General features: G+C 38.8%; 10 protein-coding genes across 29 annotated transcripts; 6 read left to right on the top strand and 4 right to left on the bottom strand.

Annotated features, from left to right (window-relative positions):
• The first annotated feature begins 45,287 nt into the window (after positions 1 to 45,287).
• Positions 45,288 to 137,109, top strand: LOC136764302 (sorbin and SH3 domain-containing protein 2). 11 transcript variants are annotated; one of them, XM_066718221.1, is made up of 28 exons: positions 45,288 to 45,900; positions 56,219 to 56,370; positions 80,401 to 80,456; positions 82,294 to 82,389; positions 88,016 to 88,042; positions 91,115 to 91,239; positions 92,483 to 93,106; positions 96,663 to 96,810; positions 99,405 to 99,577; positions 100,990 to 101,056; positions 105,431 to 105,481; positions 106,957 to 107,146; positions 107,581 to 107,695; positions 113,207 to 113,290; positions 115,272 to 115,328; positions 117,527 to 117,576; positions 118,806 to 118,984; positions 119,656 to 121,215; positions 124,628 to 124,713; positions 124,998 to 125,044; positions 125,778 to 125,892; positions 126,002 to 126,130; positions 126,986 to 127,189; positions 128,355 to 129,116; positions 130,240 to 130,446; positions 133,160 to 133,209; positions 133,740 to 133,846; positions 135,087 to 137,109. In XM_066718221.1, exons 3-28 carry the CDS (start codon positions 80,447 to 80,449, stop codon positions 135,146 to 135,148), a joined length of 5,325 nt encoding a protein of 1,774 aa, XP_066574318.1. In that variant the 5' UTR covers positions 45,288 to 45,900; positions 56,219 to 56,370; positions 80,401 to 80,446; the 3' UTR covers positions 135,149 to 137,109. The 11 variants fall into 11 exon arrangements, with proteins under 11 accessions (XP_066574318.1, XP_066574317.1, XP_066574320.1 ...); XM_066718220.1 differs by lacking the exon at positions 56,219 to 56,370; XM_066718223.1 differs by lacking the exon at positions 82,294 to 82,389.
• A 10,420-nt stretch (positions 137,110 to 147,529) lies between these two features.
• On the top strand, positions 147,530 to 169,709 carry pdlim3a (PDZ and LIM domain 3a). Of its 2 annotated transcripts, XM_066718218.1 has the most exons (8): positions 147,530 to 147,756; positions 159,032 to 159,183; positions 160,841 to 160,925; positions 164,226 to 164,293; positions 165,341 to 165,580; positions 167,241 to 167,371; positions 167,555 to 167,666; positions 168,442 to 169,709. In XM_066718218.1, the coding sequence occupies exons 1-8, from the start codon at positions 147,664 to 147,666 to the stop codon at positions 168,629 to 168,631; spliced, it is 1,071 nt and encodes a 356-aa protein (XP_066574315.1). In that variant the 5' UTR covers positions 147,530 to 147,663; the 3' UTR covers positions 168,632 to 169,709. The 2 variants fall into 2 exon arrangements, with proteins under 2 accessions (XP_066574315.1, XP_066574316.1); XM_066718219.1 differs by lacking the exons at positions 164,226 to 164,293; positions 165,341 to 165,580 and adding an exon at positions 163,765 to 163,952 and having other exon boundaries at positions 147,535 to 147,756.
• A 5,877-nt stretch (positions 169,710 to 175,586) lies between these two features.
• Positions 175,587 to 179,863, top strand: ccdc110 (coiled-coil domain containing 110). Its single transcript, XM_066718217.1, has 5 exons — positions 175,587 to 175,956; positions 176,307 to 176,372; positions 176,525 to 176,635; positions 176,807 to 178,727; positions 179,472 to 179,863. The coding sequence occupies exons 1-5, from the start codon at positions 175,846 to 175,848 to the stop codon at positions 179,543 to 179,545; spliced, it is 2,283 nt and encodes a 760-aa protein (XP_066574314.1). The 5' UTR covers positions 175,587 to 175,845; the 3' UTR covers positions 179,546 to 179,863.
• A 2,441-nt stretch (positions 179,864 to 182,304) lies between these two features.
• On the bottom strand, positions 182,305 to 186,022 carry cfap96 (cilia and flagella associated protein 96). 2 transcript variants are annotated; one of them, XM_066718212.1, is made up of 8 exons: positions 185,627 to 186,022; positions 185,020 to 185,190; positions 184,675 to 184,894; positions 184,010 to 184,147; positions 183,839 to 183,914; positions 183,405 to 183,584; positions 182,943 to 183,115; positions 182,305 to 182,800 (listed from the first exon to the last, which is right to left on the bottom strand). In XM_066718212.1, exons 2-8 carry the CDS (start codon positions 185,114 to 185,116, stop codon positions 182,749 to 182,751), a joined length of 936 nt encoding a protein of 311 aa, XP_066574309.1. In that variant the 5' UTR covers positions 185,117 to 185,190; positions 185,627 to 186,022; the 3' UTR covers positions 182,305 to 182,748. The 2 variants fall into 2 exon arrangements, with proteins under 2 accessions (XP_066574309.1, XP_066574310.1); XM_066718213.1 differs by having other exon boundaries at positions 185,631 to 186,022.
• Positions 186,023 to 186,115: 93 nt separating this feature from the next.
• On the top strand, positions 186,116 to 192,157 carry ufsp2 (ufm1-specific peptidase 2). Its single transcript, XM_066718210.1, has 12 exons — positions 186,116 to 186,227; positions 186,611 to 186,689; positions 187,495 to 187,678; positions 188,423 to 188,486; positions 188,670 to 188,824; positions 189,049 to 189,241; positions 189,377 to 189,523; positions 190,291 to 190,455; positions 190,723 to 190,847; positions 191,168 to 191,244; positions 191,490 to 191,614; positions 191,871 to 192,157. Exons 1-12 carry the CDS (start codon positions 186,219 to 186,221, stop codon positions 191,955 to 191,957), a joined length of 1,410 nt encoding a protein of 469 aa, XP_066574307.1. The 5' UTR covers positions 186,116 to 186,218; the 3' UTR covers positions 191,958 to 192,157.
• ankrd37 (ankyrin repeat domain 37) lies at positions 192,059 to 194,921 on the bottom strand. The gene is made up of 4 exons (XM_066718216.1): positions 194,779 to 194,921; positions 194,084 to 194,236; positions 193,706 to 193,797; positions 192,059 to 193,178 (listed from the first exon to the last, which is right to left on the bottom strand). Exons 1-4 carry the CDS (start codon positions 194,803 to 194,805, stop codon positions 192,950 to 192,952), a joined length of 501 nt encoding a protein of 166 aa, XP_066574313.1. The 5' UTR covers positions 194,806 to 194,921; the 3' UTR covers positions 192,059 to 192,949.
• Positions 194,922 to 195,623: 702 nt separating this feature from the next.
• Positions 195,624 to 201,119, top strand: lrp2bp (LRP2 binding protein). The gene is made up of 9 exons (XM_066718211.1): positions 195,624 to 195,976; positions 196,067 to 196,187; positions 197,127 to 197,233; positions 197,501 to 197,614; positions 198,284 to 198,426; positions 198,563 to 198,668; positions 199,503 to 199,726; positions 200,658 to 200,820; positions 200,969 to 201,119. Exons 2-9 carry the CDS (start codon positions 196,079 to 196,081, stop codon positions 201,032 to 201,034), a joined length of 1,032 nt encoding a protein of 343 aa, XP_066574308.1. The 5' UTR covers positions 195,624 to 195,976; positions 196,067 to 196,078; the 3' UTR covers positions 201,035 to 201,119.
• Positions 201,120 to 201,809: 690 nt separating this feature from the next.
• On the bottom strand, positions 201,810 to 256,899 carry snx25 (sorting nexin 25). 2 transcript variants are annotated; one of them, XM_066718201.1, is made up of 19 exons: positions 256,573 to 256,899; positions 253,471 to 253,555; positions 240,509 to 240,725; positions 235,642 to 235,814; positions 229,691 to 229,877; positions 222,805 to 222,875; positions 217,768 to 217,958; positions 214,702 to 214,833; positions 213,322 to 213,597; positions 211,829 to 211,993; positions 211,369 to 211,500; positions 209,638 to 209,778; positions 209,224 to 209,337; positions 208,457 to 208,621; positions 207,446 to 207,563; positions 205,185 to 205,251; positions 203,801 to 203,982; positions 203,006 to 203,106; positions 201,810 to 202,342 (listed from the first exon to the last, which is right to left on the bottom strand). In XM_066718201.1, the coding sequence occupies exons 1-19, from the start codon at positions 256,897 to 256,899 to the stop codon at positions 202,262 to 202,264; spliced, it is 2,925 nt and encodes a 974-aa protein (XP_066574298.1). In that variant the 3' UTR covers positions 201,810 to 202,261. The 2 variants fall into 2 exon arrangements, with proteins under 2 accessions (XP_066574298.1, XP_066574299.1); XM_066718202.1 differs by lacking the exon at positions 209,638 to 209,778.
• Positions 256,900 to 257,451: 552 nt separating this feature from the next.
• On the top strand, positions 257,452 to 268,987 carry cfap97 (cilia and flagella associated protein 97). Of its 7 annotated transcripts, none has more exons than XM_066718203.1 (7): positions 257,452 to 257,539; positions 258,387 to 258,450; positions 259,966 to 261,016; positions 261,280 to 261,342; positions 261,825 to 262,093; positions 267,830 to 267,980; positions 268,408 to 268,987. In XM_066718203.1, exons 3-7 carry the CDS (start codon positions 260,005 to 260,007, stop codon positions 268,521 to 268,523), a joined length of 1,611 nt encoding a protein of 536 aa, XP_066574300.1. In that variant the 5' UTR covers positions 257,452 to 257,539; positions 258,387 to 258,450; positions 259,966 to 260,004; the 3' UTR covers positions 268,524 to 268,987. The 7 variants fall into 7 exon arrangements, with proteins under 7 accessions (XP_066574300.1, XP_066574301.1, XP_066574302.1 ...); XM_066718204.1 differs by having other exon boundaries at positions 257,497 to 257,582; XM_066718205.1 differs by lacking the exon at positions 257,452 to 257,539 and adding an exon at positions 257,596 to 257,758.
• Positions 268,988 to 270,121: 1,134 nt separating this feature from the next.
• slc25a4 (solute carrier family 25 member 4) lies at positions 270,122 to 273,214 on the bottom strand. The gene is made up of 4 exons (XM_066718215.1): positions 273,014 to 273,214; positions 271,349 to 271,835; positions 271,003 to 271,143; positions 270,122 to 270,731 (listed from the first exon to the last, which is right to left on the bottom strand). The coding sequence occupies exons 1-4, from the start codon at positions 273,122 to 273,124 to the stop codon at positions 270,574 to 270,576; spliced, it is 897 nt and encodes a 298-aa protein (XP_066574312.1). The 5' UTR covers positions 273,125 to 273,214; the 3' UTR covers positions 270,122 to 270,573.
• Between the last annotated feature and the right edge of the window lie 2,516 nt (positions 273,215 to 275,730).

Genomic DNA, 275,730 nt, shown 5'->3' with positions numbered 1-275,730 from the left:
CATGTGCTCAAGGGCACAGTTTCTCAGACTGTGTGGTGCGATAATCTGTGGAAAAACTAAAGCTATAGGCAGAAAGAGTTGAATCCTTACAACTCACCTGTGCTCCAGAGTGGATTTACTGGGAGGAGCACAGGTTGAAGAAGAAGCTCCTCACACCCCTTGGTTGAGTTTTAGAGATATGTATGTTTTATCAATCAATTCTCAAGCACTGCGGGGAATCCCCAGTGAGCTGAATGAAATGCAAATTTACAAAGGTGGGATAATCAGAGAAGTGTTTGCTGAATTCTTGGGGGGATTGTCTACTACTACTAAATTCCTGGCTCCAATCCAGGTAGTTTATCCAGATGGTTTGAATCCCTATCCCAACTGTTTTAAATCTACACAACATACAGGAGAAAAGTTTTAGTACTTATGCAGGGCATGAGGTCCCCAATAATCCCCAGGGAAACAAGGCTGAAAAAATATCTAAAGCAAAAAGTCTTTAATAAAACTACTTAAAAACCAAACCTAAAGAGAAAGAAAAATAACTTAAGCAATAAAATGAAACTAAGCTAAAACCTAATCCAAAAATATTTCCCCTAGTACCGAAAAATCCCAACAGCAATTCAATAAAACAGTTTTATAGAAAAGAAGAAAATACAATGGTGCTTATCAGTCTCTTGTTTTTTCTTTTCAGGCCACACTATACCCCACCTGTTTCTTGTGTCCTCTTGCAGGTGGTCAGGGGCACTGTACCTGGAGTGGCCCATCTTCCACCCACCTTAGCCCAGGTGAAGAGTCAGGCCTCTCTCCCCATCTCACCTCACAACACCCAATTTAGGTGACACTGTTTTTCTCTGATTAGCAGTACCTGAGATCCCAGCAGGTACCTAAAAACCACATGACTGAGTTCACCATTTTACAAGGGCTGCACTCTCAGAGATGTTAGGTAAGTATTCAGTACTCTGTCTCATCCAATGTCAAGTGTCTCATATTGCCAGATTAACCCTAGGGAATACTGTTTGTTTGAGAGGGGAAGTGATCTTGGGACAATTGTCCTTACTAAGCTAAAGCTGCCGCTATATATGAGACCAGTAAAATATAATTGAGCCTGGGATCAATTCTGCTGGGTTAAATAACTGAACTACTTACAAAGCATAGGAAATTTGGATGTAAAGGGAAGCTGGGCAGAATGCAATCCATTTTCCATCCGTTTTCTGGGGGAGCACTGGCAGTGAGATTATATAATACAACTGAATTGTTCATGAAGTTACAGTAGCCTCTAAATGTATTCAGACTCCTGATGAAGTACACCCAGACATTAAAAGATGCTTTTGCAAAAATATGTACCAAACAGTAATTTTAAATTCAAATCAAAACTCAAAGAATTGTATTGTTATCAATATCATAACTGTCAAAAATAGTTTCATATATTTCTAAAAATAAATATAGTACTCCCTGTTGCATTGTAATATGTTTATTGACTTCTCTGGATGGATATTACTTCTACTTCTCAATTCAGACATTCTCCAGCCCCACCAGGTTGAGCAGCTTGTGCTTTTGGACTGCCTTCATTTAGCTCATACCACACGTTTTCTATTGTGTGCTGTCTGGGGGTTGTGATGCCCAATCAAGAAAGTTTACTTTGTGTTCCCTTAACCATTTGGTCATAGACTTCATTGTGTGCTTTGGGATCATTGTCATGCTGGAAAGTGCTTGCCTTGAACTTCTTGACGAGTTGTGTCAGTTTACTGGCACAAAAAACATCTTGGTATAATTTGAAAGCTGTCGCTCAGTTCTATCAAGAGCACCAGGTCTGAAGGATGCAAAACAGCCTAAAAGAAAAAAGATGCAGCTCCCTGTTTCACAGTAGGTATGATGATCTTGACACAAGCTTCACTTTCGTGTGGTAAATATACTATTGGTCTGGAAGTTGATTAGGACACTGTTTCTTGATTGAATGAAGCACAAATGTAACTTTTCTGGATACAAACCACATTGAAGACGAATGTCATACATACTCATGAGTAACTTAACACTCAAAACCCAAAACATACATTCAACAGTATTTATAAATAGCTTAAGAACTTCCTCTGAAAGCATTTTGCATTTCTCTGCACTCTGAGGAATGAGAGCTTGAGCTTGTCTTGTCTGTATAAGGTTGACAGTGGCAATAGATGGCAATTTACTGAGGCTAGTCCTACATAAGAACATACAAAAGTGTACAATCAAGAGGAGGCCATTCGACCCATTGTGCTCATTTGGTGTCCATTAATAACTAATTGATCCAAGGATCCTATCCAGTCTATTTTTAAATGTTCCCAAATTGTCTCTTCAGCCACATCGCTGGGGAGTTTGTTCAGATTGTGATGCCTCTCTGTGTGAAGAAGTGTCTCCTGTTTTCTGTCTTGAATGCATTGAAGCCCAATTTCCATTTGTGTCCCCGGGTGCGTGTGTCCCTGCTGATCTGGAAAAGCTCCTCTGGTTTGATGTGGTCGATGCCTTTCATGATTTTGGAGACTTGAATCAAGTCCCCAGTATCGCACACACGCAAAATGAATGTATATTATCCTGTCAAATCAAATTAGGTATCTTGAATGCAAGGTATTTATTACAAGATTTATTTGTGACAGAATTGATTGCTGTAACTATAACTGCTGGCTCACTCAGACTTTACAGAAAATCTCAATTACTCTCTATGTTTATAAAAAACGATTATCTGTCCCACAGCTAATTCCCACCCTAATTGTAAGAATTGAATTATTAACATAGTTTGCTGTTAATATACGACTTGGTCAAAAACACCTCTGAGCACAATGATTGCATCAGCACATCCTGATTGTATTTTGAAAGGTACTCAAGGATACAATTTGATTTGTTTTATATTAACACTATAAATCTCAATTATTATTATTTTTTTAGACCGGAAAGTGTTTAGAGGTTTAAAAGACACACTCCTTAGATTCTATTGCATGTTTAAATCAGGACTATAATGTAGATTCAGAGAGAGAACTATCCTTGGAATTCCTTGTAAGAGTCTTACACACCAGCCATGTCTAAATGTCTCCTGTGTCTTGCTATATTGAGTTGTTTAGTACAGTGTAGCATCTGTGTTTGTCAGTGCCTATCTCTGTGCTGTAGGAGAAATGATTAGGAATACCAGTTTGGAAACATGTATCTCATAAAATTGGCCATTTATCTTATTGAGCATGAACTTGAGGCTTCATACATATTGATGGAAATATTTAACGTTATGCAACAGCTTACAGTAGCGCTGTCAGGTGGCGTAATTGTATTTGAAATGATGTGCTTTTACGAGTTATTGTTATGTTACTTGGCAACAACTGCAGTAATTGATACAGAGTGGGCAGAAGCTAAAATGATCTGACTTTAATTTCAGTTCTACATATTGCAGAGAAAATTAAGACCATCATTCTAGACAGATAACCTGCAAATTGAAACATTTGTATATTTAAAAGAAAAAAGAAAAATATATATAGAATACTCTTTTTGTATTTGGTTCTACAGGTAAAAAAAATATCATCCAGAAATTGAGAGATTTCAAGATCATGTTTATGTAGAAGAGTGCATGTTGAACAATACTTGAATACATTATAATTTCTAAATATAAATTAATTCCAACTGCAAGGAGGCTTAATACATGAGGTTTCTACTGTAATGAGGAGGCCAATCCTGCTCTCAATATCTCCAGTAACAAAACACATAAAAAGGATTACACACTGAGACTGGGAAACTTTTCTGCATTACAATATTATTTCATAATGTGTTTTCAATTTTTCAAGTTGATTAGAATGACACCCTTTTAAATAGTTTCAGATACTTTTTAACGCATCTCAAGTTACAAAATAACAACCACAACAATTAAACAAAAACTCTATGGTTACCAAAATGTTTTAATATTACAAACATGTACCAGACTGGTTAACTCAGGTTACAATCAATACATGTATTTCTTTAACTTTCCTATTTATACACACATAATGGTATTCATTCCTGTTTTACTACAGAAATGTTAACGAATGTCAATAGAAGTTCTCTTTATTTAAAAGAGTATTGATTCTGGCTTCCAACCCCTAGGATAAAAATGACCTTGCTGTTGGTGAGCTTTCATTATAGCACAGGTCATCATCAGATAGGATCAATGGCAGTACCATGTGTTAAAAATCTATATTTAATACTCTGTCTATTAACAGGAAACACTGAAAAAAATGCAGATATATTATTAATTGACTTTACATAATATAGGGTTCTGAGTTTAGCTAACATGCATTTTACTCAGCAGATAACGTATGCACTCCTTTCCACTGTTGCCATGGGACAACATTATATTTTAATGTTTGGTAATGTTCTGTAATAACAGATTGACCCTGTTTGCGGGGAAAAAGCTAAGGGAGTCAGTTATATTACAGAGCTCAAAGAAGGAAAAAGTGGTAGTTTAGTCAATTATTGATTCATTTAATATTTGTATGTATGTATTAATCTATTTATTGCCATGGATAAACGTTGATCTTTTGAAACCTTTCAAACCAAGTGACCCTAAGCCTGTCTGGGAATAATAAGACATTATTTTTATATGCTGAATGATTTCAGATTAAGTACTGCTTATGATTAATTCATAAATAAAAGAATGTCCATGGAACTGCATTTTTTTTGCCACATTCGTAACAGATTAATTTCCATTCTTATCCCCACTCCATCCGCTGCACACACGCAAATGGACCCACTTCTGTTTCTCAATGCATATCTCTCCCGCTAACTAGTGTTCTCACTGTATTGAGATTCACTGAGATTTACTAAACATGTTTTTAGAATGATGGATTTGAAACTGTATTTAGTGTCCAGTTTATCCTTGAACATGCAGGAGTGACTTGGTCATTGAGAATAGTGATCTATGTCTATATGAAGAATAATTTACTGTAGTGTTGTGGCCAATCAGCCAGCAACACATACTTTAAAGTTATTTTCATTGTTCAGTGTAAATCATTATTCGGACAAATACACAGGGAATCTTGGGCCATTGGGATGAATGAAGTGTCTACAATAATGCTTAAATACTTCCCGAGTGTCTTACTAGAGGCAATATTATGTTACCTTGTCGTCACAGACTAAAATTGGTATGGTGAGGGGTTGGCACTAAAATTCTTGAGATTCTTACCCGAAACCTAATTCTCGAAGACCTTTCAACCCTTGTGTCTTTGATCAGCAAACATCTTCCTATGTGTCAGTTTTGTATTCACACGCTTACAATATTAGTAAAAACCTTTTTAAGTGGCTGGAAACAAAATAAATCAAAGCAGTGAAGCAACCTTGCCTTCAAAACAGACCATTTTCAGCTCCACAGATATTTTCTACAAGGATGTAAAACGGTTTTGGTTTGAAAAGCTTTGAAAGTACACCAAAAATGTACCTTTGAATTAAGGCACACCAATATGTCATGCTAGTTTTATCACCACCATATCCATGTCATGTTACAAATTATTTAAATATCAAGTATCCACGGGCATTAAAGAAAAGTAAAGGCCACAGAGACTCAATGACGCTCTCTACTCAAAAGAAATGAGAGAAAACATTTTTTTTTTTTAAGATTCCTGTAAAAATGACAGTAGCATGGCTTTCACTGTCAAGCTTATTTATTTTAAGTGTGTATAAATAGTGCAAGGGGATATATTCTTGAAACAGGGGTCAAGAGGTCATTGCAGTGACATGTCCGGGGTGGTGAGAGGTGATAGCTTGTGTCTCAGTGGGAGAGCCTGTGACGAGAGGTACTGAAAGGTCACATTGGAAGTGATATGGCCATAATTCAAAGGTAGAATTAATCCCCTTGGGCAATAGCCTCCCGTGCATCTTTGGAAAGTATGGTCAGGAAAAGGAACCTTATAGAACGAGTTGTACAGATATTTATTTCCTGTTCATGGCTCCAATGCTTGAAAAAAAAAACGAGGCTGGGAATTATTTATTTTATTGTCTCCATATCAGTAGTGTTCTTCTGCTTGTAAACAAGAATAATATAGCTATAATCTGAGTATGTACCGATTGCTATGTTTCATTGAATTTGTACTACTCCACTTTACAAATTACATATTTTCACCCACTGAGGTAATGTGGTACTGTGAAAATACACAGATTAATACAAAGCATACAATAATTGTAGAATTTTCAAAATAAGGATAATGACTATGTAATTATCAATATGTAATTAATAAATCCAGAATCCACCATATTACAAAATGAATCAGATGTTTTTATCTGTCCTGCCCCTTGCCACTGCTCATCTAGACAGCTCACAGGAAACTGAACCTTAACAAGGAAAGCTTTGATCACAGAGTCATCTGATTGACAGCACACAGAGGCCTATCAGCAGCTTTGGAATGATTTACAGTACTTCCCATTGTGTACAGCAATGTCCCGTAGTCCCTTGGGGAGCTATTTTTGACTGGACAGATAACTCCCATTATTTATGTTTAAAGTCATCCTTGTTTCTTTTTCCACAGGTATTTAATATATTATTATTCTTTGTAGTTAAAGACTGCAATGTATGTTATTCCAGCCTTATTAATTCTCAGTTATTACACAACTGCAGTGCCCACTAAGCATTTTGCTTATGGTACCAAAACAATCAACATTACTGTAACCTTGCACTAGTCTCCTTTGCCTGTCAAATACAAAAGCAAAGAAATTGCCATTATTGACTAACTGCAATGCAATGGAAAAAGGAGCCTATTCAGCCATGCAAGTAATATTCAGTGTACAGAGCAAAAAGTACAGTGCCTAAGCCTTGAAGCAGGAATAACAGAAAGTTCGAAACAACAGGGTTGAATTTATGTAAAATCCATGTGCTATCTGAACCTAGTAATTTATTTCCACACACATTTCTCTCTCTCTCTATCCTCTCTTCATATAATATAAAAATATGTTGGTACTAATCTCCCTGTGTCAATGGATTATACAAGGTGCATATGATAGTCCAATTTGATATGAAGGCAGTTTTCTCGTTATTTATTTTGTCTCATCCTGCTATACTATAAAGATTGGATGTAATACTGATTCTGAGTGGGGGGATTATTCCGCAGTTGTGCTCTTCTATAACCATTTCTTACTCCACATGCATACTTAAAGTTGTATTCCTATAGAAGACAATTTGAGAATGAATCTTCTAGTCTAACCCCCTCTCGTTTGAGTCTTTGCACGGCCCTGTTATTGTATGGTCTTAGTTATTAAAATAAATATATACACATATAGGCTACATAAAGGCACCTTCAATACACAACACATTTAATGTGTAGCCTATCCATTTTTCTCCTCGATAGGATCACATAAGGCTGTAAGAGAGACGAAACTGAGACTAGAGTAAGGCTAAAGCAAAATGAGTTTCTGGAGGTGCAGAGCCGGAGGGATAAAGCATGCAGTGTGCGGCCCCTGGGAGCAGAGAGAAATAAGGCTGAAGCAGGTGTATTTTGGCTTCTGGAGGCAGCACCTAGCTTCCTACAGAGCACATGAACCTTTCCTCATTCTATTACATTGTCTTAAATACACTACATATACATACATAAATAAATACACACATGTATAAATAAAAGCTCCTTCAAGACATCACATGTTTAAAATGTAGCCTATCCTTTTGCCTCTCCATGGGATAAAATGAAAGGCGACAAATGGAGCACTGTTACCCTCGTAACTGAGAGAATAAGGCTAAAGCAAATTAATAGCGTCTTCTGTGTGCGCAGAGGCCATGGGCTAGCATGCCATTTGCGCAACTGGAAGCTGCGAGATGTAAGGCTGAAGCACGTGAATGCCATCTTCTGGGGGGCTGGGAAATCATAGGATAAAGCAGCGTTTTTATGGCACTAGTGGGGATTTGCGGTAGTTGTTCCATAGACTACAGTGGGGGGCTATATCGTGAAGGCTCAATGCATATGCCCCCACTCACCTCGATTGCACACAATTTTCTTCTACTAGGCGCTTCGATGCATGCATTGGGTGATTTGTTTCCACCATTGAAAACAGCAGACATAGGAAATGAAGGATGTTATTCAAAGATCCTTCACTAGGATTTTTCAGTTTAGAAGATTCATTCTCAAAGTGTCTCTACCAATTATTTCTGTTTTTGTAAATCACATCATTGGGGGAGATCATCATAATTGTGGCCTTTGGTGTTATTGAATTAGAAGGGCACATTTCCCATCAGAGATTCAAGCGGTTTTCATTACAATTTAATTAATTTGGTCATTAAGATTTAACGTGATTTCAGCTTCATATACCCTTTAACAGATGTCCGCAAGGCTCTAAATCCAAGAAGATATCTGAAAAGCAAATAACACTGAATACATTTATGTGAATAACTGTAATCACTGAATTTGTAATTAGGATTTTTTGTGACTGTCTCATGGCATTTTATCATGTGAACTGGTGTTACGTTTTCTGACAGATCTTTCTGACGAATTTGTCATATACATTAGTTATTTGCAGGGGCCATATCCCTTTGTAGCTCTGCTGGGTAATGAACATGTTTAAAAATTTACTGAAGAGGAAAACGTAAGTATAGAAAGACCTGTGCTTCATTAAAATGATCTCTGTCAACAACAACAACAACAACAACAACAACAACAACAACAACAATATCCACTTGTAAAACCCATTGCTTGTAGAAATTAAAGGCCAGATTGCACATTCACACTGCATCACAATGGAGTAATAAATCCAATTAATTTGAAATCCATTTAATAGACTACAAGATAATCAGTAAGTGTTATACCTCCAAAACAAATGCCATGAAGTGACAAAGGGGATGCATCCCCTTACAGAGGTGACTCACAGGACAGGAAGCCCATAGGAAATGGAATCACCCTAATTTGAAAATGTAATCCATCAGCACCAGTCCCACTAATCTAACAACAATAGCAAGACTTGTTTCAGGCTACCATTGGATGTATTTATAATATCTGTGTCTGTATATATGCGTCTGACTGATTGTCCAGCATGAGTGTGGAGCTGGATTCCTTCCTTCCTCTTAGTGCATGATCAGCCAATCAGACACCAAGGAGCATGGGGGGGGGGGGGGTTGATTTTTTGTTTTTATTTGTTTAGTGGTATGCATGTCTGTACGTGTCTGTGGGAGGCAGAGAGTTGATATATTTGTCTTAATTGGCTTTCCATATGTTTGGTGCAAATTTAATTAAGTATTTTGATAGCTGTATTAGTTTAAAGTGTCAGCGCCTATATTTCCATTTAAAGAGCTCAATTTCCTCTCCAATAATGTGCCACAAGGCCAAGCATGTTGCAATCTGATTGTGCTGTGAGCCATTACTGCCAAGGCTTGCTTCGCAATTGAAAACCACTGCTCAGAATAATGGGTTTCCTTTTGTTTACAATAAATACAAAAAATACTAAATAGCAAAAACAGAATATATCTATTTCAAACAGATGCATTAAGCTGCAGCAATTGCTCAATCAATTACTCTTTTTGTTTACATGGTTTACACATTTATTTTTAAGTATAATATTACTGGACATTTCAGATGTGACTGCATGAACAGCTGTCACATCTATTATGTTTTACTATTCATTTACACAGTTAATTGTTAGCCTAATAGAAAGTTATCTTATCACTGATTAAATGCTGTAAAAAATAAATAAAGACTAACTTGAAAACCTGCCATTCTGAAATGGGCTGACAGATTCTCCATAATTATACTCTTAGCTACACTTTACCAAGGTCTTTTAATATACTGCTCTGCACTTCTTGTACTACGAATGATTGCTTTAGAGCCTTTTGCACGTACAGGAGGAACTGAATTAATTTCCGTTTTAGATCTTTGTCTTTTGAAAAGCCCATATAATACAAAATGATAGCTAGCCCTACATATTTCATTTATATATATATATATGTACTTTTTAAATATACTTTCAATATATCAGCATTAATGCAAATATGGCCACATTCATACAGTTTCTTAAACAAAAACTTTTTAAAGATACAGAAAGAGACACAGGGTATGTTTTTAGAAAATATTGCAATATAAGCCACTATGATGTATTTTAAGTCAATTAATGAATTAATGTTGAAATCTGATCGTGGGCTGGATTAAATCAAAACATTGAACCGCCTGCTAATAGAAAACTACAAAACTGTACTCAGTTGCGGCTTCATTTTGAGTAAGATGCCACTTTCTTCTAATCATAAATGTAACCGCTAATATGTACAGGTTTGTAATTTTCTATTAGCGGGTAGGTCAAAGTTTTGATTTAGTCCGGCCCCGTGTTTGAGTTATGGTAAAAGCTGTGGGAATGGGTGACTGCAGGTGGTGGGGGTTTGGGACCTGTATGGTGGTCAGAAAACTACATTTAATGGGAATACACGGAGGGGTCAGTCAGTTCTGCCCCTAGTTGTGAGGATCTACCTTTCTTCCCCACAGATTATTCCTAGATGTTGTCTTACTATGTTGGCTTGTGGGTAAATACAATACACATGCACAAAGAGATGCACATATTTGGGGGGAAATTTCAGTCCAATATGAGTGTAAATATAGGTTTGAAGGAAACTTGTATTGATGTCCAGCAGTCTAGCCATGAAGAGTAGTTTGATACATTTAAACCAATAGACACAATCGTGTTGAGGAAATCAGCAGTGTCACTTAAGTTTTGGATATGCCTAACATATTACAGCTGTGTCTGCAGTTTGCTAAAGAGTTAATGTATGAATATCGCAGAGTCTGTGTAACTCTAACCCTGACCTTAGCCCATACCTTAACTGTGAAACATGATCAGTAACAGAACTCAATGGAAGTACATGAGATACTCAGGTGTTACTCCTGTGGAACTCAATGCATTAATTCATTAATTTCTGGCATTGTAAAGTGTGACAGGAACCCCTGGTTCTGGATAGCCTAACTTCATTTTCTTATTGAGTACAACTAAACCTGGTTTTCAAGTCTCTGTTCATTTCCCATTTAAAGAAAATATGAAGTATTAGAATATGAGATGAAACTGTGCAAATTTTAAATGTTTTTTATGATTTATTGTTACTTTCCAGAGACAAGAAAGAGTCAGTACATCTTCTAATTATTAGACATCTGCAAAAACAGTTTGTTCTCACTCCAAAGTGGTACCTTTTGTAATGATAAACAATGGCTCTTCCCTGTGGTCCTGGAATGACTTCATTCGATAATGGAGCAGTTTTTGTGAGAGCTATAGTGTCTGAAGCCCTTCTAAGATGGATTACTCAGTCATGCATTTAACTGAGCAACTTGCCGCTGTTAATAACCTCCCTAATATATTCTGTCATTCCCATCTGCTTTGATTTAATGCTGATTACCAGGCCTTCTCTGAAGCCCCAGAAACCTGATTGGTTTAGCACTGTGCTAAGCTGATGCAGCTTATAGTATTTGTAAAACAGAGAAATACAAAGACTGCTTTTGTTACAGTAAGCATTTCGTACAGTCTCTTTTTCTCCATACCTATGACTTCCTGGATCCTAGCTGAACCCTTACCGCAGGCTTCACAAACTGTCAGAAATCCAAGCTGCAGCTTTTTTCGGGAGCTCAGCTAACCCTTCACTACTGCTGAGTTAACTGGCAATTAGTTTTGTATTTCCTGTGGGAAATACAGTGTACACCGCTGAAGGTTAAATACAAAGGAAGTACACTGAGTAGCAGGGAAGAAGCCAATAAGATGATGCTGCAGATTGGATTTCTATAGACAAAATCCAGAGTGGAACCCCCATCCCCCCCACATTTAAACTGATTACTACACCGCAAGATCGACATACATGTTTGGGATGCTGTGGGGGGTTGGCATGTGCTGTAATGCAGATGAGATGACCGCACGGAAATAGCTTTATCAATGAGCATGTCCGTGTCATGCTATTCATTAGTCAACACAAAATATCCAGTGAGTCAGTTGCTGCCTTACAGTGCCAGAATGCCTTCTCATAAAGGTAAGTACATATTTTTTGTATAATGCATAGCACAAGCAGCAGAAAAGCTCTAGTTTTCAGTTATAGCTGCTGTAGTAGTTACTGTCACTGCTATATCTGTCATTGTATACCTGCATTATTTATTTTTTGGAGAATGTGTTTTTGTTCTCATATTTGCTGGTAATAAAACAGCAGACAGAGGTAAGTGGGTCATTTGCTTGTTTTTGCCTGTGGCTGCTGAAACTCTTTAAACTGGCATTAGAGGCATCAAATAAGTCATCCTGGGACTAAAGTGGGTTCGCTAAAGAAGAACTTACGGTTTCTGTATACAATTCCACATTAAAAAGGATGAATTGTATGTTTTGTGAGTTTTTGTGCAGATGCTTTAATGGTAGGTTAGTGTTTCTCTCCTAATAGACAGAATCATTGACTAGAGAGGTAATTACAATGACAGCAAGAACAAAGCTACTAATTTAGAGGATGGCAGAAGATAATGGAGATGCAATCTTCTGGAATTATGACAGGGTAATTGTTCAAATCTGTGCTGAGGGTCTCGGGAACGCGGTCTTGTTGGTTTCTGTCTCCCTGTTGGGTGCACCGCTGTTCCTTTTTCTCTTCAGCAGCTGACAGGTGCTGCTTAGAGGTCAGATCCTCTGCAACGATAATCTTAAATTCGACTGCATTTGTGGCTGTGAATTCCAGAATGTGCAAACTAAATCTAAACTACAAAATAAAAGCCTCACCCTTATTTTATTTTTGTACTGAAGTAAGATAGAGAGACTTGTGCCATTGTGTCTGAATTGTAGCATGGGGTAACACTAGTCATTTAAATATGAACTAACAAACTTTTAATTTGACATCATGTAACATAAAGTAGATGCTGTAATCATTTATGACTTTTACATAAGAATGACTATGTAAAATGTGTGTGTGCTGGATATGTTTATTTATTTAGTTTGAATATCACTGTTTTATGAATATATGTGCTTTTCAAAATTGTCCTCGTAAAGCATGCAGTCCGGTTTCTCACTGTCAGTAAATTCCTCTGTGCTGATTCAGTTCTCCCCCACACCGAATTGGTTCAGGCCCCCTGGGATGAAGAAATCAATATCTGTTAAAGCTGCGCTTCACACAATCTACAGCCATATTCAGTTCACAGTGAAATACGGATAACAAATTATTTCTGTAAATAAATCGGTGTTAAACTGCATAAAGTTATATTTCTTTTGTCATAATAACTCAAAATGATTGTCCTACTGATCAAACCATACCCATAAAAGTGAGGAAGAAAACAAGAAATGCCAATAATTCTTTTTAAAGAAGTGAATGTTATTTATTTTGAGGCATTAATTTGTCTGATGCCTTTATCCAAGCTGACTCATTGCAACAGCACTATACCGTTGTATAATAAGAGGGACCTGAAAAAGATATATAGTGTAAAATACATAAGGGCAAATCGATTTATCAGGCACTTGCAGTGAGTTAAATGCTGCAAAAAAGTTCACAACACAGCAACCTGAGTAAATGTTGTGGTGATTATAATACAATGTGATTAAACAGCAAGCATGTGGCAGAACCAAAAGTTCAACAAAAGGTGCTTGTGATCTGATCTTGTGTAGTGGGTGGTTTCAAATTGCACAGTGATGGTGCTTAACACCACTGAAAAGAATGAATATCTGTTGCAGTATCTATAAAGATATTTACAATGGTTCTCAGATGAGATGTCATAAAGCATTTGATTATATATGAAGTATTTGGAAACAATAGATGAGATATGTTATATATTATATTACATAATTTTAAGAAAGCCGCATTGTTTAGATTCTCTGAATATCTTGAGATGCCAGATCAGTTCCCCATCTCTTCCTTAACTATTGGGTTGAAGATTATTAAATTGTCCTAAATATGGCCATGTAAGGTCATATCAACACTGAATAACATCTTGTTATTTTATTACAAAATATATTCTTCCTCTGGTGATATATTGTTTTGCAAGGCCATATACTTATATCAACCAATAGATGCCTACCCTAAATTTGTAATATTGTCTGTATAATGATTTGGCTGAGGCCACGGTAAGAATGCCATATTAAAATGTTAGATGTTGTTTGAGGTACATTGAGAAATTCCACATCATACTTACCAAAAAATGTCATATTATTATTCTCAGTCTTTATTGTAGCTTTGAAATTGTATTATTATTGATGTCTTAGCTGAGACTTATACTTTCCTCACAACATTGAAGGAGAATGTCTCAGGCATATATAAATACCAGATTGTCAATTCAAAATTTGAATAAGACACGTTCCATTTTGGCCATTTGTTTCCTGGTTTTAACAACCAATCATGCATGGATAATACATTAGTGGCAATACTGTGGAGCATGTGAATAACTATACATGTTTTTGCACCAAAACATTCCAAGGATGCTATAAAGTATGTTTAAGACATCATACAAATGACATCTTGATGTTACAGCAGGCAATGGAGATGTTATTTGTTTTTTTAGCAGGATCACGCTGTAAATTACTGACATTAACTTTTGAACATTTTTTCTGCACTATATTATCCTGTTGAGAGTTTGAAAGAGTTAAAATATATTGATCATGTATGTGTGGTTACCCTTCACAAGGAATAGTATTCTTTGAAGGATATTGCTATGGTTTACTATGGTTAAACAGACAAAAGCAGATGTTTCAAAAGAGGAAACACCCTGAAAAACAAGGTAGACTGACAGTCAGAAAGAGTAATAAACATTTTAATTCTGTTGAAAATTCTCTAATACCACTTTCAGCTTGGACATTAAATATTTCTGAATTGTAATGCTACTCTTCCTAGATTGTTTGGAGGTGGGAACACAGGCCCCACCTGAGTCATTATGACATCATCAAGCACATGTTCTAGTTTGGAGATCATGTGAAGGCAGATCAGGCCTGAGTCTGCAAAAAGCCACAACACAAGATGGGTATCTCTATTATCAGTGGCTTATATGTGAGTGAACACAACATATATCAAATAAATGAAAATGATACATCTCAAAGGATGTTACTAGGGAGAAAATTGCAACTTGAGCATTTTTGTTGAGAAACTGTATGGTGGACTTTAAATTAGTCATGCACACATGAAAAACAAATTGTTTAATTTTGCACATTCACACTTGAAAGTAGTAATTTGAAGGCTTGATATTATGTTGTGGGTGTACAAAGCAGATATAATAAATGCACAATATGAATCCATTATTCAGTGTTACACAGTACCCTCAGGAATGGTGGGTGAAGAGTTTGTCTGACATCATCATAAAGTGTTGAAATATGCAAAAAGAAAGAATGAAAATAATTATGGTTGAAATGATCTGTCTTAGTTATATGGCTGGACCAAATCCAAACTTTAACCTACCTGCAAATAGTGAAGTATAAACCAGTATTGCAGTGTAATTTTTTGTCAGAAGTAACTTTCTACTACATATACTGTAAATCAAAATGTGATAAGGTACAAGCTTGTAATTAGCAATTTGTAGGGAGGTCAAAGTTTTTTATTGGTCTTGGCCATAGAATGATCATTTAACTGCAATAAAGAGCCAATAAAAGAATATCTTTGGGATTAATCTGAATCAATAGTCCATGTGGGTTTTCCGTTCCTTAGTTTGTATTTTAAAGAGATGTCATGGTAAGGTAACACCATTATTTGGACAGCAAATTTAAATAAACATGATTACGCACTTTGTCCTTTAACAGTGTTTGCATTGTTATCCTTACAATAAGGCTTATTAGTAAAAACAGGTTTCTTTTCAAGTCGACTAAATAATATTACACATTCAAAAGAACAGACAGTCTAGCAGGAATGAGAAAACAATGCACTGGTTTTACTGTTTGTAGATGGTAGGTGGAAAACATAAAGGTGTTAAAAAGTGAAAATGAACTGACAGCCTCACAGCTTGGCTTTCACACGTACACACCCACTTCATAAGGACATGTGTTAACTGTCTCTTCAGAGCCTATATCATGGTTGCACCTTTTTTCCCTTTTTTTCAGGGAGACAAAACGCGTTTTCGTTACAATAAGGAAAATCAATAGTACCTTACCCCCAAGGCAAAGATAGTGGACTTTATAATTAGCATAGGGAAATAAAGATTTGTTTTTGTAGAAGGAAAATCTTGGATGGGGCACAGAGAGTCCTGTTACTGAGCTGGGGTATTAACAGGAGGCTTATACCCAGCTGACCCAGCTTTCAGGGGGTAATAGCAGGGAAGCTGTAATGCCATCAGCCTGACACTTACAATGTCACCGCATGTGGGAAAGTACCCTTCTCCACTCCTCAATATGAAAATGGCAATATGAAAGTACCATAGTCGTAAACAGGGTAAGTCAACCCTGGTCTGGATATCTGCTGTGTCTTCTGTTTATTCTCTTATCAAAATCATTAACTACTTACTCCATACTGGGCAATAATGGGCACAAAATCCTAATTAGTTAATGTATGGATGTAACAAGAATAACACATCATTGTGTTCTGATGTTGATTACATGAATAACAGTCAAGGTCAGGGTTAGGGATTACGGTTACAGAATTGGGTAGGGGATAGAGTTTATACATATGATCGGTGCACAAGCTGTTCATTAGTTATTCCTTTGGCATTTATACATTCATTCATTAGGAATTGTATCCATTACTGTAAAGTGTGACCAATCTATTTAATGTGTCATTGTGTCAAAATGACCATGTCTTGAAGGTATGCAGTGATTGATGATTGATAATACCTGTAGAATCGTGACTCTACAGGGACTGGGTTTGGTTAATGGTTTGGATATCACTACAGGTATACAATATAATCAGAACTGTGCAAAATTGCAATTTATCATTATTTCTTTAATTCATTTCCAGGATTTGGATTAAATCTACGTGGGATTTTTGTTTGTTTTGTTTTGTTTTTACCAAAATGGTATTAAAATATATTCTATAAGATGATAAAGCAGTATCTGTAGGCATAATATCATATTTTCCCACAGGTGAGGTGTATGCATGGTTACACCAACAGCATAGTAACACAGTCTGTGTAACTGAACAGTAAGTGAAAGGCAGCAAAACTGAACAGCGTGTTGCTGACAAAGGTCAAGTGAACCTTCACTGTAACTATGTTTTATTGGAAACTAAAATATGGGCAATGTAATACAGTTTATGTTTTTGTTTTTTACAAAAATGTGTGACTAACAACCTCTTGAGAGTGACTCATAACAGTGGAGATACATCGCTACATTATCATTATTTAATTGTGAACTGATTCATATGGTTATTGTTTAGATATATACAAGTAAAATGGACAATTCAGATCAGATTAAAGAACAATCCAATAACCAGGTTATTTACCCTTCACTAATTAACAAGCCCTTTTCCTTTGACAGAACAACAGGGCGTTCTTATATAACATGTAATTGTGTCACAAGCTGCTCTGTCATTAGCTGAGGAATTAGCATGTGAACTTTAAAACTCCACTCTTGCCAACTATTCCGGTCATTTATATTGTGTTGTAGGCAAGAGTAACTCTAGATAACATATTTCATGTCACTCTCGATTATTTATTTCTTACCCCCCGCTGAACAGGAGAAATCTTGCTGTTTTTCTTGGATGGTATTGACATGGGAAGTTTAATGAATACTGAGGAGTGATATTCGCCTTTTAACTCCCAGTATTTCTGATTTTCTGCCCATTTTGGATGGTACATGTCAAAGCCAATAACAAAGCAGGGAAATATTTGGACTAATGTAGTATGTATTTTCCACTTCTGTGAAACTGCTCAGCACCCCATGTTATGTGTGAGTTAAATACTTTGATGTTCTTTGTCATTACATACGGTTACTAAAATCACAGTTTTAATGCGTGCACATTAATCTCCTTGTTGGTGGAAAGAAGAAAATAATAACTCCGTCTTCACTGTTTTTCCTGCAGCCGTGGACACAGCAACACTGCAAGTCATCTATGAAAACTATAATTACTATAAAGGACTAAGAATATGGAATAAGATACACTAAAACTTGATTGACTTTATATTACTTGAGCTGCCGCGGGAAAGTCAAATCTGGTGATTCCATAGTTATGACTCATCCTGAAATGCATTACAATAGAATCGATCTGGAATACTGGTATACATCTAACTTATACACTATAGCAACATGTAAAAACACTTTAAAACAATAATCAGAAAAAGAAGACAACAAAAAAGCACTGATAATTAAGCAGTTTTGGTAATGGAGAGCAATACAATCAAATGCTTTGTGATTAGTTTTTAAAAGCTAACAAACCTAAGGACACTTTCTCTCAAATGGCATCCTGTTATTCTGCAACATAGAAAACCTATACCCACGATCAAATACCAAAGCATAAAATTACTGGCCATGCTCGCTCTCATTGAGACAAACAAGCAGAGAAATTCCTTTTTCCTTGGAGCAACATTTCGTACCTGAAGGAAATACCATGGGCCTGACACATTAGACCTTGTATGGGATTACAGAGTCCACTAAGTTTAAGAGCATTGTGTGTGGTTTCTTTACTAGATATGACCTGGTTTTTATGCTTGTTGGTTGAAAATAGTGCACTGTTTTCTGCTCCATTGTAAGCGGCTAGATTCTGGTTACAGCTAAAGTGGGTGTGTGAAACATGAAAAAGGAGAAGTACTGATGTCACACAGCCGTGCACACAGAAGACACTCTGTGTGGCGGGTAAAACGATTGTGACAGGGGTCCCCTGCAATTACTCGTCCTACCTGGGGTCAAGGTAGCACAAGAAAATGCTGGGAACTGGCTTCCCATGAAATTTGTGTTTCAATTATTCACTTTGATTTCACTATGTTCCTAGACATTCAAGCTATTATTATTGATTTAAACAAAGTAACTACAATTTCTTTATAATTTTGTCTTGAACTTTAAGTTTTTTTCATTAACAACACTGGATCACAATATTTTTTAATCTCTGTATGTATTTTTGTATTATTTTGTCACCCATGCTAGTGCATGATTGTAAGAGCTTGATATACAAGCACATTTTTAAAGGTGAGCAGAGCTTAAACATAATATAATTACTTCACTGTCGATTGAATTATGTTTTGTCCAGCATGAAAGTATATAAAATCTGGTATAAAAATGTAAACACAGAGACAGCTAAGAAAAGGCTACAAACCATACAAACACAACCTGTTAATCTGGGTCAAAGATAATCCTACCTACTATTAAGGCCATTTCCAAATTGCATGACTAAACAGTGTATGACAATTTATTTTTTACTCGAATAAGTGATACGGAATAAAATCTGATCTTTAAATTTAAGTTGCCAAGTTGAAATACTACATGCTTTATTGTGTTAATACTTCAAATGTTTCTTGCAACATCCTTAGTTAGCAAAATACTACCTAAACAGAAATGAGGTGTTGGTTTTTGTATAAAACATATTAAAGGGTGACACACAATGCAGTTAATATGACCCAAATAGCCATATGAATCTAATCATGGAAAATTATTAATTAGAATCTGAAATGTTCTAAAATGTGCATAAAACCTGGTTTGGTCCTCGAAACAGTTAATTTTATTCTCATTATTTATCACTTACAGAAAATGTAATGTTGTTTTGCTCATAACACAGGTCAGCTATGGAATTCATTGCTGCTTTTTCCTGTGGCTATTGTTTGTAATCAATTACAGATTGTACAGCATGTTAAAGACTGTATCCAGGCTACAATCCTGACCACTGATCTATTATACGCGCCCACAGTCCACCCACTCATTCCACTCAGAACGCTCTCTACTTTGTAGCTGTGCCTTAAAGGCTGCAACAAAGAATATAAGTAAACTAAATTGATCAGTATTGAAAGAAAAGGCAGTTCCTGTCCTTTCAAAAAATGTACTTGAATTTAAAACAGCTTATATAATTGATGTTTCCATTTTAAAGATTTGTTCACATTTAAAGATGATTTTGCATCACCAAAATGGTGCCTGATGAGATCACTAAAATGAAACATGTCTGCTGTGTCACCCATTGATCATTTTGATCGCTTTGGTATGCACTTTAAAAAAATAAGTATGTTAAATAATGTAAATTCGAGTATCAGAAGAAATATTTGCCAATATCTACCAGATGTCATCTGCTAAACTAAAGCTCACACTCATCAATAAGACTGAGTCAAATTATTTTAAGTGTACTTGAGACACCAGTACCATTTCTTGATTGAAAAGTACAGTGTGGCATAGAAATGGCCATACTGATCCGAATCACTTAAAACTAACTGAGCTGATTCCAATTTAAAATCAGTATTGCTGTTATCTTGTCTCAAGAGTATAAGTATCTTAGTGTGGCTGAAAATACTGCCAATAATTATGAAAAAAAAATGATAAAGGCAATTTTTACTCTGGCAATACTTCCCTTGCTACCATCAGCTGACAGTTGCCTAACAAGACTGACAGCAGAAAATCCTGAAGAGCGAGTCAAAGATTGCTTGATTTGCAACTTGACAGCGTTCTGCTCTTGTTTCTGGGTCAAATGCACAAGCCGCAATGGCTGTGAATTATTAGGGATACTTACAACTCTACGGCAAAGACATCTATCCCCTGCAGTGAAGCTTAGCTGAACGGATTAATGGACCAATTAATGAAATACAGTCCTGAGAAAAAAAAAGGAAATCTATGAAAAGGATTTCTTATTTTAACCATAAACTACCTAAGAGATCTCTATACACAGACTGCTTTGTATTATGTTGTGCAAATAGGAAGGAAGAATAATGCTTGTGTAACCACAGAATTGTTTGTATTTTTCTCAAAACCGTTGAACTCCTTATAAATATGTACGTGCAGCTATCTGTGATTTAAACGAAGCCGTTTGGCCATAATAGCATCCTTCATTAATGGCATAGACAATACAATGTACATTAACACAAATTAGATCAATACATTCTATACAGCCTGGAATCTAATAACAGAGTAATGTGAGATTGTGCACAACATAACACTGATTAACTGAATGTTACCAGCTAATGAAGCTTAGGATGTTATCGCTTAATGGTGAGTTGTTCTCACATATAAACACTTTGGAAATGAATCGCTTGGTGTAAATACTTATGCATTCCTTTGTGTGCAGTCAACTAAAATGTTGCCACTTTTCTAAATTGTCCCATAGAATATTGTTTTATTAGATAATTTTGCTGTTGATGACTTTTTAGGGTTGAAAACAAAAAGGGTAATCTGGTAACAGCTTTCATCATGACTGTAGCCTTGTGGTTATCAAGTTTACTGCTGGAAGTGCCATTACCAGTACTAGCTGGTCAGGACAGAGACAGAGTGAGGTTATGTCATCTTCAATTGGATTACTAGTTTATATGACATGGTAGAGTATTCCTAATTGTCTGTAACATTATACATATATGACAGCTCTGACATCCAGGGTTTAATTCCTTTCATACTGGCACTCTGGACTGGGTTTTTAACCTTATTCTGGCAATCCCAAATCATAGTTCTTGTGAGAAGGATAAAAGTGATTTTGGGGTAATCATTGAATGGAGCAAAGCATCTGCTAGCATAGACACCACCATCTTGAAAGGAAAGTACCAACAGACCCAAGTGTGAGTGTGTATGCTGTCCCTCTCTCCAAGTTGCAGTGTCTGCATGAACAAGAGAAACCATGTGTGTGGGCAAGTCAAATGCTATATATCGTGTCAAATGTTTTCTCAACACGCCATGAAGTTTAAAGCATGATCATCTGCTTTAATGTTGGATCAGCACAACAGCATTAATCTCCTGTAATCCCCTCTGCTTATTGAACTGTATAATTAGCATTTCTCTTTCCCTACAGTGTTGAAACATCCTGAAAGATTAATTTATATATTTGTTTGGCTTGTTTGCATGAAGTGATATTCTGTAAAATTATTGACAAATACGGAAGTTTTTTAACACACAAACAGAAAGGCACTACTATTGTATGCATTCAAATGATAACGTGTATAAGGTGTTTAGGAAGTTTAGTGTTGGCCATTGCATTGATACTACAGGGGTTTCGTTTATTATGCTATTACATTGTTGAAAAAGCTGAGTGAGGTGAATTGATCCACTACAGTATGTATACATACACCAATCAGCCATAACATTATGACCACTGACAGGTGAAGTGAATAACACTGATAATTTCGTTATCATGGCACCTGTCAGTGGGTGGGATATATTAGGCAGCAAGTGAACATTTTGTCCTCAATGTTGATGTGTTAGAAGCAGGAAAAATGGGCAAGCGTAAGGATCTGAGCGATTTTGACAAGGGACAAATTGTGATGGCTAGACGACTGGGTCAGAGCATCTCCAAAACTGCAGCTCTTGTGGGGTGTTCCCAGTCTGCAGTGGTCAGTACCTATCAAAAGTGGTCCAAGGAAGGAAAAGCGGTGAACCGGCGACAGGGTCATGGGCGGCCAAGGCTCATTGATGCACGTGGGGAGCAAAGGCTGGCCCGTGTGGTCCGATCCAACAGACGAGCTACTGTAGCTCAAATTGCTGAAAAAGTTAATGCTGGTTCTGATAGAAAGGTGTCAGAATACACAGTGCATCGCAGTTTGTTGCGTATGGGGCTGCGTAGCCGCAGACCAGTCAGGGTGCCCATGCTGACCCCTGTCCACTGCCAAAAGCGCCTACAATGGGCACGTGAGCATCCGAACTGGACTACGGAGCAATGGAAGAAGGTGGCCTGGTCTGATGAATCACGAGTTCAAGGTGTTGACTTGGCCTCCAAATTCCCCAGATCTCAATCCAATCGAGCATCTGTGGGATGTGCTGGACAAACAAGTCCGATCCATGGAGGCCGCACCTCACAATTTACAGGACTTAAAGGATCTGCTGCTAACGTCTTGGTGCCAGATACCACAGCACACCGTCAGAGGTCTAGTGGAGTCCATGCCTCGATGGGTCAGGGCTGTTTTGGCAGCAAAAGGGGGACCTACACAATATTAGGCAGGTGGTCATAATGTTATGGCTGATCGGTGTATATAGTATATAATAGAAATGTAATAAGGTAAGACCAACAGCTTTAAATCCTTCAAAATAAAAAAAAAATACTTTTTTTACTAAGATAAATGTGTATTTGACCTACATGAAAGATTGACTGGTTTAGTAATTACAGTGAGGGAAAAAAGCATTTGATCCCCTGCTGATTTTGTATGTTTTCTCACTGACAAAGAAATGATCAGTCTATAATTTTAATGGTAGGTGTATTTTAACAGTGAGAGACAGAATAACAACAAAAAAATCCAGAAAAACACATTTCAAAAAAGTTATAAATTGATTTGCATGTTAATGAGTGAAATTAGTATTTGATCCCCTATCAATCAGCAAGATTTCTGGCTCCCAGGTGTCTTTTATACAGGTAACGAGCTGAGATTAGGAGCACTCTCTTAAAGGGAGTGCTCCTAATCTCAGCTCGTTACCTGTATAAAAGACACCTGTCCACAGAAGCAATCAATCAATCAGATTCCAAACTCTCCACCATGGCCAAGACCAAAGAGCTGTCCAAAAATGTCAGGGACAAGATTGTAGACCTACACAAGGCTGGAATGGGCTACAAGACCATCGCCAAGCAGCTTGGTGAGAAGGTGACAACAGTTGGTGCGATTATTCGCAAATGGAAGAAACACAAAATAACTGTCAGTCTCCCTCGGTCTGGGTTTCCATGCAAGATCTCACCTCGTGGAGTTTCAATGATCATGAGAACGGTGAGGAATCAGCCCAGAACTACACGGGAGGATCTTGTTAATGATCTCAAGGCAGCTGGGACCATAGTCACCAAGAAAACAAATGGTAACACACTACGCCGTGAAGGACTGAAATCCTGCAGCGCCCGCAAGGTCCCCCTGCTCAAGAAAGCACATGTACAAGCCCGTCTGAAGTTTGCCAATGAACATCTGAATGATTCAGAGCAGAACTGGGTGAAAGTGTTGTGGTCAGATGAGACCAAAATCGAGCTCTTTGGCATCAACTCAACTCGCCATGTTTGGAGGAGGAGGAATGACCCCAAGAACACCATCCCCACCGTCAAACATGGAGGTGGAAACATTATGCGTTGGGGGTGTTTTTCTGCTAAGGGGACAGGACAACTGCACCGCATCAAAGGGACGATGGACGGGGCCATGTACCGTCAAATCTTGGGTGAGAACCTCCTTCCCTCAGCCAGGGCATTGAAAATGGGTCATGGATGGGTATTCCAGCATGACAATGACCCAAAACACACAGCCAAGGCAACAAAGGAGTGGCTCAAGAAGAAGCACATTAAGGTCTCGGAGTGGCCTAGCCAGTCTCCAGACCTTAATCCCATAGAAAATCTGTGGAGGGAGCTGAAGGTTCGAGTTGCCAAACGTCAGCCTCGAAACCTTAATGACTTGGAGAGGATCTGCAAAGAGGAGTGGGACAAAATCCCTCCTGAGATGTGTGCAAACCTGGTGGCCAACTACAAGAAACGTCTGACCTCTGTGATTGCCAACAAGGGTTTTGCCACCAAGTACTAAGTCGAAGGGGTCAAATACTTATTTCCCTCATTAACATGCAAATCAATGTATAACTTTTTTGAAATGCGTTTTTCTGGATTTTTTTGTTGTTATTCTGTCTCTCGCTGTTAAAATACACCTACCATTAAAATTATAGACTGATAATTTCTTTGTCAGTGGGCAAACGTACAAAATCAGCAGGGGATCAAATACTTTTTCCCTCACTGTACGTAAGTGCAAAATATTACATTTTTTAAGGTTTTTGAAAACTGTGATTTATACTTGTTCCAACATGAAGCATTTTTTTGTATTATTTATTTTTAGGTTTCAAATGTTTTCTCTGGAAGTTTAGCTGTTTTATTAACTTTTTCTTGTTTTCTTGGTATCTTATCATGGTAGATTTGAGGAAGATGATGGAATTAATTGGAATGCCCTCTACTGACTGTCCAGTGTCCACAGCACCTTAAAATGTCATACACTGTACAATGTCCTATCTAATATTTATAGTTTCCTGATAATGATAATTCAGTGGTTCAATAGTGTGCAGGTGTGTGTGTGACATTTTTTTCATCTTTCCTCTGGGTCATTCCTTATCCACAGAATTATGCTCAATCCCTTATTATCAAGATCAAGAAATGTCCGGTGCTGCTTTTAAAATAAAAGGGGTTTTGAATTCCTGGCTATCTCTCAAAATGGTGGTGTCAGTGACTACAGCAGGGATGTGTGGCTGTTGCAGTAAGCTATTAAGTTTAACTCTGTAGAAGAAAAACAACAACCGTATAGGGACTGCAGTGCTTTAAAGCCTGAATTATGCATATTGTATGTTTTTTATTCAGTCCCAGAATGCACTGCAATTTTTTGAGTTCAGTTTGAGTGTGATACTCTTTTCACAATTAGGAGGAAACAAATCAACCAGTGCAAACTCATTTTACTAGTAATGTTACTATTATATATGTCATTTTAATGCTATTTAGGTTTTTACTGAACAATATAATACAGGAACATTTATATTAGTTCCTTTCCCTGACTTATTCTACATAGGTTGTCAAATTATAATCCTATTTTTTTATTTTCCCTTTCTCCCCCTTTCTCTTGGACAATTGCAATAAATCAATCTGAATGGAGATGAAGCCCATTAGCTTTAAGACAGCCCTGCAGGGTGTGCTTTTTATATAACATGAACAATTGCATTATCATATGTGTTCCTTTTGTGCACTTCTGGGAACAGGATTGATTTCACATGTTTTCCTAGTATATAACTTTCAAAGCTGAACGTTTTGAATACTGGGCTGTCAGAAAAAGTTTTGCACATTAAAGTCCATTGCAGAACAAGGATACACTGCGCAGTCTCCCCAGTCCATTTTACATGCTCTTTGGCCCAAAGAGAATGTGTTAAAAGATTATTTTAATGTCCATTTCATGTCCTATTTTTTATTCACTTTCCTCTTGAATCTGAAACACTCAAATAGATTCACATTGTAATATTCATCCAGTTCTTTTTTGACCAGCCTTCATGGTTAAGACCTGCATAGGCATTTCAGCATTTTCTTTTACCAGGTAGGTTTGAACTGCTGCTCTCCTGATAAACACCTCCTGGAAGATATTTATTTTATTTTGCTATGCGTAACTATGGATACATGATCATTATATTTCATTTCCTTAAGAGCCATGGTAACTTGCCATTCTGAAAGAGCTGTGTTTCATATGGGAGTATCTGCTTTACGAATGTAACAGTTTTAGTCAGTGCTTTGTATTCAAATTTTACATCTTAGTGGGATTGTACTCAAACTTTCACACTATTTATAAAATCAAAGCACTCAAGAAAAAACGTTTGATGTAATATAATGACTGAATATGTATTTCTCACAAACCTTAGCTTTTTTTCCGTAGTTCTTTGTTGAAGATAATGACATTTAATTAAAAGAAATCTAAACCTAACGGTATTAAATATGGATTTTTCCCTCTTCCTCTTCTACCTCAGTTCACATTGGTATATCTGTTTCAGAGAATCGTCCTTTAGCAAATTGGTCTTCTTTGCATACCATTTAAATCTAATTAGCAGCAGGTGTGTATTATAACGCATCACTTACCCAACATAGCAGCTCCTTGGAAGAAAGGAATTCTGGGAGATTATTTGTAAAACATTTATTACATGAAATTGTTTATTCTGTTTTGAATACAAAAGAGTGTTGCTTACATTTATCTTGGTTTCCACAAATACATAAATCCACTACAATGATTAATGAAATACAAATTGTTTTCTTTACAGTGAAATTGCATGGCTTCCCTGGGCTCAGTCGTAGGTACTTTATTTTACCAGCAGAGGGTGATATTAAAATATATAACATTTACACTTCCACCACATAAAATGTGTATGTTTTATAATAATCTGAGTTATGTAGATATCTTCTATTTTACTTGCATTTGAAAAATTCTGGTGAGTTAATTGATAGAGGGATTGATAGATATAGATTAATAGATTATATATTCAATGGTATGCCTGAATCTTTCAGTATTGGTTTACATTCAGATAATTGAAGTGTTCAAGAAGAAGAAGAAGAATTAAAAAATGTTAATAATCAAGGATGATACTGATATTGATTGTTCTCAGTCACAGCCAGTTATTCCACACACAGCACATTCACACAGACGGATCAGAGAATGTGCGATATGGCAACTTGCCTTTACACAAGTCTCCAATATTGCCTGATAGCTAGATAAATTAGGTTTTAACATTATGTAATAATAAGAACAACTATTTTCTTGTCAATTATTTTAATTACATTAATTAAGAAGATATGTTTTAAGTCTACTCCATAAATATTGACTTCAATTTTATAGAAAGTGTATATTCCTTTGATTTAGAAGTGCTTATTTGAAGAGCATGTCTTTTATCTGTGAAATATTCTTCACTTCTCGGCTCAGCAGTAATTTAATTAATTGTAGCCAGTGAAATCTGGGGTGTCAAATACTAATTGGTAGCATCTGTAGTGTTAATAATTGTCATACTGCAGCAGACAGATATAAAGCTTGTGTAAATTCACAGCAGAAGCCTCTTTTTTAACATGCCACATATTAGCTTTAATCTGCCAGAAGAAGGTATTTGAATGCTTTTAATGTGAAAGAGATCTCCTTATTCATGAAACAGGGTGAAAATACAGTCTCCAGAAATGTAAGAAAAAAACTATAAACAGGATGCACTGGGATACTTCATAACTCAGACTTGCTAATTAGAGGCATCAAACAAGAAAAATATGCCAGCACATTGAAGATGCTTTGGACTGTATGGTTATTCTGTCCTGTTTTGGGTATATTTTGCTGGTTATTATGATTGTATTAAAAATCATCAGGTACAACAGACAGGTCCTTAGAGACCAGAAGGCTTAATTGAATACCAGGGAAATCAGTAAATGGAGCAAATAATCCCAACGTGTTTACTTAACATCTTACATCACCCTTGCTGACCATCCACAGAGCTTCTACACACATCTATAAGTTTTTGCACTTTGATGTTCATGTGTTATAGATTCTTCTATTTGTGCTTCTGAAATAAATGTTTTGCATTGGTTTATTTTTACATAACACCATTCATTGCAATGTAAACAAACGTAATTGAAACGGTACCTCTGAGCCAGAAGTACTAGCATAATGCGGCAAAGGGAGAAATGGTGCATTTTGTCAGAAGTCTACCATCACCATAGTAACTTGGTACATTAAACATAGCTGCTAAAGTTGAAAACGATGTATTTGCCAGATCAAGTGTCTTATCCTCAAGGTTAGATTAGTCACTTCTATACTATAGTTGTGTAACTTTAATAGCCAACCATTTTAGTAAAGCACTGTTGTCACCTGTTGTGTGCCTGGTATAGCACCTTAGTTGAATAAGCAGTCTTTTAAGACAATGAAAATATAGGCAACCTTTGCTGACTGAAGCTTGTCCAACCCCGCCAATTATGTGCTGCCCCATGAGGAATTGAAGTCACTGTGTACGTCACGTTGGTAGCAAAATTGGACCGATTGTACTGGGATACATTTAAGGCTGCAGTCTGGACATCTCTGACCTGTGGGGTCCTAGCAATGCAGATTCCCTGTCAGTCTAGTGTATGTATGTAGCTCTGGATGTTAATGTGTAAATAATATGCTGTGTGTGGAAAATCTGCCTAAAGGCTTATGATTAAAAACTGGAACCTTCTGTGCAAGATCACTGGGGTCCGTGCATATCGAGGACCGGCAAAACAAACTGAAAGCTTAGCACTTTCATGGCAGGGCGTGAAAGGGGTAAGAGATTAACAGGGGCAGGCACTGATGCTGTCATTCAACCAATTAATTGCTGGGTTTTGCTATTACTGCCACAAGATCTTGAAAATGAAGTTACTGAGCCATTTTTAATTGGCTATTATAAGTTTGTTTGGAGTAAATATGTGTTCATTTTTTGTAATAAAACAATGTTTGCTTACAGGCAGCGGATAGAATCTTGTAATTGGACCAGATCACTGAATTATTCCATTTACAGATCATTATTCACCACATATGAATCAAAGCACCAGCAAAGTGTTGCTTTAGGTACACATCACAATCAATGTGTAGTGTAATTAAAACAAATAAATGAAGACATGCTGACCATACAACTTTTTTTTTTAACTTCTGAATGGTTCTGTGTTTCAATCTAAATCAGTCCCTGGGTTTTATATAGCCTTGTTTTTGATACCTGTGATTCGGTGATTTGGCCAGTCTGCCTTAAACACTTCACCCAGCAGCCACACTTGCCTATTTTACAATTCTGCTTTCTCATCACATGCAGTGGGTGCTTGTCCCTAGAAATTCCTCACAAAAAATCGAGCGAATTTCCACACTTAAAATAAAGATGGTACTGCGAGTGTTGAAGTGAAAAGCAAAACTGACCATGTAAGAAATTAATCAGAGCAGTCAACCTGCTGACTAGCCTGCCAAGTCTTGTCAGTTGTTATCACTCTTCCACTTTCTCATCTGTAGTTTCCTGGTAATAGGGAAGGCAGGGGGCTATGCTTGTTTCAATATCAGATTTAGCAAGGCGTCATTATTAAACTATGCGCATACTTTTTATAGCAATAGTGTTGTGATCTCATTTATCTTGTGGGCTGATAATTTTAAAGTAATATCCTTTTTCAGACTACAAGGTGCAATCGGAAAAGCAGTTGATATGTTTGGTAAAATTAGATGTGAGTCAGCCTGGCAGGCACTAGGGTGTCATATAAGTATCCCAAAGAAAGAAACAGTGGACTTTACACTGCTGGCAGTGTTATTTTTAAATACATTATTATATAAATGTATACTGTTTATATAGTAGTTAAATATATCATCTTCAGCAGAAGCAGCCCATATCAATCCATTGCTGTATGAAGGTCTTCCAGAGATGTTTTTTATTTCATCTTCCAATCTTTTATGTGGTCTCCTTCTAGGTATTTTTTCATCTCTTGGGATCTATTTAATAGATTCCTTTGTCCATCTTTAATCTGTTCTTCTTTCATTGTGCCTGGCCTATTGCCATTGTAACATTGTCACTCTTTCATATTTTTGTTTGTTCTTAAATCCAATCATTTCTTCTTTTATCTCTTCTTATTCCAAGCAAACATCTATGCTTCTTTGTATCGTCATATATATATATATATATATATATATATATATATATATATATATATATATATATGTCCCTTGATACCAATTGAGAAATGTTTGAATGCCACAGCATACCTTAAAGTTTACAGTTTACCATTCTTCACATGGATACTTCAGTCAGGATAAAGCACGTATTGTCTCAGAATGGTCCAGGAACATGACAGCGAGTTCAGTTTATTTCAGTGGCCTGCACAGTCTCCAGACCTCAACCCATTAGAGCATCTTTGGTGTAAAAGACAAGCGTATCAGGTGTTTACAAATATCCTGTTAAGCTATTACTTTTATTTTACATCTCCCTTTTCCCCTGCTGTCAAAGTGACATGTTTCAGAATAACCTCCAACCAAAACCTGTTCCTGATTAAAAAAACAAAAACAAATGGCCACATTATAGCTGCATACTGTGTGTCTCTATTATAACGTCTGTAGTCACCCATTACACCCCCTTTACAATATAAGTGATAGAATCTGCAGTAGATGCTGGCCCCATATCTGCCATCACTCTCTCCGTCAGTCTCGCTCTCTCTCTATATATGTAACATATTTTCACTTGAACCAATATAACTTGAACACTTTACATTTTCATTTGACTGATATTTGACAAAGCTTTGCAATTTGTATACACCATTCAAATTATATTCATCGGCCATTTATCAACAGGTCTTGAAAATAGATATTTTTACAATATTTTATTGACCTTGTGCCCCAAAGGGTCTTAGCAGTAATGAGGGAAGATGGAACTCCACATAATGTTGACATTGAATCTTTGCTATCAGCTCAAATAGCCGTCATTACCTATTTCTCAGCATGCAAAGGGATGTCGGGGGATCCCTACCGACTTTAGTCATTGCATATCCATAGGGGGTGTAAAAGGAAAGAAAAGAAGAGTCTGTGGTGGCAAAACAGTGCAACAACGATCAGTAATGAGGTGAACCCAGAGGAACGTGTGGATGATGCAAGCATGAGAACTTCTGTAACAGCCAAGAGAGGTTTATTTGTATTGTATTTTTTTTTTTGTGCTGCCCTGGGAGATTCTGCTGAATCAATTTTCAAAACCATCAATGAGCATTTCTAGTAATACCTGAGGCTTTATTCCCATTCCAGCAGGAGTTCATTATGTAATCATGAGCAAAGTAGAAAACAGCCAATGTGTGTCTTAAAAAAAAGAAAAGGATAAACACTTAGATTTTTTCAGTGGTCCATGCTCTGTTGACACAGCAATTCATACAGTGGAGCAGCAAGCTCTTTAAAATGTAAATATGCTAAAATATATATCATGAAAAATGTGCTCAGGCGCAGAGTCACCTTGGCTGGCAGAATGTGATGACATAGCAATGGAACATCCTCATAAAAAAGGCAATATATTATATATCTGTGCACATACTGTATGTATGCATCAATGTAATCTGATAAGTACAAGTCTTTTAATCTCTGAAGGGATCTGTATGTGGTAGTTGCCAAACATCTGTGGATTCAATATCTTTACTTACAAAATGACATTGATCTTTCATTCATCTATATCAAGAGTATCACTACATGCTGCAAGAAAAGTCTGCTGGAGCAAAGGACACTGGAAGGTTAATAGAGTTTATCAGAAATTCAGTGCCAATGGCAACTGGATTAAAACACCAGTTACTGCTGAATTAAAATATAGATTGATGGAAAGATAAAGGGTTAAATGAGGAGGATGAGAGGAAAGAGTGATGATACTAATAAAGACACCAAAAAGAGACACTAATTATACATTTAGTTGTTGCATGGCAATTTAAGATAACCAGTCACATTCATATACACTACAATGTTCCTTTCTCCCACAGACTGAGAGAGCAGTTTTGGGTGACATTATGTAACATTTTATTTAATTCAGTTTGGACAGGAAATAAGTGATGCTGAGCAAGCTTCCTAGTTCATGAAAAATATAAATGGTATTCTCTGATTAAAAAAATAAAAAGGAAAATCCTTGTTGATTTGTATGACATTTCACTGGAAATTGCAGGTCATTTTCAGCCTCATTATTCTTCACCCAGAAGTAAAGTTAGGGACAGTAAGAAAACCAATTTCACAATTCTGAATGTTTTTTTCATCAAGGAACAAGATCATTAGCTCTGCTGTTTCTATTCAGCTAACAGATGGATCTTCAGTGCTCTGCGCACAGTCGTGTCTCCTAGGCAGTGCAAAACTCACCTCACCTTCTGGCTTGTGTGCCCCCAACTGAGCCTCTAGAATTTTAGCAAGATTTATTTTACATAGAAATCAAATTTGCTGTCAAATAGTTTAGCATGTGCTTGTTTTTTTTTTTTGTTTGTTTTTTCCTAATAATCTTTTAACTGAGATTATTTCATAATTGCACAATGTAATGGGTCTAATATAATGGGTTTTATTTTTCTAATTGTTTTATTTTTCAAACTTAGCCTTTTTGCCCCAAATTGGAACCACCGATTATGGAAACTGTGTTCTGCTCTGGTTGCAATGAGTCAAAGCACATGTTCTCCACAAGCTTATCTACAATAGTTCATACTGGAAGCCCAGAATGCCAGTCCAGACAAAATAGATATAACCCTGAACTTGCAGGACTTGTCTGTGTGCAGCCAATCACATTTTCCACCCAGTCCCCCATGTCTTGATCTGTGGTATCCTGCTTTTTCATGACATGAACAGCACCCCAAAATATCAAAAAGTCACCAGTAACAAGACCAGGTTCAATATCATTGAAAAGCTCACTGAAACATCAAGGGTCAGAAGCAGCTGTATTCTCCATGACAATATTGTTCCAATCTTCATCAAAGTATTGTAGAACAGCCTGGTGAGAGAGCTCTACACATAAGATGGTAAAACAGATCAAACACTGCTCTCTGAGTAGCACCGTAGGAATCCACTTTGTTATCAAAGCTGACGGTTGATTGTTAGATTAATAAAAAAACAAATGTTATTTTCAGAGTAAAGATTTTTGCATGTATAATTCTTACAGTATGTGTGTGATTTATAATACATTAACAGGTAGTATGAAGAGACTTAGCTTCACAGTCCTCTCACCCAAACTACACGAGATTACATCTCTTATACAGTAAGAGATACCACTTCACATGGCCTATTAACCTACAGCAGCTTCTACAGAGAATTAACAATGGAGAGAATTAATTACACATTTTGCACTATTTCATCACAATGGATCGCAATAAGGAGCCTTTTAGAGAAGGTCATTACAGTTGGACAAATAAGCCAATGTTGTATTTATGGATGAGTGGCACTGGCTTTCTAAATTGCGGTAATTGAGCAATGATACTGGTCTAGCTCACTTATTATTTCTGCCATCCTTTCACTGATTTTGCAGTGACCTGAAACACCGGAGTGCAAAGAACTCCAGCAGGTGTAAGAGGGTCAAATTAACACAGTGAATGAGGTTGTGGGCTAACTGAGAGATGCAGAGGTAGCTTTTAACATTTATAACTATAGCAGTTTGAAAGGGGTATAGAAGAATTGTTCGTGGAAAATTTCATTCTGGTCCAAAAATCCCTACCAGTCCCCATGATGAGTTATACTAGTACAGTACATGTTTTTTCTTTGTTTTTTTAGTGATGGAACCATGCCCTTGTTTATACTGTGAACATTTAATATCTCAAAGCTGTAGCAGAAATGTTGCGCACAAAACATTGCAACAAAGGGGCAAGACCTGACAAAATAATCTAGGGATCTTTTTTGGGTAATGTGTCCACCATATGGTTAATAATGCCTAATACATTTCCATTACATTATGTAAAGCTTACACATGTATATCTGAAACTGTGAGGTGCTGACATAAAATAAAAACATACCATACGCCCACCTTATTATAGGCCTGCAGAGAGTGAACTAGTTTAATAACCGTTGCTTAACCCTCTCATGCTTGGAATCCTATGTTGAGGCCAAATTACTGAAAAGGGGCATGCTGTTCACGAGCAAGTCATACACAACTTGAAACTAGATAACTTGAAAAGAATGCTAAAAATGAAAGTCTACATTTAAACCTTGGTCTAGCCATTAAATATGTTCTGTGATATCTTATATGTGCACTTGTCTGCAGTTCCATAAAGCATCTTGACCTTGTGTGCTAAACAAAAGTAAGCATTTCATGTTTTTTGCATTTCATCGCAATCACAAGACCTATTGAGTGGGCCACATCTGTGCTAAAAAAATGTGGCACATCACAGAGGTATTCAAACTGGGTACTGCAGGCTTAATGGGTCATTTCAAATAGTCAATGAGGCAAGAGGCCTGTAATAACTTTTTGACCATTTTTTGTTAAATTAAACAATTCAGAGGTCAAATGAAGTGAAATTTAGAAAAAGCTGTGGCTTTTCAGGACCAGAGTTCTGCACTAGAAGATCCATTCTTATGGCATTTATACAAGAAACAGTAGATGCTGATTATATTTAAAAGACAGAATGAAACAACTGGGAAAAGAATAGAATGGTAGCAACCTAATCACGATCATAACCAAGACATGAATCAGAAAGAAAAATAAACACGAGGAACTGTGCAGTGGATTGCATAAGTACAGTATCCCTTGGGGTAAATACACCCCCTGTTGTTGACGAGCATGCTCAACTTATTCTAAATCCACACCAAGCGAGGAGGCTTTCTTGAATGCCAACAATGCTGGTCCACGCCATTTCAGATACTGTTTTATAGATTGTTTCAAGTGAAGGCCTTTCTTTCATTCTTTTGAAAAATTGTAATTTGGACAAGGATGCAGACCAAATAAAATAATACCTTGATTTGGCAGAGAACCAGGTATGGCCAGGTATGGCATTGCTAAGCAAGGACAGAGGTTATGTTTTATGCCCATAATCGTAATCCTCCCTCCCTCCTTCCCTTATAAATCAGTGATGATATAATATACTGATGTATCTCATTAAAATTGATTGAAATGCAGTCAAATTTATACTATTAATAAAAAGGTGAAAAAGACTAATAATGCTCTCATGGGCACTCTTCTCCCAGTTACTGCTGACCGAGAGATAGCTGGAGATGCAAATTTGCGGAGAAAACCAAAGGACTCAGAGGAACCTCGGCTAAATGAAAAATAACTTGATCAATAGGCTGTTTAATCCTGGTGTCAAGGGTAGCCAATAGTAGTTTACAAAGACAGAGTGGAGACAAAACTCTTAAGCAAAGAAAAGGCAATGAAGAGCACTAAATGAAAATGGTCTCAGTGTCCGTTAAAATATTCCTGGACAGCCTGATTAGAAAATGGAACAAATAAATCGTGGGATGTTTTTATGACTTCATTTCATGGAGTCATAAAATCAAACCTGTCTAGATGTATTGGGCTGTTTTTGTAGCATCTATACCATGATGCTAAGTCAACACCTTACTTAAAAGAAGTTTAAATTATTTTGTTAATTGCCTTGTAGAATTAGTATTTCCTATTTCTATTTCTAAAAAGAAGTGATCAATTGAAGGTGGTGTGATGGTTTTATGAATACAGCCCATGGTCTTTGTCAACAAGAAACGTGCATGCAGTATTGTGGATACATTATAGATTATATTATGGTAATGAACCGGCTGAAGGAAACATTTGAATTCACAAGTGTCATAATAGCTTTGGATGCTTGACAGCATTCTGGTGGAATTTCACTCACTGTCTGTGCTCTGAAAGTGGGATGGATGCATATTATGTTTGCACTTGTTTTAGCTCATTTGTACTAGGATACATTGTGGTTACTGTACATTGTAATGCTTGGATTTCTGGGGGGCATCTGCCAATAAGTAAATCATAATTAGTAGAAAACAGATGTGGTGGGTAAAACAGAATGAAAAAAAAGGGTCTGGATTAATACAAAACTGCTGCCCTGTTGTGAAATCCAAATGCGTTACTTTGCCAAAGGCTTTTTACATTTACCGAATGGAAAGCCATCATCATGTATTGTATCTGGTGTTTTTCGACTGAATTTGGGTTGAAGTTTCGATCTAATCTGGGCCCGGGTCCAGGATGCATTTGTCACATTAGAAGATGTTCATGTGATTTGACAGAGCTTCTTTTTGAAACATGCCACTCAGATAGGGTTATGCACTTTACCTTTACTCTATGGAATGGGTTTGGGAAAAAAAGGGTAAATAAGGCAATTATATGGCTGATCAATGGAATTCTTTGAGCATATGCATGATAAAAACATATTTCTTAACATTATCAGTTAACTCAATAATGGTTTGGCTTCTCTGAAACCTCCTGCTTCAATGAAGTACAATCAATCACAATGGAATGAAAATGTTGTTAAAAGTGGTTCAAATATGTGCAGGATCTGACCGCGCACACTACAATAACAATACAGTTCATGTTTTAAAAGGCACGGGACAAATACATATCTTCCTAATTGATAGAAAAGAATATAACATAATCAATAATCAATCTGAATGCACATACATTTACCAGAAGTATCTACCAATGAAGCTCTTTGCTGAGGTGTGCTGGGGCTATGGCACTGATAAACAAATTGGTAAGGTGTTGTAGCAAACTGGACTGTCATACCTCGATGCTTCGGTTATCATTCTGGCCTTTCAATAAAGCAGCCATTTGATTATCTGCTGAGTGAGGTATCCAAGCTTAATGCCTTTGTTTTCCTCTCTACTTGAGTTTTCAGAAGAGAATATTGCGGACTAAAACAACAGTGTGTTTCACTTCCTGACACCCAGAACTTGTATATTGTTCCTTTATTTTTCAGGAAATAAGCTTGTTCAATATCTCTCCCATTACATTTTATAGATCTTTAATACAAAACAGAACTATAATTTCAACCCACATGGGGCATCCTGTCTCAACTGAAATACAACACATCCTCGTACCCCAGGTCAGCAGAGCTGGAGATTGGCTTGTAAACTGTTGTCAAGAAAGAATGGCGCTTTCTATTGACCAACCAGCAGCAACTGGATACTGTTTTGATGCTTCCACTCCCAAATTCCAAATGGCTGGAGTCTCATTGGAGGTAGTGATGGATGTCCAGCATTTAATTCCATTATACTTCATCCTAGCTCTATGAGAATAGCTCATCCACAGTCAAGTTAGGGTTTATCACAGTATGTAACCACACAGGCCTGATGAGAGTGGGAGGGCAGGTCGTTTCCTCAGGAACCTCCTCTTTATTTCTAATCCCATTTAATCCTATATCTCACTGGTACACAAATATGATGATGTCATCGGCAAATCGTAAATTGTTCAAATTAGCTATGTTTAACTTGATTAATTTTTCTTCCCAGTTCAAAGTCTTAAACACTTCTTCAAGAGTTGCCATGAAGAGTTTTGGAGATACTGTGTCCCCTTGTCATACTCTTTTACTAATCTTGATCTTGTCAGTGTCTTGGTGGAGTCCAATTGTTGATGTAGCCTTCCTGTAGATAAATTAAATAAGAGTTATATAAGTTTCCTCAATGTTTTGATTTCTTAGAGCTCTGATGACCAAGGTGGTATATATTGAATCAGATGCTTTTCATAGTCAACAAAGCCCAGGCTCATCGGAAGCTCATATTCTCTGCATCTTTATAATACTTCTTACCCACGTACTTGTATAAAGAAGAAGAGGTCTCAATGAACACAAGTGAAATATCAGATTCCAGAAGAAGAAGGCTATGCCATTAGGAAGATGAAAAATGGATTAGCATCTGGAGATGATGGGATCACAGTGGAGATCCTACAAGAAGCTGGAGAAGAAATGGAGAAGATTCTGGTAAAACTTTCCACAAAGCATCTCAGAAATAAAAAAGATACATGGAACAATGCAACTGCCATTCTGATCACAAAAAAGGAGACCATGAAAATCAGAAGAACTATGGGCCCATTAGTCTACATCTTACCACAAAGTATTTACAAAGATAGTATCACATCATCTTTATACAGTATGAGCCTCCTCACACACACACACACACACACACACACACATATATGTGGCAATACCCCTCTTCCTGTCCAACTCCAGGACTAAATGTTGTAATCTGATCAAAGTGTCCATTTGGTATATATAAACCACGTCTATTTAAATTACGAATAATATCTAAATAATTGATACAATCACACAGGCAACTTAATTTAAAGAAGTATTTTTAGATTCTTTCCCAGATAACTGTAATGTTGAGATTGAAATTAACTTCAAAGAAGGTGATGTTCTCTGGGACATTTGCCAGGTAGCTTTTTCTTCTCCAGCACTTAAAGGTTCCAACTGTGGCTTTAACGGCATCTTCAAAGAGGCTGTGTGAATGCGAAAAAGGTCGGGATGCAATGATTGGATTTGACAGACACGACCCACAACATCTTGCTTGGCTTTCACTTTAGTGTGTCTAAATTTAATTTTAAAAGGTGCTTTTGACCTTGCTTATTGTTTATGTTTTGTGGATTAGTTAGGAGGCTGGGCACGTTTGTCTTTGAGAGATTGAAATGGGCCCTACAAATATAATAATATAAAAATGCAATACCATAACATTTTATTTCTGTGGTGATTTGTACTAAATAAATATTATACACAATACTTCTCCAGACTAGGTTTTGTGTACAATAACATAAGACCGGTTTAGGAGTTATCTTAAGTGTTCAAACAGTATAGTCAATAGTTTCAAAGACATTTTGAAAGACACACCAACTCTCTCTTGGCATGTATTCTTCAAAGTGTCACATAATTCTTGGGTTAGATTAGTGATTATCCCACATAAAATGTATCCTTTAATTTAAAAAAGCATGAGAGCATTAGGGATAAGCAAACTCTGTAGTTCACCTGTATAGATATTAGTTTCACATAGGTAGTGAAAAATAGGCTGTGAATATTTTCTTCTCCCCCTCAAAAACATACTGTTAAACATCTGCATTATATGGCAATTTATTTCAGGCTGATTAATCAGCCACAATACAATTTCCACATGGATTTAAATCATTTGGTGCCAAATCAACTGTACATAGATTATAGGTGCAATACAGCTTTAGCACGGGTTAATACAAAGCTGCCCATTCTACACATGCTCAGATAAAGCTTCAGTATCACATGTCTGGAATGTTAAACCTTTTGGAAGTAAAGTGCATGTGAAAGTCAAAGATAAGAATGTTATTTTTCAGCAACATTTATCGCACCACTTCTTGTAAATGTGTACTGTCTGAATTACTGTGGGCCTGATGCACGGCAAGTATTTATAGTTGAACACGAGATAATTAAAATTACAACCATGATCTCATCTTTAACCCCTTTCTCTAATCACCAACTTTCTTTATTACTGGGAAGCCAAAGAGACTGTGGAGAGCTATAGTCAAACTGCATTGATTTACAAAAATAACAGCAAGGGGCTCATATTCAAACTATTTCATACTGAAAGGCGCCAGTCAAGCCGTACACGTTTTCCATGAATGCTGATATCATGGAATGCTACAGTCACCTAAGAATATCTTTACTCTATGGCTGTTATTCATGTGCTCCTGCATACCAGAAAATCAGCAAGGCTGCCCTGACGTCAACTCAGTAGGGTCCATAGGCCTTTGTGAAGTCAACAGGGCAGATAAGAACATGGAAAAGGGCACTTTGCCTTCTCTGCAGCGGCTTTTTGAATTTAGATCATGGAGTGTGACACAAACGAAAAAGAGAGACCCCCGATAGGTCATCTGATAGGAGTTGTATTTGGTGATCTTTACTGAAGAAGCCAGTGGTAGAGAGTTGGCAGTATGAAAAGAGAATGACAAAGAATATGTTAAATATGCGTATATACAAACACTTTTTTTTCTCATATCTTAGAAAAGCATGGTATGTTAATGTGTCTCTCTTGGTGGCATAGGGTGAAATTATATATCAAACCAGGGAAAAAATCTACCATGTATGTGGGTGTTTTTGCTGTTAAAATTATTATTATCATTATTATAATTGGAGTAAAAACTAAAAGCATGCATAAAATACTCGGCATGGTTCTATTTAGAAGCAGTTTAGGGGGTAGTTCAAATAGGAGACAAAAATATGGCAATAGTTAAATTGATGCTATGTGCAGTGGAGTCCAATCAGGCAAAATTTGAAGTAACACAGATATAATTATTAATTTAGGCAATTTAGATGGAAAATTAAATATAGACATAATAATGACTAATAGTATAGGGATCTTCAAGGTGGGGAACAAATATGTGCAAGTTAAAAGTGCATTAAAGCTTGGGTATATTACTGTTCACAAAATAAATGTCAAAATAGTGACAAGATTTAAAAATTGTAGAGCAGTTAAAATAATATTAATACCAACCTCTAAGAAAATACAGTACAAGATACAGTAATATAACAAATTAGGTGCAGGGCCATAGTATTCCTGAATATCAAGCTGGGATATCTGATGCCCTATAGAGGGAAATGTTAAGTATTGCTTTATGTACTGATAATAGTTTATGTTTTATATCCACAGTTTCCAAGTCCAGTGAACTGTGTTTGCTGTTGAATATTAATACGTTCAGCAGACTGGTAGTAACTCTGTGCATTACAAGACATTTAAATAATTCATGAATTAAAATATGTGCTCAAGTCCAATTGCTGTGAAGGGGGGATTGGATTGTGGATTGTGCTGCTTTCAGAACTGCAATAAGACACTAAAAGCATGTGTATGTATATGTTTGTGCATTTAATTATATTTTTGAACAATATCTTTCAATTGTTTTAATCTGAAAGATCATAAACATTAAAATTAATATTTGATATATACTTGTGTCTTTACATAAGTAGACTAGTTTATATATATTATTAATATATATATATTAACACCTATAGTGACACATAATCCAAGAATCAAGTAGAATAACGAAGTGGCACCTCAGTAACAGGGGTATATATTTTAGGTTATTAACCAATTATAGCTAAACAATATAGACCAAATTTATTCAATTTCCCATTTGTATCTCAGTCTCTTAAATAATTTTGCATGGAAGTGCATATCTTTTATTAATATATATTCACTTCAATTCAGGTAATCAGAGGTCACCAATCATCTCTTTAAATAAATTAAGATTCCAGAAATACATTTCAACAGACCTATTAATAACACTACAACGTGAATGCACTGCCACTTTACTTATAAGTGCAGTATTTCTGAAAGTTGTCCTTGCAAATCCTTCCACAAACAGGGAAATGTTGGTATAAGGATTTTAGCTGATGTCTTTATCTTGCCAGGTAGAGAAGGCTCTTTGAAAATAATAGAGCTTATCAATGTATTAAATTCAATCTGTACTGAGATGTAAATAAAACCAAAAATCCATTTCTCTTTTAAAATGTATAAAATATAACAGTGTAGCATAATCAATAATTTCCAAGATGCTATAAAAGTGTGTATAACATGGGTTCACTGAGGGTCCCCTTGCTGTAACTGATTTTTGATCAATAGTTTTCCCATTTCTGGGAAAGCACTCTCAAGGTTTGATTAAAAAGCTTTCTGCACACATCAGATAATCAATATGTTAAAAAGTACCTTCATTTGATTAACTTACCATAAACAAAATTACTGGTTTTATTGGCATGTCCGGAAATGTACTGCACACACAAATAAATACAGAAGTATTTAACTTTAAGTGGTGAAATAATAACTGATATTAGCTTATTTTGTATCTATTAAGGTGAATAGAAAATTCAGTGGAGTGCTGATTTAGCTTGGGGACTTCCAATTTTGTTAAAAGGAAAGTTTGTATTTGTTCTGGAGCTCATTACTTCTAAACTCAATATACAACTTGTGCTTTTTGTTTTGTATAACATTTATGTAAATTAGACCATTTCAGTTTATTAAAAACAAATGACAGCAATAAGTTTAAAAAAAAAAAGTAAACCAAATTTAATTCACCATTTCAAAGGTAGGTAAGAAAAAGACTAAACAACATTTCAGTTATATCAAAGCTCAGGCGATAAAAGTGTATTTGTATTAACAAACAATAGCAAATATTGCCTGCTATTAGAATATAAATATTTGAATGATCTTAAAATGTATTATTTTATTTGAAAGGATTGGGTTAGTGAATTAAGATTTTATTTTTACCAGGAGCACAAACCATACCAGCAGAAATCATGTTTTAAGAGGCTGGTGTGACAGTTATATAAATTGTGCAAAATGTGATATTTTGTATTTATCACATTGGCAGATTATTTTGTCTTAAATAATGCAGACATTTTCTATTTTACTGTAAATAAAATTGTGTAAAAAGTGCAAAAATCCTACGATAAATTTACCACAGTACATGTATGTAATGGGGATCATACTGGATAATGTCATTAGTTCAACAGAGCATTCAACCACACACATCTGGGGACCAGTATGTTGGGTAACGTGTTTGTCCCTCTGTTAGAGAGGCTCAGGCATTCAGAGGTGTGCTTGAGATGGCAGTTTAAATCCAAACAGTATACTTACACCGATCAGCCATAACATGACCACTGACAGGTGAAGTGAATAACACTGATAATCTCGTTATCATGGCACCTGTCAGTGGGTGGGATATATTAGGCAGCAAGTGAACATTTTGTCCTCAAAGTTGATGGAAAAATGGGCAGCGTAAGGATCTGAGCATCTTTGACAAGGGACAAATTGTGATGGCTAGACGACTGGGTCAGAGCATCTCCAAAACTGCAGCTCTTGTGGGGTGTTCCCGGTCTGCAGTGGTCAGTACCTATCAAAAGTGGTCCAAGGAAGGAAAAGCGGTGAACCGGCGACAGGGTCATGGGCAGCCAAGGCTCATTGATGCACGTGGGGAGCAAAGGCTGACCCCTGTGGTCCGATCCAACAGACGAGCTACTGTAGCTCAAATTGCTGAAAAAGTTAATGCTGGTTCTGATAGAAAGGTGTCGGAACACACAGTGCTCAATCCAATCGAGCATCTGTGGGATGTGCTGGACAAACAAGTCCGATCCATGGAGGCCCCACCTCGCAACTTACAGGACTTAAAGGATCTGCTGCTAACGTCTTGGTGCCAGATACCACAGCACACCTTCAGAGGTCTAGTGGAGTCCATGCCCCGACGGGTCAGGGCTGTTTTGGTGGCAAAAGGGGGACCTACACAATATTAGGCAGGTGGTCATAATGTTATGGCTGATTGGTGTACTTGCATATGACATGTTATTGCAATATAACAAAAGATTGAGCTCTATTTATAGGCTGTAGACTTTTAAAAAGTAGTTTGTTGTCGCTTATGATTAGATTTATGATCTATGAATCCAACATACAGTGTAAGACAATTAACATTGCACGAAGCACATTGACATATTTAATTTGTTCTACAAAATTAATCTGTATTGTCATTTTTTAAGTACTTGTTTTCCCCACAGTAATGCTCTATATCATCACTGCCGCAGCACAGTTGTATTAACATTTCACTAAAATGTTTGTTTCCGTGCAGTTAAAACACGAATGTGAAACTTTAATTACTGTCTCTATTACTATCCAGCTGAACTCTTTGAACTCAGTGAAGATAGTGTCTAGTCAGTACAATGGCAAGGAAAGTAATTAATTTTCTCTTATCTAAAACTCTTTACACAGTACCATAAATAGTCTAATTAATTTTAAACAATAAAACCATATTGTTGGTCCAACCAGTACACATTGTGTGCCCTGGCATTATATTTGTCACTGTACATGACAAGGTAGGAATGCATTTTTTTTTCATTACACAGTATTTTCCACATCAGAGTGGCAGTAAGGGGTAGGAATGTAAACTAGCCATGATGCACAGTAATGGTGGACAGGATACATTTTATCAGGTCCCTTCATTACTTATTGAAGACCCAAGTGGGTCTTCTTTTTTACTAGGGGCCACCAGGGACACTCAGCAATCACTGATTATTCAGGTCAAGCATTTTCCCTTCTCCTGAATAATGTAATAGTTTTATGGTTTCTTCTTAGCAATGGTTTCCAGCTATGAAAATTAAACTGTATCAATCTCGAACTTTCATTCTTCTCCATGAGGCTGTCTATGTTTACTATTGGTCATCCCTGGAAAAACTAAACAAAAAAAAAAACCTCCTTACTTTTTAAATGTATTTTACAGTACTGGTAATTTATGAATAAGCCAATCTTTTGAGACTACTAATCACTCTCCTTTCAAATCCTTTTAGCTGCAAGGCTCTTCTCGTGCCATGAAGAACAAGTAAACAAGGCTTTACTGGGTGCAATTTTAACATTACATATCCAAACATTGTTTAACTTCCCAACAAGGACAATAATGAAGTACTATAAACTCCTACATCACAACCAAAGACTGCTTCTTTATAATCAGTGCAATCCATTTGAGATTGAACACACATTTTTGCACATTCAATTTAATTAGCCAGGTGTCTGCCCAGGAATTGTCTAGGTGTTTTGTGTTTTCATTACTGCTGCTTCAATGTTAGCTCTCTCCCTCCCACACACATACATGCACATTGTTGTAGGCTAATCAACAGAATTAACAATCTCACTAATCATACAAGCCCGGATCATGAATGTACATGTGGAAGAGCAGTGGCCATAAAACAGACCCCTGTGGTACTCCACTAATGACCTCCGACTATGTCGAGATTTCTCTCTTGATCATTACTATCTTTTTCAGATGGATTCCTGATTTTGCTTTGATACAGTTTTCCTTTTGAGATATAATTGTTCTTAAATTAATAAAATACCTTATGAACATGTACAAATATCAGCCTATTGGTAACTAGTTCTATTTGTTTTAATTCTGTGGATAGATTTTGTTTTTACAACCTCTGTCCTAAGGTTTAGTACTCCTAGTCCCTATTACACATCTTCCTCTTATGCTGATATTCTTCAGAACTACACAGTTCGTGTTAGTTCATGCTTCTTGTGAAACACCTGTGTACAAATACCTGTTAAATATATTTGCCATGTCCTTTTTACTTCTGCTATTGGTCATTTATTATCTCCGAGACAACAGATTTCTTCCTTCAGTGGTCTTTTGCTGATATATAAATGTTCTATGCTGATTGTGTAACAGAATGTGTCTTAGATGTGAAGAATTGAACCATTACCATAAGCTCAATCGACCAGTATGATCTTTGTTGAAAAACGCACAATACACACACCTTAAGTTACAGTAGCATTCAAGACATAGGACGGCACATTTTGCAGATTCCAACAGTGTCCATGCACAGAAGAGAGGGAACTCTAATTCAAACTAAACAGAATGAGTTGCAAAAAGGCGGGTAACAAAGGAAAGCAACAACCAAGAACAGAAGAAACAAGTGCAGTGCTGCGGGAGATGTTGCACTGTGTCCGCACATGCTCGGCCATGCTTGCAGGCTGCACGAATCCAACTGTTGGTCGTTTCCATGACTACACAAAAAACCAGTGCTAAACCAATGAGCAATCCGCAGCCCTGCTCCAGCACCAGCCATTTTGCTTATGTGGGAACAGAATGGCATTATACTGTGCTTTATCCGGGAATAAAACCATCCATGCACTGGGCAGAAGGGGAGCAGCCAAGCCCGTAGATGCGAACTGAGCGCCGGCTGCAACCCTGGCGAGCAGCTGGCCGTAGTGTCATCCCCTGGACGGCGCGCTGCATGATGGAGAATGCGGAATAATACTCCTACTACTGATAATAATAATGTGAGTCTGCGTCTCCTCCTCCATCCAGGACCGTGGGGCTGCGTTGTGTCTGCTACAGAGGCGACTTCACTGCAATGGCATCTCAATAGAGATTCAAGTGACCAAAGACAAGGCTGTCCCCGGCCGCGGCTCTGCTGTATTTGGACAGACGCCGCCGAGGGAGCAGGTGTGTGTTTTCGCTGCGGCTCGGACTTGCGTGGACCTGAGTGCGAGGTCTCGGACACGTTCAGCCCGGACTCCGGCACATCCAGCCGGGCAGGATTTCTGCGCTGAACGCGGCGTCCGACGCCAGGTAAGCGGCCGCTGTCTGCGCCTCTGCGGATTGCGCTGCCCGGGGGGGAGCAGTCCAGACGCACCTTTGCGCCAATATGTGTCTGCACATGAAACCAGCGACCTGGGCTTATGCGGGTATTATTTGAATAGTCAACGTGACATACAGTGTCGCTGGAGAGCCCTACTGTGGAGACAAACGAAAAAAAGCGATATATGTATTCGCCATTCACATCCCACTAGGTTATTGTCTCTCATCCCTCGGCATATTAAGGATCTCTATGAAAAGAAATATCCCGTTCAAGGATGGATCGTCGTGCCAGGCTAGCTTTGCTTTATGCTTTTGTGTGGATCACCTACACGCGAGAAAATGTCACATTCCTCCATAATAATGCATGCCTTTTGTGACATTGTCCCGAAATAGTTACTTCGAGGGGTTTTCAGGATTGGGTAGAGATGTCTGTGCATGTGTCATTTCAATGTCTTAGTTGTATTATTCACGCAAGGAATCAGAATACATTATAATCGTAATAACTCGATCCGAGATGACCTTTCTGCACCCTCCGCTGTGTAAGAAGCGCGTCTTTGCAGGTTAGTTGTTACAGTGTCGGTAAAGAAAGGAGGTTATCTAAGATTTGCTACAAATTAGACATTGCAACATTATATTTTATAATGTAGCATCAGACAATGCGCAGCGTCCCTTCAGTTGAGTGAGACATCATTGTTTCCTCTTCTAGTTATACTTAAGGGTGCAATTCAGTTTAAACCTAACATCTGTTAACTAGTAACATATTAACATGATTGTAGAAAGCAAAAACTGAAATAGGAGAGGTTCATGCAAGTTCTAAGCATTGGTATTCAACAGCCTATTTTGAATAATGAAATACAATTGTTTATCAGAGGATTGCTGACAAAACAAATATAGATATTATGTAATCAGTCATTCTGTGCTTTTAGTTTTGTACTTAATAAAAAAAAAAGATCACTTGCCTTTTAGGAGATTTGGATACATATTATGGCTTAAAGCGAATTATATGTGTTTAAAGTAAAAGAAAAAATGATTTTATTGTTCTGCCTCTGAATGATAATGCATGTCTGGCTGAAGAGTATAACGCATGCACATTCTTGCAATGTGTGTTGCTTTCTCTTAGGTTTTGAGGGAGTGTCTTGCATTCAGGACAAAGTTACTGATTTAGTTTTTAATTGCGAAGGTAAACAGGCTGAAGAAAACGTGTGCCTCCAGAGAGAAGTGTCTGCAATTTCATTACTCTGCACTGCACTGTGCCCGAATGCATTATGAGTAAAATGTGTATTCATAACAAGGCTACTGTAATACATTCTTGAATTTAACAATAGTAGGTCTTTATATGTGTGGTATGCAGCACAGGATAACAAATAATGTACAGATTGATTTGCTCTCCAGTGAGTTGCTTAATTCAGTATTGTTCAAGATACCGGCTATGGTAAGTAGGTGTGTACCAGGGTGAACAAAGTAATGTTGGGAACCAGTGTTAATACAATCCATATACCATAACAAAACGGAAATAATCAAAAGATACATCAAAATCACATTAGGGAAACAAAACACACACACACACACACACACACACACACACGTATATATAGCCTAGACTTCCAATTTCTACAGTGTAGCCTACATGTCAGAGCTTCAATTTAATTTCAGTACCAGGGGAGTAGAAACAGACTCAAGGTATGTTTAGCACTTTCATTTCCACTACTCTATTAATTCTAAGTGTGGTTATAAACTGCCACTATCAAATTATTTGATTTTTTTATTTAAACAGTCAGCTATTCTCATTCATGGTTCTCTTCAGCAAAATTACAATCAGTTTGTGATTGAAGCTTTTATGAAATATGAGGGGAAAGTGTCAAATGTTAGACTTCAGCTTGAGCAAGTATATAGGCTATTTATCCTTTTATTGTTACTGTCAGTATATGATTATTGCGATGTAAGTCTATTTGTCTTGGTAACTGGACAACGTGTTTCAGTAACAAAGCCCTTCTAAACACAAACAGGGTCAACAGACACTCTAGTCTATTCTGTACTGTGTGTATCATGTCTTTTACATCTTATTCTTAGAAAATAAATCATCAACCATACTTCAGAATGAAAATACCAGATACTGATAACCCTTTTATTTTGACTTATAATTTAAAATAAGCGTCATACAGCATCATTACTTGATTAACAAATGACCATACTTTACAATAATGTACAAATTCCTAATGAATGAATGTATGAATACCATATAACACCTGAATACCTTGCCCACTTCCTCTGAGCTCTGATATTGATCACATGTATAAGCCTTAAACCCAACCCTAGACTGTAACCCTATCCCTAACCCTGACCTTCAGCCTAACTTTAGCTGTTATACACTCAGTGGAAGTGCATGAGATATTCTGGTGATATTCCTGTGGTACTCATAAGGGATTCATGTATTATCCAAACACACACACACACACACACACGCAAATGCTAAATGCTAAATGCTATCAGATGTGAATTCATTAGGAGTGACCCCATGATTGTTTTTATGTTCTTGCATTAACAGATTAGAATGTTATGTTTATTTTGATTCAATATGGGGAAAAAAGAATATGGGATGTTAATGTTAAATTGAATGACTCACGCTAACTCTGTAGAAAATCGCGTTAAGGTATTTTGACTCTCAATTGTGTGTGACATCCCACACTTTGTAATCCCTTCACACCATAACCAACTGCCTAACAGTTGAGTTTGCATTGAAGGTTGTGATAGAACAACAGCTGCTTAAAATGAATATACATAAATATAGGCTTCCATAAAGCTCCTACTAGGCATTTGGGATTTTGTTGTTCCCCAGCTGGCAGTTGCTCAGATCAATCCTGTTTTACGAGTCAAGAAATTGATCTAATAGTCTCCAGAGAAAAAATGAAAAACAAGACTGTATTCTCACAGGTAGCCTATGTATTGATTTTACAAAAGGGCCCAGACCACATCAAAATGTTGACTCATGTGGGATATGCAAATTAAATACACAGTAAGTGACGGCAGGTTGAAGCAATTGCAATTTGTGAACAGTGGGCGGGTCAAAGTATTGAATTGGTCTGCCGTAAGAATAATTTCAGCCCTAAAACAGGATTGTTGAGTCAATGAGAAACCGAGAAGGCAAATGCAGTTTGTTGTTTGATTCCTAATACATGATATTGGTTGATATTCCACTGAGCAGCCTTGGTATGAAATCAGAAACTGCCAAATGCCAATTAGAGTGCTCATTCTTCATTCTAGCCTTTTGTTTGCCAGGAGCTTCTTCCTGCTACCAAATGGAAAGCTGCCATTAAAGACTGGATATGTCAGAATATGCGATTGGTAGAAGGGTTGAGGCTTTGATGAGATCTGTGTTTAAGACGATGTAGACTGGCATCTGTGAGATTATGCTCGGGCCTCTGACAGCAGGTGTACTCGTAAGGATCCACATTGACAGTGATGCTTGATTCACCATTCATCTGATTTTTAGAAATTGCGCATAATATCCCTAGCTGTAAGGATGACTTATACCCTGCTTATGGGAATGTTATGGACTGTGTGGATCTGAATATGGATGGTCTGAGCATGTTACTCTGTGCTGGCAGATGAATCAACTAGGAAGAAAATGCATTAATAAAGGTATCAGCTTTTGGGTCATATTTATTTATCATTAGTCATAGTTACAAGAAAGCTGTGAAGTGGGTTGATGGGGGTTTCAAATTCCTGAGTGTTAAATATTGCTCTTGTACTTCTTTGTTCTTGTCAGTCAAAACGCCCGTCTTATTCCCCACAGTAAACATTTTCTTTGGCTCTCAAGCTTGACTGAAACCACAAACCCAAGTTAATTATTGTTTTTAAATAGTTATGCATTAAGGGGGATTATTCAGTAGTTAGACCTGCCAATCACTCACACAAATAAGGGATGATGTCATGAAAGAAGGTGAATGGTGACAGCTCTGTCACTTTGAGCATTGAATCTGTCACATCGTTCGACTTCCTGTAAGCCCAGTCGTGCAGCCTCATTCACATGAATTCCTTAGTGCCCTCTCTCATTCAGGACAAGCGCTCTGAAATGTATCTCATGTAACACGATCGCCTCTGCAACACAATCCTGTGCTTCGAACTACCTTTGAATTGGAACAGAGAAAGGATTATTTGGTCACACAAAGCATGGAAGCAGGGCAGTGTGGTTAACTGTGTGTTGTGTTCCCCGCGTAAACAGCCCTTTCTTCTCTGCATTTGGAAATTCAACGGTTTGCAATCCATTTGACATTAAACTTCGAAAAACTAGGAAGCAACAATGTTACCATGCTGTTGGAACTATTTGTTTGCACCTGATACTGGTCCATTTTGCTATAATTTCAAAGTTGAAATAATAATATTCACATCCATTAACAGATGGGTTAATAAGCATGCAAATGGTAGGGGAAAAGAAATCGCTTTATGACAAATGTGTGCTGTACGGGTTAAAATGTTTTTAGCCAATCTTCACTACCAGGGATTTCACAAGGCTGCTGCGCCATCACGGACATCTGGTTAAGGGATCAGGTGGTGTGCATCCGTTTGGCATCTTTGCCCGTGCTCAAAATGCCATCTAACATGCCATAGCTGCCATTCTCAGTTTCATTCTGAGTTTGGAAGCAGTTTCATAACGCATCTTGGTTATTGATCAGGACAGTGATCATTACATGTGGGGAACCCTGGTCCTGGGGAACCGTGGTGCCTTCTCTGTTTTCTTCCACCTGCTCTGTCAATTACTTAATTGAAACATGTATTTGCTAAACTGAACTGAAAGCATAGTTTGCAGGTTGTGAGCAGGAGGTGAGGATGTAGCAGTCCTAGAGACAATCTTCTCAATGTTTGGATCTATAGAATACTTTATTTTGGAGGCTACATGGGTATTTGTCTTTGTGTGGAATGTTTTCTTGATTTTTACATTTTCTAAATGAGAAACACAGTTTAACGGGAACTTTTAGAATGCTTGGTTAGGTAGGCTTGAGCAGTATGTTAGCTGTGTTTTGGTTTTTGCATTCAAGGCGCAACTTAATTGCCTGGAAGCTAATAGTTGCAGCCTAATAAGCAATTATTTACCTCGAGTAATTCCTTGCTTGCCTGAATGTTAGTCCGTTTACTGGTGTATTGCATCTGTGGTTGTGTGAATGTGTTACGGACTTCTTTTGCATCCACCTCGCCAGCTTTCATGTAATGCTACCTTCTCCAAAAACTTTCAGCTCCAGCTAAACCAGGCAGAGCTTATGCTACACAGCGAGAAGTCTTATGAAGGGCGACGACATTTTACTTTTGGACGTCCTGTAACTCAGTCCACTTGTGTGACGTGTGTGATATCACCTTACGTTAAAGAAAGCAATCTTTTGAACTCTTCCACACCAGTAAAGTAAGTGCAAATCCCCTGTTGACATCCTTTATGCAGATGCCTTCGCACATTTTTGTCCTGGTATCAGACCTAGACAAGAGAAAAGGCTTATGAAAGCATCCAGCTGTTAACAAAGGAGATGGCTTGTCCTACAATCAGTCACATCTTTGGGTTCAAGGCCAACAACAGGAAAGACCTCTTTTTATTGATTGCTGAAATATTTTTTTGCTGTTGTCGCTGCAGCTGCTGTTGCTAGCTGATCTTGTTTAACATGTTTAGTTGTTTTTAAGATGTATTTGATTACATTCCCAGAAATTACACCCTTTGTTAAATCAGGTGGAAAAAAGGCAAAAGTAAATTGTGTGTGTAATTTTCTAGTGTGTTGTGGCCAGATAAGGTCATTTATCATAATTCAAAGCAATTGCTTATATCCAGAGTTCATTTTAGAACTAAATCATGCTGTTTATTTCTAACCCCCAAGGCTTCAAAAGCATCTTTGTTTCCTCCTTACTTGGTTTTAGTTTTTGTCACTTTTACAGAAACTAACATTTCTAGATTCTTGATTGCCTCAACAGATTAGATAATTGTACCACAATATTTCTTAATAGAAAACCATAATTATTTATTTAGCCATTCAGACGTATTTTGCAGTTGCAAATCTGTGTGAGCAGTAAGAAAAATGTTTTAGCAGTTCACTTAAGTTCACACTCTTGCAAACCGCTCAGTTAAGTGAGTCATCTTTCAGTTCCATGTTGGGATATTTACTAGCATGCCTTATAAATATTTTTACAAGCGTTTTATTTATTTATTTTCCCCCTGAGCTACATATATAGGTGCTTAATGACTGTTTCTTTTATTAACTGGTTATTTGTGGCTCGGCACATACACGTTAATGAGATAATATCCTACCTTATAATGTATTGGGTGTTGAAACTGAGTCTGTAAGATGATGTCAAAGAGGGCTACCCCCTGCTGAGAGGCCTACAGGGAAGCTATTTGGCCGCATGGGGGGGAATGTGCCCTGCCATTAAAAATAGTACCAAGTAGAACTTTAAAAAGGTGCGACTCATTGGCACAGAGTTTGCGCCTTATTTGTCTGATTGGCAAGATTGTGTGAAAATGTCTGTGAATGTCCCCCTATTAAGAGACCACCCAATTAAAGTCTGAGACCAATTTGAAAGGAATGGCTGAGTGTTAGCGACTAAGTCTGGAGACATTTGGATCTCTGTTCGGTGGTGACTTGAGAAAAACAAGAAATGGATAGCTGACGTTTGTCAACTGTTTGAGTTTGTTGGTATGTTTCAGTCCTTCACAAATGTATGTGAAGCATAATGACACTATAATGACTGTCAGGGCAATTGTTGAAAGAACGAGTATTTTGAAGCATATATATTAAGTATATTGCCCCACTGAACCTTTGTGGAATACAGTAGTGATGCAGCTTCTTCCCTTACTGTTTCCTTCAGATCATGTCTGACGCCTTAACTGTGCTATGATGTGCTGTCGCTGATTCTAGCATTTTCATTTAATTCTTGGCTGATCCTGTTAACGCTAATGATACAGTATCTCATTACCAGGCGTACACCCATCCTGATCCAATCTCTCAGTCCCCTGTCAAACAAAAAAATCCTACAGCAAGTATTGGAATAATGCTAGGGGTGGGTGGGTCAGATTTTTGTGTTTGGTCCAGGCCTACGTGTGTGTGGGGGGTGTTGGCAGAGCTCTGTCTGTTCTGGCTGGATTGCACAGTTGCAAGGTTGTTCTGCTGAAACTATAAATCATTAATCATGGATTTCTATTGCACATCTGCATAAATACTGGATAACGTAAAAACTCAAAGAAACCAATTAAAAGTACTACTGGATGAACTACATTGACATTCATGTCTGCATCAAATTACGTTTTATATTAACAGGTATTTTGCCAATTATTTGCACCAGAAAGCAGCCCACATGTTTGGATTGCCCCACTGTGTTTTTTCACAAGTTATAAAAAAACTGATTTTGTTTTTGTACTGTGCACAGCCAGCAAGACTATACGTATTTCAGCAGTCTACTCCGTATCAGCATTTCAAATCTGGAGTATATGTGATACACAAAGACAAACATTTTCTGATGCTAACTGTTCAACATTGTTCCTGTGTTATGTGTTCCCTGAGGAGGCATGCAAACTCCACCCAGAGGCATTTGAATAATATTCACCAGATTTGCAGCTTGTTACTTGAGGATAAAGTTTAGGGCACTGCTGACCACAAAGTCCTTGAAATTGCCTTCGCTACCCCAGCCATCACCTTGACAGATCAACATCTAACCACCATGATGCTGATACAGCATATACACATGTAGAAGGTCATCAGTTTATCATGAAAGGATGTTTAGTGGGGCAGAAATGAAGGAGAATGCATCCACTGACACACACACACACACACACACACACACACACACAAAAGCCAACAATTGTGTCCCAGGCGATTACTAGATGGATCTTGTCAGTCCAGTTCAGTGTCTGACTTTAGTGTTTCATCATGTTCAGGTGACAAATGCATACAACCCACATTTGAAAGACTGGAGTCTAAGATGAAGGTTTGGGGTGCTGTGCTAGGGGTACCATCAGTCTTTAACCTGGGTTTGAAAATTGAAAGTTTGATCACTTAGGTTTCTGATACCATATTTAAAAATGCTGAGGGACGTCCACAAAATAATGCATCCCAAGGTCTTCTACCTCTGTCTGTTAGTTTCCTGTCATAGAGATAAGGCTTCCACAGAGACCAGATTGTGTGGATCTAATTCATCCCTGAAAAGAATCTTCACTACAGCTTGTTGTAGAAACCTGTGCCGCCTTACAAGTAATATTTAAAGTAATTTTTTTTTTCCTTCATAATAATTTATAGTCTCTTATAATTTATAGAACTTTTTATCAGCGAACATTCTTTTGCAGATTATGCAGTTTTGAAATGATGTATTTAACTTTCTTGTTGAAAAATAAATAAACTGGCAGTACTTCAAAATCTGAGTTTTAAAAGAAAAAGGTTTAAATCATGTATTTGGTTTGATTGTTTTTTATACAAAATTAAATGTGACATGTTTAACAAGCCCTCTTAAAAGCGAAACATGCATGGGTAGAAATTACAACACAACCAACACTAGTAATTCATTCATTTAGTATTTAACTGTTTTTGTCACTTCAAAAGTATTATTGTATTGTGTTATTAGGACAAAACCTAATGCTCTAGGGTTATGTTATCTTTAAGTGCTGGTGATTAGTGTTATTAACTCTATTAGAAGGTGTCTTTGTTTGGCTGTGTTGACAAGTGTTTTATTTTGATTAATATTTTAATCAAGCTAATTTACAACTTAATAATCACCTTAGATATAAACTAAATTATGAATAGCTCTTCTGTTAATATTGTAGAATGACATGTATTGTTCACTAACTAGATTGCATTGCCCTTTTGAAAATAATTCTTAAACATGATTATACCTTGACAAAGAGTAAATCTAAATGTTGCCAGTTGTTTTTACACAAATATGTGTCATATATACATTTTCCACTCTGTAAACAAATCTGAGATTAAACTTCAATTGCTATGGACAATTATTCAGACATTCCTGAACCTCCGCTACCTTTTCTGAATTGCAAGATGAACAAAAGTAATTGTTCTCAATGCCAATCTCTTAGCACTGAATTACTGTAGATCTATCAATGAAGATGTGTCTGTTGTTATCACTTGGCATCGCTTGATTTATTTCAATTTTATTTTTACAAATTGCACAATAAATATGTTAGTTTTTCTTTTTCTTATCAGACTACAATCACTTAGCAAAATTGTGTTGTTTAACACACTGCTACATCTTATTTCAAGATCGCTCAATACCTTGCTGTAGCATTGTAACAGTAATTAAATAACACTATTGCTACATCATATTTCTGCACACTTCAGTCCCTGGTTTTACCACTCAATGGCGTACGTTCTCGTTTGAATAAAGCACGTGGACTTGGAGGATCTTTTGTCTCCTTGGTTGTACACTGTAGTGTTAAGGGTAAATAGTTTGAATCTGGGCAAGTTTATTTTTGAATTCTGATGGACAGCCTCCAAACCCAGCCATACAAGAATCACTTGCCATGTGACCAGCAACCAAATGAAAGGCTAAAATAGAGAGAGCTGCCCCACGATCCTTAGAATAGTCTGGAGAGGGGGAAAGAAAGCAGAGAAACATTTTCATTAAGCCTCCCCCTGGCTCTATTGCAGAGTAGAAGCCGTTGGCACTGGAGTCTGCCTTAATATTAGTGTGGTGTTTGCTTGAGGATTACTTGGTACACAGAGCCTGCCTGGCTGGAATAATTAATGTCCCAAAGTGAGTGGTCAGTTAATTTGACTTTACACTGTTGCAACATGACATAGGATTACTTTCTTAACTAGTCTAAACTGTGGCGGTCTCCTTTGACATATGCGGCACTGTCAATGTTAAGCTCCAGAAGGTATAAATAGTCTTAGCCAAGCAGCAGACCTTGAACATCACCTTTCTGTAGTGGATGGAATAAAAAAACTAAATGAAACAAAACCTAAAACCCCACAAATGATTCCAAAATGATTTCCAATGCTGTCCAATTTGCAGAAGTAAACCAGGGACGAGTGTCTTACTTTTCAAACTTCCCATCCGGCCGTGGCAGAGCTAAAATCTGCACTTGTTTGTAAAGTGCGTCCCGGGTTATCTTTAATGGTTTCCCGTGGTGTTAATCTTGCAAGACGCATGCCTCGTCTTCGCATAGTTGAAATGTTCCCATACTCCACACAGAGTTGTGCTTGTGTATGTGTTGTCACTTTTGCCCAGAGCCCTTGGAGTAACTTTCCAACCCCCGGGACTGAAAATAGCTCAAACAAACCACAGTACAACTACAGCAGGAGCTCATGTACTGTTCTGTCTCTTCCTGCAGACACTGGAAGCAGGCTTGGATCTAAACCCTGAACAATACTCAGATCTTTTGAAGAAATGTAAAAAAACAAAAAAAAAACTAAAACAAAGAAGAGCTTCATGTGCTGATGTCCACCTTTCCAAATAAGTAGCTACCTCAACAGTATATATCTGGTAAGACATATTTCCATGTCTTTTTCCCCATCCTGTTTCGAATCAGACAATATGAATGTGAACCTGCCATATTCTATTAAGTGCAGGACCATGTGTTCATTGTTTTTCCCTCCATGGTGTATTAGTTTTATTTACAGGTTAACTTGCAATCCAGATCATTTAATTTGTATTTACTATCTTGTATACATTATAGAACTAAGCATTAGATGAATTTGTGAATTATATGTTATATCCGGGGATATTTAATTAACAATACGTATTTTTGATTTAGTTTTGATTTTACATCACTCTATAATGTGGCGAGCATAGCATATGCAACACTGCTTTGGCTTCTATTCTTTAATACTCCATGTTATGTTTAATCAACTGTTAATGAAAGTCACTTTCTTTTATTACAGAATAATGACGTCTCCTTAGGCTTTTTAAAATATCCATGATCTTATTCTGCCAACCATTTGTTACAAAATAAGACCATTCCCCCTATATAATTTTAATGTTTTAATATATTATCTTTTATAGAAATGCAAATATATGTCCTAAATTCACACTATACACATACATGCATACACAAATGTGTGCACGCATGCACACACACACACACACACACACACACACACACACACACACACACCATAGATAATAAATATATATATATATATATATATATATATATATATATATTATATGTAAGTATGCAGGTCACCAATATCTAAACTCTAGACATTTGCATCCCTATTAAAGTGCCTCTTATTCTTCTGTCTCTGCCTGAGTGACAGGGATCTGAATGTGGCTACAATATACATCTACAGCTAAATCGTTGGAAGGGGTCGCATTCTCTGAGGTCAGGGTTTTATTCTTTCTCTGGGAGCAAACCCATTTTCTAGCTGCTTCTCCTTTGCTACTGAAATAGTGTGGTTGCTAGAACACCATGTCGCCATGTCGCTCTGTGGTCAGAAATGCGCCGTATATCCATAATGTGTGGCATTCACATCAAATATTATTTTTGTTCGCTGAATCGTAACACACGCTAAGTACACTCTCAGTAACCCAAATCTTTCATCTATTTGATGTTTTGTCTCTGTTTTCTGCCAACATTATTGTTGCTCTTTCAAGCACTTCTGGCAGAACTCTCTTCAAGTGTAAAAACCTCTCATTTATCCTTTTTTCATACAGTATCTGGTTATTGTAAAAAATAAATGTCCTTTAAACCTGATCTTTAAAAACAACAACAACATGGTCTTAAAATATTAGTTGCCACCAATCTGGGCTTCTTACAATGAAAGTAAATAATTTCATTATTGAAAAAGTTATTTAGTACAGAAGCTTTTAAACTGGCAAATGTCACCGCCTTTAGTCCCTCTTCCTGATACCCATTGTTCCATTGTATGAGGTGCACAAATGCTATACATAAGCCTTTTACAACTCCACATAATCAGGCTCCATCAGGGAGATCCCAGAGGTCCAGAGGAATTTCACCTTGTCGTTTAATACGCTGCACTGTTTTCTCAGCTCCAAACAGTAACACTCTGTGCTGGCTTTTCCCTCCCTCAACAGTGCACCTTTGTTGTTGGTGCAAATGTTTAATGTTAAATTTGGTAGAGAGAAAAATAAATCTGCACAGCTTAGTTGACTCAGAGCATTCCTGAAGAATTTGATGAATCTTTTATAGCCTGTCAGTGTTAAATATAAAGTGCTGAATATAAAGGGGCATTGATTCAAGGGGAAAGTAAAATAAATCAAAGATGGATAAATGGTATGTTTAGATATATTTAAGGTATGTTTAGATTTAGTCTTTTTTACCATCACCTTATAATTCTGTTCTGTATGGATCTTTGATATTTGTTCAATTGCACCTGCGTAACTCAGTGTTTACCCTCTGTGAAAGTGAAGGCATACTGGATGTATTGCAGGTGTCTTGTCCTGAGGGACAAAGTCTAAAACAAATTAAAAGTGATCTAGTGTTAAGTGCCTCAGTCTTCTCAATTTGGTCGTTTTCTGACCTTACACGTTACTCTTCCGCATAGACAAGTAGTCAAACTCCATAATATAGCATATTTGTTTTATCACACAGATGCTTTTAATTTCACAGACATGTTTGAGGAAAAACAGACATGAGTATAGCAGAGTGAAGTAACTGTCAAACCAAGTGCATTTAAAAACACATTTGAAACAAAAACTTGATACATTGTACCTGTCTGTTTATACCCCTTTCTAAAACCAAAGTAAGGCCAAAAGTTCAAATATCTGTTCATCAGTAACATACATAATTGTTTATTTATTGATTTGATTTATTTTTATTACATACATGTATATTATTTCCAAATACATTTTTGTATCAAAAATGTTTAGCAGTAGAAATGTTTTTCAGTGCAGATGCTTAGGACTTTATGACCTCATATACAAGTCTCTTACTGTTTCTTTGCTAGAAAATCTAGAGGTTTTATGCATTTTATATTTTTTTCCACTTGGAAAACAATTGTTTCTCAGTAGGACAAGGAAAAATACCTTGCACATGAGGATTATCATGCTTCTGAAACAGATTTCAAATACTTATCATGCTCTGCGCAGTGGACTGTGTATAATATACACTAAACTTTTTAGCTGATGGAAGACTAGGGCTAAATGTATTATTGTTTTAGTTTTTTTTTCAGTGTGCTTGTGATGGCTTTAATGTAATATGTAATATGTTCTAGGCTGTTAAATTGTTTTATAGAAGTTAATTTTGATGACAGTGCTTTTATGCACATGAAAAAGCCCTGCTCTGCCACAAGAGATTTGCCAGTCCTCTTAGCATCAAAGAATCAAAATCGACTCAATATAGCACTTTGATATCTCTGAATATCCACTTTAATTAACATGTGTATTTGCGGAAGCTCATCACTAAGGCGGCACTTTGAATGTCATTATTAATTTTTTTGGTTTTGTTAACACAGCTTTAGTAAAATCTTAGATAACAGAATATATATAGTCTATACATATATATAGTACTAAGTGTAACCCAATTAGGGAGGGTGCTTATTTTTAGCCATTTTGTTCTCAAAACCAGGCACAGTAATATATATTATAGAGTTTTGCCATAAAAGGTTCCTTTGACTAAACTACTGGACGTCCCATTGGGATATAGCTCTCAACACATACATTTTTAGATAAATGACCACCAGTTATTTTAAACAAAAACATTATAGCATTTGTGGTGACAAAAAAAACATTGCGATGAACAAAACAAAGACATAAAAATCCTCTCTGAGTTTATAGCTAATAAAAAAAAATATATATATAAGATGTTGTGACAGGTGGCAGACTGAAGCCTTTGGCTCACCTTGTTGAAGGCACAGACTGTATGGTTTACCCCAAGACAGCTGTGAACAGAATGCTGCTCATTTCAGTCTCAATACTCGTCACCCTTTCTCTGTCAGCATCCTGGGAGGGTCTGCTGTTTTCTCCTCAGTCTGACAAAGGGATTTACACACACAAAGAAGTCACATTTGTTATATTTTCTTCTTCTTCTTTGGTGGTGTTGTTGCGGTTGTTGTTTGTCTTTCAGGCTGAGTTGTTATTTGTATGCAGGAAGAAAAACAGGAAGAAGATATGGTGATTGGAATTGGGAAAACATTCCTGGCGTGTGAGTCTTGGTGTTCAAGCGTTGTAACCTGCACAGATAACGTGCTGTAGTTTCCCAATGCGCACAGACGTAAACGAACTGTGTAATGTGAAATTATACTTTTCTCTGACTGTACCTGTAAAACCTCAGCCCTCCTCGCCTGGACAATATGGCATTTGAATTTGAATGAATGTTTACTTGCATTGTCCTGTTCCCTCCCCTCTTGTTGCTCCCTGCTATTGCTCTTATCTTATGTGCATCCATTCTTTGGTAAATATGTCAGCCTGCTCCCAGTATACCCCAGTATACAAATCTCACTTGTATTTGGAAACATGTTGTTGTTTAATTCACTTTATTTAGGAAAATATTCTATGTATTCTGTGTTTCTATATTCTATGTTTTTATCTGCTTTTGTGAAAATTAATATATTTTGTGACAACTGTAAGATGCCTTTGGTAAGCTCATGAATAAATTCAAACATATGTTCATACATACATAAAACTAGATGCAACTAGTTTTCTCAAAAAATATTTTAAAATAAACTAAACTACATGCAAACAGTCTATACTATAGGCTACATTTTTCAAACTGTATTTTTTTTTTAAAGGGTTACGAATGTTTCTGGTGAACCAGTTAAAATACTTCTAAGCCAATACAACGTGTTTTAGTTAGTATTATTTATCGAAAAAGAAACCTTGTCATCTTTATATGTTCTCAATATGATATATAGGTTCTTAAACTTTGTTTGAACCACTGAACTTTGTAGTTAACCTTGTATAACCTTAGACTGAACTGTTATAACAATTGATGGGTATCTTTAAGTTCCATTCATTCCATAGCAGTTAAAGGAGTCAAGCAGTTTTTATTCATTGAATTTAACCATGCACACACCATAAACGTTTCTTAAAGAAGCCGGCACTTCACATTTTGTGACTTTGCTTGGGGGAGCAGGCTTGAACTACTCATTGCATTAAAGCGATTTGTTAAGAATCACCGTTACAGAAATACTTGGGACTTCAAATGTATTTATTTTTAAATAGTTTTAAGGGTTGCGACTTCTGATTTTCACATGAAATGCTGTACTGCTTATTGTGTACTGGTTCTGTGTAGGCCTAGTTGTAGTAGTAGTGGCTGGGTTTGTTATTTATTTCTTAACAAGGGCATAATATGACTTATTGAATAAGTAAGTCTGCTGTTTTGAGACCCTGTTTAAAGGATTGCCTTCTTCTACTACTTCTACCACTGTAAATCACAAAAACAGCTCTGTCGAATTGGTTTTAAGATTATATTGGTTTCTCCCAGTTTGTTGCATTTACATATGTATTGCTATTGCTTTATCCAAATTGAAAACAGATCAGTAATCAGCTGTATGAAACTGGATATTCACTACTTAGATCTGCACACTTCACTGTTAATGAAAATATGTAAAACACCAGAAAAGAAAAATATATTTTAAGCTTGGGATTTGCCAATTATATTCTACAGAGAAAACCATGCTTTTAAAAGAAACTCTCAGAAAGTCTTAGCTGTTTTGTGAAAGTGTCTTAACTCCTCTCATCTACAACATCTCGCATTGTGAGAAATGTGATCCAGGCCTGATTAGTTTATCAGTGCCAGAGGTCCCTTTAAATTCTCTGCACTTCATTAATAGATAGATCATGTTATTTCCAAACCTGGGTTAGAAGCTCTGTGAGCCCTGTAAATGTCAGTCCATTTACCTTTTTGGCAGATTATACGAAGGAGAAAATTCCAGCGCCCGGGCTGCTGAGTGGAAGTGCTTGTCTCTGCTCCCCAACACTTATCCCTGAGCTTCTCAAAAGTGTCCGAGGGAGGATGGAATTTAACACCCTTATTGCGCCAGCAGAAGGAATTCCAGTGTGTTCTTTGGGTACCAAAAGTGCCCTCTTGAGAAGGGAAATGGTATCCCTTCAATAAATGCTCGTAGAGGATGATAAGAACACGGAAGAGCTGAAACAGTTTTAATTAGCCGCCTCTTCAAGGTCCCTTTCTGATTCTGCAATGTTTTCGTCAATCCCCATTCCCTCCGTTACTGAAATAGTCCCATATACATTGCATTAAGTGTTCAAGCAGTCAGAGACGGTCTTTATCAATGTACAGTACTGCTGTGGGAACATGAGCACAGGCTTCTCCTCATTCTGATATAATGCTATTGTTTTCGTGATCATATTTCTTTTTGTTTTCTACCTAATTTCCAATCCTGCAGTAGCAGAATACACACATGTGGGTTGGGATCAGGCATTAGAGATAATAGTAAATAAATACAAAGCACTCAGTACTGCAGCTCTTGCAGCTTTTGCTTGTTGGCATCACGTCCATTGTCACCCGGCACAGTTCTCAAAAGGTTTGTAGGGTTGTTGTTTTTAACTCTACCCACTTTTCCAGAGCTTTATTATTACATGCTACATTTGCTTTGTTTTTAATTTGGTTTTTGTTTACTGTGTGAGGTCAGTGGAGTTTATAACAAGTATAGCAGTGGAAAGTGAAGAAAAATTAAGCAGCCAGAGACTGCCTTTGACATTGATCACAGATGATGCCCAGATGGTGAAAATAGCAAGCTGTGCACATGTAGCGGTGCCAGACAGTGGGCGTGCTGTTGGATATGAAATGTTCCTTTTCATGTTCATCAGGAATGAATAATTCATGTCTAAGGGAAGTGGTCCTGGGTATCTGTACAGTGGCACACAAGTCAAGCTCCTGAGAGCCGGCTTTAGATCTGAAAGGTCCATTAAGGCTACAAACAAGGCAGGACAGGAAACATACAACACCAAAACATGAGAGGGTGCTTTGGATGTTCTCAATACAGGTTTATATTTCATATCCTGAGTGTCTTTGATGGCCGTTCTAGCATTTCTATGTTTTTACTGTTTGGGAATTCTTCCCTGGGCTCTGCTCAGTGCTTTGGCTCATTGTCTTGCTGAAATGTGATCTCTGGTGAGCCAGCAAACATTGAACATCTCATTTCTGTCAGTAGTGTGTCTTAGTATTTTGCTGCATTAAAATTTCCTTCAATGAGCAAAGATTTCTGGTCCCTGAAAAGCTAAAGAAGGCCCAGGCCATGAAGGAACTGCTGCCAGGGTTGACACAGCAAATATCTTTGTTTTCATCTTTGTGAAACAAATGTGAATTAACATTTTTAATTCAACAGAACACAAGATTTTGTTAATTAACTTTATCCCCTTATTTTGAGGTCTCGTATATATATTTAATTTACTCAAGAACTGACTTCTAAATCAATCATTTAGTAATCTACAAAGGTGTATATATTTTCCTGCAAAGTGCAAATGGTAAACCTTTAGTTTAATATCTCCTTCCATCTCCTCTTCATAATTTTCAGGTTTAATTCACTGTTTACAGTATTTCAACTGACATTTTACTTCTAATTATCTTAATGTGACTTTACATTACACCAGAGGCCTAGTCTCTGTTTTCTTGTGTTTTAACAAGGCTTGAATTTTCATGCATTTTCAACATAAAGCATTCACAATACATTCTTAGAAATAGTGGAATTCCTCTGCTCTGTCTCTGTTGTGTTTAGTATTTCCACTGCTGAATACTGGACAGTAATTATTTCCAATTAGTATGAAGGTCTAATTAAGGGCTAGTTGTTGAGGGGGCCCAGAACTACGAAGGTTTGTTTTGAACTAATGTGCTGTCGCAAAGAATGCAAACTATGCGTGCTTATGTAGGGCAGCGCACCGACTTCATGTCTTTGGATGTCATTTATTTATTTATCTTGCTTTTTCATTATTCTCATGATCTGGCACAATGTGGCACTAACTACTTGAATAAAGACTGTGGAAAAGAAGGTAAACACTAAACAGTACACAAGTTGTCATCCCATTTTTCACATCGAATGTCAGAGATTGATGTTGCATAATTGCATGAGTCATTCTCCTTGTCATTCCCTTGTTAGTTTTAGATGTAATTTTGTTGACCACGTTGACCTTTTGTATTCGAGGACAGTATGTGCACACAAGCCATTTGTTTAATTAAAAGATTAATTCAAATTGCGACTTGATTTAGTCAAAATGAACTTGCATTTGCATATTTACAAAATCCACGTTGTGCATAATGTGTTGCAAGTTTGCACATGCACTTATTCTACTAATATGTATACATTTCTTTATATCCCTTCATACAAACCTTTGGGCGTGGTTACAGAAATTAATGTTTGTGCATCGTTCATCTTGTGTTCCAAAACTGTTTGTTGTATGAATTAGTGGAAGCGAGACACAATGAAAATCAAACAAAATCAAAATACAGAAATGTCGGGAGAGTAATAACAGCGTAAAAACACATTTTAAGATTGTGTAGCCTTTATTTGCTTAATTGCACTTTGGAGCTCTACTTTTAATGATTAATAAGTTAATAAATATCTGTCGTGATACATAACTTATAGAGATCATCCCCACCTCCCTGAAACCCATTTCTCTCTCTGTGCACATCACTGACGTGCATAAGTGCATTATCTACAACTTAAGTCAATATTGTGGCACTGTGTGTGTGTTGGGGGGGGGGTGGGTGTCCATAGTCCTGGGCTCAATAAATAGGCGGGGTCTAGGAAAGCAGGCGTACACAAAGGCACGGGTACGGTGATAGCGGAGCAAATTTATTATTTACATTGCTTGTGTGAATCAAAAGAAAAAATGTAAACCAAACCCTAGCTCCTCTCGGATCTAACACACAGGCCCTTCTCTAAATGTACACTTATAAATGACATACACAGCAAACAGTCCCATATTGCCCCCAAAATATATATTGTGCTTTCTTTCTCGAGATATATCGATCTGTTAAATGCATGACCACAAGCTGTAACTCTATCCAGCTCCATACAGTGAGAGGTTGGCAGTTTTATACAGTTCAAAACAATGGTGGAATTTCTACTCCTATTTCAAGCACAGAACAAGATGGACAATGACATGGATAATGAATACCTACGCTAGCTTTGTTTGTGAAATACTGTATACTGTTGCTGTGCTGTCTTAATTATAATGTAATATATTTTAAATTCTGAAGTATATCTGTTAATGTTAAAACTACATGGAGGATGGAGTAATTTAGAATCCTCAACATAAAATATTGCTACTAAAAAGAGTTAGAGCATCTTATCTCTTTAAATAAACCAATGAGAACGTGAACTTGAAAAAGAGAAAGGATGGAAATGTATTGATTTCGTGTGCTTGGTAGATTTGGGCTTGATTATGGTGTGACGTTATCCACAGAAGATTGTGTCAATCTAAGAAATTAAAATGAAGAAGTCTGTGTTCAGTCTTTGATGACATTAATTTAAACCTGCAGTTTGTATTGATTTGTTTGTAGAGGTCTGTTTCAGGGGCCTGTCTGAGGTGACCTTGAGGATAAGGCAGGAATCCTTTGTTTGATCACTTTTGTTTCTGCCGATTAAGACAGAGTGGCATTTGTTTTGATTTCAGCTGAGATTTAAAAATCAATATAATATACCACTTGGCTGATAACAAGCTAAATAATAATAATAATACATAAAATGCTGTTATAGATATGTAGGTGTGAATGCTTTAATTTTAAAAATACAAAAATAACTCTACTCTGTCATTCCTTTTTAGGCATTTGTTTTGTAATCAGCAATCACTTTCTGTTATAGCTTCCCTATTTGGATTTCCCAATTGTTAATTGCCTCAGTTCACAGTAACTCGCATACCAGTGTAGGAGAGATGAAGACGGCACACACGTATTCCTCTGAAACCTACACTGTCAGCCATCTGCTTCTTTTCACAGTCCTGTGGCATAATAGCAGAGCATTGTGGTGAGAGATTAATGCAGCTCTCACAGATAACATTGAAAGGTCATGGGTGCACAGCAGTGTACGCTGGTTATAAGCGGAGGAAACCCAAGCTAAACTGATCAAGATCAATTAGCCATCGCCCACTGGGGAATCGGAGGCCTCCCATTCCGTCCAAATTCAAACCACTGATACGTGAACTCTGAGGCCAAACCTGGACTCCAAATGGATGCCAGCACTGGTTGACCCACCTTGATCCAATTTAACATCACATTTCAGGACTTAATCTGTCTGACTTTCTCTATCTCCCCCTCTTTCATTCCACTGTATTGTACCATATTCAGTACAAATGATTGTAAAAATCCTCCTTGTCACCCAGAGTGTTTCCTTTGCACCAGCGTAATTGAAACCTCACAATGGTGCAATTAAGATGGATGTTCGAAAGTGAAAGAACAGCTTATCAGCCCAAGCCCACCTATGATGAACCAAATCCAAGTCAATGCTTCAATGCAGGCTTTAATGAAAACATTTGAAATTAGATCAGGTTGCAAGCAAACTGCCTTGTAACAACCAAGGTGACCTGCCTTTTAAAAGGTAACTGCAGTGTTTTTGTTGTCCTGCTTTTTCTTAAAACAACAACAAGAGCTTAATGGGTCAATTTCAACGAACTTACAGAGTTAGTACAGAGCTCTGTACTAATTTGCGGACTAGCTAGTATCATCCCCAAGGGATCATCCCCAGCTGCGAACTAAAGTTAGTACCCATTCCAACGAAAAAGAGGCGGAGCAGAGCTGGAGACTAGCTGATCCCCAGCTTTAGTACCATACTAAGGATTCAGTGTGTTGTTATGCTATTAAGCAGGAAGTGAAGTCAGTGAAGAGGCCGGGCCTCGCCTCGGCTAACAAACCTGAGCAGAGCGCCGGTGCTGACATGCTAATGCTGCTGCGCTTTGGCAATTCTAATAGAGTTAAAATGCGAATGCCATATAACACGATATAATTATACATTTATTTTAGTAGCATATGCGATAATACAATTGCTGCAGAAATGTTTTTTTTTGTGATGTTTTATATATATATATATATAATTTAAACTCCAAGACGTATTTATGGCACAAAAATATATAGCTGAAGCTAAACAGAATGTCCCATTGCACTGTATTTCCCCAAACGAGACCCAAAAAAATTATCTAGACTAAACATTTAATACTCTGAATTATTTTAAAGAAAATAACGGATGTGATGCACAGACGGAGGTTTGGACCACCACGCTGAACAGAGCTACGGCTGCGAGCTGGAGCTCTCAGGTGTGACCCAGTCCTGCCTGGGCACGGTGTACTAATATACTATATTGCCATGTACTAATATACGAAGTCGGCTAAAGGCTACATACAGCCCAATATTATAACTTCATATTATTAATATAATATTGCATTACAATTCCAGCTGGGTAATAATTCCTATAGAGCTTTTGATATATTCTCAGTTATTTCATAGACAATTTATACAATGGTTCTTATTTTAATTTTTTTTTTTTTTTTTTGTTAGCTGTGTTGTCAAATTTCACTAGTGTACACCTGAGCATCATTAATAAATTACATTTTCTCAATGTCAAAAAAAGAAAAGTAACTATTTGATATGTAAAACAAACCGATTTGTGGTTATGAATCGAGTTATCAGTTGTTCAGTTAAAAAAGTAGTCAATACCTTGTGATTTGGCACATTTTGTTCCCCTTAGTACAGTACTATCTATAGTGAGTCTGTAGCTTGAGTAGGACTAAGTTAGTCTCCTCTAGAGGGCAGCAGCCGTGACTTTGGGGTTCGTTGCAATGGAGACCTTTTTTAGTTCGCAGTTGGAGACTAACTTCCAAGTTTGTTGCAATGGGTATTAAACTTGCAGACTAGTTTAGTACGGAGCTGCGTACTAACCACAGGATCATCTCCAGGTAGTACGCAGTTTCAGTTCATTGCAATTGACCCGTTATTACTCAATAGGCTATTACCTCTACAGAAACAAGACAGTGTTTGCAATGCAAGAGCCATGCAGTTCGAGTATTTAAAGGGAATGCACAGATTAAAAGGTCAATTTTTACCACCTGCTTTAACGATGAAATTAAGTATTTATGTGTTTGTTTTGTTTGTTAAATGCAAATAAACATTCTATCATAACATTCTATTCCTATGCGCTTAAAAATTAATGTACTGATTTGTAAGTAAAAATAACAATGGTACATCTTGACATGAAATGTAACTTTAATTATGGTTTACAAAAAATATTATTATGAAGTTCCACATGTCATTAATTAACTTTTGTCCACCAAAGTGATCACTGGTAATACAGAGCACTACTCCCTCTTCTGCTTGCTTGTTCTGATCTTTATTTTATTCAGAAATTACACCCATATACACTCACCTAAAGGATTATTAGGAACACCATACTAATACTGTGTTTGACCCCCTTTCGCCTTCAGAACTGCCTTGATTCTACGTGGCGTTGATTCAACAAGGTGCTGAAAGCATTCTTTAGAAATGTTGGCCCATATTGATAGGATAGCATCTTGCAGTTGATGGAGATTTGTGGGATGCACATCCAGGGCACGAAGCTCCCGTTCCACCACATCCCAAAGATGCTCTATTGGGTTGAGATCTGGTGACTGTGGGGGCCAGTTTAGTACAGTGAACTCATTGTCATGTTCAAGAAACCAATTTGAAATGATTGGACCTTTGTGACATGGTGCATTATCCTGCTGGAAGTAGCCATCAGAGGATGGGTACATGGTGGTCACAAAGGGATGGACATGGTCAGAAACAATGCTCAGGTAGGCCGTGGCATTTAAACGATGCCCAATTGGCACTAAGGGGCCTAAAGTGTGCCAAGAAAATATCCCCCACACCATTACACCACCACCACCAGCCTGCACAGTGGTAACAAGGCATGATGGATCCATGTTCTCATTCTGTTTACGCCAAATTCTGACTCTACCATCTGAATGTCTCAACAGAAATCGAGACTCATCAGACCAGGCAACATTTTTCCAGTCTTCAACTGTCCAATTTTGGTGAGCCTGTGCAAATTGTAGCCTCTTTTTCCTATTTGTAGTGGAGATGAGTGGTACCCGGTGGGGTCTTCTGCTGTTGTAGCCCATCCGCCTCAAGGTTGTACGTGTTGTGGCTTCACAAATGCTTTGCTGCATACCTCGGTTGTAACGAGTGGTTATTTCAGTCAAAGTTGCTCTTCTATCAGCTTGAATCAGTCGGCCTATTCTCCTCTGACCTCTAGCATCAACAAGGCATTTTCGCCCACAGGACTGCCGCATACTGGATGTTTTTCCCTTTTCACACCATTCTTTGTAAACCCTAGAAATGGTTGTGCGTGAAAATCCCAGTAACTGAGCAGATTGTGAAATACTCAGAGCGGCCCGTCTGGCACCAACAACCATGCCACGCTCAAAATTGCTTAAATCACCTTTCTTTCCCATTCAGACATTCAGTTTGGAGTTCAGGAGATTGTCTTGACCAGGACCACACCCCTAAATGCATTGAAGCAACTGCCATGTGATTGGTTGGTTAGATAATTGCATTAATGAGAAATTGAACAGGTGTTCCTAATAATCCTTTAGGTGAGTGTATAGTGTAATGAGATGTCTATTCTGTAACATGTTTTGCTTTTTGTACATGGCCAATGAGATGTATTTAAAATGTCCCAGTGAATCCAACAACAAGTAGAAACAAACCATTTCATTCCATAATATTGTTTGAAATTCCAACTTTTCTTTCTTTAGATTTCTGCACTTCAAACTTAGCCAGTTATCTACAGTACAAGAAATAGTAATTATACCTAATTGGTCCTCCATTTAAGCATGTCTTCACCTCAGTCTGCATCATCAGCCTTAGTTTATTACACAAATTACATTTTACATAACATTCAATAGACAGAATTCACCTTTATGTATTTCAAAGATATGCATTTCCATCCATGTGTCTGAGGAATAATTATCTAAAACAGGAGTATGCTGTATCTTCTAGCCTGGGGCAAAAATTATAGTTGTCTCTTAGGGGGACACTAATGCTCTTAAATCACATTCACAGTGCACTGCTGTAAGCTTGGAAACTGCTTGTGCATCCAGATCTCACTTGAAATGCTGCAAGGTTCACTCATTTTTATCTTCAATTCTAAACACCTTTGTACTTTTGGATTATCTTTTAAACATGTTGAACCTTTGAGGACCTTGCAAGGCTAAAATCCATTATAGTTGTGGTTAATAAGAAGCAGGGAAATAATCTTCTCCCTCAAAGATGTTTACATAAATAGCATTTGCATAGACTGATTGGAACCTTTTGCTGGAGATCCATTTATAGTTCATTGATCTATGACCAACAACCAACAGTATGCCTGCCTTTTTGAGTGATTTGCATTATCTCACTGGGTTATTAAGGCAATATTTATTAGAAAAAGAAAAAAAGGTGCCACATTTGTTTCCATAACAACTTCAGTGGAGTGAATTCAGTTATGATGTGCCGCCATCATATGATCCATGAGATTCATTTCAATGAATCAAGCTTTACGCAGTGCTACTCGCTTAAAATGGCAAGGCAAGCACAATGCAGCAATTAACTAAGTCTGTAATTCTTGTCAATTGCTGAGTTTCATCAACCTCTGAATTATAATTTAAATGCCAATATGTGAGATCACGGGCCTTGCATGAAAGTGCAGAAAAGTGCAGTTTTATGTGCAGTTATGTGTCCGAGTTAACCTTCTGTCTTGACTTATGGGTATATAGTGACTTCTGACTGTATTTTGGACACAGTTATTACAGAAAGTGTCCATTAGTTACAGTTATGTGCCTCTCAGTCTGTGCTAAGGTGTTTCCACTGATGCAGGAATGTAGCTGCAGTGTGAAAAAACAGATTTGGATTGGCACAGTTTTGTATGTTGTGTCCACTGTGTCACAACTGCTCCCATTGGAAGTGTCATTTATGTAGTGTGTAGACGCAGTGCCTGTGTTTATGTTTTTTTTTTTTTTTTGTTGTTGTGGGGGATTTAAACCATAGCAATAAACTGTAGCAATGGCAGGCCCAGGGGATATGAAGTGAAAATTGGAAAGGGAAACACGTCCTTTTGGGTAGTGAAAGCAAAAACACTGCTCAAAGAATGACAGGGAAGTGTCATTTTTGGAGTCATTGTTCTGTGCATTTTAAACATGAATGTATTTGTAAGGATTTGGGAATATTCAGCAGATAAAGATAATTAACTCAACTGCATATTTTAAAGTGAATATTCCTTGTTTTAAATTTCAAATGTTTAAGAAGTGTGTTTATATTTAAAATAATTGCCTCCATCAACCCCCTCCCATTTATGCTTGTCCTAGTTTCGAACAATAAGGACCAGATTCTTCCAGCAATTCAATCTTAATTTTTGAATAAAGATTTATATGGTTTCTCAGTTTTTACTTGTCATGTTCCTGCCTTTATAGCAATTATTGTGTGTCCCTAAGCCGTTCACATACTCCCTCGAAATAGTGAGATCTATCCATGTCTATTAAAAGCAGAGTCTTTGACAATATAGTGTCTTGTGTGTGTGTGTGGTCCTGTTGTGGTCAGATGTACACACTAAGAAAATTCGAATGTAATAAAAGTGGATTCATAAAATACATTTGCATGAATGTTTTAAACAATGCTTTGCTGTTACAGAGAGAAACTCGCTATTGGAATATAGAAGCTGCATGCAGATTTATTTTAATAAATGACATATCTTGGCTCAGTTAAAAAGTAAATGTGTGCAACATTATGTTTGTTTTTCATAAAATGCAAATGTTAGATGTCCAAGGTGCAGTGTTATTTTTAGAAGACAAAATGCAGGCAGCCATCTTTAACTACACCCCAGCCCAACTCACTAGCTTAGTTATATCTGAAAGATGCAATGTTTTTATTTTATACTTTGACTATTAATAATACAAATAATAATAATAAGTTTGTTCTTCATTGACTTGCCTAACCGAGGACAGAAATGACAATTTATGTTACACTGCATGGAAGATAAAGAAAGTAGACACATTTTGTGCTTTATTAAGGTTGATTTAATTTGATGGTCCTAATGGCCATTTTGTAAAGCAATATTTATGTTACTCAAGAAACCACTCCTTAAAAAACGTGCTTTATTTAGTGCACAGTGCGTTACCGTGGCCGTTGTGATAAACAGCATTTAATATCCATCCGTTCGATTTCAACCACTTGACTCCCATGGTTTGACCTGCTCATTTAGTAGGAAATGAAGTGTGGTCTCCAGAGAAAGCTCAGAGGACTAATGAATTAGTGTTTTTCCTGAGGTTAGCTTGGCAGTATGGAGATTGAGCAGCCTATATCTTGCATGAAGGTCTCCTAATTTCATCAGTGTGTTTTGGGGGGGGGGGGGATTCTATGTTAGAAATCCCTTGCTCAGAGATCATTAAGGGCCAGTAATCCATTGCTGCGGGGCACCGTCTAGGACCTAAATTGCAATGGGAAGATAAACCCCACCTGCCTTAAGTAGATGAAGCGCATGCAGAGGAAAAGAGGATCGGGAAAGGGAAGTGGGTTACTACAAACGCAATCAGAAACGAAAAAAGCCCAAACAACCATCAAAAAACAACACGCAAACACAATTTGTAGCTTTAGAGCTCAAATATGCTGTTTGATTAGTTTTTTACTGTTAAAATCAAGTCCGCTTGTTTTTTTGATTGCTACAGGGGAATGTGGATCAATAGGAGAAGTCATTTTTATTGATAGATGCTACAAAGAAGCCCTTAAAAACATTTCCAGTGATTAAAAACATTAAAAAAAACATTAAACCTATGTAATACATTTTACTGGCAATAGAGCTCCGTATATTAAAGAAACAAAGAGGCTGTTAGAATACTCAATAAATCATCTAATCCAAAAACCAGCTGTGGCATAGATGTTATATTGTAAATTAGTTTTCCGTTGCAAAAATGCAATGGCATGACATGTAACTTAACGACTATTAATGAACGTCTTATTATCTTATATGACTAACATAATAAGAAAAGCTTAATTGGATTCCTTTATGAATTTCTTTCAAAAGAAAGAAAACAAATTGTCTTAGTGAAATGGTTATCATTTATGAAAAAACAACTAAAAATGTACACTTTTTCTGAATGAACCAATGATATGGCTAATCTCAGACTATTTCAAGACATCAGAGAAGGAGAGAGTTAGTGTTAAACTTAATTAAAATTAATGTTTTGTCAGTTTTGTGACTTAATTACTTGGTCAGATTTGATGATTAACTACATTTTGTATTTTGCAAGGAGTGGCAAAAGGTAGCATACCTTGATTCAAAACAATCTTTCAGTCTGGCAGCTGCAAAATCAATTAATCAATCAGTTTCAATTTAGTGGCCCTTGCAAAAGTTACCACAAAGAGCTTCACGTTGCAAGTCAAAGACACAAAAACTCAGTCATAATACAATGAAAAAGTAAAACAGTAGGCTCGGAGGAGAGGAAAATAAACAATTTCAGGAGTAATTGAATCTCTAATGGGCCACAGCTTAAGGCATAAGGTAGCCTCCCCTCCAGGCAATATAACGGAAGCAAATGATAATATGAAGATCAGAAAGGATGTTAAAATGCAGTTTAGAACATCAACCAGAGGACACTGCAGCCCTCCAGTAGCTGAGATTGACACCCACTGGGTTCAGACATCTACTCAAGAGTGCAGCCCAACAGTCCAGACAGCCGTGGATCAAATCTGCACAATGGCATAGGTGACTGTGAGCAGGATTCCTCATGCACTAGTGTTCCATTGGCTGGGTGCCACCGGGGCTGCTGATAACAACTTTTTCAGCTTTCTGGGCTAAGGTAAGCCTGTAGTTAAACTGAGGCCATATACCTTAGAGGTTTAAAATCTTTATATCAGTCAATTTATTCACATGAGTCCTCCCCGCAGTGCTGTAGGTCAACCTTACATGCTAGAATGGCTCTGCATTCCTCCCATGCATGAGCACTGGAGTTGTAGCAGGAAACGGAGTTCATTTACATTTGCCGATTGATTACTACATACAAAAATGACGGGATAGATAAGCATTCGTGGCCAGTTTGAATCTTTTTCTTACTACCACGATGATTCACAGCATTCACTTTTTTGTGTGTGTGTGTTCTTGGTCCATTGACCTGCAGTCATCTCAGGACACTGAACTCCTATACTCATCCAAAAAACACTTTGGGTGGAGATCTTGCAGTAGGATAGGATTCCCCTCCTAGCACCACATCCTGCCAATAACAATCTGTGTTGTTGATTTATGAGGGGGAATCGGGCCTATAAATCCATCCAATCCAGTGTGGTTCCTCAAAACAGACTATAAATAAAACAAAATAAACAGGGGACTGTGCAGGGTTACCAAGGCAGTAAATGCAAGCTCCGCAACAGTTTAAACACAGCTCTTGGAAGCTACTGTTTAGGTTTAAGAGGTTTGTACAAAACCAACAAGCAGATGAGTAGAAACATAGAAACATGGTGAAAAATGAAAGTATAAGGGCGATATCTGGATGATATTTGAAGAATACTTTGATTTGTGGATGAGAGAAGTGGTTGGTTTTGTTGTTTGTTGTTGTTGGTGCTGCTGCTGCTGCTGCTGCTGCTGTAGCTCTTGTTTTAAGAGGCCTCTTTTAGTTCACTTGCTTCTGTTCTATATATGATTATGCTATTGACCCGCCAAGCTTCTTTGGCTGGCAATTCATCAGTCCCTGCCAACAAATTCTTTACAAACATAGCGATGTAGTTCAAAATAAATCACTCGGTCTCTGTTGCAGGGACGATTTAGTGGTGTGTCAGGCTACTGCTAACCATGGCTGTCTAATGGGATGCAGAATGGAACAGTTGATGAGCGCTAAACCTGTTTAAATGAAAATGGCTGTATCATTTAAATTCCTGTTCCCATCCTCAAGAATTTCAGCTCTTTGAGCAGCTGTGTAAAGAAACACTTGTTTGTTTGTTTTCCGATATATAAAAAAACAAAAGCATCTTTACTCGTCACTTTTTCTGCATCCAGTACAGCTGTTGCGTCGCCGCATGTCTGCTCCCTTGAAATATAATATTATAATCTGTCCTTCATTTAATGCTGACAGGCCATTACAGCCCTTGATTTATCTAGTACATTTTTTTGTAACCAAGCAGCGTAGTGTACGTACGTACTCAAGATTTATGAGTTGCGTAGATTTATTTTCATGGCGTCTCTGGATTTGCAGTTTCCCCTAAGCCTCTACTTTTCCTTTGATCAATTACATGCTATCCTCAGAATTATGTATTGTTGTCTAACCTCTCACAATCTGAAGCTTGATTTTGGATGATTTATAGGTATGCAAGGCATGTATGGAGTATGGTCTCCATCCCTCCCACTCCTGATCATTCTCATCCTATTGACAGTTCATATCCTATTCTTCTTAATGACATCAACATACCAATAATAACACAATAATCCCTGATACAATTTATAATTAATACCTAAACAGTGCCAATTAAACTTTTAGTCAAACAGGGACACAAATTCTTCTTAATCTACATGTAAATTGTAATACAGATTTATTCCAATCGCTTAAATGGTTACTCTAATAGGAATCAGGAATAAGAAGAAATTAATAAGAAAAATGCAAAGGAATAATGCAGTAGAATGTGTAATTACTTTCTCTCTCTCTCTCACACACACACACACACACGCACACACACACTCATGCACACACACACACACACACTGGAAATGCAGAACGCATCCTAAACAATGATACTTTGGATACATACATCCAGAGTGCAATCAATATTTTACAGGGCAGGCTTTTAAACTGTTCTGTCAAAATCACTTAGAATAATAATCTGAACTGCTTCTGTACTATTGCTTTGGGGTCATTTTTTTTTTAATCTTCAGTAAATGGCGTGTTTTGCTCAAGGCCATTTTTCTATAGGCTTACCAGATGTTCCTACGGAAACCTTTTTCATGTTGATTTGGTGATTGTTAAAGCCACCAAATTCAAGATATTTAAACGCTGAAACTGAAACCATGTGGCTTTGAACCTTTTTCGGCCACTGACAGGAGCCGGGGATGCAAATGCCAGAGGGAAACATTTTCAGTTTTGACATTTCTGCAGCACAGTTTCCCTCTGGGCCTGAAGATACAGTGATGAGAAGAGAAAGAGGGTCACAACCTGTCCTGTCTCTGACCTACTTTCACTTTTGCTCAGTTGGTTTTAACATGTGCCTGGTGCTTTATTCCTCAGAGCTCCACTGCTTGCTCAAGTGCAATTAAAGACGATAATTCAGTATTCTTGGAGTGCATGATTTTTGGAATGAGGGATAGAGCTTAATAAGAAAGAGATGAGCCCCATGAAATCCTTTTTTTATTATTATTTTTTATATAACATCATTCCTACCCATATAACGTTAACTGTGAACCATTTAGCCAAACATATTAGCCAAAGCTTATATATATATATATATATATATATATATATATATATAATATGCTCCAGGAAAGGTTATTTTTCAATCCAGAGACAGATCATCATTTCAGTCTATTCAAGATCTTTATGAAGATCTGTCTCTAAACTATAATATAGGGTCATACTTTGTATTCCTCATACAGCTACACATACATTGCATGCTGTAAAGAATATCTTTGCATCAATATCAATTGCAAATAAACACGTATGTGGAGTACTAATGGTGTTAATGGGATTTGAATGTGTGATCTGTAGCAAGAGTTAAGGGTTGTATGAATGAAATCTTAGCTTGCACTGTTGAGCGAGAGTGGTGCATGTCTGAATCTTGTCCTTAGAAAAATATCTGGTGCCAACAGTAACTGACAGTCTGATACGTGTAACCTATAGACCTCTTTGAGGAATAAAACTGAGCACATTTATCAGAATTTAGCTTATCACACTTAATCACCCCCAGTAAGTAAGTAAGGGAGAATGCCACTGGCTTTCTGTTCAGATGGTATGTGTTCTTGCATAATAGCTGTTAGAAGAGCGTCATTTGGCACAGATTTTTTTGGTTTTCTGGAAATTTTAAAGAAGAAGTGTACATCATTCAAACAGCAAATTCCTGTTTAAAAACTGTTGAGCAAATAATACTATCAGGTCATCTCTGAAAGTCCAAGTTTCCCAGTGACACAAAAAATGCCAAGGACACTAGATACAGAGGTTCCAAAACAGGCTGATTTAATTTAGGTAGCATTTGAATACTCACAAATCTCCCTTTAGCTGTTATTTTTATTGTTATTCCAATTACGTCATATGTGTGACTATAAATTATATATTCTAGTGGAAATCTGTTCAATACATTCAAAACCCTGTTGTTGGAATTTGCATATTACACTAGGACCTCAAACAGGAGAGTTTTTTTCTGTGGATGTTAGTGAAGAATCTTTTAGACTGTTAGGGCCGGATTAAATCAAAACTTTGACCCAACCGCTAATAGAAAACTACAGAACTGTACTCAGTTCGGCTGCATTTTTAGTAAGATGACACTTTCTTCTAAACAGACATGTAACTGCTATGATGTACAGGTTTGTAGTTTTCTATTAGCGGGTGGGTCAAAGTTTTGATTTAATCCGGCCCTTAGTCTTTTTTGAAGTATTACAGCACAAGACAAATCGATCCTGCATCTTTACACTTGTTGGTGTTATGGCGCTTATTGCATACATGAGATCGTTACGGTGACGCAATCCCTCTGAATTCAATAGTACTAATACCACTGTTTTGGGATCGTGGGTTTGTCACTCTGCTTGTGGGAGCGCTGTAGTGCGGAGCAGTCAGAGGTGTGCCTGTAATAGCGAGGTGGGGCTCCTACCTGCACACATTGCTTTCTGCAATGGGAAACTCCTTTTCCTGCAAACTAGACTGCAATTAGACATGATTTATGAGAAACCCCTATCCCTGAAATACTGAGGGGACTTTAGAATTGCCTGGCAGATAAAAGGTCACTGCTGGTTTACAAGATTCACCCAGGAAGAAAGCCAGATTTGTGTATAGGGTTCCTATTGCTAGTAATTTGAAATTTCACAGTCAATTATAAACCAGTCTGTTCTACCAGGTTTTAGTTGCATGCAAAGATGCTTTAGATGCTTTATATAAATAAAACCCATAACCCTAAACATAATAAAATAGTGAATCTACCCACAGACTATAAACATTGGTTTGGCAAAGAAAAATAATTGTTGACATGGATTCAATTTGGCGTTAAAAAAAATGGGGCCAATTTTCCAACCGACCAGAACTCTGTGACATCTTGTAAATGTCAGGTGATGATTCACATGCTCGGGGGGGATGAGAGGCTGAGATTTTTCACACTGAATTTGGTGAGGGGGGTAATTTAACTTTTTTTATTTTTTAAGGATTCTGGCTCAGTCTCTGGAGGTGAAGTGTTTGCTGTCCGAGTCATTCATTATTAAACTGCTTTGTCATAATTCATTAGGCTCCAACAGAGAGAAGGAGGTAATGGATTAGACCCTGCTAACATATTTGCACCCTCAACTCATCTTGTGTAGCCAGTATGCCTAATGCTAGGGGGTATTTTAACACGGTGCTGCGTGCATCTATGCAGAAATTCATTCCTTGGTGTCACTTTTCACAGCCTTCCTCACATCACGGCCCTGATGGATTTATCTGTAGTGGTGTGATCCTTTCCAGACACCATGCACTGCACATCTTTATATAATATTATGTTTAAAATCTATAAATAAAAGTAGAAATGTAGTGATCGTGTGCAATACAAACATGGGTTATCCAATGCTTCAAGCTGTTTTTTAATTATGAAAATATAGTAGTGTGTTGCAGTTTGAAAACGAAGCTGGTTATATTTTTATTTTTTTTATTTTATTATTATAATTTTTTTAAGTGAACATGAACTGCAATAAATCGGCTAAATTACATATTTTAACCCTGCAAAGATTTAGTTTCATAAATTGATCTGTGTGGTGGGATTCATGGCAGTACGTATGCTTTATTTATGTTCTGAAACATTGTGAACTTTGAATTTCCCTGGACATGAATGCAAGTTCAGTGTGGACAATTTGAAAACAAGCCAATTAGCTTTACGTTAACTTGGTGTTCCTGTGGGTTTTGAGGGAAACTGGTTAGTTCGTGTTGGTGCTGCACCTTCCTGTAATTCAGGGAACAATGAGAAGCAGGGGAAACACTGGGGAAAGAATTAGATGCAATATGGACACGAGGGGAAATAAGTTGTAATAAATTAATTTGTGTACAAATCAAAACAATTATAATGTTTTTAGTGGATTTAGTCATACATCCCGTTACTACTAATAAGTCTTATTCAATATTATTTCTAAAAAAATGATAATAATTTAAATGTTTCAGTTTATTAGTAAGAACACATAATTTGTCAGGATTGTTTTCCTCTTTTCTACACATCATAGTACACACTAATAAGGGGAAAACATTTTATTGTGAAATACATTGTGAAGTGAGTCTGTTGGAATAGGTACATTTGGCAATATTTGACCATTCTTCTTTACATAATGGTTCCAGCTCTGTCAAGTTCCTTTGGGGAGCATTGATGGACAGCAATCTTTTTTCAGATTTTTTATTGGATTAGGGTCAGGGCTCTGACATTTATGTTCATTAGTCACTCCAGTGTAGTTTTGGCTGTGTGCTTTGGTTCATTGTCATGGTGAAAGGTGAACATCCATCCCAGTTTCAGCTTTCTTGCAGAGGGCAGCAGCTGTTCCTCAAGAACGTTTCTATACTTTGCTCCATTCATTTTCCCTTGTATTATGACACGTGAGAAACATCCCCATAACAAGAAATAAATAATAATGATGCTGCCCCACTATGCTTCACAGTCGGGATGGTGTTCTTTGGGTGATGTACTGTTGGCTTCACGCCAAACATAACATTTCTATTTAGGCCAAAAAGCATAATTTTAGTTTCATCAGACCACAAAACGTTTTGCCACATGGCTATAGAAGTGTTTTTATTTTTTATTTTTGTGGCATTACTATTATTTTATTTTTATTTCTTGGCAGATGCCCTTATCCAGGCATACTTCAAATGGGATTCAAGGTGGGCTTTCTTGAGTACCATGCAGGACATATTTGTTGAGTGCTTGGGATATTGTTCCTTTTCCACGAAGCCTGATAGCATGTCAGAAAAAAAATTAAGAGCATAGTTATTAAGCTTGTAAGACAATTCTTCCAGTTTGGCATTGTATTTATTTAATATAAATATAGTTAGAAAAACATAAGAAAGTTTACAAACGAGAGGAGGCCATTCGACCCATCGTGCTCGTTTGGTGTCCATTAATAACTAAATGATCCAAGGATCCTATCCAGTCTATTTTTAAATGTTCCCAAATTTTCAGCTTCTACCACATTGCTGGGGAGTTGGTTCAGATTGTGACGCCTCTCTGTGTGAAGAAGTGTCTCCTGTTTTCTGTCTTGGATGCCTTGAAGCCCAATTTCCATTTGTGTCCCCTGGTCTGTGTGTCCCTGCAGAGCTCCTCTGGTTTGATGTGGTCGATGCCTTTCATGATTTTGAAGACTTATAATATGTTTTTCTACCTTTTTATACACTGTGTACTCTTAACCAGTGGTGTTTCATAAATATAGGCAAAACTGAATTTGGTTTACTGTTTTGTTTTTGCAGGACAACCTGACAATTTACAGTGTTAAGCTCAAGAGAGACCTTCAACATGAATACAGGTATGGGACTAAACATTTCATTTATTATGCATTGAGTTTTGTTAGCTGTCTGAGAAATTAAGTTGTTTATAAAAGGAGGCTCATTTGTGATTCTTGACTTATTTTTTTAAAGTTAAGTATCTTACATTCATTGTATATCGTATTGAAGCTCCAGAGGCTAATTCATTTTATAAATGTATTGAATGATATCTGCTGCTTCAGAGGTCTCCATGCCTAACTTCACTTCACTCCAGTCTGGCTGGTAACAGCTGCGTTACATATGGTGAGGAAGTCTTCTGGGTGATAGATTTCAAGGGCTTATGACAGGTAACACTGTTATTAAAATCATCAATTTATTTCAGTGCTCCATATTATGTTGGTAACCTACAACTTGTGATTGCCATCCAGTAATGGATGGTTTATAGTGGTGGTTAACAGTAATATGTATAGTGAAGATTTATGCTTGCCATATTTCAATGTGTAGGACAGACCTTAATAAAGCACTCATCTTTATAAGATTGTTTTGTTAATGCTGACTCTGAAGGCTGCTGAATGTGATTTAAATCTGGGCAGTGGGAGTTTTCCTCTGAATTTAAATGTCCATAATAAAACACACTTGCCTTATTTTATATTGTGAAATCAGGAAAGAGACTCATCTTTTGAGTCTGTCTGTGGGGTATAGAGTTACATAAGAACAGAGGAGAACAATTGATCTGATCTTGCTTTTTCTAAAAATGTATAATGTGATGTAGCTTTCAGCAAGAGCAAAGCAACATGTACATATACAGAAGGCTAATTTCAGACAAAGATTCGATTTTTTTAAGGCTGGTGCTTTATAATAAAACCTGCACATTTCAAGATGAACGTATAGAAAAAGACAGAGAGAGAGAGAGAGAGAGAGAGAGAGAGAGAGAGAGAAATAAATGATTGAAAAACAGTATACTGTACTCTCAGATGCCATGTCTGTCAAACAAACCAGTGTGCTTTCTGTAGCCAATCAACAGCAGCCTAGGCCCCAAGGAAAACATTACAACGATCAGTATGCCAATTTATACAGTTGAAATCTTGGTGTTAGCAGTCTTGGGAGATTTTTCCTTAGGAGGAAGAGGATTTACAATACAATCACTTGCACTAGAAAGGTCAAAATACCTTTTCCTGACTTTGCTGCTAAAGCTATGAGCCTATGTGAGATTTAGCAAGGCTTTCACATTTCAAATTGAATAATCCCTGCTGTAGTGCAGACTGAATGACACTGCAGTTTTATGAAGGGGTCCAAAGAAGAAACTGTTTGTTTTTTCCTTCATCAATGTAATATTTTCATGTGATGTACAATTTCCACCTTGCAACAGCATATTTTATAACATCCCTGCACAATATGTGTATTTATGCTGCATGACTGATTACTGTATTTTGTGCTTATTAAGCTTCATAAATGCCTTCTGTTGATTTTTCTTGCTTACTTGAACCAATCCCTTTTGGATGAGAATGTGATTATTCTTTACCTTTTGCATTGGATTGAAAAGCTGTCTCGTTTTTACTCTCCAAAATGTAATTTGCAAATGAGGTGAAAACAACTGTTACTTAATATCAGATTTGCTTAATGGCACATTAAGGTTCTTAACCTTAATGAACATCTCTTTAACCCTCATGCAATCCTTTGCGTGAGAGATGATTTGTAAAAATATCTAAATGACTCTTGTGATGTGTTTAATTTTCAGTGAATGCACAACAAATTTGGCAGGCATGTGTATAATCTGCATTTCACAGTCGGATTTGTTCTACACTCGAGCCATAATAATGCATGTGCTTATTTCCTATGTGCTGGGCATGTGTTGTGTGTGGCGCTGCGTGTCTCCAGATAGCGGTGGATGTGCTCGCAAAAGTGCTGCCATGTCTGTCATATTAACACCCATGAAGAGAGTCCAGAGTTCTCCAAACCTGTCTGTGGCTGCAGGTAGTAACTCCAATCATTAACATGCATGTTGATAAATGCTCTGATTTGCCCAGGGGTAGAGGGGAAAACAAGTCATGCACAAAGGGAACTGGTAACATTCATTTTGAAATTCAATGATTTAAAAAAGCGGGCGGATAATTTTATTTAACAAAGTGCTACTGAGTGATCCACCGTTCTGAATTCTGAAATTAACGGCTGCGTGTTATATATTGTAAATTATGCATATGGGTGTTAGAGCCTGCTCTATGCTTTGTTGTGCATATTTGCAGATTACAATGTCCCTCCCTTCGATTTCCATCTCTCCCATCTTCTCCAAGCCTCTTCTTTCAAGTATATTTGTCAATCATCCTGTCAATTCATAAAGAAGACCTTTCACAAATCAGTTTGCAGTGAGCTGTAAATTGTGTATGTTCATTAGCACTGCAATTTCCTTGTCTGTCTATGGAGCTTAAAACGTAGCCACCTCGTGATACTGGCAGTGATGGTTAAAAATAGGGGCATGTGATTTTGGAGGGAAGCTTTTTTCATCTCTGGAAACCAAAAGGGGGGAAAAAAGTCCCTAAGGAGAAGAAAGCAAGACCACAGGATCAAAGTTATTATTAGTTTTGTTATTATTAAGTCATTTAGCAGATACCATTCTCCAAGGTGGCTTACATGTTATTTATATATGATAAAAACACTAACAAAACATCTATTTAGCCACATGTTATAGTATCAGCATTAAGCCATATATAGTAGCTTTTTTCTATGATAGACAGGTAGTTGTTGCACTAATAAGGACATTTTAAGAAACGTATTAAGAATGCAGCACTGTCTGAACAGTACACATAACAGGGGAAATGAGAGAGTGTCGGTGTATTGGATGAGACATATACAGTGAGGGAAAAAAGTATTTGATCCCCTGCTGATTTTGTATGTTTGCCCACTGACAAAGAAATGATCAGTCTATAATTTTAATGGTAGGTGTATTTTAACAGTGAGAGACAGAATAACAGCAAAAAAATCCAGAAAAACGCATTTCAAAAAAGTTATACATTGATTTGCATGTTAATGAGGGAAATAAGTATTTGATCCCCTATCAATCAGCAAGATTTCTGGCTCCCAGGTGTCTTTTATACAGGTAACGAGCTGAGATTAGGAGCACTCTCTTAAAGGGAGTGCTCCTAATCTCAGCTCGTTACCTGTATAAAAGACACCTGTCCACAGAAGAAATCAATCAATCAGATTCCAAACTCTCCACCATGGCCAAGACCAAAGAGCTGTCCAAGGATGTCAGGGACAAGATTGTAGACCTACACAAGGCTGGAATGGGCTACAAGACCATCGCCAAGAAGCTTGGTGAGAAGGTGACAACAGTTGGTACGATTATTCGCAAATGGAAGAAACACAAAATAACTGTCAGTCTTACTCGGTCTGGGGCTCAATGCAAGATCTCACCTCGTGGAGTTTCAATGATCATGAGAGCGGTGAGGAATCAGCCCAGAACTACACGTGAGGATCTTGTTAATGATCTCAAGGCAGCTGGGACCATAGTCACCAAGAAAACAATTGGTAACACACTACGCCGTGAAGGACTGAAATCCTGCAGCGCCCGCAAGGTCCCCCTGCTCAAGAAAGCACATGTACAGGCCCGTGTGAAGTTTGCCAATGAACATCTGAATGATTCAGAGGAGAACTGGGTGAAAGTGTTGTGGTCAGATGAGACCAAAATCGAGCTCTTTGGCATCAACTCAACTCGCCGTGTTTGGAGGAGGAGGAATGACCCCAAGAACACCATCCCCACCGTCAAACATGGAGGTGGAAACATTATGCTTTGGGGTGTTTTTCTGCTAAGGGGACAGGACAACTGCACCGCATCAAAGGGACAATGGATGGGGCCATGTACTGTCAAATCTTGGGTGAGAACCTCCTTCCCTCAGCCAGGGCATTGAAAATGGGTCGTGGATGGGTATTCCAGCATGACAATGACCCAAGACACACAGCCAAGGCAACAAAGGAGTGGCTCAAGAAGAAGCACATTGAGGCCCTGGAGTGGCCTAGCCAGTCTACAGACCTTAATCCCATAGAAAATCTGTGGAGGGAGCTGAAGGTTCGAGTTGCCAAACGTCAGCCTCGAAACCTTAATGACTTGGAGAGGATCTGCAAAGAGGAGTGGGACAAAATCCCTCCTGAGATGTGTGCAAACCTGGTGGCCAACTACAAGAAACGTCTGACCTCTGTGATTGCCAACAAGGGTTTTGCCACCAAGTACTAATTCAAAGGGGTCAAATACTTATTTCCCTCATTAACATGCAAATCAATTTATCACTTTTTTGAAATGCGTTTTTCTTGATTTTTTTGTTGTTATTCTGTCTGTAAAATACACCTACCATTAAAATTATAGACTGATCATTTCTTTGTCAGTGCGCAAACGTACAAAATCAGCAGGGGATCAAATACTTTTTTCCCTCACTGTAGCAATGCAACACTTCACCTTTTACTATAACTTAACAGACCCGTGGAATTGTTGTTCTCCCTGACCATATGGACTCTGTGTTTTTCCTTGTCTAACTGCTTTATAATCAGGTTCAAATCTGGGCTACTAGTTGACTGGTCTTGAAGAGAGTGATGCATCATTGGTCCAGTACTATCAGGGTTGGATAGATTTAAGTCAGCAGGGGAATCCTCTGCTTGCGACGTTTGGCTTCTACAGTATCAGCTCTTGATTTTATCCGTGTGATATATCTATAATTATCCATGATTTTAAAGATTAATTATAATTTGTTAAGATTGGTGTGCTCTGTTGATTTTAACTCATCTCTGTACTGAACAGGGACAGGCTAGTAGGGAGAACTCCAATTTAAACATGCACAGTGAAAACAATGTCATTTAATCTAGTTTTTTATATATATCAAGTCAAATATGTGCCATCAGTAGTTTGTGGGGTCTGATGTAGCTATTAAAAGAAAATTTGTTCCATCTTACAAAGAAGTGAACTGACTTTGTTATGGGCTTGAAAACTTCAAGTACATTCCCTTCATGAGATATGAATCTTATGGTTGCTCCAAGTAACTAATATTTTAATTCCTTATTGCTTTATTTTGCTTTGTCTTACACTGATATTAAAGCTGAAAAATCAAGGCTGACAAAAATACATTAGTGCACTAATATAAGGGAATTGGATATAATGTTCATTGCTATTGATGAGCAGCTGAATTATTTAAAGGCAATAAACTCTTGAAGTTCAGTTAGTTAAATGGTTAAGCATCTCGGCTGGAAAGTAAAAAAATCACAAAATAAGCACAGCATGCATGATAAATTGTGGAATTTGCAAGGAAACCATTAAGCAGCAATTATACAAAATGAGAACAAGATTAAAGAAACAAATATTGACTGCCAAGCTTTACTTTTTTCTGCCTCATTTGCTCCAAAAAAGGTATGTTTCATTACAGACACTGGAATGGCTTCAAACTTGCTGCACAAGTTAGATATAAAAAAAGCACTTTTCTATTCAATTTAAGCATATTTTCCATTCCTAGTATTTTCCACACCAAAACAAAAGATGTATTTTGCAGGAAGAAAATAACCAGAATTAAAGCTTTGTTTAAGGCCTGTGCTGTTCAAAAGTATAATTTTTATATTAAATTTTTTATAAAGCATTGCATTTTGAAGTATAAAAGATGTAAGTTGGTCCTCAGGCAGCTCTTTCAGAGTACCAGATACGGGAGGTTTGCCCTCTCTCCAAGTCAAGTACACAATGGACCTTGCCTCAGAAGCAGAACCCATTGTTCAAAAGAGAAGAGTGTCATACTATCAGCAGCTATAAGTAGATTGGAGTCAAATATGGCATTAGACACATTATAATAGAAGAAGGCAATGTTTCTGATTTTCTACAGACTCATTGAAGAGTCAGAGTCTGACTCATCAATGCTTACTATAAAAGTGCCATTAGCTCTGGCCTTTTCTGTTACCACTAGAAACTACATCTTCTGGAAAATACAAAGGTCAGAGTTTAACATCACAAGATGAATGCTTCCAGAAGTAGAAACTGATAATGAAGATGTCAGGGCTGATGAAGCCATAATTCTGTACTTCGGTCAGCGGCCAGTTGAAATTTTGATTTATGGGAAACCACTATGATTAGGCATCTTCTACCGACTTACCCCAGCACCTTGGTTTCCACATTTAATGTAGTTTGCCATCATACTGGCTTTCAGACTTTCATTTTATTGGTACAGGAGGCAATTTAAGAGAAGGAACACTTTCACCTGAAATTGCTTTTTCTACATTGAAGTGAGTTGGGCCTTCACTTATTGGCCCTTAAAGCCTAAAATGACATGTATCCTATACATGTATTGAACATGTCGAAAGAAAATAACCTGTGAAAGCAAGGTCTTTTTCTATGTGTTCTTATTATTTGTTTTATCTTTATGATGTCCTTTAGTAGAGGAGCTTATCAATAAATACCCCTGCCAGTGATTCTCTGTTAGTCCTGGGTATAATTGTTGTGAATATGCTGCTGCAAATACCTGAATTCAGGATACAGAACTATGTACAGGTCCCCTATAGATGGGCTTGCCTGTGTACATTTCACTATCTCTGACAGGCATCTCTCTAATATAATGTTTCTGGAGAATGGAGTTGCAGGTCTCATAATTTGAGGTTACTGAGCTGATACTGTGGGAATATTGCTGGCTAACATGGTAGGATATATTTGGAATAATTATAGTTGTGATTTAATAATACTTCAGGGATTTATAAAGGTTGACAGATTTATAAATATTGTTTATACTTTTTTTTTGCTTCATATTTTACCTATAAAGCAGATCCCCTTTGAAAGGAGTGTACCCTCGGCCTCCGAATTTATTTTTCTTTTCAAATGCTTTTCATGCATGCTTTTCATTTCTTTCCCTTTTTTGTCTATTAACTAACCCTTCTGGCTGCATCCCAGATTCCCACCACTTTGCATTCTTGAGATCTGTATGAGGCGAAGAACAAAGACAGTGGAATTTTCCCACAATCTCCAATCCCTGGCGAAATAATAATCCCACTGAAAGGCTTTCAGATCTGGTGAAGGGTACAGATCACCTTCCCCACTATCTTCCTATCTAATGCACCTTTCACCACCATGTTTATCATTCTCTCCATCTGTCACCTCATCATTAGAATGTATCTAGTACTGCCAATGTCAATGGGACATTTGTGATCTTTACATTCGATTTTTGGGTGCTAACCTGGGGTTTAAATTATGCTGAAAGATGGCCTTTCTTTTTTAAATGTCAATTAAATATGATTGGGCAAGGCTGATGTAACAGACATTAAATGTAGCATAGACAGTTATCAATATCTGATGGTTTTAAACAGGGGTGGACAATTTCAATTCCAGTACAGACTTTATAGCTACATTGCAGTTAGCAACTGGTGAAGACCTTATTAAAAAACGGTTCTCACCCTAATAATTACTTAAATTAGGCAATTAAGACTTGTACTGGAATAAAAACCAGAACACCTGTGCAACATAAGGATTGCAATCGCCCACTCCTGGTTTAAAATGTAAGCTAAAAATAAAATAAAAGGTTTATATATACTGACAAATTCAAAAATGTCATGTTGACATTGTCTAATCAGTTCTGTTTTATTTTTCTAGGCAATGACTCTCAGTCATCAGATTCAGGTAACTGTATTTTATTATGTGACTAAAGACCCTATTGGTGTGTGTTTGTGTGTATAATATATATATAATATATATAGTGGGGGAAAAAAGTATTTGATCCCCTGCTGATTTTGTACGTTTGCCCACTGACAAAGAAATGTCGGTGTATTTTAACAGTGAAAGACAGAATAACAACAAAAAAATCCAGAACAACGCATTTCAAAAAAGTTATAAATTGATTTGCATGTTAATAAGGGAAATAAGTATTTTATCCCCTATCAATCAGCAAGATTTCTGGCTCCCAGGTGTCTTTTATACAGGTAACGAGCTGAGATTAGGAGCACTCTCTTAAAGGGACTGCTCCTAATCTCAGCTCATTACCTGTATAAAAGACACCTGTCCACAGAAGCAATCAATCAATCAGATTCCAAACTCTCCACCATGGCCAAGACCAAAGAGCTGTCCAAGGATGTCAGGGACAAGATTGTAGACCTACACAAGGCTGGAATGGGCTACAAGACCACCGCCAAGCAGCTTGGTGAGAAGGTGACAACAGTTGAAGAAACACAAAATAACTGTCAGTCTCCCTCGGTCTGGGGCTCCATGCAAGATCTCCCCTCGTGGAGTTTCAATGATCATGAGAACGGTGAGGAATCAGCCCAGAACTACATGGGAGGATCTTGTTAATGATCTCAAGGCAGCTGTGACCATAGTCACCAAGAAAACAATTGGTAACACACTACGCCGTGAAGGACTGAAATCCTGCAGCGCCCGCAAGGTCCCCCTGCTCAAGAAAGCACATGTACAGGCCCGTCTGAAGTTTGCCAATGAACATCTGAATGATTCAGAGGAGACCTGGGTGAAAGTGTTGTGGTCAGATGAGACCAAAATCGAGCTCTTTGGCATCAACTCATCTCGCTGTGTTTGGAGGAGGAGGAATGACCCCAAGAACATCATCCCCACTGACAAACATGGAGGTGGAAACCCCATTATGCTTTGGGGGTGTTTTTCTGCTAAGGGGACAGAACAACTGCACCGCATCAAAGGGACGATGGACGGGGCCATGTACCATCAAATCTTGGGTGAGAACCTCCTTCCCTCAGTCAGGGCATTGAAAATGGGTCGTGGATGGGTATTCCAGCATGACAATGACCCAAAACACACAGCCAAGGCAACAAAGCAGTGGATCAAGAAGAAGCACATTAAGGTCCTGGAGTGGCCTAGCCAGTCTCCAGACCTTAATCCCATAGAAAATCTGTGGAGGGAGCTGAAGGTTCGAGTTGCCAAACGTCAGCCTCGAAACCTTAATGACTTGGAGAGGATCTGCAAAGAGGTGTGGGACAAAATCCCTCCTGAGATGTGTGCAAACCTGGTGGCCAACTACAAGAAACGTCTGACCTCTGTGATTGCCAACAAGGGTTTTCCACCAAGTACTATGTCGAAAGGGTCAAATACTTATTTCCCTCATTAACATGCAAATCAATTTATCACTTTTTTGAAATGCGTTTTTCTTGATTTTTTTGTTGTTATTCTGTCTCTCACTGTTAAAATACACCTACCATTAAAATTATAGACTGATCATTTCTTTGTCAGTGGGCAAACGTACAAAATCAGCAGGGGCTCAAATACTTTTTTTCCCCCCACTGTGTGTGTGTGTGTGTGTGTGTATATATATATATATATATATATATATATATACCGATCAGCCATAACATTATGACCACCTGCCTAATATTGTGTAGGTCCCCCTTTTGCCACCAAAACAGCCCTGACCCGTCGAGGCATGGACTCCACTAGACCTCTGAAGGTGTGCTGTGGTATCTGGCACCAAGACGTTAGCAGCAGATCCTTTAAGTCCTGTAAATTGTGAGGTGCGGCCTCCATGGATCGGACTTGTTTGTCCAGCACATTCCACAGATGCTCGATTGGATTGAGATCTGGGGAATTTGGAGGCCAAGTCAACACCTTGAACTCGTGATTCATCAGACCAGGCCACCTTCTTCCATTGTAGGCGCTTTCGGCAGTGGACAGGGGTCAGCATGGGCACCCTGACTGGTCTGCGGCTACGCAGCCCCATACGCAACAAACTGCGATGCACTGTGTGTTCTGACACCTTTCTATCAGAACCAACATTAACTTTTTCAGCAATTTGAGCTACAGTAGCTCGTCTGTTGGATCGGACCACACGGGCCAGCCTTCACTCCCCACGTGCATCAATGAGCCTTGGCCGCCCATGACCCTGTCGCCAGGTTCACCACTTTTCCTTCCTTGGACCACTTTTGATAGGTACTGACCACTGCAGACCGGGAACACCCCACAAGAGCTGCAGTTTTGGAGATGCTCTGACCCAGTCGTCTAGCCATCACAATGTGGCCCTTGTCAAAATCGCTCAGATCCTTACGCTGCCCGTTTTTCCTGCTTCTAACACATCAACTTTGAGGACAAAATGTTCTCTTGCTGCCTAATATATCCCACCCACTGACAGGTGCCATGATAACGAGATTATCAGTGTTATTCACTTCACCTGTCAGTGGTCATAATGTTATGGCTGATCGGTGTGTGTGTATGTATGTATGTATATATATATATTATATAGTTTAAAAATCAGTACAGGACATATTTAGATATCTATGTGTTTTGAAGTTATCTATACTTTGCAAAGAAAAACAGGTGAATATTGCACAATCCAGATGTGAAAACCTGGTAGAGATTCACCTCAAAAGACTCACAGCTGCAATTGCTGCCAAAAGTGTTTGTAGAAAATACTGACTCAGTGGGGTGAATACTTCTTTAATCAAGACATTTCAGTTTCTTTGTTGTTTCACTATACAAATCCTCTTGCCTCAAGAGTACATTGTATAAATCAAAGAAAAGAAAATCAAATTTCAATGCATCAAAATGTCAGATGGTAACAAGACAAAATGTGGAAAAGACCAAAGGAGGTGAATACTTCCTATACCCACTGTAAATAAAGTAGCTTATACCTTGTCTAAAGTTACTAGTGCATTGGTGAATAAACTAGAAATAAACAATACATAAATAGATTTTGACAGTGGCATGCATCTATTAACATTGTGTGCCATTATCCTGCAGATGTCTGGAGATCCTACAGTGCTAATGATGGACTCAGAAATGGTGACGCAAGCAGCTCCTCTCTGGCAGCCAAAGGCTTCAGAAGTGTCAGACCAAATCTACAAGATAAGAAGTCTCCAACCCTGGTAAATTGATAATCAGTGTGTTTACCATGCTTTCGGTAACTTTTACTGACTTTCCTTTTATTAGCAAGCTATTTTCCAGCGAACCCCCAAAAACCTCTTTCAGAAGTATTTACCACTCACAATTTCAGAATAACCTTTGCTCTCTCCCATTTCACTATTGTTAGCATTTCCAGTGTTGTTGTTTATTGTTGTTGCTGTTATTGTTTTTCTTATTTGTAGAAAAAATACACACATTGCATTCATTTGTATGTAACATTTCAATTACATACAAATAACCAGTTCAGTGGAACAGATTGCTTGATTTGTGTACTAACTATAAAATGAATGTGTGTTGAAAGGAAAATATAAGGAAAATATGCCTTGCTTTTCTTATGAGAATGGATGTATGCTTTATTTAAACACAATTGGAGTTGAGTGGAGTGCCAGGCCCAGAGGATTCTGCTTTTAGGTTTTTGTAATTGTTCTCCTCCCTTATCAACCAGTGTTTCATTAAAGAGTCACTGTGTGTTGATTGTAGTTAGCGTGTAAGGAACAGTGTTTACACAGCAATGCTTTGTGCCTTCAGAGCATGCAGGAGATGGAATATAATCTGTTTGGCACCTGTAGATCACCACTGTCTCCTGATTATGTCCTCTTCTTTGGTTGATAAGGCAACAAACAAACCTGATCTTTGTATCTCACAAACAGAGCTATGACAGCAACAGTAATAAGACATGTATGGTGTCAGATCCTTATTTGTGCCTGGGAAAAAAGTTTTCCGCCAGGATAAAACTGGTGTTAACACTCTGAACAAACAAACATTTTATTTACTACTTGTAATGTTTAATACTGGGACTTCTGAAATGTATTTTTTTTTTCCAAGACCACAATACTTCATAATACATAAGACAACCCCCTGTATAACATATCCAACTGGAAAATATATCAGACCTTATATTTTCAAAATACAATGTATAGCTTTAGAATTACTTCTTTTTGAGGCATGTTCAAATTAGGCATTTGTTGGGGTAAGACATTTTAAACATTTTTCTTTTCTCCAGCACTGTGAATTGTGTTCAATAGGTAATTCATATTTAATTGTATAAGCTGCCAGCTTAACCCGGTAGAAATGTATATTTCCACGTGTTAACTTGACTGCTGTAATGAATTCACTTTTGTGAAGAAGATCCATTTTAACTCTAATATATTTTGTTTTCTGTTTGTCTTTGACTGTTTGCTGTGTGGATCTCTTTGGCTTTAAAAGGTCCCACTTCCACCACCAAGAAAAGATAGCTTTCACTTATCCCCAGTAGGCAGTATTCCCTACAACCCACCTAGTTACAGTCAGCAACAACTGATTGGAGCATCCTTTGAGACACTGCGTGAGAAGGATGCCACCGATGGCTCGTATAGGAGAAGTGAGGAGGCAGTCCTGGAGTCCTACTACAGAAATGCCAGCTCATCATTTACTTACACAGAGAAGACCTCTGTAAAATCTGAAGCCACCGGCTCTAGGTTATCAGTCCCTGGCACTAATATTTCCTCTCCATACAGTAGTAGCCAGTGTCAGGAACGCAGGGTTTCTTCACTGAAATTAACTTCCTCCGAGGCCCAGAGCACGACTGACCCTCATAGTGGGCAGTCGAACCCTGAGACCCACCCAGCGGCCAGCTCTAAATCCCCTGAGGAATCCAGGAGCCAATCTGAGAAACACACAGCGTCTCTTTCCATCCAGATAGCACCACCAGTCACAGTTCATAGCACCCAGCCTGGGCCTAAGGTCCCCCAGGGGCCAGCCACAGGCTCTTCTTCTTCAGAAAGCCAATGGAGGGACTCGCAGGATACAGGACACCACTCTCCACCCCCATCGCCTGCTGGGGGTCATGTGGTATAAACATTGACCAGCTCTGAGAACTGGTTTACTTTCTCAGTAATGCCCTTCACAGCAACACCAGCATACTTCACACCTTTTACTAACTTTTTAAAAATATGTATTTTATATATAGACAATTCAGGCCAAAATGCATGTTTATAGAAATGTATGCAGAAATGACAGCAGTTATGTTGTGACAGGACACTTACTCAGAGGGTAATAGGTTCTGGAGGTTTATGTACTGTAATAAACATGTACACATTGATGTTCTGCTGGAGAGGGATATGCATAACATGGAAGTAAGAACACGTACATGGCTCAGAGATTAAGAAAAATAGTCATTTTGTGGGAAGTGCACAATGACTTTATATCATTTTTTAATTCCAAACTACATTCTTGTGGATTATGTATGTGGTATGGTTGTTTTTTTTTTTTTTTTTTTTTTTTTTTAAGTCTTTGGCTTCTCTCTAGTATTTGCTGATGTCTACCAGAAAAATAAATCTAATTTTTTGGCAGATGCAAAGTATAGATTTTTGTTGCACACAAAACATTAATCTAAAATAGTTTATTTTATTACATGTCTCTAAAAACACATTAGTCTGCCAGTTTTTCCACAGGTGTGCTGTCCTCTGATTAGAAGTATATATTATGTCAAATAAAGGTTTCCCCTCTTATACACTATAAAAAGACTCAGACTCGGGCAAGCAGGCAGAGGGGTGTCTGTGCCTCACTTTTTAATGCTGTTTTGCTGTTTCAGGCCCATGTACCAGTGGGTTTGTTCTTGTTCTTGTTACATTAAAAAAACATCTGTAGTTTTCAAAATTCCATGTCTTGCCCTCTGGCCTCCTTGGTGCCAGCTCACGACACATTGATGCATTACAACGATACATTTTACTGCATACACACTGTGAACATGTGTCTTGGCCCTCATTTGAACTGCCTGGACTTTTCTAACAGCAATTGAGACAAGGATTTTAAAACATTGAAACACTGTATTTGTTTCAAAGAACATACTTCAAGAAAAAGTTTCTGCAGTTCATCATATTAAGTGAGATTTGGTTTTAGTTACATTTAGAGTATGGATAATTTTCTAGCCATTCTAATGTTGAAGCATTTCTTTTTCAACCTTAGGCCAAGACCAAATCAAAACTTTGACCCTTTCACCAAAGTCTCAAATAAAAAACAGTTCATTGATGGAGCGTTTGTATTACGCTGAATAAGAATCCTGTTCTGGACAAAGAGCCACCATCACATTGGCACTGGAAATTGCAATTGGTGGCTTGATTAAAGCTTTGATTTGGTTGTTGCTGAGGTTCATTTCCTAACTTAATCTATGGCAAGCACGTTGTGCAGTTTCTGGATTTAGCTAATATATTATAGTGTGCTTTTGTGGTGTAACACCACTTTGGCGATCTAGATTTTAATTACAGGAGCTATAAAAGGCAATTTTTGTATTCTACACTACACGATTCTGCCGTTTCCAAACCATGAAGAAACTCCACCTAAAACCAGAAACTAAAACATTTATTATTCTCCTTTCTGCAACTACATTTCCTATCCCACGCCTACTTTTAAAAGCAGTGGTGTGCCTTGGCAGGGCAGGATACGTTTTCTGAAACTGCCAAACTTTTGATGTTTGTTGATTTTTACAACAGCAAAACAGAAGTTTGCATAATGAGGTTCATTTTGTGCCTTGTGTTTTTTTTAAGCTTTGTTGTTGCCGATTGTGTTTTAAAGCACTGATGGTGTTTGCAATCTCCCCAACACAGGTACAACTCCATCACTGAGATTAACCTTCTGCTCCTTCCTGATAAAGCAAAGTAGTGTAGCATATGTCTAACAGTCTGTTGCGTAGAGCAACATTAGTTTCTCACGGGTCTTTTAAACAGGCTTGCATTCTTATTCTTTTCATGTTTTTGTTTCGTTTTGTTTTTTTCTTCTTACACCCGCAGCGTGAAACTCTGCCGTTCCCTAAAAAGGCCTCACAGCTTCACTGCCAGCCTTCCCCGGGAGCTTCCTTTCCCTCTTCACTCTCACCTGTTAACAGGGCCTGTTTCTCACCTGACAGCTGCGCCAGCACCGAGTCCTTTGACTTTCTGCCCACTCACCTGCGCAAGGCCTTCTCCCCAGCTCTGTACTCCCCTTTCGAGTATAGCGCCCCCACCCCTGACTTCACCCTGCACCTGAGCGAAACCACTTCCCCCGTCACCGAGTCCGCTCTCAGCCAGTACTCCTCCAGCACACAAAGCGAGTCCTCCACAGCCGTGCTGGAGGAGCTGCAGATATTTGCCACTGACACCACTGAGAGTTCAGAAACACCCTCCCCAACACTGAGTCAGATGTCTGCCGTCACTGACGACACCACCTTAACCTCCACCGCAACAGTAACTAACGTAATTATCCTTCCTCGATTTTTGTGTTCTTTTCTTTTGGGTTTCAAAAGCTGGATTTCAGTCACCAGAAACTAACCTGAAACCAACCTTTCTGTGCTCACGTTAGCTTGTTGGTGTTTTCCTCCTTTTGTTGTCCTTTCCCGTTGTACAAACGCACTAATGACCCTCATTTTCTGCCGAAACCCCTTCTAATTCAGTCAAGAGTTAACTCCTGGTTGATAACAACTGTTTGTCTGTTTTTTGTCCCACAGCTTCTAGACTGTAGGTTGAAGCCAGCATACTGTGTTTGTGTTGTGATGCAAAATCATTTGCGTGCCAAACATACTTTGAGATCACATCTGGTTGCGTAAATCATGGCAGGACGTTTTTAATTTGATACTAATAGAGATGAGCATGCAGAATTTCATACGCTGCCAATATAGAATGATGACTGCCACGAAACTCATTTTCATTTTGCTCTGTGTTGCTTCCACCCTCCAAAATGACTATTGTTACCTAGTCATACAATAGATAACCCAGATATATGTATTTCCTGGTGCTGTTTCCTCCTGGATTCTTTGGTGTTACACAACAATGTACTGTTGGCTGGATGAAGTGACCAGGTAGTAAATTAAACAGTATGTAGCACACAGCACTTGAACAAAACCAATACACTGTGTTAACTTTGTCTGTTAAACTTTTGACCCTTGCGTGAGCTGTAGCAACCTTCACAGCAGAAGAGAAAACACCAGAAGCTAATCTGTTACACACAGGTTAGCTTCAAGTGTACAAACCAATTCAAATTTCCTAGGGCACATTCATTTTGCAAATGATTGTCTCTGTTAACCGTGTGTGTGTGTGTTTTGTTGTTCTTGTTGTTTTTTTCTTAAGGTAACAGGAGAAGCCTCTTACACAATTGAATCCATATCTGTCCTATAGACAACATCATTAATGATATCCTGGCAGGAGTTTCTTCTCCATCCCTCACCCGCCACCTCCCACCTAATGTTGTTGTCTAAACAATAACCAAGCACCCTGTTTTCTTTCCTGTCACCGTGGTTTCTTGTTTCATACTAATTGTATAAGTACTTGACAGCTGACAACTTCCTTGTTGCTCACAGAAATCCACATCCCGTGTTTTGATGATGCTCTGAAGGTTTCTGTTGCAGTTTCTAATTATTCTTTGTTGTCTCTCCTAGGGCCAGATGACAATGAATGGCAACTCTGGCAGTGCTTGCAGCCCCGTCAGTCATTTACAAAGGCCCTTCTCCCCTCCATCAGTTTACCCCCCTCCTCCTCCCTCTCTCAGCCCCAGCATTGTTGTCATGCAGCAGGGCAGAAGTGTGGGTAAGTTATTCTGCACACAGAGCATTTTCAGATAGAACCCCTGGAAATTAATTAAATCGCACAATAAACTATTACTTCTCTTGCACAACATACCACTTCCCAGTACCCAGGCTGCAACAAAAGGGAAACATGTCTTCAGAATTGCCGACATACAGAACGAAGCCTTGATAGAAAGAAATTGCTTTATTCCGCAATTGCTGGCACTGGTCTCCCAAAGTGGTCTCCTTTTCTCAAAGACTGGTTTCAGTAATACAACAGGGCACTCTGTAAAAGGGAAATAAACACTGAAGGGTAAATGCTGCTTCTTCCATACTCTGTATTTATTCACTTCAGAAATGAATACATTTCTAGGTGCCATTTAAGCATTGACACCTCTGTTTTGTTACTTACTACTTTAGCTAATCATGTATATACTAATTAAACATGTTTTTCTTAAGATTCTTGGTTGGTAATATACCACCCTGCTTAAAAAAAAAAAAACTGAAACCATACCAGTCGAAAAGGGGGCTTCATTGGATAACTTTGGTTTTCATTTCATATTAAATGTAGTGACTTTCTTCCTCTTCAGAACCCAGTTTCCAAATCGCAAATTTCAAAGTTGTACCCTATTGAGTTTTGATATTTAAATAGTACAAAGTGTCTTCTAACAATAAATTAAACCGTAATAGGTTATAGATTTGTATTTTGCGAGTTGTGGGTAGCTCAAAGTTTTGATTTGGTCTAGCCCTCAATTCACATGACTCGACTCAAGTATCTCAGTGTTTCCCAGTGAGTAAGGCCAAGACTGAAACAAAAGCAAAGGTCTGCAGCATTTCTCTTTGAAGATAACTTGGCACAGGAGTCAAGTGCCAACGGACCTTCAGAAATTGCTTACAGATGTACAGGTTTAAAATGAGTTTACATTAAAGCTGAAGAATTATTTCCCAAATTAACATGAAAGACTAAAATATATTTGTCAGTTGTCACCAATTCTGTAGATGCTGAAAGAAGGGTTTCTTCTTATGGCCAAGTTTTTACAGAACAATGTCAATCTTTGACAGGAGGCAGAGTTAACCAACTGATAATGCTTAAATTGAATAGGAAAATGTAATGCACAGGACACTCTCTTTCCATAAACTGTAAGTGACAATTAATGTACTGTTTGCGAACAGCCTTGCATTTTTATTATTATTATATTATCTTCAAACTAAGTTACAACATTGATTTTATGGGATATTTTATACAAATTGTTCCTGGAATCAGTGCTATCTTTATTATTACATGTTTTACTCTTTTGTGTTCCTACTAGTAAATTACAAAAATTAAATTATTTATTTACAGATTCTAACAAATAATATTGAATAAGATATATCAGTAATAAAGGGATGCATGTCCCTTTAAATAAATGTCCGTAGCTGCTGCCACTTAATCAGTGCATCAATGCATCTTAATGAAAGACTAATTGAGATGATTAAAGGAATGCTGCCTGAGATCATTAATTAATGAGTGTTTTAATTAAGCAGAATACATGGCCACCTTGCTCGGGGAGGAATGAAGTGCAACCTTAGGAAGCACATTGCATCACAGTCCATCACTGATCGATCTGAAATAGTACTTGATAAGAACTGTCAGATAGGGATCCACATCAGAACGAGGCTGTGTGTGGCATCCTTCACTCATCTCAAGATCCCAGACCACTTCACAGAAATGCTGAGGTCAATCCAGTACTCACAGTATGAAAAACAGCCCATGGAATAAGACAACAACTCTATACAAAAGCACCACAGAGAAACTGGAATATGGCTTACACCCAACAAGGGCCTGGACTCATCCTTCTAACTACAGGCATGAGTCAGATTTCCTTTTGAAAAGAGAGATAAATGAATATGTATAGCCATCAAGTGTGACCGTTTTACATCTCACTGCTGTTCGGGTTTACGGACATGTGTCTTTCACCCAAAGGACATGTATATTTCAATATATTAGCATGGTAATTAATATAGGGAATGGAAGCAAACTATTTAACGTATAGTATTAAATTACTACATATATATAAACAAGTCTACAATGTCAGGGTAACTGTGAAAATGATTACTGTGAGGTCCAATAAGTACTGTGAAAGCAACAAGGCTTATTTAGTTTGAGATGCTGGCGGTCTGCATTCTGCATTCAGTGATCACGGTTAATCCCCCTCTACAGGGATTACCAGTAAATCTATGTGACGGAGTATTTGAGTAAAAAGGGACTAGCATGCCGGGATTAATATGGCTGTGACTGTGGTCGCTCTCCGTCTGTGTAGAGAAATGCACAGCTTTGTCTTTTTTGGAAGGGTCGTGGGTCCGTTTAAGGAAATGCAGTCCGAGGAAGTGAAGAAAGTAGGTGTCTTCTGCTGGGCTGTATTGGTGTGTTAGTTAGGATGTCTGGGGTGTTCGGTTTGCAAAACAGAAGCAACCACAGCTATCTTGCTTTCTAAACAGGACTACAGCTAAACAATATGCAGCTCAGTGACTGGTGCTGTGCTCAATCTAATGAGTGGAAGTTTAAGGATGGTACCTGGCTGTGACGCTGTATTCGGAAGAGATTTCAGTGCCTTCTTCTCTGCTCTTCCCCAACAGAATCCTCGGAGTCTGTAACCCAGGAATCCCACTCTCACGGATACACGACCGTGACTACGATACCAATCGCTAGGACGTCGGAGGAGGAAAAGAGAGTCTCTATTATTAAAGCACCCCATTATTCTGGAATTGGTCCAGTGGATGAGTCTGGCATTCCAATTGCTATAAGGACGGTAAGAGCATCTTGCAGGTTTGACTCTCTATCTGTGAATGTATATGTGTGTAAGTGCTGTGCTTATTAATTTCATTCACTCAGTCATTCATTCATCACATAGGATTTGCTTTTAATTATTTTTAAGCTTACCATTTATGCTTAGCCATGCAAAACATGATTTAATATCACTGCCATATAGAAAGGTGTATTTGTTTTTGCTTTTAACAAAATGAACAATTTGTTACAATTTGCTGCCTTCTAGCATGAATTCCATAGTTACCCTGTTTGTCTTAGCACAATGTCATTCACAGTCAGCATCTCAATCATTCATTACATCTGAAAGAACGGTGGTAGATATATGTCCAGGAAAAGCAATAAAACTGGAAAAAAGAAAACATCAGTAATTGTCAGGCTTGGAAAACAAAACTCAGATCTCAATGGATGTGCTGTACTCTCTTCAAATGAATATGCATATGGGCAGCATTGGGAATGTTAACCAAATAAAGGGAAGCTATTTCAATTATTTTTCTTTTGTTTTTTCACTGCTTTTTCTCTTATAATATAGAGCAGAGCAGATTGGTTAGATATAAAGAGTTCATCAGTTTTTTTTCTCAGTCATAAAGCTTCAGACATCGGAGAAGACATAAGAAACAGTGTTTTTAATTCAAAACAAATCGACCATTTAAACAAGACAGTCTGGGTTCAGTCTTATTCGATTTCATTTTGTTTTATTATTTGTTTTTTCATATCTAGCCTAGTCTGAGATGTCTTTTTAATGAATATATCTATATTACATGCAGTATTCACCACTCTTAGAAATCTGTTTGTGACACAAGGGAAAGGCTTGGTTACATACTCCCTGCTTTTCTAATACAATTACCAACAGCTCTCTGTCATATCTTGATCTTGTCATTTACTGTAGCTGCATCTACTGCATTTTTTATTTATTTTTATGCGCTAACTGTTTTAAGGACAAGAGATTTTATTGTATCCACAGTACCCTGTAGACAGGCATTGAAAATGCCTTCCTATGCAATTGGTTACTACTTGTACTAATCTCACAAAAATCCTTCTCCATCTGCTCTGGTTTGTAGATAGTGGGGTAGATACTAGTGTTGTGGGATCAGTGATGTCTTTTACACCAGTACTCTAGTCACTAAGTAGCCAGCAGTCTACTGCTTTATATATTATTGCTTATTGCTGATTGATTAGCTAAAGTTATGGAAAACTTCCATTGTGTAACTTACTTTAATTTCACCAATAGCTATGGACAGGTATTTTTACTTAATCTGTATCTCAAAGGTGATTGTGAAAAACAAATTAAGTCATAATTGTAATTTGTATGAAAGCAAGTGTTACATGTGTATTTGTGTCTTTTAAATATTTAAGTTGATAGCTGTCTTCTTTTCTTATACAAACAAACCTTTCAAGACTGTGGACAGGCCAAAGGACTGGTATAAGACCATGTTTAAGCAAATCCATATGGTGCACAAACCAGGTATGTTTGAATTATTCAGTATTATCCCAGTATGAGTCCAATGAATCATTCAGCACATTGACATTTAGCAATTTTTGTCATGTGTTTAACTTAGCATTTTCAGAGGTCACTCTTCATATTCTTCTGAAGAATCAATTTGCATTATGATTTGACAAATAATAATATGATCTAGTTCTTTCACCTTGGTGTAAATCAGTCTGCATAGGCTGGGTGGCTGTATGACATATGGGCAGATTAAAGTAAAGTGATGGATGCAGTAAAAATTTGAATGAAAACCTACAGTGAGGGAAAAAAGTATTTGATCCCCTGCTGATTGTGTACGTTTGCCCACTGACAAAGAAATGATCAGTCTATAATTTTAATGGTAGGTGTATTTTAACAGCGAGAGACAATAACTACAAAAAAAATCCAGAAAAACGCATTTCAAAAAAGTGATAAATTGATTTGCATGTTAATGAGTGAAATGAGTATTTTATCCCCTATCAATCAGCAAAATTTCTGGCTCCCAGGTGTCTTTTATACAGGTAACGAGCTGAGATTAGGAGCACTCTCTTAAAGGGAGTGCTCCTAATCTCAGCTCGTTACCTGTATAAAAGACACCTGTCCACAGAAGCAATCAATCAATCAGATTCCAAACTCTCCACCATGGCCAAGACCAAAGGATCCAAGGATGTCAGGGACAAGATTGTAGACCTACACAAGGCTGGAATGGGCTACAAGACCATCACCAAGCAGCTTGGTGAGAAGGTGACAACAGTTGGTGCGATTATTCGCAAATGGAAGAAACACAAAATAACTGTCAGTCTCCCTCAGTCTGGGGCTCCATGCAAGATCTCACCTCGTGGAGTTTCAATGATCATGAGAACGGTGAGGAATCAGCCCAGAACTACACAGGAGGATCTTGTTAATGATCTCAAGGCAGCTGGGACCATAGTCACCAAGAAAACAATTGGTAACACACTACGCCGTGAAGGACTGAAATCCTGCAGCGCCCGCAAGGTCCCCCTGCTCAAGAAAGCACATGTACAGGCCCGTGTGAAGTTTGCCAATGAACATCTGAATGATTCAGAGGAGAACTGGGTGAAAGTGTTGTGGTCAGATGAGACCAAAATCGAGCTCTTGGGCATCAACTCAACTCGCCGTGTTTGGAGGAGGAGGAATGACCCCAAGAACACCATCCCCACTGTCAAACATGGAGGTGGAAACACACAGCCAAGGCAACAAAGGAGTGGCTCAAGAAGAAGCACTTTAAGGTCCTGGAGTGGCCTAGCCAGTCTCCAGACCTTAATCCCATAGAAAATCTGTGGAGGGAGCTGAAGGTTCAAGTTGCCAAACGTCAGCCTCGAAACCTTAATGACTTGGAGAGGATCTGCAAAGAGGAGTGAGACAAAATCCCTCCTGAGATGTGTGCAAACCTGGTGGCCAACTACAAGAAACGTCTGACCTCTGTGATTGCCAACAAGGGTTTTGTCACCAAGTACTAAGTCGAAGGGGTCAAATACTTATTTCCCTCATTAACATGCAAATCAATTTATAACTTTTTTGAAATGCGTTTTTCTTGATTTTTTTTGTTGTTATTCTGTCTCTCACTGTTAAAATACACCTACCATTAAAATTATAGACTGATCATTTCTTTGTCAGTAGGCAAACGTACAAAATCAGCAGGGGATCAAATACTTTTTCCCCTCACTATAAGGAGCAACATTTAATGTAGGCTTGTGAAGCTGTTCAACTGTCTTGTAATGTCCAGCCTGCCTTAATGAAGCTCTGTTCAGGGAGACTGTAGGTGGATAGTGATAGTAATGAAATGGTAGATTAGGCGTTAATGTTTTAACTGCACTATATTTAGAAAGTCACATGACTGTGCTTTAAAGAAGTAGAACAGGGTTTTATGTGGGCACCAATGGAAGAGGGTCTGGACAACTGAGCAGTGAGCCAGTTTAAGGCTCCAACATGTTTTGGGATTTAATTCTCCAACAAAATAGTTAATGATTACACGAGGTCAAGCAAACAAGGAAAGGCAGATAAAGATCAGACCTGCTTGTGTGTCTGTGTATGGAAAGCCCTCCTTTCTGCAAGCAAGTTCTTGTTTACAGTCCATTTAACAATTTAGGCTTTCAAGGCAACAATTTCAGTTATTCAGTAAGAGTCCACAATGAGGGATCCATCACAAGCCGTGAGGAGCTCCTCATCATTTGGTATCTGGACCAGAACTGAACTAAAAGAAAAACAATCTCCTTACTTAAACTGCAAGCCCTAGTCACAATAGAAGTGAGCATCCAGTACACAATGGGTCATATTGTGCCTGTCCTGTTAGGTCAGCTGGAGAGTGATGTGACTTTCAATGACATTTTTGCCTTCCCTCACCAATATGGTGGTTTAAAAGAATATATATGTCTATATACACTCACCTAAAGGATTATTAGGAACACCTGTTCAATTTCTCATTAATGCAATTATCTAACCAACCAATCACATGGCAGTTGCTTCAATGCATTTAGGGGTGTGGTCCTGGTCAAGACAATCTCCTGAACTCCAAACTGAATGTCTGAATGGGAAAGAAAGGTGATTTAAGCAATTTTGAGCGTGGCATGGTTGTTGGTGCCAGACGGGCCGGTCTGAGTATTTCATAATCTGCTCAGTTACTGGGATTTTCACGCACAACCATTTCTAGGGTTTACAAAGAATGGTGTGAAAAGGGAAAAACATCCAGTATGCGGCAGTCCTGTGGGCGAAAATGCCTTGTTGATGCTAGAGGTCAGAGGAGAATGGGCCGACTGATTCAAGCTGATAGAAGAGCAACTTTGACTGAAATAACCACTCGTTACAACCGAGGTATGCAGCAAAGCATTTGTGAAGCCACAACACGTACAACCTTGAGGCGGATGGGCTACAACAGCAGAAGACCCCACCGGGTACCACTCATCTCCACTACAAATAGGAAAAAGAGGCTACAATTTGCACAAGCTCACCAAAATTGGACAGTTGAAGACTGGAAAAATGTTGCCTGGTCTGATGAGTCTCGATTTCTGTTGAGACATTCAGATGGTAGAGTCCGAATTTGGCGTAAACAGAATGAGAACATGGATCCATCATACCTTGTTACCACTGTGCAGGCTGGTGGTGGTGGTGTAATGGTGTGGGGGATGTTTTCTTGGCACACTTTAGGCCCCTTAGTGCCAATTGGGCATCGTTTAAATGCCACGGCCTACCTGAGCATTGTTTCTGACCATGTCCATCCCTTTATGACCACCATGTACCCATCCTCTGATGGCTACGTCCAGCAGGATAATGCACAAGACAATTTGACATATGGCCTATCGTTGAGTGTCCTTTTACTATATAAATAGGTAGTACTATGTATAGTAAGTAATTCTGTTGAAAAATAAGTATTACACCCAAAGAAATTGAAATGCAGAAGCAATGATCTATAAAGCAACACTACATGCTTTTTAGCTTATTGTTTCTGACCATGTCCATCCCTTTATGACCACCATGTACCCATCCTCTGATGGCTACGTCCAGCAGGATAATGCACCATGTCACAAAGGTCGAATCATTTCAAATTGGTTTCTTGAACATGACAATGAGTTCACTGTACTAAACTGGCCCCCACAGTCACCAGATCTCAACCCAATAGAGCATCTTTGGGATGTGGTGGAACGGGAGCTTCGTGCCCTGGATGTGCATCCCACAAATCTCCATCAACTGCAAGATGCTATCCTATCAATATGGGCCAACATTTCTAAAGAATGCTTTCAGCACCTTGTTGAATCAATGCCACGTAGAATTAAGGCAGTTCTGAAGGCGAAAGGGGGTCAAACACAGTATTAGTATGGTGTTCCTAATAATCCTTTAGGTGAGTGTGTATATATATATATATATTAGACTGGGATTCATTCACAATCATCAAACCTGCCTTTATTTCGAGATAAGCTATTAATGCCATCTTCCATTGCCAAGAACATTGTTATTTGAAAGACTTGTGAATTAATAGATTTATCTAGCAGCGATAGTATGTCTGTAGATCAGTATTTGTTGGGACTTCATGTCAGAGATTATTAATGGAGTAGGAAACTCATCCCTATGATTTGATCCTCAATCAGACTGAATTGTTTGCCTTGATTTTAGATGGCTTTAAATTGAAGCCATATCTGTTCCCTTGGTATTAAGATATTATGTTGTAAGATATTAATTCTACTTTTTAAAATACTTAAGACAAGACAAGATGTTCTAGAATTTTCTTCCTTTTTAATCCATTGTATGTTTTCATGATATCACAAAAAAATATATAAATATATAAATGTATAAAAAAGAAATATAGAAATACTGTGAAATATTTGTGAAAACCTTCCCTGCGTGCTTATTTTACAGGTGATGCAGATACAGATATGTACAATGCTACCTATGCATTAGTTAACACTGGTAAGAGCATTTAATTGTCATGCCTTTTTGTGTTTTTGTTTTTTTACCTTTATTTGAAATCATGAGCTACTTAACAACAAAAACAATAATACATTAACAACCAAATAAGCTACTGTGGCAAAAAAGGTGTGACTTTTAAAATGCGTGTATACAAATTATAGCCCATCTTTCCATTGTTTTAAACTTCATGGGCAGGAATCTTGCTATCATTCAGCGTTAGGAAAAAAATCAATTAGTGTCTTATTCATGACTGCTATAATGTTTCCTCAGATGTTATTTGTGAGAGGTGAACGATGCCAATTTTAAACTCAATATTGGGAGAAGAGATCACTCAAGTGCAGGCAATGACTACCCAGAATCTGCATCTTAAATGTTTAGTTTTTTTAGACTCTAATCAAACCGCAGTCATTTGGGAATTCTCCTGAATACATAAACTAGATAGAGATGCATCCCTCAGTGTCATAGATTATTCCTCCGAGATCTAATCTCCTGCATTTGAATCTTAAGAGGGCTCGAGTAAGACGTTTTCAGTTTCCATTGCCCCTTTGACATTTGAACTGTGGACTATGGCATATTCACCAATCAATCAGTAAATGCCAAGCACTGATTGAATATTCTTTCAAATCCATTAAGCCTGGCTGCTACATGTGATGGGGGATAATCAGAGGTGGATTTGGAATCAGAGGTGTATTTATATTGTAATGAATTTTGTGTCTATTTGCAACTAAAAAAGCCCTTATGTTCATTGACAGCAGCAGGAGCTCCTTCTCATTACAGACTTGTATGTCTTTTCCTGCTCTTGTAAGGACCAATAATCAGTTAATCATTAGAACAAAATGCCTAACAGTCATAGTAGCATTTGCAGAATTTGAAGTTCCTGCACTGCATGTGCAAATACTTTTTTTTTTTTTTTTTTCTCCATCATCTCCCAAGCCTGGTATTTTGGAGAATATTAAAATACAATGGTGTCTCAAAAGACACCAAATGTGTGCTTTTCAATGGTCTACTGAGCAGCATTTGTTGTTTTTATAAAAATCAATATTAACAATAAGTACTGCCTATGTGATGAGTCTCTCTCAGCAGGCATCTAACTCCACAGAGTGTATGTAATCTGGCTCTTGAGAGTGACGTTATAGACTCCTTGCATAGACCACAAGAAGCAACTTCATGAGACTGCTTCAGCTCTCGTACACCGTACAGTTCTCAAGCAATTAATATTGAGCTCCAGAACACAATAAAGTATAAGTGTGATCCTAATACTACTATGAAAGTAGAGTGGTATCGTTAAAGGTATTGTTTTATGAAATACTGCTAGTACAATGTAAAAAGCTTTATATTAATATTTTTATTAGCTGGTGTTTTTCATTTTTCTTTGTTTTTATGGCTCAGAACTTGCACTAAACCAAGATTAATGTCCCTTTAGGTTACTGAAGAAAATTGTTACTAATCTGTCCTTGTATCTTGGTTTGTTGTAGAACACTACAGTGCACCTAATCCAGTGCAGGCCCACCCGGCACCCAAGACTCACACTTACCGGCCCTTGTCCAAAAGCATCTCAGACAATGGCACCAACGCCATCAAAGACTCATCGCCTGTGCCCCCCCCTCCTCCTCCTATGCCATCATTGTCACAGCTGAGACCAAGAGACAGAGCCACACCTGAAATGTAAGCAGCACGTCTCCCAGCACACACCACAACTCTCATTTCACATTCAGTTAATTTAACATATACAGGTGTGCAATGCTCTGAGAGTGTCACTCAGCTCAATTGCTCAACTGTTGTATTTTGTTTTCCATTTACAGGATGTTTTGTTTGCTTTTCAGTATAGTGGCTGGACAGACCCCTTTGAGAAAAGTCTTAAAATTATACATTGATTTAATGGAAAATTACATTCGTATATACAATTATTCCGTCTACCTGATGCCAACCAATATTAAATACTGTGATTGGTCGGTGGGGTCACAATTCTTTATTTACTTATTTTTACACTGATCAGTAATCGCTACCAAAGATTTTATTTTTCAATATGCAATTTTACTCAGACAAATACAATGGAACCTAGACTGTCTAAACCTGATTTTGCTTTTATTTTTAACAAGGAATGAATGGGGACCTCCAGATAGAAAAGTAGACACCCGAAAATACCGAGCTGAGCCCAGGAGTATCTTTGAGTATGAGCCGGGGAAATCCTCCATTTTGGAGCAAGAGAGACCGGTAGGTCCCAAAACGACAATTAGCCTATTATCAGGGTTTATCATCGTAATCATTCAGATTAATATTTCTATTACAATGTCACAAGACAATTTGACATATGGCCTATCGTTGAGTGTCCTTTTACTATATAAATAGGTAGTACTATGTATAGTAAGTAATTCTGTTGAAAAATAAGTATTACACCCAAAGAAATTGAAATGCAGAAGCAATGATCTATAAAGCAACACTACATGCTTTTTAGCTTATAAATAAATGGAAGTGTCATGAATGATCAGGAAACCGTTTCTTACAATGACAGCTTTTGTTTTGGGGGGAGCATTTTGTCTCCCATTATTAAGACTATGAACAACAAAAACATCTTTATTTTGTTCAAAATCTCTTTCTGAAACTATGTTAATTAAATGTTTTGTATATCAAAAATACTACCTAGAGCATCATCTTCTGTCTTGAATATTTATTAATTTATAGCATTCAAATGTTATTACACAGAAAATGAGGAAACCTCGTACTGCTTACCATCTGTTACTAAGCAGAAAAATTACAGTACTTGAAAAAGGAGTGGATACTTTCTTATTAGTCAGGGTCATACTCAGAAACAAACCCATTGCATTAAAAAACATGCAACTTGTTATGTTTAGGATTTGAAACAATGTCTGTTACTATTGGAATAAGGTGTTATAACAATATTATAACAATGTTAAAACTAAGAAAAATGCAGTATAATCATAGTCACTTCTCATTCCTACATTTAATTTACATGCAAATACTGATCATGCATACATTAGCAGTGCAACAGACAACCCAAGAACAAGCAGGAACTAAAGGCAGCTGCAGTGCAGCCCTGGCAGAGCATCACCAGGGAAGAAACCCAGCATCTGGTGATGTCTATGGGTTCAGACTTCAGGCAGTCATTGACTGCAAAGGATTTGCAACCAAGTATTGAAACTCACAATTTAATTCATGATTGTTAGTTTGTCCAAATACTTTTGAGCCCCTAAAATTGGGGGGACCACCTATACAAATGGGTGTAATTCCTACACCCTTCACTCAATTTGGATGTAACTACCCTCAAATTAAAGATGAAAGTCTACACTTAAAGCATATCTTGATTGTTTCCTTTCAAATCCATTGTGGTGGCGTACAGAGCCAAACAAACACAGAATATATTGCACGGCTATAATATCAAAACAGCAGTGCATAAAATGATATCAAGCAAGGAGGAACATATGCCAAAAATGTACACGTTCCAGTTATACGTTTAATAATCATTAAAATCATTGACAGATACAACTAATTATGCAGTTAACATAAGAACATAAGAAAGTTTACAAATGAGAGGAGGCCATTCGACCCATCATGCTTGTTTGGTGTCCATTAATAACTAATTGATCCAAGGATCCTATCCAGTCTATTTTTAAATGTTCCCAAATTTTCAGCTTCAACCACATCGCTGGGGAGTTTGTTCAGATTGTGATGCCTCTCTGTGTGAAGAAGTGTCTCCTGTTTTCTGTCTTGAATGCCTTGAAGCCAAGTTTCCATTTGTGTCCCCGGGTGTGTTTGTCCCTGCTGATCTGGAAAAGCTGCTCTGGTTTGATGTGATCGATGCCTTTCATGATGTTGAAGACTTGAATCAAGTCCCCATGTAGTCTCCTCTGTTCCAGGGTGAAAAGGTTCAGGTCCTCAGTCTCTCAGTAGGACATTCACTTCAGACCTGGAATAAGTCTGATTGCTCTCCTCTGAACTGCCTCTAGAGCAGCGATATCTTTCTTGAAGTGTGGAGCCCAGAATTGTACACAGTAATTACACAGTATAATTACACAGTATGCCTTAACGGTCATATAAAAACTTTTAACGAGTTTAATTCCAAGCAAAGGAGGTTTTGCATAAAAAACGCAAATGACCTTTGCAATGGGCAAGACTAAACAGTATGATACTATTGAAGCTCAAGAATTAAGTTATGAAGTTAACCAAAATAGTCACAAATTATTCAAATGTGGTCTTCTATTTCTAGAAGTACTGCAAGTTAAATTATTAAGAAAGTCACTAGGTACTGTCTGGTCTCCTCCACAATCTGGGAATTCAAGTGAAATATTTGTTAAAACAGTAAAGAAGGAAGGTTCGAGATGTCTGTAAAACCCACAGGCCAGTGTTTTCCTCCCACTGTCCTGGAGCACACCTGTGTGTCAGCTGGAGCTCTTAATGGAACCCCTAAAAACATTTCCATAAAACATAAAGATGCCATCAAGGATAATGAATGAGTTAATTACTTCTTAATGCACTTTCCATCTTTCTTTTAGCTAATTACAATTACAAAACCAAAGACCTCACTGTGCTCTTAATGGCACTCTTTTTAATGATATGCTGCAAGAGAGGTACAAGGCTAAAAAATAAATATAAAAATAAACCTTAGAGCTGCTTTCTGGGCCTGGCAATCAGGAGCATCCATCAATGTGATATTAGATGAGTTCAGTTTCCTTCATATGCAGGACGCTGTTTGTCTTGGCAGATGTGCACCACTATCAGCTTCCATTTGATCTAATAATAAGAAAGTCTTGGCTATAAAGTATTGCTAAGCTGGTGTTTCTGTAAACTTAAAATCAGCACATCCATCTAGATAGAGCTTGGTTATACTAATTTGTAGCATTTAGTGTTACCACTTTGAGGAGGAATAAAAGTGGGCAACACTGCCGACTGTAAGTACTGAATAATTAAGTACTTTTCCAATACGTACACCACATAATTTCCCGCTTAATATAAAGTGTTTCCCAAATGTAGTACAATTCTGTTGAATTTGAATTTGACTGATTCTGGGGAAAACTCAAAATGTGTGACTATAAAAGTTGTAGGAAGAACACATGCAGTTTTCATGAACAATAAAATAAAGATAGAACAAAGTACTCAGAATATCTTCACACCGGTTTTTAGAAGTGAGAAGCTTGGCAATGACTGCTACTCTTGTAACCACACCAGTATCTGACCGAACATTGCAGGACACTAACACCACAATATAGGAAACTGAGCTGTGTTCTTGAGATTGATAGGGTAACAATTAATTCCAGAAAGTGTATGTATTCTTTTTTTTATTATTATTTAGTATGTGTGTTTGTTGGTTTTGTTTTTCACCTCCTAAAAAACCTGCATAAGCTGCTGCTATGGAGTTGTGGTGAAACTGCAGAGTTAAATGACCCGTGTGTCGCTTCACAACTTCCGTTCTGTTATTGGATTTTAAAACTTAAAAAGGCAGGACCTGTCAGCATGTCTCCATATTTTCTTAAAATTCAATCAATTCAATGGCAGCGAAATTCGAAACAAGCCTACACAGGTCTTCATAAAAGAGGGACTATTTAAGGTGTTTTGAAACAGCAATTGGTGTCAGTAAGTCTTAATTAAATTTGAGCACTAATTAGTTTTAAAGTTAGAACATAAGAAAGTTTACATGAGTTTTCTAGTTTTGGCGGTTATCCAGAACGTATCTTTCTCCTCATATATTTTTAATAAGTCCTTCCGAAATAATTTACTTTGTGCAGTGTTTTAATATTTTATATATGGCTACAACATACAAATCCCATCGCTGAACTCAGTCTGTCAAGATTTATTATGGTAGTGTACTGGATAAAAAAAAAGAATGGTTTTCTTCAGCAAGTTTTTTCCCCAGCTCTGCTGAGAACAATCTTGTCAGCGTATTATGAAATAAAAGACAACGGCTTACAATTTCTCAACCAGCCTGCAGGTTTCAGTTTATTTATAATTTGTTCACCGTTGTTTGATTTGTTTTCTTTCTGAAGGAAAACAAAAGTGCAGCACTGTCAGTGGACTTTGAAATGTGTAAGTTAGGACTGTTAGAACTGTTGATTTTAAAAGGAAAAAATAACTTTCCAGACTACCACAGCTCCAAATCATATGGATAATAAAATATGTATTAATACAATCAAAGTGTAAGATGGTTTGCTAAGTTACCAATGATGAATTAACATCAGCTCAGCCTTGAATTAAGAATGAAAGGATATCTAAACTCATGATCCTCTGAAACTGGAACTGAGGATTGCCCAATTATATGTTAGCTTTTTGCAAAGATTATTAGCAATCATTGGGTGGTTATACAAATAAAACAGACTCAACTGTCTTGGCTTGTTCTTTCATATTATTGATTTGTGTGATGCATCATATTCAAATGAGTTGGAATTTACACCCTGCTGTTCGACACTCAGTGTTAATGTGAACCAGGACATTTTAAAGCATATTTTATTTGTATTATGAAAGCATTCCTTAATTTATTTTAGTCACGTGAATATATCAATATGCTCAGACTCAGTTTAAGTGGTGAGTTTGTATGTTGAGTGGGGGGGTTGTGTTGTCTCTCTGTGTAAAGAGGTTGCTACCCTCTACTGTAAATAGTGTGGTAATGCACTTTATTACCCTTGAAAGGACTTCCCGTTAAGGACTGCACTGAATTTTACTACCCCAATGTGTATTGCGGTTTATCTAAAACAATACTTTGTATATAAGGAATTCAGTTACTACTATTACTATTACAACTATTACCTCTATTTCTACTATAATAATAATAAATAATAATAATAATAAAAATAATAATAATAATAATAATGTTTTTTAGTTAAAAGTATTTATTTTATTTTTACACAGTCATAATAAAACAAACTAGTTTATGGGGGAAGATGGTGTTTATGGACAGTTTGTTTTGTTTGTATCGAACATAGATTTTGATACTTCCTCTAAATTGTCCAGATTACACTATAAAGCCTGTGCTTCTATGCAGCGTCATAATAGAAGCCATAATACCTTGCTTTCTTCCGATAAACAGTAAAACTTTAATTAAGCAATATATTCTCTAAAGCTAACATTTCTGCTGTTGTGATGCCCTGAATCACTTGCCATCTGCACCATGAAAGGGCATTCTGAACTAGGGCACTGTCCATACAAAAAGTGGCCTGTCTGAACAGAAGATTTATGGTATTGATGTTTATGGAAGAAGGTACAGTTCTTTTGCCCAAATATCAACTTTGATGACCCAGTGATTGCAAATGTATCCCCACTTGAGTGTATCAGGGAATGACAATTGAAAGCCTGAGCAGTAATCATTGATAGTATGTGGATAATCCCTGGGAAATCCCTACAAACCCATCCCAATCAACCCACTTCTAGGGACTCCCAAATCCAACTACTGTAGTGGGCTGCAATCTGCGGACCAGATTAGTGACCATAAAGCATGTTCTCCCTAAATACAGTCATTTGAGTCTATGAATAGAAAATATTTGGTACCTTGAAATGATCCCTTCATGTAACCTTCTCTCTGTATGTTATACTGCTGTGCATTTTATTTTATTTTCTGGTTTGTTTTCTTCACCATTGTGGTAACATTGTTCCTTCCCATACAATCTGTTGCATGTGTAAAGCTTCAATGAATCATGACAATCCATCTTGCTTAGTATGCCTTTTTTTTTTTCCTTCCTTGTCCCCCCCAACCCCCACCCACCTTCACCTCTGCTCCAGATTAATGACTTAAACCCAGATGATATAGATTTAGAAAACGAACCGTGGTATAAATTCTTTTCCGAGCTGGAATTTGGGCGCCCGGTAAGTGAGGCCAGTGTATCTTGGTAGCAACATCAGTTTGCTCATCCATCACTGAGCTGGACTGTTGTGCCTGCAGCTCAGCTAGAGGCTTGGCATGTTGTGGGCATGTGGCATCATGCATCTGTGTTTGTTCTGTGTAGTGTGCTAACAGACTGGCAGTAGTGGTTGTTGGTGGAAAAAAAAAGAAAGGCAATATCTCATCAGTCATCATGTAGGGATTCTGTGTAAGGATAAGATATGGCTGCGCAAAGAACCCCGCAAAGCTAAATTCAAAGTCTTCGGCTACCTGAAAGGTAGAATTTAAATTCTTAAAAACGAGAGTTGGGATCAAAGGAGAAATTATTTTCTGCTCACTCCTTCCATCTAGTGATCGGAGAGGGTTTCGTTTTCTGTCTCGGTGTGAGTGATTTGATGTTAATTCTTTCTTTTTTCTGTCATTCTTTATTTTCCTATTAGTATGTGACTTTGGTTCAATTTGAGCCAGGAAGGAGAGGAAATATCAACAGAGCTTTTCACATTTCTAGAAAATGTGTGCTGTTAAATTCATCTTCCTTGGTGAACTCAGCATGTGAGTAGCAGCCATACTTACCAAAGCTGCAAGGGAGAATGAATCTAAAAATATATGTATATATATATATACACACACACAAACTGCAGGCTGCTCTGCTTTGTAAGTGAATGCATGTTCATTTTTTTTTTTTTTTCCCGGCACAGATGGAGACTAAGGCACCCAGCAGTTTGGTAAGTGGAAAATCAGGGACGCAGATGGGCAATTGTCTCTACATCCGCAAAAAGCACCTGTCAGTCAAAAAAGTGTTTAAGCCAAACTGCTGCTAAGTGTTTCACTGTTATGGGAATAGGCTTAGGAGGCTTTAAAATTTTAGATCATTCACAGAAATCGCAGTTTCACATTTGCTGGAGACACTGCAATTACCTAATTTAAAAGTCTGAAAGATCTCTTTGTATTCTGTTTCTTGTTTTAGAACAGGCCTTGAATGGCTATTAAGCTTCTCCAAATATTGAATGTTTAATTATTATTTTTAAATAATTTGTCTATAAATATTTTTGGCTGGAATGTAAATATAATCAGTATATTTCTGATGAGTAAGCTGTTTCCCTCAATTTGTTCATTATTAAAGATTATACCAAACTATTATTTTAACTCATAGTCCACTAGAAGTCTCAGTATCCACAAAATGTGCTTAAAAATAAATAAAAGAAAACATGGCTGTAGTCATATTATTGGCATGATGACTAGATCAGAATTTCACTTCTTCCAGTGAATAAAAATGATATAGTTCATCCTCTGTCAAGAACCCAGGATTTACAAGCAGTGCTACTTAATATTGATAATGTTTCTCACCTATCACTACCTACTTATGTATCTAAGAACAGGTGGTGAATTTATGGATATACTTATTATATAAACTAGGCTATTTTTCTTTCAAACCTAAACCTGCCACTTTCAATTTGGAGTCAGACGTAATTTGAAATTGTAATTGATGACCTGCGATTCAAGCTGACTGAAGCTATTCATCCGAAGTAAACATTACCCATCTCAAACCAAACACAGGGAATTGAATCTTGTCAAGACAGATCCGTGCAGATGAATTAAATCTGGGGATATGAAAACAATACATTCAAAGGAAAATGCAACTGAAATGACCTGTCTGTTTAAGGGAGTGTTGCTGCCAAAATAAAACCAAAATCAGTAAAAAAGGTGAAACTGAGAATTGTAAATCATAGTCTGTCTATTCAAATGACTGGGGTCACTTGATCAATGATCATTTGGGAATCTATTGCCCCGTCCCTTGTTTTTCACTCTGCCCGTCTTAGTCTCTGTCTGCTGTTTGTGTGCTTTCCAGTGCTCCATTTTTTCTAACCATGTCACTTTTTCCACATGCTCTTTCCCATGATGCCATTGACTTTCCTTCACCTCATCTCTCCGCCTTCTACCTATACGCTGCTTCTGATACAAAAGCCTCCTAAAAAACTTTTGGATTATATGCCAGAAAGCTCTACACGTGTCTCCACAGAGGTAATGATCAACACACCTGTCACCTTCAAGACCAATCCCTCATAGCATTCACATCTATAGGTATTCACACACGTCATTTGTAACAATGTTATTGGGTGAAACACTTAGTTTAGTAAATACTGCTCCTCCAGCTGTACTATTCAGAGTTTCCTGAACGCTAATTCAGCCCAGAGAAATCTGTAAAGATTCCAGTTAAGTTGATTGTTATGGAGTGGAAGTCAAATATTTACACAACTCCTTACGTCAGTTCAGTCACTGCTCTCCCCATATAATGCAAAGGAGAAGCAAAAAACAATACTTAAACTGATAAGTCCACAGTTCTTTTGTCTGGAAGGAAAAAAAGGAAAACATACTTTATACTTGAATTGATGTGCTTGATTTCTACACAAATTGAGGATTTTCTCAGTGTTTGATGCACACACTTCCTAGGTTTCTAGGGATCCACCTTCATAACACTGTTGTGATGAATGAGAAAGTACTTGGTGGGGGGAAAAAAAAAATATATATATAATTTGTAGTCACAATTTGTGAAAATAGGTATGCATGTGTAAAATGTAAAAGGCAAAATGCCATGTCACACAGCTGGGTGTGTCACAGTGGTTCAAGGTGACTTATTCTGAGTGCAGTCCTCTACTTAAAGAATTGCAACAGCCATTAAGGCCCTATTAATGCACATAGTTTTTTGTGTTTTCATGTCTTTTGCTCATTGTTCCAATATTTCTGATAATATAGTGTGTGCGTGTCATTCAATTCAAGCAATCAATCATTACATTTGTATTTAGTATAGCACCCTTCAAAGGGTAGCCACATATGCACTTTACACATTGAAGATAAACAATTAACAAAATGAAGAACAAATAAAAAAAGATAAATAATTAATTAAAATAAACCATTCATATTCCTGCCACTCAATACTATTAGTGGCCACAGGGCATTACATGTATTACTTTTGTGGAATTGTACTAAATATATTAAATAAAACTGTTTTATATATCTGTTGATTGATTGATGATATGGAAGTGGATGTGTTTAAATGTGTATTTATTTATTTATTTGTTTGCTAGTTTTTATTAAATCAGTTGAACTCCACTATATAATGTTATACAAATAAGAAACTTTGGGGTGTCACTAGCACCTTCCTATATTGGGTTTTCATGAATAATCCTATAGGATGGCGTCTGCCTCCAGTGTCTGACTAAATGTGCAGGAATATGAAATTATCCCAGGTTTACGAGACCAGTAAGAAGATAATACTATTTCTCTAGGGAATAATAACCAAATTACAAGAGTCTCATTTCTGTAATGCCATTAGGTGACATGCTGTAGTGAAACAGTTGCCTTGCTGAAAACAAATGAAGAAAATAGTCAATTAAAGTACATTTACACTCTATTATACCAAATAAAATGCAAGAACGTCAATATGTTTAGGGTTTTGATGGCTTCAAATCAGCAGGATAAAAAGTTGCATAACAATATATATTTTTTAAAGGCTTCACAGAATGTTTTTTATTTTAAGACTAATAAGGGAAACAAGGATGACATGTAGAGAAGACCACTTTAGGAGTTAAGGTGCTATTTAAACAGTGCACAGTAGCACACAGTTTAAAACGGTAGCTGCAGCTCAATTAAGCAATTCCTGGAGACGTACTTGTCACTTAGGGGAATATTTATGTTCACAAGTGACCAATGTATCCCAGTCACTCTGCATTCCTGAACAGGAAGATCACTGCTACTTTTAAAGACGCTTTAAAAAAAAAGTGTCAAGTTTGTATGCATTAACATCACTGTTGAAGATGCACACCACTGGGCTCGTACCAGGGGTAGAATGAATGCTTTTTCCAGCCATGTTTATAAAGAGTTTCCAGTTTTAATTGATCTAGAAACACTAGTGAGTACATTCTGAAACTGTCGTGAGCTTTGAGCATCAAGTGAAATGGGCAGCCGGTTACTCTTCTCGCCTAGGCATCGCAAGGATCTTGTTAACTGTCACACTCTTCTTTCGGAAGCAGGTGTCACAATAACGTAAAGTGTTTCCGCAAATCGCCTTTCATTGTGTCCGCCCTGTAGCTTGTTCAGTCCTAGATTGCCTAAGAAAGCTGGGATGCCTGCAGTGTACAGATTGAGCCATCTCTTCCTTGCACAAAGAACAGCCTTCCTCACATGGAATTAATCCCTTTGTTGCATTTGGTTTCTTGCAGACATCTTTGTATAACTCTTCAGCGGACAGAACCCCTGAAAGGCCGTCAAGGTGAGTTGCTTTTATTTCAGATTTTGTATTTAATTTTAATTTTTCTTTACCTGAAATATAACTGCTGTAAACTATTACCTCTCCAGAAGAGTAGTAGTATACATAACATTTATGTTCATGCCTCTCTAAAATGCATCACCTTGTACAGATTTTTGTATGCGTACATTCATATGAATATTATTGTTATTTATTTCAGTAGTAGTAGTAGTAGTAGTAGTAGTAGTAGTAGTAGTAGTAGATGTAGCAGTATGTTTACTTAACAGCTTTACAAAGGGTGATCGCTCTCGATAAAATGAATTCCTAACATGTACCAAGAAGTGATTGTGGCTGGCAAGACTTTCTTCCCAGCATCTCTTCCCCCCGTAAATCTGGAAAGTTATAAATGTCCGCTTCTGCAGACAGCGCTGGGTGCCCTGTCCTTCCCTGGCTGGCGGCACAGTGTCGTCTCCTCCCACTCTCCGTTCCCTAAAGAGCTTCATAGTAGCCCTGGCCCTCTCACGTTTCCAATGCTCCTTCAGTAGTAACTCATACATTGCAAGTACAGAACTAGTCAGCAAGATCCCTTAAGAAAGTTCAGCACAGGAATTGTGCACGGTCATGCAGCTGTTTTCCCATGGCTTTAGCATGCGTGTCCTTTTGATTATCCTTTTTTTAATGCTTTGTGTGGTTGACTTTTTGTCTCCGTGCTTTACCATGGTTATACTATCTTTATAAGGGATTGCTCACAAAACCTTGTTGTAGTCTAAACTTGTAACAATTGCAAACTATAAACATATCATGCCTCACAACTCAGGAATGGAAATAAGACTCCTTTTGTATGGCAGTGAGATCTGTTTCATGTTTAAGAAGCTACAGACTGTCATAAAAATTACACTGACAATGCAGACAAGCAAATCGATCCCTGCTGTTTTTACTCTGCAGGCTTGGCAGTGAAAATGCAGTGAAAATATGGTAGCAACGGTGAAATATGCATTCTCTCATATACAACATCCTACCACTGAAAAGCTCTGGAATGGCTCGTACTCCTGTCAAATAGGATTATTATTCCCATTCCTGTCATCTTTGATCTCAAAATGTGCATGGGGCTTGATTTGTGTGGGCATAACCCCTAAAAAGTCAACGGAATTTCTGGGTTTTTGTGGTTCTCCAGCCAATAGACCAAATACATGAGTATTTACTCTCTAAGAATTCCTTATTAAACTCTTAAGGTGGTTTGTTTTATTTTGTAGCTCTGCAAGTGACTACAGGAAAAGAAGGAAGTCTGAGCCTGCTGTAAGCCATCAGAGGAGCCAGAGTGATCACAATGCAAACCAGACCTCACCCAAGGCTGCTGACTCGCAGCGCAGTAACAGCACACTCAGAAAGCCATTTATTAGTTCCTCACCCTCATCCCCGTCCAGAGCAAAAGGTAGGCAATGAAACTCTTGCATAATCCACTGATACCCAAGGAGAGACTGTGTATAGACTGAAGTGCATGCATATGAAAGATCCTGCCGAGGAACGCATATAATTCCACGCTAACGATGGTCTCCCAGCCCAGGTAATTAGATTATCTGTAAAACATACTGAAACTGTTTCTCAAATAAGGACCTGAAAGGGTATTGCAGAATGTTTTTTATTTTTCTTGTTGTCTTTTTTTGTTTGTTTTCTTTGAACAGCGTCAGTGGTGAATTTCTGTCTTGTTGGATTTAATTATACACTCAAGTCTTATTCGCTTTTGAAAACCCAATGCATTGATATTCGGTGGCATGAAGGTAGTTTTTGTACTTCATAACAGATAGGGGGCTCATTTTACCATGATCTTGTTGAGACAAGCTCTAACAGAAGTAATTCAGTGATTAATTTTGTAATTAAGTTTTGATGTCAACTTCAATAAATTACCAAAATACGTTTTACTAATTGTAATGCCGTTGTAATTTCAAGTACATTTCTTTCGATTAATATCGTCAAACTTTCTCTCCTTTAACATTTACACTTTTGCTTACTTCCCCCACTATTTATGCACACTTGTCCTTGCGAACCTGTTAATTTCCTCTCATGTCTTTCTCTTGCCATGCTGCTCTTTGTGGATTTTCGAAGGTGGGGATATTAGCAAAATGCACTCACCCCTTTTAAGTTGTTCAGGTCCCAACCATAATGCCTCACATGAGTCAGACTACAGCTGCTACAGTGAGCCACCTTTCCCTGTGGTTCCACTCGGATCCAAACGAGCCATCTGCTTCAAAAACGGCTGGCAAATGAACCGGCAAAACGCAGAAAACTGGAGTAGCACCGAGGACACAGTCTCCCCCAAGCTGAAGTCTCGGAGTTGCGATGACCTCCTGACGGACGAACACGACAGCATGACCGACACCCAGACGCGATCCGAGAGTGTGGGCTCATTGATGTGCGATGAGGAATCCAAGAACCCGTATCGCAGCTGTTGCGAGGGCCCCGAGCCTCGCAGGCCCAGAGCCCGGCACCGATCGGCACACGACGCCCCCGGATTCCTGAAGCTGTACAGGAAGATGCACCACATCAACCGCAAGGACCTGCTGTCCTCTGAGGTCATTTGCTCAGTCAAGTCCAGGATACTGCAGTACGAGAGAGAGCAGCAGAAGGACCGGCTGGCAGGCTGGAGAGAGGTCAGCGATGAAGTGCCCAGGGACATGGTGCCGACACGGATCTCTGAATTTGAGAGACTCATCCAGAAATCCAAATCCATGCCCAACCTGGGGGACGAGATGCTATGCGAGGACACGCTGGACTCTACCAATAGAGGGAGCTACACCAAGCGCCGTTTTTCCATCGAGTCCTTATTGGATGAGGAGCAGCCCAACCGGAAGGCACCTGATGGCGGGCCCCAGTATCTGAAGGGTAAAAGTATTGTGCCAATCCACATCGAAGTCACTGGAGATCACCCGCCACAGATGGCCTCCCATCTGGACTACTCGGACAGCGACCACGAGGCAGTGGTGTCTGACCTCAGCGACTTCATCCAGATCGAGGGCTCCTCGTTCTGCAGCGAAAGCGACTTCGACCACTTCTCCTTCACCTCCTCTGAGAGCTTCTACGGATCAGGGAACCACCACCACCATCACCACCACCATCCCAAGCACCTGGTGAGCTCCTGCAAGGGGAGGTGCCCGGCCTCCTACACCCGTTTCACCACCATGCTGAAGCACGAAAGGGCTAAACAAGAGCGCAAGCAGCAGCTCAAGAAAGAAGAAACCGAGGCCAGCCTTTCCAAGTTAGCATTCCTCGTCAGCCCAGTGCCTTTCAGGAGAAAAAAGTACTTGCCTCCTCAGAAACAAAGTCATAAGCCAAAATCTAAGACCTCAGTTTATGAAGCTTTGGACTCCGCTCTGAAGGACATCTACGACCACATTAAAGCCGAGAAGAGAAGAGGAAGCCTTCCAGACAACAGTATATTGCACAGACTCATAGCAGAATTGCTCCCAGACATCCCAGAAAGGAATTCCTCCCTCAAAGCCCTGAGGAGAAGGAGCCCCGAGCATCAGCCTTACCATCCACAGCCACAAGACGGCGAGGTGAATTACACCTCATATCCGCCCGATTACGGAAGATCACCCTTCAGTGCCTCTTATCAAGATATGGACAACAACAACCGGGGGAATGATAATGCACACTGCTTTCAAGGTGGATTATACCCTCCCCTCCCCCATTAGTGTTATGTTATGTAATTGTATTGTTTTGTTTTACTTTTATTTTCTTCTTCACCTGTGCTTGACTTCTTCACCTGAATTGCACTGAAACCCATTATCCATTTGTGTGTCTTGTGAAAAATAGTCCTCAGGACAGTTATGAGAGTAAGTCAGCCGTAGTAACGGTTCAGAAGGAATCAGAAAGGCTCTGCGGCTGCTTTGCTGGTGTTTGTCACGTTTCAGCACTTGAGCATCCGTTACTAAAATTCAAATATGAATGTAAAAATGCAGGAAAAAAATTGGTTGTGGGGCCAACACCAAAATTAAACAGCTTAAATATGTATAAGACCAAAGAATTAGGAACCTTTTACCTGTATTGTATGTTTAATTGGAAGACTTAAGTATATAACATTTGATATTTTCCCCCATTGTTTGAATCCTCTTGTCCTTTTTCCTTTTTGGTCAAATGAATGCTACTGAAATTTTGTTTGTGTCAATGCTAAGAATTAGTAATGCTCAAATGAGTAGGTTAATAGCTTTGTTGTCTCTCCATATTTAATGTTGTGAAATGCATGCTCTCACTTTGTTCCTTCATGGCATTTCAGTGACATGCATGTTTAAACACTGTAATGTGAATAGCTTAGGTTATTTTCTCCTTTTTTCTCCTTGTTTTCTTGACAATTTCCCTGATGACTTTTTATCATGGCCAGTTGTAACTGCCACTCTCTCAAATACAAATCTTTCAATGTTTTTAAGAATTTGCTTGAATTAAGGTTGAAGAATCATTACAAACCAACAATAACATCTTTCGGGCATTTATTTGAAATACACTAGATTTACAAATGTGAGGTATCTTTAATGTTACACATATGCAGTGCCTGTGGGAAGTATTCACCCCCTATGGCTTTTTCACATTTCATTGTGTTACAATCTGAAATTCGTACACATTTAAATGGGATTTTATTTGTCTTTGATTTAAACTACTTACTCAACACTTTGGATATGTAAGATCATTTATAACAGTTAAATAAATATACAAAAAAATTTTATTGGTTAAATAAGTATTCAACCCTCTGAGTCAGTACTTGATAAAACCACCTTTGACAGCAATTACAACTGTGAGTCTTTCTCTATGAGGTTTGCACATCTGGATTCGGCCATTTTTCTTTGCAAAATTGATCAAGCTCTGGGCCACTCTAAACACTCCAGTGTTGCTTTGGCTGTGTGCTTTTGGTAATTATCCTGCTGTAAGGTAAATCTTTGTCCCAGTCTTAGGTATTTTGCAGACTGAAGCAGTTTTTCTTCAAGGATTTGCCTGTATTTAACTCCATCCATTTTGCCCTCTACCCTGACAAGCTTCTCATTCCCTGCTGATGCATAGCTTCCCCATAACACGATGATGCTGCCACCACCATGCTTCATAGTAGGGATGGCGTTACCTTGGTGATGTGCTGTGTTGGGTTTGTGCCAGACCTGCTTTAAATTTAGGTCAAATAATTCAATTTCTATTTCATCGGACACACAGAATCTTTTGCCACATCTTTTCACAGTCTCTGACATGCCTTTTTACAAATGCCAAGCAGAATTCTACATGGGTTTTTTTCAGAAACGGCTTCCTTCTTGCCATTCTTCCATACAGGCCAGATTTGTAGAGTACCTGAGCTATTGTTGACACAGATAGTTCCTCCCATCTCAGTCATGGAATGCTGTAGGTCTTTCAGAGTTGTCATCAGCCTCTTGGTGGCTTCTGTCCAATGTTCTTCTTACCCGGCTGCTCAGATTTGGAGGACGGCCTGCTCTAAGCAGATTCTAGGTAGTGCTGAATACCTTCCACTTCTCAGTGATCCACTTGACTGTGTGCCAAGAGAAATACCATGCCTTTGAATCTTTTTATACCCCTCCCCTTATCTGTGTCTTTCCACAACTGTGTTTTGAATGCTCCTTGGTCTTCATAGTAGTATCTTTGCTTTGAATGCACTACACAACTGTGGGACCTTATAGAGAAGTCATGTGAACCACTTTTATTGTGCACAGATGGACTCCATTCAACATATTGTGTGAATTCTGACCATTTTCCCCCACATTGAAAGTGTTGAGTAGGTTGTGTAAATCATAGGTAAAACAATCCCATTTAATTTCGACAATCTGAATGCATGAAAAATATTCTACAGGTCCCCTATGCACTGTATATACACTTATGTTATTCTAATTTGGCACTGGATATCATTGAGCAATATCAAGTCAGCCGTTGTGTAATGTCTTTGAAAGATATCTAATCGAGAGAAGTTGTAGTTGATGTGTGCCATTTGAAGATTAACCTAGTTACGTCCTTTGAACAAAATGCAGTGGCTTATAGAAATAGCCCCTGACATTTGATGATTGTTGATCAGAGCAGCTGGAGCACTTTTAAAATGATGGGAGAGTCTAAAAGGGGGCAGGGCTTCTGACAGTGATTGATTGATATTCCTCAGCTATTTTTACTCCCCATCCCCTTTTTTTGTTGACTCTATATATATGTGTATTTTCCTCAATGGATAACCAATGCAGTCTTGCTAAAGGCTGGGACATATGTGTCCGTGATAATGGAACACAAAATATCTGATAATTCTTTGCAAAGTGCTTGAAGGCATTTTATGGTGCAGGTACAGGTCCCTATCCCTTCCAGAGTTGTAGCTCATACATTATCATTGCAATGGAATTGTGTCACTGGGAGGCAGTGCAGGCATGGGCTAAGAATAAAACCAAGTCATCCCAAGGGTGCAGTATAAAATAGACCCATCACACATGCTTAAACTGAACTGTGGCATGTAAAATGAAGTAAATAATCAGTGCATTAGACCTTGGGCTGCAAAATATACTGCTTATATAATTTCATATTATTGAAAAGATCTATATAATTGAAATTGTGAAGTCCTGCTCGCATTCCTTGTGTTCAGTGTTTTCCACTGACTTGGAAACAAAGTATATTACAGGAGATGGCTTTCTGAGTGCCAATAATATTGAGTGTAAAGAATAACTAATTCAATTACATTTAAATGTCTGCCCAATGTAGAAAAACATAATTCTCAATACCTAACCTAACAAAACGTGGCTTCCCATCCCTAAAGATTTACAATTAAAACAGTTGACATCAGTCAACAGAATGACACTGAGAGAAGAGGTTTGAGGTATGTGTAGGGCTCACATCATTTGTTTGTCACATGAATTATGACAACGAAGCTCTTTCGCTTCCAGCCAGGGACAGTCCTCTCAATACCGATAGTACACCGACAGCACACCGACACTCACCTAAGGCCGACAGTTCATTTCAGTGCATGAAAACAAATAGTGGCTACGATGCCAACTGGATGTGTTTGTTCAGATGTAAGAGATTCCTCATTGACTGTGTGCCCTTTACTTCTGAATAGATCAGGACTCTTCAAGGGGCTTTTCTTCTATCCCTGACGCAGGTCGATATACTCCCAGAGACAGACAAGCAATACCTGACAGAGAGGTATGACAATTATTGATGGATAGTCTGGAAAACAACTACATTATATTTTATATATAAATTGCACTGCAGTTGTGCTAGTTTTGTGTGTTACTGGCACATAGTTTATATACTAAATGTCTATTTTCGTACATTTTTTTTAAATGTATTACATAGTACTAACACTAGAGGGAGTTCTGCACAATACAATGACTAATTCAAAATCTAATGTTAAGTTGATGATATTGTTGGTTTTGACGTCATATAAGCAGATAACTTATTTGATCCTCTTTTTTTGCCTTTAATAGAAACAGCCAGCCAGAGCAATATATGACTTTAAGGCACAGACTGCAAAGTGAGTACAATTTACTGTGTCTATTATTTAGCAAAACAGAATATATTATAATTAATTTTCAGCCTTTCCAAGATATTAAATGTTTATCAGTAATACACTCTGAATAATAATATTGTGACATCACCAACAGACACTTTCTAATATATTCCCATATAACACAGTAAATAACTGTAGCAATACAAATTAATATATCCATATAATGTAAACACAATGCAACAATGATTTAGTAGTATTTCATTTTTTTTAAACAAAAACTCTTTAGGAAATACAATGTATCATGATTTGGCTAACTAATGTTCAAATGCAATATTTATTCATGAATATCCATGAACAGTTCACCAATAGGTTCATAATAATTTTGTTAACTGAAAACAATCAATCATTCTTTCAGAGAATTGCTGATTTTGTTTGTTTTTATATCTATATGTGTTTTCCTGTTTTGTATTTTTTAATTTAATTTCAAATCATTTAAGTATCAGTAGTACATAATGAAAATGTATTAATATGCAATAATTCTTAGAAAGCAACCCAAGAATAAGCAGAAGTACTGCTATTTACGTGGATAAAGCAGTCTGTTGGAACAACAATAAAAGCATTTTCCTTTTCGACAGTGCCAGGTTTGTCTTCCTTCCACCTGTCCACAAGTGTCACTTTGTGTAGCGACTGTTTCTCAGTGAGGAGATAATATCTACAGTTTCCAGATGTAATGTAAAGAGACCTGATTGTGTTTCAGGGAGCTGACATTCAAAAAGGGCGATACAGTCTACATCCTCAGGCAGATCGACCACAACTGGTATGAAGGAGAGCACCATGGGCGAGTGGGCATCCTCCCAATTTCGTATGTTGAGGTATGCTGTTTGAAAATACCTTGTCTTCTTGGTTCTTTCACACACACACACACACATATATATAGCCCATCATATCCCCTATGTAATATCACTCTCTCTGTCTCTTTAGAAAATCTCACCGACAGAAAAGCTTCAGCCGGTGAGGCCACCCCCCCCAGCACAGATAAGGGAGATAGGGGAGGCTGTGGCAAAATACAGCTTCAATGCAGACACCAACGTAGAGCTTTCACTGAGAAAGGTAAGGTAGCTGTCCCATCTCATCTTCTGTGACAGTGGCTCATACCAAAGTGGCGCCCAAGGTGTTGGTGAGATACTTGAGTAGCAAACCAAAGACAGGAATGTGTGCTAACATTAGCCAAGGAAGAGGTTAATGACATAACACGTTCTGCTAAGGTCTCTCAAGGAGGAAATAAAAGCGGATTCTTATGTCTTGATCGAGTATGAGCTCCCACGGCCCCTTTCCAAAAGCCACAAATGATGTACTCATTAGGGAAGAACTCGCCAAGTAATAAATGATTGGACAATCGAATGCCATCAAATAGTTTTTAACAGTGCATGGTTTAAAAATGAAAAATATATCATGCATTAAAATATTTTATAATGTCAAGACCAGCTAATGTACAAGATCAATGTGTTCTTTTTCCTCATAAATATCCATGCGTGGTTGACAAATAGGCTAATAATCAATTGGTCAGCTCAAACCAAGCAATAAATTGTGCAGGGGCTCGGAGAGTATCCGTTTTGGTACCAGCTTTTATTTGTGTAAGTGTCCTGGGGAAATGCATCAACCCCGACTGGCAGTCCATTGCTGCCCACAAGTATAAGTGGCCCCATGTAGCAGCTAATGTGAGAAATTAAACAAGCAGAGAACAAATTGGCAATCCATCATCTCTCCGCTCCTGCACAGCAGTAATTTCTGCCCACGGGGGCTGTGCTAGATTCTGCTAGATATTTCTATTCCGTTTAAATGGATTTGTGTCTTTAATTGTAAAAAATCCAACAAGCAAAGCAGGAATATTCCCTCGTACGTGTTGTTCTCTATCTTACTGAAGTGTAAAAATGTACACCGACCTAAAACAGGCGCTTGTTCTAGGGAGAGAGAGTCATTCTGCTCAGACAAGTGGATCAGAACTGGTATGAAGGGAAGATCCCTGACACGAGTAAGCAAGGCATCTTCCCAGTGTCGTATGTGGATGTCATCAAGAAGTCCCCCAGCAAGAGCCCAGGGCACTACCCAGACCCACCAATACCTCAGAGCTATTCCAGTGACAGGATCCACACTTTAGGAACCTCAAAGGTAGGTAGCTTTCACAGTTCTTCTTAGTGGATCTCTTTTCCAGGGCTTTGTTTCAATCAAAAATGTATTTTTTTTTACCTATATATATATCTGGGTATCTTGGTTGGTTTGAAAATAATACTAATAGAACGAGAGTCAGGGGTTCAATCCGTATCATCTCTGATATACACCCAGCAGTCCGGCTAGCTGTCTCTGTGAAGAGGAGACCTTAAGCTGGATTGGTAACAGTCCATTGAGTCTTACCGAGTGGCATCTATGTTTTCATTCCCCCAGTCTTAACTTGGTTCAAACTGTATGGAATATTTGCTGGAATTGTCAGTGTAGCCTACCCTGGAAATAATTCTAAGAAGCAAATTCTTTCAAATTATAAGCTGTGCAAACTCATGATAGTATCCTTTGCAAGCATCAGTATACATTAAGCTTCATTTTAAGCGTCGACTCAAAATGTAAAACATAGCCTTTTGTTAGTAATGAGTAATGAGTGATCAGTTGACTTTTCATTCAATCAAGCTGGAGGCTAAAGAGATTGATAGCACTGTCGTAACCACAACAAAGTCTAATTATAAAGACACCTTGAACTTGGAAGTGATTCAAGTTCCTGTCTTTAATGTAGCACACTATAACTTGTCAGTTCTATTCTGTTGCCTGTCAAAGTGGACGTCTGAGTTTATTTGCCAAGGGATTCATTAAGACCTTCCACAGTACCCATAATGGCATAAGATGTAATTTAATGATTGCTGTTAATGAAGACCTTGTTTCTACTGATCCTGGCAGCCTCCCTTGATAAGATGCATTCTGTAGTCACTGTCCACAGTCAACTGTTTCTCTGTTGTGTTAATTGCTGAGAAATCAGTTGGATCAAGGTTTACCTTAACATTGAAAATCTGTAACATGTGTAAGGATGTTTTGTGGAGACACTACATATTTTTATTTGAGCTTGATTCTAATAACTGAATAGACCTCTCCTGCCAATAAGGTTTTCAGATTTTCGATTTCTAGATTTAAGACAACTATTTCTGATGACCATTCTGATCCCCATCACTAGTTGGGGTTCATGATTAGGTTACTCCCCTAGAATATCTGCTGTTTTTCTTCTCCATTTCCTTTTCCCCCCTTCCTTCTTTTCCTGCCTGTTTTCTAAGTGCATATCTTCTCTTTCTCTAAGACTCCTTCCCGCCCACGGTTCAGTACTCCATCCCCCACACCCCACCATCGCGCCACGCCTTCCCCAAATCCACAAAAGTCCCACCTCCGCTCCGTCACCAATGAGTGGATCGCCCTGACGGTGGGGATGTCTCCCTCCAGCACCCCCGCCCCCACACCTCCTCCCTTCCCTGCCACCCTCCTGTCCAACCTGGAGGACCTTGATTCTTTAGTGTCCCTGACTCCGGCTCCTCTGCTTGGACCGTCCACCTCCCCAAGAACCATCTCATCCAGAATCAAGGAAGGGCATTTCATTCCAATCACATCCCCCAAAGCCTTCTGCAGATCCCCAGACACCCTCGACCTCCCCCAGGGTTCACTCACCCCTTCCCCCGTCTCTCCCTGCTTTGAGTCCTCCCTAAAGTACGGCAGCGGTCGCATCGCACCTTGCCAGCTCCGTGCGGAAGACTATATCGAGAAGCCATCAGTCAGTTGGTCAGATGTAACGGAGGCCGTAAAGCTGGACTCTGCCAGCAAGGGATCGTACTCCTCAAGAGACCAGGAGGAAGAGCTTTGCAAAGAGCTGCTCTCCATTATCCAAGTCAACCAGTCACAGGCGAGGCTTCAGGAGCAGGCTGGCTTTTACAGACAAGCACCAGACGTGACAGAGGAGCTCCCTGAACTGTACATAGAGGAAGAGCCCGGGGAAACCATAAAGTCACCGCTAGCGTGTAAAAGCAGATCCCCCGTGAATAGTGGAGAAACGAAAGCAAAACAACTGGAGGTATCGCCTGCAAGTTGTCGTTGTTTGTTGTTGTTGTTGTTCTTTGGTACGGTTATTTAGTATCCTTTTTAGTTTTTTTCCCCCCCTCACAACAATATGACTGATACACTAATCCTGATCAGATCTCTTTCCAAACATTGATGTCTGTATGTAAAAACAGATAAATAAATTAATCCCCATAACCCTGTACACACTGTTCAAGTATTAAGGTTTCTTTTGAAGTTAGCCACAAAGGTTAGGTTTTGGAAACAACTGATAAAGGAAAATGCAATAATATATTGATCTCATAACAGGCTTATATGTACAATAGTATATGATGAGAATTACTATTAAATAATATCTCGCTACACCCTTCTAGTACACCATCCTGATCTTCTCTTGTGCCTGAAGGTTATTCACTGTCATGTGTGGACATTTGTTGTTTCTCTGGTACTGTTATTTATCATGTAGTATATTGTATGTTAAATTAATGTTAAATCCATATAAGACCCCTTAGATATCAATAGCAAATAACAAGGGAAGTCACAAATAACAAGGGAAGAATTTTACATTAAAGCAGAGAAGGATGTACTGATCTGTCATTTAAATTGCATTATATATCACATACAAGAAACAAGCCAATCACAGAGCAGTATTTCCTATACCTCTTATCTTGTGTATAAATGTCATCCCGTTCGTAGAATTATCAGTATTTTAAAATTCATTAGTTACCAGCAATGTTTCAGGACACTTAAGTGCTTGTGGTGCAAGTATCACAGGATTTTAAAAAATATTGTCTTTATATTTAACTAGCATGAAAACACAACACAACTGTAGGTCAGATACAGCGGATAATGGACCAAAACCATTTTTAAATGGCGAGAAAGAGGGTTCATTTTTAAATGTTGTCACTGTAGAGATATTTGTCTGAATAATTGGTATGTGTGATTTATAATAAATTTAATAGGTTGTGTGAAAGGGGTTTCTCAACTGCACAGGCAAACTGCTCAAGGCCACTTATACACTAGTCCAGAAGGATGTTATTATAGCACTGCAGACAAAACTAAGAGCTAATTTAACTATATATATACTTGTTGTGGCTGAGAAGTTCCTGTTTTGTTGATTTCTGCATTACTTCTTTCAGCATCAGACTGCTGTCTCTTCAGACTCTCCACCGCCTCTCTCTTCCTCTTCTTCACAACAGCTGCCCACTCCCTCCTTCCCTGCATCCTCCTCCAAATCATCTCCCCCCACTCCCCGCTCCACACCTCCCCTGCCTGCGACCACACACTCCCCCACTCTCTCTGCCAAACACTCTCCCCGACAGGAGGCTAGGTCTCCCAAGATTAAGGTAATGGAAAGACACGACGTGTGTGCGTCTATACTGGTGTGACCTGTTTCCTGTGTTGGTCAATAACACACATAACATCCTGTAGTCCCAATTCCCGATACAACTTTAATCCAAGCATGCGTACAATGTCAAACTGTTCAATCGGGTTCATTCTGGGATTACTAGATTTGACCCCCAGAGACAGAAAAAGCAGGTTGTAGTTCTGATTGGTGCTTTTTTGCCGGAAATATGTTTACAGGGAGATTTATGAACTGAAACATTTCTAGCCAAGCATACAAAAAATCAGGCTTAGCCAAGTTATTACAGTAATAGAATATTAATGGCTTGACTTTAACCGATCAAAGCTCTCTAAATATGGAATGAACTAGCAGGGTTTCTGGCAGTTTTCAGGATAACTACACTTTTGTAGATCATGGCAGCTGAGTAATATGCCTTTGAAAGTATAACCCCCCCTCCTCTCAGCTCAGATACCTTTGTGTCTATATCATAATCCATTTATAAGCTTTTATTGTCCTTCCACTTATAGCTGTCTCCAACTGTCTTTGAAATAGGCTGAACTCTGAGAAAAATGTCTGTACAGTAGATCTTTCAATAAAGATAGCAAACTAAATTTAGAAACTGACACGAATGTGGACATAAATGAAGTAATGAATTGGGCTCACCCCACCTCTCTCTATCACTAGTACAGATTCCATAGTTTAAGAAAATATATATAATTACACAAACACAGGCCCACATTTGATTGCATTATTTAACTTGAAAGTGAAACGGAGCCAGTAAGATCTGGAGAGATGGAATCATTAAAGAAAATAATCTGATCTGTCATGACTTTGGCAATCAATCAGTCTTCTCTGTGTTTTGCCTGAACTCAGACTCATTCCACGCTGTATTTCGAAGGCCTTTTCAGACGCATGTTGACTTTGTTTGATGTGGCTGGGTGTTTTCATGACTTTAGGCCTCACTAAGTGTTTTGGTTCTTTCAGCCTGCTTTAAAGCGAGATGTTATTGTTATTGGTAAGCCGCCTCGTAGTCCAGTGATGTCTAGAAGGTCCTGCGGCTCGCCGGTTAAAGGTCAAAGTTTTTCCCCATCTCATAGGGTAGGGAGAAAATGTGCACCTTGTGTGTGATACCAACAGCTGTGGTTGTGAGTACATTGTGTCATCTTTAAAGTTCACGTATCCCTTTTCCTTCCAATTTAATGAGACGTTAATCTGATAAGGTTTTTTACCGTATTTTGATCGGGTGGAAAAAAAAATAGAAAGAAAAAGGTTTTGTAAAAGGTAAGCATTTAAAAATGATTAATCTCGGTCAGTTTTTTTTCTGGGATACCTTCAACTTTAATGGCTTGTGTTTCAGTGTGCTTAAAAGCTTAGCATTGTGAATAAATAATGCTGTTTGTTACTGTTGTGAAAAAAAAAGAAAATACATTGAAAACGAATTCTGATACGCAAAATGCTAAGCAGCTTTGTCCTTGGGTGGAAACTGAACTCCTGTGCATGTAGAAATGTGTGGGTGTGTGAAACTGCATGTGCTTCTGAAGTGACGTTTGACAAGATACAAAGAGAAGTGTGGACTTCTTGTGGACAATGTGCTGTTTTCTTCGCTTTATACTGCTTTAATTAGTGTTCCAGTTGCCATCACAAAATCGTATATTGTTGTTGTTTTTTGTTTTCTTTTTGGTTAGAATTCTTTTGGGGATAGAGATAGTATTATTGCAGACTTCAGAAAGGCTTCTTTAGATGAACGGCATGCCTTTTAAGTGAAGGAAACTGAAAGTTCGCCTTAATTAGAATAATAAAAAAATGAAATAAGTAAGAGTATGTAGGTTAGGTCTGTGTTTCCCAGTTGACCTTTGACCCATGTGGTCTTCTGGCTTTCATTTCACCTGAGGACTTGATCATTTTGACTAACACATATCTTTAGACTACTCCTTGACCTTTTTGTAAAATGATCCCAACTCTTAACTCTCCAGCAAGCTCTGAGGGGAGATTTAGGGGAGATGTGATTATTTCTCTAACATTTGAGCCCTTAAAGAATTACCAGTGATTGTAATGGGAGTGTTTGGTACGCTATAATTACAATCTGTTTGTGTATAACCTGTTAATGAAAGCAACGTTTTATTAAACTCATTGAGGACAGACTGAGCAGAATTCTGTTTGCTCAATATCTTGGCAACAACATGCCTCAAGAAAGGTATTTCTAAAACTGTGGGCTGAGCTAATTGAGACAATAGAACTATTAAGTGTTTGATAAGTCAATGCAGTTAAGAGTTTGTTAGGAATGAAAACCAGAAGGGACAGTGGCTCCTGGGCTTGGTGAAAACACAGAGGAACTGGCTTACACACTCTAAAGAATAGTCAAAAAAGAAAGAAAAAAGACATTAATTTAAATCTATATAAAATGTGTTTGTCTTCTTCTTGTTGTTCTTAGGGATGTTGAATTGTGTTTTCTGTGTATACAGCTTAAAAAAGGTGTACCTGCCAGGTCAAGACAAGCAGCCTTTCCCCCCAAACTCCTTCCGAAAAAGGGGAGTACATCGCCCTGTGTCAGCAAATGGCTTTTGACATCTTTGCGCTTGTACAAAGATTAAGTGCGGTGGCATTTGCCTTTCTATAGAAGGCTGCGAAATAGTAACATGTCGCCAGCGGGACATACAAAGCCCATGGTTGTGTGCCCACCCATATATAATCATTTTTCCTCTTTTCTTTTTCAGCCACAACGGCCAGCGTTTGTTCAAGATCCTTTACAATCTGGAGGTGAACCGTGAGTGTCCTCTCATCCACACAGTAATTAAGGATTACAAGGCTTGTAGAGTACATATTTCAAATGAAAGAAAACATTAATAAAAGCTTGTGATCTGCAGGTGGATTGATTTGAATGAGTTGCCTTACCAGAATTTGAGAGAAACAATGCAAGGATGTTGTAGAGAGAATAAGGGTGAAAATAACCCTGATCATTTTCATTTACATTTATCCCTAATTCCCTGAACAGAAAAATGTATTCATTGTAAGGAAAATGTGCAGGTTTTGGCCATGCATATTCAGTGATTTGTTTTTAATTACAATTGTGTCTATGCAGCTCTGGCACGCTGCCATGTGATGCCAGGTGAAGCCACCACTGAGTACTGTATTAATAGTTTTTTTATTAGTGAGGGGTCAAAGTTTTGATTTTAATCCCAGCCTTTGATCTGAAAAGCTCAGTTTTCAGAAAATAATAGCAGTTCTCATGTCCTTGTCAACACTCCGATTCTCATAGACTACTTTAGTGTGATTCCTCTTGCAATCTCTCCCCAGGTTTCAGGCTTTATACAACTACGCACCAAGGAATGAAGACGAGCTGGAACTGAAGGAAGGGGACATTGTTGACGTCATGGAAAAGTGTGACGATGGCTGGTTTGTTGGTAAGTGTTGATAAAGCCAAGAAAAGATGTATGCTGTATATTTTTGTGCCCTGAGTCCACCCTTGAGGAATACTGGAAAATTACTACACAAATGCTTGTTCATGACTTCTCTTGTAATTGTATTTTATTTTATTTGTATTGTTTCAAAACGTTAAGCTCCTATAGTGACCTATACTGGTAACCTCCAGGAGATGGAGCCTCAGAGCCTTGCTTTTCCCGATTGCTGTTGGGTGGTATTTATCAGGGCACACATTCTAGCAGTAAAACAGCATCAATGGACATACCAAAAATACGAATCCATAGAAACCTTTTCAATTCTGTGTGTCCAGTTTGAAGAAATTTGATTTTTAGCACAATTGCTGCAAGTCAATGGTCTCAAAACGCTAACTCTCAAAAGCCAACTAATACTCAAAAACGTGGCCATTTGTCTTACAATACTATAAATAGTAAATTCATAGTTCAATAAATGTGTTAATTTACTAGTAATAAGAAATTAGTTTCCACATACTTCCTTATTGTGACTACTTTCGGTTCTGCCTGCGCTCTCTGTTTTAATTCGCACACAGTGAGCGTAGCCTTGTGTTGACCTCGTCACAGCTGATGACATGCATAGTTCGGCAAGATAGTTCCAACAGAAAAATACTTTTAAGCACGTTCATCAAAATACTTTAGATTTCATACAGACTTGTAGAGAATACTTACAAATGTGCTCCACCCAGCTTTTGAGTATTTAAAATATCTATTAGCTGGATTTGAGAGTCAGCATTTGGAGACCATTGACTTTCAGCAATTGTGCAAAGCTAACAAAATGAAAAATTCTAATTTCTTCAAACTGGACGCATAGAATTCAAAAAAAGTTTTCCATGGATTCGTATGACTCTGGGTGAGTAAGACATCTGGCTAAAATGCCAAAATACTGAAGTATCTCTTTAACCTGCCTAAAGAAGGCAGTCTGTTAGCTACTCAGCCATATGGGCAAGGTGGGCTCACTCATTTTTTACCTTGTAATTGTCTAATAGTAGCAATAGAGATCGTCCACCAAAAGTACCCATGGATTATGGCAGGGCCTTGCAATGTCAAGTATCCAAGTCAGTGCAGTTATGCTCCCCCGGATGTAAAGTGGAACCCTGGTGATAAAAACTCCAACATCAAACCCTAATTAGGATGTAAAGTATTTATTTTTGTTGAATGACATGAAAACCTATTGCTTCTCACAGAGACTTTTTCATTTCTCTACCAGGAACCTCCAGACGAAGCAAGTTCTTTGGCACCTTCCCAGGAAATTATGTGAAGCGTTTATAATGTTGCAGCTTTTCCTCAGTGGTACAAAGTCCTGTTCAGCACAACAACTACATTGGATAAGAACCGCCATAGAGGAAGAAGAAGAAGAAAAAAATAAAACAAGGAGACGCCACAAACGTGTGTTTTTACACTCAAGATAACCTTTAGCTATAACTAGCCATCTTCATAGAAGACTATTCCAGTAACATTTAAGTCAGTTTTCTCTTATTCCAGTCATCAACTTAGCCAGGGAGAAATATGTTCAAAATAAAGAAAGTTTTTGTTCCAGGATGAAGAAAAGGAAGAAAATGGAGGCCCTGTAGTGCAAAGGGATGATCTGTTTGGAAAGGATGATTATTTTATTTTGTTGGGTTGTTTTTTTAAGTATTTCATCTCATTATTTATTAGCAGAGACATCTGTTGAGATGCAATGGATGCCAGAGGGTAAAATGTTTAAAATGTGTGGTAAGTGCGATGTGAAGGTTCTTAGTTCATTGTATTCTGATTCTGAACAGTTTTAAACTACAGCAAGGCATGATGCCATTTAGTCTTGCTGATAGATTTCACAGTTAAGATGTTACCTTGTTCCCTCTTTGCCTTTTGATTAAAGCTCGTTTCGGGGGACATCGTAACTGCACTCGAGTTAGAGTAGGTAAAATGTATAGCTCTTTGCCGTATGAAGCCTTGCTTCAGATTTAGAGGGGAAATAGGCGCTGATACAGAGGAAGTGACCAGTATGCAGTGTTATAATAGTGCCAGGCATTGTGGTTTTCAACAAAAAAACCATTCCAGCATCGTGTTTAACTGGAGTTGGACAGTTTCAGTGCATTAAATAAAAGTGATCTGGTAGTGATCGTGCTCACATTTGAAAGACGTCGGTCCTGTATTGTTTTCTTATTCTTACCAGACATTTCTTGAAGTATTTTACAGATTGTATGATTGCTGGACATTATGAATTCTGTTGATATAAGCCAGCTGAAAGACTTTTTTAAAAGCAAAAATACTCCCTTTTTCTTTATCTAAAACTGTTGTAATATGTAGTTTTCAATGACAGTACTGCAGTGTCCCTCTTGGCTCGTAATGTATATTTTCCAGGGTGAGAAGAGAACGTCACTGGAAGATTATTTCTGGTTTCTGTGGCACTGTAGCTGTATGGATTGCTGTTAGTTTTTTTTTTTTTTAACCTTTTTGTTTTTGCATTACATTGAGCACTTGATGACGCTAATTTGCTTTTTATTTGTACAGTTTTCCTGTAATTGATACTGCTAGATAAACCTGATGGAGTAAACTTTGCTTTTTAGGGAAAAAACATTTGTTTGATTTTTATTCCATTTTTTGAAAAATGCATTTTCTTCAAAATTGGTAAGCAAAACAAGACAAACTTCAAAATCATGCATTCTATGTCCAACTTTCAAAATTTGTTATATTTATATATGTTAATTATTTAAAGCATTTATGAGGGAAATAAATTCCCCCTACAAAGTTTATGTAATTGTTCAGTGACTTGTTTTAAAAATTGTTGAACTTTTTTTTTTTCTCATTGATACCTTTGTTTGCAAGAAAGAAAAATGAAAATTTTGCTGAGAATATTCAGCAAGGGGGTTAGAAATGACATTAAATTGGCGGGTTTATTTATAATTTGAAAATTTCAAAATCAAATTAATTTTGCAGCTAAGTGGTTCAAATGTATAACCATGCATTTTTATGTTATGCTACAAGAAGTATTGGAGTCCTCAACTTGTGAAATGCTATAGTGTGAGCCATCGGTACTGGTAGTGGACTAGTGTTTGACAATGACAACATGTATGAGAGAACAATCTTTAAAGCACCTTAAAGTTTCATTCTTTTGGTTTGTGCATCCTCCTATGTTTGCATCCTGAATGCCTGAACTTACCATATTGTCTGTAGCATTTTGTATGTCTTTTGTATGGAACTGTAAAATCAATGAAAATCCACTGCTTTATAAAGTCTTTCTCACCCAGCATCCGTTTCCCTTTATTATTATTATTATTATTATTATTATTATATTTCATAATCCTTTGGCCATTTCACACATCATAATTACCACAAGCACATATTTATGCAAACATTTATGAACTAGATATATATATATATATATATAAAAACAGTAGTTTTAAATCTTTGTAAAGTTATAGATTAAAAGAAATCTAGAAACACAATACTCTTGCAGTATTCCTTTGTTTTGGCGAGTTTCGGGACATAAAGCTTTGTATTACAGCAGGAGCTTTCGATTTTCAACTAAGAAGCGCAAGTAGCTTTGCTGTGAGGTCAACATCTCTCTTCGATGCTTTTTCTAATGAACTTGCAGTATGAGACCACTTTTCTCTCTATCAAATTTAAAGCAGTTCTTTCTCTGACGAATACTTAAGGACTCGAAGCAGTGGCATTCTTACAATCAAATGGTGTTTTTTATGTTTTTCTTTTCTTTTTTTTTGGAATTGTATACCTAATAAATTCTGCCTGAGCTACGTTTTTTATTTCTTTTTTTCAATTTTGTGCTGGTCCACGTTTTTTATTATTATTATTATTATTATTATTATTATTATTATTATTATTACATACCATATTAGGAATTGCATATGAAAAATACACTCACCTAAAGGATTATTAGGAACACCTGTTCAATTTCTCATTAATGCAATTATCTAACCAACCAATCACATGGCAGTTGCTTCAATGCATTTAGGGGTGTGGTCCTGGTCAAGAAAATCTCCTGAACTCCAAACTGAATGTCTGAATGGGAAAGAAAGGTGATTTAAGCAATTTTGAGCGTGGCATGGTTGTTGGTGCCAGACGGGCCGGTCTGAGTATTTCACAATCTGCTCAGTTACTGGGATTTTCACGCACAACCATTTCTAGGGTTTACAAAGAATGGTGTGAAAAGGGATAAAAACATCCAGTATGCGGCAGTCCTGTGGGCGAAAATGCCTTGTTGATGCTAGAGGTCAGAGGAGAATGGGCCGACTGATTCAAGCTGATAGAAGAGCAACTTTGACTGAAATAACCACTCGTTACAACCCAGGTATGCAGCAAAGCATTTGTGAAGCCACAACACGTACAACCTTGAGGCGGATGGGCTACAACAGCAGAAGACCCCACCGGGTACCACTCATCTCCACTACAAATAGGAAAAAGAGGCTACAATTTGCACAAGCTCACCAAAATTGGACAGTTGAAGACTGGAAAAATGTTGCCTGGTCTGATGAGTCTCGATTTCTGTTGAGACATTCAGATGGTAGAGTCAGAATTTGGCGTAATCAGAATGAGAACATGGATCCATCATGCCTTGTTACCACTGTGCAGGCTGGTGGTGGTGGTGTAATGGTGTGGGGGATGTTTTCTTGGCACACTTTAGGCCCCGTAGTGCCAATTGGGCATCGTTTAAATGCCACGGCCTACCTGAGCATTGTTTCTGACCATGTCCATCCCTTTATGACCACCATGTACCCATCCTCTGATGGCTACTTCCAGCAGGATAATGCACCATGTCACAAAGGTCGAATCATTTCAAATTGGTTTCTTGAACATGACAATGAGTTCACTGTACTAAACTGGCCCCCACAGTCACCAGATCTCAACCCAATAGAGCATCTTTGGGATGTGGTGGAACGGGAGCTTCGTGCCCTGGATGTGCATCCCACAAATCTCCATCAACTGCAAGATGCTATCCTATCAATATGGGCCAACATTTCTAAAGAATGCTTTCAGCACCTTGTTGAATCAATGCCACGTAGAATTAAGGCAGTTCTGAAGGCGAAAGGGGGTCAAACACAGTATTAGTATGGTGTTCCTAATAATCCTTTAGGTGAGTGTATGAGGTACTGTAGTTATAGTATTATACACATTTTAAAGGTTTTTCTCAAATTATTACCTGCTTAGTACAGCCACATACTATACTATATTGCAGTATTTTCTCATCTACTAAATCATACTCCAGTGCAGTACTATATTAGTGTACTCCAATATTATTGTATAATAGTACTTTGTGTTAATTTATAGAACTGTATTCCTTTTGCAATTAGGCTGCCTGCAAATCTGTGCTTTTATGTCTTAATGAAAAAATGCAAAAGTTTGGGCACCCCTTGGCAAATTACATGTTTTGTCGATTTTCTAAGTGAAAAGAAGTTAAGACAACCCCTTCAGGGAACAAACGTAAACTTGTCATATGTCTGGAGGTTTTAATGCACAGTTACTATTTTTTTGCTGAATTGAACAGATTGAAAAAAATAAAATGGTAAATGTGGCAGGTGCACAAGTTTGGGCAGTCTTCCAGTTGATCCATTAGTGTAATTTATTTGTAAGGTCTCAGAACTTAATTGACTCATTAGGCCTTAATCTAAGTCAAGTGATGACAATTCCAGAGCTTAATAAATTCTCTGACTCTTGGAAACCTCTCGGTGTCAGCAGCTGACTGAGTATCAGCAAATAAACATAATTGACTCTTACAAAGCAGGGGAAGGCAATACAAATATATCTAAATGCTTCCTGCTTTCAATTTCCACTGTTCTAATGTCATTTAGAAATGGAAGTTAAGAGGGAACAAGACAAGATCTGGGAGACCAAGAAAAACTGATAGAACTGCTCGTTGATTGGTCAGGAATGCAAAGCAAAACCCCTTAACTCTGCAAAGGACCTGCAGGGAGGTTTAGCGGGCACGGGAGTAGTGCTACACCAGTCCACTGTGCAGTGTTGCTTGTACAAACATGATCTGCATGGAAGAGTCATCAGAAGGAAGCCTTACCTGCGATCTCATCACAAAAGTCAGCATCTGAAGTATGCAAAACAACACTTAGATAAGGCAGAGGCATTTTGGAACCAAGTGCTGTGGTCTGATGAAGTAAAAATGTTACTCTTTGGCTACAATCACCAAAGGTAAAAAAGTAAAACAGAAAAACATTTGAAGGATAGAACACCTTGCCAACTGTTAAGCGTGGGTGTGGATCTATTATGCTTTGGGGTTGTGTGGCAGCCAGTGGCACAGGAAATATTGTGTGGGTCGAATGGATTCTACTAACTATCAACAAATCCTGGAAGCTAATGTACCACAGTCAGTGAAGAAACTGAAGCTGAAAGAGGTTGGATATTACAACAAGGCAATGATCCAAAACACACCTCAAAATCAACCATTAAATACTTAAGGAAACGAAAGATTAAGGTTCTGGAATGGCCTTCATAGTCCCCGGACTTGAATATTATAGAAAATCTGGGGGTAGATCTCAAACATGCAGTGTATGCAAGACGACCTAAGGATATTTCTGAACTAGAAGTGTTCTGCAAGGAAGAGTGGGGGAAAATCCTAAATCAAGAATAGAAAGACTGTTAGCTGTCTACCAGAAATGTTTGGAAGCTGTGATTTCTGCCAAAGGGGGTGTTACTAATTACTGACTGATAGGGTGCACAAACTTTTGCACCTGCCACATTTACTGTTTTATTTTTTTCAATCTGTTTGAAATTTAGCAAATAAATAGTAGATGTGCATACAAAGTTGCAGACATATGTCAAGTTTAAGTTTGTTCACTGCAGAGGTGGTGTTTACTTCTTTTCACTTAGAAAATCAACAAAACATGTAATTTGGCCAGGGGTACCCAAGCCTTTGCATACAACTGTGTGTATGTATATACTGTATATATATATATATATATATATATATATATATATATAATTAACCAATATGTAACTGATTTGTATAAATGGTAAATTCATAAATTGATGCTTTAAAAGATACACAAAGAGACTAAAACATAGTCAAAAGCATCGTAATCATAGTATTTAATTGAGCTACCTCATGCAAACAATATACACCTGGTATTCTTTACACCAATGGGTATAATTTATTTTCCACGATGTTTAATTTATCTTTTAAACACACTCGAAACCGAAATTTATCACCAGGAAAAACAAGCAAACAGAAAACTGAGATAGACAGACATTAAAACGACATCTTCCAGTAAAAAACATAAGGCATTTGTTTGTGCTACTATTCCCCTGCAGAAAAAAATTATAATCCCAAATGATGTGCATTTCTGACTGAACATGTAATGTGGGAGCAATTTCTATAGCAGGTCAATTAAGAAGGGAATATCTACCCTACAATTGCTGAAATGCACAAGACGAAAATTGTACAGCTGTCTGACAGTGTACCTGCAGATGCAAAAGATCAGTAGGTTTTGCTTAATATTTTGTTGTGCTCCAAGGACTATCGAATACCTCCAAATTGAAGATAATTTAAAAGTTGTACTACAGTGTTCTAAGTATGCCAAAGCTGTACTGAAAGGCAACCCAATTTATTTTTACAGAGTACATGCCACATGGGCACTGTAGTACCCAACACGTGCTACAGTATATCACAGTATTGCTATAGTATATTATGCATGCTATAAGTACCATAGATGTTCTGTAATATACCATGTGTGCCCTATAATCTACCACTATATTCTTCTATACACTTTACTGTAGTGTTTTGTAATACACATCAGTACTTTTTCACCTGGGAATCTCTAAACTCCCTTTCTTATGATCAATATAATGAATAAAGGAAATTATATTAATGACATGTTGCCTATGCTATCAATTAGGTCCTCAGCAGGAAGTCACGTGTTACTTCATGTAAAATGACAATAGAAATCCTGCCGGTGTTTTCATTTGTGCCACTGGCCTGAGAGGTCACCGGCTGTAGCCATGCAGAGGAAAAACTGCCAGCTTTCGCTGCACACCCAAAGAGGGCAAAACTGGCATCCATGCTTAACAAGGGTGAGGCGAAATGAATTGGAGCTTATTCCACTTGTCAGAGACTTAGGGAATCCCTCTGCGCAGTCAGCCAGAAAAGCCAGGTGGCTTCCTCTGGAGTTCCCCGGCATAATATCAGTGTGGGTGGGCTGGCTGTGGACACAGACAAGTGGTCACTGGATAGGGAAGAACAACATAGACATCTGTGCCGAACAGGTTATGTTTGCAGCAGTATTCAGTGGTTAGCAGTTGGAAATTCACTGAAGTGTAAGGGTAGTGAAACAGAATGTACTTCCAGTGTGACAACGTGATTTTGTTGGGCTGTTTTTGAGGGTTTCGTAGCCATCTAAGGTAGGGTTCGTCAAACGAGGTCCCACAGGTTTTGTGTAAACGTTCAGTCCTCGATACATGAATACTCGCATCCATTCGAGCTGATTTCAACCATTTACAGTGGGCTCCAAAATGACTGGCACCCCTGACTGGCAATGCACAAACAATACTTTAAAAAATATAAACAATATAATTATAGAGATAAACTCAAAATACCAATATGTTTCAATGGAACCAACCAAAATCATACAATTATGTAATACAACATTAATTTCACCAAAATCAAGGTTTCATAATTATTGGCACTCCTCATTTAGTACTTAGTGCAACCACCTCTAGCAAGGATAACAGCATGGAGTATTTTCCTGTAATGTTTGACAAGGTCAAGGAACACATTTGGAGGGATTTTGGACCATTCCTCTATGCAGATCCTTTCAAGATCCTTCACATTCTTGGGTTTGCGCTTATCAACTGCCCTCTTCAACTCAGCCCACAGGTTTTCAATTGGATTGAGGTCCGGCGACTCAGATGGCCATGGCAGAACATTGATTTTATTGTCACAGAACCATTTGTGTGTGGATCTTGAGGTATGTTTTAGGTCATTGTCTTGTTGGAAAGTCCACCTATGGCCAAGTCCCAGCCTTCTGGCAGAGTCAACCAGATTGTCAGCCAAAATTGCCTGATAATTGGTGGAATTCATTATGCCATCAATCTTAACCAGTGCCCCTGGATCTCTGGAATTAAAACAGCCCCAAAACATCACTGACCCACCACCATATTTCACCGTGGGTATGAGGTGCCTCTCCTTGAATCCATCTCTGTTTTGACACCAAACATGCCGATGCTGTATCTGACCAAAATGTTCAATTTGTGTCTCATCTGACCAGAGCACCTTCTTCCAGTCATAATTTAAATGACGTTTGGCAAACTCCAAGCGCTTGCGTCTGTGTCTTGGGGTCAGAAAAAGCTTTCTTCTGGCAACCCGTCCAAAGAGCCTGTGATTGTGGAGGTGGCGTCTGATGGTGCTTTTTGAAATCTGGTGACCCCAAGACGCCACCAAGGCCTGCAATTCTTTCACAGTGATTCTTTGGGATTTTATTGCTTCTCTCATCATCCTCCTCCCTATCCTGGGGGCAAAATGCATTTGCTTCCTCTACCCGTGAGGTTTTCAACTGTTCCATATCCTTTGAATTTGTTAATAATTGCCCTGACAGTGCTCGGATATACACTCACCTAAAGGATTATTAGGAACACCTGTTCAATTTCTCATTAATGCAATTATCTAACCAACCAATCACATGGCAGTTGCTTCAATGCATTTAGGGGTGTGGTCCTGGTCAAGACAATCTCCTGAACTCCAAACTGAATGTCTGAGTGGGAAAGAAAAGTGATTTAAGCAATTTTGAGCGTGGCATGGTTGTTGGTGCCAGACGGGCCGGTCTGAGTATTTTACAATCTGCTCAGTTACTGGGATTTTCACGCACAACCATTTCTAGGGTTTACAAAGAATGGTGTGAAAAGGGAAAAACATCCAGTATGCGGCAGTCCTGTGGGCGAAAATGCCTTGTTGATGCTAGAGGTCAGAGGAGAATGGGCCGACTGATTCAAGCTGATAGAAGAGCAACTTTGACTGAAATAACCACTCGTTACAACCGAGGTATGCAGCAAAGCATTTGTGAAGCCACAACACGTACAACCTTGAGGCGGATGGGCTACAACAGCAGAAGACCCCACCGGGTACCACTCATCTCCACTACAAATAGGAAAAAGAGGCTACAATTTGCACAAGCTCACCAAAATTGGACAGTTGAAGACTGGAAAAATGTTGCCTGGTCTGATGAGTCTCGATTTCTCTTGAGACATTCAGATGGTAGAGTCCGAATTTGGCGTAAACAGAATGAGAACATGGATCCATCATGCCTTGTTACCACTGTGCAGGCTGGTGGTGGTGGTGTAATGGTGTGGGGGATGTTTTCTTGGCACACTTTAGGCCCCTTAGTGCCAATTGGGCATCGTTTAAATGCCACGGCCTACCTGAGCATTGTTTCTGACCATGTCCATCCCTTTATGACCACCATGTACCCATCCTCTGATGGCAACTTCCAGCAGGTTTCTTGAACATGACAATGAGTTCACTGTACTAAACTGGCCCCCACAGTCACCAGATCTCAACCCAATAGAGCATCTTTGGGATGTGGTGGAACGGGAGCTTCGTGCCCTGGATGTGCATCCCACAAATCTCCATCAACTGCAAGATGCTGTCCTATCAATATGGGCCAACATTTCTAAAGAATGCTTTCAGCACCTTGTTGAATCAATGCCACGTAGAATTAAGGCAGTTCTGAAGGCGAAAGGGGGTCAAACACAGTATTAGTATGGTGTTCCTAATAATCCTTTAGGTGAGTGTATATTCAATAATTTGTGGATCTTCTTGTAGCCATTACCAGATTTATGAAAACCTATGACCATCTGTCTCTTTTGAACTGCCAGTTCGTTTGTTTTCTTCATGACAAAGGGGTATTGCATGTGTGTTACCTCATTTTTATACCCTGGTGAAACAGGAAGTGATGTAATGGCTCAATATAGCTCAATATAAGACTTTGATAAACTTTAATAAGTGGAATATAATTCCTGGTTTAATTTTGGTAGATGTCATTTACAATAATATTTAAGGGTGCCATTCATTGTGAAACCTTGATTGGGAGGACATTGATTTTTAATTAAATTTTGGAGCCCACTGTAAGTAGATCATTCTAGAGATAAATACATCATTTGGAAAAGATCCCTGAATTCCCCCTCAAGGACAAGATTTCTCCTGAATGAAAAAGTCACCCATTTAACTGATCAAAGATCTACATGTTTTCATTCGAAATGTGGTGAATGAAGAAGACATATAAAACTGTGGGGGATTTGGGCTCCCCACGACTAGGATTGAAGATTGATCTACGGACACTAGCCAAGACTAATAAATAGTGCGTGTTCTCTTTATTCGGTTATTCTTTCTACCACAGCACTATGACACAAACTTTTCAAGTGTGTTTCATCTTTATCTAAGAACCTAACTAAGGGAGTTTGTTATCACTCCTACATAATCTCTGTCCACATGATGCGCTGAACTATTTCCTCTGTACACCCACACATCTATGCTCGGAGAGGAGCCTCTAATCTTACAATCTGTTTTTTTTTTCTTCATTAGTTCAAGGCCTCAAATTTGGCCCGTTGTCCTCAGACACACTCAAGACATTCACACAGGCATCTGTTTTCAGAGTGACTTCCTATTTGGTTCACGTTGCACTGTACCATTCACACGAGACCTACCTACTTATCCTAACTGCAGTCTTTGATACATTGGAAGAAACACAACCTCATAATAGATCAGTTAATTTGTAATGAGGTGTTTGTGCTTTACTATACCATAAACCAGGTTAACACCAAACATGTGGGAGCTAACAGTACAGTATTCTAACAGGACCTAATATTCTGTATTCACTCTCTGGTTGTCAGTACAGATCTGGCTCAGTACCCCTGCTGGCAAACGTGTTCATGCCACTCTATAAACAGCAGTCTGTCCTTAAGCTGCTTTTATTTATATAAAGGCTATTTGGCTCTAATGGTCCATAGCAACCACTACTAAATAAATAAACCATCCAAAAGCTGAATTAGCTTAGATTTTAGTTTTTTTCTTTTGTGTTTGTTGTTTTAAATTAAGTGTTTGTTTTTGTTTTGATCTCTCCATTTTTTCAATTTAATAAAAGATCATTAATACAGATCCCCACAAGAAAGCTCTGCAGGTCTGAAAGATTTGCATTCATTTTGGGAGCCAGTTGATGATGTGATACGGTTTATGTTTAATATTTAACCTCTTTTGTTCTAGGATTTGTAGTCTCGGAAAATAAGATCTGGTCATTCTCTTGTCTTGCTATCTGACAAAAGAAGAGCAACAGGTGGTTGAAGGAAAACACACAGTGGGGTTTGTAGAGGTTGCGGCAGTGAAGATACTCTGGACCAAGCCTTTTCTTGTGAAGAGAAATATTACAAATAAAAAAAGACGAGGAAATGAAAGGTTTGAGTATTTCCTACTTTTTACATTTGTGGGCTGCAGCCAAAAAATGAAGAACAAATAGACATCCTGGACATATTCCAAATCAATACGTCAGGAATGTGTCTGCACAATCTCTCTTGCCTGATGAAGCTTTAACTTCAAACCAAATAAGGGCACAAGTTGCCAAACTTAGCAGTGCTGTTTAGCCTTGTATCTGAGGAGAGAAGTCAACCTCTGCTTTACAGGCAAGCTATTCCCTACGCCAAGTGCCTAGAAACAGTGAGCTCCCAATAGACAAAGTAAGCATTCATTTACTCTTGCACTATAATCATCTGCCCTAGATATTTCAGTAGCCGGTTTCCAGAGAAATTTGGGGTAATTATTTATCTTTACCGCAATTTGTTCTGCACAGCTGATAGCATGTAATTATTTTCAATCAAGGTGGATAGATAGACTATAATTTGATTGTGTTCCTTGTTTTCTCTGGGGGGACAGGAGTTGAATACTAGAACTCTGGTTTTTGTGTGGTCTATCAGGAAAAGAAGATATGATGAAGATATAAATGTCTTCAAAATGTCTGAAGGAATTCTGGAAGGTTTGGAGGGAGATTTTCCTTTGCAGTACTTGCTGAAATATGACCCCGAGAGCCTCTGAGTTTTATATTTGTCACAGATACAATCTCTCTTGCTTCTATCCACTGTGTCAGCTATTTTGTATAAATATGAAAAACAAATTCTGCTTTTCAGTAAAGATGAGAAGGCATAGAGAATTTTAAATGTTTATAGCCTATCACTTAGAGCTTTTTATGAATGGGCTGCAGGAAGCTAAAATTACAAAACACAACTCTTACAGTCATTTCCATTTGATATTAAAGCATTAATTTTGATCCCCAAACTGTGCAAGTGTATCAAGAGGTTCCTCTGCGTGTGTATTAAACATATTAAACATATAATAACTCGCCGCCTCTTCCTAATATGTTCAAAAGTTGTAATGCAGGAGCTTCCTCAGTGTTCAGGCCCAGTTTGCAACCCAGGGCTGCGCATTGATCTGGTGTGGGTTGTGGTTGAATGGAGATGTGGTGCCAAGCGCCAGGGAGACTATGGAGCAGGGGATAGGGAAGAAGCCAGAGAGAGAGAGAGAGAGAGAGAGAGAGAGAGAGAGAGAGAGAGAGAGAGAGAGAGAGAGAGTGAGTGAGAGTACCGGCTGTTACTACATCAGGTCCTCTCTTTTGCTCAGTGACCTCACTCAGGGGTGGAGCTTCTCTCTCACCCAGGGAGGGTCTTTAAAGGGTCCTGGGTGACTGCTTGTGTTCAGCTCTGGAGAGACAGCTGCGTCTAGAGTGTGGACAGGGTCGACACATCATCTGTTATCATTGTTTTGTTTTTGTTTTGTTGAAGAGCGACAACAAAAACTAAAAATGCCACAGAACGTCGTATTACAAGGTCCGGCCCCGTGGGGATTCAGACTGACAGGGGGAAAGGATTTTAATCAGCCCTTAACTATCTCGAGGGTGAGTGATTTAACAATGAATGGGGTGAGGATTGTATTGATATGAATCTGTGGTGTGGTTTTCTGGTCAGTTTTGTATCCTTTTTTCAAATTTATTTGAAAGACTGTGGCTGAAGCTGCTTTATACAAGTTGATTTAAAATCTGTACTGTAGGGGAAGTGTCTGTAAGTTATGATGGAGAGCTAATACATCTTATTCAGGGAGGGGGGAAAGGTTCAGGACTTGATTAAGCATTGACTTTCAAATATATATAGAAACAAATAACCCAGTGGCTGACACAGGCAAGACATCACGTCTTTCATGCAGTCAAAATCACATTTAGGATAATCTAAAGTGTGTCCAACAAATATCTAAAGGTTTCACTGAAGCAAATCAATAAGTAACTGAAAGTGAAACTTCCGAATGGCATAAACTATGGGATTTTGCATCTAAATTACGCAACTATAATTCTTTTTTCCTGGACCTGGTGAGAAACTGAAAGGATTGTGGTTTCCTCATTTTCCCTCGAGCATATGTCCACCCACTAGGGTTACAAAGCCATACAGAACATCTGGGCATGTAGATTCAAAACTGCAGATTTTCACATCCAAAACTTATTGTGACGGACTGCTCTCCACCATGGCAAGCTGAACTTTCAGTCAACAGCAAAATGAGCCACAAGTATGAAGACATGATATTTCAAATGACAAAATCTGTCCAATATGAATACAATAAAAAATTGGCATGCTTTAACTGAATCCCCAATGCTTTATATTGATAAGCATTATTATACAAATATCCTAATTAATATATTCCTGCATTACAATAACATATTTGGATGGATTTTATTGTTTTTAATTTATAATATGAAACTCATGTATGAGGGTGTGTCTGACAATAAGGTATAGTGCCTTTAAGCATGTGGATTTGTATAGCTCAGTGCTGTCACTTCTCCCAACCTCGTACCCAGTTGTGATTTGTGTAATTTTCTACTAATTAAAAATACAAATGTGATGGGGTGTGAGTTTTTGATCAGGTCTAGGCCTATTTCCATTTATCCAATTTTATATTTTAAATGTCACGTGTGCAATTGACACAAAGGTGTGTGAGTTTCACAGACTAACTTCTCAGTTAGTATTTCTCTGGATTAAAAATGATCAAATACAATATGCATCATGTGATAGGTAGTTTTACACATTCCACTGTTTTTAGCATCCTGAAGACTTCAAAAGTAGACAACTGTTGTGTGTGGACAACGCTTAAATATGCACCCAAGCAAATGAATCGATTAGCTTGCATTACTTTGGACACCTACATGGATACAACTATAATAACAAAATTAGACATTTGACTGGAAGAGTAAAGGCATTTATAGAGTAGTCCTGAGGTAACATTACCTGTGGAATTTTAAAAGTCAAAGAGACACAACCAGAACATAGCAAAGATGATCAATACATTCATTATGGGTAGCTGTATTTGTAATTACATCCTACTTATTAATATGCAGACACAGAAATAACCCCGTTCTTGGACTGGCTAAATATAGGTATTTGTTAAGACTGTCACCAAAAAAGCTATATGCTCTCACAGGAGCTTAATGTGTAATGTTTGCTAAGGCATATGAAATGAAATACTGCATGGATCCCCCCACCTGTTACAAGAGTCCCTCAGGCCGAGCTGTCATTAGCCAGACCAAACACTGTAAGCCAACCCTGCCCGAGCTGAGCTACTGAAGTGACTGCAGCGCCAAAGGGTGAGATAATGAGGGGCTGTCTTTGAGTAGGCGAAGAAGCCTAAAAAAGGAGCAGCGCCGTCGTGCAATATAAACAGAGGTGATTCTGGCCGTGCAATACCTAAGAGGAGATGACTGGAACAAAAATGCTTCGTAATATAGAGACGTTAAAGGCATTGTACTTACACAGCAATTAAATGTGCAACAGTACTTTGTGTTTGTATGTCATTATAGCATATACACCTAGAGATATATTAGTTAGTTATAGGATCCAACTAATAAACACATAAAGATGCATTCTATCTATATTAATAAGGATTTACATGTAAGGAACCATTTTAGTTACACTGAGAAAGCGGTGCTGTTATTCCTCAACAGAGGTGCATGTAAAATCTCTAAATCTAAGCACTTATGTATTACAGATATTAACTATTAACAATAGTAACAGTATAATTATTATATAATACAGGGTAGATAATGTCCCATCTTTCATTTTTGGTAAGCTTGACATATTATTACAAACAACTTTAAATCAGAACCAAGTTATAAAGTAAGGTAGTATGATGTTTCTGCAGGAGACAGCTCGTGCTGACAACTGATATTTAAATAGCTTGTGATAAAATCAATCAATGTTTATTTAATATAGCACCCTTCACAAGGTAGCCAAAGAGCATTTTTCAGATTGAAACTATTAATACATGATGTGAAAACTAAAGAATGGAGCCTATGTTTCAATAAACATTGATGTTTCTTTAAAAAAAATACTTGTATTAGTTCTTAAAAGTAAGGCAAGTATCACATGCAAGGCCAACAATCTACATTTGGGGGTGAGAATGAGCTTTGTATATTGAATAGCTGTTGTCAACCGAGAAACAACATAGAGATTTTGTAGAATTATTTTTGGTGGTTTTGGTGGTTTTCTTCATCCGTAACCAATACAGGAAATTTATTCCCCCTCTTTTTTCACAAAGGTGCTTGTTTTTTCCTGTATCCCTATTTTGAATGGTGAAGTGCATGTAATTCTCTGCAGTAGTAGTAAGGTAAGATTCTGATTTCAGAAGTATGTATCTGAAGACGAATCCTGATTTAAATTACTCAAAGCCCTTACTGTGTGTGACGTAAAAGCCTAAAGTATTCATACTTGCAGTTTATAATTCCTAACCATTCATTTCCAGCATGTTCTTTATATAATGCCATTTTTGATGATGTATTGATGGAAATGTTGCTTGCAATTTCATGGCAAGTCAAGATTTATTCAACTGGAAAACATTGCTTTGTAGATTTGTTGCAGTGGCTTGCACACATAAGAAAGAAATTCAAGATGCAGATTTGAAATAATGGTAACAGTATGTGCATAATTTATACCAAAGATATATTATACTAGGCTATGTTCCTTAGAGCAATCACTGCTCTAAAGTACAGATTGTACCGATCTTTGTATAGATTACAACTCCACAAATGAGTATGAGAATTGAAGCCATGAACTTAAAGTACAATATATCTATTCATAAAAATTCACAACATAAGTATGCTACATGAGATAAGAAAGTATATATTTTCCAACTTGAAAAACAATGTTTTAAAGAGCCTTTCCACTCTGGTAATCCTGCTTTCAGACCCCCACTGACTAATAAATAGAACCAAATGGAAAACTATAAACATTACTCTTAGCAAAGGCTCCATTTCTCTATTTGGAGTTTTATTATGTCATTCAGAAGTTTATGGAGGCAAAGTATAACAGGCCCTGACGTGTTTATCAAGCACAGCTCCCTGGCTCATGCTGATTGTGTTAAATCATGACAGTAAACAAATGCTCTTGAGATACCAGTTTTGTTTGGGCATTTGCCCTGTAAGCTGTTCATTTTTCATTTCCTCAGAACTCAGTTAGAAATGTATACTTGTACTCAGAATGCTTCGGTATATTTCATTTTTTTTATTTGTAGAGAGAGGGAGGGAGGTTACTCAACAGCCTTCATTCATGTTGGGCAGTGGTCAGTCCAATTCATATCTCCTAGGCCACTGACACACAGTTTCATTCATTGATAAGAAGACCATTGGGCCACTACAGAAGTATGTAACATTTTCAACCCTGCTGGGCTCAATATAGGCTGGTTTTGGAACAGTGTGTGAGTCTTTCGTGAAAACAGCACAACTTCAAACCAATAACTTAAACACATTTGTTAAACTTTCAGATAGCAATGTTTGCAGGAAAATTATGTATGTATTCCTTATGCATAGGAAGACAGCTTTAAAAAGAATAAAGGTCTTATGGCCTGAGGGAGTGCTAAATACCAGCACCAGAAACATACTGTACAGCACGCAAGTTTGAATTGCTTTGGTTGAGACACATATGTCGGCATGTTTATACATCATTCAGGACCGGAATACTGCAAAGGAAAACAAAAGAAATCAAAGGCAGCTGAAACTTAATGCACATAGTTTAATTGACTGGTTATAAGACCTTTACATTTCACTGCTCATAAAACCCTGTGAAATTCATTTTGACCTCTCAACATGCTGTCAGCTGCCTGTCAATCAAAGCCACTCCAATTCATTTTTAATAACTCTATGATATATATGTTTTATTACAGTAGACAAGTATTTAATAACATAAAAATGTATATGATGAAATATGGGATTATTTCTCAAATAAAGGAGAATAGAGGAAAACCATCTTACAGCTTACAGCAATTATTCATTTGACAGAGGCATTGTTAAGATCAAAAGAAGTTAGAAAACACGTTAGTTGAGCAGAGTACTGTGGCATGTTTAAAATCACAATTTTACCTAGGTTAGAACTGTCTGTAGAACTCTAATTCAATGATTTCTAGACTCATACATTAGTCCTTGCTAGGCAATTAAAGAAGTACAGTTTGAACTGAGTGATTTACGTGTACTGCAGTGGACTACTGCATAAGAACTGATACAGTTGCTGAGGAAATGAATGTAAGACCCGTTTAGCACATTGGAGTTGCAAATTAGGAATCGGAATTTGAGTTTGTTTAGTCTATAAAAGACTATTTATTTCAATTTAGGAAACACATATACTTTTATTTTATTTAAGTGCTTTATTATCTTGACATGTTACATGTTAGTTCAACTCTGATCTTTGAATGCATCAATTGGAGAATGGCGATCTATACTTGTCCCCCATGTTTGTGCAATGTTAGAATAAGCCAGAAGCTAATGTTCTGTTGACTTTTCTTTGCTATTCTTCCAATCTTCTATCATCGTGGTGGCTTGATCAGAATCTGGATATTCAAACTGCAAACTCTTTAAATTTCACAGGGCCTTAACGGGGATTAATGCAAAACAAAGCTGACTGACATATGATCTCTGTCACTATAAATATATGTGGTACTACTTGTCACTCATTGTTAGTGGGATTTTAAGATGCTATGTTGCTTTTTAGCCTGGTTATTTATTTAGCAGAATTATTTCTTCCACTCACAACCCATTTCTCAAATGCAAGCTATTCTCATGTCTGCTTCTTTGTCTTGAAGGAGTTTAAATTCAGCGTATCCTGCTTTCATTTTTCTGGCCCATTTGCTTCGGATTGTGATCGATGGATTGACCTTCACTGCTTTAAATGACTTTTCTCTGTACTTAAACACGAGATGTGAGAGGCCCTTCGCTGTTAATTAAGTGACTATGATATAGTTTCCTGTTTTGTGTTCCTAGATAAGTCAGTGCTGGTAAGCTGACAAATTTTTACGAGTGTGGAATCAGCTTTATGTGGGAACTCAGTTTTTCAGCTGTTGATTTATCACTTGATTTTTGAGGAGATATTGTAGTTGTAGAAATATTTTTCTAAACTGAATAAATACTAATTACATTTAGCATACAGTACTCAAGTCACAGCACAAACAGATCTGTATAAAGATGCTGTGTGGACGGCACCCCCAATCCATTTTGGGGATATTTGTACATGTAGGCTTCAGTGATTGCAATTTGGTGCCAAACCTTGATCAATATGGGGCACTGATCGTGTTTATTCAGTTAATTGTTTTAGAAAGTACTGGACTCTATCATAGTTGACTGTGATCAGGACTCTTCCTGGTTTGAGGGGTGAATCTGCAGCAGTTTTCTTGCAGTGTGCTCGCCCATTTTCACTCTTTCAATGATCTCACATATTTTTGTTTAGTCTCTGACCCATTAATTTCTTCTTGTTATTCCAAGCATACATCTTTCCATGCTGCTTTGTGTCGTCCACAGTTCCTGTAACATTTGTGCATTTAGTGACCAGGTTTCACAGATATATTTTATATTCCGAATATATAACAAGAATTTTTTTTCAAAGCAGTGCTTCAGAATATCCCAATGACCAAAGGCAATTTGTCTGAACTTTTTGTGTCACTATTACATTTTTTCTGCCCAGTTAGGCATTTCCAAATAAACTTGCTGTCGTCTGCTTTTCCCCGTCAAATCTCCCACAGCTGTGCCACTTAAATGGATCAGAATTCCTACTAGGTGAGCTACTGGTCCAGGTGGGAATGTTAGGTATGCTGGAATGTCAAGTAGGTCATGCATGTATTGTAATGGGTGGTCTCCTGATTTAAGTTTAAAAAGGTCCTATACTATATTGAGTGATAAACAGTACAGTATGGATCTCATCTCATAGATGTATAAATGACGACTGAGTTTAAAAGTTTAAAATTGGAATTAAGTGGTACATAAATCGAGGCAACAAAACAGTGTTTGGAAGAGCTGCCACTTTGATCTGCTACACAGAGAGAGACAGAGATGTCTGGGTGACTCTGAAGACCCTAATAGGGAAACGCTATCATGAACAGGTGGTCAAGGCCCCACCGCTAGGTAAATTGAGGAGATAAGCAGCTGCACAGAGGGAGATGAATGCCTCAGGAATGAGCCAGTGAGAGAAACTGGAATGGGGGATGATGTCAGGTCCAAATTGTGCCTTGTGTAGTGCGAGAGCGGAGCTCGGAGGCAGATTAAATACCTCAGCAATTAGATCAACCAGCAGTCAATGAGAGAGTCAGCTCCCTGGGCTGTAGTATGACACCGCAGTCTGATGAATACATCCTCACTGGGCTATTAATAGGTAATTTACAACGCAAGACTGGACCCTTGACAGCTCACTCTCCCTCCTTCGTTATCTCTGTCTGCATATTTCTTAATCTCTTTCTTTCCCTCTGCCTGCATTCGGTAATGGCAATTACAAAAGTAATTCAGATAGGTATTCTTGATTTGATAGTTTATTTCTGAAGTACCTTCCCGACTTAAAAGCTGTAATTAGCATTGTTAATTCATGTCAGTTCATCTAACTAATAAGGAATCACCCCTTTATTAATCAATCAATACATTTTCTATAAAACGACACTCTTTGAACTTGAATTGGGCGATACAGAGCAATGCACCTCCTAGAGGAATGAAGTCGTCTCTTCATTGAGAAAGGCTCATTGAGAGTAAACCTCGTTAGTTGACTTATTATACAACAAAAATCTATTTAAAAGATTTGTATTTTATTTGTTTAGCTATTTGTATTTCATACATACTAGCACTGCAAGCTTTGTTTTAGGAGTGAGGTATGTTTTAGCACCAGGACCCTTCTGTTGCTATGGTTAATTTGCTGATATAATTGATCGTTTGAATTGATTTGAAATGTTTTGATTAATTAAGATTTCTGTCTTACGTTTGTGCTCTGCTTTTGTATTTGGCTTATTTAAACAGGGCAATTCACTAATTTAAACCTTATTTAGAAGGTTTTGGGTTTTGTGTGTTTTAGATACACCTGTAAAAAGAAAATGATAGAATCCAGATTTATATTTTCATGAAAAACACTTATGACCATTACAGTGAGCTTCTGAACAACCTAACTATGCTAATATGGTTCTGGAGAAATCCTGTATTGGTATTTTTGAAAATTCATTCCCACAGGAGAAGTGTTGGACACATGTGTAGAACAGCAAACGTTTCTGCATTACAAATCTACCTACTAGAACATATTACAAATAAACACCCTAGAAACACTTTGCTTATGCTCCTGGTGATGTTAGTGTTTCTTGATTATCCTGCTTCTTCAAATTATGTTCATCTGGTGTGCTTTTGTGAGCTCAACACCACCGTTTCTATAAGAACTTTATTTTAATTGGAAAACAGCACAGGAAGGCAAAGGCACTGTACCGTTTCAATAGCTTGCCATTGTGTGGTAGATCACAAGGACTGTATTGAAACCATTGCCTTTCATTTATTATTCCTAGTATATTAATAGGGGCATCATTGACCTTCCAGGACAAACAATAGTGCATTGTCAGTGGGAGACAATAAGACTTCTATAGCACAGTGATCAAGAGACAGTGTTTACTGAAACTTGGCAGAGAACTTAGCATAGGGGCACTTAAGGACCCTCAGAATTACTTTCAATTACATTCAAGTACTGGCCAAAATTGAAAAATCCATCTTCAATTTGTCATGGACACAACAATTTAAAGGAGCAGTACTGCATTTCCTAAAATTATGATTTCATGCATCTTTGCTTCTTCCTATGGAGAATTAATCAAATGTATAGCATTTTCTAACTTGCTTATTGGTACCTTACCAGGTGGGAATATTTTGTTAAAGCCTCCATACTTTTTGCTGGAGTCACCCCTTTCAAAACATCATGTTTTACATAACATGAATTTGACAAGTATTTCATCCCACACTTTTTTTAGGCAGCAGACCAAATATCTCCATGGAACAGTGGCAAAGGTCTGGATCCACACACAGCTTGCACTGATAGATGATATATACATGATGATTGACACATTACACTTTGACTAATTAGAAAAATAAAAGCTAATTATGATTAGTATATATGGTAATTCAATCATTTGATGCTTTTAAAGAAACATTGAGAGAGCTAAATATGGAGTCAAAGACATTGCAATCAAAAAGCATGTAATTGAGTGAAGGCACACAACAATATACATCTGATATTCTGTACACCAATGGGTATAATTTATTTGGACCACATTCAAAAGTCAACCGACCAACATTAAATAGACTAACATTTATCATGAGATAAACACTGAAAAGTAGAAAAACATAAGGGGAAAGAAACTTATGAATGCCAACAAGATGTTCTTGACAGGGGCATGCGATTGTGCTAATATAAAACTGAGAATAACTAGCCCACAGTACTGATTTGCACAATATGAAAATTATACAACTGGTAAAGATGTCTGACAGTTTATTTGTAGTCTACAGATGAAGAAGATCAGTATGTTTTGCTGATTTTGTTTGTTCTCCAAGCACAATCAAGTGCCTCAGAACTGACAGTAATATTGGGTGATACAGTTAATCTGCACTCTGTAAATTACTCATCGGTGGCACAGGGCACTGTGCAACGATGTAAATTGCATTTAATTTTGCATTTTGGTTGCAACCATTTAAAAATGTTTAAACTTTGCACAAGCATAAAACTAAACACCACCTGGGAGAAGCAATCCACCAAGAAGACTGTACTTCCACCAGAGCCATGCGTAACATGATGAATCACTCGGTATTCTGCTGCCGAGTATCATTCCAAATGCATCACTATTTACGCAGGCTTCATAATTAAAAATACAGTTGCTTATAATTTACTGAAATATAGTCCTATTCTTAATGACATATGCAGTTTCAAAAAGCAGCATTTTTCCTAGAAAGGGGGATTTTTTTTTAAGAATTCATGGATACATGATTATTATTTTTATTCTTAGTATATGGCTGGCAGCCATGCACTACAAGATAAATAGTGCCCGACTCCATGCACAAAACATCCAAGGGAGATCTGAAATACCAAGTTGTCTTTCAGAAATATAAAAATATAAATATACTGTACTGAAAATCTTAGAAGCCGTATTAGATTACAGTATTGGTATGCTATGAATAATAAGGAAAATGTGATTGAGGATAATCATGTCAGTTGTGCATCATGTAAAAAAATATATAATACATAATTTTCAAGCAAAAAATATTCACTTTTGTGACCTTATTAGGCAATTTTTAAATTTCAATATTTATAGTGCTGAGTTTGTGTGATTTTGAAGGAAAATAAAAAATCACAATATTATTCAAGTGGTTGTGGGGAAGACAAGACAGAAAACAGGAGACACAGCGATGTGGCTGAAGCTGAAAATTTGGGAACATTTAAAAATAGACTGGATAGGATCCTTGGATCACTTAGTTATTAATGGACACCAAACAAGCACAATGGGTCGAATGTCCTCCTCTCGTTTGTAAACTTTGTAGACAAATCCAGTGTTTCTGTAGTTTTTCTGATGTGGTTCCACAATCAAAGAAATTATGATACGACACATCCTGAAATCTTGAAGATTTTTGACCTTCGGAAAATGAAAATGTTACATATATGATAGAATTGGAGTAGAAAAGTGCAAGACATCTTACTTATACACAATAGCAACATGTAAAGATGCAAAAAAACCATCATTTTAGAAACTCTCCTTCCACTTTATGTAAACATATTTATTAGAACATAGCATTTATTTATGTAACAGCATTATAAATGTCACAAGGGAATAAGTGAGGTTACAATGTTATTATACTGTCATGGGTGTCAAGATACTGTGGGTTGAAAAGACAGGACTGGAGAAGCTTTGTTTCCCACAGGAATACAGTGGCTTTTACTGAAACACATAAAGTACAAAAATAGAGTGTCTGAGATGCAGACATTAGGCAATCATAGATTAATTAATGCACAGGTTTGCAAACAATCAACCAGTGTGGAGAAACTCTAATTCTTTAAACCCCTGCAAACTGGTGTGGTGTTCTGGTGTTTGGAGGCTACATCCCTATCAGTATTCATTGTGATTTGAATATTAAAATTGGTGCCTGATTTTCTTCCCTGTTATAGTGAGTACATGAGTACAAATGGTCTTTTAAGGCTAATGGATATTTACTTGGGCATGTTTGGAGGTTGAATCACCCGGCATTAAAGCATAATCCACTGTTCCCAATCAAGACATTGGTGGCATGTGTGAAAAATGAAAGTGTGGCAACAGTTCAAAGCCCCGGTGAAGTGAACTGATTACCTTGGCTGGAAGGAAAATCAGAAATCCCTTGTAGCTCTCTAGGAGGACCAGGGTTGGAGACATTGGCTGCACAGGTTTTACACATAATTTAAAAACATATAATTATGGTTAATAGATGGTTTAAAGCAGTGGTTCCCAAACCGGTCCTGGGGGACCCCCTACCCTGCTGGTTTTTGTTCCAACCGAGCTCTCAATTACTTAATTGAACCCTTAATTGAACTAATAATTTCCTAAATCAGAGACTTTTAATTATTTTAAACAGTAGGGGGTTTAAGTTAAGTATAGAATTATATTTAAAAAGTATTGAAGAAACAACTATTTTCTTACACAATTTAAAAAGTAAAATCTAAGCAGATTGTTACTTCAATTAAGGTTCAATGAAGTAATTGAGAGCTCGGTTGGAACGAAAACCAGCAGGGTAGGGGGTCCCCCAGGACCGGTTTGGGAACCACTGGTTTAAAGGTTTAAATATTCTTCTAATTAAAAAACAAATCAAGTTTGTTTCACATGCACTGTTTCTCGATCTGTAGATTACCCCAGGAAGCAAGGCTTCGCTAGCAAACCTCTGCCCTGGAGACATTATTCTGGCCATCGAAGGGGTGTCCGCAGAGGCTATGACTCATTGTGAAGCTCAGAACAAAATCAAGGACAGCATAAATCAGCTGAATCTGAAGATTGAAAGGTAAATGTTTATAACTTGGCTCATTCAATTAAAGCTCAGCTGAACAGGATTTCCTGAAAGCCGCATTACTAATTTCTTTCCTAGTATTAAGATGAAGTATTGTTTGTCTAATTTGCATTCTGGAGAGCATTTTAATTAATAATAAATGCCTTTACAATGCATCCATTTATATCTTCACCACACACAGCTTTTCCCTAAAAGTGCTCCATATGTTTTACTTTAAGGGAAATATCTTTTAAGTTTACGGACTTTGAAAATCCACAGGTGAATAGTGACCAAGTTTACCGTAAGTGAATCAAGCCTTTTTTTAAAGCAGTTCCAAAGAATAATTAAGTTGTAACATAGCATGTACTTGTTTATTATAACATTTCCTCTACTAAAAGATGACAGATATTATCTCCAGTTGACTGATTTGAAGAACAGCTGGATTAACAAAAGCAAAGTGTTTTTTTCTTCATCTTTGAACTTACAAAAAACACTGTAAAATTAAATACGCTACCAAATGAAGGGCTTTCTTTTTCTCCAGGCTATAATTTTTGTATTTGAATTATATTTTATCAATGTATATATGTATATATATATATATATATATATATATATATATATATATATATATATATATATATATATATATGAAAGGAATTAGACAATTCTCAGTCCTTTTTTTTGGAGGGAGGTTATTAAATATCTGTTCATCATAGTGTACATAAATGCATCTGAATGCAAATGGTATATAATGGTCACTCATAACTGTCTGTCATTTGTTTCAATAGTACAAATACATCACTAATGGAAATGTAATTTATGTAGAATTCCTGTTTTCTGTGGATTAGCGGCGCTAGAGACACATTCACTTTGAGGGAGTAGTTTTATAGATTAAATCAATCAAAAGATCAAACAAATGGTGCAGTATTTCATGTTAAGCCAGGAACTGATGTGATGATTTCTTAACAGCCTTCTTGATCTATGTCTTGAACTGACAATCAGGGGAGGTAAAGTCTTCTCATTCTGGAGGGCTTTACATGCAAGAGGAGGAATTTGGGTGCATGTTTTTTGTGGTTTTGTTTTCAAACAAATCATTCATCAGGGCCTACACACATAGTTGTGAGTGAGCTGTTTGTGTGGCGTGTTAATGAGAAACAGTGGGCAATGAAGTAAGAAATAATAATACAAATCCCTGACTTGTATGTATATATATATCGAGGGTTAGGGATCAAAAAATCATGATGCAGCAAAATTCAGGTAATGCATGGCACCTTCTTAAGAGAAGGGGGCTGTAAACTTTGACATTAAGAAGGCCAGCTTAAAGAGCTTGTTAGGTCTTATTCAAGGTCCCATGGACACACTTGGCTGGAGACGTGCATTTACATTCCTGGGTCTTGATTCATACAGTCATGACATCAGTACATGGAAATAACAGCAGTGTGAGTTTGGCGGTTGATTAATGGTGTCCTTGAGTTAGGGTTCAGATCTGAGGTCAGAGTGTGAGCAAACTTAGAGTTTTCCCCTCTGTTTAGAGTTAGTTTATCCATTTCCTTTGAACCGTTTATTTGTGTAATTATACTGACATCCTCCCACGCGACTGCATAGGGCTGACTTTATTAATGAGAGTGGAGGACCCTTTCCTCTCTGATTAAACTCTCTGTCTTTCTTGCAGACCAGAAACCAAGCTTTGGTCTCCGAAAGTCACAGAAGATGGTAAAGCCCACCCGTTTAAAGTCAACTTGCAAGCGGAGCAGCAAGTAAGTAGCGTAAAGATGCAGGCAGAATGTATCACAGGAGTCAAATAGTTTTATTAGGAATATACTGTAGGTCTTGAAATTGGCCCTGCCCTATTACAATGAGCAGCCTGGAGATAGTGATAATGTGCATGCAGCAAACCTGGAATGGGGCAGACTAACACAGCAATATCTGGTAGCTTGGTCTTTGCAAAGGTTTGAAGGATGCAGCCATGGAGCAGGCTGTTGTTTATACAAGTGATTCAGAAAAGCTGTGCACAAATTTAACATTTCTACTGGATGGGGCTGTCTCTGTTTAATTGACAGGGTTCTGTCATTCAGACTTGAACTCAAATGCATTAGTAGATACTTTAAATAATGTTTTTTAACCTCATCCACCATGATGAGACCTTATCTCACCTCCACCAATTCAATTCAATCAAACTAACCCTGATCCTCTCTTTAAAGAGGACCATTTGGAAGGCATTGAGATTGATTAAATCGAATGGATGGCAATGAGATATTCAATGGTCTCAGTGTGAAGAAAAAGGGTAACAAATATGTTTAAATCAATTGAAGAGCAATTTCTATATACTTAGTAGCTCATTTGGTAAATACAAATGAAATTGGATACAAAGTCCAGTACAAGTATTATTTCAAGTGGATTAGATTTTCAGTTTTGATATTCACACTCGTATGTCAATGCCAATTACAGAATGTCAGTGCATTACTTAAGATTATTGATCCTTTGTCAGTTATATAAACACTGTCAAACAAAATACGACTAATCTGACATCTTACCCTACTTAGAAAGATGCCCTCGGCTATCATGCATTTATCATTTTTGATTAATAGTTTCACACCTCCAGTCCAGGGGCCCCTGTTACAGTCCAGATGTTTTTTTTTTAGACATGTAGCATTTAAACATTTACTTTCATATCTTCACTGCTTCACATTGAGTTCAAAGCACTTGCATCCTCTGAAATCTAAAATAAATTAAGACATGAGGGTGTTTTGAGCACAGTGCTTTAAAACAGTTTAAAAGCGATATTGTTTTTTTTTTTAGAGATACATAAACTCAAGAGCTGGGCAATGTTATTCAATGTTTTGTCCTAGCACGTTAAATAACGCAAGACCAATGCTTGTCTAGAAGGAGTAAATGGTAACATGCGATTTCTCTGCTGTTCATTTACCCAACAAACCTTTTATTGCTTTGCGTTATGTTTTCCCTGTTTTCTCTTTTTACTGGATGACCCTAACTATCCCATTAACCACATCCTTATTCCACGGCCTCCGTTTATCAATGTTTTTCAATGCAATGGATTTTGTGAATTTTAAAGTAAAGTCAGTGTTAATTAAATTAAATGTGATTTGAAAATAAAAACAAACTATCCAATGTTGATGCTTCATGCTAAGAACAAATTCAAATTTGGTACCAGTTGGTCTTTAATTCAAGCTATAATGAAATCTTCAGCATTGGAAAAGTATTAATAGTTTGTGGCATTTGTGGTGTGTGTTATTTAAAGTTTTTGTGATAATGTTATCTTTAAATCTGATTGTTTAATTTGTTCAAATGAAGTAAAAGGTCTGATCTGTAAGGTCTGTATTATATTGGAAAGTTTATCTGAATAACTACCAGATAACTATAAAACTAAAAATATCAAATATTCTCATAATAATTATTTGAAATATACATTTTCCATTAGACCAAATATTTTGTAAATCCCTGCAAAGGCATTTATAGTTTATAAAATGTTAACTGATTCCTGATGAACCATGTGCATTCCACATGGTATTCAATCTACTACTACAAAAAATAAAAAAACTAGTGTTGTCAGTGTTATCTATGATGTTAATATACAGTTCATATAATACGTTTGCAGAAAATATTGCCATATTGTGAAGATAGTTAACAATGCTGTGAAGATAAAAGATGGCCTGTATGAAGACTAATACTCTGTGTTGTGGCTTGGAAATGAACTTCCAAAATGTGCTGTACAGGGAGTGCTCTGTTGCACACTTTCATTCCTTTAAGATCACAGACATCACCTGTAACCCAGCCATGTTTCTAAAGTGCAAGAAAAACAGTCACCTGGATGTTATTAAAGTGTGTCTTGATTAGTTTGTTGTTTCATGTGCAAATTAAGCTATCAATAAGTATGTTGTGTTCTTAGTGGCTGGACTAAATTCCATTCATATGCAACTAATACAAGCAGTGCCACAAAACTGACTTATCACTGATGTTGTAGTGAGTAGAGGAGAGGTGCTTCTCCCATTGGCTATCATTCACCTTAGGAGGTCTCTCTTGCCCTAATACCTGACAGGTAGGAAAGTGTAACTGGAGTTCCCCCTGCTGGGAAGGAGTAGACATGCACCTAGTGAATGAGTAGCAATTTAAAACACTAACCTGTTACAGTGGGTTAATTAAAAAATGAAAGCCATGATTTGTTTATAGGCAGTGATTTACACATTCACCTATACATTCAGTGATGTATCTATTATCCTTTAGGTGGGTTTAAAGTTTGATGTTTGATACTCAGTTTTATATTCTACCAATCAATATATAGATAAAGACAAAAACAGCATATGCTATGGCTTTTGTTGTCTATTTTCACATATTTTCAAGGCTCCATAGTGCCTACCAATGCCTAACTAGGAAGCACGTGTGTTTGTTTAAAACATTCTCCCACCATAACTTGCAGATCCCATTGACACCATAGTCTAGTATGGTCACACCCCTGTATGCCTCTCTGCACAGAAGAAACATGCGCTCAGTGTGAAAGCTGTACCAGTTTGTGGCGCACGTGTACCCTGTTGACTACAGCATGTAGCTTTGTGTGTTTCTGTCCGGCTCCACACGCAGGAGTTTAAGCCCATCGGTACAGCTCACAACCGGAAGGCCCAGCCATTTGTCGCAGCAGCCAGCCTTGATGACAATAGGCAAGTGGTCAGTTCAGCCTACAACTCCCCTATAGGCCTGTACTCTGCCGGCAATATCCAGGACGCCCTTCATGGACAGCTACGGGGCCTCATTCACGACAAGCCTGAGGGGTAAGTGCAGAGTCTTGTCCCCCGTCCCCCCATCTGTGCTTGTCTGCATCTTGGTTTCTCCCATCCTGTCCTGAAAAAGCCCAGCTCTTGAGTCACTTGTCTCCCGTACTTGAAAAGCTCTTGACATTCTGAAAACAGGCCTGCAAACCCACGAGGCCGTCAGGTATACCTGCAGCCGTTAACCACCGTGTCTTTTTCAGTGTTTTACCCAGCCATTCTCATAACCCTGGTCTCCCGTCCTAACACCGGCCTGCCCTCTTTTGTGTCTTGCAGGATCTCGGCTACTTCGAACACAAGTTTAATGTCAGACCAAAGCCTTTCGTACTGGCAGGCCAAAACAGGTTACACAGAATAGAGAAAGCTCTCTGCCACAGCATGCCGTCTGTATTGTATGGCTGTTGAAATCCTATACATTACTTTTTTTTTTAAAACATGTAAAATGAGGAATAAACTGCTACAAATATATGAGCATTAGGACATGGCTGTGCAAAAGCCTAAATAATGTTATTTCCCTTTTGCTTGTTAAAAACGCCTGGTCTGTTTTTAGAACAAGATATAAACTTTGCCATTGTGTTCAGTCTAGGAGAATGGTTTATTGCTCATGAATGCCAGTACATTTGTAGTTAAATTACATCTTATTATAAAGTTTAGTCTGTTAGACCCCAAGGAATGGCCTTTTATCCCAAAGGCGTGAATGAAGCCTCAGTTCTAGCATTGCCATAGCTAGTTCGAAAGAGAGCCGTAATTAAACACAGAAGCTGAAAACCTCTTGAAAAATAAAAATCCCTCAACTTTACTGACGTTTAATCATGTTGTGTGTTTCTCTCTCATCATTGGCTGAGGCAGTGCTACAACAGAGAATAAGCCCCCATTTCACCTGGAAAGCATGGAGAAAGCTTTATTTTTGATAGGTGAATGCATAGTCAAAACAAATGCAACTCAATCAATTTAAATCAGTTAATACCTATGTTATAACGAAAGCAATTAGTTTAGATCCTTGAAATGGGATCTTTTTCATTTGCATGCATGTGTCTGTTGTTTCACAAATGGTTGTTTAACCCTTAGGAGCCCAGATTCACATAATGTCACTTGTAGTACTATATTGTTGTCATTCTGTGAAATGTTTGTGACGTATATGTTACAGTAGGTTCCAAAGGGTTAACCAAAGTGCATGCTGGGTTGAATTCATTTCCCTGCCCCTAGAAAACACAGCTGCTTGCTTACTGTTTCACAAAACCCCACTGTTCTTGTTAACAGTCATTCATTTCACCTAACACATCTTCTTCTTCTCCATTGTCCGTGCTGTTTTTACTGTCACCCTTGTCACTCCATGTCTGGTCATTCACTGTTGGTGTTGTTTTGCTATGCCTGTCGCTCCATGAGATCAGCAGCTACAGCAAGCCCACAGGTGTCTCTGCTCAAAGAGCCCCCCCACTGGCTGGCATCATCTCCCCCCTTGACATACGGCCGGCTCCTAAAGTGACTTCTTATGTGAGCTGGATGCCCAGCCAGCCGGGGGCCAGAGCTCTGAGCAATCAGTATAACTCACCTGTGCAACTGTACTCAGATGCCAATATCATGAGCACGCTGCAGGGAAAGACATCTTTAGGTGATCAAGCCCCTGTCAGGTAAACCACCCCCCCCCCCAGAGTCTGAACTGTGGGAGTCCACAACCATTGCAAGCCTGTGTCGTTTGTTATACATTCCTCCTTTGACATTGTGAACTTTTTTACTAGTGTTTACTGTGGGGGGGATTGCAGAAAAAAAGAGATAAATAAATATTTCAATAAAGTGTACGGTACCAGTTTAAGATTAAACTATATCTTTTTATTATTCTTTAAATAACCTCCTCTATAAAATGCCAGCATTCATGTAATGATACATAACCTTTTATTTTGGTTTGGCTCCTAAATTATATGCAGATATTCATTTTTGATTAATCAAATGTACACTACTAGTCAAAAGAACACCTCAATTGTTACAGTTTTTTCTTAATGCAGTTTAATGTCTCAATGTACTCTGAAATTAAAGCATAGAACAAATAAACAATTGGAGACAAAAAAGAAATCATGGAATCATTTTTTTTAATAAACTTTAACCATGAAATGGGGGGGTGGGGGGATACTTGGTCTGAGTAGGAATACAAAACCTCAAAAAATATTGACAATTATGACATATATTCTGGAACCAAACAGTCTACTGATTGAAACAAGACCATCCACATTTTGGTAGAAGCAACCATAGAGACCTCAAAATGCCAAGATGGAGAACTCTGATTACAGTGAACTGATACACAATGATTTTATATAATTGGATCTGAACATCTCTGTGTTTGATGAAAATCAGGTTGTTCTGAACAAAACAAGCCCATTTGCAAAGAAATCTGATCGAAACTGAGTGATCTGTGACCGTCTGAAAGAGATCCCCCGGCAAGCAGACTGCGCGTTTACCCCCCGGGCTCTGACGGCGGGCGACACGGACACTGTAAATCGGATGTGTTTGAGAATGAAATGCGCTGGTAGCCAAGAGAATTAGCTTTCAAACGATGTGCGCATTGTAGGAATACAGTGTAACTTCAATGCACAGGAGCTGCGTGTAACACTGACAAATAAAAGCCAAAGAGGGTGTAGTAACACAGTATATAACTCTGAAATTAACATTATTTTTCAGTTTTTGGTAACCTACATTTTTGTTTAACCTCTGGCAGTTTACTGCATACCTTTGTACCATTTCAGGTCACTGGACATGAACTGCTTAAATTTAAAAAATAAATGGAAAAATGGGGGTGTTTTAAAACTTATGACTGGTAGTGATACAGTGTCAGAGGCGACTTTCAACCATAGAGTTCAAAAGTGCCTCATTTTTAATTAAAATCCAAATTTGAAGAGTCCACTCAGGGGGAGCATTGCCTTTAAAAGGAAACATTTTGTTAACACTTTACAATAAGTCTCCCAAGTTACAGTGTAATTACATAGTAGGTAATCAGTAACTACATTTGTAGTTACTCATACGTACAGTGTAATTATGCATTATTACAGTGTACTTAATGTGTAAAAAGTGCATCCCACTAGACAATTGTGTAATTACATATACCGTTAATCATTTTCACACATGAAGTACATCATAATAATGTGGGAAATGAGAATCTAGTCCACTTAATAAACTTCAGTCTGAATGCCCTTTGCATAACACAGGAAAAGTGATACAACTGTGATATTTTGTTTTTTCCATTGGTTGAGACCAATAGTACTTTAGTACTTTCTGATGGTGCATTCTCTTGTCTTGCAGTGGCAGTCCTATGTCATCAATAGAGGAGTCCCACGTGTATAAAATGCTGCAAGAAAATCAGGATGAGCCCCATGAACCAAGACAATCTGGGTCCTTCAAAGCTCTACAGGAATTTGTAGAGGATGAATCTGGTGAGCACAGAGAGCAGAGTTGTATCTTTATTTCCAACCAGTATATATATGAAACAGTACAAATGCAAAGTCACTTGCCAAGTCCAGTACTATGATTCACTTGACTTCTTCTCTCTCGGGCTCTCTCTCGCACCCTCGTTTCAACTTGTTTGGATATACGAGTAAATTGGTGTCTCTTGTCAGGTTCTCGCCCTACAGGCATAAGAAGTGTGAGAGCTCCTGTGACAAAGGCATCTTCTCCCAGTGGCACTCTCCAGAAACTGCCCATCTGTGACAAATGTGGAAATGGCATTGTGTGAGTACTGCTAAAAATGATTACTCCTGTTCCGGAATACAAAGGTGGAAAGTCATTACCAAGACCAAGTCAGAGGAATAAAATAAATATAAATAACTACTTTCTTTGAAACCTCTCTGCGCCTCACACGATACCAGAATAATCTTTGAATGAATATGACATTAGGTAATAGGGCAGAAAATAGGTAAATGCATATAGAAATTAAAGGTTTATAAGGACACCCAATCATTATTGATGTACTGTGAGACTCTGGGGAAACAGCATATATAGGAATCAAATCAGGACTCTCTTGTTCTATATATTGTTGGAATGAGAGCAAGGTTTTATTAGAGAGGAGAGTAACAGGATGCCTCCCTCACATCTGATGTTCATGAAAGCAGTGTGATTAGGCAATGCAGAGATTTCATCTACAAAAGCAACACAAGGCTTGGTAGAAAAGTAATATTTACAATGGTATGTTTTACTGCTTTTCCGGGGAACTCTCTTTGACCCTTTAGCTACAAGAAATGAAAAACTTCAAAACATTTGACAAGTGCTGGGATTTTTGACTGAAACTTTGACCAATCCGCTAATAGAAAACTACAAAATTGAACTAATTTGCAGCTTCATTTTTAGTAAGATGCTACTTTCTACCAGACATAAACGTCTATGGTGTACGATTTTGTAGCTTTCTATGAGCAGGTGAGGCAAATTTTTGATTGAATTCCAGCCCTTGTCAAATGTTTATGTGCCTTTTTAACACAGAAAGCGTTTTCTCCTTTGGTTTTCCTGACAGAGGGACTGTGGTGAAGGCCCGGGACAAGTTCCGCCACCCTGGCTGCTTCGTGTGCTCCGACTGTGACATGAACCTCAAGCAGAAGGGCTATTTCTTCGTGGAGGGTCAGTTGTACTGCGAAACCCACGCCAGGTCCAGGACAAAACCCCCAGAGGGATATGATGCTGTCACTGTTTACCCCACAGCTTAAAAACAGTAAAGCAAGACAGGCTGTCCACCTGTCTGACTATTATGAGTCTATTTCATCCCAGACCCAAATATATCTGAATTTGAATCTGAATTATGAACTTCTAGTAATGAGAAGAACATTAAATCATGGCTAAATTATAAAGATATTGGATGGTATGAGTAGGTTGATGATGTGGTCAGTACTATACAATAAAAAAGGCCACTGAATATCTTTGCAAAAATATATCCAAATGTGATGTAGCCCCTCTGACCTGCTTATAGATGCAAATTGTATGTTCCTGCTTTTTAAATGGTATCTTCTGCAGCAAGGGACAGACAAAGGTCTAATGGGCTGAAATGTGTTCTAATGGAATTAATTACAAATTAGAATGTATGCACTTCGACACAGTAATAGTCAGATAGAATGTAGTTTGTCCTTTTCAATAACTTATATATTGGCATATGTATTTGCACATGCTTCAACTGTAGTACGGAACAGTGACATTTTTCCCCAAAAACTGAACAACTGAAAGATCGAAAGATTTGGTGAGTGCGTATCTTTACATATTTCAAAAACTCTTCGCTCCACATAAGCAATAAGAGGCTTGAATGAACAAAATAGGCATTTAGAAATATCTTTAAGGGATTGTTTACCCCTTTGTGTTTTCAATAATAGAAGAATTGCAATGTTTGGAACGGCATCCTCAATATTCAGACGCATGGAATGAAAACATAATTGAGGTTTAAATGAAATATAGAGGTTTTATGCAAATACAGCCTGTCTTACTCTAAGGCAATATGCACCAAGTTTTGTATGGATAGCTATTTTGTTACAGGCAAACATTTGACTTTACATGAATTTGGGTTTTTGCACTATGTTTTCAAATGGCGCACCTCTGTTACAAATGTGTATAGCACACAAAGTTATGGATGTCTTTTATTTATGTTTGTTTGTTTTTTTTCAGCTGTGTTTTGAACATGTAGTATGGTATGTGCGTTTTATTTCAATAATTGCTTCTGTTCACTACTTAAAAAATAGACTCCAACCGTTTACATGGTCTGTTTTGAGCACAGTATCAATTAAAATACCAGAGATTAAATGTTGTCAGCTTGCCTTTATTTAAAGTCTTTCTTAATAATTGTGGTAGAATTGTCTTGTATCCATCAAGACCAACAACTAATATACACTCACCTAAAGAATTATTAGGAACACCATCCTAATACTGTGTTTGACCCCCTTTCGCCTTCAGAACTGCCTTAATTCTACGTGGCATTGATTCAACAAAGTGCTGAAAGCATTCTTTAGAAATGTTGGCCCATATTGATAGGATAGCATCTTGCAGTTGATGGAGATTTGTGGGATGCACATCCAGGGCACGAAGCTCCCATTCCACCACATCCCAAAGATGCTCTATTGGGTTGAGATCTGGTGACTGTGGGGGCCAGTTTAGTACAGTGAACTCATTGTCATGTTCAAGAAACCAATTTGAAATGATTCGACCTTTGTGACATGGTGCATTATCCTGCTGGAAGTAGCCATCAGAGGATGGGTACATGGTGGTCATAAAGGGATGGACATGGTCAGAAACAATGCTCAGGTAGGCTGTGGCATTTAAACGATGCCCAATTGGGGGGCCTAAAGTGTGCCAAGAAAACATCCCCCACACCATTACACCACCACCACCAGCCTGCACAGTGGTAACAAGGCATGATGGATCCATGTTCTCATTCTGTTTACGCCAAATTCGGACTCTACCATCTGAATGTCTCAACAGAAATCGAGACTCATCAGACCAGGCAACATTTTTCCAGTCTTCAACTGTCCAATTTTGGTGAGCTTGTGCAAATTGTAGCCTCTTTTTCCTATTTGTAGTGGAGATGAGTGGTACCCGGTGGGGTCTTCTGCTGTTGTAGCCCATCCGCCTCAAGGTTGTACGTGTTGTGGCTTCACAAATGCTTTGCTGCATACCTCGGTTGTAACGAGTGGTTATTTCAGTCAAAGTTGCTCTTCTATCAGCTTGAATCAGTCGGCCCATTCTCCTCTGACCTCTAGCATCAACAAGGCATTTTCGCCCACAGGACTGCCGCATACTGGATGTTTTTCCCTTTTCACACCATTCTTTGTAAACCCTAGAAATGGTTGTGCGTGAAAATCCCAGTAACTGAGCAGATTGTGAAATACTCAGACCGGCCCGTCTGGCACCAACAACCATGCCACGCTCAAAATTGCTTAAATCACCTTTCTTTCCCATTCAGACATTCAGTTTGGAGTTCAGGAGATTGTCTTGACCAGGACCACACCCCTAAATGCATTGAAGCAACTGCCATGTGATTGGTTGGTTAGATAATTGCATTAATGAGAAATTGAACAGGTGTTCCTAATAATCCTTTAGGTGAGTGTACATACAGATCACATTTTATCTAAATATAAAACAGGCCCAGGACAGATTTTGAATAAGAACATTTTGAGGAAATCACAAACCTGACGATCTTTAGAAAGGATTATGTTACCGGTGATAAACCAAGATCCCCTGACATCGATTTAATTATTATGATGTTTGTTTGGCTGATGCCTTGGTTCAAAAGGTCTCCCACTGAACAGCTGAATGCTAAAAAAGTTGCATATAGAGTGGATACAGTACAAAAACAAAAAGAGTTAGAGAAGCAAGAATACAGTATAAGATACACCAATATAGCGGATGTGACTGCAGTAAAACTGAATAGCTGACATGTAGCTTGTCTGATATTTATAAACCAAAATAGTCATGTATTGGCTTTGGCCATCAGCAGGTGGTTCAAAGTTTCAATTAAAATATCTGTCAGTCTGCACATTTGTCCCAAAGGCTGTGATTGCTAATTATCTCTCACCATCAGAAGACTCTGCAGGAAGGATTTCATTATTTTTATTGGCAGTTCCTTGCCAGCTCCACACTTGACACCATACAGATTGCTGGGCAGTCTTTGGACACAGACCGGAATTGCAAGGGATGGATCTGTAGGGATGGCCTGTAATTAAAACCAACAATGACACCTTCCTTTTATACATCTTCCATAATTAAAACCATACATTTGTAGCTAGTCAAGATACACCGATCTCAACCAGAACATCCTCAGTGGTCTCTCTTATTGACTAAACGCCACCTGGAGCCTGATGCATTAGGGTAAATCAAACTGGGTGGCAGATGCATTTCCAGAGGGGAGGTCTGATAGTGTGAAATCTGTCCCACAAATCTCCCTCTCTTTTCCGGGCTCCTACAGATTCCCCCTGACCACTGTGGAGATGGAGGCACCATATTTGATTTTAGATTAAATATTAAATGAGGATACCATCTGCCTTATTGTACTCCAAGGTCAATGGCAAGTGATTTTGGAGCAGGGACAGGGTGTTAAATATAGGATGGGCAACAGTTATACCTGATGTTTTTTAAGACATCTGAACCACTACATTCATGGTGAATGAGAAACTTGTCTATTTAAAATGAGTAATTAAAAAGCTAGGGCCTGTCTTATGCTACACTGCAGAACAACATTATAGTAAATAAATAAATTACTGACACAGCAACTCACTTTATACTGCAAAACATGGAGCAGGTTTTTGTGTCACAGAGACCCTGGGACTTCAATGTTGCTTGTGCAACGGGGGAAACAAGACAGGGGACCAACAACATATTCTTTTAAATTAGCTGTGTCTCCATAGAGATGTTTATTTCTTTTCATAAACAGTCTCCCTGCCAGAAAAGTACTGTGCATAGTTCCCACTGGTACTGGGTAATAAAGTGATAAAACGGACTTACGAGGGAAAAATAACCTATATACACCAGGTGTGAAATCCCAGTAATAAAATAAAGTGGTCTACAGTTCTGATTAATTCCATTGGGCCAAGTCCATTGGCCTAATAAACGGTGCAGGGTTACATTATCCCTGGAAAAGACTATCTTTCTAGCTCTAGTGTCATCGTGTCTGGGTCAAGTTTGAGGTCATACGGCCGCCAGATTCTGTTCCTCTTCCTGTAAACCACTCTGTAGATCAGATGTCAAATGTATTCCATAATTTCACAGTGAATTAACCTCAAGGGCAGGAGTAATCCTATTTGGAAGAAGGTTGCCTTGGTGACATCCATTAATAAGTGAGTGTCGGTGTGAAAACATTTGGCGGTGAAGCATTGAAGAGCAGCCTTGTACAGCACTTAGGAAATTAGTCTGCCATGGCTGAGTTAGAGGGGCAATATGCGGGTTGTTGCCGCACTCCATTAAATGAAGCTATAATCCCTGTTGCCAATTAACATTTCCACATTGAGATGTTCATGCAGCCCCACAAAGAAATACAGTTAAATAATGACATACTATTTTGATTTCCATTTTTTTTTTCATTGTCTAGATGCTGACTTCTACGCAAAACATTATATTATTTCATATTTGAGTCTATACTGGTAAATAGTGATTTAAAGTATTTCATAACTAAGTTAATTTGGACAAAGGACATATTTACATTTCTTAATAAAATGCAATATAAGGCTCAATTATGTAATTAAGAACTCGGTAGGTTGCACCAGTGTTGTGGTAGTACAGAGCTGGGCAAAGACAAGAGTGGGTTCAATGCCCATCTCCTCTCTGTACTGTTTATAGTATGAGCACTCATCACAAGATTCCCAGAAGGATTTTTCCAGCACCAATTGTAACCATGCTGTATGGAAGCCAGATCCCTGCAATGCTATTGGAAATGGTCCACTTGTTTTCTTAAGTAGGATAAAACGCAACTAAATAAATAACAGAGACAGAGGCTGGCATTTCTGCTTACATAGATTTCCAGTACACATTAACCTTGACCCCTTGCCACTTCTCCTTACGTTGATACTTTTTTCCATGACTCACTGTTGACTGAATCCTTCTTGGCCTATTCATGTTTTTTCTGTTTTTTGTTTTTTTTGGGTTGTTTGGTTGTTCTTTGGGGATTTGTTTGGTGACCACCTTATATATTTTAGGTATGAAATATATAGAGTTGTTTTTGTTAGTATTCATACACTTAATTTGAAACAAGGTTATGTGGTGTCTATGACTTAAATAATATGTGTTCATTAAATGTCTCTAGTTTAAGTGGCTGTTATTCAATGCTGACAACAAGGCATGCACTCAGAGGACTGTCACATGTAAAACCTTTAAAATGTGTATAAATTAGCAGATATTCCTCAGAAAACACACAAAATTTAATCTATTTACATTGGATATTATATTTTGTTTTCTGTGTATGGTGATTACAAAAATGTTGTTACTGTAAAGTTGCTTAGAAATGCCAAATAACCTCACATATCTGGCAAATAACAATTCAAGCCCAATTAATGTATGTAGTACAAGGTAATTAATTTGGTTAGCATAAATGCTCTGTAGAGCAGCAAAATAGAAAAATAACATGAAGATGGATATATGGTATTTTTGATATTTCTACCATTTGTTTGAAATAATGTTATTCTGTGATTCATTTAATTTCTAAAATATGCATTAACCCTTTATGAACCAAGACTGAGATATATGTATCATACAGAAGTCTGTACCAGGAAACTGTAAAGATCCAAGTTAATTGATTTGAGTTTAAATCGGTGGAGTTCTACTCCATAGAAATCAATGCTGTGGACTACAGTTACACAAACTATGCCTTAAGTGTGATACATTTATTTTGTAATTTAGGTTCTTACTCTAGAATACAGATCACCAGAACCATAAAACCATGACAACATGGTAACAACAAACTCTGAAGAAGCATAAAGTAAGATTTGTTTGAATTAGTCACTGTACAAAAGAATAATAAAAAACATAATAAAAAGTTATATATATATTTATATGTATACACAATTATGTGCGGGTGTGTGATTGTGTTTGTGTGTGTTAAACTAAATAGGTGACAAAAGTGTGGTCTTTCACACTACAATATGAGCTGGGAAATGTTTCCATGATATCATATTACTGCAACTTCCTAACCATTGCCCTCTTTTAAACAATTGTATCTTAGTAACTTTATCCCTGTGTAACTAAACATGAAAGTCACGATTATTCTGATTGAGGATTATTTTGTGTTTCACATCCACCAAACATTTAGAGAATGGGAAGCCACCAAAAGCTATTTATAACTCTCCTGATAAATTGTCCTAAAAGGGTTTACCCCTGGGGTCAAGAACACAAGATGTTGCTAAGCTAGGGCCATGTGAAAATTCCTCGGTGGGACAGCTGACGTACTGTGAGCAACTGCATGCAAAGGGAACTGTTTATACTTTGAAAATAATAAACGTCAGACCCGGTCATACTAACACTCCACAAAAAACCAATGTCATTAAACACATATTTGCAGTTGACTGTATTTTGAAAAACATCTCAAGATTCTGTTGTTCTTTTTCCAAACATAGTAGTTGTAATTGTTGTAGTATTAGTAGTATTGTAGTATTAACATTTTACTACATTTTATCTTCAAGCCTGCTGAAAGGATTTTGTCAAATAAATGTTAAATCACATTCCCTTTCAAATCAAATAATGTCTGTGTTTTACTGTAGACTAAGCATTCAGTCACTGTTGAATAAACAAAAAAATATGGATTCATATTTTAACTATAGACAGAATTGTAGGCAGTTACCCTCTAGATGGCTCCATTGCTTTATTTTTGATTTTGCTCTGTGCAGAACACGTCTAGCAAGAAAGAGTACATGCACAACAAAGACAATCAATTCTAGTGTCAATCTAAATTGACATCTAATCTAATAGTTCATGCTAAATCAAATGCACACCATTCAGTAATTAAGTAACAATGGTAATAGAAACGTCCTGTGAACAGCCCGCTGCGCATGCGTGTCAGACAGGCTGCACAACCGGTCACCCTTTCTCACCATGGTAACAGCCTGGTGGCATCCAGAGCAAATGATTCAAAAACCAGCAGAGTCCTCAGGGGCTTGTAGCAAATGGTAAGGGACTGGGTGGGGTACATTTTCTTACAGATCGTATCTATTTTATTCTGTTTTAATAGTTGCTTTGCATTTTAGCGAGACATAATCCTGCAAGACAGATACTTCTGAAAAGCACGTGTGGCTTTGGTCACTATGTAACTCGTATTAATCCACTGAAACCAGCTGCTGTTAATGCTGCAGTCAATCTATCAATGCATCTTCAGAGTGCACTTATTGCATTGCACTGAAACCATAATGCTTTAAAAAGTGAGTGAGGAATCACATGCTGAAGAGTTAAGAGAGATGCAGGAATGCAGTTATTTAAAGCAGATTTAACAGCACACTCCATGATGTGTTTCATATTACAGAGCTTGCACTTATATTACAGTCAGATGGAGATGCATGCAGACTCGACACTGCAGGTAAGCAAATGTTTTCTTAATGCATGCTATTCCTTTACATTTTAAACATAATTCATAATAATCTCTTAGCAGAGCAACTGTTGACAAAACATAGCCTACACATTCATATAAATTAAAACATGAAATATAGCCTGGTCAAAATAGTATTTTTTTATTTATTTTATTCATATTGCTTAGATTTCCCCTGAAGCATTTTCTTTGACAAAAGCTGCTATAGGTAATACTAAAATTATTCAATATGTGTGTTTTTATGCAACTGGCTATAGGACATATTTTCCAGCTAATTTATTGTGAGCCTCTTATATGACCTGTTTTTTATTTGATTTTATTATTATGCTATTTTAATACAGGTGCTTGAACAACAGTTTGAAACCCTTGAAGCCCTGCGCCAGAAGACACTGAATACTGTCAGCTTGGTAAGTGGTTTAGTGTAAGATCAATTATTTTTCAGAATATTGTCTAATAATAATAATAATAATGAAACACTAGCAAACAACATTCATTCAATTTAATTCAAGTCCAATTCAACAGATTGAAATCCAGGGCTTCAGTATATCTTTCCTTTCAGGTCCAGAATGAAATCAATGAAATACTCAGCACTTCCATTCGAGACAACAGACATAATTATTCCAGCCCCTCCAGAACTTCAACACCAGTATCTCCCAGGAGGGACTCACAGGTGTTCAGTTATATGTTTTTGTTCTTGTTTGCTGTGTGTTTGTTAATATATTTTGTATTATTGTAAGTCATATGTCCCTGAGTATCCAGACTAGGTTATTTTGTCATGATAATATTTAAGACACAGCAATTTTCTTTTTATAATTATTTGTTTTAAATACATCCTTTTTAGGATGGAAGAAATGTATCCAGCTCACCACAAGAGGGAGCCGATGGACTTCAGTCAGATTCTGGAAGCACTTCGACACCCAGGGAGGCCAAAAAAAAAACACCCATAAAGGGCAGCATAAGTCAGGATGATATTTCACAGCAGAAGGAAACTTTCAAAAGCTTCCTATCCTTTAAAATAGGAACCCAGGACCAGGAGGTTAGGAGCCCTATTGAGGAAAATTATCCAGATAGTGGAAATGATTCTTTACATCTTGGAATGTTAAGAGTGAGTCATCTTGCTGATGAACCATCCGATGCTCAGCTAACGTCATCTGTTTCAGCAGCAGTGGAGGATGGAAGTCCATTGTCAGCGTCTTTTCCAGACTCCACTAAGGATCTCTGGAGTACCCTGGACAAGATAAGTCTTGCCAGCAGACGGATGAAGGAGGAGATAGAAAAGTCACAGCAGCGTGAATTAGCCCTGGCTCTTGAACTTGAGCAATCAGTGAGTCCCTCGTCCAAAGAACTAAGCTACGAAACTCCCCACAGCCTCCAAATGATAAACTGTCCAGAAGACTATGTTTCAAGAAACCTACACCTGACATTAAGTACCGATGTGAAATCTGCGAGAGTTACAGAACTGGAACATACGGTTGAGAGACTGAAAAATTATCTGTTTTTACTGGAGGAAGATAATCTGATTCTTAACAAGCAGATCAGGAGAAGGGATTTAGAGAGAAGTCTGCAGGTTTGCAATCACACATCCTCCCATTCTTCACAGGACACCAGATGTCGAACTCAAGGAGAGATCGATAAGGATAATTCGATTAGTAAGTCCTGTACGATCCAAAGAGCACAGTCCGATGTTGGTGAAAATCCACTGGAAAGGCAGCAACAAAAGGAAGAGCACAAGTTTGAGAGTTCACTGGAAAAGCATCCTTTAGAAAATGAAACCAAAGATGCTTTTGAAGTGAAGAACTTTGAAATGACTATTGAGAATCTTAAAAACCAGTGTCTGGCCCGAGAGGAGAGAATGATTCACCTGAAACAGGAAAAACTGGAAGCTGAAAGAAAGCTAAGGAAGATGAAGGACTACAGTAACGAATGCGTCAAGAAGCTGCAGAAACTCCTGCATAAATGCAAAGAACTCAAAAGCCAAAACAAAACTCTTGCCGAGCAACAGAAGCAGCAGCTCGAATTCCTCAATGCTGTGAAAGAAGAGAGACAGCAGGCACGGGATGATAAATGCGGCATTTTAAGGGAGAACGACATAATCAAATCTCTGCTGGTCGAGGCGCACCGCAGCTTGGCTCAGAAATCAGACTGGAATCGGCAGCCGGATAGCAAGGTGGCATTCTTGACAGGCGAGGTGAGGCAACTGACAGAGGAGCTGGGCGTCAACAAACTGGAAACACAGAGAATTAGATCTGTGAAGGAGACTTTCCTCCAGGCGTCAGATGAGAAGCTCACGGTGGATTGTGACAATGTCATGAGAAATCTCCAGAAAGAAGTGGACTGCCTGGCCTCTCCAAAACTGTCCACAGAACAGAAGGTCATGGATGAGATCCAAAACGATCCAGCCAAAAACAGCGTGGGAGAAGATTGTGAGATGTTATCTGTGGGGGTGGCCAAGCTGAAGGTGGACAATCGTTTGCTCCAGCAGGAACTCCAACAGTGTGTCCAGAAGAACCTGCAACTCAAGGGCATCGTGCAGAGGCAGAGGGAGGAGCGGAAGGTGTTGGAAGACTGTCTCTTCACTGTAACAAGCGCGAAAGATATCCTGCAGCTGGAAGTTCGAAAGCTGCAACAAGATTACCTTGACCTCAGAAAGAGTATCTCCACTCAGCTTAGAACTAAAAACCTTGACGCATCCAGTGGTTCATTGGGGTTAAATGAAATGCTGGACTTCAAAGATAAGGAAAGGGTGTATAACAGCCCAAAAGGTATGGGTGCTATTAACTTTGTAGCCTTCAGTGTATGTGTATGAGTGATAAGTGAAAGATACAGCATCTGGAATTAAGTTACATACATAAGTATGCAATATTTACATGGAAATATAAAAGCGATGTTTAATGATACTAGCTGAAAGGTTGTTTTAAAATGTTTCTCCTTCATTGTCCATTTTCATTTGTCTGAAAATACCGGTATTTTCTATGTAATGACATTGTTTGTCAAGTACATTAATTAAATAACAAAGCTTTTTCCTATCATATCTTCTTATTATAGCATTGTGTCTCAGTAAACTGCAACTGATCGGATTATTTTCAATTGCAATTTAATGTCCAGTCAAACCTTACAGTGACTTCAGTGGAAGGAGAAGTATTGTAATGTAAGGGAATGATAGAAGTTTGCCCTAATATGATTGAAGTCATTTATTGACATTGTACTATATATTGCTGATAATTGTTTATTCTGTAATGCACTATTGACTATTGCACTTAATACTTATTGCTGGACTTTGTACCTTACTACAGTATTTTCCTATCAAAAAAGACTGCCCCCCCCCCACACACACACACATATGGAAAGAAAAACAATAATAAATAATAATAATGCGATTGAAAAGTAAGAAAAAAATCATGACCCACTGATGAATATATTCAATACCACACATATTTTTGCAGCTTACAACATGACAGTATTTTCCAGCTTTTTCTGAAAAGTATTATATTACTTGGCTTTTACAGAGCAACTGGCAATTGACCTGATCAGGAAGCGACTTGAAGAAGATGAGCTGAAACGAGGCACTACTGAGCATTAGGACCCGATATTGAACAGGGTCTGTGATGTACCTGAAGCAGCCAAGACATCCTTCTCTCTTCCATCTCTCCACAAAGTGCAGCAGCACTCTGCTAAATTATATATACTGTAACTGCTTTGACCATGAGCTATTTATTCTGCCAACAAATCTGTAGTTGTAAAGATGATGTGTGCACTTTGTTGATCTGTTCTCTTCCATTCAATACAATTGCATTGAAACATGCTTTTAGTTTTGCCAAGTAAAATAAGTTCCGAGTATGAATTTGTTTGAAAGTAATTCTTAAAATGAAAAGTGAAATAAATATTTGCATTGAATACATATACTGTTTTTATTTTAGGAGAGAAGGGGTGCCTAACAGAATATATATATATATATATATATATATATATATATATATATATATATATATACCGATCAGCCATAACATTATGACCACCTGCCTAATATTGTGTAGGTCCCCCTTTTGCCGCCAAAACAGCCCTGACCCGTCGAGGCATGGACTCCACTAGACCTCTGAAGGTGTGCTGTGGTATCTGGCACCAAGACGTTAGCAGCAGATCCTTTAAGGCCTGTAAGTTGTGAGGTGGGGCCTCCATGGATCGGACTTGTTTGTCCAGCACATCCCACAGATGCTCGACTGGATTGAGATCTGGGGAATTTGGAGGCCAAGTCAACACCTTGAACTCGTGATTCATCAGACCAGGCCACCTTCTTCCATTGCTCCGTGGTCCAGTTCTGATGCTCACGTGCCCATTGTAGGCGCTTTCAGCAGTGGACAGGGGTCAGCATGGGCACCCTGACTGGTCAGCAGCTACGCAGCCCCATACGCAACAAACTGCGATGCACTGTGTGTTCTGACACCTTTCTATCAGAACCAGCATTCACTTTTTCAGCAATTTGAGCTACAGTAGCTCATCTGTTGGATCGGATCACACGGGCCAGCCTTCGCTCCCCACGTGCATCAGTGAGCCTTGACCGCCCATGACCCTGTCGCCGGTTCACCGCTTTTCCTTCCTTGGACCACTTTTGATAGGTACTGACCACTGCAGACCGGGAACACCCCACAAGAGCTGCAGTTTTGGAGATGCTCTGACCCAGTTGTCTAGCATCACAATGTGGCCCTTGTCAAAGTCGCTCAGATCCTTACGCTGCCCATTTTTCCTGCTTCTAACACATCAACTTTGAGGACAAAATGTTCACTTGCTGCCTAATATATCCCACCCACTGACAGGTGCCATGATAATGAGATTATCAGTGTTATTCACTTCACCTGTCAGTGGTCATAATGTTATGGCTGATCAGTATATGTATATACACTCACCTAAAGGATTATTAGGAACACCATACTAATACTGTGTTTGACTCCCTTTCGCCTTCAGAACTGCCTTAATTCTACGTGGCATTGATTCAACAAGGTGCTGAAAGCATTCTTTAGAAATGTTGGCCCATATTGATAGGATAGCATCTTGCAGTTGATGGAGATTTGTGGGATGCACATCCAGGGCACGAAGCTCCCGTTCCACCACATCCCAAAGATGCTCTATTGGGTTGAGATCTGGTGACTGTGGGGGCCAGTTTAGTACAGTGAACTCATTGTCATGTTCAAGAAACCAATTTGAAATGATTGGACCTTTGTGACATGGTGCATTATCCTGCTGGAAGTAGCCATCAGAGGATGGGTACATGGTGGTCATAAAGGGATGGACATGGTCAGAATCAATGCTCAGGTAGGCCGTGGCATTTAAACGATGCCCAATTGGCACTAAGGGGCCTAAAGTGTGCCAAGAAAACATCCCCCACACCATTACACACCCACCACCAGCCTGCACAGTGGTAACAAGGCATGATGGATCCATGTTCTCATTCTGTTTACGCCAAATTCGGACTCTACCATCTGAATGTCTCAACAGAAATCGAGACTCATCAGACCAGGCAACATTTTTCCAGTCTTCAACTGTCCAATTTTGGTGAGCTTGTGCAAATTGTAGCCTCTTTTTCCTATTTGTAGTGGAGATGAGCGGTACCCGGTGGGGTCTTCTGCTGTTGTAGCCCATCCGCCTCAAGGTTGTACGTGTTGTGGCTTCACAAATGCTTTGCTGCATACCTCGGTTGTAATGAGTGGTTACTTCAGTCAAAGTTGCTCTTCTATCAGCTTGAATCAGTCGGCCCATTCTCCTCTGACCTCTAGCATCAACAAGGCATTTTCGCCCACAGGACTGCCGCATACTGGATGTTTTTCCCTTTTCACACCATTCTTTGTAAACCCTAGAAATGGTTGTGCGTGAAAATCCCAGTAACTGAGCAGATTGTGAAATACTCAGACCGGCCCGTCTGGCACCAACAACCATGCCACGCTCAAAATTGCTTAAATCACCTTTCTTTCCCATTCAGACATTCAGTTTGGAGCTCAGGAGATTGTCTTGACCAGGACCACACCCCTAAATGCATTGAAGCAACTGCCATGTGATTGGTTGGTTAGATAATTGCATTAATGAGAAATTGAACAGGTGTTCCTAATAATCCTTTAGGTGAGTGTATATAGTGGTACAGTCACTGCATCCAATAATTTCTTGGAGCACCTGACCTGCAGAGTCTGGCTCCTGCATATACCCCTTATTGTTTAAATATACAAAAAGCAGCCAATTGTGGCATAGGCTATTTATAAGCGTCACACATTTCTACCATCTTTTAAAAATGTATGTTTCTTCCATATGGGAGACATGTATTTTAATTTCTTGATCACAACCAACATTTGTAGACACTTTTAATGGACTTTATTATTTCATAAACATATAAAGCTATCAGCTGGTTTAGTTTCAGAGCTTTGGGTTTTGACACAGTTCCCTTAGTATTGTAACGTTTGCCACATTATAGAAGACTGGCAAAGCTTCCTCTAAGTATCTTCACTGTGTAGAATCAGACACTAAAGTCAAAATACATTTGAATGAAAAATGTGCAGTGATAAAGCACTACAGGGTGATTAGCCCTTTATTCCTATATCTTGATAACATTTTCTCCATAGACTTTCTGTACAACATTTTATTTTCAAGAAGGCAAAAAAAAAAAAAAAAAAAAGGTAATGTAGTCTCACACACTGATGTTTAATCTACATTTTACTGCAGCAAGAGGGAGAAATGTGCAGGAGAAAGAAAGAGATAAGAGCAACTGGCATCTTTTTCCACCATCATCCCAGGAATCATGGCTCAGTATGCCATGACACTGGGCACACTCATATAGTTCAACGAGTTCACTCCCCTGCAATGAAAGATGAAAAGGTCGTCAGCTGTAGTAAAATAATACACATTTCCTCTGGGATAGTTATAGTTTGAAGGTGAGGCAAAACATATGTGATCATTTGTGATATTGCTTTTCCACGGACGCATCCAAGGAATCTTACTTCGCTACATTGGCGCTGAGGATACTCTTCACAGGCATGCTCTTGGGCCCGGGTGTTGGGTGGAAGATCTTTCCCTCCTTATTGGTAGTGGTAGGCTTTGGCTTCTTCACAACATAGGCATCTGCAGAATGGGACGGGTAAGTGTCAAACGTGCCCGACTTCATGCCACCCATCTGAAACAAAAAGTACACTGTTTGAGCTCAGGTGGACTCGGATGTTTGTTTATCCAATTGTAGTTTGCAATTACGGTTTGATTGAGTGATTCATTGACTGATCTGTGAAGTTCAGAAGATCCCATTCATTCTCCACCCTTTTCTCCATTCCAATTTACTAATGAAAAGCCCAGGTGGAATGAAGACCAGGAATGTCTCAGCCTTTGAGGTCCAGATATGAAGGACACCGCTTGCCAATTCGGCGGCTGTGTAAGACAATGCTCCTTCTACCAATGTAAGCGATTCTGACCTGTTTGGCTGGAGAGCTTGGTTTGAATGGCGCGACGGCTTTCTTGCTCCCCTCGGATTTCTTCACAGGCGGCAGAGGTTTGTCAAACTTGTAGGGGTTCCCGTCGAAAAAGTCATTCGGATGAAGGTTCAAGCGAAACGAGCCCCCTTTGAGCATAGATCGGTGTGCCGCGAGTTCTTTCTGTGAAACAAAAACGATGATGTCCTGGGAAGGTCTTTGCCTTTGGTAGCACCGATAATGGTCGACTACAACATCTGCACCTTACACTTCTCAGTCTACAATGTCCTGGCCTACAAGTAATCAAAATAATCTGATTTTGAAAGACTTAAGCACTGGGATGCTTTTTCAGTGTGCAGATCAGTTTCTGGGCTTTGTATGTAGGGACGTTGGAGGTAAAAGCACCTGTTCAAGACATTTTTCTTTAGAAACCTCACCTTCCGCATTTCTTTAGCTCTCTCGTAAGGATCTGCAGAGTATGAATGCAGTTTAGACAACGTGACATTGGGAAATCTGAAAAGAAAAGTCAACATGAACATTTCAACAAAAAGAAAACTCATTTATAAAGTGAATGTGTAATCCAGCAGGTTTTTTTTTTTTTTTCTTACCCATATCCAGTTCCTTTCTTCGGTGGGTTTGTTAAGACATTTTTCCCTGGGGATTTGTAGGGTTTTCTGGGGACTTGCAATGCACTCATTGCTGGAATGGGACCCCCCAATGTCCCATAGTAGCTGCCATACCCTGAGCTTTAACACAAAGAACCAACATCAGTAAAGTCAGAGTTGCCAATATGACTTCCTGCAGAGCTGTGCGTTTCGAGTTTCCATGCAACTGGGTTTAACGGCTCTAATTACTACACGAACACATTTTCAGCACTTCTCCCAAGGACTTGGAAGGTGTAATAGGATACTGGATCTTCAACTGACTATATAATTTGAATCAAAGTACTGCAAAACACATCAAATAACTGCTAAAGTTTAACAAAATAATGAGAAACAGAAGACCTTGCAACCAACCAATGAGAAACTCTGGTTAGACAACATGACAGCATTACAACCTGAAAATGATCGTCTCACAACACAATCTGCTTGAATTGACCTTTGACCTCTACTGCAGAGCCATACTTTTTTATATTAAAGCCACAGTGATACTACACTTGCATGTTTGTTTTTTCCTGCACATCTATGGGGAAATGGGACTTTCCGTTCCCTTTTTAGCAACCACCTAAAGCTGATGTAACAGCCGAAACAACATCAACCACAAACTGTCTTACGGTTTCTTCTCTCCATTGCTGGGGAGAAAGGCCTTGCCGGTGTTTTTCTTGGACTGCTGCAACCTGTACTGCCGGCGGATTTTGACAGGGTTGGAATAGGATTCGTTCTCAAATATCCTTTTAAACTGAGAATCGAAATAGCCCACTTGGAGAGCGGACTTCAGTTTGGTGCCTCCTGGCATCATTTGTTTCTTTTTGTGGGCTGCTTCATTGAAAGGCCCTTGAAACAGAATTTAAAAAAAGAGAGACCGAAGTGATTACGTAACAATTAATCTGGGGTGAAGAACATAAAATCAAATCACAATAGATAGAGACATTCCTATAAGTCAACGCAGAAGGACGTACGGTTGTACTGGGAGGAATACTTGTCCCCAATGGTGACGTAGCCCATCTCTTTGAAGAGGCCGATCCTCTCCATGTCTGACTTTCCCTCCTGAGGCATGGCTGGGGCGAGGGAAGAGGCCGAGCACAACCAAACACAGGACACTTATCTGTCAAACAGGTGTCCTGGGCAATCTGACAAAACAACAAAACAACAAAAGAAATATAGTTTTCCTTCTAGTAGCCTATTGCACTTAACATGTTTTTTATTATTATTTGCTGTTGTTTTTATTATTATTATTATTATTATTATTATGATGATGATGATTAATAACAATGGAGTTAGCATAAGGCTAAACTGCAGTTTTATTACTTTAAATAACAGCAGTTCAACAAAAGGTGTTCAAGTTCAACTACCTTTTACAAAAAGGTACCACACCACCAATATCAACTTCATGAAATTAAAAACAAAATAAACAAAAACAAATACAGTCCATACAAAATAATAATCAGCCATTACATCCATATATTCAGAAAACAAATAGAAAAATACACAAGATTAAAAAACAAACCCATAAACAAAGAAAACCACAACTTCAATTAAGTAAAAGCGATATTTCCCACCACTTACCCACCTGTCACCTGCAAGCGCCTCGGCTAGTGATCTGTTCACTGCAGCTGTGTACAGACAGTTACCTTGGAGCTGGACTTATTAACGTTGGGGAGTGAAAATATAAATGTGTTAAAGAAATTGATTAATTGTTAATGATCTACATGTGTATGTATAATTGATTGTTTTAAAGTTTTTTTTTATTGATGTTAGACCATTTAACTAGATGCATTATTTTCAACAAAAGACGAATTGTATACAAATATACTCCCATCCTCGTTGTTTTGGTATCGTCTAAAACGTCAGCGCGCAATGCATGTCGGGAATTGTAGTATTTTTTTGCTATTATACGTGTTTATAGTTCAGTGGGAAAAGATATCATTGTCTTATTATCGGTTTAATTTAATAATATAATCTCGTCGTCACATTTCACAAGATTGCAGCCGCAGTGTTGCTGAATTGACTGCAGCTGATCTGTGTCGGGAAATCATGACGATTATCCTCAGGGGCGGAGCGTCCGCTGCGGAGAGACACGTTGAGCTGCTTTACGGTAGATGGCTGCTTATGCCGGAGTTTCTGAAGACAAATACAAACAAAACAGTCTCCTGTAGAGATGAAAATGGTATGTTTCTTGTTGTTGTATTTTCAATGCAAGTTGCAAAGCCTCTCCGATTACACGTAGCTAACCGCGCCGTTACTGAGGCTGGCTTTGCAGTTTTGTTTTTCGGGTTCAAAATAAAATAAAATAAAATGCATTGCAGTAGTGTAATGTCTTTTCTGTTTTTTTTATTGCTTTTATGTATAGATATGCTAATCTTTTGATGACACTGACAGCAACTACGTATAACATGATCTCACATTGCATGCATTTGCTGATCGTATTATTAAAATGCCCTGTTCAGTACAGCTCAGTATGGCATTGAGTCATTAAATCAAGATCATAACATTGATTATATCTATCAAGTAGCACATCAATAACCTACTGCTTTTCACTGCAATTTCCAGGTCGTTACAGACAAAGGCGCTATAATATTTCGAGTAAGAGGAGGGCTGGACCTGATGTGCCAGCTGGTCAGTACTGATGGTATGTATTAAAGGGCAAAAGCACATATGCATTTTAAATTGCATTGATGTGGGCAACCAAAGTAATTATTTAAATAAGGTACCAAAAACAAGCTAATCTATATATGATAGTTAATTGTAAATAAGGTGACATTTGGCCTCAGACATACATAAGACAGTAACAACAGTCACAGCTCAGTTTCCAAGTCACCCTCAATATAGACACATTAGAGTAATAAGAAACATGTAGTTATGATTGCAGAATTGCATTGAATTAGCACATCTGTTTGTCTTCTTTAAATAAAAAATATATGGTAATGCAACTGTTATTTTGATTTGACATTCCTTCTCACTGCTACGTGACTGACAAAATACATCTCTAAAAGCAGCAGTATAATTCAAAGTTACTTCAGGAGACATTCATGAGTGAACTTTGTTTCTAAGTGGCGTTTCATTATTTATGTCTAAATAATTCAAGTCTACGGTGAAACAAAATCGTTCCTTGCGATGAACTACTGGAGTCGAGTGTCAAGCAAGAAGACAAGTGATGTTTAACGTGGGATTGATAGACTACAGCCAGTGAATTACGCATGCCAATAATGCCAGAAGAGGAATTCAAATCTAACATCCTGTTCAAATTATGAATTCTTTAAATGACATCCACAGACCGTTTATTTGGAAATCACTGCAATCTGAATCAAAATATCAGACTTAACTTCCAGATTTCCCATTCCCTGCATGGGTACGGATTATATGTAAATGATTATCTTTGCATGTGGACTTAATTTCCTCTTTAAAGTTCAGTGCTGACGTTTTTCTCATTTCAGAATCCGACATAAAGAAGACAATATTCAGAGCCTTTGAGCGCCTCTCTGCAAAAGTGATATCGGAGCCCCTGGTCTTCAGTGTCTGTAACAGCCCAGTTTATATCTGGCCCAACAAATGCCTCCACGTTGTACCAGCTGACGTGACTGAAGACTCTCCCTGCAGGGATATTCTTCAGCACATTGAGTATGCACGCCTCCAATCTGGATTATTTTCAATGATCCGTCTTTGTGTGTGTTTCTTAGAGGGACTTAATGTGTGTAAAACAGAAATGTATTTATGTTCATATTAATCTGTCAGGCGCCTTCAGTTGCATTGAAGCTGTGAACATGGTAAACCAGTGCAATCTAGACAAAAACAGAATAATACAAGATGCATCGGATTATAAAACACTGATGCATTGTATCACGGATAAATCCAACAGACAAAAACTGGATATAGATTCTTATGCATTAGTGTTAGATTTTACAATTGTTTGATGTAAATGTCCTGTATTATTACTTTATTAACATGCATTTATGCACGACCCCTGGCAAAATACAGTAATCATACATCCTAGTACAAATAAGCTAACCAGTGCAACCATACCAGTTTAGTTTGCACTTCTTAGCTCATTTGTTCTAGGATGTATGATGATTATTATTGTTGAAAGAATTAGTAATGGCATGTAATATAGAATAGAGGCAGATTATGGTGTATTGTAACTGAGATTGGTTAAATAAGAGTTGTTGTTTTATTTCAAATGATGAATACTTAAATAATGATGATTATACATACTGTAAGAGTTCTCGGAAGGATTTGCGTCTAATTATAATCCATAGATCTACTTGTTTCCATACAATAATAAGTCTTAAGTAGTTTGATAGAGATGGGCAGGATGCAGCCTATCCCTGTTATAACTGTTGGGATGTCATCATGTTTTTCTTCCAGGGTGGATGAAAACTCGGGTGCCAAGAGGTTGTCAAAAAAGAAAGACAAAAAAAATGCAGCCGCAGTAGGTGCATCTTTGAACTGTTTCTCTCGCTTTGGACTATTGCATCAGCAGTGTAAAATCGGCAGCCTTATTATTGTTTTGTTACCATAAAATTGTGACATTTATTTGTTCCAATGGGAATTCAACTGAAAAACCCCATTAGGCTTTCCGTTTTCTTTTATGGTTGTGTTGTGTTTTTCGCAGAGCGTCGTTAACATTGATCTGATGATGGAGGTGACGGGGCCTGTCCCCTGTGTGGCCCCCGTGCTGCAGAGAGAGAACAAGAGACACCACTTCACCCAGATGAAGCTGCCTATTGATGCTGTGGTGACCGTTCATGCAGAAGAGACAGTTGGAGCGTATGTAGCATCCTTTTCTGTGGGCTTCCCAAGTGGAATGTCAAAGGAGATTCCAAAATATAAAATATACAGAACTTCAGCCCAGAAAATAGTGGTTTAATTTCAAGTCCAGCTGTGTTTGAGGCTTAGAGGTCCTCTCCTTTCCACTGTAATTCTGAGTGTTACCAGACCATGGCCTGGAGCAAAGAATCAGCGCTGTCCTGGTTTGTGTCATTGTCCTGTAGCGTGTCCGGCCTCCTGGTGAAGGCCGTGTGTTCCCAGCTCTCAGACATGGAGAAGATGGTTCTCCAGTCCATGAAGGGAACGTCTCTGCGGGTCCCTCAGCCCTTCCACTTCATGCTGCCAGAGCCCCGCGGCCTCGTCACAGGTGTTTACCCCGCTGGAGTACCTGACAGCCAGCTGGACACGGTCAGAAAGGTGAGTTTCGATGCACACGGGCTGCGGAGAAACTCAATTGGAAACTCTTTGGACAAATTAATCTTTCAAGAGGAAGACTATTATTGCCTTTAATGAACCTCTTTCTCCTCTTTGATATGTGTAATGATGTTTTAGGCGCTGCATGCCAAGTTTGAACTCCCCGAAGATCGGCCATACCTGAGAAGGCCCAATGCCTATCATTTTCCCGATGAACCTTACAAGGATGGCTACCTCCGAAACCCACACCTGAGTCTTAATCACCCCAGCACTGAGGACTGCAAGGTCAGTCAACCGGAACAGTCTTCTTGGTCTGTTCTTAATCTAGTACCATTCACTCATAGCAGATTCTCTACTCTCAAGACAGTGATGAAGCATAACATTTAAAATGTACGTCTTGTATGTGTAGCAAAGGAAAGGTTATTGTATACCAGCAGTATGTCAATAATCAAAATGTTAACCTGCTCATCATTCTCCTCTGCACTGATCCCTTCCTTATTTAGTTGTGTAATTGTATATGTTCTGTTTTTTCTCCTTTTGTTTTGAATTGTGAAGATGCATCAGTGAGTGAAAGGAGATGTTAAAAGGACGAGACATGTATGGATGCAGTCGTTTCTAACTTGCATCAGTGGCTAAATGCGTCTAAATTTATCTGAATCTGACAGTGCCACAATTAGCTCAGCAGTCAACACTCTTAATAGCAATGAGAGGAAGCGAGAACATGTTCAGTCTCATCTAGAAATGTGATGTAAGCACACGTAGCAGTTGAGCTGTATTGTCAGGATCTCGGTGGTTGTGTTGTCTAGTGATGGGCAGTTCAATTAATTTGATTCAGTAAATTTCCCCTAATTCACGTTGAACAGATTTCTACCTAATAAACTATAAATACTAGTACTACTACTATTACATTATTATTAATAGAAGTAATAGTATTAGACCTATTATTATAAACAATGTGAAGGTTTGAGTTGGAAATGTCTTCAGTCTGACTGGCTCTTTAGTCTTAACTCTTCAGAACGCTCATCTCTGGTCTGTCCTTCTCCTGTGGACAGCTGTTTTTGGTCCAGGGACTGTACAGCTACCACCACTACATGCAGGACCACATGGATGACAATGGCTGGGGCTGTGCCTACCGCTCCCTGCAGACCATCTTCTCCTGGTTCCAGCAGCAGGGCTACACGGAGCGGAGCGTGCCGTCGCACAGAGAGATCCAGCAGGTGAGAGAGGTGGCCAGGTCAAGGCCTGAATAAAACTGAGTACAATACACCCCGTACAGCAGGGTCTCGAACCCCACAAACTACGAAACCCCGAACAAAGCTGAGGAAGGAAAATGTTGGTGTTCCAGGCAGTGCTTATTTGAAATGGCGAACCTCGTGACAGTGGTTGGGATGGTATTAAAGAGCAGCCCCACTGTCTGCACTGGGAGACGTACGTAATATCCCAGCAGTGTGAAATTAGTATATTGTTCCCCTCTTCTCAAACAGGCCTTGGCAGACGTGGGGGATAAACCCAGTGCCTTTGTTGGTTCGCGGCAGTGGATCGGGTCCATTGAAGTTCAAGCTGTGTTAGATCACCTGCTGGGGATCACCTCCAAGATACTTTTTGTGAGGTACTGTCCACTGGTCTCTGGTACACAGTCATACACTGCTATCCTGTACATTAGAACAGACTGTGATCTAAAAATGTTAGAGCTTGCCAGGGAATGGGGGGGGGGGGGAGTATTTAAAAATTGCATGACTAAAATGTTTCCATATCTGTCAATGTGTGTAGTCTGCCCTGAAGTACAAGAATAGGTAGGAACCAAATCTCCTTTACCATGAAGCAATGTGAAAGATCTCTACAAAGATGTGTCCAAAATGGACCTAGTTTGGAATTGTTAAATGTGAACGGTTTCAGATGGGTTCTAACTCACTCACCGGTTTTATTTAGTCAAGGGTCTGAACTGGCAACCAAAGGAAGAGAACTAGCAAATCACTTCAGCACGGAAGGAACTCCTATAATGATTGGTAAGTCAAAGCAGTAAAAATACCCACTGACATGCTGTTACATGTACACAAGCATGTTCTGAGGTAGTGTAACAGGAGTAATACATTTTTCTGAAGATACTTCATTACACATCGTATTGTGTTGACAGCACAACAAAGGTAATTTGTCCAGCTTGTGCTCATCTTTTTATGTTCTGTAGCATTTCGGTGTTTTTGGCCGCCTGCCCTGCCCACAGTTGTTCTCACCCTGTATGTTTCTGGAACAGGTGGGGGTGTTTTGGCACATACCATCCTGGGCGTGGCGTGGAGCGAGACCACAGGGCAGATTAAATTCCTGATACTTGATCCACACTACACAGGGGCTGAGGACCTACAGGTTATCACTGAAAAGGTACGAGATCAGAGGCTTTTGCAGGTTCGAGTGGATCATTGTCCTTAGTGTAAGAACATGAAAGCAGAACCAATTAATAATGTGCTTCTTGAGGTTGAGGTTGGGGGGGAAGGGGGAAGTTAAAAAGTTAAAAAAAGTTAAAAACTGGCAGACTCTCTCGGTGTGGTAGACATTGTGCAATCAGAAGCTCGCATCGTAAGCAATGGGATTTATGTCTGAAGTCTAAAATGCAGTGACTGCTGTTCTGTCTTTGCAGGGCTGGTGTGGATGGAAAGGCCTGGACTTCTGGGATCAGAATGCATATTACAACCTCTGTATGCCACAGAGACCACAGTGTATATAAGACCGTCTCATTCACCACATTGTGCCCAGCCGACTGGAGAAACGGTGCAATGAATCAAATACTAAATAGACATAATTCCAAAAAAGAGAATTTCAATACAGTGTCAATATACGGGCATTTATTCATTAAATGTCATCACTTTTCCTTAAGGTTTTGTTAAACAGATCAAACTATCTATTAAACATGTCCCATTCAGTAAACATTTGTTGTCCAGGAGGTTGTACTCCATTTTGTTATTAAAGGATTCATTAGGAAGTGAGTGAAATACAAAACTCTACATGCCCATCTCCCACATTAATACCATTATAATCAGTGCTCTTCACCCCAAATACACTACAGGTAAAGCGATCCTCAATGCAGCCCTATTGGGTCCACTTCAGTCACGCAGCACATAAGGCAAGCAGTAAGAAGTGACTTGGCAAATTACACTCCAGAGGGCAAAATGAGATTGACAGTCTAATTTGACTGTAGCCAGGACAGCAGTGTTCGCACTCTTGCACATATTGGCACAGCAAACAATTCTGTCACAAAGAAAGGTGGTAATAGTTGATAGTTACAGATTAAGCAGATGTTCATAACTTTTACACGGCTGTTAAACTACTTTTGCCCTTATTTGTATTGCCTTATAAGACGTATTTCCCAACAACAACAAAATTCTTCACAGAAGAAATCAATGCATGTTTTTAACAGTGTTTAAGGGGCATGATGCCGTTCTAATGTCCATATAGTGAGAGGCCCTGCATCACAGGATTTTAACAAATGCAACATTGTTTGAAACCACCAAACATCCTTCCAGTCAGACACTGACATGAAGCAATGGTCAATGTTGTGTTTCCCCAGAATTGCAGGAAGGAGGTTGGAGGGTGGCTGGTGTAGGACAGCTATTGAGCCCATTAGACATGGCATGGGGCTCATTTAGTCTGTATGTCCCGTTGATCTCTGCACAACATGCAGCTGCCTGTAGAAGATGAGTGCTCCAGCTGTGTGGGCAGTCACCAGTCTCTGGCCCTCTTCCTCTCATTGTCCCCCACATCCACGGTTGCTCGTTTCTGCCCCGCCAGACTGCGGCTCTGGTTCTCATGGCCCAGAGGGATAGTTTTGCTTAGTCCGCTAGTTTTTAAATGCTGGTTGGTTTTCACAGTTGACAGAAACCTGGCGCACTCGTGGAATCCATAAGAGTAAGCCAGGTCTTCAGCCGTTAGTCCATCGTTGTTACACAGTCTAGAGAAAAATACAGGTATTAATTAACCCCCGTAAAAGGACCAAGAACAATTTTCGATTTCCTCAAAGAAAATCTAGGAGCCCACATTCAATATAGGGTACAGGTTGTTCCAGTGCAGGGTTTCGACAGTTCATTTGCTAATGGTTTGATATACAACCAAATGTATTCTAGAGTTAAGGGGTTGCTTATGCAAAGCGCATGTACTAAAATGGCTTGGCATGGTGACTACAGAACTAGGCTTGCTTAAGAGTCATAGCATTCAACAAGTATTTCCACATGCATGATTAAACATTTACCAGATCAAAGACCAGGCTTACTTCTGCCTTTTAAATACACTTAGGGTTACAATGAATCATGCATAACCACAAGAACATAAAAAAAATGTATACAAAAGATTATTTGCACGGCTGAGAAAATGCTCATTGCCTCTTCTGTTCATAAACACATTCGGCTCAACACACTAGCTGTACTAGTTACTTCCCTGACACGCTGCTTGTGCTGCACATGCTTTTGCGCCGATACTTACTCAAGCCGTGCGTCCCTCGCCACCAGCACACTGACGCACTCCAGACTGCCTGCTTTAGCAGCTTTGTGGATCGGTGCCTCCCCGTAAGAGTCCTGCTTACACACAGGGACACGCAGGTCAGGGCAATAGCAAGGGCTCATATGCACGGCTGCTACTTCCAGCAACGTGCAGATCATAGACTTGACTGGAAAGATGGATATATTTGCATTATTCCATCTGCATTGCACAGAACTGATCAACAATTGCATGCATTAGAAGATGCATATGTGCAATATAATGAAACCTAGACCCCTGCAGTTGAATGTACAGCTCGAGCTTCGAGACCAGTCTGATATTCAACTGAAACGCAGCGCACGTTTTCAGTCGGTTGGACAGTACCTGCTGGTTGGCATCGGCCCCGGTCTGCAACAGCCACAGCAAGCAGAAAGCCTGCCCCCCGCACGCCGCCAGGTGAGCCGGGCACTGGCCGGAGGAGTCCCCGCTGCAGTTCACCGCCGCTCCGGCCTGCGCCAGGTTACTCCAGCAGTGCGGCTGCCAAAGCACAGGCACATTACAGCGCTTACTCGTGTGAAAGGGGATTGTTTGCACAGGGACAATGTCGTTAGAGAAGTGCAGATGCCGCGCTTTTCAATGCACTGAGCTAGTGTCTCATATAGAAGAGACGCACGTCGGTAATTCTGTACTTTCATATTTTAAAAGACACGTATAATTGGTTGGTTTATTTTAAAGAGTGATATCCACAACCAGTACAACAAGTGCATTTCATGAATATTTCAAGTTATTGGCAATCCTGTAGCGATACAAAAGTGACCATGAACTGCACGATGAAGTAGCGAAATTGAAAATATGTATTAAGACGATATTAAACTAATTATTTTCTTAGTTTGACAATTTCGCGTGTTACAGGAAGTAACCGAAATGTAATTTAAAAAAAAACCACCGAAACAAAACTGAACTCAACGGAAACGCCTGTTGTATACATTTGAGTAACTGAACATAAAATAACCTACCTCATCAATAGTTTCATTTCTTAAACACCGACTGCAAAATAAATACATAATCGGGATACATACCTGTGCGTCCGAATCCAGCAAAAACATGACGAGGGTCCAATAAATACCAAATCATACGAGTCAACACAGATATGGCCGAACAGCAGCTCGACTTGGGCAAATGTGCAGCCCGGAGCGCCGCGAACACAAACAACTACACGTGTACCTCCCAGGACCCGGAAGCGCCGGGGACGACAGCCAATCAGTGCGCGGCTGCGTGACACGTGGTTCTGTGTTAAGCCAATGGGAGCAGGTCGCGGCTGGTCACGTTTCCCTGCGGCTCAGCGGGCAGCCCCAGCACACAGGACGTGCAGACAGACACGTAGGCCCGGCTGCGCCGGCTGCGCACTGGGAACTGCGCGTCTGCGGCGCTGAGCTGCGCAAACCCAGCGCTCATCCGTCAGCGAGATGAAACACTTGTGCATTTACACATCGTTACATGTGTGACACGCACACAACGTAGCTGTAGTGCAGAAGCGCTGTTTCCTACGGATGCAGTACTGCGGGACTTTGCAACACTAACTTCTCCATTAAGAGGCTGAAAAATAAAGCATCAAAACTCTGCAAGTCAAAGACAGTGACTATAAACCAACGTACGACCCATTACTATTAAATACATTGCTATTATAAGATAGCATCTATACTTAATTAAAGCAAATGCATACATAACGAGCACAATCCCAATCGTGTTATTCTAATTAAATGCATAACTAGATATAGGAGAAAAATGGATACCATTAATTATGCCGATTGTATTTCCATTCAACATTTTATTGCAATTATGCAGAAAAAGCACTTTTTTAATGGGTCGTTAAATAGACATCACACCCAAACTGTCCGTCGGTTTAAATTGAAACTATTTGTACTATATTTGTTTATGCACGATTCTGTTTTAATGCAATAGATTTGAACAGCTCAATTGCACATTGCCATTGCGTTCTATAGGGTAAGAGATGCTATGAAATGTTGCTTAGAATTAGTAACAAAAAAACAACCAAACAACAAAATTATTGTCGGCAGTGCGGTTTAGAAATCGGACTAATTATGCAAACATCCCCGAAGGACCTGGCTCGTCACAATGTCACCTGGCAACAATGAACGCTGGCACTTCTGTTGTAAGTCGCCCTGGATAAGCGCGTCTGCCAAGAAATACAAATAATTATAAAAATAATACGTGCAGATTCAATCACGCCAGCAGTATTAGCCTATCCAGTGCGAGGTAAGTCTTTTTTAATCACAGAATGAGCAGAACTACGATATTAAGCAAATATACACACACTCATACATATTTGACTATTGCTCTTTTCAGGTTCTGACCAGAATGAAGTCGCGTTCTGGACCCGAACTTCCAGCGGACCGTAAACCGATTGCGATTGTCGAAACGCTGACCAAGTTGTACGGCAAAGACTTCACCAGCACCAACACACCAGGTAGCTGTAGGTCAACAGGTGGATCTAATTGCAGACAGAAAAGTAAACGATCATCAGTACACGGTTTCATTAAGAGTATATATTCATATTCTTTTTAAAATATTAAAATAAATTGGTTGATTAAGTAATTCATCTGCTTAATTTTAGCGAAGACTCAATAAAATAAGAAATTTGCAACCACTTTAAACCGATCAGAGGGTAAACATGTAATCAGGGAGTGTAAACTTCACATCCATATGCATCTAAATGTAGTCACCCCCACCACACACACACACACCTCTCATTTCTTAACAAAAGTAAATCTACAGATATCACTTCAAAGTCTTGTCTATTAGTTAATTGACACGTTGTTTCTATTTTAATGCACGCACTGATTTGAGTAACACTTTAATTGGCGATCTTGTGAAACTTAGTTGTTTTTTTATGCTACCTCACGTTGAAATAAATGTCCATATCAACTGGGGAAAGAAATGAGTTGTGTTCATTGATTTTTACAAGTTTTCTGGCCCTTTTTAAACCCACTGTATTGTCAGATTGCACATTCTAACCCTAGTAAGTCATAGTGACTTTTTTCCATCCTGATAGAAAGCTGGACAGGCAGCGTTAAAGACGTTTATGTTAGGTCTGTTCTTGAAATGTCGATGAACCCGATGCTTGTTCCAGGTTGCCTGTGCATTGTTTTCCAAGATTTGTTCATTCTGAATCACTGCCCAGGTATCAATCAAATCAGCACCCCGTTTACTCCATTTCTTCACCAGGACAATCACAATCAAAGCTACGTGCAGAAAATGTGCAACATGATGACTCGTATAGGTGCCCTATGTGGATCTGAAAGTATGATAGTGAATTCATATCCCAGAATGCAGTTTCCAGCATTGACCAGTTATGGAAAGTCTGACTCATGAAGATCTTGATTGAATCAGAGGTGTTTCTCCACAGCTGACCGTGCCGGGCTGCTTCAAGAGGCCGAACAGCGGCTGAAGGCTCGGCTGGAGGGAGGGGACGAACAGGCCGGGTTCCTGTTGGGACAGCTCTATTTTGAACAAGTACACCTGATAGCCGTTTGTCTACCACCTTGTCTGTGCTTTAACATTTTTCAGTACAGAGGATGAAGGGTCAATAATAGTCAGGGTCTTGTGACTTTATGGGAAACCTTTCCGATTACTAAAAGGATGACTTTCTATTCCTTATCCCTTGTTGTATATGTGTCCCTCACTCTCAGATCATTCAAGTGTTGAACTTCTACTCCTTTTGTGTGTGCAGCTAAAGCCTGGTATCGAGTTCAGTGTGCCGTCACCGTGTCTTCACCACAGGGTTTGTACGAGGAGGCCCGAGCTCTATTCGAGCAAATGAAAGACAAGGACCCCCGGGCTCTGTACCAGCTGGCGGTGATGGATTACGACGGTCTGGGCGCAGAAGAGAACCATGTGAGTTAGACTTGGCTGTCACAGGACTCAACCAGAGCAGCATCTAGAAACAGCAGCAACACGTTCCCTCTATTTTCATTTTTCCTTTGGCGTGCATGTGCCATGTGATTCTTGACACAAAAATGAGTTAAGCCTCCGCACACCAAATTATACCAGAGGGAGAATGATAAAGCATATTTCCAGGCACGCCGCTCACAGGGCTTGGTAAGTGCTGTGAATATCGTTCCCGGCTTTACTTGTTAATATCTTCTCCAATGCTCTTTTGCTGGCATGACTGATTGAAAGCACGTTAGCAGAAAATGATGCAGACCACTTGAATGTAGCAAAGGATATTGGGTAACAGGAGGAGAGGATCTTTACTGCTCCTCCAAGTCTGAAATGCAGACGTGTGGTTTTACTGGTCACTGACCACGTGTTAATCCTGGCCTGCTGCAGCACATTTTAGTTAGAGACACACACACAAAAAAAAAAAATCCATCCTCTGTTTATCATCACAACGCTACTCCGTTAAATGTTATTATAAACTCCTGCTGACACCACAGTACATCAAACAGTGCTTAAGAGTGCTAGAATACCTCAAGGACCAAAAACAAATAAAATGAATGACCATTATCTAACAGGGATACCCATACATTAACAGTGGGTGATGTATATTTGCGATTCTGACAGGAGAGAGCGGTTGCTTACATGCACAAGGTGGCCACCTTCAACACCCCTGAAGCCCAGCCGCTGAAATACACCGCGCTTTACAACCTGGGCTGGGCATACCTGGAGGGGTTCGGTGTCCGCCACTCTGACACAGAGGCAGAAAGGTAACCACAGTGCACTGCAGATCAATGTTTTCAGGTGCTGAGAAATTCCTTTGTGCATTTAATGTGGTCAGGGTTATTGCAAAGCCCTGGGGTGAAAACCAACAGCAATTGGTACAGATTTTCCTTTCTCCCTTAGAATGTGGCTTCTGGCTGCGGACGATGGAAACCCCAAAGCCAGTGTGAAAGCTCAGAGCGCGCTTGGCATGTTTTATTGCCGACCCGACTCCTTGGATCTGAAAAAGGTGGGTGTGCACAGCAAGAACCAGGACACACATTTTAGTGAAGTTGTGTCCAGTTTTTGGAAGTCTCTCAGTCACTAAGATTGAACCCAGGTTAATTTAGACCAATTAAGCCCAATAATGGAGTCAATTAAATTATCAAGGCCTTAGATAAACCTTTACAAGAAGTAACTTCTGTAGTGCCAAATGCTCATTAATCTTTTTTGTTTTTGTAATTTGAGGTATTCTAGTCCCACAGTACATGAAAGATCTCTCTAACCTGCTCTTATACCTTCATTTTATTCTATGCAACATGCACATTAATTTGTATAGCCCTCTGAGGGTGTGTATTATGTAGAACATTGTACAGTATTGATATAGCATGTAATGTGTCTACTTAATCAGTGCTTCTTTACTCTGGTCCGGAGGGCTTACTGCCTTGCTGATTTCTGTGCAAACAAAGCTCATTTACCTTAATTTGCCTAATCAGAGCTTTCTAATGATTTGAAATGACTGGAGATTTTAAGTATGAAATTTGTAAAATGTTAACTGAAGCAATTTATTAAGATTTCAATTAAGTACTCCAGAGCTCAATCTGGACCCACAACCAGTGCCCCCAGGACTAGGGTTGAAAAGCATAAAACACCTTAAATTCCCCTTAGTTTCCCACCTTTTCCTTCAGTTTTAAGGGGTGGCACAAAGCCCCTTAATACATTGAAGACTCAGTTCTTGAGATGTTTTATGGAAATGGCCACAGAGTTGGAAAGCACTTCTTTAGAATGATCAAACCGCCCCCTCCCGCAAAAACCCCCACACATCCCTACGGTTGAGCTGCCCCATCCGTCCTTGCGTCCCCAGTCATTCTTCTGGCACTCGGAGGCCTGTGGCAACGGCAGCGTGGAGTCCCAGGCCGCACTGGGCGTCATGTACCTTCACGGGCAGGGAATCCGCAGAGACACCTGGTCTGCCTTCCAGTGCCTGAAGGAAGCTGCTGAGAGAGGGAGCGTTTATGCTCAGGGACACCTTGTGGCCTTCTACTACAGCAGGAAGATGTACTCCAGGGCTGCGGAGCTCGCCAGCAGGTAACGGCCACATCAGCAAACAGCACAAGCACTTACAGGGACTGCATCTCTTTAACCTTGTAAGTCTGTAGCTGGCGCGAATTTACGATGCACTCATCTTATACAATACAAATGTATTGCTCTACTTTTGGCTGTGAACCAAATGTAAGGTTCTGTACAAGATTTATGATGCTTTATTTATTAGATCAGACTGTGTGTGTGTGTTAGTTAGGCAGTTAGACAGCTTTGGCAGTTTCTTGTAGATACTTCAGAAGGGATGTTTAATCACTTTTGATATTTTTTTTGGCAGGAAATGAACTAGAAAAGAAATAATGATGTAGTTTGAATCCAGAAATTGCATTTTAAAGTTTTAGATGACCTCAATATCTATACTGGTTAACAAAAAAAGCACAAGTTTACAAGGGTAATTACTCAAGTACACTTTCTCCAATGAAGTGCATTAGTGTCTCATTTCAAGATGTATGAAAGCAAGCTGCAGCTCATTGCTAATGCTTTTGCCTCGCTCCAGCAACAATACTGTACGCGATGACAGTCAGTACATTTGTGCTCTGAGTTATGTTGGGGAGGTCGTCATTTGTCCCTTATTTTACAATGTGGTCTCGGAAGAACACAAGAACAATAGCATTACAAAGAGGAACTTGTTGAAATATTTAGACGCGTGAACCTGTTCCAAGGAAATTTGAGTTTTAAATATTGATTAACTGTTGTGAGAATGACTATGGCACCGAGTAGGAAAGACAGCTTGTGCTATATTACTGGAAAAAGAGTAAATATATACATGCAATAGAAACTGCATGAATATCCAACTCAAACAAATATATACGCATTTATTTTTCAGGGTACAAAATTAAAATAATTGATGCACAAATCGGCAGCCAACTGCACTCCTCTTATAAAAGTGGGATTAACAGTGTCTAACATTTTGAACCAGGATTGCCAAAGACAACATCCCACTCACATCAGGGGCCTCGGATCGCCTCCCGGAAAACACAAGCAGAGCCGTTGCCATCGCTCTCTTCCACTACGGCAGGTGTCTGTATCGGGGAGTGGGGGTGGAGCAGAACAAGGACGAGGCCAAGCAATGCTTCTCAAAGGTAAACTGAAAGATAACTCCTCGCATATAATTCAGAGAAAATTGTCGTTGAGAATTAAGAGCCCTCATAAATGTCAAATTATAACAAAAATAGAGATGATCTTATTATACACCCAGAAAGAATGATTCTCGCTTCCTTTATTTCCCAGGCTGCTCATCTGGCCCCTGAAGTAGCAGCAGAATTACAGATGGACATGATCTATGGGAGAATTTAAGGACCGATCGCAGCCCATTTCACCTCATTTTCAGTTCACAGTTAGGTTACTGCTTTGCTCATCAATTAAAAAGTGGAGAAAACTACCAACCGATCAGTCCTGATGACTTTTTAAAGCGAACGTTTGCTGTTTTGTGGGGGTGGTGGTGCGACAAGGCAAGTGTGCGTTTCTTTTTCCATAGTATAGTTAATTGCAGAGCTACGCCAAGTTTGTGCTTCAGCTCACAGCCAATTGTTTGTTTGGGCCCACATAGATATTAGTAACGCAGGGAACAGAGAGAAGAACTACCAGCCATTTTGTGCTCGTGTCTGCTTCGTTTCGGTTTACAGACCTTCGTCCTGTAGTGCAGGGGTCTCCAGCCTTGGTCCTGAAGGGGCCACAGTGTACTCAGGGTCTTGTTCCGGAACACGTCACAACCTAATTCAGCTAGTTTTTATCATTAAATAGCTGCTAGAACGTAATGGATCTTCTGTCACATGGTATGGTAGATCAGAATGGATTTACCAAACTGTTCTCAGGCACCATTCAGAGTAATAGTTTGTAAGTGTCTGTTTATTTTTATTTTTTTATAACTGGTCTAAACAGCTGGATCCACACCACAAGTGTGTCAGTCTTCTCTCTGGTGTACGCCAATATGGCCATGAACAAAAGTTTACAAGAACAGCATTCGACTTCTGCAATTTATTGCTTATAAATGGTCTACACTATCTTTGGTAAAAATAAAATCTATGTCTAGTCAACCATAAAATCAGTCACAATGACTTTACATGACATATTGCACAATAAAGCTTTTTAATGGACACGAAAAACAGCAAGGAATGTTCAAAGTTTCTGTGGAAGTCTTAACATGGGTACAACATTCATCACTCCACAAATATTAACAATAAATAAGACTGTGTGAAGTATGGAAACAAACCCTGGATTCCTACAACACAAATTGGCAGTTCATGTTTTTTTTTTTATAATCCTTTTCATCAAACTATTAACCAGATACAAGGGGACTTTAAAACAGAAACGGATCGAAGCAGCTCCCCCTCCCATTATTTTGAGTGCTCTATCAAGTCAGTTCAGATAGTGGTATTCCAAAGAACAGAAAATAAAATGTAAATAAAAATTCAAAACCAACATATATTCAGTTCCTTCCTGTATAAAAAGGGAGTCACTTCTGGTCTATACGAGCAGACGGACGTATCCTTCACTTCATATACATCATCCCCGTGCATTTCGTCAGACCTGGCTCATCCGGAGTTGCTCCACTTCAGCTCTCAAGTCAGGATAGAGTTCCATAAGCAACATTTCCATAAGAAGCTGAAAACAACAAAATATACATTTATATTAAAAAAAGTCTAGTGATGTAGTCTCATTTGTGCCCACTAGATGGCATAGCTGGCTAAAGCCAAACTAACGTTGAGGTCTATTGGTGCAACAACTTGCATTATGTCAACAAAGTTTTGCATTTGCATTTATTATGTATATAAACATTGACAGCTGTTTTTTTGTTGTTGTTGGTTTTTAACCAGTGTCATAAGGAAGTTTTTAGTGATTACTGTCTGACTCACCTTTCTACTGAAAGTAAAATCCTCTTAAGTATCTGGAGGGGAATTTGTGCTCGTCAGAGTTCAGATTTGGATTTGGGCCATATTCCAAAGTAAGATTACATATACAAGCTGCATTTAAACCTTTCTACTTAGTTTCAGGAACATCACATTGTGTCTGTGCCTCTTAGCCAGCAAAGCACAGCTGTGTGTTTAGATGTTCAATCTACCCAAAAGATCAGCCTCACCAAGGCAGCTGAAGGGAGTTATTCAACCCTGAGGCCTGGGGAAATCTCACACTTCCACACAGAATGAATTTGAGGCAGTTTGTCCCCAGTGGAAAATTCCACCCTTATGGTCTCTCTTGACAAATCAATGGATTTCCTTAACTGACTCACTTGGGAATGATGGGTGATCAGAAATACACAACACTTACATAAAGAAGGTGTTTGTTGGCGTTCGATTCCTGAAGTGCGTTAAATATCTTGATGATCCCGTACCTGGCATTCTGTTGCCCCACGAGGCTCTGTAGTGCATCTGAGGGGGCAAATAAAAACACACACTCAAAACAAAAACCTACTGCATTTCCCTTCACGACCTTTAATCACACAGCCTCTTAAACTGAAAAATCTTTGGACACCTGTAAATCTGAAAAAAAAAAAATTGTTCAATAACATCTACAGAGATTTCTTTGTCTCTTTCAAATGACAGATGTAACAGGGAAGCTGCATTAGACTGGATAAGGCTTGCGCTATTAATTTATTTGATTTGAAGTACATTAAAGAAGTCATTGAGAAACCAGACTAATTTGAAGATTCTAACAAACAGAAGAACCAAGAAAATCAGATCCATGGCTTATTGACATTAAGCTCGATTAAGCAATAGGTTATTTAAAAAAAGTCTTGCATATCACAATTAATGAATTGACAGACCACGATTTCCAGCCAAAGAATGTAAGATGCATTAGTTGCATCAGGTTAATGGAGTGGGAAGCCATTTATAATGACTTTACAGCTGGGAAGTACGTTTAATTAGCTTCCTCTAACGCTAAATAAAGAAAGCCATTTACACAAAACTTTACTGTGAAGGTAATAGCTTCAAATAATAATTAATTACGGTAGAGAGACAGCATGGATAAACGGGCACTTTGGCAGTTCTGAAAAACAGCCGAGAAGATAAACTGAAGCGATGAATCCTGTAAAACCTGTGCCCAACAAAAATAAGGAGGCACCTGGAATATTGTCCAGCAGTTTCTGTTGTGCTCTTTCTTTCGTTTCCCGTCTCTGGGACTCCGTTCTTGGTTCTTGGCCAGGTGCGAGTTTCCCATTCGGCCAGAATGTGTCCCGGAAAATGTTGATGTAATACACAAGCATCTGCTCACTGAAAATCCAGTTGACGGTGTCACGGATTTGCCTGTAGGACAAGCAGCGCAATTAAGTCGAAGTGAAATAGAAATGTTTACATACAGCTATAGTCTAAAGCATGCCCACGCTTTGCTTGAAACAATGCGGAGATTCAAAAACACTTTACTTTAATAGTGTTCCTCGAATGATACTTATTTGTCAATGGTATCTTTTCAGTGATTTCTCTGTAGTGGCAGTCAAAGGTCTAGGCACCCTCCCTCTTAATACAGTTCTCTCTAAGCTGAATCAGTGTTCAACAAACTGAAATGATAATATTGATATAGTATAATGAGCAATATTTATTAAACTAAATCACTGATTAATGCTTTCGAAAGATTCAAATGAAGGATGCGATCAATTTCAGACACCAATGTTGATATATTAAACAGAGCAGTATATATTGCTAAACCATCTCCATTTTTGTTTGGATTTTTTCCTCCATTTGTGTTTGAGTTTTAGAGAATTTACTTTGTGTTAAAATATTAACTTTTCAAACTACTGACCACAGACAAAAATCAACAAATAATCATACTCACCATATAAATTTGATACAAGGTTATTACTAAACTGCCTGACCACGATACCATGAAATTAAATTTGGTCATTAAGCTGGCCACACCATATGGAGTCATTTCTGACAGCGCCACTACCATGTGGAATTTCTGCTCAAGTAGCAGCACTAATGTAACAAGATATTAAGAGTGTCTGAACACATCTTCCGCTGTCAAGTTCACAGAGCTTCTTCATGGGGCACAAGTCTCCAGATATGCATGCCACTCCGGCTAACCTAACAGATTATGACTAGAATCCTTTTACATAACTAGACTGTGGATTGGAAATCAGTTTGCTTGGGAGTGATTTATGACCAAGACAGAAAGGCTCCATCATTCAGTCTTTGTGATTGCAAGGTTTAAATACCAGTCACTATTGTGTTTATAACAGAAAAGCATCCGGCGACCATTTAAATTAAAGGTCACAACCAGAGTACAATCTCTTAGACTGAGGAATGCTATTTCATCTCGACAGCGATCAATGATGAACTATTACTTGTAGGAGTGTGTGACCACTTGTAGATGTATTATTTTCAGAGGTAATTCTTGCTGCCGTTTTTCCCTTCTCAGTAGCATCGCCTGTGCAATGTTTTGTTCACAGAAAGACTGAGGAGGGCATTCCTAGGTTCTAGCAAGTCTGATCAAAATATGAGGCACTTACTTGTTAATGGTTCGTCCAAATGTAACTTGAACTAGTGCAATTAGTGTCTTCCTCACCCACTTAAACACTGAGACAAAAAGAAAATGGTGTCAGTCAAGTACAGCACAACAAAACACCCAGAACGTACTAATTCCCATTGGCAAGTGAGGAGAGAAATTCTTTACATAGACATTTTCAGGTTTTCTGTGGTACTCCTGGCCTTTGGTGAACCACTTCCCCTCATGTCTCCCCACAGCACCAGTTAGTCAATGCAAACCCTTGCAGTTGCTTCTCCATTTTGAGTCCTTCCAAAGAGGTTCACGTCCGTGTCCTGACGTTCTATTAACAACTAATACAAAGTGCCACCTAAACAGATGCGTGTCATGAGAAGTCCCAAGCACAGCACTCAGTATTAGTTGGTTTGGAGTAGGAAAGAATATGTAAACAAGGATCTAAAAAAAAAAAAAAAAAGCAATATCTTCACAAGTTTTCAGCTGACCTTTGCTTACATGAGACAACTCGATTGCCCTCAGCACAGAAAACTCACTTCCTAATTCTCTCACGACAAGGAGGTCAAACCAAATTAAAGTTTGACTACATGGTGTGTCACTTGTTATTTAACTATGATGGAAGATGAATTTTACTGAAAGAATAACTCCTGATTAGCAAACTGAAATGATTTTGACACAGGAATGTCATATGCCATTAGACTCATTAGGATTTCAAATACAGTGCCTCTTTGGAAAAATATCCGGAAGTGACTCACAGATAATAAGCACTAAGTATTTGTTCTGTGCTGCATGGTGTGAAATCAGCATAATGTATGTAGCCTTGGTACATTGCACAGATACTGCACAGCAACCAAATCACTAGAAGATGGATATTTATAGCGTCAAACATATCACTTAATTATCACCTATCTTGAGTGTTCATAGACTAATTTTATACAAAAATAAATATCGGAATAAAGAATAGCAACTTGAAAATGTCAGCTATTCTTTGCTCACTAGTAATTTAACTCAAAAATAATAAATACAACTGCAAATTAATATAATTTTTGCTGTAGATTAAACCATAGCAATACCTCCCCCCTACCATGCTCGTTCCCTGATGAGCACGCAATTCCATACATTAAAAGAGCATTTTCGCTTTAACAAGACACCTGAATTTTCAATTCTATTTACAGGATTACAAAAAGAAAAAAAGTAAGTTCATACATAATTAAAATGTATCATGACTATACATACACTGAACGTATTCTATTTGTAATCACAATGGCATAAAAGCCACAGAACTGGAAGTAACGCCACACCTAAGCACAGGGAACGGCAGGGGTATGGACCTGAAAGATGAGAGCAGTGCAGAAATAAGGTAAGGATGATAGACAGGAAATGTTTTTACAATGGAGTACCACCATCCACTCTCTCGAATCTGTGTTTCGTGAACTGAATATCATGCCGCAGTACAAAGATGATTTTATTAGCTCCCAGACAACCTCCCACACACATTTCCTCAGTTATTTATTCCCCGTCTCACAAACCCTAAATTGTCTAGAGTCAACACTGAGACCTCATTCTTTAAAGTAATTTTATTTTTAGTTCTACTCAGAATAAAATAAAACGCATAAACGCCAGCAGAAAAGACGAGCAAAAGCTCCAATACAAAATAAAATGTAAAGAAGGGACTGGAATTCATTGTACTTTTAATATGTTACACTCAAGTTTATTTCAGGTTGTGCAATTTTTTGGGTCATAAATTTGTCCGTTTGGGTTTTATTATAATTTGTGTGTACTGAACACTATCTGGTTGCCACGGATACCCCCTACATATTATTGCTCCTGTGAAAAACGAATATCTAATAACCATTGCACATTAAGATACATCCCCACTCCACAATGATGTACAATCGCATAGTATACCTAGGAAAAGCCTTATGTACAAACATTACTACAAATAGTTGGATGGTTCAAACGGAAGTGGATATATATGCATATGCACTTTGATCAGTGTGATCGCTAGCCTGCAAATCCATTAATACGGTTTCATCTGAAAACTAGTATGTGTCACTTGCACAAAATAATTTCATTGAAAACCACAACATATTTGCACTTCTCCAATCATAAGGTGGCTGAACATAATCGAACACGTCTTATCATTACATAATTAAATAAAATACAAATCATAAAACCTTAATGAAAACAGTCACCTCAATTGTCACAGGCCAACACTTGATGCCGACCCCCACCAACATACGCAAGGGACCACATGAGCAATTCACTTACTTCCCCGGAGTTCAAAGATTTCTCCAATCAGCATGAAGCAAGGCTCTGCCAGAGCATCCTTCTTCCCATCAGTCTCTTCTCCGTAGTCGGAAAGGTCACTGTCCTCTTCTGCCTCTTCCTAAGGATAGAGGCAAAGGGCACATTTACAGAGTCACACAACGGATGCGGAGAGGGAGCAATGTTAAAGCAACACTTCCAGATGAGTGCTTAGATAAAAAGCCTGGAATTTCTCATTCCCTTTCCTGGCACTTTATTCTACTTCCTGTCATTTATCTCCTGTAGGGTTCTGTCCAAGAAAGGACATCATAAACTGTAATGATTGTGTATGCCTAGTCTATCTAAATAAGGAAGATTATTGTGTTAAGGAATGATCCTACCTAAAAGCAATATTTTTACCCATAAATCACTTTCCTGAGGTTATTGCGAGATATTAAAGGAAGGAATTATATTGTTCCTTTAGGAATATAAAACCTGCTTTAGTACGTCGCCAAAGTTAAGGAAATAAATGTACAGAAATACAAATAACTTGCTCCTCCAGAGGGTTTTCTCTATCTGACAGGGTCACATTTGTTTGCACAGCCAGCGATTGTTATGCATCTGTTGACTCCACTTCACAGAATCCTCGTCCTTGTGGAGGGAAACGATGAATACACAATCCTATTTTATCTTATTTCTTGGAGCTATGGCAACCCAACAAAGAATCCTATGTGGGGTAAATATGTAATCTGAGAAACTGAGGTGAGAAATGGCAGTAAACAAGGCAAGATTTTCCTTTGGAGTAGTTGTTCACATGAAGGTTTATCCACCACCTTCTTTTGTATTCCACATTTTGGCTTAGTCTACTTTGCCTGTCCTATTACTGTCATACAGATCACATTTCTTATTGATGTCCTTACTCCCTGGGCAATAGGTTATACATACATACATTATAGATATATGGTTTGTAATTACAAAGGCAACAATTTAAAACAGGCTATTCTAGAACCAAGCCATTTGCTAGGTCCTACTTACCTCTTGGTGGGAGAAAAAGTCCCCCGGCAGTCTCTCTAGAAAGGAGGCCAAAGAGAAGGAGGACTTTTTGCCCTGGATGTCGATGACTTTCAGGTACTCTGGAGATGGGCTCAGGAAGGCATACAGGGCTTCGCTCTGACACATCCGTTCATCACTCAGCATTTTCTGCCCAAGAGGAATTCAGATATGACGACACTGGACACAAAACTGCTCCCATGAAACCCTTCCCTAGCATTTGTTTCCACAGCAGTCAAACATCTTTCAGAGTAGTGACTTACCACATAGTTTACCAATATCTCCCAATTCTGTTTACTTATTGTATTGATCCATGCTGCATTCACTCATGTTCATCACATTTAGGATTTACAGAAACGTATCCCCTTCCCCAACAGTCAGCGACAAATTGCAGATTTACAACTGCATTCAAAATACTTCCTACTGTTACTGGCATCAATGTTACCAGGTAAAGGTCTGTACGCTTTCAGGCATTTGGGCAATTAAAAATAAACACCTCCTCTCAAAACAAGCCTGTCTACAGCTAACAGTGTCCAATAGATTTTTGCTCATTGACTCATTGTGCATTCATTCAGCAGGTGGCACACAGAAGGAAATAATGAGATAATTGCTCTGCAGCCCAGTTGAATTTGCATGTATTTGTGCAAATGCCTACATTTCTATACACTTGTTTGTAATATAAATACAGAGGGGGGGAAAAGCACACAAAGAAAAATATTAAAAAGTGAAACTTAAGAAAGTGCACTTCTCACCTGTAAAAAGGTATTCAGCTGGTTTTTGGACTTGTCCAGGAATTTTTGGTCTACAGATTTAAATGGCAGTTTACTGAGGGAGGGCAGCTGTATTTTTTTCAAGGATGGGAAACACTGGAGAAGAGAAGGAGAGAAAACATTCACAAACGATGTGTCGGTGCTCACGTCAAGACCTGACTTTTCTTCAGCATTGCTAATAATTCGTAATAAGCCATAATCTCGCACACTGGCTTTCTATAATGACAGGGCCAAATGGTAAGTGGTGTGGTTGAAGCAATTACCGGGCCTTGTTGACGTTCTGAAAGGACAGCACAACGCCGACTGTTAAAAGCTTCGGGACGAGGCTGTTCACGGGCAATTGTGGGTGCTTTGCATTAGAGGAGAAGCAATCAATAAATAAATAAAAACTAGTACCTCCGTCAGCTTCCTGTGCAATGTCTGGAACTCGCTCAGTCTCCTACAAACCGTCCACGTATTACTCTTTGAGTCAACACCCTCCAGTAAATGGATGCAGATCAAGTACAAGGGCATATGCTCTCCATTCTCTTCTGCCACCTGTGCAGAGGAGAAGGCAAAGTCAGCATATAGTCCTCTTTAAATGCCAGTTACCTCATCTTTTAGCTTGCTAATTAATTAACTTGCATCCCCTCCCATTTTTTCTTATTGATTTGGAAGTGAATTCTCTATACTTCTTTTCTTAGAAACGCGAAGCAAAGCTTAAAATCGAAAAAGCCAAAATGCGATGAGAAAACACTATCAAGGAGATGCATTGTGCACTTAATTTTAGGTTTATTTCTTTTGGGGCTGATTATTTCTACTGGCTTCAGCAAGGTCTCCACACACATACATTTTCTCTGAACACTGTGAGCACAGGCCTCTCTGTGGGGCTTCAGCAATACACAGGTACACAGTTCAAGAAGAGCAAGGATGAATCATTATGCTGGCCCAGCAGGGATAAAGGAGAAAAGGCCACCAGGCAGGTTTAAATCACTGAATATCAGAAAAATCGACTTCAAAAATCTAAATAAAAAAACACTAAATATAGTGTTTGAAAAGTGGTAAAATGTCATCGACCCCCTATCCTGAGGAAAGCCTATACAAATGACTGTAATAATAACCTGACTTTAAAATAAACATCAACCTTATTTGACGCATTACTTTGCTCACTAGTGCTCCGGATGCATTCCCTTTCATTGCATTAAAGCCTTTGAAGGCATCATAAAGGTCATTCGTGTTAACCCGTATCATACCGACAACCAAGGAGGACAGTTAAGTTACTTCCTCCCAAGTGAAATATTTAAGATCCACCACCGAGAGAATTAGTTGTGATCTGTTTTTTCATTTTTTCGTTCGATGACTTTAGGCTTCTCCATTTATACCGTCATGCATTTTAAAAAGAAATACCTTCAAACAGGCCTGAAAGCGATATGGCCGAATGATTGAAAGCAAAGCCAGGCACTGAACTGACAAGCAGGGAAGCATCAATAACAAAGCATAAGCACATCCGGAGTCAGTTGACAGAGGCAGATTGTTTTGAGAGCGATATTGGCATCCTCTCAATCTGATCAAACACCCTGCGGCTCAGGAGAAATGAGGAGGGCAATTCTACTGTTCTGTACGTTTCCCGGAGTGGTGCCAAATGCCAAATTCAGAAGCAGGGATAATCTTAATGTTTTGCCCCCAAAGGCTTGCTTGGTTCCATTTAATATATCAAACGTTTAAATCATGATTTTTAACACGTAAATGTTATTACATCCACACAAGAAAAAAAGTGGATACAATAGTGAAGTAATGAGAAAATCATAGCACCTGTGGTTTGACAGTCATTCAGCCAATCAGTGTAGGTTAATCAATAAGTGTTCCGGTTAATGAGACTTAGTCTGTCGGTAAGTTAGTGCATAACTGACTCAGCCAGTCGGTTACTGTGTGAATAAGCGAGTCAGTTAGTCATTGAGTGTGTAAGAGATTAAGTCTGTCAGTGAGTGAATAACCATCTTTGTGAGTCAATGAGTGAGACAGTCAGTTCATCAGTCAGTGAATCGGTGTATCGGCCAGTTGGTCAGTCTATCAGTCACTGTTGGTCATTGAGTCGGTTGGTCAGACAGTGTAGTAGTGTGTCGGTCAGTCAGCGTATCAGTTGGTCACCTCTGTGCTGCTGATCACAGCTCTCCAGGTGCCCAGGTTCTCGCACCACCAGTCTGTTCGTGAGATGTGCAGCTGGAGGTCGTCGTGCTCCTTCTCCATGGTCCCGATCTCCTCTTTCAACTTGAATGCGATCTGCAGGGATGGGACAGGGCCACGATAACCTCTCAGCCTTGCAGCAAGAACATCTACAGGGTGCATCTGAGAACAGACTGGCCCACCATGGGCATAAGCTAAAGAAGTCATGCATCTGTTGAAATGGGCATTTTCTGATGTGCTGGGGCTTAGGGACTAAGACATTTAGAAGGTGCATCAGATGTATTTGGTTGTCACCAGTTTGATGTGGAACTACACCAGCCTGGTCCAGACTCATGTCCAGATATATATTTAGGTAGTTATGAATGCTATGTGTTGCTTTGTTTTGTTGTTTGGTTGTCGAGTTAGGAAGCAGGAGGAGATGTACCTTTTTGTCGGGTTTCGGAGAGTTGAGAATGGAGGCCAGAGCTTGCTTTTTGTACTTCAGTTTCTCTCGGAGTTGGCCCAGCTTATTGGCAGCGTAACTGGCTTGCTCATTGATAGCGCTGCTGCCTTCATCCAGACTCTCCTCCCCGCTCTCACAGGCCTGGTTCTGCACATGAAGACAAGGGCGTCAGAGACGAGAGACCCTCCAAAAGGAAAGCCAGGTTTTGCGTTCCCAAACCTTGATACCTTTGTTTTCAGATACATGATGACATAGATTTACATTTAAGATCCCTGTAAATGCCATATGGAGTTGGAGTGGAATTCACATGGCACACAGAGGGGATTATGGGTACATGAATTTGCAGCTGAACTGAATCAAGACTTTTCCCCTGGGAATGGCAGCTTTGAATACAGGCAGAGATGTCATATGGTTGTAATACACACGATCCTTTACACATCCCCTACTTCAGGTTGGCAATGAAACACTTCATTACTCACAAGAAATACCATCAATTATATTGCTTTGTAACCTGCCTAGTAGTTCTAGAAGAATCACTTGCAAAGTACTGAGTGGAAGCAAGCCAAATTAAAAAACAGTGTATTTCCTTACATAGCACACACCGATAGGAAAAACTCAAATTAATAGGTTTGCTTCCTCCTACTGCAACCGAGATGCCCTTGATCCCATGAGTCTACTCTGTGAAAGTCAAGTACACTAGAAGCGCATCTATAGAGCTCGGAGGTGACCAAGACTTTGGGACCATCCTTTAGATCTGAGGTATAAACATTAGGGGAACATATTCCAGTGCATCACAGCTTGACGATTATGCTTGTATACGAGATGTTCACCATTAGGATATTGCAACAGCTGCTGCTGCTGCAGAGGAACACGTAAATGTGAGGTAACGTTTACTTGCCTAAATAGAATCGCCTTCTTCTCCCCCCCCTAATATTTTAATGAAGCAGGTACACTGATATCTGAAGAAAAGTATTACATTTAAGACAAATTGATACTCCACCACCAAAATTCACCAAAAGAGAGACTTTTTTATATTTATGATAAAGAATTGTATTTATTTTCTGTGCTCTATGTTGCTCTGTTTTATTGACAATGCTAGCAGGGGCCATTTATCAATGTAAGTATGTGCCGGTGGAGCTTTATGACTGATTTTATTCCTTTTTTTTTTATTCCAGAAAGGGGGTGGGGTACTCTGACAGAAAAGAAGAAAGTAGAAATACGATTAAAGTGTTTGCACTTTTTTGAAGCCTGTCTGTGATACATGTTGGGGCATTCATATTTTTCTAACTGACTTTTTAGAGTTTGCCTCCTACTCTTTATTGATTGATTATTTACTGTTTACACAGAACAAGCTCAAGGGCAAAACATTTGGCAGCTGTGTTTTGGGACTTAAATGGGAATGTGTATGCTAAACAAAATGTATGGTTTTATGAATCTTTACATGTTTTTATGGTGTATAGGCCAGATAACATTACCGCCTCGTCCTTGTCATCGCTGCTGGACTGGGAACTGCTGCGCTCCTCCTCTTTCTTCATCAGCCGGTCGTACAGGTCGCTGACCAGGAATGAGGGATAGTACCGTTCCTTCATGGTCTCATACACTTCGCCCTGGATCTTGTTGAAGACGTCCGTGCCCTTGTTGCCTACCAGGGTCTGCTGGATCTCTTTGTAAAGGGCTTTCTCCACCGGGATCTCTTTGCTCTCCACAAAGAAGTTCTGGTAGATTTCACCCACTAATTGAGGTATTTCGTTCTGTGGCGGGAGGAAAATTAGGTGGTCATTTTGTGGTAAACATTGGGGTGAATACGAATGGGAAATTATGGCCTGTCATTTTGCTTTTTAAATCGCAAGCAGTACAAGTAGACTTAACAACATGTAAAGAGGTAGTGGAATAGCTTGGTAATTTATAGAACATTTTCTAAAGGGAAAAAATATGATTTATTGAGTAGACGTGGGAAAATGGGAAGTCCAGCATCAGCGTGTACTACAATCAGAACAAAACAGAATAATTATTTTTGGTACTTTATCTTGAATTGCTTCTTCCTGTAATGTGTATTACTTGCCTCAAGACAGAAGTCTGATCACAATGCATCTCTGATTTCCCACAGAAGGCTAATTTCCAGTCTTGTGTAAAAACTGCCGTTTGCTTCTACATTCCTCCCGGCGTGAAGCCATAATGCCGAGACCATTAACAGTAATGACTTAACTAAGCAAATGCACTCAGTCACTGGAGGAAGCCGTTTGAGTGTGCCGACTTGGGAAGCATGGCTCAAATTGCTCTACCCCCGTGTACTGGGAGCTCGTTCACAGGTGCGTGAGTGAGAAGGAATAAAACTGACATTTTCAATATTCCCACGATGCCCAGAAGCCCAGAAGCCCTTTCATCCTCGTCACATCAGAAACCCGGATCCCATAGCACTGTAAATGTCAATTCTCTACATAATTCTACCACAGAAATGAACTCCCTGGGATCATTAAAGACAAAAAGAGCATGTAAAACTCAGATCATTATGTTACTAGCAACCGAACACACGATAGGTCGAGAGGCATCCTCTACCATTTTTAAAAGTTCCCCTTCCCCCAACCCACGCCCTACATTACATTTTCCGATTCCTGTTGCCTAAGAGTACATTGTCCTTTACAGAGATATAGACATGATTATCTAGCGAATGCAATTCCCGGGAGGAGCCTCTGTAATAAGGGTCATTAAGTTCGGGTTCTTCTCATCAAACCTGAAGGCCTCACAAGCCAATTAAGCAGGAGCGCCTGGACCATCAGGCCAGCCCAGACGCGACGGACCTGTGTACCTCCGCCCCCCGCCGGTGTCTGATTGGCGATGGCTGTGAGCGGCAATACCTTATTAGCATTCTTCAGATATTCCACAGACTCCCAGAAGCTAATGAGGGCCCTCCTGTCCACCCGCTCCATGTAGACACGGAAGTGCTCTCGAAAGACGGAGTTGGCCATGATCTCCTCGAACTGCAGGAGCTACAGGAGACAACAGCAGAGTCAATGAAAGTTGCCACTGAAATTATCAGTGTGAGGTAAAAAAAAAAAAAAGTACAAATAACAGTCGATTCCACATGTATTTATTTTTTTAATTAGAATTTACCAGATGTGCTCGTTTCTCATGAGCAAAACTTCTGAAGGGTGGGGGGAGCAATTTAATTATACATGGGATGTAGTTTTGTTTAATTAGTTTATCTATTTATAACCTCCTTGTTGCAATAAATCTTTCACATATCCAGCCAGTCAGTTTACAAGTCAATATCAGTAAGGTCTAACTGTATTACTAGTTGAAAGTGTGTGTGCGTGCGCGCACGCTTCAGGGATCTGGCACTTAACATGTTAAACTCTTCATAAATGAGCAGCTCTGGCAGATGCCCAGAGTTTTCCTCCTAAACTTAATGTCTTTATGCACTTTACAATTTACAGGCAGGTTGTCTGGCTGCCTTCCATAATATATTTATCTAATTGAACTCTTCAAGGTGAAACTAATAAAAACAAGTGGGATCTGTGTTGTTAGGATACTGCCAGTTTGCATCCTATACAATAATGACTATGTCAGCTTGTCGTACAATAGTGATTCCTGTGGCTAATCACACCCCTGTGAGCTCTGCGGTGTCATCAGCTGTTTCATATGAACTTTCAGAAGGCCAAAACGTTGTGCTTTGAGTGACGGAGGTTTAAATGGGCAGGGCTGAAAGGCAACAGCTGTGTTACATTGAAAAACAGTTACCATTTTTGTTCAGATGGGCTTGCTGTATATATATACATTTTGTTTTAGGAACTGCGTTACTATCCAAGGTCAGTTGTTGCTAGGCGTATTCCTCTCAGAATACATTTCGTAAAATGTGTCTGTACTGAATCCCATAACACAAAGTAGCACTACACATGTGCACATGGACAGAAAAGGAAATTACAGAACAAAAACAAACATGTATTAGTGTCATTATGTCATCATGGCTGGTGTTCATATATGATATGATTATTGTGCAAGTAGGCACTGTTCAAAGCATGCCAGTCTAAAGTGTCCCCTCTGAGTCGGAGCAGAATGGCAAGATCTGCACAGAAATGGTAAGGACTGGTCGATGTAACACCGATTCTGTAATGCAGCCTTACCAATTTAAAATGTTCACTCAAATGGTATAAGTGTTGGTATTAGTCGCTCTTTCTGAAATAAAAGGTATTTTTATTACTGTTATTATATGAATATATGCTTCCATTTCATACCAAACGCTTGGCAAAACAGCAATATTAAAATTCTGTACACTCTGTATACGGAGATCTATGCTACCATGCTTGCACACTTTTTGGTGCCGTGTAATAAATGTGTTGGGGTTTGAGCATCACATTTGCGATCCCAACACGGCAACACTGTGTTGCCATGGATCCCAAGAGTAGTTTGTGCTGCATCCTACTTAACCATCACCTTTACATATTTCCGCAAATTCATATTTCATGTAGAAACGTGTATGAAGTCGTGTCATACCCATAATATTCATGCAGGTTTTTTTTTTTTTTTTTTTTTTTTTTTTTTTTTTTTTATAAACCACCCGCTGGCTGCATTCCTGACTTGGCAGCTGGCATTGGCATGCTGGTTTTGGACAGACACTATTTAGTTGGTATATGATTATGCCATGAGTATTTCTAATAAATATAACATTTCATAAAGAGTGACCAATTAAAACGTGTGTGAAAACACAGCCAGTGAGACTAAATTCCCAATTAGGGTTTGACAATGAAGTCTAAGCACAGGAATGCTCTTGCCTGCCTGTATAAAATGGTACACTTTCACACGGATCATTACCTTGCTGAAACCAATTTTCCATTTGACGACTTATTCGGCTAACTGTGTGCCACTGCGCTACAGATTTATAGGGCTCGTCATATGATCGCGGTCAGATTTGCAATGATAATTTTTATAGGGCTACCACTGAGATGCAGGCAGCCCTGACACCAGTGACTAGACAGAATGGAAATTAAACGGAAATGACTGGAGGGACAGGAGAGAAAAAAAAACAAAAAAACCTAAGGGCTGAAAATATCATCTGCTCTGGAGGGGGATGAAACATTGGAGCAGCAGCTAATGAAAATCCATGCTTCAAATTAATCACGCAATTATTCCAAGAAATCTTGAAAGGAGAGGTATGTGCTTGCTAGGTTGACTCATTTCTTTTTTCAAAAATGAAATTCAGAATGTGATGTAAAAAAAAACCTTGGATGACGAATATTTCAACAGGCTAGACAAAAATACATTATCTCAATTTACCCGGCCTCAGTTTAAGCCCGATGCGTCACACTGGGTTCCTAAGGGTACAACATATGGTAGATGTTTGCATGTCTGTGCAAATAAAGTTTGTCTTGTTCTTGTTGTGTGTGTATACATTCCTATGCAAGTAAGTGGACACCGACATGCCTCTAAACAAAAAGAACCGATTTCACCCATATTTGAATAGCTTAATGCCAACAGTGCATTATGGAAAAGCTTTGTACCAAAACAGACCAAAATAATGCTAATCCTCAGTGAAAAAGAAAAAAAACATTGTGTAATTCACTAACCTCCTGCTTAATTTAAAAAGTCTCAAAGTCATCTAATAAACAGTATGTGTGCAGGCAGGGTCTTAATCTAGGAGCATTAGCTGGATGTGGAAATAATGAAGTCTGGGTAAGTTCCTAGACCAGCCTGTTGCTAATGAAGACTCTGGGGTTTGGTTATCAGACACTAGAGATGCTGTTGTGATTCTCTCACTGGCTTGGGGGTTCGTCAGTCTCTGCCTCATCTTTATCGTTTTCGTTATTAAATAATGTTTAATTTGGTAATCTAATTGCAAGTTTCTTTTTTAACACGGTTTAAAGTTTTGTCTGGCTCTCGCTGCACCACATTCTCTGTCAAAGTGTTGTAACCAGCATGTGCCTTACCCTCTGGCCTTGGGTCCCATCGGCCTCCTCTGAGTTGCCGTCTTCTTGCTGGTCGTAGGCCAGCCCTCCCAGCAGCCTGATGCGCTTCTCGCATTGCTTCTTGGCCACAGTCAACTGGTTAATGTACCTCTTCATGTTCCTGGCTCTCAGCAGGTCAGCTTTCATGGCTGCTGTCTCCTTTCCTTTGTTGTCTGCAAGGAGACAAAATGTCATAGGCCTAACTTAGTCTGTCCTCTTTCCTAGGCCATCCCTTCACATTTATTAAGGAAGATTAGTACAAAAAAGTAGGGGTGGAACAACTAATTGTTTTTATATTTCTATGCAGATGCTCTTATCCAGGGTGACTTGTACATCACATTATGTTTATATCCAATTACCCATTTATACAGCTGGGTTTCAACTGGAGCAATCTAGGTACAGTGCCTTGCTCAAGGGTACAACAGCAGTGTCCCCCACCTGGGATTGAGCCCACGACCCTCCACGTCCAAGCCCATAACCTTAACTGCTACTCCACAGTGCTAATTATTGTGCTGCTGGTCTCTTACTTCCCCACCTGCTCATGACCTGCAGACAATGTGTAAAGTGTTTTTTCTCCTTTAACAAAAATGAAAACCTACACCACCCCATCTTGTGGTTCGATGTATTCAGTTAATGTTTAGTCAATGTGTACTCCAAAACATCTACTTCATGGCACACTGTTAATGTCCCAAATCAGGCTTCTCAGTGCTCTTTAGCCACACAAAGGAGTTTAAGGAGATGGCACAATGGGCATGCACCAAATAACGCAAAGGAAGACAAGTGGAACATCTCTTTCCTGGCTAAGGACATTGAGAAGTCTACTTCATTTGGGACACTGGCAGTACATTAGGGACATTAGCAGTGATGCAGAAGCATTGGAGCCCACAATCAATACACAATAACCCAATAAATTTCAGGTGGGGCAGTGCTGTTGTACCCTTGAGCAAGGTACTTCACTTAGATTGCTCCAGTAAAATGCCCAGCTGTATAAATGGGTACAAATTTAAGTTGCCCTGGATAAGAGCGTCTGCTAAATGACAAATAATGTAATGTAATGTAATGAAGGTGGGTTTGTTTATGGTTTCATTTTTTTAGTGCTGATCTAAAGTGTAATCGGTGCAGTTTAGCAAATACATGATTCTGTTTAATATTATCATTGAGAAGTCAGGAGGAACAAACTGCACAAGACACTGCGACCCTCTGGAATTAGAGGTTCCCAACCACTGATTTGAACAAAACAAAACATGAGACTATTTAAGCAATTTTAAGGGGGTGATTTCACTTACAAAATGTAAGCCTTAATTAACACGGAATTTAAGTAAATGTGGTTGTATTCCCCATGTTTATCTTATGTTGGACTAATTCATATTGGTTTGCACATATGCAAAAGGATGAAATGTTGAGAAAGACCTTTTTACAAGACCATAGGGGCTTTTCTGGCTCTTGCTGTATTATCACTACACTTTCTGATATAGGAGTGTGTGCATTACTGTTACTGAGGCCCGAGACATCAAAAGGGAATTTCAGAGGTCGTGATTGCAACAAAGTGAAATAGCAAAGGCCTTCAAGCAGTTCCTGTACATAATAAAAGGTAACAAAAACGTCATTAGTTTTATGCGAGACAGTTAAGAGACTCATAAAAGGGACTGCATTCAATCTCTTATTTAACACCTGCAAGCTGAAAACAAAGCAGATGGATAGTAAGTACGTAAGTAGGTGAGTAAGCATAGTATGAGACTTTTCCTCCTTTCTGATTTATAACTCAGGTTTCAACTATTTATTTCCATTTACTTTGTTCTAGGATTGTTATAACCTTTTAAAGTCCATCTTTTTTTGCAATATGAAATTTTTGATAGAATGCTCAGAAATCAGTTGAGAGAGAACTTCAGGAAAAACGAATCGCCTAATAATTATAATGCAACACAAATACTAAAAAAATAAATGAAATTTCAATGAAGAAAGTTGGGGAGGTAATGTGTGTCAGGGGATTATTCAATTGTGCTTTAATTGACTAGGAGCAGCATATATAGGAACCAATTTCTTCACAGTAGGAAAAAAAAAAAAAAAAAAAAACATTAACGTGATCTATTGATCTTAGCCAAACAATCATTTCACGGAAGATGCTGCAGCATGAAGCATCAACAAGTTGGAAGGGAAAGATTGATATTTGTATTCATCATTTGAGGTTGTGAACAATAGCTCAGATATGACTTTAAAGAGGGTGGTTTGTCTGTTAGGCCAGGGTTTAACTTTGGTACAGATGATATATAGGTAGAGATTTCTGTTTTTGAACGGTTAGTGTTCACATCTGTTAGCTGATTATACGAGAAGGTTGCTATGTTAACAATCTATCATGACACAAAAAACAGCACCATTACCTGTGAGAACAAGATGGTTATAGATTGAGTGCTGATTCAGAGACCATCAAATCTACTGCACTGCAAACCTCAAAGCCCTGAATTGTGTGGATGAAACCATCGAACCAAAGATGAAAGATCAGTGCAAAAAACTACTATTTGTCTGAAAAGCGGCACATAACTACTGTCTGATCAGATCAGGAAAAAAAAAAAAAAAAAATCAAGCGATCTATTCTGTATGCAGGGATACACAGCTTTGCAAATCAAGTAGATTGTGGCACAAGAAATATGACTGAAAGATCTTTGATGAAAGTATTCCTTCAATGCTGTCTGGCCAGACAGAGCAGGAACAAATTATCACAGAGTAACAGAAGCCAATATGACCATTGTGGGTTTCTGTAATAGAATGTCACCTTGACAACTCTGGCATTTGATTTATTATGAAGTTATTTATCTTTGCCATTAGAGTACAAAAAGGTCACCTCTATAAATGGCAGCTCTCTTTTTAGCAATAAGAAATCCACTATATAGATAGACTTCAACTAGACACCATGTACAAATAAGCATAATGTTTCTTCTGATCATTAGGCATCACCAAGAAAGCATTAACTTAAGCCAGAGATGACAAGGCCTTTGATATGAACGATTTCCACGTAAATGCCTTTTGTTCTGGTATTTTATTTTTCAATGTTGCTTTTATGGTCATGTTCTGCAAACCAAATGGACTCATCTCATTAAACTTTGCTTCTGGGTGTGTCAGTATGTCTTTTGTATTGCAGGACTACCACAGCTACTGTACCAAGACTACTGGGAACTATTCTGTGGAGATTTCACAATTTTATACAAAAACTCTCATTGAAAAGAGAAGCAGTTGGCGTAAGTGCAAGTGTATGCAGTCTACAACTCTTCTGTGCTAATAACAGGACCAGCGTGATTATCAGTTGAGAGGCAATCCCAAATCGGGAGGAAAAAGTAAAATCATTACAAATTCCAAATTTAAATAAAGTGTATATTCATAGATGCCATTAGCATTCCTAAACTGACCCGTGCAAACCCTGGGAAATTAGCTAATTTGATCTGAATTATTTCCCACCTTGTTCTTTTTAATTAATTTCATAATGTGTTACAATTTGATTAATGTAATTTTATTTCATTTAGTGCTATGGGTTTCTACATTAATTCTATGGAGAACAGAGAGAGCCGCCCATAACTTGTTTTCTTACCTTGTACTCAACAGAGTGATAAAAGCAACAAGCATCATAGAAGTCAACAGCCAAAAAAAAGTAAAGGAAAGGAAATGAAGCATCCGTGACTCAAAAGCCCAGCAGATACAATTCATTCCATTATTAATGATCCGGTCCCCCTAGCTTGCCCGGAGAAAGAATACATCTCCGCTCATGTCGATATGATGCTCTTGTGTAGGAGTAAACATTCACTGGCGTATTATGGCTGGCTTTTAGCTCTAATTGAGTAATGATGCAACTCGAAGATTTGCGGCTTTTATTTTGCCCCCCTCCTCAAAGTGAAGTAATGGGTTATATTTGGACCATCAGCCCATTTTGTAGGGAATCAATACTATTGGAATGTCATGTCTTCAAATGACTTAATCTTTTGGGGGGAGGGGAGAGAGAATGGTATGTTATGTAGTTTCTTCAAAGAGTGTCCCTTGTAACATGTAATCTAGAAGTAGTTTTTGAAAGACATCAGTTTGATAAAAGCAGGCCCATGCAAAGTCCATAGATACCAGAGAGACCACAGCACAGCCAAACTGAGTGCAGGAGACTGGTGGTTACATCCACAAACAAACCAACTACTAATGGGGTGCCTGTATACTTTACCACAGAATACAACATTCAGCACACTACTGCACTCACCGATCAGGAAAAGGTGCAATCTGTACAGTATCATCTGAACGGAATAATCTTCTAGGTATCTTTATGAAATGGATGAAGGGCTGGGATCCATTATCCACACACAGAGCGAGAGCGTGACCCAACCCTAAAGACCTCCTAAAACAACTGCTTTCATTTAATTTCACAGCATTGATTTTCAAGCTATTTGGATTCTTGTGTGACACCTCCATGATTTGTGATTATGTAGTTATTCATCCTAACTTGTAATTCTGTCAGGAAATAACACAGCCAACAGACTTCTTCAAAGTCTGTATAAAATACACAAAATATGATCACATCTTTCTGGTTTATAGCACCATAGACTAGACAACTTTCATACATCTTTCAGAAGCGGTGTACTCTGGAGTCTGTACAGCACTTCCCACTTCCCCAGATGACGGCAAAAGTGGTGACAGCTACTTTGCAGTTATTTTATCCACGTGCCACAAGCCATTAAGATAAACAAAAAACAAGTCACATGGTTGCACTTGAACAGTGTCTGTAGAAATTAGCTTGCAACCTATGAGCAAAGACAAAAATGGAACTACTTACTTCCACATTGCAAGCGAAATCTGTTTATGCATGATCAATGAAATTTGGGGGGGGAATATCAGTTTAATCAAATAAACAAAGGCACACAAGCTGCACGATATATACAAAAAGCAAGAAAAAAACTGCAGAAAAACACACTTGAATCCCTTATATCCCTCATCATAGCGAGTAGTGCGGCTGAGAAACCAGCATAATAAGGAGAGGTGCAGATTGCTTACCTTTCTGTTTCTTCAGCTGTGGAAGGCTGCTGATCGTGGTTGCCTGGATTATTTCCACAACAATCTGGTACCTGCCAAAACACAACTCTCAGGTCATCGATCTATGAGGAGACCCCAACACAGTAGGGGAAAATGTGTGAATCCCTGCTTCATCACAAAACTATCCCATACCAGGCTTTGACTGGGTTATGCCAAGAGTCACACTTGCCGGTTAGTGTCAAAAACAAGTGGTTTGACAATCTGGTCTGAAACAGAGGAATGGAGGGCCAACAAGAGAAGATAATAAGCCTACATCACGCCTAGTCACAGTGTGCGACTGCCATGGAAATAACCGTGGGTCAGAGCAGAAGGCCAAGCTGAGATTTAGATTTCCATATCTAGAAACTCAAATACTTTCTGGATTGCAAGAGTCTAAGAGGGTGGTGTAAAGATCGTCACTGTACTGTTGCTCACTCTAGATTTCATTACAGCCAGGAGGATCGATTAATTAAAAAACTGGATAGGTAATATTTCCCCATTCTATAGTATTAACTAGGCGACAAACTAAAAGGTGGCAAAACAACTGTTGCAGTTTCTGACAGCACTCGTGTCAAAATGAGCAATTGCAGTAGTAGCAGTTGCATTTTTTTATAGATGGCCTTTGCAAATATCTGAAAATCTGACTTCAATTTGTTTTACAGATGCTTGCAAAAGGTCGATGAATATTAAGAAATGAACCACACAAAAGATTCTGAAAGTACCCTCCCACACACACACGTTCAGTCAAAACATTCAGCATTAAAGAGAAAACGCATTGCTCTTCAATTTGAGGTTTAGCGTGTCATACACTAAAATAAATAAAATGCTTGTGTTCATTATGTAAAAGGGTTTTTAAGAGATTGCTTCTGGCATAAGTTCTCCAGTGATCCCCTCCCTCCCCCATTAAAAATGTATACCCAGGCAATACACTTCAATTTCCTATTGACTGATGTAGCTCCTATTGATACCACTGCAAGTACACAAAGTCACCTAGGGGTTGGTGTCGCCCAGCATGCCAAGGTGAAGCCCAGGTGTGCCACGCTTCTGGTCCCAGCTGGCTATGACACAGCCTGGATTCCACCAAGCGAGGACTAGATTATAGGGTCCAGCCTGAAACCAAAGACTTGACCTGACTCCCAGTGCTATACTACTTTTACACCAGCTCCAGTGTATTTAGACACAGATTAGCCTTTCTTGTCACCCAAGAAAATGATCTGGATACAGTTTCTGATCGGAAAGCATTGAACCTGTATGTTTGCACTTGCCTGTCGTGGGCATCAGAGCGCTCTTATGCTCTGAAGACTCCAGCTTGTCAGAGAAGAGGGTTATTAATTCAGAGCATGTGCCCTTCACGAATACTGCCTTTATGACCGTGTGTGGCATACTCCGAGACGCCCATCTGAGATCAATCGTGGCGGAATCAAACTACAACAAAAATGCAAGCGTGCTGTCCCTGTACCACATCTTTCCAGGAAGAATGTTTTAAGAGCAAACTGCAGGGTTCCCCAAAAATTATTCAACAGCTGTAACATACCTATATTTTTTAATTCCCATTGTTAAGGTCCTGAAACCAGAGCATTTGGTGGTGTTTACCATATATCAATGAAGCCTCTCACCTTTGCAAGGTACCTCCTTATTTGGGGTATAGGGGAGGGTGGCTTGTTTCTCTCATGTATCCTTTAAACTTCTCTATAAGAGCAACTGAGAAGAACAACAAAAATACTGTGATGGCTTTTGTCTATTATAGTTGCTTACATCTCCAAACTGGTAACAGCAATAAGGACACAGTATGTCAATTCATCTAAGGAACATGAAGGCCAAAAGCGGTTACATTTATTTATGTTTTAGATTCACTTTCAGCAGATGTCAAGGCCAAGGACATGATGCCACAACCTTTCCCCATGTGAAAAACAGCGGACTCAAATGGTTGTGAGGTATAACTCATTTTCAAAACCTCTATCTGGCTCTTTGAAGGACTAATATATAATAAACAACTCTCAGAGTTTGTAGGTTATGTATTTAGTTTTACACACATCAAAACAAGAAACTGAAGAAATTTATATTGTGCATAATAAAAGTTCAATAGTGCAATACAGATATTTAGAAATACAGTAACATCTATATATACACTTCTGGAATTATTTAAAATTTTGGGGCCATGTGAGTTTTTCACATTTGTGAAAATTCCTTATAGTTAAACATTTAAAATCAGTAGGTAAAGAGTAAAAGCACATTTAGGGTTGTTCTTTTATGTTATGGGAAGTGTCCTCTTAGGTGTTAATGTAATTTTATAGGAATAAGGACTTAAAATAATTATAATACAAATGTATATATATACACATGCGTATGTAAGCAAGTAGGGGTGTTGGGGATACTATAGATGATTTTTACATCAACAAGTTATCATAGTGATGAAAGAGGAAATAAAAGTTGCCATAACAGCAGCTCATCATTTCACAATTAGATCACCCCTTTAATTAAGCATTCCTTTCTTGTTCAAAGTCAAAATATGAAGCACACGGTGTACAAACAAGGCAAAATGATCCGTATCTCTTGATCTGCTCTGTTTTTCCCGAATAAAGACATTCGAAGAACAGAGTCACAGCATTTGAACAATTCTTTACAAAGTAACGTTTCTTTTGTGTGTAGCGCAATTACAAATTATCTTTTTGCGTCTGTTGCTATTAGTAATCTTTTGCCTGCCAGGTGTTGCCATGGAAATGGTCAGAGTACCCTACCATTATCATGCAAGTTAGTTGATAAGCAGTCGGATTTTGAAGGCGAGTGCGGTACACTTTTTACAGCCAGGGACTTTTTATTATCATCATTCCATGACCGCAGTTATGAAGAAAGATCTGTGACAAATGCAGATTTCATGCGTCTCGCCTCATGGCAATCCTATTCTTCTGAAGCAAAGGGGGAAACGAGTGAACTGAAAGCGATATAATTAGATTGTCTTTCGATTTCATTTATCTATGCTTAGCCTTTGTGGAAATACAATCCCGATTTCGTTTTCCCTTTTTCAAGTTCCATCATTTGTCCTGCCTGCTTCCAGTGGCAGGTTGCAGTCTGAGATTTGCTCTTCTAATTCAGCAACATTCACTGTGCATTAAAACCTGTGTGCAACACAATGGGATTTGATTAGTTTGTTTTCAATGGGGGCTGCAGTAATAACTCTGCTATTAACCTTCTAGACAAATAATGAGGCCACATTCATAACAAATTATGTTGATTGTATGCAAATTGAATGTGTCATTTATACAGTGAAATCAAAGTTGTTTCCTTATTGAACCACTCATCCTAAACAAGTGTATTTTCTTATTAAGATTAGGTTTGAAACATTACTCCCCCGCCTTTATGTTCTTTATGATGCAGAAACAGTTGCTAACCATAGCTATACATCATGAAATAGCCTTGAGAATTTCAAAGAACATTGTATATACCTACTGAGATGGGAGCAATTAAAGGCTAGCACTGTGCAGGAATTCTGTATTAGAATTTGAATGCTATTTTAGGTCTTATTTGCTGCGTTACTCTGCTGCCTATTCCTGCAATATTTCTCAGAGGTAATTGCAAGGCAGCATCCCTGGAGGGGAACCCAATAGTGTACAGCATTTTGAATCTCAGTGATACTGTGTACACAGGCCAGTGCAATGCAAATTCTTTCAAGACAATGCCTTCATTAGGTCTGACATCTTAAATTAAAAATGTTAACTCTCTGACCGCTATGATCAATTTCAAGTACAAATCTGTACAAAATAAATTAAATATGAAGTCATTCAAAAATCTCCCTTGCTAGACCACCTGCAAATAATTTTTTTATACCTTCCTAGAATATACAAATATTCGTGCTCCAGCTCCTAAGATGTCTCCATTCTTGTTGATAACCGGGAAAAAGACCTTCAGATTATCAAAGACAACACTGCAGTATATGCACATTCAGTGTATTCATGATTTCCATACATATTTCAATTTCCGCCATGAAACCTTGTCTATAATATACCAATTATATAGCTCTCCTATACCTTTTAAATGCATTTTCAATTCATATATTTTTTTTTACCTCCTTTACTTCACTACATTCAAAACTGTGAGCATTTGAGTTTTTACTCCCTCTTCTGTAGCTTGCAAATTGTATGTTTATTGCCCAATAGGTCTAATTATTGTTCTTCTGTAGGAATTCATTTTTGCACTCAATAAATAAACAACCCAAAGATCCTTCCAGAACTAACCTGCTTGGACTTCTTATTTGGGAAAACAAGGTGTAATTACTAAAATCTCAAAACAGTCTATCAGGTATGAAACAAGCCAAAAGTAACAAATTGAGAGAGCAGATGGTAAAAACAACCTGTTACTCTAAACCAGAGGGGGAGAGACAGCTGGTATGCAAAGTGAAACCTACACTTTTGAAGCATACCACTTACAATAAAACTAAAGGCAAACTTTGAATACAATAAGCAAACAAGTACGGCTGTGTCCACAACTTCCAAGGTTCAAGTTTTCTTGGCTAGTTTATTTGTTTAATACCAATTACTAAAATATATGATTTCATTTTTAAAGATATTTCTTAAAGCGATTACATTTTCAGTTACAATAACTGCCGGTTGCTGGCACTACTGTACCTTCGAATCTTCTTCAGCATTGTGTTCTGAACCTTTGAAAGTCAACAAGCCGAGTCGGACGGCACATTTTTAGTGTAGATGTGGTTACACAGTTATGCTTTTAGCTATGATCTTCTGTAAGGAGTAATAGAAGTTGCATTTTTCAGAGAGCAGTCATGGTACACTGAGCTCATTTACAAACGGGTCTAATTTTTGTCCAACAGCTGTTGATTCTCCAATTAATACCCATTATTCACTACATTCACGGTCCCCTGGATTGTGGGACTGTCACCATCAGGAGCCTAATTAATTCCCTTTCATTGCCTAACTGCAAAATTACAACATGAACAGAGGAGATAAAAAAGCAAGTTCTTCTGGGAGGAAAAAACAATTAGTTGATGGGTTTGGCTGGATTGCGGTCTCCACAGAGATGACAGAGGGGTTGAATTCCCTATTCTAAATGGATGATAAATCAGCCAATCAGACATACAGATGGATGCCTCCTGCATTATACAATGCTGAGCTTAGGACTTTAAGTGGAGTTTTTTGCCTCTTGTTACTGAAGCCTTTACTTATCATTTGCAATTTGTTGCTGAAGTCGGTTTCTGTGTGAGGCCGGATTGTTACACATGTCGAGCCCTCTAGTCAGGACACTGGCAGTTCAGAATTACATAATGTAGTACCATCTTTATCAAGTCTATTTTAGCCCGGGGGCACAGCAACCAATATATTGACAGCACTGCATTCCAAGTTAAATAGTTTGACATTAACATACATACACTGATCAGCCATAACATTATGACCACTGACAGGTGAAGTGAATAACACTGATAATTTCGTTATCATGGCACCTGTCAGTGGGTGGGATATATTAGGCAGCAAGTGAACATTTTGTCCTCAAAGTTGATGTGTTAGAAGCAGGAAAAATGGGCAAGCGTAAGGATCTGAGCGACTTTGACATGGGCCAGATTGTGATGGCTAGACGACTGGGTCAGAGCATCTCCAAAACTGCAGCTCTTGTGGGGTGTTCCCGGTCTGCAGTGGTCAGTACCTATCAAAAGTGGTCCAAGGAAGGAAAAGCGGTGAACCGGCGACAGGGTCATGGGCGGCCAAGGCTCATTGATGCACGTGGGGAGCGAAGGCTGCGAAGGTGCCCATGCTGACCCTTGTCTACTGCCGAAACCACCTACAATGGGCACGTAAGCATCAGAACTGGACCACGTAGCAATGGAAGAAGGTGGCCTGGTCTGATGAATCACGTTTTCTTTTACTTCACATGGATGGCCGGGTGGGTGTGCGCGTCGCTTACCTGGAGAACACATGGCACCAGGATGCACTATGGGAAGAAGGCAAGCCAGCGGAGGCAGTGTGATGCTTTGGGCAATGTTCTTCTGGGAAACCTTGGGTCCCGCCATTCATGTGGATGTTACTTTGACACGTACCACCTACCTAAGCATTGTTGCAGACCACGTACACCCTTTCATGGAAACTATTCCCTGATGGCATTGGCCTCTTTCAGCAGGATAATGCACCCTGCCACAAAGCAAAAATGGTTCAGGAATTGATTGAGGAACACAACAACGAGTTCAAGGTGTTGACTTGGCCTCCAAATTCCCCAGATCTCAATCCAATCGAGCATCTGTTGGATGTGCTGGACAAACAAGTCCGATCCATGGAGGCCCCACCTCACAACTTACAGGACTTAAAGGATCTGCTGCTAACGTCTTGGTGCCAGATACCACAGCACACCTTCAGAGGTCTAGTGGAGTCCATGCCTCGATGGGTCAGGGCTGTTTTGGCGGCAAAAGGGGGACCTACACAATATTAGGCAGGTGATCATAATGTTATGGCTGATCGGTGTATACTTAGCAGATATTTCTTAGCAGACACCGTTATCCAGGGTGACTTACAATTGTACAAAAATGTGATATCTTGTAACATTTACCCATTTATACAGCTGGGCATTTACTGGCGCAATCTAGGTGAAGTACCTTGCTCAAGGGTACAACAGCAGTGTTGGGATTGAACCATCTGGGATTGAACCCACAACCCTGTGCTCCACAGTCCACAGCTCTAACCACTACTCCACACTACTGCCCTATACATCTAATTACCGCAGTGTTAAAACTGAGGCACGGAGAGATGGCTCTCTCTCAGATTCTGGCTCTCTGGATTTTTGTGGGCTCTTCACTTCACAAGGGGTTCAAGGGGTCAGGTCTCGCGTAAAGAGAACACGTGACAGTGAGAGATAGAGAGATGATACCCACCTCAGCTGCTTGAGGAAGTCGACGTCGGAGCTGCTGCTGATCAGCTTGATGAACTCTTCGTAGGAGGGGGCGTAGGTGTAGGCCTTCTTGTGATGCTCGTTCACCTGCTCCCTGTACTCCAGCTGGGCCAGGAGCATGCGGTTGATGTAGTCGGGGTCACTGAGCACCTCCACCAGCGGCTTCAACACTGACAACCAGAGCAGACCCACAGTCATGGCAATGTCACATCGGGGAGGGGAAAACTGTGCTGCCTATGCCTTGCCATCAACAGCTTTTTTAGAGTTCAATTTAGACAGTGAAAATCAGTTCAAAATCCACTTAAAGGGACCTACAAAAAGTGAAATTTCAGCACTTGGCTGTGTTCAAATGCTAGCAAAAAGTCATGACAGTAGTAGACCGTGTTATGACTTCTATTGGAGTTACTGCTGGATCAAAATGTTTAACGCTTCCTGTTTTGGACCGCTATGATCTGCTCTTAGTCTTCAAAAATAGAACACTATTTGAGCTGTAACCAGCCATACCCACCTTAAATAAGTCATGACATATCTGTACTTTCATGACTTATTTACCAGCATATAAAACACAGCCATGCTGAATAGTAGGTTTGTTTCTCAAATTTGACATGAGTTACTAGACAATACATAGAGTAGGTATTTGTTTTAGATGGAGGAAGGTTTTCATTTAAATTCAGTAACATGAGCAGATAAATGTGTGTCAGCTTGTTCTCTTCACACTTGACTATTCAAAACCTCACTGCAGACTCATCCGGTAGAAAAGAAACAACATACAGTACAAGAAATGGAAAATACCACAATTCCCTTTTGGGTTACTGCAGACACAATGTTATTTCGTGCATTAGTGGCATTGCCTCAGATTCAAGAAGACAAGAACACAAAAAAAAAAAAAAAGCAATCCGTCTTTTATGATGTTTTGACAGACCATCTCTTTTTAACTGGAACTGGCAATGTAATATTGTAATCTTGTCCACAGTCAATAAGGCATTTTTAGAAGCACAGTGCTTTATGTCAACACTGCCAACTACCAAATTTCTAATTCCACGAATGCAATTATGCTGTCCAAAAAAATGAAATAGGGAGAAGCAAGACAATTATAATTTGGTTAAGATTCAGATAGGAGAGCCAGAGGACAAAAGAAGCACTGTTGAAGGAAACTATGCTCGTCTGAAAGATATTTTCTCAGATTGTATGATTTCATAACAAACACAAATAAAAAACAATTACAAAGTGGAAGGAAGCACTGAGATACAATTGCTTTACATTTATCATTAAGTAGATTTACAGCAGCTGTAATTAGTAGCTAATGCAGGCGTTTAAGGCCCCAAATGATTTACAGACAGTAAAAACAGGACAGTAAATTTACAAACCCCATGTGGCTCCTTCCAAAGGGTTTATATAAAATTAATAATTTATCCCACTTTTACAAATATAAAAGCAGCAATTCAATTACAAAAGCAGGCTTTTAAAATCACTTCTTAGATTGATTATGACGATGAAACTGTCCAATATCCTGCAGACAATACAGATACCCACATGTAGCCCTACCTATAGTTTTAATTTATAGGTAGCAGATAATAACATTAGTGCAATCAAAGCACACTGTATTATGAATATGGGCTGGATGCAGGGTGTTGCTAAGCAATGTCAGACAGCGCATATTACTTCCTCAAAGGATATCGCCAGCATTTTATTTATTTTTCATTATAAACTGCCGCTTCTTGCAGGATAATTGTGTCCAACTCCCTGCTTCTTCAATCAAATCCCTCTTCTAAAGCAGGCTTTGGGCCACAACATAAAGGAAATGGACAAAGAGGCACAGTATAAGATTTCATATATTTTTTGCACTTCGCCCGATACTGTATTTTGTGCCTGCCGCTATTTTTCACACTGCCAGCTCAGCATTCCTACCGCTCAGCAATCACACCAATCGGAGGATTTGAAGCAGACGCAACTGCCAACACTGCAGCCGCCTGAGAGGGCACCCGAGTCGCAACCGAGTTACGCCCAGCCGGCTTTCCCCCATCCTCAGCCAACTGCACACTGGCCAATATCCCTGGGTTTGCAACTGCTCTTCCTGAAAATAGCCCAAACAGCATAGGAAGTGCCCTCGTGACATCTAGCATACACACAACCATTCAACCAAAACATATACATTATATATGTGTGTGTGTGTATATATATATATATATACACTCACCTAAAGGATTATTAGGAACACCATACTAATACTGTGTTTGACCCCCTTTTGCCTTCAGAACTGCCTTAATTCTACGTGGCATTGATTCAACAAGGTGCTGAAAGCATTCTTTAGAAATGTTGGCCCATATTGATAGGATAGCATCTTGCAGTTGATGGAGATTTGTGGGATGCACATCCAGGGCACGAAGTTCCCGTTCCACCACATCCCAAAGATGCTCTATTGGGTTGAGATCTGGTGACTGTGGGGGCCAGTTTAGTACAGTGAACTCATTGTCATGTTCAAGAAACCAATTTGAAATGATTCGACCTTTGTGACATGGTGCATTATCCTGCTGGAAGTAGCCATCAGAGGATGGGTACATGGTGGTCATAAAGGGATGGACATGGTCAGAAACAATGCTCAGGTAGGCCGTGGCATTTAAACGATGCCCAATTGGCACTAAGGGGCCTAAAGTGTGCCAAGAAAACATCCCCCACACCATTACACCACCACCACCAGCCTGCACAGTGGTAACAAGGCATGATGGATCCATGTTCTCATTCTGTTTACGCCAAATTCTGACTCTACCATCTGAATGTCTCAACAGAAATGGAGACTCATCAGACCAGGCAACATTTTTCCAGTCTTCAACTGTCCAATTTTGGTGAGCTTGTGCAAATTGTAGCCTCTTTTTCCTATTTGTAGTGGAGATGAGTGGTACCCGGTGGGGTCTTCTGCTGTTGTAGCCCATCCGCCTCAAGGTTGTACGTGTTGTGGCTTCACAAATGCTTTGCTGCATACCTCGGTTGTAACGAGTGGTTATTTCAGTCAAAGTTGCTCTTCTATCAGCTTGAATCAGTCGGCCCATTCTCCTCTGACCTCTAGCATCAACAAGGCATTTTCGCCCACAGGACTGCCGCATACTGGATGTTTTTCCCTTTTCACACCATTCTTTGTAAACCCTAGAAATGGTTGTGCGTGAAAATCCCAGTAACTGAGCAGATTGTGAAATACTCAGACCGGCCCGTCTGGCACCAACAACCATGCCACGCTCAAAATTGCTTAAATCACCTTTCTTTCCCATTCAGACATTCAGTTTGGAGTTCAGGAGATTGTCTTGACCAGGACCACACCCCTAAATGCATTGAAGCAACTGCCATGTGATTGGTTGGTTAGATAATTGCATTAATGAGAAATTGAACAGGTGTTCCTAATAATCCTTTAGGTGAGTGTATATATATATACACACGCATACATATATACATACATACATACACACACCCACACATATATATATATATATATACACACTCACCTAAAGGATTATTAGGAACACCATACTAATACTGTGTTTGACCCCCTTTCGCCTTCAGAACTGCCTTAATTCTACGTGGCATTGATTCAACAAGGTGCTGAAAGCATTCTTTAGAAATGTTGGCCCATATTGATAGGATAGCATCTTGCAGTTGATGGAGATTTGTGGGATGCACATCCAGGGCACGAAGCTCCCGTTCCACCACATCCCAAAGATGCTCTATTGGGTTGAGATCTGGTGACTGTGGGGGCCAGTTTAGTACAGTGAACTCATTGTCATGTTCAAGAAACCAATTTGAAATGATTGGACCTTTGTGACATGCTGCATTATCCTGCTGGAAGTAGCCATCAGAGGATGGGTACATGGTGGTCATAAAGGGATGGACATGGTCAGAAACAATGCTCAGGTAGGCCGTGGCATTTAAACGATGCCCAATTGGCACTAAGGGGCCTAAAGTGTGCCAAGAAAACATCCCCCACACCATTACACCACCACCACCAGCCTGCACAGTGGTAACAAGGCATGATGGATCCATGTTCTCATTCTGTTTACGCCAAATTCGGACTCTACCATCTGAATGTCTCAACAGAAATGGAGACTCATCAGACCAGGCAACATTTTTCCAGTCTTCAACTGTCCAATTTTGGTGAGCTTGTGCAAATTGTAGCCTCTTTTTCCTATTTGTAGTGGAGATGAGTGGTACCCGGTGGGGTCTTCTGCTGTTGTAGCCCATCCGCCTCAAGGTTGTACGTGTTGTGGCTTCACAAATGCTTTGCTGCATACCTCGGTTGTAACGAGTGGTTATTTCAGTCAAAGTTGCTCTTCTATCAGCTTGAATCAGTCGGCCCATTCTCCTCTGACCTCTAGCATCAACAAGGCATTTTCGCCCACAGGACTGCCGCATACTGGATGTTTTTCCCTTTTCACACCATTCTTTGTAAACCCTAGAAATGGTTGTGCGTGAAAATCCCAGTAACTGAGCAGATTGTGAAATACTCAGACCGGCCCGTCTGGCACCAACAACCATGCCACGCTCAAAATTGCTTAAATCACCTTTCTTTCCCATTCAGACATTCAGTTTGGAGTTCAGGAGATTGTCTTGACCAGGACCACACCCCTAAATGCATTGAAGCAACTGCCATGTGATTGGTTGGTTAGATAATTGCATTAATGAGAAATTGAACAGGTGTTCCTAATAATCCTTTAGGTGAGTGTATATATATATATATATATATATATATATATATATATATATATATATATATATATATATATATATATATATATATATATATATATATATATATATAAAAATTGAACTTGAAGGATAATTCAACAATGGCATTATAATCAATCTGAGCTAAAGGTCACTTTCCTTTGATATTCCCAGGAAAAATAAGTTCTACTATATTTTAGAGAATAAATATGATCACTTTGCTTAACATAATATGGAGCAGATTTTATTTTTATAGCTTTGAAGGCAGGGAGGGACAGCAGAAAAAACAAACTCAAAAGTAGGCAGCCCTCATTATATTATTAACATTTACCCTTTGCTCAAAACAACGCTGAGCTGCAGGCCTTGTATATTTATTTAAGAGCTAAACTGGCTTTAAACGTCAGATTATATTGTACACTGCAGATGCAAGGCACACACTAAAATGTATAAATAGTGCAAGATTTTGCTCGTAAACAGAATTAGGAAATAATCATATTAATATTGCTTTAAATACTAAGTGATATTGATTTAAACAGCACTAGCACACAAGACTATACAGTTATACACCTCAGTTTGCATGATAGAGTAATTTGTGCTCAACGGGATCATAAATACACTGAATTATTGGGCGTAGGTTTCATTAACATGAAAAACACGAAATGTGCTATAAGTGCTATAACAAACCGGGACATAGCAGATCGAGCGAATTGGGGTATACCTGTTGTGTATATCATTTACTTATGAGATGTCTGTGTAAATTACAGTGCAATGCTGGTCCCTGATGTGTGTAACAGTTTCCACCAAGTACAAACAGCGTCTACAAAAAACGAACACAATCTTCAAACACTACGCCACCTTATATACAAAATACATCCAAGCAGCAGATTCAATATGGTTTGCAAGTTGGAACACATCAGGCATTTTGCCAAGATGTTAATTATCATTGCTTAGTTTGGAAGCAGACATTGCCAATGACCAACTGTGAAGCACTCTTTCCAACATAAAATTGCGGTGATGACATAAAAACGGTAATCGGACCTCCACAAGTAAAACTCCCCTTCAGATTTCAAATTTACTGAAAATGATGATCGTATACAAGCACATGGGTATCCTGACAAAAACGGATTGCATTTAATATGATACGGATAAGATGACAAGAACCTCGTGGACATCATTCAGAGTTCAGATGTGACGTTTTTCTACTAGCCAGGTTGGAGGCCTTACCTTTGGTGGCGATGACCTCGGTCAGCACGATGCGCAGGCTGTGGGAGCGGATGTCCCTGGAGGGCAGCAGGCAGAGCAGGAGCAGGCGGGAGCAGGAGCGCAGGAAACGTAGCTCCTCTGCAGGGCTGCACAGACACGGGTGCAAGGGGAAGGCCTTGGGCAGGTCCTCCAGCCTGGCAGACAAGAGCACACTGTTTCAGCACGGCAACACCGGACATCTCATTCCATTGTTACACTCCCAGAGCAACAGAAAACCTTTGCTAACCACCTTAGACATAAAAAAAGTTTTATATGTATATTAATACAGAGAATATCCACACCGGACACTAATATTCTTCGACTGAATTATTTGGTTGCTATGCATGATAGATTTGGAACCAAACACACAAGCATCTTTTTTGCTTTTATTTAGACACAAACATTAAATTATGAAAAAGCTTAGACTTCTACCAATATCTGGACTACAGGGTCCACCCTGCGCTTTGAGCCTAAATGTCATATCCAAAACACACAGCAACAGCAAAGGCGGTTTTACGTGAATTATAAAAAAATCAATTATCTCTATAATCCATGGGAATGAAGGTCCATTGAACAGGCTGACCATTGAAGTATTAAATTTTCCACAACACACAGGAAGACATTAATACCAAACCATTGGGGATTGGGTTTGAAAGCCTGTCTCTCAAGAATAGATTGCATTTCTTCAGTTCCAATATCATGCGCATTACACATACGCATGACTATAATAATCGTAATCTCTAAAGCAACACCTCACGAAATGGCAACCAATCTTTCGCCAAGTTTACACAACTATCCCCAGCTCTCCCTTCTGCAGCTGGAGTGACAAGAGAAATGAAATGCACTGCTGTGGGTTGCAGAGTTGTCATCACAGCTGCAACACTACAGACCTGTGAACAACTGGAGGACTGTTTGACACCACACCAAATGGAGCAGCAGTAAGGGAAGAGCAAGAAGTTGTGAATCACTGAAAACAAATTTGCCATTGCCACCTAGCCTGGAAATATATTTTGACAGATTTAGCATTTAGATTTCTTTGCATCTCAACTTCTTTTCTCAATAACTTGATGTTTAAATGTTTTATAATTAATCTGGCTTTTTTATTTTCTAAATTTGGTTGTGTCTCCTTTGTTACACCTTCATTTAAACGGTTATAATCTTATATCTGGGATGCGTGCATCAAACTAAAATTTGACATTGTAAATTGAATCAATTCTGTCCCTTCCCTGGGTCTGATGCAGGTGAAGATGTCAGCACTGCAAATGCAATGCTCCTGTGGTCTTCTGCTTTTCATTCCTACCGAGCTCCTACTGAGTCACTTAATTAAATCTTTACCTTTACCAATTGCTTAACCGCTGACAAGAATTAGAATGGGCCACCAAGCTATTATAGTTTAATGTAGTTTCCCGGTAAGTAATTTAGAGCTGATCTGGAAGAAAAACAATTGCAACCCATTGACTTAGAGAGACCTACAAGACCTGCTCGTTTATGGCCCTTGAGTCCTGGGTTTGAAAAACGCTGCGCTATGAATTTCACCCTTTCAATTTCCGTTTCAGTTTAGGTCTTCACACAGTCACTGTGGTAGTTTCTCGCTCATAATGACATTGTAGGAATGGGTTTATGAGTGAAAGTGGAAAGAGAAAACCCATGAGACTTCATCATAACAGAGATGAGCTGACCGCTAAGAAAGCATCTTCCGTGGCGTTTTCAGAGGATTCAAAACTACAGATCTGGAGCAAAGTACCTTCATTTCTAAACTAAAAGCCAAAGTAGCAAAATGATGCAACCCATTTGAATACTGAATCAAGTACCCATGTAATTTTATCTGTTCCAGGCTAAAGAGGTTTTCAGTTTTTCACCTGTCCAAATACACTCCCTTCAGACTTTAAATTAGTCGGGTTCATGCCACCAAATTAATTGCTTTTGATCAATTGAGTTTTAGATTATATGCAATGAGTTTCAAATTCTAAGTATTTGAATGCAATACAATTTACTTAATGTCAGCAAGTAAATCCTCCACCCTTTGTTTTTGGATAAGAGACTTTGTCCACTCTGTGGTGAATTGGCAGAGTTGGGGATTTTATGTGGGTCGTTGTCTGTAAGGTCAGTTGCCTCCTCCTTCCTCATAGCATGAGGAACAAGGGACACGTTACAACCCCTAATGCAATAAATGCTACTATAAATTGAGTTAGCAGGAGTGACAAGTTTGAAAATAGCCGTTTCCTGCTCATCTGTTTTAAAGTGATAAACGAGGGTTATCAAAATTAAACCATTTTGTAAGCCTGATTAAAATGACAATCCCACTAACCAGTTTTTATGCACTATACTTATTACAATAGGACTTTTATCATAGGGCTTGGAGCAGAATCTTATGGATAATTCCAAAGCGTTTGCTTCAGCTCATGCGGAGATCTTGTGGGATGGTAAAGAAAAACAGCCCCAGAGCTGGTCTCATGTTAGCCTTCACTGTGAATTCAAACAGCTGTATTATCACAAGACTAGAGATGACACAGATGCCCTCGCAATGCAAATTTACATGCAGGGGTCCACTTTTGTCATTAATCAACTGCTAAACTTTATTACAGTTGCCTTACTAATTAAGAAGTTTCCCATTTAGTTTCTCTAGATGACTGTCATCCATGTGGCATGTGTTGTGTGTGTGTGTGTGTGTGTGTGTGTGTGTGTGTGTGTGTGTGTGGGAGTGTATGCATGTGTGGGTGAGAGGGAGTTTATATGAGTGTTTGTCTGTAGTTGTGCAAGCCTCTGCAAAACTCAAATGAAATGTATAGCAGTGGAGTCTGAAAAATAGTGGGGAATAAGGAATTAATTGCTGGTTACCATGACACTCGTTGACATCGTTTACCAGACTTTGAAGGCATCAAATCTGCAAATAGACGGAGACTTTTAATTGGGACTTCAGTGTGCTAAAACTTTTATTTTTTCTAATGGGCTCACACAAATTGTAATCAAAATAAAACAGGAAAGACGTTTTAAGTTAATTAAAATCCACTTTTTTAATGCACGTCTAAAATATAAAATGTGCTTTGATCTCTGTATCAGTCAGCAGAGTATCTTGCATGACAACTAATAAAGAGCCAAAACAACATGGTGATGAAAATTAGGTCAGTTCATCTGAAGCAAAGAAGAAAAATGACAATGCTAGTGTAGTTCAGGGAGCTAAACAAAGATCATGTCAGCATGGAGCAGTTAAGAGTAGAGATATGTTGTGTGTTTATGATTAAATAGGTCAGCAGCACAATGCAATGCATTATGATTCAGCTGCTCAAGAATGATGTTAAACTTAGAGGAAATTGATCTCAGTGTGACCTTCAACGAAACACACTGCTCACTGCAGTATCAATTACCCTACACATCCAGTAACCTTCCACTTTCTACAACTAGAAAAAAAGAGTTCCTGCTTTGGATTTCATTTTTATCAGAAAATTGATTTATTTTTCTGCCCTTTCAATTCAGATCCTGCTAATGATGCCTTATAAAAGCCTAATGAAGTAGGCTATAACATGGTAATCCACAGTAAAGTGTAGGAAACTAAAATTAAGTCATAATCTAGGCCTAGCAAGGATATGAACCACACAAGATGGGAAGTACATACATGGTTTAAGCTAAGCACTGTTTGATGGATCTCCACCAATCAGCAGCAGTTTAACTGGGCAATGTTGTTAACCTGGTCCACAATCTGTAATTTTAAATGCAGAGATTCACCCTCAGTGACCTGACCTTTTCATTCCCAACTCAATTCCCAGTGAGACTGAATCTGTGAAATGTCACTAACAGGTTTACTCCTAAGTAAGGGGCTAAAAGTAGCCTCATTTGTCAATTAGCCTCTCTGGGCAATTGGGACTGATGCCGATCACTTGGAGTACACTGTATTAAAACCATGTTAAACAATGGCAAAATAATGCACTGTGTAGTTTGATACATGCATTTTTCCATCTTTCAGCAGGGGAAAACAGAACAAAACCTATAAATTATTGACTAGCTTGCACTCTAATGAACCCTCTAGAGTACAGATGATAAAATTAGCCACACAACAGTACGAGAATGTCTCAGCTGAAAACGGGGAGAAAAATGCGTTTTTGTCTCTGTGGGAAAAAAACAATTTGAATGAATCATCTTAATAGTTGTCAGTTTCTCAGTTGGATAGGCAAATCTTACATAGGATATTTCAGGGAAAAAGAGACTGTCATAAGAGTTTATTTAATGTACTAAATTTAGTTTATCGATACAGTGGTATATATATAGTTAATGCTGCAGACCTCAGCAAAAATGGCTTTCATTGCTCAAGTCTATTGCAATTGTTTATGCCTTCCTAAAGACTAAAAGACAATACTGCAAAAATCTAGTTTAACATTTCAGCAACAGACTTGCAATATATGCAAAATAAATCCTGAAGTCTTAAAGTTCACAATCGATATTTCGGAATTGTTAGCGGTTTTCTTACTTTCCTTCCCAAACCCCCAATCAGCAATTAAAATCAGCTCAGCCCACTGCAATAATGTAGGAGAGATATTGACAGAGCCATCTCCACCACACAAACAGCACAGCAGAGCCAGTGTATCACTGGGGATGACTAATGCAGTCGTCACTGTTAATACGGGGAAGCTCACAGGCGGCACACATTGGAAACTGTGATGTCTGGACTATGGGGTGCTACTTTAGCTCAGAGTAGAGGCTTTTTCATCACTTGAGCTCATTGACGGAGTGTAGATTACAATCATCCTGACAAACAGTTTAGATTTGAGAAGTGCTGGTACTTTAATGGTCAAAGTTTGTCCTGTGGACCTTTTCCCTTTCCAGGGATCCTGCCAAGCCGATGTGAAGCGGGTACCTGGTGTTGGCGGCTTTGAGGTCACAGAAGTGTGTGTGGAGGGTTTTGACAATGTCGTTGCACACCACGCTGGCGATGTCCACACAGGCCAGCCGGTTCCTCAGCTGCCTTGCCATTTCCCAGAAGTCCTCCGACAGCATGTGGTACAGTTGGCCCTCGTCCCTGCTTAGCTCCACGTACCAGGTCAGGATGTAGTCTCTGTAGCTGTAGTCGAACACTGCCAACACACGTAGAGAAACAGGCGGGTGAGAGGGGGAAAAAAAGCTAACTATAATAGAGAAAAGCCTTGAATCAGTGTAGCGTACCAGTCCTCAGAGAAAGCAGGCCAAGCTCTATTTCCTGTCTGAGTCTCCAACAGGGAGGTGAAGCACTATACAATAGGGCTGCATTATCCAACCCCAGTCTGGGACATCGCTTTTATGGCTTCCTAGGGAAAACTGAATTATTTTGCTGTACTGTTTAACAATAAATGATCAATAGCAGAAGAAACAGCAGTACAGTACAGCATGTTCTCGTTTTATTCTTATTTATTAACAGACGCCCCTGTTGTCTGGGGCTTTACTAGGCAAGCTGTGCAACCAGGGAGGGTGTGCCATGTGGGATAAATCAATTTAGGATGCTGGCATCTTGACCATTTTGGTTTCTCTGAAAACACAATACCTTTTATTCTTCTAATTATCTACAATGTTTGTAAAAGAATACTTACCATCATTGAAACAGTGCTTTTATCTGCCAATGCTGGGAAAAGGCACTTTTACATCTAGTTCACTTGCAAATCTTTTGAATCATGGTTCACTTATATATATTTATTTTCAGTTTAGGTTCGGTTTGTTTCACACTAGGAATATTTCAATCTAACATTAATTTATTTGAAAGTTAATTTAAGTTTGTGCAGTCCACTTGCAGTTTCATTTGGACCAGAATTCGACTGGTTTCACATGGCACTTTTGCACGGTTCTCTTACAGTTTACTTGAGCGGAAGTAATATCTATAATAATATTAATAAAAACTGAGAATATTTTACATGCTGTGATCTTACTTGATTTTACCTTAGTGCTTGTATTGCATTTACACAGAAGAAACTGAACAGACCGTTGCATATATTGCAGCAAAGACATTTTGCACACTACACTGTCAGGTAGCAGTGTGAAGGGGTTCAACGAAGCAACAAGGCTGGGCAGTTCTAGTTCACAGTTTGGAGTAGTTCATTTCCAAGTGAACCACAATGCCTTTGCTTTCATGTTGCAAGAAAGGACCCCCCCTTTCTAGTGGTCTAGGTCGGATTGCTTTGATCCACATCCTGGTGTGATTCATCAATATATACATCTAAAAATACAAGTTAATATAAAGCTACAAATAAGAAAAAGGACCTGTGGTTTTAGGAGTATTTGGGGACATGGAAACTGTGGCTGTGTAGCCTACTTCAAAGATCTTAAAGTGTAGGTATACAGTTGATGCCCTTTCACATCTGCGGATTCACAACTGTATTTGTAGCACTTCTAACCTGCAACTAAAATTAAACAACGCAGAATAGCCTACATATACACCCACTCCTGAGAGGACTGTTACCTCTCTTCTGCAGCACACTTATGTAACTGAACCTGATCAAAAAATAATAAACAAACAGGAAGACCATTCATTATCAAAACATTCACCTTTTGGACCTCTAAACATTCTTGCTTAATAACTACACAATTAATGGTGATAATTTGTTTTTTAAAGTAAAGGAAATCTTAACCCATCCAAAGCCTGTCCATCCAAGCCCAACAATCATACCTAAATGCATTAAAAAAAAAAAAAAAGAGGGCTTTATAAGAATTCAAGAATATGAAGGTTATAAATGAGAGGTGGCCATTAGCTGATCAATCCTAGAGTTTCATTCAGATGTTTCTTGATAAAAGCCAGAGAGTCAGTCAGCTTCAACTACATGGCTAGGTAGCTTGTTCCAGTCCCCCACTACTCTTTATGTAAAGAGCTGCTTCCTATCTTCAGTCCTAAACGCACACTCAGCATTGCCTCTTACGACTTCTGGCTTTCATTCAACATCCAATTATTTACTTGACCCGTTTCTTCTGTAAATTGAACCGAATATGTATTATTACCAGGTTGCTGGGGATTTAAAGAGACCTACAGAACTGCTCCCCTCCCCACTGTTGCAGAAAAATATGGACTTAATTTTACAGTAGATGCATAAAAACAACTATTTAATGATTGGTCATAGGCAGACATCTTTCATAAAGTCTGCAGCATGAATTACAGTCTTCCTTTCCAAACTGAATCTGTCCTTAAGGTTCAATCATCTCCATTTATGAAAACAAATCACTTTCTTTGTGTGGAAGTCTGGATTTCAGCTGTACAATGCATTTCCAAAGAAACACTACTGGGCCATTCTGAAACTGACCATGGACCTAGAAGTTCAATTCCTAAAACACTGAATTTGAAAAACAATTACTTCCCTACATTATTTGCACTTTAAACTACTGTTAAGAAAAAAGAAAAGCAGTAAATGCATATAAGGGGTATTCTGAAACTACGCAATGGGAAGCAGAGTATTTCGGAAAGTTCAAATAGAAAAAAGGAAGATTTAAAAAAAAAAATTCACTTTACATGTTTCTCCAAACATTTGTATTTCCCATTTTAGACTAATCGCTATTACAGGTGCTCATTAAACATTCTCCCATTTATTATTCTATACTTAATGAAGGTTAAACAAAGGTTCATTGAGAACACAGCAGGACTGTTAGGGATTTTCAATACATATTTATAATACCCATCCATATATTTAAAACGTATAAAACATAAATTGGCCTAGCAGGCAGAGAATATGAGATTCTTGTAAATGCATATAGGAGCAAAACTTTGTCTACGGTGTGAGAGTAGAGGAAGAAATTACATTGAACTCTGTAACTGGGAATGCTATGGATGCTACAACTGACAATGGAAACAAATCTAAAATAATTACTTTACCAGCCATATGAAATATATTGGCTTACAAAGTTAACTTTCTAGTTTTACAACTCATAAAACAAACGTCGATCCACTTCAACACTTCAATAATGACCAGTTTCCCCGAGATGGAAATAACCCTCGATTTTATACGGTGCGGGTTTCCGCTGCAGTGTTTGGACAGAATTGTGATGTGTGTGGGTGTGTATGTATGCATCTCTTTTGATCTACTGCCTTTCTTAACCTTGTAACATCCTGAGATTACTTACAAACATAACCCAAGAAAAAGTTTGTTTGGATTTTTCCCCTATACAGTTGTAAAAAAATGTAGTGCTGAAACTAGAAAGACTAGTTTAGTGATTCTGCCCATAAGTTATAACAATTCTTCCAAATTTCAGAAGCCTTCTCAAAGTTCAATATGGAAATTTAACTTTCACTTGCTCAGGATGCCAGTATCTTTTAATGATCTTAACATGGCGTTGGTCAGGGTTTCTCAGCTTGCCTTACACTGGCCCCTACGGATTACTGGATGCCTATGCCATCTGAATTTTCAAGCTCATTTTGGTAAAAAGATTGGCTTGCCCTGGTGATAAAGACTACTCCAACTTGAAATGTGTGCAACCAAGTATAACCAAGAGGGATAACTTATCTTTAGCCCTGATGCCTTGGACTTAAAAGTAAAGTCGACAGAAGTCTTGGGTTTCAGGTGCTGCTTGGACGCATTTGTAAACCACTACTGTCCAGAGGAAAAGGAGGAGGCGGGGAAAGATGCATATGACAGATGAATGGTCAACAGACACTGCATGTTCAAATGTGATAGTGCAAGATTGTGTTGAACAACGCTAACGTGTTCCGGCAGGTGTTTCCTGGAGTCACAGAGGCAGGCCTGCCCTCTTCAGTAGGAGTGTGTGATGGTTCAGACTTCTAAGATGGGGAAGCTGAGGGGGGAGAGAGTGCTTTAGGGAACTACCATTCACAAACCTTTCACTTCTCCTTTTCTTCACGAGTCCTCCACCGATTTCACCCTTCACTCGATTCTTAGTTCTGCATGCCGCCAAATAAAGCCATAACTTAGTTCAGCACCGCATGTGTCTTGTACCGTCTATCACTTGTCTGAATAACTCTTGCCATTTTGTATTGTATTGTTACAGTACTCTATAACCTGTCAATATTGCATAGCCGCCTGCTAACTGTATACGAACAGCATGCATAAAACAAAAATAAAAACACTTGTTACATTTATAATTTTGTTTGTTTGTTAGTGAAAACCACTAACCAGTAACATTTAGGAAATCTCATTTCTGCATTTCTTTTTTTGTTCATCTCCGTTACCATTTATAGTCCATGAGTAAAGGCCTCGGATTCCTTCCTCAAATTCTACGATAATCTGGCATTATTCGAACATCTCGATTATGGACAAGCCCAGCATCAGAAGTGTGTGACCTTGTGGCAAATGAAGAACAGTAATTGCCCCCAGGTGTTTCAGTCAGCTGCATTACACAGTAAAAGACACCTTTAAAATCAGTCGCATGAAACCTCATAAAACGAGTCAACTGGGTGATTTATAACAATTCAAAAGTCAGATAATTAATTAATAAACTGCTTTAAAAGAAACAAAGCAACTCTTTAGTGGAGTAGAAAAACGAAGCAAAATTAAGCCTACAAATATACGTATTTAATCAGCCGAAAATGTCACCACAAAAATCTAGGTTATTTCCTGCATGCGCCTCTACATACTTACAGCTTAAATAACTTCAAGGCATTTCTGCAGTGACTCAGGCTGCTGCATGGTAATGAAGAAGTAACACAGTAAACATTTGTTGGTTTGATTCTCTAGGAGCACACAATTGTACATGTCTGTTCCTCTGAATTAGAAACAGTTCACAATGTGCTCAGGAGAACAAAATGACCTTCATGAGGTACACAATTAGTTGAATGGCCTCTGTCGGTGTGCAATAAAAGAGGTTCTCCTGCTTTCAGAATAAAAACACCCGTCTCTATGAGGTTCAAGCAAATACTCAGCCATGAGGACATAGGATAAAGTCTCTGAATCTCTCTAAGCACAGTGTACTCAATCATCAAAACATGGATGGTGCATTGTATCACCCAGACACTGTCTAGCTCATCTCTCCCAACTGAGATGTTATGCATTACTAAAAATAAGCATCTTAAAGCACCCGAGTGATCCTGCAACAAGGAGTTGTGGTCAGACGAGACCAGACTGGAACATTCTGGTCTAAATGCCAAGCATTACATCTGCACATCTCCCAGTCGTCACCATCCATACAGTGGTGGTTGCTGCATCATGTTGTGAGGATGCTTCTCCTTAGCAGGGACTGGGAAACTTGTTAGGATTGAAGGGAAAATGGATGGAGCAATACAGGGAAATAGTAGAAGTTATTTCACCTTTCAGTAGGCTAATGATCCAAGGCACAAGGTCAAAGCTACATAAGAAAGTGAACGTCCTTGAGTGACCCTCACAAAGTCCTGACTTGAATCCTATGGCAAATCTGAGGAAAGACTGGAAAACTGCTGTCCTTAAGCAATCCACAAGCAACTTGAGAGAGCATGAGCAAATCTGCCAAGAAGATGGGGCAACATTTGCACCAAGCCGGCGTGCAAAGTCAGTAGAGACTTACCAAAAAAGAAATGCGGCCGTCAAAGGTGCCTCCACCAAATTTTGAGTTGACGGGTCTGAATACTTATGCAATCAACATATTTCATTTTAATTCTTGATGACATTTACAATAACTTATCTTACCCTTAGAAGTCTTCAGCTTGAGCATTCAACTTTTGAAATATTAAGCTTAAAAACAATATATGTATGCATCATTTTATTTTTATTTCAGAAAATGGGACACAGTAAGAAGGGTCTGTATAAATTTGCAAGGCACTGTATAAACTATGGAACTATTGAGTGTGACTTTGCCTCCACACAGCATCTTAATTAATGGAAAATAAACCACCAAAACATAACACTATAAAATATGAGAAACATAACGCCACTTTTTGTAAGTGTGCTGTAGATAACACTGTTTACATTAAAACCAATCACAATCACACATGTTGATGCATATCTAAATTGTTTTAAAATGAATTCGATTTGGGTTTGGTTTATAAATCAACAATTCTCAAAAATTATGTCAAGTCTTCAAAATGAAGCAACACAATTATGTAGGCAGTAAATACCAATTACTCTGCTGTCACATCTGCCACTGGTACAATGCCAAGCAATAGTGAAGTTAAGGCCAATTCAAATAGTCTTAAATGACTAGCGACAGTTTCATTTCTGGGTGAAGAGAATGGAAACATACCTGGGTGCCAAATGACAGATGGCTTGTACCAACGCCAAACACACACACATCTTGCAAAATCCCCAAGGCCTGTCAGAGCGCTTCAATATTTAGTGCCTCTGTCCAATATAATTATGAAATACACACCGGAGTTCAAATGTTCAACAGTGAGATGAAAATGAACATGAAAACAGACCATAGCGTTTGTCCTCGGTTTCAGAAGTCAGGTCACCTTCTGGCTGAAAGTAACCTGTAACACAATGCCTGTCTGGACTGTAAAACAAGGGAAGTGTTTTAGAAGTGATGTAGAAATTCTACAAATTCTCTAGAAAGATCTCATTTTGACTATGGTGTCCAGTGTTTATTGTGAACAAGTAACAAATTTATATAAATAAAAAATTATTTCTGCCCTTTGGGGGGGGGGAAAGCAACTAGAGTAATCCCTAGACCATCTGAAACAAACAAGGTAAAGGAACAATGTTGAACATCAGAAATAATGAGAGGACTACAGATGCTGTGAGGCACTGCCAAGTTCAAGCTCACAAACTGTAACCAGGATCAGAGTGGAAATAAAGAAGAGGTGAATTTATGACAGAAAACAAGCACCAGAAAATAGCCAACTAAACCAAATAGATCAAACAGAAAAAAAACATGGGATCGATAAAACAGCATGACAGTTAAGGCGCTATCTCCAGTGGCTGCATTTTGATGTAATGGGTATCTAGAGACTCCCAAAACTCCCCAGTGCAGAACATTTGAATTTTAAATGCCTTCAAGCTACCCTGCTCTATACCATCAGGAGTGGAGCTAATTCAGTATCTATCTTCCAGTATCCACACTGACAGCCTCTCACAAGCCATGGTCAACACGCGCACTGCAAAATCTGCCGAATCCTTCAAAGTGATCACAGCAAAATGAAAACCTATAAACAAAACAGTCACTGTGATCACAGTGCTCCTTGAACGCCACTGTCACATGTGTTGCTGAACTGAACCCGTTTACTAACATCTTCGTGGATTCGCTGCACAGCAAATGATTCAGAATACTGCAAATCCCCATTGATTAGATCGTATGTACTCTCATGTTAAAGCTATTCACTCAGGTACATCTTTCAACTAAAACCTATTAGCAAATTTCTGCTTTCTCTCAATGATTAATAACAGTCAGGGAGACAGTGCTTTTATTAGTGACTACTCAGGAAATTAAACCCAACTGGAGTGTTGGGTTTGTTCGTTTTTCACATTTTTTATTTTACCACTCATCTCCTATAGGTATACAGAAAAACAAAACAGGCCTCCTCAGACCATGTGCTTATACCCAGGAATCCTACTGCAATACAAATAGTATCTGTGAAAATATTACAGTAAAACACTATAGCCAAAAGAAATCCTTGCTGTACTGTACATAAAGGTTGCATACATGAATAATGCTTTATAGATTACATACCTAAACGGCAAATACCTAGATGCTTTAAAAAGTAGCTCTGGCAGCAACTCCAGAGTAGTTTCTGGTGTGTGCTGGCAAGTCGCTCTAAAGATATGGCCTTCTTATAAGCCTTTCTTTGTCACCATGGTTACCAAACCAGACTGTAAGGCTCATTTCGAGGTTTTGGACGCCAATATATAGCGCTCTGTGATGCAGGGCAACAGGACAGTCAAACCCCTTTACTGAATGTTGACAACTGCTAACACAGATCCTTTCCGTCTTTCTTTGGTACTTGTTTCGCACATTCCTTTTCCACACAACGGTTTTCATTAGGGGAAGTACACATTAAAACTCAGAACACTTTTAAAATACCTTCTTGTTATTACCTTAGCGAGTGGATATCATGGGGGTTACGTTCCTCAGAATCCCACTGCTCTCCTGTATCAACCACTGATCTTTATGTATAACACCGAGAGGGGGTTGAGATGAAGCCAGCATCCAACATCTTACCACACCCAAGCAACTCTGCCCCATCTCTGAGTCAGCAGCATTGAATAGGCCATCTGTTTAATAACAAAATGCTCCTATATCATATAGGCTGGTGGGCTACTTAATCTTAATGAGATTTACATTTACATTTTATATTCTGTAACTTTGTAAGAGACTAGATGAGTTTTGAAATAAAATCTTTGCGGGTGATTTTTCTTGTCAAGGTACTTTGTGTGCTTTAGATCGCAATTTCACAGGGGAAATAAATAAAATACATCTTATAAGTAAGACATCAAAATTAATCAATGCATGTATGTGCAGTACTGAATAAGAGACCAACAGTATCTGTTCTGTTGAGAGCAATTACAGATCGAATTAATCTTCAGTAGTGGATTATGAAATGAGTGGTATTATCTACTAACCAGCCCTCCCTTTTTTTGGTTCAATCATTAAAGGACAATAAAAATGCGAACACTACTGTATAGGCTACACATCATAGTATAAAGTAAGATAGAGTACAGTATGGTAGCATAGTGTAGATTAAATTGCAATTCACTGCAATCTTTACATTTAGAAATCTCTTTGACTGACTGATTACCGGCCATGTGCAGATGGATTAAAATCTGCCTTTTCGCCTTTATAGCGGATGCTGTTAATTGTGCAGCGATCAGCAGGGCAGAGCAGTTCGAGCAATAAGCGTCTGTCTACCCATGCCCACTCTGCATCTGCCCACAATAATTGGCAGACAGGAAGGACATTGCTCTGGCATCAATTTAAGCACTAAGGTGACACAAGGTTCCTCGGCCGTTATCTAAATAAACCCAGATGGGGGAAGACGAGATCAGGCGAGGACAGGGCTTTTAAAATTCTTTGGATGAACTGTAAAAAGTGCCCTGCTTCTTACTGATGAGGCAGAACAGCTTTGCGGGGTATCTAACCTATGACCCACCTGGCCGAACATGGTTGTGCTTTGCAGACTGCTAGCAACTGTGGTTTTGTACTAAGAGCATACAGCTCAAAAGGGGATACATCACTGTGCACAAGCTCAGCATGTCTTACAACGTGTACAAATACAAATCTTTAGTTATCTAGACACGGAACAAGATCTACTGCTGACAAAAAAAGTAAATAAAACCATAGGGAAAAGATTGGTCTAATTATACAGATATTCCAATTAATATACCGCCAAAAAGAGTTGATTGATGATCATAAGGGGAAGGTACACCCTGTCAAACATTGAACTGCATGGGAGCTTTCAGCAGTTTTCATAACAGTCAACCCCCTCAATAAATCAACCGTCTAACCTTGATGACTTTGATTTTGGATTTGTATTGATGAAGCACTGCAGTTTGTATGTGCTCATAGTGAATATTTAACATTCAGAGATTTAAAATGCACACAAATCAAGCTTCTTTAGATAGCTAAACTGTGGAAGTGGGAAGACAAACATGTGAAGCCTATACCCCAGTGTGGTGCCTGCGTTGCAACCCATGCTGCTTAAGAAAACTCGCCATCAAACCGAAAAGGAAATACAAAATACAGCAATATTTCGCTTAAAAATTTAACCAACTCCTCTTTGCAACACCCATAAAATAATATAAAACAGAGGAAACTGGTGTTCTATGCGGCTGGCCACTAATACCAGAATTACTCCTAGTGCGCCCAGGTGATTCCTGAAACTGAAAAATCAGGCACGTAAAATAAGTATTACATCTTATTCAAGATTAACACTGCTGCTTAAATGCTAAATACAGATCATAAGTTCACTATTCTTGCCATGCATCAGACAGAGTGAACAGATCAGCACTACTGACTTGATCGGGAAAGTAATTGCGCAGTTACGAATTAACAAACGGGAAAGTGACTTTTAGTCTATACATCATTATTTTCATTACTGCAAATAACCAAAAAGAAAAATTATAAATAATCATCTACATAAATAGGCTAATAAGTCATTATTCATATTGTTTTAAAAGCTGTAGGGAACAGTTAAGTAACAACATAATTTAGCAACATCTTTTCATTTCAATTCAATTTTAAATTGTAATTCTGTCTCAAAGTGTCAGGGTTATTGTGGTGCCATATGGTCACACTAACTGATACGGTTTCAAGAATATGACATTTTGTTTCTTCAAACCATGCCATTTACTGCAAAATCCAGACTTTCAAAACTTAGTTGACATTCACTTTAAATTGTACGTTATTTATTATGTTTGTTTGTTACACAAGCTCTCAAAGTCAGACCTATTGAAATGTTCTCAATTGCAGTGGCTGACAGCTGCATTGCCCTTAGGAATGACCTCTTGTCTTGTATTGTTAATGCTTTCTGCAGATTGACAGGTCCGCTACACCTTCCCTGCACTTCAGCAATCAACTTCACACCTCAGACCCCAAGCTCCATTAAGAAACCCATTCTGCACAGGAAACTTAATTGGTTGGAAAACTTATATATGTGACATCCTTTCACATTTTAAAGATGATAATGGTCTTCGAGAAAGAAGCAGAATGTTTCAGTGTTTTTTCCATTCCAAAACAAGAAGTCCAAACCTCGCGGAAACCGATTCAAAGGAGGAGAAGTAGTACGTTTCTTTACATTTCTATATTAAAAGCTAATTGGATACTTTGCAGCCGACTATTCAGTAGAGTTGCGTGAAACTACTACTGGGTTTTGTGGTTCCCAGGAAGTGGTTAGGATGACACTTATCAAGGCAACTGATCCTTTCACACTGAAGATCTAGCTCTTATTATAGTGATTTATTGTCACTCTGTTGGTGAAATTCAAGTAACCAAAGCAAGTGGCAAGAGAGACCATATTTTGTTTCACCTAAACTCCATTTGCATTTATGCTCCCGATTGTGTAACTGGAATAAAACAGCTAAAGACTTCACAGACCCCAATATTTCTTGAAGACTGAATTGAGATCACCATTTCTTCTCACATCAGACCATTTTGTGTAAACCTCACATGAAACAAAACACAAGTTGCAGTTTATCCACCTCTATTAAAGTCAGCAAATTGATCTTGCTAGGGGGAGATTCTAGAAGTTCTACCAAGAACTGGGGGCCAATGCCAAGAAGTGTGTTCTGCTAATTTAATTAATCTGGCACATTACATTACCGATACTGCTGGCACTGTGATTTCTCTTTGTAAATGGGAAATTAAAGCAAATTTGTAAAGCAATACCCTGAAATAAAAAGCTGATAAGGAGAAAGTATGGTGAATTATGAAGTGACTATTGCATTTGTAATTTAATACATAGTCTGTGGTTTCACTTTAAAACCAATCTAAAGCTATACTATACACCCTTATAGACAGTAGCATGATAAAATGCACTTTACAATCATGCATTTACGATCTACAGGCTGTAACTCAGATGTCCCATAAGAGAAACAGGGTAGATCTATTCTAGTGTACTTAAAGTTTCTGGAACAGAATACATACAAAGCTGGAAATGTTCACAATGGCTGATATCACATATGAGTTACAGTTGTGCAAAATGTCCTCCTTTAAGTGAAAACAAATTAATCCGTATGGCTGACTTGGAACAACAAATTTTAGGTACACGTCTTTAACATTGTTGTCCAGATGGGCCGGTTGAATTTCTAAGGGACTGCGTTGCTACCCAAGCTTTGCCATTGTCATGCCGGTTGCTTTTAGAATGGGCTCCAAGCAATGCGATAAAAATGTCACACATTGACGCAAAACAAACTGCACCTAACATGCAGATGTACAGAAAACAAAACAAAAATCCTCTTCATATCCCATTGATTGTTTTGTGTTTTCAAATCCCTCAGACTAAAGTTTCCCCTCAGTGCATGGGCAATACATGGCTTAGTACGTCAAGCCAATCTTTGCAAAAATGTTCAGGTCTTGTCTAGGTCACACCACTGTTGTAATTCAGCCTCACCTATTTCAACATTTCACTGAAAACATGACAACTGACAACAGAAACTCACATGAAAATGCAGCCATTTTGGCCTTGCACAATACCTCTGGCAACTCACATGACTATAATACCTCATGACATTTTCTAAAGAGACTTTCTATAAATTACACCTAAGGTTGAAGTGTAACCAAACCAAAACACCCACCAATTGGAAAACAATGAGGAACTACAAGATACATTTACATAATTTGAACACTTCTAATGAATATCTCAACCTAACCCGATTTCCCTGACTATAATATTTACATACAACAAGTAGGTTAAGACTGGCCTAATCATTGCTGACAGTACAGCATTGTGAAAATTATCCCAGCACATCCTGGCAGTCAGTTACTTTGGGAAATACAGAGTAAGCTGTACAAACATGTCCACACATCTAAAAAGGCAGTTGTGGATGGATACCATTTCAAAACAAAACACTTCTACATGAATTCCTTTTTTAAACAGCGACTATAATAATTAATAACACAGGAAACCCAGGCCATAGTGAAAAATTAGCAGTGGAGGCATTTCTGATGGTTATTCCAAAACCCATCTTTCATTTGGTCTTCACCACAGTCTCCTTAAGGATAAGGTGAAACTAAATGTTATATACACTACTATGTTCATAAAAGTCTCAGTTCCTATATTGACCTATAGTTGAACTGTAGTGGCATTTCCCAACCATCTGTGTGAGACAATATAAGCAGTGTTGTTGTTGTAACTCTCAAACAGATTTACTGCCCTTTGACATTAGTTAATCCTGTTCCAACTTTGGAAAAAAGGCCCAAGATGTATTTATTCAAGCCCATCTGTGTTTGGACATGCAATACATGGAGTAATTCATGGCATTACATACAAAAAAGATGCAATGTGAAACCTACCTTCCTTGAGGGCCTTGTCAACATTGTGTGATATTACAACTCTTCTCAACTGCATGGACTCAGGCACCGGCCCGGCGAGTTGGCCCTGAAACATAGAGAACATCACTTTTCACTCAAAAGCACACGTTCCCAAAAACAGCAGACAGGCAACAAAAACAACCTCCACAATCTTCTTAATTTACCGTTCACCTTGACGACATGATCTTTTCTTAGGCATTAAGCATTCAATATGAATATTTCAGATCGGTTTCCCTTCCGCTCCAGCCAGCTTCCTCAACCCTGACAACATCCTTTAAATCATGCTTCATGGCTCCGTAGTTTTCCCAGCGGCTTGTAACATCTCCATAACTTTGTCAATTAGACAGTGATGTGAACAAGCATGTTACAAAACCATGCTAAATCATTGTGCTAGGAAGCCGAGGTGTCTAGTGCAGAACAGTTTGTTTTTTGATGCGATGGCAACAGAGCTGTAAACCAAATCTATGAGGTTAGGACCACAACACAAACAAAACTGGGAAAGTACAGTATGATTACTTATATTACATATAGGCCTATGTAATTTAGAGTTCCAACTCTCGCCACATAAGTTAAGGGTGAAGATTCATATGCGAGTTAAATACCTGGTCTTAAAAACTTTCTAAAATCGGATAAGTGACGACTATGAAGGGTTACACTCAGTTCAAACCATTTTCTATTGCAAGTTTAACAAACTGCAATCAAAACATTTCAGTAATGGGGATTGTATTACGATCAGTCTGAAGTCCTGGCAATTAGGAAGTTTGGCCTGAAATAAGCAAGAGAAAGAGTCTTTGTGCCGAGACACCAAAATGTGTCACATACAGACTATCAGGAGGAGGAAACTATATTCAATTATATTAATCTGTTGCTCAGTGTGCTTGAAAATCAAATGTTAAAACCCTCACTGAACTACACATTCCTATTGCTGTTCACTCCCCCCAAACACCAAAGGCACTTTATACATCCTCATGCACAATACCTCGGACTTAAACAGACTGGCTAGTTAATATGGAAATAAACGAATTACTACAAATAGTATAGATCAAAATGAAGCGGACTGTAAAGCATCCAAATCAATGATTAAACAAATGGAACATTATTTTGCTTTAAGTCATTCCAACCTTTGAATAGTGTTTTCATACAATTAACATCTATTCTTCAGCTTAGCCTGTATTACCAGTGACATTAGATCCTTAGAACATGCTAAGGGCACATGCATGTTGGTTTTGTCTTTGAAAGTAAGCATTACAATGAAAATAAATTATACAAATGTTTTCTGGGAACTTAATATCACACAGACCACACTGCCCATAGTCCTCTGTGTGCATGGTACACAATGAGCTCCTTCCACCTGCACAGCACCCTCTGGAACAACAGGAACAGAGAGGGGGATAGCACTACAGCCTTAATGCAACAAGCACCTTTCTCCAGTTGCTTTCACATAAAGCCACCCCATAATCTACATTTCACACGGTGATAAAACATTGATTTACATGATGCCTGTTGACGTGTTGACTTTAGATTCGGTGTATTTATTTGATTTGATTGGTTTACTACTGCTTATTCTCTGGTTGAAATATGTCTGCTTGGATACTGGCTTTTGATTTTATTTGTGTGCAGAGCAACAACAAGGGAGGGAAGACTAGATATGTGCCTCTTCAATAAACCAATTTTTAGCAAGGCTGATTTGGTTACCGACTGTTAGATGTGAACGATTTCTGTCCCATTTGGCCCTTTAGTGAATTCAGGTCTCGATTTTTTTTCATGAACAGGCTGCTGATTCATCCACCTTTCAGTCTCCATTAGTCTCAAGACCCACAGCAAGACAGGTTCATAGTCTCTGAAATGTCAATTGTGCGGTTCCACATATTAACAAAAGAACATGAGTGGGCAGCAATTTTTTTATTATTATTATTGGACTATATACCTTATCTGGTTGGAACGGGTCATAAAGTGTTGTTTCTGAAGTTAACAATGGGTATAGTACAGTATTTACAATTCCTGTTTTTGACAATGAACGGAAAAGCGCTACTCAAACACAGGTATCTGGATTCATAAGTGAAGAAAAACGTGAATCTGCTTCTTTAAATGATAAATCATCACTTCACATCATATTGCAAGTAGAAAACACAGACTATGCCCTAGGCTGGTATGCTACGAAACCAAAAGAAAGAGGCTGTCCCCAAAAAGAAATAGTGCTGTCAGTCTAAGAGGGGCATCTGGAGTATCAGTGACTGGGCTCCTCTGCTAGGAGGAATTTGCTTGCAATATTATCTAAACTGATGATCCTTGAATACTGCACAATACATACAATTTCTATGCAGGAAAGCATTATTTTCAGAGTCAACAAAGAACATTTCCACCCAAAACATGACATTAAGAGGCCAAAAAACTTTTTTGTTTAGATTTAAACCATGGAAATGTGATTGTATCAATCCAATTATTGATTATATACAGCTTGAAAACTTTCAGATATGCAGGGCACATGCAAGAATAAAGACAACATTTTTATATTACGTGTCCAGAAGCACATCTTTGTTTTCATGCTCAACAGTGATACATATCAGTGCACCTCATTGTTCACCTCTGGAAGACTAGTCACACCAGAGACAAGGATTGCCTATACATAAAAATGGATGGCAAAACAGTTAAAACGATTCTGTTTCATTGTGATACAAATAAACCAGAACAAGTTTCAAATATCTGTCCAAGAAAGGCCCATTAAACACATTTAGTGAAACTATTGAGGAAAGGAATGGAAAACTATTGATAAGTTGATCCACTAGGAAAAATATCATTTTATTTTTGGAAGTAGCAGAAAACTTATATTATCTTATATTTTGTTCTACAGGTAGGCCTACATCTTAACTTGAATACCAGGGCTCTTTCTGGCAAACTGATTAAACAATGAACAGTGAAATGTTGTACAAGAAGAAGTCTGTACATTACAGTTAACTCATACACCATGAACTGAGCTAAAACAAACAATGCATGAATACACACACACACACACACACACACACACACAACTGCCACCATGCAACTTCCATAATTAAATCCCTGCAAAAAGCATGATGCCCTTACCATGACTTTAACAAACAGCTCCAACAGGTGCGTCCTGGTCGTCCTCAGCGTGTCAAACCTGCAGATTTTGGCAGAGCTCTGCTTGACCAGGAGCGCAAAGGTCCCCACCAGGATACAGAGAAAGGCGAAGGAGGAGTAAACGAAGAGCTTGAAAAGGACCGAGGTTAGGGTGATGCCTCCTCCATCCCCGAAGTGCAGGAGCGCCGCCGCGACGAGTCCGACCCCGAGCGCCGTGGCGGGCAGGAGAAACCGGGACGGAGAGACGGGAGGGGAGCCGGGCATGGAGGCATCGGGGCTGCTGCTGCTACTGCTGCCATCAGGATGCATGCTGATGAAAAGGACATTTCCTCCAAAACGACAAGACTGGCCTTACTCCTCTTGCATTTGAGCGATCCTGGCTCATAACAAGCCGTGTCGTTTGTGAGCCACGATAGCACGGCGTAGCAGGTAGGGTGTCGTTGCAGACCTCACCGTGATCCCAGGAAAAACAACCCCGACTCTGAGCCCGCACGCTGGGAGTTGCAGTTCATAATGCCTGTGGGTCTCTGCTCTGTACCACGGCTCATGAAAGTCATAGTCTGTCCATGCTTTTAAATCCGTGTCCTCCTCTCCCGGGGACCAGGCAGACGAGGAGCAGGTGGAGACGGACTGGGAGATCACCGGATAATCGCGCTCCCGCAAACCAAGAGTTAATAATGATCAAGCCGGACGCCACTTTCGTTTCTAATTTTTAATCTCGATCTCTCCCTCTGTTGTCTCCCCTCCAGCGGGCGCTTTTTATATCATGCACAAGGTGCGAGTCAAGCCCCGGCTCTCCGCCGAGCCTTTACCGAGCCACGGGCACCTGAGTTTGAGGGAGACATGATGATGGTCGACCATTTCAATCCCGGAGTTTCCTGTTTCATTTCTTAGTCCAGCATATTCACCAATCCGAGAGGAAACAAATCTTGTGTCTGGCGGCGCGGAGGTGTGGGCCACTTTCCATGCCGTTTCGCTACTGCACAGTCCACGTTTGTACTGTTATTTTATTTTACTTTTACTTACAAAATAGGAGGGAGTGACTGGTGAATCCGGAGTATATAGTCGACAAAGTATCCAAGAATAGCATTACATTCATAGCTGATGTAACTGGAGCAATGTATATCCCATCACGATTCATCTGCTGCATGTATTAAGCTGCTACAAGGTTTTTATTCATATGCATTTTTATGATGGCATTATTTTTGTAATGTTTCGTAGATTTGAACACACTCTTTAACTGTGTATTCGGTTTTAATTTATTATACAATTAACCTCCTGTGACCCAGTGTATCTAAGCCAAGCGCTGACAAGTTAATCAAATATGGAAAACATCTAAATATAAATTGGGAACACTGACATGACAGCCCTGCTTGCACACGTGTATCTGGATTGTGTTGATTTTTATAGCTATTGTGTTTGTTTTTAATTCTTGCTTTCAACTGTAATGCAACATTTTAACTGTAACAATGTAACAATAAGACATATATATTTACTGTGTGCATTATTTAGTATTTCCACTGAAACAGGTTTCTTTATTGCACTAAATGTTTCCTCAGTTTTACACCCAGCGCCATCTGCTGCCTTTACTGCGCAGCTGCAGAGCTGTGGGAGTCAGGAAGTGACGTTAGGTAGTTACACAGTAGCTCATTTTTTATTTTTGACGCTGCTAATGCCGTTAAGAGACTTCTCCATTAGTCTCTATCAGTAGTCAAAGGTAACATTATCGTCCTGCAATATATAAAATATATATATATATATATATATAATGTGGATAGTGTCCTCTTTTCTTGCAGGAAGTGCTCAACTACAGCTCTGCCATCTTTCTGACAGCACACTGTGTAGCAACGCGGGTGACAGGTAAGCTGGATACTACAACACAAAAATGGATGGCTGATGCATATGTGATTTATTTTTATTCTGCTTTAAGGATACCTCTTTTAAGGTTATGCAACCGCTTTCTTTTAGTTAACTGTTGTGATGGCAGCTCTTGAACACAAACCGTTACGACATGACATTTAAACTTGTTTTCGCAATTGGGCTTTTCCTGTTGGAGGCTAGTGTAAATAACAGTATGGTGATGTAATTCTGACAGTGGGCTTCAAACACTGCAAGACTAATATTATAATAATGCCCAATTATCCTGTTTAGCCATGTAGTAGCTGAGCAAAAGGTCGAGGTATTCTCTGGTGTCAGCTACAGGAACATCAACATGTCTCATTTCTTTCATTTCTCAGTCGATGGAAGTATTTTTCATGTTTCAGACTTAGTCAAATCTGCCTGCTTTGCATAGCATCCCAAATCGACAGTAACGTCCAATTACAGTGCATTTGATCGACTTCACTCGCCTAGCCCCAAGAGGCGAAATTAGAGAAAATATTCACATACACACTTTAACCGGCTCAAGTGTCGCTAAGGATTTTAAATATAGAGAGGTTGCCTGCTATGAAAGCCTGGGGCTAGAGATTGTTAATAATGCTGCTTAATGTTACCCCCTCTGTAAAATCAAAATCAATGACAGCTGTGGAATAAACACTGGTTAGAGCTGTAGCATCTCCATAAGTGAAAGATGGAGCATTTTGAATTGACAGTACAATGCAGGATTTGTGCTTCAAATCCTATCCATTCAAAGTGAGGAGATTGCAATCATGAGAAATCTCTGAAATCATTTATAACTCGGAGGTATCAGGATTAATAATTGACGTATAAAAATACCCACCAGCCAATAACAAAATTGTACAATCAGTAGGCATATGTGATGTCCTGTGGACCGGGACATTTCTTCTATACAGTGCTAGTTATGTAATTCACAGTTGGCTTGAATATGGCCAAGGCTCCATTCAGACAAATTCGTTCTGATTTTCTAATGTGCCGGTGTTTAAGGGAATCAGAGAATCAACATTTTCAAATCTCTGTGTTGCCTGGCATTGTGTCTCTGGTGCTTTGTGGCATAAAAAACATGCTCTGGATCATGTGTGTTGATGCTGTGGAGGAGCTAAGAACTGTCAGCCCTGCATTTCAGTTCCTTTGTCACAGCCCACTGTGATTTTTCAGACCACTCTCCCTACACTTCGGTCAGCAGCTTTCTTGCCGCAACTGATGAATCATAGTTAGACAACATGGTATATTTTTATCCCACTCTATTATCAACATGAATCATCATCGTCATCATTTCTCTTCATTAAAACGATCAGCTCAGCATGCTTATATCTGCCTGTGCAATTTTCTGGAGGTGTGCCAATGGTAGACTACAATCCACATCACCAGAACTAACCAGGATTAGTCCAATTAAAATGAAGATTTGCAGAGTTGCTTCTTGAGTCTGTACTAATCAGAAACTGATTGTTCTTTATTTTCTTCCTATATTTTGTTTAGATTTTTGAAAGCCTGAGTGGCGAAAGTGGGCTGCCGATCATGTACAGCCCCAAAGACTTAGAGGGAGAAGTGGACCACGCTTTCTTTGACAGTGATTTTGAAGACGGCGGCCAGGACAGGGGTGGTGTTAGTGGAAATATTCATGAGGAAAAGCCCTTGGAGGCCCGAGGGAAAAGCAATGGAGGGTCAGCACAGAGCAGAGAGAGCTCCTTAGAGGAGGAGAGGGAGAAGGGCAGCAGTTCGCTCAAAGAGGACCTGAGTCGCCCTTCGAGTGCCTCCTCTTCACTTTCTTATGGGGCCAGATCCGAGGTCAGCAGCAGTGGCAAACTGGAAGGTGCTTCTGGCCGCCATTTAATCATCCCCCACAGAATCCCCACTGGCTCCTCCACCGAGGAGAGGGAATACGAGGACGACGATGAGGAGGCGGACGAAGAAGACAGCTATAATCGCAGCGAAGACGAGAGCGAGGCAGAGCGCGAGGAGAAGCACGCCAGATGTCGATCGGCCCACCCTGGCAGCAGTGTGAAAAAAGCCTGTACTAAGTTCAGGACCCACAGCCCTCCTTCCCCCTCGGAGTCGGAGAGCTCCAGCAGCGATGCAGGGAGCTGTGTCCCGGAGCTGTCCCCCCAGAGGAAGCCGATGGGCCTGCTCTCCGTGTCATCCCCGCGGCACCGACCCCGATATGGGCTGGCAGCCAGGAAGCAGAGACTACGGCTCCCAGACGAATCGGAAGACACAGTCACCGATGTGTCTCCCTTGTCCACTCCAGACATCAGCCCCATCCAGTCCTTCGATCTAGCCTTAGTGAAGGACAGCCTGAAGAAGAGAGCCATGAGGAAGCAGGAGAACGTCAGTGTGGACCTCTCCAGGGAAGCTCCAGATTGGTGCCCTGACCAAGAAGGTGAGAAGAGCCCCCCAAAGACGGGCAAAACCAGATCTGAAATGTGCCACATGAGCTATACATCCTCAGAGTCTGTAGAGTCTGAGATTGGTGGTAGGCATGGCCAAAAGGTCTTAAATGATGCCTTGGATCTTAATCAGCTTCTCAAAGGTACTTTTAATTCTGCTATATCTATATATTTATTTTCTTTTATATTTTGTATTCAGTTCTGAATCTGTAATGATCCCCTTAATGATCCACTTGGGCCACTTAAATATATATACTTTATTATTCTGTAGGCTATATTTTCTCCTCTCATGAGACGTAATGGAAAGTCACTGATCAAAAGCAGGTCATTTCATAATTAATGGTCTGGTGTTGAAGGGCAGCTTTTGAAAGGGAAAATAGGCTGACATTTCTCCCCATATGTTCAGATGGAGGGCAGCCAGTTGCCAGCAGCTGCTCTCACTCAGTGGAGACGGATCGTGATTGCTGCTGTACGCGTATGCTTCTGTCATCTGCAAACACAACGCTGATCTTCACATGCTGTGTTTGTCTTGCACCCTTAACAGGCTTCATTTTCACCAGGACTGAAAATGAACTGAATGACCTGTAGTAATGTACACTATTCTTGCCCTTTCTAAACAACAGAAAGGAAAACACAATAAAGAAAGTTAAGCAACTTTCAGAATTGATGGCAGTGTTCACACTGTAGTGTAAATAGTGTTTGGCAATATATACCTGTTGACATTTTCCCATGATATTCAATTTCATTGGGAAAAATTAAGAACAATTGATAGCAAGATGTTCAAAATAACCACAAGAAGACAACTTGTCTGAGAATCTAGTAGCCTTAAATTAATCTTAGTGTATATTTACAGAAGAAACTTCAGTACACATTTAAAAAAACATTGTATTTTTTTCTGTATGTAACAATAACTTGGTTGTTAGTAAAGTGTTTGAATCTTTTTCTGGAAAGCTTTTATGAGCCTAGAGAAGAAGACCCAGGAGAGCCTGGTGATTGATTCTCCCGGAGGAAAAGCGAGGAAGAATTTTTCGTTCAGCAACGAGGAGGTGAGGTGCATCGACAGGGAGAACCAGAGGTTACTGAGAGAGCTGTCCAGACAGGCTCCCAAACCCAGGATAAAAAGTGCCACCGCGAGAAAGCCCACTGGCTCTCCGGTCAAGCTCTACCACACCGCACTCAATCGGCAGCGAGAGCAGCAGAGGATCGAGAGAGAAAACATGGTGAGTATCTCTAAATATCTGACCTCACAGGTGTAAGTCAGTGAACAGTCGGATTTTTTACCTTTGCATCGAAAATACCTGATTTTCCAAAGCTGCTTAAAGATTTACTCAGGAGTAAGACCAGACATTTTGAGTATGTTGCCCTTTTGGCAACCATTTTAGTGTAAAACGGAGAAGTATGTGACAGTAACTCATCAGTAAAGCAAACTTACAATACACCAATACACCAAAGGTTAGGCACCGATTCAGTGCCTATGCAAAGTCTACACCCCCTTGAAGTTTTTTTCACATTTTGCTGTGTCAGAGTTTTAAAATTAGGATTTTGTTCCACTTATCTACACACCATACTCCACTTTGTTAAAGGAAAATGTTTTTATTGTAACTGGATAAGTCAGTTAATACTTAGTGGAAGCTCTTTTGGCAGCAATTGTTATTATTATTATTATTATTATTATTATTATTATTATTATTATTAATATTATTATTGGGAGGGAAGTGAATAGCCAGTGAAGCCAAAGTGAAATGCTCATAACTTTTCAAAAAATCAATTAATTATTGTTGTTTATAATAATCCATCCGTCCATCCATCTTCAAAACTGCTTATCCTGGTGAGGGTCGTGGGCAATCCTGGCAGGCATAGGGTGCAAGGCAGGAATACACGCAGGACAGGATGCCAGTCCATCACTGGGCAACACACACAGACACAGACACAGGGCAATTTTGAAAAAACAGAGAAACCCACACGGACACGGGGAGAACATGCAAGCTCCACATAGACAGACCCCCCGAGCCAGAACTCAAACCCAGGACCCCGGAGCTGTGAGGCAGCAGCGCTAACCGCCGCTCCACCGTGCCACACCAAATAATAATGATCATTAAAAAAAAAAAAAGGTACTACTTAGTGTTGCAAGGAATTGGTCTTTTGTGCACAGTGCTACAAAATAACCTAATCATATTAATATTATTTGGGCAATAATGAAAGCAAGCAATAATGAAACAATGGGAATTGTATTTTCTTAGAATAAGTCAAATTCCCCAGCACTGTGCTACTTCTCACTGAACACAACAGAACATTAGCAGTCTCTCTGTTTAATTATTTAATTATAGCTCAGTAATCACAGTGCACTACATTCCTGTACCGCATTTCCCATGTCTGTTATACATGGCAGAATCAAGCCAAAGTCTCCTCTGCGTTTGGTTAATGTTTAATTGTCACCTCCTTTCGATCAGCAGATGTAAATTCCTCAGGGGTGCAGAGGTATGATGTGTTATCAATAAATGTATGGTACAGTACTCTTGAAAAGTGTGTAATTCTTAGTAATAGCCACCAGGGGGGGCTTGTGTTGTTCAATCAGTCTTGTCAGGATGGTTCTTTAGATCCAATATTACTTTCACTCCCCTTGGCACCTTGACATCTTCACTCATAATCCCAAATCTGTCCATAGAGAAGTCAATGTATTGTAATTGTCATATTAATAATAATAATAATAATTTAGTTTTATTAAAACCCCAGCGATTTTCTAATCCACATTCAGCCTGCATTAAACATCAATGGCGGTTATTTTTAAATCCAGTTCTCAATGGGCCAAATTCGTGACTGTTTAAGAGATGTCCTGAAATCATACCCTGCATTAGACCTAGTAAAGTATAATTAATTAACTAATTAAGAACTCTGGTAGAATGAAAGCCAAAGCCACTGTGTCTGTGTCATTGGGGTGTTTTCTTGTTACCATAGAACAGGTTGGCTATAGATTAGGTGAGCCAGGCATGTATTAATATATTCCAGTGCACCTTGAGGGGAGGCTCCATTATTGCATTAGATCACAGCGATTTAATACTGCACTTAAAAAGGAAGATTTATCTGTATGAATAATTACCTAGTTTATCTCTATCTATAATTTGCTCCCTTTGCTGTGTTGAAAGCATCTAGAGCAGTATGAGGGCCTATTACACTGGGAAAGCTGCACAGCAGTCGTTCCCATATTTCTCTCTCCCATTTTGTGCCTTTTTGATAATAGTATTGGTTGTTTCAGTTGCTCACAAATGTCTGACAAGCAAGCAACACCTAGCCTGTGGATAACAGTCTGCGTTAATACCACCCCTGTTTCTTACACGCTCAGGAAAATAGCTTCACCCTGATGCACTGAGTGTAAACCCTGTCCCTGGAGGACTGCTGTGTCTGCTTGTCTTTTATTCCCACCTTTTATTCCATTACCAAATGGGTCGCTGAAACAAAATTGGACCTTATTCATCGTTGTCAGCTGTGAAACTTTTGATGTTGTTTCCTTAAAGATTGATTTAGGTATGTGACTGGAACAGAAACCAGAAGAGACGGGGGTGATTTGTATAGGCTTTTGAAACCGTTTTTCTCAAACCAAATCTGAATGACAGTACATGGCTCATGATTGTACCCGTATGTGTCTGCAATGCAGGTCTATTATACATTTTTATTCTCTCCCTCTTTGGAATTGTCAATTGTTAATCAACCAATCGTTATAAGCCTTGACATAACACGGGAGAGATTTAAAGGGCTTACATGTGTCCTCAGAAACAAGTCATCTCCACTTCTTTTCACACCACGAGGTCACAGCGCTAAAACAGCACAGCTCTAACATTTTCGGAAGTACAAATGTAACTCTCACTGATCACACTACGGAGCTCCCGGGCACCTTTTGAACCTCAGGGTCTGAGGAAAGCACACTCCGCCCCGACAGTGCTCGGTCAATTATGCGCCCTGGACAGGTTCTTGTAACACTGAGGCACTCTGGTGCGCTCACAAAGGGATTCTGATAATGATTTGAGCTGTAAATAATGCACACAGTGACAGCGGTACTGTTAAAGACAGGGTGCTGTTACAGCACATTCGCACAGTTCAATCTGTGTAGAGAAAGTAACAAGAGGCAGTTCAGAGAAGTGAAAGTAGAGACGGCTTAACAGAAATAGATGGCAACAGGTGCCTGGAGCAGCAGTCAGCTGACGGTACAGAGGGCACAGCCCTGGGTGAACCACAAAGCCCACAGAGCCTCGACCAAACAGCTTAGCCAGACCTCAGTGACTAATCAACATGTAGCAGCATACACTGACTTTTAGCACTTTTAGAATAAAGTGAGTAAAGCCCTCCTTTATTTATCTGTTTGATAGTTTTCTCTCTGCAACAGAGAGCTGTACAGATTGAATAATTTGTCACATGGTCTGAGTACAGCCCTAAAATTGATTTCTATTCTTAGAGCATGGTAACTGAATACCGTATGTGATCATTTTATTCTCTGCCCCCATGTGAACGCATTTATTTTGCCTTGAGTTGGGAGTTGTGTTAGTGGCTGTGCAGGAAGTTTGTGGGATGCCTGTAATGAGCACTTCACTTTTATCTTCTGCTGGGTGGTGATTGAAATTAAATTCTAAAGCGGCAATCGGAAAATGTAATCAATTTCAGTGTATTTTTTCTATGTAAAAGCAGAAGCTGGTGCTTTATTGTTCTTCCTTCTAGTGGTTTTCACTTTGGGTTAACCTTTCACTGGAATGTTTTCCCTGCATGAGTCTCTGTCTGACAGATTTGAATGTGTTTGTGTCTGCTGTTTTGTGCCTAGTGTTTTTGTGTCCAGTCTCTTATGTCAGTTTCTATGCTCATGAGTTAGCACAGGGCTCTGTGTAGGTGGGTGGTTTCCACTGAGGAACCTGGACAGAAACTGAAACCCTCTTTTACAAAGGAGTACAGTCTAAAGGCTATAACAGCAGTCTGTGTGCTTCCTCCTGCCACACCAGGTAATACTTTGGATGTGTGTCAATGACTAAAGATTAGGTTAATTTTGACTAATATAAATAAATGGATTGAGTATGTAAATGAGAGCTGGTTGAAAGTTGGGATGAAAACCATAAGATCCCTGCTCTTGATTGATCCCAGTGAATGTAGTGAAGTCTCTGTCTGTTGCTAACAGTGCACTGATGTGTACCTGCCTGTGTTAAGGGATTTGTCCTGTTGACTTAATGTGGGCAGAGCCACAGAATGTGACACCTGACCCCTAACCAAATGCCCTTAGCATTGCACATACAGTTGTCAAAAGTATTTCCTTGATTTGAAACTTTACTATTTGGCGATTTTCATTTAGTAAATGTTGTTAATTAAGCGCTACATGTGTACCGAGTTTGTTGAACACTGCTTCAGTCTATAGAAAATAAAAGATTCTAGTTGATTGAAATTACCTTTTGGGGTGATATTAGCTGCCATTGATCTCATATTATTCCATTGACAAAATGACTACTTAAATATTGTTTCACATTAAAAGTGTGAATACTTTTTACTATAACTGTATTTGAGAGAAATATTCTATATATAATATTATTGTAGTGGTGAACCTAGAATTTGTTTCTATGAGTACTGAACATTTTGTAGTAATAGTTGTTTTAATTCAGTCATTAGGTGTAAAATGCTGATAAATGGCGATAGGTGCTCAAATTGGAGATAAGGGTGAAAGGTTATGTTCAATATTAACCAGTTAGATTGTATTCTAATGAAATTGTTACACAATCCCTGTCTCTGAACATAGTGTGATCAAGTGTTACACATTACAGTGAAGTGACATTTGGAGGCTGTACTTATATTTCATATTTAGGAATGGCACAACTTTATCCCTGGTCTATTTCCAGCAGTAGTGCTTCCTATGGCTTCTGCTTACCTAGGTATTTCCATTTGACGCTGAACAGACTGAGGCTTGTGACGTTTTGAATAATAGCCAATAATTATTTTTACACTGAATGGGGCACTTTTAGCAATGCTTTTGTATGACCCAAAGTTAATATGTGTGCTGTATAAATTGACACGTGCAATGCAGTATCGTATATTTATTTTTTTGTTTTGTAACTTTTAGATGACATGGTATCTGAGTTTCTGAAGTAGATCTAGTGAGCTTTATAAGATACACATTTAGATCTTAGTTTTTAATGTATTTCTACAGAACAATTACATTCACTAGCTTTTATTAATGTGACACTTGATTTGTAAGATGTTTTTCAGTGTAGGATCTGTGCGAGGAAGGTGGTTGAATGTACAAGGTCATGGCTTTTGGCCAGAAAATGCCTGTGAATGGGGATTGGGGTTTTAAAAAAGCTCGTGCCAAAGCTGTTAATGGCCAAACACACTTCAGGCATAGAGTGCTATCACTGTCTGTGTTAGTTAAAAAATAACAATAAAAATGTGTAAGGTTTTCATAGGATAAAATAATATAGAGTGAGAGAGACAGATCAGTCGCTATCCAAATCATGCTAATGCTTTTCTTTTTCATAAAATGTAACTCGCACCACCCAAAGTGCCATTTAAATTATTTAATTCCTTTCCCCTTCTGTGGCAGATGTTTGGCATTATCCATTATTTAATTTTACTACTCTTGATTTATTTTAAATGTGCAGCATCTGCAAATTATAAAAACCACCTTGTTAATATGAAACTCATTTCAATACAAATAAAATATTTAAATATCTAAATACGTGATGGGGAAGTGGAAATTAGAAACATTTGAACCATTCCAGGTTGTGCAACTGTGAGAACCAATTTTCACTAATGCATATTTCAAGCTTGTTGGCTTGAGTAAAACTTGCAGAGACAGACATGGTGGGAATAGTGTATAAAGCCTACAGCTGTCTGCAACATGGGAACACTCAAGCTGCTGTGTGATGGGAGTCTGATTCCTGTCTCTCAATCTGTTTGTATAGCAATGAGTGCCTCTCTGTCTTTGTCTTTAGGCTTTTCTGAAAAGACTGGAGTCTGTGAAGCCCACGGTGGGCATGAAGAGATCCGAGCAGCTGGCAGACTACCAGCGACAGGCCCAGTTCAATGGCTCTGCAGCTCCCTCCAGACTCGACAGACTGTCCGCCAGCAGGGGGGGCTCGACAGGTATGAGCACGGGGCAGCAGTGGAGCCATAGAGATGGCTTTCTCGATTTGTATTCAGACTTCAGCCTTACCCTTTGCCCTGTAGGGGATTCGGGTCCTACCAAGTTATTTGCTGTGTGAACTTTATGCTATGCATTATATCTGAGAGACATTGCCTGATACTCCAATGTTTGTCCGATATTCACTCATGTTTAAGACCACCTGTTTTAATACCTTTTCCTCAAATTTTGCAGACTTTCATTGTAACAGAATGCATGGGGGCTTTTTGCAACTATTGTGTGAGTAGATAAGCTAATAATTAGCATAGTAAGTATGTGACCAAATCTAGAACAAACCTATTTACTGCCCTTACTCATTCAATGAATCCCTGACCCACTAGTGTATGTATTCCTGATTGTCATCCAGTCTGTTTTTACTTTTCTCCATAGGTAAGCCTTCAAGACCATGTAGTGCCTCAAGTCTCCGTAATGCCAGAGCAGCCGTTGTGTCCAGCACCGCTGTCCCCAAGCCCAGAGTCACTGAACCCAGAACGGCCTGGTCCTGAGATTTGTGTCTGTGCTCTTCAGTGCATGCGGGACAGAGTGCGTCTTTATTTCACTGTACATCACATAGGTTTTGTGGCGCTTCAGTAAAAGTGGGCAAAAATCTGTATCTTGTTAATTTCCAGAAACACTCCTTATCTTTCTCTAATGGATATGATTGCTAATGTGTTCACTGCATACTTTGTAGTAATCATTTTTTGTGAAGTAACAAGTGATCTCGGTAAGAATCTACATTCCCAAGGCAGCAAAGCTTTGAACTCGACCACACACACACACACATGCATGCATGCATGCATTGGTACATACATACATATCTGTACATCTATCTATACATTCTCCATTTATTTTTTTTGTATATTAAATGTGGCAAAAGATTTATATTTGATATTGTGGACAGGGTGTATTGCTATTGTTTGTTAATAAAGCTTCTTGTTAAATACATCATTAAAATCTCAGGTTGTTCTCACATATGCCAAAGCACCTGCTTTCTGTTCTCAACAACTGTGAATCTGTGAAAGAACTATAATGTTCATTATCTTCAGTGAGTTATCAGGAGGCAAGCATCCTCCACCTTCCTCTTGAGTGATAGATAGATAGATAGATAGAGATAGTTATCACCTCAGACAAACTGAGTTATTCAGCTGAGTTCTAAGCTGGGAAAGAACGTACTACAGGTGATTAAAAACTGCAGTTTCTTGAATGTGATATAATGTTTGGAGGCTGTGGGGACCATGCCTGCTGATTTTCCAGGCTTTTGTACACCTCTTTTATCCTGAATTTTGTGTGTAGAGGGTGCTATTGGTTGGATGCAAAGGAACTGTAAATTTAACCTTGATCAGGAGAGACCTCTCTGCCCCAAGTCACCTCTTTCCACAGAGGGTTGTGGTTTTAGTGCAGATGTTTTCAGAGACATAAATGACAACATGCAGAGTGGATGGACAATGTGTATCTGCCTTTTATCTTCCATAATACAAGATCTTTACAGTAGCCGCTGGGATCAAATAACAATTCTATAACCCAGGCAGATCAAATGCAATATTAAAATTAATCATCAATAATGTAAATATTCTGTTGCTATATCCCAACGATTTGTAAAGGCCACATTCTTTGTCCACTCAACCCCTGGGTCAAGTATATAGTATTTATGGTTTTAACCAAGAGGTACCTCTCAGCCTTTGTTCTACTCCAGCTTGGAAATAATTATCTTTTTGTGTGTAGTCCACAGAAGAAATTACTTTTGTTTGCGGGGCTGACGGCTGCTAAAATGTTACTTTGAAGTGTGGAACCTAGAATACTTTACAGTTTGAAGAGGTCGACTGTGAGATTGCACCAGACTAGTGCAAATGCACTGGCTGTTTGATGTACAGTGATATTCATCATAAAGTCTATAAGATCTCCAACCCTTTAGAATTATATAATTTTATATTTCGTATTGCTTCTTATGTATTTTGATTTTGATGTATTTGTATTTTGTGCAAGCATGTTTACTCAACAAAAAAACAAACAAAAATATGTTAAAAAACAAAATCAAAACAAAGATAAAAGGGTCGTTCACCCCTGAAATGGAAGATTGAGGAAACACACAATTGCTGAGGCCAGGTGGAGATCATTAGAGGCATTTTTAATCTCATCCATATTAAAAGAATACATCATCAGCTTGAAACAATGCTGCAGTTACTGCTGTGCACAAATCCTACCACTTAACTAACTAATATAAAGGAATACACTAGGATCTTTACACATTTTGCACTGTAGCATTTTTTCAAACTGCAATTCACACCCAGTCTTCAGACCAAAAAAAAAGAAAAAAAAATAGAGAACTAAAAGACAAGCAATACGTCCAATTGTGAGAAATTTGGTGCAATATGTACAGTTTCAAAAGGAAAATGGCTCTGTAACCTAAGTACATGTTTTTCTTCTTCTGTGGTCTAAAGGTCAACAATCTGTGTTCTGTAAGTCCCTTCTTCCTCTATGGCTGGTTCCCTCACATCTACCCATAATGACACTGGAGAGAGGAGCACAACACACCTTTGGTGCAATGATTATTCATGTTTAGACAACTTTCTTAATCTCATCGTACAATACCAATACAAAAGCACCACCCATGCCTCTCAACACATTGGACCAGGCCCCCTTGAAGAACGCTTTGGAGCCTTCATCTTTTGCAATCTTCTTCCAGCAGTCAATTGTGCCCTTGTACATAATGTCAGCTGTGAAAAACAAGAAAGAAATTAATGCATTTTCAAAAACGATCAATTCCTGTTGTGCAACAATACGCTAACAATTGAGTAATCAACTTATATGCAATTTTGAAGCACATCAAAAACAGTTCAATAATACCTGCTGCTGCATTGCTCACATATTGATATTGATATTGACTTTTTAGGAATGTATATGTTTCATATTTTGGGTGAAAAAAACTAACCAATAGCTCCCACATCACTGGCCTATTTATTTCATAGTACTACTTTGATTGCTCACCTCCTTTGCGCCCCGACTGCATCATCATACGACGTCTGACCGTGTCAAAGGGGTATGACACAAGCCCAGCCACTGCGGTCACACTCTGTGCGATCATCCAACTGATGAAGATGTGTACGTTTTTAGGGTCTGGCATCATACCTGAAAATGAAAGGGGGTAAGAAGTTATTAAGTCCAATTAGATGCGGCAAGGAATGCATCAGAATACGATTTTGTACAATCATGACTTCACAACGAACCTTCCAAGTATTAGATCCTGTAAAATATCTTTTGACATCATTACTGTAATGTAGTGTATTATTACTAGTTTTATTATTTATGTTATTGTTATTATTACAGCCATTACCTTTAGCAGTGTCGTAGACTCCAAAGTAGGCAGCCCTGTAGATGATGATCCCCTGAACTGAGACGTTAAACCCTTGGTAAAGCCCCTTGAGGCCATCAGACTTGAAAATCTTGGCAATGCAGTTGCCCAGACCGGAGAACTCTCTCTCCTTCGCACCTTTGCCAACGTCGGCCGCCAGTCTGGTTCTGGCGAAGTCAAGTGGGTACACGAAACAGAGGGACGTGGCCCCTGCGGCCCCACCTGACGCCAGGTTCCCCGCAAAGTAGCGCCAGAACTGTTTCCTCTGATCCACACCTCCGAGGAAGATCTTCTTGTACTTGTCTTTGAAGGCAAAATTGAGAGCCTGGGTGGGGAAGTAGCGGATCACATTGGCCAGATTACCTCTCCAGAAGGAAATAAAGCCCTGCTCTTTGGGGATCCTCACGACACAGTCCATGATCCCCTTATACTGGGTCTCTACTGTGATCTGCTTGCTCGCATGCTGGACCTGGAGACAAAACAAAACGGCACAGGGAGGTCAAAAGGAGGTCAAAACATCAAAAGCGAGCATACAATAAATGGATACATTTGTGGTTAAGAAAGTGGGAACTATATATATATATATATATATATATATATATATATATATATATACAGTTCTAGAAAAAGTTAAGAGACCATTTAACATTGATTTCTGAACTTGGAGTGGAATTTTTTCCAGAGTTGTATATATATATATATATATATATATATATATATATATATTATATATATATGGATGCACACTTAAAAAAATAGATGGGCATGCATTAAGTATTGGTTATTGCTGTCAGCTCTGCTTTTACATTGCTCTTTGTTTTCCTCTAACATTGTTTTACGACATTATTTACATATTTGCTGTAAGTACAAGTTCTGTCCCTCTGTCCCCTGATTTTTCAATATTGTGTCACTCGATATTTGGGTTTAGGTTGCATGCGTAATGCTCAGGGGCTAATTTTAGGAGCGCACACGGGGTCCAGACGCTACAGCAGTTAGGAGACACATTCACCAACGTATCTGAAGAGTCGGCGGACTGCCTGGAAGGATTTCAAGTAGTGCGTAAAATCACTTCAGAAGTAAGGCAACTCACACCTAACGTGCAGAACTGAATATTTCTAATATATATATATATATATATATATATATATATATATATATATTATATTATATAAACATACTTCAAGAAAAATGTGTGAGACAAAAATATGATGGACCAAACACCGCACATCTTTTATTTTTTAATTTGAATTTGTATGAATGCAACCCAAAATCTATCCTCCAGCCAATTTCGCACCTCTGAGGGCGAATGCACGAAACAGCACCATGGAGAGCGACCAGCTCGGTGCCGAAAGAGAAAAGTGTCCTTATTTAGTCAGGAGGGACAGCGCATGTGTCCACTTCTGCACCTGAGTGGGCTTCAGCTGTGTCCTTTCTTATAGCTACTTGAAAACATTTCAGTTCTCCAGTTATCCATTTATAGCTCTGAATCCATTAAAACCAAGAGGCGCACTCACTCACTTGGCCCATATATAATAACTAACAAGTAATACATCATATTGCAATTTTTGGTCAAAACTGTGCAGGGGCTTAATGAATAGAGTTTGGTATAGTCTCGCCCTCAAGTCCAGTCTAAGCCAGCGTGCTCACCTGCAGCAGCAGTTTCACCCTCTCGATGGGGGCAACAGCGGTTTTGGAGATGGCCGCGGCCACACCACCTGCCAAGAAGTCCTTCAGAAAGCTCACGACTGCGTCCGACATGTTGGCTGTTTCTTCTGGCTAGATTAGAGGTGCCCGTATCCACCCAGGCAGGCGCTGGTAGCAGGGTGTCCCTTCAATGGACGAGGCTGCCCGTCCAACCCAATATATACAGGCGCTGTATCGCGAGAGGGGGGCTGACGGACAGACGGCCGGACCCTCACATTGGTGCCGCTACATGCATTTCCCAGGTCACAGTTCAAGCCAAACGCCATATTTATTAAATCGGGCTGCAAGATTAACCCCGGGGACGTTTAAAGGGCAGAGAAAAGTGAACGTGTGTCAACTGGAGATAAAGGGTGTTCTTTTTGAAAGGTCACAAAGTAACCACACTTGGGAAGCCAATATAAGATGCATGTTTTAAAGCTTGTGTGATCTATTCTCGATGTCTCTTAAATAACATGTCCTTAATAACTTATACCAACATGCAGCAGAGAACCACTTTCTGAGTCCTTTAGATACTATAATCTTGAGGTCAGAAATTAGATTGTGACATGTACATATTGATAGTGCTACCGTATCACTTGAAACAAAGCATATACTTTCTGGTCATTGCTTTACTTCCATTGTATTCTTGCACAGGGATCTTTTTTATATATAATTGATATATATATATATATATATATAACAAGTTCAAACTTTGACTGTACCATCATACAATCTAAAGTTGTTTGAAAGTTTTTATTTGGTGCACTATTACCAAATAACATTGTCCACAAGGGACATTTGTAGGACACAAAGTCGTGAGGGAATTTCAAACAAAAATCATATATATATATATATATTTTTTTTTTCAGTTGCTCTCAGTTACGGGTTGTGGTGAGGAACGGATGCGTTTACAAAAACTAAGAAACATTAGCAAGAGCATCACCACGTTTCCACCGACCTAACATTGATTGAGTCTGAATATCAAAACACAGACGCGCGTCAAAACCCGGTGTACGGGAAGCAGAGAGGGACATCAGTGTCCGTAGAACTGTGATCGAATCTAGGTACTTGTTGCAGCCATCCAATTAATAATCAATACAATTCAGAATAAACTACCAAATCATTTATTTTTACTTTCAATGAAGAAGACAAAATAGCACACCCAGTAATTCACACACACACACAAATAGTTGAGCTGATCTGATATATTTATACTTCAATTAAACTGACAATTATATTTAAAGTGACCTACATCAGTCACCACCCCATTCCAAGTTGAAAATCATGTCAGCAAGTCTTGGAGGGGTGAATTTTATGTGATTGCTTTTTAACATTTGGTCAAATGATTATTCCTACGATTGAAAAAATATATTGATTACAATCAAAAAATATATTAATCTTCAACCTATGAAATTAACTAGAGGCATCTAATTCCAGGCGTTCTTTTTATTATTGCATATATTAACATTGCCATCTGAGTTATTTCCATCTTTTAGTCCATGTGGAAGAGAGCATGAGACACGTATCTGTACCAACTTGAGGTCAGCATGACATTAAACAGTACGCCCTTGTGTGCTAATATTCGCGGTAAGATACACCTGTACTGCTGCTTTTCCTTCTGCGCTGCAAAGGAAGTCTCAACCTGCCTCTGCAGACACTTAAGTGGCAGCATATTCAGACCGTTGCTTGGATACAACACAAAGAGATTCAGTCGGCTCTGTTTAGTATGTTTCCTTACACAATGGCCGGCGAAAACACCGAGGCCTGTTATTAAAGTGAAAACAGAACTCCTCCAATCACTTCTCAGAGGCTGTTTTCACAATGCAGTTCCTACTGATTTATTTCCCAATGTGTATTTTAAGACGTTTTACATGGCATTTTCACCTGTTAAAGAGAGTTATAGGTGGGTATATAAATCCATTGTTACACAACGTCTTGCTATGTTTTGAACTTCTTCGGACAGCGGCCAAAGTGCAGTTGTTACCCTGGCAGCCAGAAACCATGGTTGCAGCCCCACACTGAGAGCTGAGGGCTCTGACATTGTGTCATTGTGACATAGCAACAGGACTGTGTCTCACAACTGATGGACTCAAATCTTTCGGCCATCTCATAGGAGATCAATTGATGTATCCTCTTTTTTTACACTCCTTTAAAAAACAAACTCATTTCACACCTCCCACCGTTAGTACTGTAATTGTTTTAAGCATAACAGTCTTATATTACCTGCTTTTTAAACTTTGGTTAGAATTATTGAATTTTGTATTTCTAATGTAACCTGCTTATGTAACCTGTTAGTCACCCTGGATAAGGGCATCTGCCAATTACTTAATTAATTATATTGAATCAGCAGTTGTCAAAATCAAAACAACCCCACATAAATCTTTCAGGCTTCTTTGGTACTTAACATTTGTAACAGTATAAGGAGAAAATGCATAATTTCAGGTGTACCCAATTGATATGATCTGAATTAAATTGCAATTTAATATATAGTCATATGAATTAATTGATTGTCTGTCATAATACCACTTCTACTAATCCCTAAAGAATAAAACCTTTTTAATTGTGCAGCTAATGGCAGACAGTGTTAAGAGTGCAGCAGTTTTAATAATTGGACTATGGGCTGAGTGGATTGGGGGTGGGAAATGAAAACAAAAAAATATAAAGAAAGTAGCATTGTGAAC

The sequence above is a fragment of the Amia ocellicauda genome, chromosome 12 (assembly GCF_036373705.1).
Source record: "Amia ocellicauda isolate fAmiCal2 chromosome 12, fAmiCal2.hap1, whole genome shotgun sequence".
NCBI classification, from domain to species: Eukaryota; Metazoa; Chordata; class Actinopteri; order Amiiformes; family Amiidae; genus Amia; species Amia ocellicauda.
This window is presented reverse-complemented; position numbering and strand designations above follow the sequence as displayed.

Bases quoted from the DNA above. Each gene is read 5' to 3' on its own strand.
- LOC136764302 (XM_066718220.1), top strand. The intron at 115,329-117,526 runs GTAATGATCAAC...GGTTTCTTGCAG, and splicing joins CTACACGTGTCTCCACAGAG to ACATCTTTGTATAACTCTTC. The intron at 129,117-130,239 runs GTATCGCCTGCA...TACTTCTTTCAG, and splicing joins CGAAAGCAAAACAACTGGAG to CATCAGACTGCTGTCTCTTC.
- pdlim3a (XM_066718218.1), top strand. From the start codon at position 147,664: ATGCCACAGAACGTCGTATTACAAGGTCCGGCCCCGTGGGGATTCAGA. The intron at 165,581-167,240 runs GTAAACCACCCC...CTTGTCTTGCAG, and splicing joins GGTGATCAAGCCCCTGTCAG to TGGCAGTCCTATGTCATCAA. The intron at 167,372-167,554 runs GTGAGCACAGAG...GTCTCTTGTCAG, and splicing joins ATTTGTAGAGGATGAATCTG to GTTCTCGCCCTACAGGCATA.
- ccdc110 (XM_066718217.1), top strand. From the start codon at position 175,846: ATGCAGTTATTTAAAGCAGATTTAACAGCACACTCCATGATGTGTTTC. The intron at 175,957-176,306 runs GTAAGCAAATGT...ATTTTAATACAG, and splicing joins ATGCAGACTCGACACTGCAG to GTGCTTGAACAACAGTTTGA. The intron at 176,636-176,806 runs GTGTTCAGTTAT...CATCCTTTTTAG, and splicing joins CTCCCAGGAGGGACTCACAG to GATGGAAGAAATGTATCCAG.
- cfap96 (XM_066718212.1), bottom strand. From the start codon at position 185,116: ATGCCTCAGGAGGGAAAGTCAGACATGGAGAGGATCGGCCTCTTCAAA. The intron at 183,915-184,009 runs GTAAGAAAAAAA...TTTTCTTTTCAG, and splicing joins AAGAAAGGAACTGGATATGG to ATTTCCCAATGTCACGTTGT. The intron at 183,585-183,838 runs GTGAGGTTTCTA...TTTGTTTCACAG, and splicing joins GAGCTAAAGAAATGCGGAAG to AAAGAACTCGCGGCACACCG.
- ufsp2 (XM_066718210.1), top strand. The intron at 189,524-190,290 runs GTCAGTCAACCG...TCCTGTGGACAG, and splicing joins CCAGCACTGAGGACTGCAAG to CTGTTTTTGGTCCAGGGACT. The intron at 190,848-191,167 runs GTACTGTCCACT...GGTTTTATTTAG, and splicing joins TCCAAGATACTTTTTGTGAG to TCAAGGGTCTGAACTGGCAA.
- ankrd37 (XM_066718216.1), bottom strand. From the start codon at position 194,805: ATGTTTTTGCTGGATTCGGACGCACAG. The intron at 194,237-194,778 runs GTATGTATCCCG...GTGCTTTGGCAG, and splicing joins TGCTGGATTCGGACGCACAG to CCGCACTGCTGGAGTAACCT. The intron at 193,798-194,083 runs GTACTGTCCAAC...GTGTGTAAGCAG, and splicing joins GGGCCGATGCCAACCAGCAG to GACTCTTACGGGGAGGCACC.
- lrp2bp (XM_066718211.1), top strand. From the start codon at position 196,079: ATGAAGTCGCGTTCTGGACCCGAACTTCCAGCGGACCGTAAACCGATT. The intron at 198,427-198,562 runs GTAACCACAGTG...TTTCTCCCTTAG, and splicing joins TCTGACACAGAGGCAGAAAG to AATGTGGCTTCTGGCTGCGG. The intron at 199,727-200,657 runs GTAACGGCCACA...ATTTTGAACCAG, and splicing joins GCTGCGGAGCTCGCCAGCAG to GATTGCCAAAGACAACATCC.
- snx25 (XM_066718201.1), bottom strand. From the start codon at position 256,899: ATGCATCCTGATGGCAGCAGTAGCAGCAGCAGCCCCGATGCCTCCATG. The intron at 235,815-240,508 runs GTACCCGCTTCA...CTTGTCTGCCAG, and splicing joins CTCAAAGCCGCCAACACCAG to GCTGGAGGACCTGCCCAAGG. The intron at 211,501-211,828 runs GTACATCTCCTC...CCATCCCTGCAG, and splicing joins CTCCGAAACCCGACAAAAAG to ATCGCATTCAAGTTGAAAGA.
- cfap97 (XM_066718203.1), top strand. From the start codon at position 260,005: ATGTACAGCCCCAAAGACTTAGAGGGAGAAGTGGACCACGCTTTCTTT. The intron at 261,017-261,279 runs GTACTTTTAATT...CCATATGTTCAG, and splicing joins TCTTAATCAGCTTCTCAAAG to ATGGAGGGCAGCCAGTTGCC. The intron at 261,343-261,824 runs GTACGCGTATGC...TTTTCTGGAAAG, and splicing joins GACGGATCGTGATTGCTGCT to CTTTTATGAGCCTAGAGAAG.
- slc25a4 (XM_066718215.1), bottom strand. From the start codon at position 273,124: ATGTCGGACGCAGTCGTGAGCTTTCTGAAGGACTTCTTGGCAGGTGGT. The intron at 271,836-273,013 runs GTGAGCACGCTG...TTTTGTCTCCAG, and splicing joins GGGTGAAACTGCTGCTGCAG to GTCCAGCATGCGAGCAAGCA. The intron at 271,144-271,348 runs GTAATGGCTGTA...TTTCATTTTCAG, and splicing joins AGTCTACGACACTGCTAAAG to GTATGATGCCAGACCCTAAA.